Genomic DNA, 272,711 nt, shown 5'->3' on the forward strand with positions numbered 1-272,711 from the left:
GCTTGCTTGACACAGTAGGTGCTCAGGGTCCAGAGAACAAGTAAAGAACTGAAAGGAAAAGATCTTCCATTTCATAATCATTGAGAATCGGAGAGACAACAAAGAACCCCAACTTGAGAGTCCAGCAAACCTCAGGCTGGAGCCTGGCCTCATCGCTTGCTATCCATGTGACCTTGAGCAAGATATTTAATCTCCCTGAGCCTCAATTTCTTTGTCTAAAAGTAGAACAGTAATAGCTACCTCCTGGGGTCGTTGTGGGGATTAGTGATGACGTCAGAGGGAAGCGAAGCTGGATGCTGCCTGGCACGTAGTAGGAGCTCAGCGAATGGAAGCGGTGATTAGCTGCTATTATAGGACTGCTGACGTGTCCTCCTGAGGCAAACGCTTGTTCCAGGAGTTCTGGGGTTAGCAGTGAGTGACACCAGTGTCCCAAGGGCCTCTCTGGGTCCTTCTGCTCTCAGGAAGGAGATGGCTACTGTTGCTGCCAATGGGCGGTGTGGCCTGGCAGCCGGACACAGAGCGGCCCACCCTGTGGCACTCACTTGCCCGGGTTCCTTCTGCATGGGGGTGGGGGTGGCAGCCCCTTGAGCCTGAAGTCGGAGGAGCAGTCTAAGGGCTCGTGGTGCCCCCGGTTGCGATCGAGGCAGGTTACACAGGGTAGCTGGCTGCCCGCCCCTCTCCTCCGAGCGCCTTGTGAGACACCTGATTTGTGTTGCACTCTACTCTGAAAGATTGATCAGGGCGGAAGTTCTCACCCAGTTTATGTAGAGAGAATAGGGAGGAACAGAGGAAATCAGTCACTTGATACCCAGCTCTTACATTCAGGAAACAGAACTTGGAAGATCTAACTCTCAATGCACCGCCCTGGCCCGGCACCAGAATCTGCGTGTCCGACGACCGCCCCTCCAGCGCTGGCCCCACAGCGGCGCACGGCCTGAGCCCCACGGGTCGGCAAGCCTGCCCCCCCAGGCGGAGAGCTGCCCGGCAAGAGGGGCAATCTCAGAGGGAGCCTCGAGAGGAGTTGACTGATTGGCTACAGGAACTAAAATAAAGCTGGGAGGTGCGAGGCTGGGTGATGGGGGGTGCAATGTCAAAACAGACTCTAGAAACTCGGGAAGGGGGCTGGCATGAGGAATGGAGGAGGGCACGTTGGTCTTGGATACGAAGAGGGTGGGACACCCTGGGTCAGGTGGCTGCCATCTCCTGAGGGAGGGGCCTGGTTCTGGGTGGCCCTAGGGGACGGGCCAGGACCAGAGGCAGTGAGAAGGGGTCTGTGTCCCCCAGTCAGTCCAGGTCTCCGTCACCTCAAGCCCAGCGTACGAGACAGCCCCCCCAGCTGCTGCTTTCCAGTGTTGTCTTTCCCATTCCATTCTGTTCACTAGCATCTTACCCTGGCTCTGCCTTCTTGGGAATGGTAAACAGGCCGGGAAGTCATGACCACTGTACTTTGGCCTGGCCTTTTAGAATTTGAGGGTAGAAAGAGTCTTGAAGATTGTTTTGTCCAGCCTTCAGTCCCATGACAGAGTCCTGTTAGAAATCGCTAACGAATGGCTTCTGAGCCCCAGCACTCCAGTGACAGTGCCCGGGGGGGGGGGGGGGGGGGGCTGCCCTCCCCTCCCCTCCCACCTCCCCCATGCAGCCGCCCCCTGGGGAAGCCATGCAGGGGCTTGGAAGGCTTCTACTCCCTGCAGTGGGGGCTGTCCCCTCCCCCCCCCCCACCCCGTCTAATCCTCACCTCTCGGCCCAGGCTCTACAGCTGGAACCACCCGGGGTAAGCCTTTCCCTCTGCTTCAAGCCAGCCACCGTGGTAGTTGGTCTTTGCCACCACTGAGCAACTTCTCGGCCTCCTGCGTCTCCTCATCTCCACTCCAAGGTGTCAGTGAGTTTCTTCAAAGCTTTTATCAAGATGGGGGCCTAGAGACATAAAGTCTTTATATCAGAAAGGGACTTTTGAACTCAGGAACCCACCTCATTTATAGATGAGGAAACTGGGAGGTTGGGTCACTTGCGCAAGCCCGCACAGACAGCACGAGACAGGGCTGGGCCTCAGACCCACTGACCGGGGACGCGCCCAGGGTGCAGGGTTGTTGACGCCACGCTCCTGATGTTGTCCAAGATCACGCTGGCTTTTGGGGGGGGCTAGTGTGTTGAACTTTGTGTCAGCTAAACCCCCTAAATTGTTTTATAGTTTTATTTTCCTCTGGTTGTAAAAATAATATATGCTTATTGTAAAAAAAAAAAAAATTAGAAAATACATAAAATATAAGGTATAAACCTTCCTAGCGCTTCCTGTTGTAAAGTGCTCCCACCCCACCTTTGTTTGCTTTGTTTTTGGCTATAAAAATAGGACTCTGGGGCGCCTGGGTGGCTCAGTTGGTTAAGCGACTGCCTTCGGCTCAGGTCATGATCCTGGAGTCCCGGGATCGAGTCCCACATCGGGCTCCCTGCTCAGCGGGGAGTCTGCTTCTCCCTCTGACCCTCCTCCCTCTCATGCTCTCTGTCTCTCATTCTCTGTCTCTCAAATAAATAAATAAAATCTTAAAAAAAAAAAAAATAGGACTCTGCTTTCATCCTCCGTGAGGCCATCTTGCTAGGCCCTAGCCGGCTCTCCTGTCAGAATCTTGTCTTATCAGCTCTGACTGACACCTGGGCGGGGTTCCAAAAATGCCTCTGGCGTGCTGAATGAACGAAGCAAGCATCCAGATTGCTGATGGAAATAGTGAGACCCTCTGCCCACACCTCTTCCCTTCTGGGCTTGATCCTATTCCACCCCCCACTTCTTTGGTTCTATTCAGATCCCCTGTTTTCTCAGCCTAGCTGGGGCTCCACGTCTTCCAAGAAGTCTTTACTCTTTCAGATGCAAAAGACTCCTTTTCAGGTCCCACGGCATTTGCAGTCTGGCGACACACACGTGTCCTGGGTTATATGCTGACGCCCATTCCTCTCTTATCCCTGCCTGGCTGGGGCCCATTTCCCAGTCAGCAGAGGCCCCATACTTTTCCTTTTTCTCTCATGGCACTCATGCTACAGTGTCTGCAGGTCATACGGTCCCTCGAAATGGGGCTGTCTGACTGATGCTGCTAGGGAAGGGCTCCTAGGAGAGGTGTCCTACACTGGAGTTCTTCTAAGGAGTGGGAGAGAAAGTAGAAGCTCACAGGGAGCCCCGGGAACATCCCCACCCCCGCCCCTGGCTTCCTAGGAGTTTATCCCCGCTTCCTCCTAAAGTTGACACAGCAGTTAATCATCTGGGTTCCCAACAATGGGTTCTGCTCATCTTGGGACAGGTAAAAACGGGATTTGGTTGGTCTTTCACACTGAGAGGCTTCTCGAGATAAAAATCCTCTGGCTACTTAAAGAGACATAAGGAGGGTTAGGGCCCCTGCCAATCCTCTGGGCTTCTCACAGGAAGCCTTACCGTCAGAACTGTGTTTTCCTTTCTCTTCACAGCACCAGGGCATGAACCCTTTTCACACCTCCTGGAACATCACATCGAAGGCCCAAGCCTGGCAGCCACCCCCCCTCCTTGGTGTCCACCTAGCAGGGGGGACATGATGGAAGAACACGGAACTGGGTCCCCAGAGTGATCAGGTCTCCGCAAGGGATCCTAGGTAGGTGATGGGGAAGGCCAGTTAATCTGTAAATTCCCGTCTGGTTCGAATTTCCTGGAGGGGCAGTGCACGCACAGCCCCAGAGCCAGGCAGTCTGGTTCGCACCCCAGCTCCACCTTAGTCAGTCAGGAGACCCTGGCCCACTACCCAGCTTCTTTCTGCCCGCAGTGATGGCAGCGAGCTACTGTGGGTGAAACAAGTGTGCCCGGCACCGAATGTGTGCTATGCAAATGTGGCCAGCCCTATAGCTAGGTGCCTGACCCAGAAGTCATGTGACCTTTGCGCCCTGTCACTTGGGATCACCGTCTTCCTTCTGCGGTCCTGGCAGGTGCTAGGAAGAGAAGCGGAAACTGGACCCCGAGCGACCACACTGGCCCGGTGGAGGGCCCCGTCAGGATGCGGGAGTGCCAGGCAGGTGAAGCAAGCAACCCAGCGGTCGGTCGGCAGGCACTGAGTGCCGCGACCACGGGCAGGCCGCTCTGGCTGTGCAAGCCAGATTCTTGGCTTGACTGGAGCTCACTGGTAACCGTAAAAGGGGAAAGCTTTGACTAGAATGCAACCACTGTTTTGATTAATTTCCCTGCAGGTGGAAAGAGAGGTCTAGAAGACAAAAAAGCAGAAACACAGAAAACGATAATCCTTTGATTTTAATAGTTGGGGGGAAAGTTATAAAATAAAACAGACAACACAGAGCGTTAGGACTCCCTCCAATTGCAATAACACAGGGATACAGAAATGTAAACGAAACAGAGCTTCCAGATAAGGTTTATACTATATAACTTCCAGAATACAGCAGCTCCCAGACACTCTAAAGTAAAATAAAACAGGAGTCTTCCAGAACAATCTATACACAGTCAGAGGGCGGCCCCAGAAAGCGCCTTCCCTGCGGTCTGGGGCTGGTTCTGCTCAGGGGCTCGGCTTCGCTGCGCCACCCAGCCCGCTGCATTCTCCGGACCTCTTTCGAGTTTGCCTTCTCATTCTTTGGCAGGCTGGCTCCAACCCTGCCCCTCTCTCCCTTTTGACCCACACCCCTTCTCCTGTTTTTAGCGGGAAACACAGCCACACCAATAGAGCCTGGTGGCCGACTTCCTCCGATGGAGCCAACCAGCCCCGGGATGGCTCGCTCCTTATGTGCTCACAACCCAGCCTAGTCCTGTGAAAGAGTCAGAAAATAGGCTACAAATAGAACTTGTTAGCCCTCCAATACTGCCCTCCCGAGAGGCCTCTGATGGGTCTGGTTATTATTCTGTCCCAATTTTTTGCTGCTGCCCTAGGGTTTTTCTCTCAACCAGAGAAAGGGCAGGCCTTGCAGTCTGGTCCCATTCTCTTCTCAGTCTCGACGGTGGACTCTGGGTGCATCAAAGACTCATCACCCCACCGGCCTTTCTCCTACAGCCGCAGCTGGACAAACTCTTGGTCTCCACACTGGTGAGTTGTTCCACAAAGGTCTGTTATTGGGAGGCAAGCAGGCTCTCAGTAACCCCCAGGCATGCCCTGAAAGGATGTGGGAGGGAGGCAGAGCCCTGGGGAGGGGGAGGGGGGGAGGGAGGAGCCAGTGCAGCCCGAGCTACCGCAGACAGACCAGCAGCCCCCAGGCAGGGCTGGAGGAAGGTCTTAGGTGCGAGGGGTGGGGGTGGCTGAGGGCAGCCCCCCCAGAGCCAAGGCACAGAGGAGGTATGAAATGTCCAGGATAAATAGAACTGCATAGAGAGGGAACAAAGCCAGCTCCATCCTCTCTTAAAAATAGCCGCCATCGGCACCAAAAATATATTAATATATCTGTACATGTGTCATCTTTAAAAAAAGGAAATAAAACTTCCTTGGCACCTTGTCGTCGATTTCCTAAAAATGAGGTGATGTGTGGAAAGGCCTCCTGTGTGCGCACACGCGTCCACAGCTGGGCACGTGTATGCATCTCCCTGTGGGAAGGGCCTCACCCCCCGCGGCCCTGAGCGCTGGATGCACCGCGGGGCAGGCGGGCACCAGCTCCCCCAGCAGCACCTTGGGTTTGCCCGGCTGCTCTCTGCCCGTGCTCTTTCCTCTGCTGTCCACGGGGGACCAGCGGTCCCCGCCCCTGTGCTCCAGAGGAGGAAGGCCACCAAGCATCCTCATGTCCCTCCTCTGGGAAGTCCTCTCTCTGAAGGTGGGCCTCGCCCATGTCGGCCCGGGGCTCGGAGTGGCCTCTGCCCATCAGACAAAAATGCAAACGTGAACAGAGCTCAGTGCAGGGCCGAAGCCGGCACGTGTGCCCGGGCAGGGGGTGGGGGCCTCCAGGCCTGGTCACCGCGGCCCACGAGAGGCAGCGGGAGGGTGGACTGGCCGGGCAGCGGGCAGGCGACCCAGGCCGGGTGGTGCCACTCAGAGGTGGTGGTTGCTCTGTAGCAGGGAGGTGACAGTATTCTGCAGGGCCACGGCCACCTTCTTGGAGGTCTTGCGCAGCAGTGGGCTGTCGGGGTGGTGCTCCTTCAGGTGCAGGACGTGGCCCTCCTGGCTCTCAGACGTGCAGCCACACTCCTCACACACGTACAGCTTGGCCCGCCGCTCCTTGTACGCGTACTTCTGCTGCACGCCGTGGATCTTCTTGAGATGAGACTCCAGAGAGCAGCGCTGCGTGAAGGCCTTGTCACACAAGCTGCACTTATAGGGCCTCACGCCTGCAGGGAGGAGAGCGCGGGGTGTCAGGGAGCCGACAGGAGCCCCGTGAGCAGCTTCCCCACCACAGCGAGGCCAGGCCACCTGACTCTGGGGGAGGGGAACCGAGGAGGCCTGTCCCATCTCCAGCTCCCTGAGGGACCAAACCGATTAGCCGAGGGGGGCTTCTGCCCGAGCTCCAGGATGCCCCTCCTGGGCTGTGGATCCCCCACTGGGCAGGGGCTGGAGGAGCTCACTGCCCCACCCCAAGGGGCTCCTCTTACCGGTGTGGGTGCGGACGTGTCTCTTCAGGTCGAATGTGTCATTGAAGCCCTTCCCACAGTAGGTGCAGAGGTGCCTCTTGACGTCGTTGTGACACTTCATGTGGCGATTCAGCATGCGCTGGTAGGTGAAGGCCTTCTGGCAGATATGGCAAGTGAAGAGGTCTCCACTGGGACTGTCCCCCAGGGTCACCTGTGGGCGAGGATGGTGTTTGTGACAGCCGTCCGGGAGCAGGGGCTGCAGGTGGGCATGCTGGGAGGATGCAAACACCGGCCCCCAGCCGCCCATGGAAAGCCGAGCTCGCCCTCCGGAGGCCGCACCTCTGTGCCCCTAGCTCACAGATGAGCGCTGGTGGGGCTGGAAGGAACCTTTGGGTCAATGGTCAGGCCTGCTGTTGGGTTCCTGAATCCCCTGCCACCCGCCCCTTTACACCTCTAGAGATGTGCAATGAACTACCTGTAGAAACAGCTGGGGTCACCATCACCTGTTAGGAAGGCCTCCCTTCCTGGGGCTCAAAGCTGCTGCCCTGCACCTGGGCCTCTGTCGGCCTTCTCTGAGGGAGGACAGGGGCACGACCAGGATATGGCCTCTGTCATGGCCATCGCCCCCCGAGGCCGCCGCTCGGAGCCTGAAGCCCAGCCCCCTGCTTTTACTGGAGCCAGGCCTGACGCGGTATGAGGGGAGGCCCCTTGCCATCCTCACAGCCCTCTTGCTTATAAACCTGCTTCATTTCTTTTGTAACCACGGAAAGGCTCAAATCTTTTCAGCTGTGGAGATGAGTACCATGAGTAGGGTGACTGTCATTTAGGGCCAGTCTTGTTTTATCTTTACCTCCCAACCTCCCCCTGGCCCTGGATCATTTGGAAGCAAATCCTGGCCATGCTCTGCCCCTCGGGAAGGATGCTGCTCCGCGTGACGGCAGTTCCTTTCCGGCCCTGTGGCTGGCACAGACAGACATGGTCTCGGTCCTCCACAGCCATTAACGTCCAGAGGCTGCTTGTGCTGCAGGTGGCCCTGTTGCTGTCACCTCCTCCTGTCACCCATCACATCACACTCTTCTACTGCTTCTGGCCCCAGGGAAAGGCCCCTTATTGCCGGCTAGTCAAGACCTTTTGGGTCAGGACCCACCTCTCAGGCGCATCTGCCATCCCGTGCCCTCTGCCCTCTCTCCATGCCCTCCCTACCGACCAGAGTCCAAGGGATGAGAGGAAGGCCCCAGGGGCTTGGGGCCACTGTGCTGGTTCCCCTGCACGTGTCTGGGTGGTTCCCCTCTGGTTACAACACACGCTTGGCCTACACGAGGAAGAGGGGAAGGAAAGGCATTCTGCTGCCAGCTTTCTTCAGTCCTTTGGCACACAGAATAGAGCTACAAGATTCCTTCCACTAGATCGGTGCTGGCAGGTGCTTCCAGATCCTAGACCTTTCAGGAATGCAGGCCCAGCCAGCGACAGCCTCGCTGTCTGCAGGCTCCTCAAAAGCAGGGGCATCTCTGTTGCCCCACGCCCTCCTTACTGCTCCCACTGCAGAGGCTGAGCACAGCAGGCTGCTCCCCGCCCCCCCGGCCTTGCCCGAGGTACAAGGCCTCAGATGCCGACGGGGCCGGAAGCGGCACGCTCGGGTGAGCTGGAGACCACCGGGCACGTGCCTCAAGGGACAGCTAACCACCAAGTGGACTCCAGAGCTCACTCTGGACGCGGCACGGAGGGGAAGCCAGGAGAAGGCGTTGAGCCGGGCTCACGTCTCCTGCTTTTCCTAGGACTAGCAAAGAGGTACCTCTCCTTAAGGACAGAAACAAACCGAAATAACTCCTGGAATGGACTCCAAAGGGTGAAATGTCTCTAGAACCCTGCTGCTTCTTCCCAATGCATGACGTTGTCGCTTTAGACCTGCTTCTCTTCTCCCCGCACCCCCCATGCCCTGCTGGGTCCACTTCTCAGCAGAAACCTGGACCCAGATCCAAGGCCAGCCTCTGTCTGGGTCTCATTGTACCGGGTCTTGTGGGCTGGACACAGGTCTATAGACACGCTCCTGATCCTCGGAGACAGTGTGAGGGGCAGTACCTTCATCTTGGTGCGCAGGAAGCCGTGGTCTCTGCTCTGGGGGTCTGCCAAACGACTCACGTCTTCGGAGGGCAGCTGGGCTACCACGCAGGGTCCAGGGGCCACACTATAGCTGGAGTCCCGAAGGCTCATGTCCAAAACCAGGGGGCAAGATGGGGGTTCAGCCACCGACGGCTCTGGTTCCCGGTAGGGCTGTGGTGGGCAGAAGCCCAGACTGACTGCAGAGAGAAGAACAGCCAGCTGAGGGGTTTGGTGGGGAGAACAGGATTCACTGGGGTCTCAGGACAGTTGCCTGGCAGTGGGCTGGCTGGGCCCGGGAGCCTCCGCCTGCCCCTCGCAGGCACATGGCAGAGCAAGCTGCCCCCAGCCCATACACGCTGCCCCTCCCTCCTGCCCATTAAGGTAATTACAGGGGACACCCGCCAAGCACCACAGCCCACAGGCCTGCCCACTGAGTAATTTGTGTCTTAGCGGAACTGGGAGGACCGAACCTGCCCTGCCAATTATCCCTCCCGAGTTGTCTGCCTGCCCCACCTGGGCCAGTCCCTCCGGATTCCAGGTCTCATCCATGCTCCTGCGTGGACAAGGGGCACCACTGGAGGCCCTGGGCCCAGGGATTCATCCCTGGCCCTGACGGGTCCCCAGTGACCTGGGCCACTCTGGGCTGCTGCTTCAGGCCAATTTAGCTGCTGGACTTCGGGGGACCGGGTGGTCCTCCAGGCTGGCTGGTGTCTGCTCTCCAGCTCCTCAGGGTTCTAGGCTCCCCACTCCCACTGGCCAAGCTTGGCAGGCAAACAGGCCAGGTGAGGTGGAGCAGGGAGGAGGTCAGGGAGCAGCAGGTGGATGCAGCCTAACAGTCTCCCGGGCGTCGTGCCCAGCTATTACGCAACCCGCCCCCACGGCAGGGACCGCTCGCTGGGGCACAGTGAGGGCTGGGCTCCCAACCTCCACCCTCCGAGGCACCGATACCCGGCAGCCCTTTGCGGCGGCCGCTCCCCGCGACACACACCTCACACTAAACCCCGTTGCGAAGCAGAGAAGAGGAAGAGTTGTCTGAGTGACAGTGCCACGGAGGGGACGGGTCTCAAAGCTGAGCCAAGCAGAGCAAACTAGCTAATGTTTTAACTCATCAGTAGTTTTCTTCCCCAAAAGGCTAAACTCCATACAGTGGACCCTTTAACAAGGCAGGGGTTAGGGGTGCTGATCCTCCACCCCCACAGTCAGAAATCCAAATAGAACTTTTGGCTCCCCCAAAACTTAACTGCCCAGAGCCTCCTGTTACCGAGAACAGAAACAGTCGAGTAACACGTATTTTGTACATTCTGTGTATTATAACAATAAAGTAAGCGAGAGAAGAAAAAAATGTTATGAAGAAAATCCTAAGAAAGAGAAAATACATTTACAGCGCTGTGCTGTATTTATGGGAAGAACCCCATGTCTGAGTGGCCCGGTGCGCAGTTCAAACCCATCTTGTTGGGCAAGGGTTCGCTGTACTTAAACCTCGTAAGCTACGAGCATTTTCCAAGCTTCAAAAGGAAGAATCAAGAGTGGCAGAGGAAGGAAAGGATGAGTTGCTTCTGGGAGGCCGAGTAAAGGTCTCAGACCCACGGACAAGGCCCAGTGCACCCCCTGCCTCATGGCTGCTGAGACAGAGAGGCCGGGGACCCCGGGAGGGGCGGCCCCAGGGCAGGGGGGCTGGAGGCAGAAGACAGGGAAGGCCGAGGACTACTGATGGAGAAAGCGTGAATATGAAAGCACTGAAGAAGTTTCGGGAGAGGCCCTGGCTCTCGCCCCCTCAAAACACAACAAAGGTCTGACAAGGGAAGAATGCGCCTGCCTGCCGCCCAGAACCCGTTCTGCTGGCACTGGCGTCCGTCTGTCCGGGGGACTTTAATGAGCCACCTCATTCCCGGAGTTGATTCACCAGTGCCTGGCCCGGCCCGGCAACTGAGCTGGCGTGGCGCCTCTCTCCGAAGCTTGGGAGGCTGGCCGGCAGGCCCAAGCTCTCGGGGTCCCTGCGGCCTCCCCATAGGGACGGCTGTCTGTGCACGCCCTTGCTGGGGGCTGGGGACTGGGAAGGGGCGGGGGTGTGGCAGAGTGCTGGCAGCTTCTGATGCCACTTTACCAGCTACCGGAGGGAGCTCCTGGCCAAGAATTCAAAGCTGAATGACAATTTCCATTTCTCAATCCAGGTAGTGACAAACAGAACAGAAACCTCTTCCCTCTTCTGTCCTTCCATATCGGATAGCGTGAGCGAAGCTCCTGGAAGTTGGAGCCTGGCCAAACGGCCTGCACAGGCAGCAGCCGAGGGAGGAGTGATGACAGGTGAGGGCTCACTGGTTTGTGCTCCGAAGGAGTTGTCACTCTTGGCTCCCTCGCGCCGAGGGGGTGGCAGTGTTCAGGGTGGGGGCGCTGCGGATCCACCCCAGCCAGGGAGACCGGGGAGACCGACTTCCTGTGCCTGCCTCTCCCACTCCGCAGCAACCCCGCCGAGCTGGTGCTGAGGAGCAGGGGACAGGGAGGGAGCCAGGGGCAGGGGACCCTGTGGGTGGGGATGTTTGCCTCATGCCATCCACCCCGCCAAACCTGTCTTCCCGCCACCCCCGTGAGCCTGGCCCTGCTGCCACCGCACGCACACGGAATGCTCATCAGCGTGCCACTCCTGGCACTGGGTGGCACTGGGTGGCAGGAGGCAGGAGGCAGGAAGCAGAACTGGTTGGGCCCTGCCTGTGCTGCTCTCTGTCCCCTAATTAGATGTTTCCGGCAAGGCGGTGGCTGCAGCTATCATCGCCCGCCCACAGCTGCGGAGCACGGCAAGGCCAGACCAGCCGGCCCTCTCCCTACTCCCTCGGGCCTTCGCCGGTTCCCCTTCGGTTGGCCCAGCTCACCTCTGCTGGGTGATGCTGAGGGCATGGGCAGCTTTCCACCCAAGGGCCGGCTCCCCCCTTCTGGCCCCCAGCAAGTCCCCTCTGTCGCAGACGGCAAGCTGGCCAAATACCGGACAGAGGGCCAGGTCCTACCGCTTGCTGGGCCTGGAGTCACGGCTGCTCCCTGGGGCGAGCAGGTGAGGCACACGTGAGGACGCCTAACCTCTGACCACATGGGGGCGGGGGGGGGCTGACCTGGGAGTGGGGGGGTGTGACTCAGCGCCGAATGGGGAGCGACAATGTATCAGCAAGACCCACGCTGGGTGAGGTGGCCTTGCCCCCTTACCAGGAAAGGCAGGGGTCCCCTGTGTCCATCTCCCTCAGCCCCCGCAGGTCAGCTCGCAGTGCCTGAAAGGTGGGCAGCCTTGGAAACAATGGGCCTGTTCCTCAGCCTACTGCTTCCCTTCTGTGAATGCCAAGTTTCTCTCGCAGGCAGTATCTTTCTCCCCTTTCCCAACTGCCTTTTGTACTGTGTCCGTAACGAAGTCGACACCGGGCACCTGAGCCCGTGTGCCAGGGTGGGTGGCCCTGACCAGCCGTGGACTGTGCCTCCATTTGTCTCCTCCCCGCCTCTTTCTGGCCAGCACGGGGCTGGGCACCCCGTGGGACTGCGAACTTGTTGAAAGTGAACATCAACAGTGGCCACCCTTCGCTCTGGTCTTCCTTGTGCCCAGAGGACTTGCCCTCACCTGCTCTCTTTCTGGGACAAATGGTGTGGCAGGAGTCTGTCTCGGGTCACCGCAGCCTGGAGCAAATGGCTTGGCAGCTTATGGGACAGCGCCCCACGGGAGAGGCCCTGGCCCCATCCAGGCCACTGCGCAGGCCCAAGCTGCTCTCCCGTCCCCATCCACGGCAGATACGTCCTTCCCTGCCAGCACTTCCCAGGAGTTAGAGGAGGACCCTCACTGGGGGCCTGATCTCCCCCAGCCCCCTCTCCCTCCCACCCACACACACGTACTCTGGGGCCCAAAGCGGACTTGAGAAGCCTGTCCACATTGGCCTGGACATGGAGCGGCCCAGACCCCTGCACTGCCTAGCCAGAGCCGGGCCAAGCAACTCTGGTCCCCCACACCTCGGCCTGGCTGCCTCCAGGGGGTGGGTGTGTTGGTGAACTGGGAGGACAGATTGCAGAGGCCCCAACGCCGGAAAGGGGGTGCCTGGGGGCCTGGAAGAGGCCCTGGGATGCCCACATCTGGGAGCATGTCATTTCGGCTTCCAGGCCGCTACCAGGCTCATCTACCCTCAAGTACCTTCCTGGCTTTTCATTGTGACTCAGCAAGGGCTTGGAGTATGGGGCTTCATCCCTGTTTCTCCAGCTTCCCCTTTAGCCCAAGAGATGGAATTTAGCCCTTTGGTACAGGTGCTTAGGTTCCTCCTCAAGAAGCCAGCATTACTCCCTGCATATTAATATTGATACAACAAAGGAGAAATGCCTTGGGAGATGAGGGGCGGGGAGTGAAGGGCTTAGGCCAGGCTCTTGGGCCCAAATAGGTAGCCTGCAATCTCCTTTCCGCTGTGAGCTTTCAGCCCCCTGTGCCCACCTCTGGGCTTTTCCCTTGGCTTTGGAAGGGGAGTGAGGCCAGGAAAAGGTTCTGCCCTGGGGGTGGGAACTTCTAGAATCGTGCCTCCGGGAGAGAGGCTAGAGTGCTGGTCAGACTGGCGCCCTGAGCCTTCAGTCAGTAAAAGTGTCTCTTTCCAGGGGCTCTCTGATGCCTTAAGGGTTTCAGAGGGCCCCGGCAGGAAGGTCAGACCTCAAATGCTTCCCTGCTCCCCAGCTCCCCCCAGGGCCTCTTCCCCAGGGCCTCTCCCGGTGGGACTGGGGTCAATGCTTAGCTGGTCACAATGTGCTGAGTCTGTGAGGTGGGGTGAAGGAAACGTGCCCAGCCGGCTCCTGGGGTCATGGTCGGCTAGTGATGGAATGGCTCAGCCAGGGGACAAGCCATCACAAAACACACTCCCCACTCTCCAGCCATCTGAGGCACCCAAGCGTGGCCCGAGAACATTCCCTTTCTCATTTCCAAAACCTGTGGGAAAACTCGCCAGTGGGCCACATGGCTTTTAGAGGCTCAATTAAGTACCTTGCCTTCTACCTTTGCTTCACCCCACAGGACTCTCCCTCCCCAGAATGATGAGGGCAAATTCTCACCTGTGCCCTCCAGGTTTTGACCCGGACCCAACCATCTTGGCCGATCCTATAGAGTGAGAGGTCTGCACAGCTCCCCTCACCTGGACAGCACCAGCAGGTGGCAGAGAGCACCCAGAAGCCCTTGCCCATCACCTGATGGGACAGCCCCTGGGCTGGAGGCCTCCCCCACCACTCCTGCAACGGCCACCAGAACTGTGGTGGGGAAAATCACCAGGATGCAAGGAAGTCAATGATTTGAACAAACGGAATTTCTTTGTCCTTTGTAAAAGTCAACACATGATCTGTTACTGATTGGGATGTGAAATAAAACTAAAAATAACAGCACACCGAGTCTCGCAAGGCTCAGCTCACCTTTAACACAGTCCAAGTTCAGTTTATCAGATCCGAAGGAGCAGCTAAGCAGCAAGACAAACACAGGTGAGGGAGGAGGCAGGAGTGAAGAAGGGGCTCTGTTCCTCTCCTGACCCTTCTGGAGATGGAACACCAACCTGCCAACCCGCCAGGGAACTTGGTCACGCAGGAAACTATAAACAGAATCCTGGGCCCACACCCTAATCCACCTCAGGTGAGCTGGCAGCTCACCTGCCTTTGGGTCTCAGTTTCCCCTTGTTTTAAGGAGGCTGTAGAAGCAGCGCCTTGAGATAACCTGTGAAACATCCCAACAGCGTCACAGGCCATTGGATCCTGGCAGGTCAGGCCACAGAGATCTCACCAGTACACCCACTGTCTCCACCAATTTATTCAGGAGAGAAACTGAGGCAAGAGCCCTTACAGGGCCCCTCACTGCCCTCATTTCACCACTTTCCTACAAGGCCTGGGGCGCTGCCAGGGAGCCTGCAGATCAAGGGTCAAAGTCGGTTGGTTAATTACAACTTCTGCCCCCGCCCCCCACCTCCCTTGGAGGCGCTGGGCAGGGTGTGCAGCGCAGCCCCCGCCCCACCCCCAAGTCGTGGGGAGGGGGAGTTCCGAAGGAAGCTGGCTTTCTCCTGACTAAAGATTTTCTTGGGTGTGGAGGAGGACGGAAGGCACAAAAGTGTTCTCAGGGCTTCCAGAGGAAGATGCCACTGGAGAGAGAAACAACTCGGGTTACTCATTCAACGTTGACTCGGACGCTCTCACGGCGTCCTCCCGAAACAAGCTGGGTGCACCAGCTGCCCCGGGGGCCTGGTCCCCTGGCTGTGGGCTGGGCTCCTGAAAAACACTTTCCACTCAACTATGTCCTCTGCAAGAAGGCGCGTTTCTAACAGCGGTGAGACCTGATCCCACCTTGGTCCTCAGGACAAGCGGGGTGCAGCCGGGGCGCCTTCTCCACGGTCTCCGCGCACTCCGCGGGGCGGCTGGCCGGGAACCCCTGGCGGCCTGACCCCCACCACGACCTTCTGGCCACCAGAGTGTGGGAAAGACGGACAGATCCATGAAGGCGGCTTAAACGAGTTTTCTCTTAACATTTTGCACAAATTGCGGCCGAAGCTCCAGCTCACTCCCTGTGCCCCCCCCCCCCCAGGTGGCATCGCTCCAGTGCCTCCTCCCGCCTCATAAAAGTCCCGGCTTTCTGGATTTACGACGTGAGAGTGGAGGGTCGCCTGAGCGGTGACACACCCCGTTGCCTCCCCTGCGCCGCGGCTCCGGCCGGTGGAGGGGAGGGCGGCACCGCGCGGGTTCGCGCGCCACGGACCCGCCTGCCCCCTGCCCAGCCGCGGGGCTTGGCAACGACTCTCGCCCCCTCCCGGCGGCCCCCGCCCCCACCCGGCGCCGCCTCCTCGGCCGCCCTGCCCTCCCCTCCCCTCCCCTCCCCTCCCCCCGCGCCGCGGGCTAACGGGGCCGCGGCCGCTTAAACATAAAATCGGGCGTCCCGGCTGCGCCCGCCGCGGAACTCCGCGTCGCTGCGCTCCGCACGCCCGCCGCCTGGACGGGGCCCCCAGCCCCTCGGGCGCCGCAGGCTCGAGGGCGGCGGAGGGCTCGCGGCCGCGGACTTGGCCTCACCTGGCACGTAGATCTCGCCTCGCTCCTCGTCGGGGAGCTCGCTCCAGTTCCTCTTGCACGTGGAGACGCACGGCTTCTTCACCAGAAATGCGCGGGGCATTTTCGAACCCTCCTCGCCGGCACCGTCCGCTTCCGTCACTAGAGCCGGGAGCCGTCCCACCGTTCCCGGGCCGAGCCGGAGGCGGGGGAGGGGAGGGGGCAGTTCAGGGAACGAGTCGCCCAAGTGCCCCCACGTTCGGCGGGGAGACCGTGCCCGGGACGGTGCGCGCCCGTTTCCAACTCCGCGGGGCCGTCGCCGCCCTCCCTCCGAACGGAGGCCCTTGCAGCCAGGTGCCCCGGGCGGCGGGGGGAAGCGGCAGGTAAGCGTCTCCTGGCTCGACTGGCGTCCCCCGCGGCCGCTCGGGAAGTCTTAAAGTGCGAGCCGGACGGACGGGTTCACGCTTTATTGGCTCGCGGCGGTGTGTGTTGGTGGCTGGGGCGGGGTGGGGGGGGTGATCTGAGCTAATTAGCTTGGAGCGTCCCGGGGAGCGACGGCGCATGCGTTGGGAAATAACGGTGACAACCCACCTATTTGTTACCTGTCGAACCGGTTTCCATTCCGCTGCCGGTGAGGTGGCCTCGCGGCCTGGGCGGGGGGGCCGGGCGGGGGCGGGGGGCGGGCGGGGGGCACCCAGCACCCGGCCGCCCCGCCGGCCGGGCCGCCGCCCGCCTCGCCCGGGACCTCCCAGCTGGGAGCGCTAGCGTGCGCAAACGGAAGTTTGGGAGTTTCGGAGGGGGCCGAGGAGGGGAGGGGGCAACGTTATGTGCACCCGCGCTCGCACGCTCTGCGGGTGATGAAATGAAACTCGCCCAACGGGGCCCGGCCCGACTCGGCGCGCCCCGGGCGCCTGGGGAGGCGCGAAGCCGTCGGGCGGGAACGGGCGGCCCGCCCACACTTGTTGAACCGGGCCTGGGCCCAGGCGGCCCGGATCCCGAAGGCCTGGCTGAGCAATTCGTGGTTCAGCCCAGAGGTATTTGCTGGGCTCCGGCTCCGTGCGGGTAGGCACGCGAGGCCCCAGGAGCGCGTAGGCCAGTGGGCGTGCCCGCGGGGACGACGCGGCCACAGCACAAAGCGGAGAGTGCCGGCCGGAGAGCAGATCGCTCATCACGGCCGGGAGCCCGCTTTCTGGCCAGGGAAGTGTGGAAGGCTTCGTGGAGGATGGGGCGTTTAAACCTCTCCGAGTCCACTGAGATTCGAAAGACCTCAGCTCCTTAGTCGTTGGGGCTTACGCTCCCGCAAACACTCTCATCCTGGTCCCAAAGGGCCAGATTTCAGGTGCAGCAAGGCCGAGGCCAAGGCCCCCTGAAGAAGTCAGGCCCAACCTACTTTGCCTGGTGGCAGCCACTGCAGGGCAGAGGGCTCTTGTCTGCTTTCCCCCGTTGGCCATCCTCGGCTGAAGTTCAGCCTGGGACACACACCCTCCCCCCCCCCAATCATTCAACAAGCTCTGCCCAGCCCCCAGATTTAGGGGGAGGGAGGCCCACCCTCGGAGCGCTTGTTGCCTTCCAATTACTGTGACACTTTGGCGCCAGGCTGCGGCTGGGCTTCTCTTACCAGCTGGCCTACTGAGGTCAGAAATGGGACCCCTTCCTCTCTTTAGCTCTCCTTCTACCCCCATATAAAATAAACACTTCAGGATCTCTACCACACATACACCTTTCCCACGTGTTAAATGTTTGCTGGAACAGATTAAGAAGAAATGAGTCTGATAAATGAATTCACACAATTCAAAAGTCAGGAGTCAAAGGGGAGCAGAAGGCTGGTGGTCGGCTTCCGGGCAGGCCCTCTACATCCCCCCACAGGTGGTCCAGGAGCACCCCGAAGGTGGGTGGGGGGGAGTGTGCACTTCAGGGGCAGATGGGCCTCCTCCCTCACTCCCTCCTGGGGCCTGTGAGTTTGACCAAGGGGCTTTCCCTTCCAGCCTGTTTCCTAGTCTATCACCTGAGAATCCTGTCACCTACCTCCTGGGGTCACTGTGGGCTCCCGCAGCGCAGCTCAGAGCTGTTTGCCCCTTCCTCTCCCAGGGCTCTGCCTTCTTGCACCCCAAACTTACTTTGTCAGCCCTCCCTTCTTACCTGTACCCTTTGGTTCAACTGGCATGAAGTGAGCACCTACTATGCACTTACCTTTCGAATAAATCCTGGAGAAACAACATTGACCCCTAACACAGTCTGTCTAGGAGGTAAATTTAGTTAATTAATTCAACAGATATTTATTGAGCATTTCTGCTGTGCCAGACCTTGCCAGGGGCTTGTTACACAGTAGGTGCTTAGTGGAAACTAAGTCTTCACAGATGACCTTGGACACAAGAAGCGCAGTCTTTCTCATGGGTGGGGGGGTTAGTAAGGAACAATTCCCATGTCTCCACTTGTAGTAAGAATGTTACACAGTGTCCAGAGGGAGGGGATAGTCACCCATGCTGTCCCCTCCTATATCTCCAGTATCTACAGCTGTGGCTGGCACATAGTAGATTATCGATAAATATTTGTTGCATGAATGAATCTCTCTTTTTCTTTACTCATGTGACCCATTCAGCCTTTCATGTTCCAACTTTTGGTAGAGGCATGGATACAGAGCAAATTTATTATAAGGAAAGCAATAGGGCAGGTTCGGTGATAAAAGGCAACTGACCCGGGCTGTCAGGGAAAGACAGAGAGAGTGGCGGGGACGGTGCAGAATGTGCCTATCTAAAAGGGCAGTAACAATCATGTCATCTGAGCATAGAAACCCAATGTGGCCACATCTGTCCATTTTCGAAAAGAAGCCAAAAACCCAGATTTGTATGTGAAATCTACCAATTTTTAAAAGTTGGCTCAAAAAAAATTTTAAGATTTTATTTATTTGACAGAGACACAACGAGAGGGAACACAAGCAGGGGGAGTGGGAGAGGGAGAAGCAGGCTCCCCGCCGAGCTGGGAGCCCGATGCGAGGCTCGATCCCAGGACCCTGGGATCATGACCTGAGCCGAAGGCAGACGCTTAACGACTGAGCCACCCAGGCGCCCCCCACCAAAGTTTTTTTAAAAAAAAACATGTAACGAGTCAAACAAAATACCATTGAGGGTCAGATTTGACCCACAGGCTGCTGATGTGTGGTCTGTGGTTCATGAGCAGCCCTGGAACGAGACAATGTGCGTGAACTTGGATGAACACCAAGCTCCGTGAGGGCAGGCACCTTCTGCTCCATTCACACAGTATCAGATTTCATTCATTCATTCCTTAATTCAGTCAACAAATATCGAACACCTATCACTTGCTTGGTACTGATGATTCTGTGATGCAAGGCAGAGAAAAAAGGAAACTTTTAGTGTGATGCATGACTTCAGTGATGGGATAATGACAGGTGGGGGTGCTGAGATCTGAACAAGAGGTAGGGGCCAGCTGTGTGAGCAGGCAAGAGCCAGATCCACAGAAGGAACAGCTGGTGCCCCAGAGTGGGGGTGAGCCTAGTGTATGTGAGATGAACCAAAAGACAAGGTGGCATTAGGAGGGAATGGGAGGGTGTGGGAACTGAGGTTGAAGAGGCAGGTGTGCCATGTCATGTGAGGCTCAGTGTTGGGAAGCTATGGTAGAACGGTGTAGTAGAAAGACCAGTAAGGAGACTACTGCAATTGTCCGAGCAGGAGGTGATGGTGGCCTGGGCCATCTGCAAACGGAGCCATGAGCTCTGATTCTAGGTGTTCTGAGTAGACCTCTCTTGTTGGTATAGTGTTGGGACAAGGGTGTGAAGCAAGGCAGAACTCCAGCAAGCGAGCAAGGACCGTGCTCCCCAAAGAGTGGTGGCTGGCTCCCGCCTTTGGTGCTGGGCTCCCAGCCTGAGCAGCCTGGGGAGAGCTGGGGCAGGAGTATGGAGAAGGCATGGAACAACCCCTTCCTGTTCTCAGAGAAAGCTTAGCAGGGGAGCTTCGAGGGGGTGGAGGCAGGTCAGGGGCTGGGAAGCAGAGAGGCTTGAAGGCAGAAGGGCTTTCGGGAGATGAGATGTGCTGCGACAAGCAGGAAAGGGCCTGGAGTTGGCTTGCCCCAGACTTTTAGTCTCTGGGCACTCGAACCAAGCCACCTAACCTGTCAGGGCCTCAGTTTACACATCTGTAAAGTGGGGCTCCTAGTTCCAGCTCTCTTCCTCAGAGCGGTCAAGAGATGTGGATTTGCTTTTGCCTGGAAGTCTAGCAGCCTTTGAAAATGGACTCAGCCTTAAAGCAGGCTGATGGTGCCCCCACCACCAAGGCCTCTGCGTGGCTCGAACAGTGGCCTCTCCAGCGTTATTTAACAATAGCCTCGGGGAAGCTGCAAAGCCCCTGAGAAGTCATGAGTGCTGTCGGGACACCGACCCTCCACCTCTGCAGAGTTCCTGCCCGTGGGCCTCCCAATGTCCTACTGTCAGGGCGGGCAAAAGGCTCCCTCGGTGGAGCTGGGCAGAGCTGGGCGGGGCGCAGTAGCCAGAGGAGGAGGGGCCATCTGGGCCATCTGGAGCCTCTGGAACAGTGCAAAGAGAAGCCAAAGGTTCCAAGCCTCTCCACGGTGGCTGCAGGTCTGACCTGCCAGACTTTATTCCCTCCTCAGTTCCCACAGCCTTCCTCATCACGGAGACTGGAATCATCAGCCCTCAAGTACTCAGGGCCAAAGCCCAGAGTTGTCTGTCCCCTCTTCCCTCACCCTCCACATCCACCCACCACCAAGTCCCGGGAGCTCCCAAATCGTCGGGCACGTGCCCACACCTCCATCCACAGCTACGCCCTGGGCCAAGGCCCTGGCGCGTTTCACCTGGCCACAGGGCAGCCTCCGGAGCAACCTTGGCCCCCTTCCCCCACCGGCAGCCAGCTGTCTCCCCTTGGCCCAAGCCCTCCCGTGGCTCCCATGGCAGCTGGGGGCCTCGTGCACTCTGGTCCCTCCCAGCCTCCTGACCGCTCGCCTCTCCCTTCCTGCTGGTTCTGCGTGTGCCAGCCACGCTGCTTGCCTGCCATCCACCAAGCCTGCCAAAGCCTGGTCCTGCTCAGGCCTCTCCTCCGGTGTGCCTTCCTCCCAGAACGCTTTTCCCCACCTGAGGACTGGTTACCTCTTGTCATTCAGGTTTCAGCCAAGTGTCCCCCTTCCGAGAGGCCTCTCTGGCCACCTAGCTAAATCCTTGTCCCCTAGTCATCTCCGGCCCATTACCCTGTCCTATTTTCCTTGCAGCATCTTTTACTCTGAAATTTTGGTTTGTCCTGTTTGTTTATTGTCTGTTATCCTCCTCCTCCCCCACAACCGTAAGTTCTGTATACAAGGGACCTCTTTCTTTTAACATCGTTTTAGTAGCTTTATTTAGATATAATTCATATACCATAAAGTTCACCTTTTTTTTTAAAAGATTTTATTTATTTGAGAGAGAGAGAGAATGAGAGACAGAGAGCACGAGAGGGAAGAGGGCAGAGGGGGAAGCAGACCCCCCGCTGAGCAGGGAGCCCGATGTGAGATTCGATCCCGGGACTCCAGGATCATGACCTGAGCCGAAGGCAGTCGCTTAACCAACTGAGCCACCCAGGCGCCCCTAAAATTCACCTTTTTAAAGTATACAATTCAGGGGGTTTGGTATCTTCACAGAGTTGTGCAGCCATCACCACGGTCTTCCAGAACATTCTCATCACCCCAAAAGAAACCCCGTAAACATTAGCAGTCAATCCCCATTCTGCTCTTCTCCAAGCCACTGGCATCCATTACTCTGCTTTCTCTCTATGGATTTGCCTATTGAGGTGTTCTTTTTAAAGCATCCCTGTATCCCCAGGGAGCACCCAGTGCTGGGAAGATGGGTTGGCCATGTCCCCATTTTACAGATGAGAAAACAGGCTCAGGACCCCTCGGGAAACTGACTTTCCCTTTTCCAAGCCTTGTGTATAGGATCTCCCCAGAGCTGGCCTACACCGGGGAGGCTGGAAACCCATCAGGAGAAGAAGGAATGAGGTGTGAACATTGAGTTGGGGGAGTTCCCTGCTCGGCCACCTGGCTGCAGCCCACACCTGGGCCCTCTTGGCTGGGAGGTCCCTTTCCCAGGCAGGCCTGCTGACTGCGGATTCAGGGAATGTTCATGCCCTCAGTGCTGGTGGGCTGAGCTTAACTCTCTGCCTGGCCTGTGCCAGGGACAGACCAGTGCCACCCTCCCACAGGGGAACAGGGCAGGGACATCTGGGTGGGCAGGTAAGGGGAAGGCCCATCCCAGGACCTGGACACCCAAGAGGGCTGCGGGTAGCTGGTGTGGAAGGAGGGCCAAGTCAGGGGCAGCAGGGGGTCGTTTGCTGATGTCCAGCCTCCACCTCTTAGGAGCTCTGTGACTTTGGGCAAGTGACTGCACTTCTTTGGGCCTTCATTTCCTCATCTGTGAATGGTACCCATCCCCAGGTACCCCAGGGTTGCTGTAAGCCTGGGAGTCCATGTGGATGCCCCCACCACACCATCGGGAACCACACACAGGTTCCCTCCCTCCCTCCAGACCCCTGGCCCCAAGGAGCCAAGGCCCAGAAACGCTGCTGTCAGAAGCTGAATGAGGGCCAAAGCCAGTGGCAGATTTCCTGACCCTTTGAAGCCTGTCTCTTCAACTGTAAACGAGGTTTAATAATCATTGCTCCCTCCCTGTGAGTGGTGAGGGCTAGGGGTGTGTAGTTATCAGCACCCTCTGGGCCTCAGACAGGGAAACCAGACAGGCTCCTTGTTACCCCAAGCTGCCTTCCCTCCCAGGGATGCTCTCATCCTGGCCTCTTTCATCTTAGGTTTAATTAGCCAGGCTGCCCCACCCCACAGTCTCTTGGGTGGGAGTCATCACTCCCATTTTATAGATGGGGAAACTGAGGCACCTAGAGGGAAGTGGTTTGGGGCTGTCGCCTGTGAGTCAACTATGGAGCCAGGGCCCAGAGGAGTTAGGACTGGGCTTTCCAGCTGGACCTGTCCCTCAGGGTGGATCCCTGTCTCCATCCCCCTGGCATCCCTGGCACCGCGGGCACCCAGACAGCCTCTTTTCCAGCTCTCTCTACCCCACCACTCCCTACCACCTCCCATCTGAGGGCAGCAGGACAGGGTAAGGGAGGGGCCTGCAAAGCTTGGAGAAAGGAGAGAAACTAGTTGGCAGCGCTAACATGGGGGCTCAGGTCTGTTTCATCTTCAAAGCCGGCTAATTAGAGCCAAAGGCGTTACTGTAGTCTGTGGGGCCTGGACGCCCGCAGCTCTGGGCCCTGGAAGCCAGCCGTCAGTGGGGCATCTGCCGTGGGGGTCCCGGGCCCAGGAGACAATGCTTGGTGAGCTCCAGGCGAGCCCCCTGAGTGTCGCCAACCAGCTCCTATCCAGCCCTCTGGAATTCCAAGAGTGCTGGTTTCATGGGCTGCTTGGCCCTAGGTCTTTAGTGGCGAAGTCTCCGTTTCCAGGTCCGTGCTAGGCATGCCGTGAGCCCTGTGATCCACCGGGCCCTGCCACTCGGCACGTCTGCATCCCGTTGTTTCCCCGGCTTCATCCAGGATTATGGCCTTGCCCTGCCAGCTTTACCCTGGCTCGGCTGCCGCAACCCTTGCCGACCGTCGACTATTGGTATGGCCTAAGGCAAAGGTCAGCAGTTTCCGCCCGCGGTGACCCCGGCGCCGGCTCCGCGCCCCCAAGCCCAGCCGGTGGGGGGCCGGGGCGGCGTCGGAGAAGCGAAGCCAAGCCCTGAGGCGCCCGCCCGACCGGTTCGGCCGGGGCTGCGAGGAGCACTTCCTGCGGGCGCTCTGGGACCGCACCTCGCACCCCCCCCAGCGGACACCGTGGGAGCCCAGAGACCCTCACCCCACGCCCCCCGCATGGTGCGGAGCGCCCGGGCGCCGCGCGCTGATTGCCATCGCGGCGCGGCGGGCGCTGTCCCCCGGAAGGCCCTGGGATCGCAGTCCGCGCGCGGACGGGACCCCGGCATCCGGGAGCCCGGGCCCACCCAACTCCACCGCCTCTGCCCGGGCCTGAGGCGGTTTCGGGGAATGGGGGCCCGCGCGCAGCGGGACAGTTACTCAGCCCCAGCGAAACCAGCGAGTCGGCACCTGCTGGCGGGGCGGGAGGGAAGGCGGTGGCCCCGTTACGGCCCCGCCCCCGCCGCCCACGCGCCGCCGGCCCCGCCCCGCCCCGCCCCGCCCCGCCGCGCGCCGCCGCCCGGAAGGAGCCGGCGGGCCCGAGCGCCCGCCGCGGCTGAGTCAGGCGAGGTGAGAGCGGCCGGCCCGTTACCGCGGGCGCCGCGGGCCGGGGCGGCGCTGTGGTTTCGGTGTCGGCAGCGGGCGGGCGGCCTAATGAGCTCTCGGCACGCACCCCGCGCCGGCGGCCCTGCCCCGCGGGGACCCGTGGTTGCCCGCTGTGGCGTCGCCCCCGAAACCCCTCGGTTTCATCTCGGGGTCCGGGCGCGGGGTCCCCGCTGGCGTCTGCGCGTGGCAGGGGGCGGCTGGGATTTACGAGGCGGCCCTGGGGTGACGGAGGCCCCTTCGGAGTGCGCACAGGTGCTCGGGCGCCCTCTGGCGGCCGCGGGCCTGACCTTCCCTCGCTTCTTTGCAGGGACCTGGGTGCCGGACCATGGGACCCCCGAGCCGGGAAACCTGGGCCCAGCGCCTGGGTGCCTTCCGGGCCAGCCCGTCCGCCTTCATGGCCGGTCCCGAGGGTGAGGATCTGGGTCGTGACCTGCTGAGCGAACTGAGAAGTGAGAAGCTGAGCGAACAGACCAAGGTAGGCCCTTTGTGCACCCCCTGCCCTGGCCCATCTCGCCACCTCAGCCCGCCGCGCCCTGAACCTCATTTTCGTGATTCCCACCCAAATCCCCCATCCCCAGGTTTCCTTGCTGGCCCTGAGCCTGGAGTACCCAGCCCAGCTGTGGCCGGACGCCGCTGCGGCCGAGGCAGCCGCCACCTCCCTGTTGGACACCTTGGTCCTTCTGCCCCCACGGCCCTCAGCCCTGCGGCGACCCCTGCTGCTGGCGGCCACCACAGCCCTGGCGGCCGGAGATGCGCTGGGCCCCACCTCGGGAGCCTCCCGCCGGCTCCTGCCCCTACTTCTTGGCTTGGCCTCGGGCCGCGATCTGGGCCGAGGCTTTGGCCCCGCCTCGGAGCAGCGCCCCCTGCAGGCCACAGCGTGTGAGTGCCTGCGGGAGCTGGAGAGCTGCAAGCCTGGGCTGCTGGGGGGCTACCTGGGGCTGCTACGGAGCCTGCTGGGGCAGGAAGGCCCGGTCCAGCCGCTCAGCCTGCTGCTGGCACTTGCTCTGCGCAACACCTTGGTGATACAGGCCAGGGCGAGGGCCGGCCTGCAGGGCCTGCTTGTGGCCGGGGATACGCCCGCGGCAGGTGGTCCCTGGAACTGGACACTAGCTGAGGACGGGGATGCCCACCTTCAGCCCCAGGCACCCAGCTGGCCGGCTGCCGAGGAGGAGGCGTGTGGCCTTGCAGTGCTGGAGCCCAGTCCTGAGGAGGCCCGGGAGCTGCGGGCTGCTGTGGCCCAGCTTCTGGACACTTCCTACCTGCTCACTCCTGTGGCTCAGGCCCAGCTTCTGTGGCTGCTGGGCTGGGCTTTGCGGGGGCTTCGGGGACAGCCGCCAGTGCTCTTCAAGCCACAGTTGGTACGGCTGCTGGGCACGGCCCAGCTGACGCTGCTGCACGCCGTTCTGGCACTCAAGGCGGCCTTTGGTGAAGCCCTGTTCACGGCCCAGGATGAGGCCTTGCTGCTCCGCCGGCTCACCTTGGCCGCCCAGCACCCAGCCCTGCCCCTGCCCGCCCATCTCTTCTACCTGCACTGCCTGCTGAACTTCCCTGAGAACTGGCCTCTAGGCCCCACAGGAGAGGAGACGGCCCCCCTGCTGCTGGGGCCCCGGCTGTGCCGTGGCCTCCTACCCAGTCTTCTGCATGACCCGTCGGCCCTCCTGGCCCACCTGCATCTGCTGTGTTTGCTCTGTGCGGAAGATGAAGAAAAGGAGGAGAAAGGCCAGGATTGGTGTCCCCAGCATTACCTGGGGGAGCTGCTGGCTGGCCTGCGGCAGAGGGCAGCCCTGCATGGGGGCCCCCGGGCCTTGGCCACTCTCTGCTTCCAGGCCTCCTACCTGGTGGTTCACTGCCTAGCCACGCAACCTACGGTGCTGACACCGTTGACCCACGGACTGGCCCAGCTGTACCGCGCCCGGCCTGCCCTGGCTCCCCATTTCGTGGATCTCTTGGATAGGGTGGGCCCTGAACTGGGGGAGCCCCTGAGAGCGGCCTTGCGGCAGGAAGTGGTGTCCAGGCCGGGCAGGGACGAGGCCCTTCGTTGGCACCTGCAGATACTGTCCAAAGTGGCAGACGGGAAGGCTCCAAGTGCCACCCTAGGCTTCCTGCGCGCGGCGGCGGCCCACTGCTCGGACTGGGGCCTCCAGCAGGCGCTGCTGCAGGTCTGCCGTGCTCTGCTGCGCGCGGGGGTCGCGGAAGGCCTGGCCGACTTGCTGCAGGCACTGGCCAGACAGTTGGAGGACCCTGATGGGCGGGACCACGCACGCCTCTACTACATCCTCCTGGCCCACCTGGCGGGGCCCAAGCTGGGGGTGGCCCTGGGCCCCTCGCTGGCCGCCCCTGCATTGACCTCCTCACTGGTGGCCGAGAACCAGGGCTTTGCCGCGGTGCTGATGGTGCAGGAGGCCCCGGCCCCGATGCAGCTAAGTGTGGGGCCCCGCAGAGCGGCGGGCCCGGTCCCAGTGCTGCAGCTGCAGGTGGAGGTGCTGGAGCCTCTGTACTCCGTGGAGCTGCGCTTCCGCGTGGAAGGACAGCTGTACGCACCCCTGGGCGCGGTCCACGTGCCCTGCCTGCTCCCGGGCCGCCCCTGCCGGCCTCTGCACCTGCCGCTGCAGCCGCGTCGCCCGGCTCCCGCGCGGCTGGCCGTGCGCGCCCTGTTCGCCACCCCCGCCGGCCTCACGTGCCATGCCCACCTGCCGCCCCTGCTGGTGAACTTCGCCGACCTTTTCCTGCCTTTCCCCCGGGCCCCCGACGGGGACAACCAGGGCTTCTTTGAGGAGCTCTGGGACTCCTGCCTGCCAGAGGGCGCCGAGAGTCGCCTCTGGTGCCCTCTTGGGCCACAGGGGCTGGAGGCCTTGGTGGCCCGCCACCTGGAGCCCTTTGTGGTGGTGGCCCAGCCCCCCACCAGCTACCATGTGGCCATCCGCCTGCCCCCAGCCTCGAGGCTGTTGTTGCGACTGGAGGCGGCCCAGGGGGACGGAGTGCCCGTGGCCCTGCGGACTGATGACTGGACCGTGCTGCCCCTGGCCGGGGACTACCTCCGTGGGCTGTCAGCCGCTGTCTGAACCGGGAGGCCAGGCCAGACCCTGAGCCGGTCTTGCCCAAAGGAGGGCACCGAGGGCCAGGACACAGTCCTGTGGCTCTTTTCTTAAAAAAACAAAACAAAACAAAAACTTACATTCACCAATGACCTTCACTGGTTGGTTTTCTTTTGAGCCCTGGCTGGGGGCATGCACACGGGGGTGGGGGAGGAGAGGCTCCAGGAAGACTTCCAGACTAGGAACCCCCATACTGCAGGGCTCCAGAGTTTCTTCCTGCCGGGCAAGTGGGAGAAAAAACATCCTTGTCTCTGCTTCCCAGAGCCAGAGAGGGTCGGGCCTTGGCCCAAAGCCATGCAGCAACTTAGGAACATGGGAGCTGGCCTTGGGCTTCCTCACCTGGGGACCAGGGCTTTTCAGTGCCAGAGCTTTGTGGGGTCCCTGCCCCAGTGAGCTCAGGCTAGCTAGGACGACGGTCCAAAGGCCAGAAACGGAGGAGGCTGCAGGGGTCCGGTGGCCCCCTCCTGGGGAGGGGGCTCCCCATGGTGCGTTGATTGGAACCAGCTCTAGGAAGGGCCCATCAGTACAGTGTGGGAGCCGAGAGAGAGAGAGGCCCCACAATGTGGGCTACAACGAGGCTGACTTTCCCTCACCCCAACCCCACCTGTGAGCCTAAGAATCTTCTAGATAAGACAAACTCGTCCCCCGTGGCCTTTTTCCACATACGTGAGATGCTTTGGGTTCAAACGTATTGAGGCCATCTCTAACTGCCAGGCACCACGCTGGTATTTCCCACAGACGATGCCTCACGTCATGCTTGCAACAGCTCAGCAGGGCCCCACAGAGGAGGAAATCTGTAGGCCAGAGGGTTGAATGATTTTCCTGTGGTCACCCACCTGGTTAGTAATCGTGTTTTGTCATCCCGGAGCAGGTTTCCATTACCACACTGTCAGAAGGGAGAGCTGCGCAGGCCAGAGGGCCACAGAGTCCCCAGGCCTCTCTGCCCTGGGCCAGCCCTCGGGCGGTTGCAGGAGCTGCAGTTGGCAGTGCTGGGCCCAGAAGGACCAGGGGCTCGGGCCTAACTTCTGTGGCCCCTGCCTCTTGGGCTCCCAGCGCACAGGTTCCTGTGGGCCATTCCTGCCCCTCCTGATTGCGGCAGAACAGGAAAGGGGAGCAGGGCCTGGGACAAGCGGGGCTCTTCCGGGTCAGGTCAGGAGGTCTGTCCCGAGTTTGAGGTACGGCAGTCAGTCGTGTGATCTGGGCCAGCCATGGCAGATCAGGAAGGGGTTGGTTCCAGGAAACCAGCTTGTCCAGCTGTTGGTGGCCGAAAGGGATTGAAGATGACCGGCTACTTCCATGGCAGCTGGGAAGGCCAGAGGAGAGGGCCTCCGGGAGCCAGCCCCAGCACTGCTGAGTTCCCGAATGCACTGCCCTGCCTGCAGTCCAGGTGCTGGGCACAGACCCTGGAAGGTGGGTGCAGCTGCCAGCAGGGCCTCCTGACCCCCCGCAGCGCCGGCGTGCCGGCACCCTACAGAAAGGCTGAGCTCCCGAAGCTGCCAAACAGCCTCGGCCTTCAGAGGGCATCCAGTGAGTGGGCCGGATGTCTCCCAGAGACCTCCAGCACAGGGGAGTCTGGAAAACATGCTTCTTTTCTTTTTGCCCTCAGATGCAGGAGGTAGGGTTAATCCTTAGCCTAAGATTACCATCACTGGCCTGTGTAAGGACTCACCAGCCATCCTTTTGTCCATCTGTCTAGCCATCCATGCATCCACCCACCTCTCCAGTGCTGGGCCCCAGATGACCCCCAACTTCCCCATCCCCACCACACATCTGCCACAGTGGGCGTCATAAATGTCCCCTGATGTGTGTCTGTGACAATTTCCCTAGGATACACACAAGGAGCAGAATTGCTGAATCATAAGGCATGCATGTGCTTAATTGGACTAAGAGATGTCTGAGTAAAGTTTTTAGTTTTGCATCCTCTCAGTATGCCTAGGAAAGTAGGGACGGACATGAGCGAACCAGCCCACGACATCCACCACAGTCTACCCCTTTGCCTGGTCCACGTCCACATACCCCTGCTCACACTTCAACTTCTCGAAGGTCGTAGCAACAACAACCTGCTCCCACAACAACCCCTCCTACAACCAAGATTTCTTGCCAAAAGGGAAGACTCCAATTTCCATCGGCCACTGGCCACCTGTCTGGACATTCACAATGTTCTCCAGTTGCTGGTTCTCCACTTTCTGGTACATTCATACCCTTCCCCACCTCCCTGAGGTTAGGCCCTGCCATGAGACCAGCTCTGGCTACTGAAACGGAGAGTGTCAGTTCTGGGGCAAGACATTCACTGCTAGCACTCAGCCCCCTGGCTCTCTCCCGCCCTGGCATGGCCGTGGTGGAAATGTTCGTGGATGTGGATGTGCTCAATAGTTGGGTCACGATCCCCTCTTGGTATCCTGTAACAAAGGCACTGGACTAAGAAGGCAATCATTAATAACACACACTTTTTATGACACAAGAGGAAAGACATGGGCAGGGATAGTTGTTAAGCTATATTTTACTTGCAAGGAAGAAAGTATTGTGTAATGAGTTACAAGGCCACAATGGGGGCTTCCAACTTTTGCAAATAAGAACATTGTGCACGGTGTCCAGTTAACTTCAAAGAAACAACAGATGATTTTTTTCATATCAGTATGTCCCAAACATTAGGACATACTTTTACCCAAAAAAGAAAAATAGTTGTTTCTCTGAAACTCATATATAATCAGGCATCCTGCATTTTATCTCTCACCCCTAGGTTGGTATTTATAACTTATTTCTTCTATGATCCATTATATATATATATATATATATATATATATATATATATATTTTTTTTTTTTTTTTTCCCTTAAAGGCTCTTTACGTAGTAAGGTGACCTTCATCCCTGAGACGTCTGAGTCCTTGGTAAGTCTGCTTGTGTTGAGTGTCTTTAGTTCTTTGAGTCCTGGGAACTCCCCCTCTGCATTGTGTGACCACAGCAATTTCTTCCTTGCTCATCAGGACCAATCATCCTTTCAGAGCTGTTGGTTCTAAGGCATGAAAAGGGCAAAATAACAAGGTAGCGGTCTTCCCTTCCAGTTCAAAAGAACCAGTGCTGTGTCCATTAGCATTCACCAAGGACTCTAAACTAGCAAGGCCCCAAACTGGAGGGATGAGAGGCAATATTTTGAGAGAGACTTCCAGTAGCAGCGCAGGTTCTCATCCCCCCCCTCCACCCAAGTAATCTGGAATAAAGAAAAGAGAAAGATGTAATTACACAAAACCAAAATGCTCAAACTTAAAAGTACCTGTAAGTAAAAACAAACAAAAAACAAGGGACAGCGCACCGTCTCCACGTCCCCGTCCCAGCCCCACCCGGCGCGGGCTCTGGGCAGACTGGCGGAGAGAAACTAGGAGAAGAGGGGAGCTAGTAGTGTCTGACGCTTGATGGAAGACCTCCCAGAAAGACTGAGTCCACCTGAAGTCTGAAAATGTGAAGACATGTCTAGAGCAGGTCAGAGCTTTGACTATAAGGGAGGGATTTCAAAGTACATGGTGATTTGACTGGGCAGTCTTTGAAACACAGATTCGGGGAGAGCGAAGGGCAAAAAGGAAGGGAGAAGTGCCTTTTGGCATTTGGCTGTCAAAGGGGAAGCAGATGGAGAAATTTCATGGCTCTGCAAGACAAAAGAACAAAATCAAAGGACCCACAACTCCTTCCCCACTCTCCAAACAAATCCATGAAAGCATCTGGACTCTGCTGAGCTGGCAGAAGAGGGAGAATTAAACTTGGAATAAAACACCCAGCACCACAGAAATGAGCAAGAAAAGATTAACAGGTTCATATGGAGTTATTGCAAAATATCAAAAAGGGAATTTCATTGCATATCAACCAAGGAAAATTTACACACACCCCTGAATAAAGAGCCACAAAATGTAAGAAAGCTGAACACAGCACTCTAAACAGAACTACACATACTCAAAACAAGTGTTTGAAGATATGCAAAATCACCCAGAATGAGAAATTTTGAAAAGAATGGAAATAGATAAAACCCAGGAAAAGAATGAAGAAGGTTGGCTGAACTCAGGAGAGAATTGGAAGAAACAGACAAAATTATCCAGAAATACAGATTACATTATAAGATGCCCAAAGGAGAATGGACTCAAATAAATGTATAATAAGGGACATTGAAGAAAGACAGAAAAACAACCAAGAAAATGAGATAAAGAAGTAGAAGTCAGAACCAAATAATGGTAGAAGATTGTCAAAGAAGGAATCCCATTTGTATTAGTGGAGTCTTAGAAGAGAAACCAAACAATGAACCAGAATTGATAATTAACACTCTAAGAAAACTTTCCAAGAGCAAAAAATCTGCACATTGGAAGAGCCCACTGGGAACCTTGGAAAATTAGAACAATCAACATTGAGACATATCCTCATAAAACTATTAGATTTCAAAATATTTTTTAAAAAATTCTCAAGGGGCACGTGGGTGGCTCAGTTGGTTAAGCTTCCAACTCTTGATTTCAGCTCAGGTCATGATCTCAGTGAGGTCGGGCTCTGCGCTGGACATGGAGCCTGCTTAAGATTTTCTTTCTCCTTCTCCCCTTGCCCCCTCTTCCACTGGCTCCTGTGCTCACTCACTCTCTCTCTCTCTCAAAAAAAAAGCTCAAGATCTTCAGGAAGAAAGATCAAATAACTTACAAAGGCAAAAGAATCAGAATGGCATCAGATTTTTAAAAGCCAACATACAGAGCAATATAGCAATGAGACAGCTTTTTAAATTTTTTTTAATGTTTTATTTATTTATTCATGAGAGGCAGAGGCAGAGGGAGAAGCAGGCTCCCCGCCTAGCAGGGAGCCCGATGCGGGACTCGATCCCAGGACCCTAGGATCATGACCTGAGCCAAAGGCAGACGCTTAACCATCTGAGCCCCCCAGGCGCCCCGAGACAGCTCTTTTTAAACATTCTGTTTTTTAAAGTGTGAACCAAGGATTGTATATTCAAACAAGTTGTCCTTCAAGTATTAAGGCCATAGGAAAGTTTTCTGTTTTTCAACAAGTACTTCAGGAATTCGGCACCCATGAGCCAATCTGAAAGAGAATGCACTTCATCCAACCAAGAGACGATGAATGTCTGTATATATGACCTAAGGCTAAAACAAAGGTGGCATGAGGGTAAATAAGTAAAAATGTTTTATATTGCGATAGCGAATGTAATTAAAAGCGTGGGAGAAGAAGAGAGAGGGAGGAAAATAGGATAAAGCTCACCGGTGGTATGGGTGACTCAGCTCCAAATTCACTCTCATTGGCTGCTCTGTGAAAATAAATCTGGGCCCTTTAAATATCGGTCTCGGCCAGCTAGCTCATTATTAAGCTTGGCCAGCAGAGGGCGCAGAGGAGCCACTGCAGAAGGAAGTTTGCGGTCCACCGTCGGCGGGACTCACTAGGACAACCTCCTGCAGCTTCTCCAGTACCGGAGGCTCCAGGGATCAAACGATTCCAGCACCCATGGCTTTACCCGCACCAGCCTGCTCTCGTGCATGGCAGTCAGCAGGCAGCAGTTTCCCAGCACCTCACTTGGACGGTTTTGCAGCAAACTATCTCGAGTGAGAGGGGCGCCTGGGTGGCTCAGTTGGTTTAGCATCTGCCTTCAGCTCTGGTCCAGATCTGGGATCCTGGGATCCAGCCCCACGGCGGGCTCCCCGCTGAGCGGGGAATATGCTTCTCACTCCGCCCCTCCCCCTGACTTGTGCCCTCTCTCTCTCAAATAAATAAATCAATCTTAAAAAAAAAAAATCTCCAATGAGACACATCCCCATAAACAGGCTTCCCTGGCACCCTACAGAATGGTTTTCCAGCAAGTTCCACCAGCACAGCACCACAGTAACTTCTCTGTCACCCTGTGAGCCACAGGCATGCTGTGTCCAGCCGGATCTGGATCTCAGACTTGTGGGTAGGAAGGGAGATGCTCTTCCGGGCATAGCCTTGCTGTAAATGGGGAGTGGGGGGAGCTGCTTCCTATATCTGCTATTTCTATTTGCTCTGGAGTTCTCTTTTTCTATTACTGGCCAATGCCTTGGTACTTCAGTCCCCTGTTATAGTTAATAATTCTTTATATTAAACTTCCCCCATTCAAATTACTGTGTGATTTCTCTCCTGATTGGGCCCTGATAAAACAGGCAATAGGTGGGAGTTAAAGGTACCAGTAAAAATGGATAAGCCAGACAGAGTTTTGAAACTGAGGTGTTTTTTTTTTTAAAGGTATAAATACAGTGGTAAACACTAGAACAAAAAAATATAAGCCTTCCTATTTATCTTATAAATTAAAGATCAAAGAATAGGGGCACCTGGGTGGCTCAGTTGGTTGAGCATCCAACTCTTGATTTCGGCTCAGGTCATGATCTCAGGGTTGTGAGATCCCACATCTCCCACCCCTCTCAGCACGGAGTCTGCTTGAGATTCTTTCTCTCCCTCTGCCTCTGCTCCTTCCCCCGCACACACTTGCACTCTCTCTAAATAAATAAATAAATAAATAAAATCTTTAAAAATTATATCAAAGAATATACACCTCATAGAGAAAGAAATGTCAGAACCAGAAAAGATCCCGAATAGCCAAAGTAACGTTGAAAAAGAAAACCAAAGCTGGAGGCATCATAATTCTGGACTTCAAGGGGTATTAAAAGCTGTAATCATCAAGACAGTATGGTACTGGCACAAAAACAGACAGATCCAGAAATGGATCCAGAACTATATGGTCAACTAATCTTTGACAAAGTAGGAAAGAATATGCAATGGAAAAAAGGACAGTCTCTTCAACAAATCGTGTTGCCAAAATTGAATAGCAACATGCAGAAGAATGAAATTGGACCACTTTTTTACACCATACACTAAAATAAATCCAAAATGGATGAAAGACCTAAATGTGAGAGAGGAGTCCATCAAAATCCTAGAGGAAAACACAGGCAGCAACTTCTTTGACCTCGGTCATAGCAACTTCTTACTAGACACGTCTCCAGAGGCAAGGGAAACAAAGCAAAAATGAACTATTGGGATTTCATTAAGATAAAAAGCTTCTGCACAGTGATGGGAACAATCAACAAAACTAAAAGGCAACCAACAGAATGGGAGAATATATTTGCAAATGACATGTCAGATAAAGGGCTAGTATCTAAATCTATAAAGAATTTATCAAACTCAACATCCAAAACATAAATAAATTCCCAGTTAAGAAATGGGCAGAAGACATGAACAGACATTTCTCCAAAGAAGACGTACAATTGGCTATCAGACGTATGAAAAAATGGTCAATATCACTCATCATCAGAGAAATACAAATCAAAACCACAATGAGATACCACCTCACGCCTGTCAGAATGGCTGAAATTAACAAGTCAGGAAACGACAGATGTTGGCGAGGATGCAGAGAAAGGGGAACCCTCTTACACTGTTGGTGGGAATGCAAACTGGTGCAGCCACTCTGGAAAAACAGTATGGTGGTTCCTCAAAAAGTTAAAAATAGACCTATCCAGGGCGCCTGGGTGGCTCAGCCCGTTAAGCGTCCGACTCTTGATTTCGGCTCAGGTCATGATCTCAGGGTCGTGAAATCAAGCCCTGGATCAGACTCTGCGCTCAGCAAGGAGTCTGCTAGAGATTCTCTCTCTCCCTCTGCCCCTCCCCCTGCTCTCTCTCTCTCCCAAATAAATAAATAAATCCTAAAAAAAAAAAAAATGGAACTACCCTATGACCCAGCAATTGCTCTACTAGGTATTTATGCAAAGGATATAAAAAATACCGATTCGAAGAGGCACATGCACCACAATGTTTACAGCAGCAATGTCTACAATAGCCAAAGTATGGAAAGAGCTGAACTGTCCATTGGCTGATGAGTGGATAAAGAAGATGTGGTGTATATATATATATATACAATGGAATATTACTTGGCCATCAAAAAAGAATGAAATCTTGCCACTTTCAAGTTGGAGTCTGACTGTGGGGAGAGTGGCCACTTCACCCTGACTCCATCAGTGAAAGAGGTATGCACTAACCTTCCAAGTACCTACGTTTGTGCATAACTTATTGGGTGCTCAAGCCTAATAAAATGGTCAGGATGAACATGTGATTCTTTTAAATGTTAAAGATTTTTGTATAGAAAAAAAATCCATGATGTGGATGGAACTAGAGGGTATTATGCTAAGCGAAATAAGTCGGTCAGAGAAAGACAAATACCATATGATTTCACTCGTATGTGGAATTTAAGAAACAAAACAGACGAACATAGGGAAAGGGAAGGAAAAATAAAATAAGATAAAAACAGAGAGGGAGGCAAACCATAAGAGACCCTTAACTATAGAGAACAAACTGAGGGTTGCTGGAGGGGAGGTGGGGGGGGGGGATGGGCTAAATGGGTGATGGGCATTAAGGAGGGCACTTGTTGTGATGAGCACTGGGTGTTTTATGTAAGCGATGAATCACTAGATTCTACTCCTGAAACTAATACTACACTATATGTTAACTAATTTGAATTTAAATAAAATCTTGGAGGAAAGAAAGAAATATCAAATATAACAAACATAATTATAAAATATTATGATGGAGAGTTAAGACCAAACATACCAATTATATTGATAAATGTAAATGTAAGGCTTAACTCACCTATTTTTTTAAAGTTTTCAGTAGGACTCAAATAGCAAGACCCAACTATGTGTTACCTGCAAGAGAAACACCTAGAGCAACATGATTCAGAGAAACTAAAGGGGATGGACAAGTTATACCAGGTAAATGGAAACAATAAAAAATCAGAGGTAATGCTCTTGATATAAAGCAAAGTAGAATTCAAGTTGCAAAGCATTAAACATGACAAAAATATTCTGGAACTTGATCATTGTGGTGGTTTCACAATCTTGTGAATATACTAAAATGACTAGATTTTATACTTTAAAGGGGTGAATTTTATGGTATGTGAATTATATATCAATATGAAATTTTCTAATGATGGCGACTTTTTCAACGTATGAAGGCAGGGAATTTGAAGGAGCTCTCGATGGCCAAGCCTGGAATGAGTTAAGTAAGAAAATAATGATAATAATGGATTAAAACCTATAGAATGAGTAAATATGCATGAGCCCATGTTGCTATAAGTAAGTAATTGAATGAATAGATGAGGGAAAAGGGAAAGCTCTAGAATTCCAATTAATCAGGGGTGCCTGGGTGACTCAGATGGTTAAGCATCTGCCTTTGGCTCAGGTCATGATCCCAGGGTCGTAGAATTGAGTCCCGCATTGGGCTCCCTGCTCGGTGGAGAGCCTGCTTCTCCCTCTCCCTCTGCTGCTCTCTCTGCTTGTGCTCTCTATCTCTCTGTCAAATAAATAAATAAAATATTTAGAATTCTAATGAATCAATGTCAAAGGAATGTCAGAAATAGAATCACCACTAGGCACACATCATAGTAGTAATAGCTTCAGGCAATCATCAGTGAATTCTTAAATGGTGGGAAAAGTGTGATAAGGGACAGATTATTTGCAGAGTCTCAAAATACCTCCCTATAAGATACTTATGAATTATAAAATAAAATATAGTAACTCTGGAGGGGAGAACTCTGACAAACACCACCTTCACCAAGTGATTAGAGTTAACATACCAGTAATATGTGATGGGGCATCTGGCTGGCTCAGTCCAAGGAGCGTGCGACTCTTGATCTTGGGGTTGTGGGTTCGAGTCCCATGCTGGGTATAGAGATTACTTCAAAATAAAATCTTTTTTAAAAAAAGTGCAGTGATATGCTAATGGAGAAAGGCACAATAGCGCTTCTGTGGTATTCTTGCCAAAAATAAATATCTTCAGTGCAATTGGGAGAAAACATCAGGCAAATCCAAACTGAGAGAGATTCTCCAAAACAAATGGCCAGTGCTCTTCATAAGTGTCATGGTCATAAAAGAAAAAAAAACAAACAAACTAAGGAACTGTCACATATGGGAGAAGACTAGAAAGCATGATAATTAGATGTAATGTGGGATCTTCGGTCAGATCCTGGACCAGAAAATGGGCATTGATGGGAAATCTGGCAAAATGTGAATATTGTCTGCAAATTCGTTCATAGTATTGTATCAGTGCTACTTTCTTTCTTTTGATCATTGCACTCTGGATCTATAAAATGTCAACACTAGGAGAAGCCAAGTGAAGGGTATTTGGGAACTCTTTCAGGTTCTCTGTAAGTCTAAAACTAGTTCAAATAAAAGTTGAAAAAAAATGTGAGATCATCATTTTATATAAAAGAAGCCACTCCTACTTTATCCCTTGGTTCCCAGACCCTTATATTCTGATCAAAAGTGAAAAAACACAACATATAAGTCCTTGATTCAGAGGATTGTTCTGTGTTTTCTTAGATTCCGTATTTGTTTATTTGGCAGCTGTTAGTTACAGCACCAAACTAACAGCCAAAGTTGTTTACATCTCCCCTGCGATCCAGAGCCCAAACCCTGAACCACTTCCTCTACTTACTTCTCAAATACCAAGTCAATATTCCCCTGCCCTAAATCAGCCCTGGTACCAGACACCTAGGGACAGTCCCTATGTCCCAAAGTCCACCAGAATTATTCAAACTAGCCAATCCTAAGCTGTTTACCCTGCCCTGCCTTGACTTTCCCACAGAAGCTCCCCAAAAGGCAGTGGCCTATGCCTTCCCTTCACCCCTCTCTGACTCCTGGTCAACTCTGGTGCTACCCACGTGGCCCTGTGTGGTGTGCTGTGCCCCTTGTTTCCAGGGGAACTGTAAGTAACATTGAACTTTTCTCTCAAAGACATTGACCTCTCCATGTCATCACTCAGTCACCACTATTGATGAAAATCTATAGGTACCATTAGGATAAGGACATACCATATCCTATAGGAGAGCTGCCTAAAGCTAGCAAGATATTGTCCCCCAGTAGGCAGAGTAACTGTTTTGAGTAAGCACCCCACTGTTCTATAAAGCCTGCTGTTCCAAGATGGCTCGAGGTAAGACCTGTGATGCCCATGGTCCTGGGCCCAAATGCCTCATTACTTTTGCAGTCAAGAGAGGTTCCAGGCTCAGAAGCAGTGCTGTGGGGTTTACGGCCAATGAAAATCCTGGCTGAGTGAGGCACTGTGGTCAGGGAAAGCAAAGCCATCTCCAGAATAAGCAAACTCTGGAGAGGAATTTCTGCCACCTCCATCCCAGAGGCAATCCAATGTCATCAAACTTAAACTGAGTGTCTGGCTGATCTCTTGGAATAGATTCTGCTATATCAGGAGTTCAGCACAGGACTCTCCTTTTGGACCGTGAGGCATTTGTCTGTGGCAGTGGTCAGATCAGCTTCGCTGGAGAGAAATTCACATTGTTGAGGTCACCATGCAGTCTCCATCCCTGGCCCAGAACGACTTTTTTCATGAACCTATCAGGCAAGAATAGGTATGCCTGGGAAATTAACGTGTCACCTTCTACACCCTTATCCAGGAGATATAACATTACACTCTGAACCCATTCCAAGAAGTCTACCCACATACCTCTTTATTAGACCTCTTTGCCACTAAGTTTCTTTTTTCCTTTTTTTTAAGATTTATTTATTTCAGTGAGAGAGAGTGCGGACAGCAGTAGGGAGGGACAGAGGATGAGGGAGAGAGAAACCCAAGCAGACTCTGCCCTGAGTGTGGAGCCAGACCCAGGGCTTGATCTCAAGACCCCGAGATCAGACCGGAGCCGACACCAAGATTCAGACGCTGGACCAACTGCGCCACCCAGGTGTCCCACTAAGTTTCTTTTTTTTTAAATTTATTGAGACAGGGGCACCTGGGTAGCTCAATTGTTAAGCGTCTGCCTTTGGCTCAGGTCCTGGGATCGAACCCTACATTGGGCGCCCTGCTCCGCAGGAAGCCTGCTTCTGCCTCTCCCACTCCCCCTGCTTGTGGTCCCTCTCTTGCTGTGTCTCTCCCTGTCAAATAAATAAATAAAATCTTTAAAAAAAAATAAAATTTATTGAGGCATTACTGACATACACTATTATATTAGTTTCAGGTATACAAACAACATAGTGATCTGAGCCACCAATTTTTTATTTTATTTTATTTTTTAAAGATTTTATTTATTTATTTGAGAGAGAGAGAATGAGAGAGAGAACATGAGAGGGGGGAGGGTCAGAGGGAGAAGCAGACTCCCTGCTGAGGAGGGAGCCCGATGCCGGGACTCGATCCCGGGACTCCAGGATCATGACCTGAGCCAAAGGCAGTCACTTAACCAACTGAGCCACCCAGGCGCCCCCTGAGCCACCAATTTTTTAATTATGTTCTTTCCATGTCCCAGAACATCTGCCTAACCTTTAGCTTCCACCATGAATCACTATAGAACAGTGGTTCTCAACTGGGGGGGGGGGTGTCTCATTTTCTAAGAGATATCTAGCAATAGATGGAGACATTCTTGGTTGTCACAATTGTAGGGGACTTGGGGGGGCACTGCTATGGCATTGAGTGTATAGAGGCCAGGGATGCTGCTAAACATCCTACAAAGCATAGGACAGGCCCCACAACAAGAATTATCCAGCCCCAAATGTCAGGAGTGTCAAGGTGGAGAAATCTTGATATACAGCCACACTGCTGGTCATCCTCTTTCTAGGCCAAGTGGATAACCAGTTGTCTACTTCTCCGTCTGGACCCCTACCAATGGGCTATAATGAGACAGCATTCTATGTCCAGTTGGTACCAGCTTATGATCCACACCATCTGTAAGCCCGGCTTAAACTTTTTATTCTTCAGCTAGTTGGTCCTAGAGAACTACCCATGAGGTCAAATACATAGTAAGCTGGAGACTTGACTGCAAAGCAGAAGTGGGACCCTGCCGGGCAGGAACAGTTAACTTCAAGAAATTATAGGGACATGTGAAATGAATGGCAGCAATGTAATAAGGGAATGTTACAAGCAGAAACTGGGAATACTTTGTTACAAAGTATCTATAGTGTCATTTGAAAGCGGCTTAGATGAATTATAAACATATATTGCAAACTCTAGGGCAACAAATTAAAAAAATTATTTTTTTAGGGCGCCTGGGTGGCTCAGTCGTTAAGCGTCTTCCTTCAGCTCACATCATGATCCCAGGGTCCTGGGATCGAGCCCCGTGGGAGGCCTTCTTCTCCCTCTCCCACTCCCCCTGCTTGTGTTCCCTCTCTGTGTCTCTCTGTCAAATAAATAAAATCTTAAAAAAAAAAAAATTCTCTCTCGCCCTCTCCCTCTGCCCCTCCCCACTCCCTCTCTTAAAAAAAAAAAATGAGGCAAAAACTTGGTAAAACTGAAAGGAGAAATAGACAAATGCACTGCTTGTGGGAAACTTCAACACCTTTTTATCAGTAACTGCCAGATCAAGCAGGCAGAAAATCAGTATTGATGTAGTTGAACAAAACAGTACCATTAATCAACTGGATTTAATTATAGAATACTTCTATAGATTATAGAATATTACACCCAAGAGCAGCAGGATACATGTTCTTCTCAAGTGCAGGGGAACATTCACCAAGAAAGACCACATTTGGGGCCATAAAACACACCTTAACAAATTTAAAAGAATAGAAATCTGTTCTTCAACCACAGTGGAATTAAACTAGAAATCAATGACAGAAAGATTGCTGGAAAATTCTCAAATATTTGGAGATTAACTAACACCCTTTAAATAACACATGGATCAAAGAAGTTTCAAGAGAAAATTTAAAGTATCTTGAATTAAATGAAAATAAAATATAACTTGTCAAAATCTGTGGGATTCAATGAAAGTTCTACTTAGAGCAAGGTTTATGGTATTGAATGCATATTTTAGAAAAGAAGGTAGCTCTAAAACCAGTAATCTAAGCTCCTGCTTTACGAAACTAGAGAAGGAAGGGGAATATAAGCCTAACGCAAGCAAAGGGGAAAAAATAACAAAAATTAGAGTAGAACTCAATGAAATTGAAAGCAGGAAATCAACAGAGAACATCAATGAAACCAAAAGCTGATTTTATGAAAATATCAGTAAAAATTGATAAGCCTCTAGCCAGACTAAGAAAAAAAGAGAGAAGACACAAATTACTAATACCAGAAATAAAAGAGGGGTCATCACTACTGATGCCATAGTCATTAAAGGGATAATAAAGAAATATTACAAACAACTCTATGTCCACAATCTGGTAACTTAAATGACATGGACCAATTCCTTGAATGATATAAAGTAAGAAAACTTACACACACAAAAATAGATTATCTGAATAGACCTATATCTATTAAAGAATTTGAATCAATAATAAGTATATAAAATATAAGTTACTATTATATATTATTAATATATAACATAATTATAACAATAAACATGTGAGATGATGGATGTGTTAATTAACTGGATGGGAGGAACCCGATGTATCAAATCATCATGATGTACAATTTAGCAATAATACCGTGATAAATCTGAAAGAGATAAAAATCTATTTAAAAATGAACAACAATAAAAAAAAATTAATAACCCTCCAAAAAGGAAAACATTGGGCCAGTTGGTTCCCCTGGTGAATTCTAGTGGTGAAAACCCATTTAAGAAAGAACAATAAAAATTCTCTATAATCTCTTCCAGAAAATAGAAGCAGAGGTAATACTTTCAAACTCGTTCTATGAGGTCAGCATCACCCTAGAGCCAAAACCAGATAAAGACATTAGAAGAAAAGAAAGCTACAGATCAATACTGCTCATGAACACAGGTGTAAAAATCCTCAACAAAATATCAGGAAATTGAATTCAATGTACATCAGTTTAGGCTACTGATTTAAAAGAATAAACAATGTTACCAATGTTTCAGTGACTTTTAAAAACAGTAAGTGAATTATATATATCTGTAGTGGAATATATCTTAAGGAAAAAGGAAACTATAAAAATAAATGCTTAAAATGTGTTTGTTCATTATTGTTAGTTGTGGTGTTGTTATTTTTCTTCTGAGACTGTTGTGTATATAGTAGGGAACCAAGTGGATGAGAACTGGCATTTTTCAGTGCAAGAGAAAAAAAGGATACAAATGTACAAGCAATGAGGCTAGTAAAGCCCTGTCCTCCTAGAAGTAACAGTAGGATCTCATGATGGGTATTTTCCCTTTAAAAGAGAAATCTACATATTTCCTAGCTTTGTCCACTGAAAGCATCTAGAAACTGAGAACATCCACTAAAAACATCTAGAAACAATCTAGTGGCAATGAGCACATCTAGTTTCACATTGGTTTAGTAAATACAATTTCCTAGTAAGAAAACCAGGGATCCTTGGAGAAATGGATGATTCAAGTCTGGGGCAGAAAAAAAAAGATAAAAATGTAAAAGCAATGAGGTACTAGATGAGCCAGGAACGTCTTGTGATTCTGGAAAACAAACAAAAAAACTATAAAAGACTAAAAAAAAAGGTAACATAAAAGACTCACGAGCTAACTTGAAGAGGCTTTCATTGGCAGGATGGGACAATGTGGGGATTGATAATAATAACCACAGGGCGCCTGGGCAGCTCAGTCGGTTAAGCGCCCGACTCTTGGTTTTGGCTCAGGTCCTGATCTCAGGGTTGTGAGATCCGGCCCTGCATCTGGCTCCATGCTCAGAGTAGCCTGCTTAAGACTCTCTCCCTCGGGGTGCCTGGGTGGCTCAGTTGGTTGAGCATCTGCCTTCGGCTCTGGTCATGATCCCAGGGTTCTGGGATCAAGTCCTACACTGGGCTCTCTGCCCAGTGGGAAGTCAGCTTCTCCCCTGCCTGCTGCTCCCCCTGCTTGTGTTTGCTCCCTCCCTCCTTCTTCTCTCTCTCTCTCTGTGTCAAATAAACAAATAAAATCTTAAAAAAAAAAAAAAGACCCTCTCCCTCTGCCTCTCCCCTTCTCTCTAGAATAAATAAATAAATCTTTTTTAAAAAGAATAATAACCACAATTAGCTAAATAATATCAAAATGTTAAAAATCTACCATTTAATAATAATTTTTTAAAAGGGTCATAGCTGGAGCATGCCAAGGAAACAACTTATTATTTTAAAAACGGAAATAAAAGGAAAGCATCAAGCAATTATTTTGCTTTTCTTAAACTCACTGTACCAAGGGGCAACCAGACAGTTGATGAGGGGGAGTTGTCTTTATAGAAGTATTATAGAGAGTGAAAGAAGAATGGTGGACTTAGGGGGGCCTGGGGGGCTCAGATGGTTACCCGTCTGCCTTTGGCTCAGGTCCTGATCTCCGGGTCCTGGAATCGAGTCCCACGTCGGGCTCTCAGCTCAGTGGGGAGTCTGCTTCTCCCTCTCTCTCTCTCTGTCAAATAAATAAATAAAATCTATAAAAACCCAACAACAGCCAGTTAGTAGTATAGCTTTAACCAGACATGTGTAACAAATAAATAAATAAAATCTATAAAAACCCAACAACAGCCAGTTAGTAGTATAGCTTTAACCAGACATGTGTAACAAATCGAAAGGCAGCTTCATGATTATTGGTGAAATAGCAAAGCATTCCCATGAAAATTTCAGGAAAAAGAAAATGATGTCCACCGATATTAGTAACATGTGAGATTGTTCTGAAAGTGCTAGAAAATGCTACAAATTACACAATGCAACGAAGAGGCAAAGTTATCATTGTTTGGAAGTGGAAGGACTTAATTCTGGAAGACCCAAGAAAATAAACTGAAAACTCTTAGAAATAATAGAAGAATTCAGTATCTATCTGGTTTAAGAACTAATGTGTGAGAATCAACAGCTTCCCTGAAAACTGTGTCTGCAGACCAAATCCAGCTCACTTCTTGTTTTTGCAAATGAAGTTTTTCTGGAAGACAGCCATGCTTATTTATTTGCATATTGTTTATAGCTGTTTTTATGCTACAATGACAAAGCTGAGTAACTGTGACAGAGATCATATGTGAGATTTGCCAACCTCTGCTTTAGATAAAAAATAGTTAAAAATAAAATGGAAAATGGGGCACCTGGGTGGCCCTGTTGATTAAGCCACTGACTCTTGATGTTGGCTCAGGTCATGATCTAAGGGTTATGAGATCAAGCCAGGCATCAGTTTCTGTGCTCAGCTCGGGGTCTGCTTGTCCCTCTCCCTCTGCTCCTCCCGTTGCTCTCTCTCTCTCATAAATAAATAAAATCTTTTTTTAAAAAGTCTCTTTCTCCCTCTCCCTCTGCCCCTCCCCACTCCTTCGTCTCTAAAAAAAATAATAATAAAATGGAAAAAATCTAATTTATAACAGAAACAAATAAAAGCTATTTAGGAATAAACTTAAAAAATATGTAATAACTATTATATACCAAGAAAACTTCACAATTGCACAGACATAAAAGAAGATGTGAAGAAATGGTATTATGTATCTTTTTCTTGATAGAAACTAAATAAAGCAAGACTCTTTGATCTATTAATACCCTCCAGCCAAAGACTACCAGGAATACATCTATAGTTGGACAAATGGGTTTATTATTACTCTTACACTGTTGGGCATCTCAGTAAGAGGGTGTTTAGGAAGGGTTTATAGGATTTGGGCTTGTGCTAGGTGATTTGGGGGAGGGTTTAAGAAAGCCATAGTTCTGAGGCGCCTGGGTGGCTCAGTCGTTAAGCGTCTGCCTTCAGCTCAGCTCATGATCCCAGTCCTGGGATAGAGCCCCGCATTGGGCTCCTGCTTGGTGGGAAGCCTGCTTCTCCCTCTCCCATTCCCCCTGCTTATGTTCCCTCTCTCACTGTCTCTCTCTGCCAAATAAATAAATAAAAAGAAAAAGAAAAGAAAAGAAAGCCATAGTTTTTCTCTGGATTGGATACTGCCAGGAAGTGAGAGTATTTCTAGGATGGGATATGTTAACAAATTTTACCTAGACAAAAGCTAAAGCTGTAATTGGTAAATGTCACTTATATTACCCAAGAAGGAGAGATGTTTCATCATTTTTGTGGTTTGGACAATGTTCCTGTCTTTGTTGGTGTTCACATGATTATAGAGTGATCTTGTTTTTGTCTTGATCCTGCACGTCACAGAGTGACTTCCTCTGATGTTGATGTTCTGTGAAATTGTTCGTGTTTAACAGAACACCACGCACGGCATCTGGATGTCTGGAGGTGTGTTTCACTTTCTCAAATCTATAAATTAAGTGCAATTGTAATCTTAATTGCCAGTTTTGTATGTGTTTGTTTTATGAAAGAACTTGAGAAAACATATCTAACTTGGGTATCTGAACAAATAAACATTAGAGAGGACTTAAGAAACCAAAAAAGAAAACGTACTGCGAAAACAAAAAAGACATAAGAAGAAAAGATTGATAAATCTACCACAAAGAAATAAAAGTCACGGTTTGGAAAACAAGACACAAACTCAGATAAAATATCAACTCATTTGAGGAAGGGCTGATGACCCCGTAAAACAAACAAGCAACTCTCCCTACGAATAACATAAAAAGAGTACTTTTCGGGATAGTTTTAATTTTTTACAATAAGAACGTACCACCGAAAAACATTTTCAAGAAAAAAAAGACTGGGACTTGAACAGAGAGGCGGGGCTCACAGAGGCTCAGAGGAGCCTCAGGGAAGGACTACGCCTCCCAGGAGCCTCTGCGCTGATCGCCCCCGGCCTCCCGACAGGCTCCGCGCGTTTTCCGCGCCAGCTTTGGCCTTAGCCAGCAAGCGGCGAAGGATGGAAAGCAGCGACGAGGCGGCGGTCGAGAAGTGCCGCATCCACTTGCGCCCCGGCACGCTGCGCGACGCCGCCCACGCCACGCTGCACCTTCTGCCCTGCGAGGTCCTGGCTAACGGGCCCGCCCCGGTGGAGCGCTTCTTCACCCCTGCCATCCGCCGGGGCCCAGATGGTGAGTGCTCAGCGCCGGACTACGACTCCCGGCAGTCCCCGCGCCCACGCCGCGGTCTCCTCGGCGAGGAGCGGCGCGAGGGCTCCTGGGGATGGTGGTCCACCGGAGGTGGGGGGAGGGCTCCGAGGGGCTTGCCCCGCAAGGCCGGAATCAGGCCCTCACCGAGACACTGCGCCCGCCTCCTACAGGACTCGAAGTGTCGTTTCGGGGCCGCAGACTACGCGGCGAGGAGGTGGTGCTGCCGCCCGGCCTTGAGGGATACGTGATGGTGATGGAGGAGAAGGGAGAGGTGTTGCTGGGGCAGGACTTCTCGGAGGGTTCGTCGAAACTGCGAGAGCAGCAGGAGCTGGCGGTACCCCGCGAGGCGCTGGAGCGGGACTTCGTGAGCACAGGGGGTCGGGGCTGGAGGGGGGTGCGGGCGGCCGCGGTGTCCCGCTGTTGAGCCGGGCCCCTTCCTCAGGACCAATTTATCAGAGCCACCGCCAGTTTCGGCCGCTTCACGCTGTGGGGCCTGGAGGCCATCCCCGGTCCGGATGCCAAAGTGCGCGGGGCGCTCACCTGGCCCCGTCTGGCTGCAGCGGTGAGTAGGCGGATGGGCCTCACCTTTCCAGGCCCCATCCTTGACCCTGTGACTTCACGGTTGTTCCCTGGGTTGTCCAGAATCTTGCCCGAGTGGATTCGGGGCTTCGGGGCTGGGGAGTACACGGGGCAGATGGAGCTTGGGTCTGAATGGAGGACTAGACTGGTCAGGAGCAGTGTGGCTGCCCCACCTCTGACCTGTCTGGAAGGGGCTAACATTCTGAGTAGCTTGGTCCCTCCGAGAGAGTGTGGGCCACCGAGTCACTCTGTGTCAAAACTCCAGTAGTGACTCCTGTTGCAGATTCACGCACAGGTGCCTGAGGACTGAGAACTGGAACTTGACATTGAAAGCCACCGCTCCCTGCACCCCAGTAAACCAGCTCTTCATTTTGGAACCACTGACGGATTCCCTCACCCCCCAATAAACAAGCTCTTCACAGCACCTGCGAGTCTGTGGACACCTTGGGAGTCCCTAAGTTGGCACTGCCCCTTCTCCCACAAGAAACTTCCATGGCTCTGGCCCGTAGAAACAATTTATTGCCAAGGGGCAGTGAGGGCAAGAGAGGCCAGAACTTCGCAGCCAGTACCCACCCCGCCCCCCAACTCCTGTTTTACAGAAGAAATTTTTACAGCCACTAGCCCTCTGTCCAGAGCGCACCCCCCCCCCTCGCCTCCCTCGCACTGTACACAGCTGCCTGGCTCCGCAGGGTCCCTGGTTCATAGCAGGGCCAGACGGGCAGCCAGCTGACCTTGGAGCTGACCTGAGCCCGGAGCTCACCTCGGTGCTAGGCACCAGCCAGGCCCTACCAGGCCTGTCCTCTCCTTACAGAGCTGTCCTCAGCCCCACCTCCCTTGGTGTGCCTCTCGGGGGCCCCGGTAGGGCTGGGATGTGCCGTCAGCCCCAGTTCTGCTTTGTTGCCACCGCCGTGGACAGTGTCTGGTCACCACTTCCCCCTCTTGCTCCAGTCCTTGGGAGTGAAGTGCAGACACTTGGAGTCGATCCGAAGGAGCCGCTTGAGCATAGCTCTTTCATGTCCGTCCACGATGTCCTCCGACAGTGTGAGGATATACTGGCCCTGGATGGGAGAGGGGGCCGGGGGGAGTCAGCCCACGCAGGGCCCGCACTCTGCAGCCCTCCACACACCTGTCTCCCCCTGCCTGCCTCCCTACCTTGTAGTAGTTGATGAGGTTGAGGTACTGTAGAGTGGAAATGACATCCTCCTTCTTGATGCTGGTGATCTCACTGATCTCGCTGTGGGAGGGCAAAGATCAGGCCCTCTGGAAGCCTTCATCTCTGCCCCAAGCCCCCAGGAACCCCAGGAGTGAGGAGGGGCCATGCCATGCACCCCCAGGACAGGAGGTAGGGCCAGGCTCACTTGATGGTGATCTGTGGCCTCTCCCCGCTCTCTGACTTCAGCCCCATCAGGATCTCCAGGATGGTCTGGGACCAGTAGCTCCGGTAGGATAGGAGGCCAAGGTCTGAGAGGGGCTTCTCAGGGGTCCCCGTTTTCCCTTCCACTTTGGAGAGTTCATAGCCTACAGCAAGGGAGCAGGAAGGGGTGGGTAAGCGATCACACCTTTGTGCAACCGTTTCAGAACATGAGTTAGAGAAGTAAACTGCCTGGTTCTCATCTCGGCCCCGCCATGTGGGAGTCTGTGACCTGGCACATGGGGCTTGTCTGCTGCGTCTGTTTCCCCAAAAAGAACTACGGAGCATTCATTCTTCATCTCTGTGCTGTGGAGGGTTCTGAGGGAGCAGCTATAATCCACCTGGAGGAGTACTCGGGAGCCAGGGGAGTGCAGAGAAGATGACATGAAAGGCAAGCGCCTCTGATTTTCATCCTTCCAGACTCTGCCTGGGTCTGTGAGAGGGAAGGCAGACCCCCACGTGTGGTCTAGGCCTGAGAATGTTCGGATTTGCTTTGCGGTCGAATCAGTCCCCCCAGCTGTGACCCGAGGAGCATCAGCTGCTCCAGGACCAGGCCGCCCCAACTAGGTGTTGACAGGAAGCAAGAGAGAGGCACCAAGGCACTTCCCAGGGCAGAAGGCGGCCATTCCTCACAGGTAACTGACCTCTCCAGAGGTTCTCTCACTCTGCTCTCCTCTACCCTGCTGACTTCCGGCCACTGGCAGGCAGTTCCCAGTGAGCCCCTCAGGCCCTGTGAAACCTTATATAGCTTTGTGTCTCTTGGCAGAGTCTTCATTCTCTCCCTCAGGGTCCTGGGGTGTCTCCCATTACCTCTAGAAGCCCTTCTTCACCCTCAGTCGTAACTATCTTGGGTCACGGACCTTTCTCCCCGCCCCTCCCCATCTTTACCAGCCAGCCTGGCCCAATCTCCTGCGACTTCCACCAAGCAGCCTGGCTGGGAGCAGGACAGAGAGGCTGCTGCTTTAGAGAAAGGCAGCACGGAAGGGGAAGGGGGCACGGCTGCGTTCTCACTCAGCTTTGCTGGGCCTGCCAGTGCATGTGGAGTCCGGACAGATCAGCTAGAGGCCACACTCGCCTCAGCAGGGAGCTCCCGGCCCCTCCCTGGCGAGGATCTACCTGCCCTCAAGGACTGCCCGCAATGGGCACTTCTGGGGCACCTGTCCACTCCTGCGGGGCAGGACTGAGCACATCACACTGGTGACCTTGCCCACGTCCTGTCTCCACTGAGGTCTGAGCTTCCAGACTTAGATTCATTTTCTTTAAGTATCTGCCCGTTCTACCAAGCTGGGGGCTTCCTAAGGGTTCTATTAATAAAGTTCCTCAAATGGACCATGACCTGGATCAAGTCAAGCCTCTATGTCTCCACAGCTCAGGCTCCCTCCTGTCTCTCAGGTCAGAGCTTGATTATCCCAAGGGTTCCGTTAAGTGGGGAGTTGAATGGAGTGGGGTAAGCTGCTGGGAAGCAGAAGGGGGCCTTACAGTTGGGGGACACAGAAGAGTTCATGTACGCAGGGGCAGAGTCGCTCGTGGGCTTTATGAGACGGACCTGCCCGAATCCAAGGAGCAGAGGCTAAAGTCACATGAGTCAGTGCTTCTTGCTTTTGCTGAGTTAACAGCATTTTGAACATCCACTGTGTGCAAGGCTCAGGCCACAACTAGGAAAACAAAGCACTGGTCCTCACTCAGGAATTTGTATGATGGCCCAGAACCAGACAGATGAGCAACAGGGGCTCACCTGGCTTCTGCCCAGGGCTCTCGGGGGGAGCATAGGAGTCAGATTGGGGAAAGTTGGGTGGTACTTAGAACTTTAGCCAAGGAAGAGTGAGGCGCTGAAAACCTAGCCCAGACGAGCAGGGCGGTCACCCTGAGCAAGGAGAAAACCTTGGGGGAGTCTCAGCTTTCTTTCTGGCCAGCTCACCTGGTGGCAGGGCTGACAATCACAGCAACCCAGAGGCTATGGGGGAGGCGCGATGGCAGCACCAGCCCCGGGCCTGGGCCTGCAGGTGCCTGGCCCCAGCCCCCAGCCCCCGGCCTAGCGCGCAGATACTCACTGAACTCGATCAGCAGCTTGCCGTAGCCCCGGCGCTGGTAGGGAGGCAGCGTCAGGATGCAGGCCACGTTGTAGTCTTCTGTGGATTCCTTTTCCTGCAAAATGGGAGTGGGTGAGTGAGGAGGGGACACGGCTCGGGGCAGGGCTGAGAGAGGGTCCGGGTGAGTGCTCACCTTGGAGAAGTAGCCCACGATGTGGAAGCCCTTGCAGTCATACTCTGTCATGACATAGAAGAGGAAGGGGTCTGTATCATAGTACAACGTCTTGTGGTCGAGGAAGCACTTGGCCAAGAGACACAGGTTCTGGGAATAACTCTGCAAAGGAAAAGGCCTGTCACCACTCTGGGTACCCTGTTTTGAACGTGGCCGTTATTGTGGTTTCTTTACCCGAGGCTGATACGGGACGAGCCTTCCTCCCTAGGGCCTGCCTCATTCTCTCAGTCAGGCTGTCCCTGCCGCTCAGGCAGCTACTTCTCGGTGTCAAGGAGCCCGGGTACCAGCTCCGGGATAAGTGTCTGCCCAGCTGCCTTGCTGGGGAGCCAGGGCAGCTTTACCCCTGTTCCCCGCACCTGCAGCTAACTCCTGCTGGGGCGGGGGGGCTTCCACTGCCCTCTGCTATAGCACCAACCATCAACACATTGTGGCGTGTCTCCAGGAAGACAGACTCTGCCAAGGTTTAGGAGAGCAGCTCTACCCTGGTGACAGTCTAACAATGTGCCTGTCAAAAACCACAACACTCTCCCGCCTACAGTCACACCTACTGGAGACTGATTTCCTGTCCTACAAAGGAGATAAGGTATTCTGAAATTGAAAGTAACAGCCTTAGGGGCGCCTGGGTGGCTCAGTTGGTTAAGCATCTGCCTTCGACTCAGGTCATGATCCTGGGGTCCTGGGATTGGGCCCTGCGTCAGGCTCCTGGCTCAGCAAGGGGCCTGCTTCTCCCTCTCCCTCTGCGTGCTGCTCCCCGTTTGTGCATGCGCGCTCTCTGTCAAATAAATAAAATCTTAAAAAAAAAAAAAAAGAAGAAGAAAGAGAAAGTAACAGCCACAGGGGTCGCCCCAGCAAATGATTAATCTTGCTGCTCTGCTTTACCTCTATACATATGTTCTCCTGCACATCAGACATGGCTTTCTAATCAGCCTGCAGGGCACTGCATCTGGATGCCTAAGTCCACACTTAATAACAGGACAGCGGTGGGCGCCTGGGTGGCTCAGTTGGTTAAGCGACTGCCTTCGGCTCAGGTCATGATCCTGGAGTCCCAGGATCGAGTCCCACATCGGGCTCCCTGCTTGGCAGGGAGTCTGCTTCTCCCTCTGACCCTCCTCCCTCTCATGCTCTCTGTCTCTCATTGTCTCTCTCGCAAATAAATAAATAAAATCTTTAAAATAAATAAATAAATAACAGGACAGCAGTGAAAGCAGTAGTATCTCCCTCAAGCTTCCTCGGCACCCAGCCAGAGCTCTCCCCTCGGTTCAGGATGCCTCCCTCTCCCTCACTGCCCTCCATGCCCCAGGGGTGGTCTCACAGTCTTAGCTGAATGCATCCACATTACTCCCTCCTTCCTCCCTGCAGCCACAGACTAAGGCAGGTTTGAAGCCCAAAACCTGCAGTGACCCCTGCTCTTCCCCTAACTGACCTTCTTCTCACCACCTGAGCTCTTGTCTCTTGGAACCGCCTCACCTCATCCTCTCTGCCTTTAAGCCAGAATGATCTTTACCTTTCACACCATCTGTACATCCATGCCTGCCCTTCAGAACCCCACTGCTTGGGATCCCCTTACCCACCTTATCCTTCATGTCAAGGATCAAAGATCACCTCCTCTGGGAAGCTTTGTGGGCCATCTCCGAGTCCTCATAACCCACCCTTTGTTTCATGACACTTACCCCTGGGATCTGAGTGGATGCTGGCAAATCTGTTTTTTCTGTGGACTGTGAACTCAGGGAGATTTTGTCTAATTATTGATCACCTTTATACCTCCCACTACCTGCCTTACGGCAGGAACTCAACAAAAATGAGATGAACTAATCTGCTGGCCAGACTGCTCAGTGTTTTCCTGAACAGGGAAGAGCTGTTCATTTAATTTCCCCCAGACCACCAGTGCCAATGACTCCCCACTGCCCCTCAGCCACAGACCTTGTTCTTACGGCCGTCAATCTCAAAGAAAGAGATGGTGCCCTTGCGGTAAATCTCGTTGCCCGGAGGATGTCGCAGGTCACACTTGGTCTGAGGAAGAGAGGAGGATCAGAGGCAGGAGCAGGGTAGGGGGGTGGTAGGAAAGCAGCCCCCTGGGGCCCCTCATACCAAGTGACGCTGCAGACACTTGAGGCTCCGGCCGTATTTGAGGCAGAACTCACAGAGGTAGAGGACGGGCAATGTGGTGAGCTCCTGTGGGTACGGAGAGAAGTACCACGGCTTCAGGCGGTGCCGGCCCAGCTCGATGCACTCAATGTTCTTCATCCGGGTGACAATGTCGTCGTGGCTCCGGTCAGACACCAAGCTGCCAGTCATGCGTGGCGCTGACGGTATTCCATCTGAACTGTCCTGGGAGTCCTGTCCGGGGCCAGTGGAAAACACCAGGTTACAGGGGACAGCTCAAGCAGGACACCTGACAGCTCGCATAACCCTTCCGTAGCTTTCCTTGTTCGACCCTAACAACCACCCTATGTTGGGGGTGGGCAGGGGGGGCGGCGCTGGTACTGTATTATATCCCGTTTTCCAAATAAAGAAAAGGAAACTAGGAAAGTTCTCAATTACAGTTTGAAAAAGATTACCCAATGACTGACCTGAACCAGCTCTACCTGACTCCTAATCCTTCCAACAACCATCACTGCCTACCACCACTTATTTTTTTTTTAATTTATTTATTAAAGATTTAATTTACAAATAAATAAATAAAAATTTAAAAAATTTAAAAAAACAACTGTAACAAAGACTTAATTTACTTATTCATCAGAGAGAAAGAGCAAAGCAGGGAGAGCTGCAGGCAAAGCAGGCAGAGGGAGAAGCAAGCTCCCTGCTGAGCAAGGAGCCCGACACAAGACTTGATCCCAGGACCCTGGGATCATGCCCTGAGACGAAGGCAGATGCTTAACCGACTGAGCCACCCAGGCTTCCCTAGTTTAATTTTTAATCTCTACACCCAACGTGGGGCTTGAACTCATAACCCCAAGATCGAGAGTGGCACGCTCTTCCAATTGAGCCAGCCAGGTGCCCCTTCTTGTTTATTTTTAAACCAATCACTGAACTCTCCATCCTGCCTATGTTCCCCCCCTTTTCACCCAGCTTCCTTCTTCCCCAGACCTACCTCGTCAGTGCCCAAGCAATTTGATTTTCGCTTCCGTCCTGGCTGAGCTGCCACTGCCCTACGGGCTGATCCATTCTGCAAGTAAAGTGGTGAGAACGGAAGGGAGGGTGGTGAGAGGAGCCTGAAAGCGGCTGCCAGAGGGAAAACAAGAGGAAGAAGAAAAGGGTTTGGGGGACTCACCTGGGGAAAAACTGAGGCTGGGGCTGTCTCGCTGGGCACTGGAGTTGCTGGTGAAACCACCTCCACCTTCCGTTTCTGCAGAGAGAAACCAAGAAAGGTGGGTCAGAAGGTAGGGAAGGTGGGACCTCAGAGGAAAGCAAGGTCCCTGGAATTGCTGAGGGTACCGTTGAGCGGTGGTTGGGCTGCAGGCAGGAGCTGGAGGAGAGCGGCTGGTCAGGCTCGCCACCGGGAATGGCCTCCCGCTCCTTGGGCAGGTTGAAGCGGAGTGTGATCTGGACCGGGATTGGCAAGGTCTTCCCGCTGGCCTGGGCGGAGGCCGGCTGTAGAGATAGGTCCAGGGTCTTCCTCTGGGGTGGGGATGGTGGTGGTATGGGAAAGGGGAGTAGGGGCCCCTCAACATGGAGTAATCAAGCCCCACCCTCTGCCCTCTCAAGGACATAGGAATAGCTACTGGACTCTGGAAGCTACAATTTGGCCCCCATCCTTTGCAAGCTGAAGCCAGAGTGGAAGGGTGCAGCCTTCTACCCATCCAAAAACCCCTGAGGCCAAGAGATGAGAAAAGTAGGAGGCAGGAGAGAAAAGGTGAAACAGGGGACCTACTCACCACCTCTCTCTCTGGAGAGCCGGGGCGAGACCCAGGAAGTCCGTTCTTGGTGGGGGTCTTGGCCTCTTTCTTGGGGAACTGAATCTTCTTTAGGTCCAGCCGCTCGTGGGTCACCCATTCATCCAGGCGTTTGTTGACTGCAGCAGTGGGGATGGCTCAGGAAGGAATGCCAGAGGCTGTCTCCCAACCCCACCCTGCAGCCCCACCTCACCCCAGCCCAGGACTCACAGTCAATGTAATGGACGTAGAAAAGCTTGCGGCCACTGATGTCCTTCACGCTCAGGATCTCGGCCAGGGCTGTGGGAACAACACAGGCAGGAGCTTTAGTCGAGCCAGGCGATGAGAATCCACCCTCCTGAGACCTGATCTCCACCCCAGGCCGGATCCCTAAGCCCCAGCACTTGGAAGCTTTCTCCCAAACCCCCTTTAGTCACCAAGTGCCGCCCCCTCTCCAAGCCCCGCCCTGTTCTTCGGTGCGGCAGAAAGCCACGCCCCTCGGGGGGTATCTGCGCCCCGCCCGCCCCAGGATTATGGAGGTCCCACCCCCTCCCGAGGGTTCGGTTGGCTCCCTCCCGCCCCTCGCCTTCAGGTTCCTTAGCCCCGCCCTCCGACGTCACTCACGCCACTCATCTTCGTTGTCCTGGTTCCGCCGAAGCACGGGCAGGCGGCAGCCCTCGATTATCTCCCCCTGGGGAGACAGCGCGGCGCCAGGGTCGGCTACTGGGGGGCCTCGGGTTCTACCCACCTCCCCTGGCTCCCTCCGCCCCGCCCCGGGCACCGGACTCACCACCTCCGCCATCTTCCCTCCCTCCACTGCCACTTCCGGCCCCTCTGGGAGACGTCACTTCCGGGACAGAACGCGCTGTAGGCCCGCGCCTCCTGAAGCCTCTCTAGAAGAAGACTTTTGAGAGACACCGCTGCCCAGCTGGAAGCAGGCAGCCGTGCCTTTTGGCTGGCGGGAGAGTGGGGTGTTTTAAGTTTCGGTCCGAGTCCTGGGCGGAATCCCCGAAAGGCGCACAACGATTGGAGGAAAGCGGAGTCCGTCACGTGACGCCCACCGGGTGCGACGCCGGTCACGTGGCTACGGCGCGGGTCACGTGGGACCAGGTTTGTGCTTCGAGGACGGCCGGGCTCGGGCGTCTCCTAGTGGGAGCAGGAGGTGTCGCCAGGAGGAACTGCGCGTGCTTGGCGCCGGGGGCGCGGTGGTGGGGGGTACTGGCGGGGACTGGGAGGCTGGAGAAGTGGGCGGGACTGCGAACCGAAGTTGTGCCTGTCGGGTTTGTGGACTTCCTTCCTTGGGGTTGGGGATGCAGATGTTTCGGCTTGTTTTGTATATTAGATTTCTCAAAAAATAATATTCATGCATGCGTTCAGCAGACATTTAGTGATCTTCTAGCAGGTGCCAGGCATTATTCTAGGAGCCTGTAATGCACTAGTGAATATGGTAAAGGAGCCTGACCTCATGGAGCTTACAGCCTTGTGGGTTGGGAGGAAAGAGAGATATAGATAACAAGTGTATTTAAAATTAAATTATGGGCGCCTGGGTGGCTCAGTTGGTTAAGCGACTGCCTTCGGCTCAGGTCATGATCCTGGAGTCCCTGGATCGAGTCCCGCATCGGGCTCCCTGCTCGGCAGGGAGCCTGCTGCTGCCTCTGACCCTCCCCGCTCTCATGTGCTGTCTCTCTGTCATTCTCTCTGTCTCAAATAAATAAAAAAATCTTTAAAAAAATAAAATAAAAAATTAAATTAAATTATTTAGTATATAAAAAAGTGATATGTATTATGAGAACACCCCCCCCCCCAAAAAAAAGTGCAAGCCAAAGGAGATGGGTAGGGAGGTTGCAGTTTTAAATAGAGTACTCAGGGCAAGCCTGGCTGTAAGTCTATTACTTGAGCACAGCTTTAGAGGGGTGAAGGAATGAGCCAAGCACATATCTGGGAGGAAACTGTCCCCCCAAGACAGACCACGATAAAGGGGAGAAAAGTATGATCTCAGATCACCAGAAGAAAATGTCTAGAGTGAACATTTTGGTTGATTGTCTTGTAGAACGGGGGTGGGCAAACTGGCCTGTGGGCCAAATCCAACCCTCTGCTCATTTTCCTACAGCAAATGGGATGGTTTTTATATTTGTTAATGGCTGGGAAAACATCAAAAGAAGAATATTTTGTGATACATGAAAATTATGAGGTTCGACTACTCCTCATTTATGTTTTATCTATGAGGCCTTTACATTAAGACTGAATAATTGTGCTGGGGTATGGTCCACAAAACCTAAAATATTTACTGTCTGACCCCTTACAGAAAATGTTTGCCAACCTCTGCTTTATAGACTATTGTGTTGTCTGTTCAATTCAAAAGTAGGTTCTTGATTGTGTATATTGTGCTGTTCCCAGTTCATTTTCTTAGCAACATAAATTGAACCCTTGTCACTAAATACTCTATAGCACTACTTCAATGGCTACATTGTGATTTGTTGTTTAGATGCATCTTAGCTACCATAACCAATTGTTCTTGAATATTCCAAGTTATTTCTGATTTTCCCCTATTACAAACAGTGCTACAAGCATCCTTCTTTATATGTACAACTTTCTAGATATTCATCCCAGCATGATTTGCACAGAAGATATAAATGGGGTAATGATTTTATCTGCCTTTTGGAAAGATCACCCTGCTGGCACTGTCCTTGGATTGAAGGAGGTAAAACCAGAACAGGACAAATCGGAAGACTGTCAAAATTGGCCGTTCGCTGATAACCGTCAATAAATCAATAAATGTTTATCCAGGGCCTGCTGTGTATCACAGTTAGCACTAGTTCAGTCCCTGCTGCCTTGTCAGAGTCACAAGCAACCCATGTTAATCCCATGGCTGCTGCTTAATGCTATTGGCAGTGGCATTTGGCATGGTTGGTCATTGTCTCATCCTTGAAACACTCTTGTCCTTGTTTCCAGGATACCAGACCCTCCTGGTTCTCATCCAACTTCCGTGGCTGCTCCTTATCTCCTTTGCTGGTTCCTCTTCCTGTCCATGACCGCTAAATGTTCACGGGCGCCAGGTTCAGCCCTGGATTTCATGTCTGTTTCCACACTCTCCCTTCATGATCCCCTGCAGGCTCATGGCTTTAAATACCATTCATGTGCTGAGGTTTCTCAAATTCATATCTTCAGCTTAGATCTCTCCCCGCAACTCAGCCCTCACTGCCCGTTCAGCATCTCTACCTGGTTGTCTAGAGATCATGTCCAAAACCAAACTCCTGGTCTTCCTTCCCAACTGTCTCCTCCCACTATCTTTCTTGTCCCTGTCAGTGATGCTTTATCCATCCAGTTTCTCAGACCAAAAACCTTGAAGTCATCCAATTTTCCTCTCACACTCAGCCAGTCAGCAGACACTCTAGGCTCTATCATTTCTGTCTGCCTTCACCACTACCACTCTGATGCAAACTACCACCATCTTCTCCCAGAACTATTGCAATAGCCTCATCCACAGGAACAAGAGGGATCATTCAAAAATATTAATTCACACCCAGGTGCCTGGCTGGCTCAGTCAGTTAAGCATCTGACTCAGGTCATGATCTCAGGGTCCTGGGATCTAGCCCCTAGTCCGGGAATCTGCTTTTCCCTCTGCCCCTCTTCCCACTTGTGCACATGCACACATGCTCTCTCTCTCTAATAGATAAATAATTTATTTATTTATATAAGTAATATATATATACATATAAATTCACACCATGTCACCCTGATGATCAAAATCCACCAGTGGTTTGTCACTCAGAATAAAACTCAAAATCCCTGTATAAATGCAATCCCATTACCACTCTGCTTCTTCTTCTGCTGTCCCCTCACTATGTTCTAGCCACAATGGCCTCCCCATGTTTCCAGGACATAGCAGGAAGTTCCTTTCTCTGGTCCTTTGCTGTTTCCTACCTGCAACATTTTCTCCCCATTTATCCACCTGGCTCAGTCTCTCACCTCATGCAAGCCTTTGCTCAAAGGTCACCTTCTCAGTGAGGCCACCTCTGACCTCCCCAGTTAAGCCTGCCATCCCCTACCCACCTCATCACCCTCCTCCTTTGCTCATTGTCCTACATAGCCTTGATCACCAGCTGTCGATCGTTTTTCTTACTCACTTGTTAACTATCTTTCCTTCACTAGAATGTAAGATCCATGAACACAGTATTTATATTGTTTTGTCCGGTGCTGTTTTCCCACCTTCTAGAATAGTGCCTGACTCATAGTAGGCATTCAGTTAAAAACTGTCAAATGGATTAAGCACATGGTCTCCCCAGGAGCCAGAGATGTGAACTGATATTTACTGCAGAGAGTGATTAGTCTTTTGAGATGGGAAGGAAAGCTGGGGCCCAAAGGAGGCAGATCCATGGAGGGATCCCAGAGCATCTGATATATGGCCTACAGCTTAGAGGATGAGTAAGTGTTGGCCAGAGAAAGGACTTGGGGATATTCCAGGAACAAAGAGAGTAAAAAAGGAGAAAAGAAACAGCTCGTGAACGGGGCATCAGGCATTCAAAAACATTAATTGAGCACCAACTGTGTGCCTCACTGTCAGAGCAACTTGAGTGAAAACAGAGGCAATCCCTATTCGAGGGGGATGGACAAGAGCAGTTCACAAAACAAAACAAAAATAATCCCTGTGGAGATTGGTAAGTGTCGACGATAAAACAGTGTGATCTGGCCAAGAGTGAGGCCCAGTCAGTGTGGGCCTCTCTAAGGGCTTTCAGTCAGGATTTCTACCACCCACAGTGTCACCGTGCTCTGCTTCCAATTGGTTCAGTGAGGGAATGTCTTGGTCCATGTGGTCCAAAGGCATGCAGGGCTTGAGGATGGCTTCACTGTCAGCGTCCTCAACAACGAAGCTTCTGTCTTTCCACTCCAGCCTCCTCACGGTTGCCTTCCTCCAACATTAAGGTGGGCTTCTCTCATGATCGAAGGACAGCTGCCCCAGCTCTAGGGCCTACCTGTGTCCAAGGCCATGTCCAAGGAGAAAAATGTCTTACCCAGCTATGGAAGGAAAGTCCTAGGCTTCCCTTAACGTGAACCATCTTAGGGCATGTGTCTTTGCCTCAGCCAATGCCTCTGGCCAGGGGGATGGAATTCCACTTGTTGGGCACCTGGGTGGCTCAGGCGTTAATCGTCTACCTTCGGCTCAGGTCATGATCCCAGGGTCCTGGGATCGAGCCCCACATTGGGCTCCCTGCTCAGCGGGAAGCCTGCTTCTCCCTCTCCCACTCCCCCTGCTTGTGTTCCTGCTCTCGCTGTGTCTCTCTTTGTCAAATAAATAAATAAAGTCTTTAAAAAAAAAAAGACAAATATCATATGATCTCACTTATACGTGGAATCTTAAAGAAAAAAATGAGAGGCGTCTGGGTGGTTGTAGGTTAAGGGTCTGCCTTTGGCTCAGGTCATGATCCCAGGGTCCTGGGATGGAGCCCTATGTTGGGTTCCCTGCTCAGCGGGAAGCCTGTTTCTCCCTCTCCCACCCCCCCCCCGTTTGTGTTCCTGCTCTCTCTGTCAAATAAATAAATAAAACCTTTAAAATATATATATATATATATATATATTTTAAAAAAAGATGACTGAGGGAACAAAGGTTGTTGGGGACACGACGCATAAGAGTACAACTGCTCGTACTGCCATGGGGCAGGGACTGAAGGTGCCTGCAGACTGAGATGTGGCCAAAAGCGTGGTAGAGAAGGCCGTGGCTGGCAGGGACCCAAAGACAGGGGCCTCAATCCTGTTGGGGGCTTGTGGTTCTCCACCCCGGCCCCAAATCTCTGGGGGTCTCAGATCCTGCAGGAGGAGGATCCTTATGCCAAGAACTCCTCTCTTCAGAGGCAACGAACATGGACTTGTGTTTTCCAAAAGCACGCACTGCAGTTACGCCTCATAAGATCCCAGTCCACTGAAATGCTCGCTGAACTCAAAGTGGCGATAAAGGCTGCTTGGCATGGGATCCTGGGCTGAAGGCTCAGGTCTGGGAATCACCAGTGTAGACAGGAGCAAGGCCAAGAAAATGCCCACTGGACTGAGTAGTTCAGGAGGGGCTCTTTGCTGAGGTGGTGGTAGGTGAAAGCTAGATTGTAAAGGGGTTGAGGAAGAGGAAGCAGCAGACACCCCTTTAGGGTAGGTTGAGTTTGAAATGTTAGAGAGGCTTAAATGAAAAATGGAAGAAAATTATATAAAACAAACAAACAACTATGAGCTGTGGGGCTGAGCCTGGGTGGCTCAATTGGTTAAGCGACTGAGTCTTGATTTCAGCTCAGGTCATGATCTCAGGGTCATGAGATCAAGCCCTGCATAGGGCTCCACGCTGGGCATGGAGCCTGCTTAAGATTCTCTCCCCCACCCCGCCACTGTGTCGTGTGCATGCGCACACTTGCTCTCTCCAAAAAAACAAAAAACAAATACACTATGAGCTTTCATTTATTTTTTTGTAAGGAAGATAGTGGTTGGGGGGGAACCAGAGGGGGCTGTAAGGACGAGGAAGGAAGTTTCTTTAAGACATGCATCAGTTGGACACTCTCGGTTGTAAATAACAGAAAGCCAAGAATAAACTGGTTTAATAAACTGAGCTTCTTACCTCCTTGGAGGTAGAGCAGCCCCAAGACTGCTTAACCCAGTAGCTCAAAGATGGCATCATCACCCCTAGGGTCTCTCCAGACCACCAACTCAGTGGGTTGGCTTTGTTCTCTAGGGGATTCCCTTTAAGGTGGTAGGATGCCTACAGTGGCCAGCGGGCCACATACTTCTGCTTTCACACCAAGCATTTCCATCCAGGAATTCCTTCTCAGCATTTCTCAGGAAATGTGTTTTTCTGAATCTTGAGCAGGGCCAAGAGGGGGTTATATAGGGCCCAGAGTTTAGAAGGGTCCTGCACTTAGTTTAACATTCTGTTGTCATCTTTAAAATTCTTAATAACTTTTAAACAAGGGCACCACAAATTGTGTGCCTGGTCCTGATCCATCAAAAAATCAGGAAAAACAGGACGCCTGGGTGTTTTAGTCGGTTAAGCGTCTAACTCTTGATTTCAGCTCAGGTCATGATCTCAGGGTTGTGAGATCAAGCCCCACATCATGCTGGACATGGAGCCTGCTTGAAGATTCTCTCTTTCTCCCTCTCCCTCTGCCCCTCCCACCCCCCAAAATCAGGAAGAAGTCTTATAATTCTCCTACAGTGGTTAAAGTTTAGCAGTCAACATGGGCACATTAATGCTTAATGGGCAATCGTTAACACACTGATGTCAAGTTGACAGCAAATGCAGAAATAGGAGTACATGAGGGAGAAGTCACCATGATGAAATTAGTTTCGCTTATAGTTGCTTCCATGTTGCAAGTATGGGTTCGTGGCCCGGTCTCTGCTAACAGTGAGGCATTCGTTTTTGTTTGTTTTAATTCTGGTAAAATATACATAACATAAAATTTAACATTTTAACCATTTTTAAGTGTACAGTTCAATGGTATTAAGTATATTTACATTTTTGTGCAACCATCACCACCATCCGTCTCCAGAATGTTTTCCTCATCCCCAACAATCCCCTATTACCCAATAACTCCCCATTCCCCCCTCTCCCCAGCCTCTCATAACCACTATTTTACTTTCTCTCTCTAAGAATTTAACTGCTCTCGGTAACTCATGTAAGTGGAATCGTATGATATCTGTCTTTTTGCATCTGGTTTACTTCACTTAGAATAATGTTTTTAAGATTTATCCATGTTGTAGCAGGTGTCAGATTTCATTCCTTTTTAAGGCTGAATAACTTTCCATTACATGGATAGACCACGTCGGTGAATCATTCCTACAACTTACATACTAATAAGTCTATATGCAAAGTATCCTTCATACAAATCCTATGAATGGTGTTCCAAGAGCTAACACCTTTTGGAAGTAAAATAAGTCCTTAAATTGGTCATTTTGACATGGGGTTCCGTATAGTACTGCACATCCTGCTAGGAGATCCAAATGTTACATTATTCAAATACCACACAATAATGTTCACTGGAATATTCCAGCATTTAAGTATCAGCTGTAGGTGGGGCACCCAGCTGGCTCAGTTGGTAGAGCATACAGCTCTTGATCCCTGGGTTGTATTTGAGCCCCATGTTGGGTACGGAACCTGCTCAAAATAAAATTAAAGATTAAAAGATATATATATATTAGCTGTAGGCTACAGTTCCTTGCAAAAACTTCAAGGGGAGAAATGCAAAGAGACGAAAAAGACATGAATGTTGTGAAATACTTCCAACAGGAAACCAGAAACTGATCTGAAATATAAATTAACAATATTGATTTCAACAGCAAAGCCAAAATCAGAACAAGCAGATAAAAGATTCTCCTCATTAAAAAAAGGAAATGGGCTTATATGAAGGATATATGCCCAAGTTGGAGTTGCTTGCGGACACCCTTTCAACAATTTGATCAAGGTCAATGTAAAATGAAAGAGAGGTTTTTACATCTAGAGTATTTGTCACAAAATAATTGTCAAGACTATCAAGTAGGCCAATTAATGCTTTGTATGGTTTTTAAAAAAGATTTTATTTATTTATTAGAGAGAGAGAGAGCACAGAGGGAGAGGGAGAAGCAGGCTCCCTGCTGAGCAGAGAGCCCCACACGGGGCTCGATCCCAGGACCCTGAGATCAGGACCCAAGCCGAAGGCAGATGCTCAACTGACTGAGCCACCCAGGTGCCCCAATGCTTTGTATGTTTTACATTTTCACTTTAAGAAGGGGTAACTTCTAAATATTAAATACTTGTCATATTTAATTCTCAGTAATTGGCTTTTAATTGGCATTGAACTTGTTTATTTCCTTTTTCTAAGATTTTATTTATTAGAGAGAGAGCACGTGCGCGCATGCACACAAAGAGGGGAGGGGCAAGGGGAGAGAGAGAGACTCCCCACTGAGCAGGGAGTCTGACATGGGGCTTGATTTTAGGACCCTGAGATCACGATCTGAGGCAAAGGACGCCTAACCGACTGAGCCACCCAGGAGTCCCTAAATAAATATTTTTTTTTAAAAGGAAGTGAAGAGTGCCTGGGTGGCTCAGTCAGTTAAGTGTCTGCTTTCAGCTCAGGTCATAATCCTGGGGTCCTGGGATCAAGTCCTGCATTGGACTCCTTGCTCATCAGGGAGCCTGTTTCTCCCTCTGCTGCTCCCCCTGCTTGTGTGCACTCTCTCGGACAAATAAATAAAATCTTTTAAAATTATTTATTTTAAAGAAAAAGATTGCATGAGAAAGAGGGGCAGAGGGAGAGGGAGAGAGAATCTCAAGCAGACTCTGTGCTGAGCGTGGAGCCCAACTTGGGGCTCCATCCTATGACCTTGAAATCACAACCTGTGCCAAAACCAAGAGTTGGATGCTTAACTGATGCGCCACCCAGGGGCCCTTCATTTCCCTTCTTTTAATCTTTTCTCTCTTCACATGTCTGAATCAGATGGAGATTATTTTTAGTTGTCATTGACATATACAGTCTTGTGATATATTGGTTCATAATGATAAATCTTTCAATTATTATATCTTTTTTACAGAAAGCCCTGAATCCTTTAATACAAGTCTATTACAGGAAAATGATTCAGCGTTTATGTTCAATCATTTTTATTTAAAAATATAGAAAATATTGGGGCGTCTGGGTGGCTCAGTTGGTTAAGTGTCTGCCTTTGGCTTGGGTCATGATCCTGGGGTCCTGGGATCAAGCCCCACATCGGGCTTCCTGCTCATCAGGGAGCCTGCTTCTCCCTCTCCCACTCCCCCAGCTTGTGGTCCCTCTCTCGCTGTCTCTCTCTCTCTGTCAAATAAATAAAATCTTAAAAAAAATAAAATTATATAAAATATTGTGAAAGATACAGAATGACTTGTGGGTTTGGCAGGATCATACATGGGGAGGGAGGAGTACATAGGTGAGAGAAAGAAAAGAGAGGGGGGTGGGGAGATAGAGAGGCCCCCTAGAGGCTAGAGAGAGACAAGGGCTGATGCCTCTCACAGGAGGTCCAGGACACTTCCCTTCCCACCTGGAGTCCTTCCTCTGACCTTTCTCTGCTTTTCCTCTTTGCCATCTCGATAGTGTGATAATGCTTTCTCAGCTCAGATGACTCTTCCTCTGGACCTCACAGCCCAGGTTGCTTGTCATCTGGTGACATGTCTGTTTCCCTCCCCACCTTCCCAAATTCAGGCTCTTTGGGTCCAGGGACATTTCTGCATTGTCTGTCCCTATTTCCCCAGTGCCTGCAAAAAGGAGGCTCTCGGGGCGCCTGGGTGGCTCAGTCGTTAAGCGTCTGCCTTCGGCTCAGGTCATGATCCCAGGGTCCTGGGATCGAGCCCCCCATCAGGCTCCCTGCTCCGCGGGAAGCCTGTTTCTCCCTTTCCCATTCCCCCTGCTTGTATTCCCTCTCTCGCTGTATCTCTCTCTGTCAAATAAATAAATAAAAAATCTTAAAAAAAAAAAAAAGGAGGCTTTCAATGAACATTTGCTGGAGAAATGAATCTGACCCCACAATAACCCTCGAATGGGGTCAGGTGCTATACCCCTTTGACAGGTAAACCATGAAGGCTCAGAGTTTGGGGACTTAACCAAGCCATAGAACCAAGGATTAGCTGAGACATCATTTGAACACAGACCCTACCTTCCAATCCTCTGTCCAACCCACTGCCAGCCCTGCTAGGAAACCCAGAGCAAATGGGGCAGGGACCCCAGGAGCACAGACCCCACCTCAGCAGAGAGCCTTGGGCAGTTGTCTGTGTGGCTACAACAGTGACTGCTGGGCAGGAGATCCTTTAAGTACTGTCTGTCATCTTAAAGTTCATGTGAGATTTTCTTACCTGAACTAAACAAGTTGGACTTTCCTTGTTGTTATTAGGTAGCATTTATCTGGTGCTTACTCCATTTGTCCTAATAAACACACTTTTGCGTGTCAGGTGATCTTCTGAGCCAGAAGGTTGACTTGGGCTCTGCCTAGAACCATCCTGAAGATGGAGGGTTCAGGAAGGCTTTTCAAAGTTTTATTTCACCTCATGGGGTGCTTGGGTGGCTTAGTCAGGTAAGTGTCCAACTCTTGGTTTTGGCTCAGGTCATGATTCAGGATCCTGGGATCAAGCCTCGCATCGGGCTCCACACCCAGCATGGAGTCGGCTTGGGGTTCTTTCTCCCCTCTCCCTCTGCCCCTCCCCCCTGCACTCACTCACACGTGTGTCCTCTCTCTCTCTCTTCCAAATACATAAACTAATTTTTTATGAAGATTTTATTTATTTATTTGACACAGAGAGAGAAAGAGATCACAAGTGGGGGGGGCAGAGGGAGAGGGAGAAGCAGGCTCCTGGCTGAGCAGGGAGCCTGATGTGGGGCCGATCCCAGGACCCTGGGATCATGACCTGAGCTGAAGGCAGACGCTTAACGACTGAGCCACCCAGGCGCCCCCATAAACTAATTTTTTAAAAAGTTTTATTTCACCGTAAATATACTTTTTGCTTAAAAATATTTCTATTCTTGGGGCGCCTGGGTGGCTCAGTCGTTAAGTGTCTGCCTTCGGCTCAGGTCGTGATCCCAGGGTTCTGGGATCGAGCCCCGCATCGGGCTCCCTGTTCCACAGGAGTCAGTGCTTCTCCCTCTCCCACTCCCCCTGCTTGTGTTTCCTCTCTCGCTGTGTCTTTCTCTGTCAAATAAATAAATAAAATCTTTTTAAAAAAACAAATCTATCAATTGTCTCTTTACTTTGTGGTTGACATCTTTGGCATGGGTACCTTTAAGGGTTTTTTATTAGATCAAAGACGGCAATCCTTCCCACGATAAGTTCTGGGTTTGCAGCCTTGGTTAAGACGGTCTTCTCATCTTTTCAAGTTTCTTATGAGGTTTTTATTATGTTATTTTTAACATTTAAGTGTTTGATCCTTCTGGAATTTATTTTGGTCCAGATTAGCAGTGAGCTGTGTGCTGGCACCTCTCATTACATAATTCAGCTCTTTCCTGCTGAATCAGAATACCCTATGTGTCATATATTAATCCTAAAAATGGATTGGGACCCAGGTCTATGTCCCTGATTTGGCTCCATAAATTTCTCTACTTCTTTGCAAATACTATATTGATTTGATCATAGTGTCCTTTTCTTCTTCTTCTTTTTTTTTTTTTTTAAGATTCTATTTATTTATTTGACAGAGAGAGAAAGAGCACAAGCAGGGGGAGCAGCAGGCTCCCAGTGAGCAGGGAGCCTGATGCGGGGCTCGATCCCAGGACCCTGGGATCATGCCCTGAGCTGAAGGCAGACACTTAACTGACTGAGCCACCCAGGTGCTCCTGATCATAGTGTCCTTATAATGGCTTCTTTCCGGGAAGGCAAGGCCCCCTCACTATTCCTTTTTATATATTTTGACTATTCCCAGGCGTAGTATTCTTCAAAATAAGCATTAGGATCATTTAAACCATTTAAAAGAGAAAACTAGTTAGAATTCTAATTTAAATTATATGAAATGTATCTATTAATTTGGGGATACATGACCATTTTATGTTATTTTGTCTAGCCATCCCAAAACCTGAGATAACTATTTGTTCCTTATTTATTTATTTATTTATTTATTTATTTATTTATTTATTCTGAGAGAGAGGGAGGGAGAGAGAGCATTTGAGTGCATGGGGGGCAGGGGCAGAGGGAGGAGGAGAGAGAGAATCTTAATCTTAAGCTGCTCCACGACCAGCACAGGGCCCGATGTGGGACTCTTGTCTCACACCCCTGAGATCATGACTTGAGCTGAAATCATGAGTCAGATGCTCAACCAACTGAGCCACCCAGATTCCCCTGTTCCATTTTTTTTTAAGATTTTATTTATTTATTTGAGACAGAGAGAATGAGAGACAGAGAGCACATGAGAGGGGGGAGGGTCAGAGGGAGAAGCAGGCTCCCTGCCAAGCAGGGAGCCCGATGCGGGACTCGATCCCGGGACTCCAGGATCATGACCTGAGCCGAAGGCAGTCGCTTAACCAACTGAGCCACCCAGGCGCCCACCCCTGTTCCATTTTTAAAGCATCTTTCAATGTGATATTATAATTCTGTTCATATTGGTATAGGCTTTCCTTAAAAATTTAGATTTATCTTTGATCCATTTTGAGTTAATTTTTGTATATAATGTAAGTTGAGGGTCTGACTTCATTCTTTTGCATGTGGATATTCAGTTTCCCCAACACCATCTGTTGAAAAGACTGTCCTTTCCCCATTGAATGGTCTTGACACTTGTTGAAAATCCATTGTCCATATGTGTGAGAGTTTTTTCTGGGTTCTCAATTCTTTTTTTTTTTTTTTGAGATTTATTTCTTTATTTGAGAGAGAGAGCACAGGGAGGGGCAGAGGGAGAGGAGACAGAGAATCCCCAGTAGACTCTACACTGAGCTGAGCATGGAGCCCTGCTTGGGGCTCCATCTCATGACCCATAAGATCACAACCTGAGCCGAAACCAAGAGTTGGACACTTAACCTACTAAGCCACTCAGGAGCCCCTCTGGGGTCTCAATTCTATTCCAATCAGTCCATATTTCTGTTTTTATGCCAGTATTACACTATTTTTGGCTGGTTTTTTTTTAACCTAATCTCATAATTTACCTTTTATTGCAAGCACTTCAGTCCCCCACGTTTAGTGTAATGAATGATATACTTGGATTATATCCTGTCAATATTACTTTATGGTTGAAATTTATTTTACACTGTTATTTATTCTTTTACTTTTATTTTTTTATTTAAAGTAAATTTATCTTTTTTTTTTAAAGATTTTATTTATTTGAGAAAGAGAAAGAGAGCACGAGCAGGGTTAGGGGCAGAGGGAGAAGCAGACCCCCAGCTGGGCAGGGAGCCCAATGCGAGACTCGATCCCAGGACCCTGAGATCATGACCTGAGCCGAAGGCAGATGCTCAACCGACTGAGCCACCCAGGCCCCCCAAATCTTATCTATCTTAAAAATGTTTTAACGTACTATTGAGTAAAAGTGATGTTTCAGAGAGAATCCCTGCTCTGTCCCTTACTAGCTGTCTGATTGGATAAATGATTTAACTTCCCTGAGCCTCAATTTCCTAATCTATAAAGTGTGAATAATCACACCTCTTTCAGTCGGTAGTTGTGACAGATAAATAACTATCGAATGTAAAGGTTTCAGTAGAGTAAGTACACAATGATAGTAGCTAAAATAAATTTGGTTGAATCAAGGACTGCATGGTTAGCTTGTGATGTCATGGGGCCTTAGCACTGCTGAGGTCTTGTGAGGTTTGAGAACCTCTTCCTTGGTCTCTTTTTTGGGGGGGAGTGGGAGACCAGGTGCTTTGTTGAAGGTGTGCATGGGTGTAGAGGCCAAAGGAGGTTTGGGTTTGGAGCAGTTGACAATGAGAACTGGAGAGGGAGCTGTCCAAGGGGTGGGCTGAGATCAGGATGCAAAATGACTTCATTGCGGCATTCAGGGAGCTTCTGGGGTCCTCAGAAGATTGATCAGAGGGAGTAGGGACTTTGCTGGGCAGAGCATGGAGGACCTGGCCGGAAGAGGATGTGTGAGAGAATCTGGGAGAGTTGCTGGTTGAGAATGGTTTAGAAGTCAAGAGAGAAGCTGCTGCTGGGGAGGAAGCTGACAAACGGGGAACACAGGAGGAATTGTCTATGACATTAAAGAGCATCCATCCATCTATCCATCAGTCCTTCCATCCATGCAGTAATCCCAACAGTGTTGAGAAAGCAGAACCTTTATTTTCTCCACAATTCAGCTGAATCTTTGTTTTGAGGTCCATCATGCCTGGAAGGTGGGGAAGCTAATCTCAGTAATTTTTGTGATGTGGACTTGAATCTAAGGTAGAGATGGAGGGAAGGGGGGCTTACCTGGAGCTGTGATGTTAGTCATTTGACCTGGCAGTTGAGTGCTATACCTCTCTTTGGAACAAGAAATACTACCAGGGATAAAGAGAGACATTTTATAGTTGTAAAGGGGTTATATCATCAAGAAAACATAGAAGTCCTAATTGTATGCATTCAGTAAGAGTTTCTAAACACATGAAGCAAAGACTGACAGAACCAAAAGGAGAAACAGAAAAATCCACAATTAGGGACTTCAGCACTCATCTCTCAGGAATTGATAAAAACAGGTACAGAAAATAACAGTAGGTATATAGAAGACCTGAATAATACTATTGACCACCTTGACCTAACTGATATTTATGGGCCAAAGATAGTGTTTTTTCCCACGTCAGAATGAAAGACTTCATAATACATGGGGACATTGGGTCCTAGATGGGTCTTGCCTCAGTAGTGAGGAATAATTAGCCCCAAACTAAATGCTGCTCTGGTCACATCTAATAGATCTGTGGTATAATCAAAAATATATATTTAGCCTTTGTCCTGGTTCCTGGCACAGAGCTCATAAAACCTTTGCGATTTACTGAATGATAGGAATGTTTTTTGTTATTCATAATGAGCCCTTAAAGTGATACTCAAATTTGGGCTAATGAGGTGACTGTTGGTGGGCCCCTTAATAGCTTCAGGATGGGAGCTGGTAGCCAGAAGAGCCAACCATGTGATTAGAGGATTAGAACTGTTAGCCCCACCCCCAACCCTGAAAAAAAGGAGAAGGACTAGAGGTTGAGTTAATTACCAATGGCCAGTGATTTAATCAGTCGTGCCTACATAATGAGATTTCCGTAAAAACTCCTAAACAACAGGATGCAGAGTTCTTCCAGAGTGGTGAACACCCAGTGCTAGGAAGGTGGTGTGTCCAGAGAGTGCATGGAAGCTCTTTAACCCCCATACCTTCCCCTATGTATCTCCTCTATCTGGCTGTTCCTAAGTTATGTCCTTTATAATACACCAGTAATTCTAAGTAAAGTACTTTCCTGAGCTCTTCTGAGTTCTACTAAATTATTGAACCTGAGGGAGGGGGGCCATGGGAACCCCCCAAATTTGTAGAAGGCCAGGCAGAAATGTGGGTAGCTTGGGCATCCCATCTGCAACTGGCATCTGAAGGGGGAACAGTCTTGTCAGACTAAGCCCTTAACCTGTGAGGTCTGTGCTAACTGCAAATAGTGTCAGAACTGAAATGAATAGTTGGACATTCAGTTGGTGTCAGAGAATTGGTTGGTGTGAGAAAAAAACCTCTCAAAATCTTAAAAGCAAAACTCAAAAGGATCAAACCATTTCAGAGTAATTTAACTGTGTCCCAAAACACAAGTCAAGAATATTTATAGGGATACAAAAATATTCTAGTGCCCCAAAAAGTAAAATTCATATGCCTGGTATCCAACGAAAGATGACAAACATGCAAAAATGTGGGAAAATATGACCCATAGGGAAAAGAAAAATCAGTCAGTTAAAACTGAGCCAGAATGAACAGATGTTAGAATTGGCAGATAAGAACATTTAAAAATATAACTATTCCATATGTTTAAAAAGCTAAGAAGAGACATATAAGATACAAAAATTCCCATATCAAATTTCCTGGGATGAGAACTACAATGTCTGAGATGATAAATATGCTGAATGGGATTAATAGATTAAACACTGCAGAAGAAAAGATTAATGAATTTGAAGATATCAAGTTTTATATCTTTATATCTTTGATAAAAGAAACTATCCAAAATGAAACAGAGAAAAAGAATACAAAAACTGAAAAGTGCATCAATGAGCTGAGACAACCTCAAGTGGCCTGAGACATGTGTGATTGGAGTTCCTGAATGAGGAGAGTGGGACAGATGATATTTGGAGAAATAATAGCTAAAGATTTTCTAAATTAATGACAACTGTAAGCTCATAGATCCAAGAAGTTCAACTTCCCTCAAGCACAAGAAACATGGGGGGAAAAAACTCAAAATGAAGCCACATCATAATCAAATTGTTCAAAACCAGCGATTAAAGGAAAAGCTTGGAAGCAGTCAGGAAAAAAAAGTAGATTCATTATGTATAGAGAAATAAAGATAAGGATGGCAACAGATTTCTCGCTGGTAACAAAGCAAGCAAGAAAACGGTGAAGCAACATCTTTAAAGTGTTGAAACAGAAAAGCTGTCAGCATAGTAGAATTCTGTACCCAGCAAAAGATGTTCAAAGATGTTGACAAAGACTTTTTAAGACATAAAATTCACACCATAAGAAATGTTAGGCAAAAAAATGTTAAGAAGTCCTTCAGGTGGAAGGAAAATGACATCAGATGGAAGTGTGGGTCTACAAAAAGGAATGAAATACACCAGAAATGATAACTATGTGGATAAATATATGATTTTTTATTATTATTTAAATCTTTTTTAAAGATAAAAGAAAGGGGGACGCCTGGGTGGCTCAGTTGGTTGAGCGTCTGCCTTCAGCTCAAGTCATGATCCCAGGGTCCTGGGATCGAGTCCGGCATCAACTCCCTGCTCAGAGGAGAGCCTGCTTCTCCCTCTGCCTGCTGCTCTCCCTGCTTGTGCTCTCTCTCTCTTTCTGACAAATAAGTAAATAGAATCTTTAAAAAAAAAAAAGATTAAAAAGGATAGCAAGTAAATATTTTGAACACTTTATGTAATATATTCAGTGATCTATGTGAAATGGACAAATTAAAAGACACAAATTACCGGAACCGATTCAAGAAGAAATAAAAAATACAGAATAGTCCTATGTCTATTAAAGAAATTGAATCCATAAATTAAAACCTTCCCACAAAGGGAATGCCAGGTCCAGTTGGTGAATTCTATCAAAGCTGAGGAAGAGATAATACCAATTCTACACAAATTCTTTCAGAAGCAGAAGAGGAGACACTTTCCAGCTCATTTTATAAGGCCAGCATTTCCCTGACACCAAAACCATAGCTATCACAAGGAGAGAACACGTGGACCAGTATCCGACATGAACATAGATACAAAATTTCTTAACAAAATATTGTCAAATAATCCCTTTTCTTCATTACACTTATCTCTACTTGATACATTGCCTCTGAACTTGATCTATTACCTGTATCTTCCAAGTAGAATGTAAGCTCCCTGAGTGCAAGGACTTTGTTTTGTTCGTGGCTATTCTTCCCACACCACCATCCCAGCATTTATTTTTATTTTTATTTTTTAAAGATTTTATTTATTTATTTGAGACAGAGAGAATGAGATACAGAGAGCATGAGAAGGAGGAAGGTCAGAGGGAGAAGCAGACTCCCTGCCGAGCAGGGAGCCCGATGCGGGACTCGATCCAGGGACTCCAGGATCCAGGGACTCCAGGATCATGACCTGAGCCGAAGGCAGTCGCTTAACCAACTGAGCCACCCAGGCGCCCCATCCCAGCATTTAGAACAGTGCTTGACCAATACTAGATGCTAAATAAATATCTGTTGACTGATTGAGAGATGGACTCACAGGTGATTTCAAGAGACACATTGTTGCCCTGGTGAGCCCCAGTACAAACTAAGATAATGGGGCACATTTTTTAAACTTTTTTTTTAAAGATTTTTATTTATTTATTAATTTATTTGACACACACACACAGCACAAGCAGGGAGAGCAGCAGGCAGAGGAAGAGGGAGAAGCAGGCTCTCCATGGAGTAGGGAGCCCGATGTGGGGCTCAGTCCCAGGACCCTGGGATCATGACCTGAGCCCAAGGCAGACGCTTAACGACTGAGCCACCCAAGTGCCCCGATGGGGCACATTTTAAAAAGATTAAAATCAGGAACCCAGTTCTGGCCCATGCTTACACTATTCCATTTTTAAACGTAACTGAATATATGCCATTAATTTATTAATAAGGGTTTACTTTTTTATTTTGGTAAAATATACATAGCATGATATTTAGCATTGTAACCATTTATAAATGTACAATTGAGTGGCCTTAAATGCATTCACAATGTTGTGTAACCATCACTACTATCCATCTTTTTCATCATCCCCAACATAATCTCTGTACCACAAACAATAATTCTCCATTTCCCTTTCCCACCCCTGGTAACCTCTGTTCTATTCTACTTTCTGTCTCTAAGAATTTCCCTATTCTAGGTACTTCATATAAGTGGAATAATACAATATTCATCCTTTTGTGTCCGGCTTACATCAGGTAGCATCATGTCTTCAAGGTTCATCCATGCCGTAGCATGTGTCAAAACTTCCTTCCTTTTTATGGCTGACTAAAATTCCATTATATGTATAGACCACATTTTGTTTACCCATGCATCTGTTGATGAATATTTGGGTTGTTTCTGCCTTTTGGCTACTGTGAATAATGCTGTTATAAACACTGGTGTACACCTATCTGTTTGGGTCCCTTCTTTCCATTTTTTTGGATATATACCTAGGAGTGGAATTGCTGGATCATATGCTAGTTCTGTATTTAACTTTCTGAGGAATTACCGAACTGTTTTCCATAGTTCCCGTACCATTTTTTTTTTAAAGATTTTATTTATTTATTTGAGAGAGAGAGAATGAGAGACAGAGAGCATGAGAGGGAGGAGGGTCAGAGGGAGAAGCAGACTCCCTGCCGAGCAGGGAGCCCGATGCGGGACTCGATCCCGGGACTCCAGGACCATGACCTGAGCCGAAGGTAGTCGCTTAACCAACTGAGCCACCCAGGCGCCCTCCCATACCATTTTACATCCCCACCAGCGAAGCAAAAAAGTTCCCATTTCTCCACATCCTCACCAACACTAATTTTTTAATAAGGATTTAAGTTTAATAATTGTTCAGATTACACTGGTTGCCCCATGGCTACAGTTCATAATTATATATTCCAGAAATTTGATTAAAACGTATATTGTTGGGATGCCTGGGTGGCTCAGTCGGTTAAGCGTCTGCCTTTGGCTCAGGTCATCATCACAGGGTCCTGTGATCGAGCCCTGCTTTGGGCTCAGCAGGGAGCCTGCTTCTCCCTCTCTGCTTCTCCCTCTCTCTCTGCCTGCCACTCCCCCTGCTTGGGCACTCTCTCTCTGTCAAACAAACAAACAAATACATATTTTTAAAAAACGTATGCTGTTTCTAAGCCTTTTCATTTGGAGAATGAGATTCAATTTTATAGATTCACAAAAGAATCTCAATCAATCAAAATCTCAGCAGGCTTTATGGGTAGAAATTGAGAGGCTGATTCTAAAATGAATACAGAAATTCAAAGGACCTAGACTAGCCAATGTAAATTTTGAAAAAGAAGAATGGGATCAGGGGCGCCTGAGCGGCTCAATCGTTAGGCGTCCGCCTTCGGCTCAGGACAAGATCCCAGGGTCCTGGGATCGAGCCCCGCATCGGGCTCCCTGCTCCATGGGAAGCCTGTTTCTCCCTCTCCCGCTCCCCCTGCTTGTGTTCCTGCTCTCGCTATCTCTCTCTGTCAAATAAATAAATAGATCTTAAAAAAAAAAAAGAATGGTATCAGAGGACTTATAACACAGTGTAATATTAGCATAAGAATAGAAACATTCCATATATCAAAACATTTATGGAACAGAAGAGAGTCCAGAAATAGATCCACACATATACAGTCAATTGATTTGAGACAAAGGAGTCCGGATAATTCAATGAGGAAAAGACAGGCTTTTTAACAAATGAAGCTGGACCAGCTGGACATCCGTTTGGCAGGGGGAAGGAGCTTTGATCCTTAATTCTTAACCTATACAAAAACTAATTCAAAATAGATCATATAGGGACGCCTGGGTGGCTCGGTCGGTTGGGCGTCTGCCTTCAGCTTGGGTCCTGATCCTGGGGTCCGGGCATCGAGTCCCGCATGGGACTCCCTGCTCAGTGGGGAGTCTGCTTCTCCCTGTCCCTCTGCCTGCCACTCCCCCTGCTTGTGCTCTCTCTCTGACAAATAAATAAAATCTAAAAAAAAAAAAAAGATCATATACCTAAATGCAAAACTAAAAATATTAAAGTATAAACTATAACTATAAAACTTCTAGAAGATAATGCAGGAGAAAATTTTTGTGACCTTAGGGGTCTTTGATAGGACATAACAAGCACGAACCATAAAAGAAAAAAATGATAAATAAATAAAAATCCACTCTTAGACATCATTAGCAAATGAAAAGGCAAACCGCAGCCTGGGAGAAAGTATTTGCAGTACTTGCATTGCAAATTCAAGGCTTGTATCCAAACATATAAAGAACTCTAAAAACTCAAAACAAATAAGGAACAAAAAATTGGATGAAAACTTTACAATAGAGGACACATGAAGCCAAATACAAAAGAGTACTCATCATGTTGTGTGACTCCGTTTTATGAAATTTTAAGAAAGACTAATTGAATTAATAGTATCAGAAAGCAGATCACTTAGGCCTGGGGCATGGGATGGGTGTAGAAATTGGGAAGAGGCATAAGGGAGCATTTTGGAAAAGTGGAAGTGTTCTGTATCTTAATTGTGGTGATGGATACATAGATGTGTATGTTTGTCAAAACTCATGGAACTGCACACTCAAAATACATGTATTTAGTGTATGCAAATATATCTTAATAAAATTGATTTTTCTAAGTGAAAATACCTGCCCTGCCACTTTTGTATTGTGTCGAGTGGGTGTCTTCACCTCTCTGTGCCTCAATTTGCTCATCTGTAAAATGGGAATAATAGTATCTCACAAGGTTGTTTTGAGATGTAAACGAGCTCCATTCACATGACGTGTCATGTTGTGAACACTCCACAGAGGCTAGGTAATATTATTATTGGGGGAGGGCATCCAGCCCCTGCTGGCACCTATGGGAAGCCCACTTGGTCCCTTCCGCATCTTTGCCCTCCCTGCCCTGAGGTCAGGGCCACTCCAAGTCTACCAACTCTTGACGCCAAAACCATACAACTCTTGGTGGCAGGAGTTCTATGCCCCATTCCTCTCAATGCCCAGGGACTCTGTGAGGTCCCTTGGATCATCTTCCAGGCTCCCACTGACCATCATCCTTGAGGACATCCTTGACCCTGGCTCCAGCCCAGAATCATGACACAGGCATGGGGCTGTCAGCAACCCAATCTCTCTGGGTCCTGTTTTTATTTCTGTACCTCAGCCAGGGTGGGGGCTGGTGGGGGGGGTGGGATACAGAGGGACACCCCAACTTCTTGGATCCTTTCTGAAACCTCTGCTGTTCCTGTCTTCTCTGCTCCTCATCCTCTCATGATTCTCCTCGGTGGGCATTCATTCTCCCACATCTATTGTTAGGACACTGAAACCAGAATCATGACTTCTTTTGTTCCACTGTGTCCTGAGTCAGTGACGAGGGAGAGTCACGGGATAAAAGGAAATGTGTGTGTGTATTTGACCTGGATTCTATCTCAGATGTCCTCCTATTCCAAATATCCGTTGGAGTAGCACGAGGGAGGTGAACAGGAAGGGTATAAGTCTGAAGGAACAGTGCCAACACTTGATGTTGGGCCACGGCTGAACTGGAGAGAGATTTGGGACATGGAAGAGGCCAGAAGACTGGGGGAGGGGAAAGGGGGCTGAGACAGGGAGTGGGAAGCAGTGAAGAACAGGCAAGGAAGCTTTGGGCTGCAGAAGCGCAGAATGTGAGATTAGTTGGGAGTTCCCATGCGCTCTGGCTAGGGGAGGAGCTGGGGACAGGTGCAAGAGCTAATTGGCAGGGGCAGGAGTGGGGACTCTGGAGTTTGGGAGAGGGTAGGGAGGCCAGTGAATTGGGCCTGTCCTGCTGCCTGCTTGTTTGGTGTATGGAGATGGGGAGACAGAATTTTCTTTCCTTTATTGCCAGGATTGGGACAGAATAAAACTTTGGGATTACCCTGGATCTAGGGCCCCTCCAAACCCCGGAAACAAGCCAGAACATCTTGCATGGGGTCATCACAGCCAGCCCCATGACCTTGTTCTTTGTACAGCTACCTCATCTGGGCCACATTTTCAAAGGACCTTGGATCTGGAAAGCTGGAATAATCCAGAGAGACTAGAAGGGTGTGTGTGTGTGTGTGTGTGTGTGCGCACGTGCACGCCACACAACTTTGTCTTGTTCACTGCTCTGTCCCAGGCACACTGTGGGTACACAGTAAATATCTGGTAAATGAATGAGTCAAGATCTGAGGGGATTCCCTAGGGTCAGGACTAGCCTGATGTCTTCTCTAAGGCCTCATAGGGCAAAAGGCTGACCATCTAATGGAAGCCAAAGGGAGGCAAATTCTGACCTTACATCAGAAAGGACCTTGAAAATCCAGAGTTGCTTCGAGCATCCTGTTGCTTGAGGTGACCGCGTTGGAGCCAAAGGTAGACATGGAAGGACACTAGGGAAGAGAACTTGCTTCAAAGCAGACCTGAAGGGCCCCAAGGGTCCTTCCAGCCACCGCATCTGGGACTTGGCTCTCTGGTCACATTGTCGTAGGTAATTGCGACAAAATGTCAGCTCTCAGGTCAGACAGAACTGGGTTTAAATCTTGGCTTCTCCAGAAGCTGTCTGACCTTAAGCATGTTACCCAGTGTCTTTGAACCTGCTACTTCACCTGTAATGTGGAGGTGATGGTACAACACCTAGCTCAAAGACTGGCTGTGAGCCTTAGATTCAAATGATCACCCATGTACAGCATTTAGCTCAAAATCTGGCACACAATCAATGTTCAATGTTAGCTATTGTTACAATGCTGGAAATGGGCCAGGGGAGCTGGTTCCCAGGGCCCAGTGAACTAAGACAAGTCACATGTAAAGTAAATCAACTGGCTGGCGGCCAGAAAGATGCAAGGCAGTGATTTCTTTACATATCCAGGTGTACTTTTCTAGTTTGATACAATTTGGATTCATACATTCCCAAATTACCACTGGGAGGACAATACCAAGAGATAGGGAAGATGTCATTTTTAGGAGAGTTACAGAAACAGATATTAAATCCATAACCGGTGCAGATATTTCCATATGTGTCAGAAAAACTGACAGATAACTTGTTTCTAAGTTCCTTATTTAAACTGAGAGGTTTGGGGCCCCTGGCTGGCTCAGTCGGTAGAGCATGTGACTCGATCTTGGGGTTGTGAGTTCAAGTCCCACGTTGGGTGTAGAGATTACTTAAAAATAAAATATTTTTTAAGATGTTATTTATTTATTTGACACACAGAGAGAGAGAGAGCACAAGCAGGGGGAGCGGCAGGCAGAGAGAGAGGGAGAAGCAGGCTCCCCACCGAGGAGGGAGCCTGATGCGGGGCTCGATCCCGGGACCCTGGGATCATGACCTGAGCCGAAGGCAGACGCTTAACGACTGAGCCACTCAGGTGCCCCCAAAATAAAATCTTTTAAAAAGCAAATAAATAGGGGCACCTGGGTGGCTCAGTCGTTAAGCGTCTGCCTTCGGCTCAGGTCATGATCCCAGGGTCCCGGGATCGAGCCCCACATCGGGCTCCTTGCTCAGCGGGAAGTCTGCTTCTCCCTCTCCCACTCCCCCTGCTTGTGTTCCCTCTCTCGCTGTCTCTCTCTCTCTCTGTCAAAAAACAAATAAAATCTTTAAAAAAATAAAATAAAATAAAATAAAAAGCAAATAAATAGGGGCACCTGGGTGGTACAGTCGGTTGAGCATCTAACTCTTGGTTTCAGCTCAGATCATGATCTCAGGGTTGTGAGATGGAACTCCCACCCTCATCGAGCCCCACGTGGGGCTCCTTACTCAGCAAGGAGTCTGCTTAAGATTCTCTCTTCTTCTGCCCCTCCCCCTGCTCTCTCTCAAATAAATAAATAAAACTTAAAAAATAAATAAATAAACTGGGAGGTTTAAGGACTAGTTCTGCTCTTCTTTATTAGAACAACCAGCTCCATGGGTGCCTAGCTGGCTCAGCTGGTAGAGCATACGACTCCTGATCTCAGGGTCATGAGTTCAAGCTCCATGTTGGGTGTAGAGCCTACTTAAAAAACAATGGGGCACCTGGGGAGGCTCCTCGTTTAAGTGTCTGACCCTTAATTTCAGCTCAGGTCTTGACCTCAGGGTTCTGAGTTCAAGCCCTGTGTTGGGCTCCATGCTGGGCATGAAGCCTACTTAAAACACACACACACACACCAACAACAACAACACCAACCAGCTCCAACAAAAAAACTATTTATATGGTTTTATAGACAATATTTACATTGTTTTATTAAACTCTGTGTTCATATTTGTGTTCATCTTTGTATTAAACTTTGTATGTTAGTCATTTGTAGAAACAGTAATTTTATAAGACAATAAAATTGCAGTTTTTAAATACTTCAAATATTTAGCAAACACAATTACCATTAGGCCATAGGATAAAATGCTGCTTTTGACACTCCCCATTAGAGCTAAACCCACAAGAGAGGCTGAATTAGGCCTAAAATGGACTCAACGGTCCTATTGCTCCCCACCTCCACTGAAGCTAATAGCAGAAACAAAAGCAAAAGCAAACCCTCCATGGAGGGAAGCTTTCTCAATCTAAGCCTACAGGACTGTTGTTTGATTTCTCAAACAACCACCACCAAACACATGAAAGTATACTACCAGCAGTAAATATCAACAGAGACAAGAAACCACTTATTGTATATGATGTGAGGTAAGGATTAAGTCTCCTTCCCACCCCACCCCTGCCACATTATGCCAGCACCACTTCTTGAAAAATATAACCTTTCTCCATTGAATTACTTTGGTCTCCCTGTTGAAAATCAATTGATCTTCTATGTGTATGAGTAAGTCCCTTTCTGTTCTCTCTAATTTGTTCCATTTATCGGTAGGTCTGTCTTTACACTAATATCCCACTTTCTTGTTTACTACAGCTTTTTTTTACTTCAATAAACTCTCTTTAATCAAAGCCCAATATACAGTTTTTTTTTTAAAGATTTTATTTATTTATTTGAGACAGAGAGAATGAGATACAGAGAGCATGAGAGGGAGGAGGGTCAGAGGGAGAAGCAGACTCCCCGCCAAGCAGGGAGCCCGATGCGGGACTCGATCCCGGGACTCCAAGATCATGACCTGAGCCGAAGGCAGTCGCTTAACCAACTGAGCCACCCAGGCGCCTCTCCAATATACAGTTTTAAAATAAATTTGAAATCAAGTAATGTAATTCTTCCAACTTTGTTCTTTTTCAAAGATGTCTTAGCTATTATAAGTCCTTTGCATTTCCATATAAATTTTAAAATCAATTTGTCAATTTCTATACTGGATTTTGCCAGTGTTTTGATTGAGATTGCACTGATTCTATAAATAAATTTGGGGAGAATTGATATTGTAGCAATACTGAACCTTCCAACCCATGAAATGGTTGCTAGCTCAGTGGGTTAACCCAAACCTCATCCTTGTCACTCTGTGGTTGCTTCAATTACCCATACATACTTATCAGTAGGCATGGAAACACCAAGAGGCATGTCAGTGAATCTCTTGAGTTTCAGATATGTTTTCACTGCCCCCCCCCCTTATAAAGAAGAACGCTACCTCCTCATAATAATCAGATTTAGTTACTTCTGCCAGTATAGGAAATCCTTTCTTTAGCTGCTGGCTTACTGGCACCAGGAGCCCAACATGACTAAGTGGTAGCCATAGCTTTGGGTTTGGTGGAACTTTGTGTCCTTGTTAAAAGCATATCCCCTTTGAAGCTAAGGCCATATGCTAGCCATATACTACATCTTGAAGGCAGTATCATTCCCAAGCTGGTATATTACCTACCTTTTAGAGGTCATTCTAGCAATCTCTCAGGTCAATATCTCCTGGGTGACGCAGTATATGGTAGCATGAGCAGATTCTGTAATATGGTAATGTGACCATTGTTACATCTCATTCTCTATAAAGTGGGTCATGGGTTGGTAGAGCAAATGCTCTTTAAGCCCTCAGTTGGTGGTACTGGCCAAGGCACTGTAGGTACAGAAGACAAATCTATACCCAGAATGCATGCCAATCCCAGTATGAACAAAATCACAGCCACTCCATAGCAGAAGGTCCCAATGTAATTCACTTGCCACCAGCTGTGGTGAAAGGGAGCCTACATCATTGGGCCATAGGTAACCTGCATCCCTGCCACTGTAGTACTTTACTCATGAACCCATTGTACAAACACTAGAGTAGCCTAAAATGAAAACTGGCTTACATCTATGAGACAAATCATCTTGACCACCATATTGTTTAGTTTCTCTCTGTGATGGATGCGTCTGGTGGGCAGACCAGACATGAAGATCCATACACTGTTTCCACCCTAATAGGTCCACTCACATGCCTCTTTCCCTACATCTCCTTTTCTCTGATCTCTCAACCTTGCTATTTCCCTGCCCCATACCAACCAATTAATCACTCTCTTGGAATCCATACATATCCCTATTCCGGGCCATTAATTTCTCACTCTACACCAAGTTGATGACCAAGTCTAATGCTTGAAGCTTTGCCCACTGGGAAGCTTACCCCTAACCACTATTTTTCGCCCTGGGTAGGTCTGTAGAACAGCAGCAGAGCATTTCTGGTTCACTCCAACTTGTCATACTGACCCATCAATGAACCAAGCCTGAGTTTTTACTCTCTGTTAGTTGGTAGTAGAGAATCTACTGAGAGAGAGACAGATTGATATAACAGATACAGATGGAGATCAGGTCTTATGGTCATGAAACTTACATCTGCCCTTTGGATCTGCACAGACTCAATCTTGAATATATCACTTTGAAATTTGGTGGGGCTGACAGTTCATAGATCATGATAGGCAGAGACCCTTGTACCTTAACCTACACAACCATAGAGTTCTCTTGTGCTCTGGGCTCTACTTAAACCTGGCAGCCTTCAAGCCACTCAATGAATGGATCAGAACAGAATTCCCAAGTGTAGTACATGCTGTTGTCTAAATCTAAAAACTGCCTAGCAGATACTGTGCTGCTTTTCCATGGCAGAAGGTGCAAGGTGCGATTGCTGTAGTCCATTGTGCAACTATTCCACAATTTGTTTATCCATTCACAAATGGATTATACTGATGGACATTTGACTAGTTTACAGTTTTTTCATATTATGAAAAAGCTATAAACACCCTTGTGCATTTTGTGAAAGCGCTTTTTAAAATTCTTTTTTGGAAAATACGTAAAAGTGAAATTACTGGTCACCGGGTGAATGTATATTTAACTTTACAAGTGCCAAACAGTTCCCCAAAGTGGTTGTACCACTTTATAGTCTCATCAGCAAGAGTTCAAGTTGCTTCACATCCTCTTCCTCATTTGATGTTTTAGTCTTTTTTATTCTAGTATATGTGAAGTATCTTATTCTAGTTTTAGCTTGCAATTCTTTGATGACTCTTGATGAATATTCTTTTGTGTGTTTGTTGACCATTTTTTGGTGTATCTTCTTTTGTGAAGTTTCTGTTCAACTCTTTTGGCAATTTCTATTGCTTCTCATTTTATCATTGATTTTCCAGAGTTCTTTATGTATTCTGGATATAAGGACCTTCTTGGATATATGTGTTGCAAATATTTTTTCCCTGAGGCCTTTATAGTTATTTTACTAATAAGTCCCAGAAAGAACTTATGGAGAGCATAGAGGAAGGGCAATATATTTAGAGACAATGGATACAAAGTTTTCACAACTGATGAAAAACATCAACCCACAGATCTGTAAAACATAATTTATCCCAAGGAAGTTAAGTAGAAAGAAATCTATGCCTAGACAGATTGTACTGGAACTATAAAATATCAAAGACAAAGAGGAGATCTTAAAATCAGCCAAAAAAGAAAGGACAGGTTTCTAATAAAGAAATAAGAGTTAGAATAACAGCAACCTTCTCAACACAACAAAGGAAGTCACAAGACAATCTGTAAAGCATTGAGAGAAAATAACCAAGTTAGAATTGTGTGCTTATCAAAATTATCATTCAAGAATGAGGGTAGAGGGCGCCTGGGTGGCTCAGTTGGTTAAGCGACTGCCTTCGGCTCAGGTCATGATCCTGGAGTCCCTGGATCGAGTCCCACATCGGGCTCCCTGCTCGGCAGGGAGTCTGCTTCTCCCTCTGACCCTCCCCCCTCTCATGTGTTCTCTCTCATTCTCTCTCTCTCAAATAAATAAATAAAATCTTTAAAAAAAAAAAGAATGAGGGTAGAATGAACCCATTGCAGATAATAAAAAATTAAGAGTTTAATAGCAGAAAATATGTTCAAGGACCTTTTAAAGGATGCGTTTCAAGAGGAAAGAAAATTATCCTGGAAGGATGGTTTGAATTGTGAGAAGGAATGATCAACTAGAAAAGTGCCAACATGCAGCTAAATCCATATAAACACAGCTGCTTAGAGCAATAATAATAGTGTCTAACTGATGTAATTAAAACAAAAAGTGAAACTAAGATATTCAGCTACAATTCTATATAGATCATGAGGGGTAAGATAAAAACCAAAGAGGGGCGCCTGGGTGGCTCAGTCAGTTGGGTGTCTGCCTTCGGCTCAGGTCATGATCCCAGGTTCCTGGGATCTAGTCAAGCATCAGGCTCCCTGCTCAGCGGGGAGTCACTTCTCTCTCTGCCTCTGCCCCTCCCCCTGCTTGTGCTCTCTCTGTCTCCCTCTCAAATAAATAAATAAAATCTTAAAAAAAAAAAAAAGATAAAAACCAGAGAGTTTTTTAAGGTCTTTTTACTGTAGGGAAGTGAATGAGGCCGCTAAGATACTGTTTTACATTAACACTTTATGAAGTTAAATATGTATGTTCAATATGATCATCTCAATAGACGTAGAGAAAGTATTTTACAAAATCCAATAATCATGATAAAATCTCTCAGCAAAGTAGTAATAGAAAGGAATTTCCTCAACCTGATTAAAGGCATCTATAAAAAACCTGCAGCAAATATTTTACTTAATGATGAAAGAGAATGCTTTCCCCTTAAGATCTGGGAAAAGGCAAAGATGTCCACTGTCACCACTTTTATTCAGACTTGCACTGGAGGTTCTAGCTAGAACAAGAAAGCAAGCAAGGGAGGAAGGAAGGGAGGGAGGAAGGAAGGAAGGAAAGAAGGAAGGAAGGAAGGGATTTAAAGGCATCTGGATTAGAAAGGAAAAAGCAAAACTGACTTTATTTGCAGACAACATGATCATCTATGTAGAAAATCCTAAGGAATTTACAACAACAACAACAATAAAGCTACAAGAACAAAATGTGAGTTAAGGTTGTGGGACGCAATATTCAAAAATAAATTATATTTTGGGGCACCTGGGTGGTACAGTCAATTGAGCATCTGACTCTTGGTTTCAGGTCAGGTTGGTCTCAGGGTCATGAGATTGAGCCCCATGTCAGGTTCCCTGCTCAGCGTGGAGTCTGCTTAAGACTCTCTCTCTGTCTGCACCGCCCCCCACATACATGCATGTGTGCTCTCGCTCTCTCTCTCAAATAAATAAATAAATTTTAAAATAAATAAATAAATAATATTTCTATATACTGGCAACAATCAAAATTTAAATTTTAAAAACATTAAAATACCATAAAATATTGAATACTTAGAGATAAATTTGACAAAAGATGTGCAAGACTTGTACACTGAGAACTACAAGATATTACATAAAAATTTAAAGAAAACCTAGGGGTGCCTGGGTGGCTCAGTCGGTTAGGCATCTGCCTTCAGCTTAGGTCATGGTCCCAGGGTCTTGGGATCGAGCCCAGCGTTGAGCTCCCTGCTCAGTGAGGAGCCTGCTTCTCCCTCTCCCTCTGTCTGCCACAACCCCTGCTTGTGCTCTTTCTCTCTCTCTCTCTCTGTGTCAAATAAATAAAATCTTAAAAAGAAAAGAAAACCCAAACAAGTGTAGATCAAACCATGCTCATGGACTGAGAGACTTGATATTAAGATGTCAATGCTCCCCAGGGCGCCTGGGTGGCTCAGTTGGTTAAGCGACTGCCTTCGGCTCAGGTCATGATCCTGGAGTCCCGGGATCGAGTCCTGCATCGGGCTCCCTGCTCGGCAGGGAGTCTGCTTCTCCCTCTCACCCTCCCCCCTCTCTTGTGCTTGCTCTCTCTCATTCTCTCTCTCTCAAATAAATAAATAAATAAATCTAAAAAAAAAAAAAAGATGTCAATGCTCCCCAAATTGATCCATAGATTCAGCGCTGCTTTATGGAAATTAACAAGTTGATTCTAACATTTATAAGGAGATGGAAGTATAGTTGCAAAATCCCTCCCTCCGATATCGGTGAATCAAAGTCAATATTATAACACACCGTAACCAAGTTAGTTTTATCTCAAGAATACAGGATGGTTTACTATTAGGAAATCTACATCATACTCTACATTAACAGATAAAGGACAAAAGTCATATGATCTTCTCTGTAGATGTGGGAAAAGCAGTCAATGCCCATTTACCATACACTTTCTTAGTAAACTAGAACTAGAAATGAGCTACCTTAACCTGATAATGGATATGTACCCCCAGGTATATACACCTAAGCACAAGTACTGCAAAAACATTCTATTTTCAACAACCACATTATTGGTAGCAGTTGGTGTTGTTATTCTGAGAGTGTTTTGTGTATAGTGTGAAACACATCAAATGAGTATTTGGGTGGCGTCTTGAGAACAGAGATTTTTTGTTGTTGTTGTTGTGGTAAAATATGCAGCATATAGGGCGCCTGGGTGGCTCAGTCGTTAAGCATCTGCCTTCAGCTCAGGTCATGATCCGAGGGTCCTGGGATCGAGCCCCGCATCGGGCTCCCTGCTCCGCGGAGAGCCTGCTTCTCCCTTTCCCTCTGCCTGCCTCTCTGCCTGCTTGTACTCTCTCTCTCTGTCAAATAAATAAATAAAATCTTAAAAAAAAATATGCAGCATATAAAATTTACCATTTTAACCATTTTAAGTGTACTGTTCCGTGTACTTAAGTCCACTTACATTGTTGTGCAGCCGTCACTGCCATCCTGAATCTTCTCATCATCCCCAACATAAACTCTCTACCCACTAAACACTAACTCCTCATTCCCCCCGTCCTCCCCAGCCCCGGGTAACCACCATTCTACTTTCAGTCTCTATGAATTTGACAATTCTAGGTACCTCATATAAGTAGAACCATACAGTATTTTTCCTTTCGTGTCTGCCGTGTATCATGTAGTGTAATGTCTTCAAGGTTCATTCATATCGTAGCATGTATCAGAATGTCATTCCTTTGTAAGGCTGAAGAATAGGCCATTGTATGTCTATACGGCATTTTATTTATCCATTCACCTGTCCATGGACATTTAGGTTGTTTCTATGTTTTGGCTATTGTGAGTAATGCTGTTATGAACACTGGTATATAAATACCTGTTTGAGTTCCTGCTTTTAATTGTTTTGTATACATACCCAGCAATGGAATTGTTGGATCATATGGTATTCTGTTTAATTTTTTAATTTTTTTAGGAACCGCCATACTGGTTTCCACAGCAACTACACCATTTTACATTCTCATCAGAAATGTACAAGAGTTCCAATTTCTCCACATCCTCGACAACGCTTGTTATTTTGTTTTTCTGACAACAGCCATTCTAATGGGTGTGAAATGGTATCTCATTGTGGTTTTTATTTGCATTTCTCTGATGGCTGTTATGCTGAGCATCTTTTCATGTGCTTATTGGCTATTTTATATCTTCTTTAGAGAAATATCTGTTCATTGCCTATTTGTGAATTGAGTTTTTTGGTGGTTGCTGTTGAGTTTTAGGAGTTATTTATATATCCTGGATATGAATGTTTATCTGATCATGCCTTGTAAACATTTCTTCCCCTGCTGTGGGCTGCTTTTTCACTTTGTTGATAGTGTCTTTTGATGCAAAAAAGTTTTCAGTTTTGACGAAGTCGAATTTATCTATTTTTAAAAATCTCTTTTCTTTTGTTGCTTGTGTTGTTGTGTCATATCCAAGAAATCACTGCCAAATCCAATGTCATGAAGATTTTCCCCTCTGCTTTCTTCTAAGAGTTTTATAGTTTGGGGCACCTGGGTGGCTCAATCGATTAAGTGTCCGACTCTTGATTTTGACTCAGGTCATGATCTCAGAGTTGTGAGACTGAGCCTGGCTTTGGGCTCCACGCTGGGCATGGACCCTGCTTAGGATTCTCTCTCTCCCTCTCCCTTTGCCCCTCCCCCCACACCGTGCACTCACTCGCTCACTCTCTCTCTCTCCCCCTCTAAAAAGAAAAAGAAAAAGAGTTTATGGTTTTAGCTCTTTAAGTCTTCAATTTATTTTGAGTTAATTTTTGTATATGATGTAAGGTAAGGGTCCAACTTTATTCTATTGAAGGTGGATATCCAGTTTTCCCAGCACCATTTGTGAAAAGACTGTTCTTTCCTTATTAAATGGTCTTAGCACTCTTATCAAAAATCATTCAAGGGGCACCTGGGTGGCTCAGTTGGTTAAGTGGCTGCCTTTGGCTCAGGTCGTGATCCCAGGGTCTGGGATCGAGCCCCGCATCGGGCTCCCTGCTCGGCGGAGAGCCTGCTTCTCCCTCTCCGTCTGTCTGCCGCTCTGCCTGCTTGTGCGCTCTCTCTCTCTCTGTTAAATAAATAAATAAAAATCTAAAAAAAAAAAAATCATTCAACCATATAGGGACGCCTGGTTGGCTCAGTCAGTTAAGCATCTGCCTTCGGCTCAGGTCATGATCCCAGGGTCCTGGGATGGAGTCCTGCATCGGGTTCCTTGCTCAGTGGGGAGCCTGCTTCTCCCTCTGCCTGCCACTCCCCCTGCTTGTGCACCCACGTGGCATTCTCAGGATGAATAAATAAACAAACCATGGTATATTCACACAACAAAATAGTATATAGTAGTAAAAAGTGGAACAGATCTTAATATGTTGAGTAATAAAAGCAAATAACCAAGGAAAAGTAATATGATACTCTCTTCATAGAAGTTCAGAACTCATCAAAACCAAACAACATATTGTGTAGGCCTGTATATGTGAGGTTCTTTTCTTTTCTTTCTTTCTTTCTTTCTTTCTTTCTTTCTTTCTTTCTTTCTTTTTAATATTGTATCTTTTTTTTAAGATTTTTTTTTTTTTATTTATTTGAGAGAGAATGAGATAGAGAAAGAGAGCATGAGAGGGGGGAGGGTGAGAGGGAGAAGCAGACTCCCGGCTGAGCAGGGAGCGCGATGCGGGACTTGATCCCGGGACTCCAGGATCATGACCTGAGCCGAAGGCAGTCGCTTAACCAACTGAGCCACCCAGGCGCCCTTTTTTTTTCTTTTAAAACATGCCAAGGCAATAACACAGACTACTGGGTGATAGTGCATGGGACACCAGTGTAAGGAGGGGATGAACAGGTGAGGAGCAGGTGGGGGGACACAGTCCTGGTGGTATTCTACCTAGCCCCTTAGGTTTTGCAATGGGCACAATGCAATTCCACGTGTTAAGTTATAAATATAGGTGAATTTTTAAAAGAGGATCATGCAAGGATCAATAATTGTGTCATTAACCAAAGATTGTAATTAATCCATTCTGTCGACCTAAAGTCGGCCTCCTCAAAAAAAAAAAAAGTGAGCTGACTCTTCAAATCCGGGCCAGCCAAAGGAGAAACTGAAATGAGTGGGAGGGGTGGTTAACTGTTTTCACTTTTCTCTTCCTGTTTTTTCAGGGCCTGGGAAAGCAAGTCAGAATTTCCAATCTTTTCCAATTCCCACATGATTCCCTAATTTAGAACGAAGTCGGTCTTTCTCCATTTGGGGAAGAATCTGCTGCCTGCCGCGGGCCATCTTCCTTCGGGGATGAGCAAAAAGCCTGGAGTGGGGGGTACTCCAGCCTCCTCACTCACCCCGCATACGCATATGGGCTTGGCCTTGGGGACGACACCCCCGCCCCCCGCCGAGAGGTCACTTGATGGGTAATTAGTGGAAATGCTCTGGCCAACGGTTGGACCCTAACAGTAGGCCCTGGGGAGATGGGCGGGGGAGAGGGGGAAATGACCCTGCCGGTCCAAGCGGCCCCAAGGGTCCGGGACCTTCTAAGACACAGACATCTGGCGGCAGAGAGGAGGCTCTGGAGATTTACCCCTGTCCATCCATCGTCCCCCCAGGACCGCAGTACGGATGAACCGTAAACGCATATGCATCTTAAACCTACGAGCCCTCCGGCCCCCTAGCTAGCGGGAGCCGACTCGGCGGGGCCTCGGTCGCCCCTTGCGTGCAGCCCGCTCTGAGAAGCCCATGGTCCAAGCACTGCCAGGTGGAAAAGTCCGGTCGTTCCCTTTTGCCCCGGCTGCGTTAGATTGCGGTGGATGGCAAATTAAAAAGTGCTTCTGCCGCGACAACTACCATGAAGCACCTTCGGCGATTAGGAAACCGTGTTCGGCCACCTGGCCTTTGCGGGCGAAGCAGGCCCGGGCCTTTCCCTGCGCAGGGCAGGCGGCCGCAGCCAGCAGCCCTGGCTGGGCTCCAGACCGGGCCCGGTGACATCACCACACTCCTCCGATCAGCGGGAGGGGGCCCCCGAAATCCCCTAAAAACATTGTGAGTAATCTCCGGGCCCGCCCTCCAGGCGGGGCCCAGACCAAGGGAGGGAGCCCAGCAGCCCCGCCAGCCCCCAGAGCGGCGTCGGGACGAGCAGCTTCTTAGTCCCCCGAGCGGCGCGCACTTGTCCCCAGCCTCCGGCAGCGGCGGCGCGCGCAGCCTCCTGTCCTCGGCGGAGCGCGCACCTGGCCCCGCGCTGCTGACGGCGGCCGCGGCGGCGGCGGCGGTAGCAGCGGCGGCGGCGCAGCGCGCAGGCGCGGCTGGATTCCCGGCAGTGACGCGGCGGCGGGCGCGCGCGGCGCATTTCCGCCTCTGGCGAATGGCTTGGCTGTAGCGCGCGCTGCGGGCCCAGCTGCGACCCCGGCCCCGCCCCCGGGACCCCGGCCATGGACGGTGAGGGCGCCCTCTGACCCCGCGGGGTGGCCGCGTCGGGGCCGCGGGGACGGCGACGGGAGCCCCCGCGCCGTCTTCCGCCCCTTCCTGCGCCGATGGGCGCTGCGCAGGGAGCGGCCGGCCGGATGGTGGCGCGGGGCGGGGCGGGCTTGGAAGGGTCTGACTCAGTTTCCCCTTTGGGTGGCGGGGTCTTGACTCAGTATCCTCCGGGGAGGGGGGCGGTGAGCTTTGACTCCGTTTCAGCCCGGGGCCATGGGGGCAGTTCTGACTTAGTTTCCTTGTTAGGGGAGAATGTATCTGACTGCGTTTTCTCTCAGGGTGAGGTGTGGGGAGTGCCCTCCCTTAGTTTTCCTTATGCAAGTAGAACGGGCCCTGACTGCGTTTCCCTCAGTAGGGAGAGGACGCTGTACCCAGTTTTCCTGCAGGAAACAGGTGTTTCTGCCTGCTTTGCCCCTTCTCCTTAGTTTCACCGCAGGCTTTCCAGGGAGCAGGCCCTGATTCAGTGCCCTTGGGAGGGAGGGAGCCTGGCTCCATCTCCTCTCCGCGGGGCAGCAGGTAAGGATGGGAAGTGGGCTTGTGCTGACCCTTGTCTCCCTCTCCTTTCAGACCTGTTTCCCCTCATCTTCCCGTCTGGTAAGTGGACCACCCTTTCTCAGTGAGCGAGGAGGAGCTCCCCGGGGGCTCGGGGCAAGGAGGGCAGCCGCCTGATTGGGGCTGGTCCGTGTCTCGCCTGCAGAGCCCGCCCAGGCCTCCGGTCCCTATGTGGAGATCATCGAGCAGCCCAAGCAGCGGGGCATGCGCTTCCGCTACAAGTGCGAGGGGCGCTCCGCAGGCAGTATCCCGGGCGAGAGGAGCACCGATACCACCAAGACCCACCCTACCATCAAGGTCAGCATGGCTGTTAGTGGTGGTGGTGGGGGGGGGGCACAGAGTGGGTTTGCGGGAAGGAACTGTGGAACCCCAGCAGGCTCACCTCCAGGCCCTGGGTGCAGTCAGCGTCTGGGAATTGGGACTGGAATTCCCGAGTCTCTAGATGTTCTCTGTACTTTGAACAGATCAATGGCTACACTGGGCCAGGGACAGTTCGCATCTCCCTGGTCACCAAGGACCCCCCTCACCGGCCTCACCCCCATGAGCTTGTGGGAAAAGACTGCCGGGATGGCTTCTATGAGGCTGAGCTCTGCCCGGACCGCTGCATCCACAGGTGAGCTCCTGACCAGCAGGGTATGGGGCGTGAGGCCGGGGGACAGGAGGCAGGGCAGTTATGTAGCTGGACACCGGGCAGAATTCCTCACTCCTAGCTCTGCAAGCAGATTCTCTTTGCCTTGAACTTATCTGTTTGTGCATCTCCACTGTCAAGCAGATCATGAGCTCCATGGGATAGGGATGGACCCCTGATCACCTCTGAACCCCCAAAGTAACTTCACTGATGAAAATAAAAACAGGGCGCCTGGGTGGCTCAGATGGTTGAGCGTCTGCCTTCGGCTCAGGTCATGATCCCAGGGTCCTGGGATCAAGTCCCGCATCGGGCTCTCTGCTCCTTGGGAGCCTGCTTCTCCCTCTGCCTCTCTCTCTCTCTGTCTCTCATAAATAAATAAATAAAAATCTTTAAAAAAAAAAAAAAAAGAAAAGAAAAACAGTTTTAGGTTGGAAGAATAGCTGACTGGTGGAGGGGAGGCCGGGGAGCCGGGAATGTCAGGAAAGGCCTCCCAGTTAAGGCTTGAAGAGTGAGAAAGAGCGGAGAAGCATGGAAAAAGCATTCTAAGGAGAGTGAACAAATGCAAAGGCCTGGAAGTGGGGGGTGAGTTGAGTGTGTTTGGAGAACAGAAAAGGAGCTCCTGCGGCTGGGGGTAGGGGGCCAGCAGGGACCGTGGCTCGGGCCAGGCCATAGGGCACAGGTGCTTGTCAGCTAAGGTAAGGAGTGGGTTTCTTTGCAGCATCGTAGGAAGCCATTCGAGGGGGTGAAGCACAGTGGTGATCTGGTGAATGCGTAGGGGAAGGAGGGGCAGACTGGGCAGAGACAAGGGGACTCATTCCTGGCGGGGGGTACTCAGCTTCCAGAACCTGGGGATCCAGTGTGTAAAGAAGCGGGACCTGGAGCAGGCCATCAGTCAACGCATCCAGACCAACAACAATCCCTTCCAAGGTGAGGGGTGAGGGAACAAAGGCTGGGACCTGCCTGAAGGACCCCCACCCTCTGTCACCCTTTCGAAGCCACCTTCCTTGCATCTCTCCCTCATTGGCCAAGACTCATAGTACAGATGGAATTTTGCTGCCCATTCAGTACACTCTCCCATTTTACCATTGGGGAAACTGGGAGTCAGTGAGGGGATGTGACATCCAGGGTCACAGGTGGGTCACCCAGGTCAGTGATGGGTTGAGAACCTTCTCTCCCTCCTCCTTTAGGACACACTCAAGCAATCCCCCTGGCCCAGAACGCCCCACCTCCCCCCACTCCCCCGCCACGCCTCCTGATCCCCTGATCATCTGTTTTTGTGACAGTTCCCGTAGAAGAACAGCGTGGGGACTATGACCTGAATGCGGTGCGGCTCTGCTTCCAGGTGACAGTGCGGGACCCAGCAGGCAGGCCCCTCCGCTTGTCACCTGTCCTCTCTCATCCCATCTTTGACAACCGTAAGTGGCCAAGGAGCCATGGGAAGGGGAGAGGGACGAGCCTGGGAGGAGGAAGGGGGTTGGCTGGGAATGGCCTGTGAGAGGAGCTCTGGCTTCATTCAGGTATCTAGTGTATTTGTCATCTCTTCTATGTCCAGCTCTGTGCTGGCTGGGGGGACAAGGCAGAGAAGACCCTGAGCTGCCCTTAAGGCATAGTTTCCAGGCTGGCAGGGAGTCCGATGGAAGACAGGCACTCTGAATATGTGATGAGAGGATGGTGTGCCCAGAACTGTACTAACAACTCCAGGAAATGAACTCCCAGGAACAAGATGATGGTACAGAGTAGTAATTCAATGATGAAAGCTCATGGGAAGTTCACAGATGAATTGGGCCAATGTTGATCAATTGCATTCTTTAATTATGTAACCAGCCAGGATGAATGAAAACAAAAGGGCTCTGGAGCCCTAAGGATAGGAAACCAGGATGAAGTTGAGGTCAGGAGGGAAGGGTTTATTGCCAAGCATACTGGGCCTTGAAGGTTGCTTGGGTGCAGTGGAAAGAGAGGAGGTGTGACCAGATTGGTTCCCCTGGACTGTAACCTCCGTGAGGTCAGAGATGTTTGGGTTTTGTCGTGTTCTCCGTGCCTAGAATGGTGCTGGGTACATAGTCAGTGCTAGTACGTACAGTTGCTAAATAAGTTGCGGGTGAGGAGCCACGGGGTTGGTCGAACCTTGGCTGCAGAGGTGTGGTCAGCAAGCTCTGGACAGTCTTGACTCTGGGATGGACAGGGATGTTGCATCTCCTGCAGGCCAGCACTGGAGACCTCTGATGGTTCTGGGCTTCCTTCCTTATTCCCACACCCTCAGGTGCCCCCAACACCGCCGAGCTCAAGATCTGCCGAGTGAACCGCAACTCTGGGAGCTGCCTCGGGGGAGATGAGATCTTCCTGCTGTGTGACAAGGTGCAGAAAGGTATACACCAGGAAGAGGGCTGGACTCTGGAACAGGAGGTGAGGGGCAAGGCTGAGCAGAGACGGTGAGTGTCAGGAGACTGGCTTTAAACATTCCCCCCAACACCTCGGGGGCAGCAGAGTGATGTATCTCAGGAAACAAGTCTCAGCAATTGTGGGGGGCGGTGAGCTGTGTGAGTTGAACACAGTGACCCACACATCTGCCCCATCTCCTGCAGAGGACATTGAAGTATATTTCACGGGACCAGGCTGGGAGGCCCGAGGCTCCTTTTCTCAAGCTGATGTCCACCGACAAGTGGCCATTGTGTTCCGGACACCTCCCTACGCAGACCCCAGCCTGCAGGCCCCCGTGCGTGTCTCCATGCAGCTGCGGCGGCCTTCAGATCGGGAGCTCAGCGAGCCCATGGAATTCCAGTACTTGCCAGACACAGGTACACAGCTGGGGAGGGAAGCGGCAGGGCTGGCGGACTCCCGCCAGTGAAAGTGAGGCCGGGGCTAGACGCAGCTGTGGGTGAGGGTCACACACTGGAGTCAGGGCAGGGATTTATGCCGTAGTCAGATTCTCTTGCTTGCCTCAGTTCATAGTAAGGGCACCCAAGGCACTGAGCCCTTACTACGTGTTTGGTCCTATTCTGAGCATATCCGTGAATTACCTGATTTTAGAAGATGGTGTCTAACTTGCCCGAGGTCACACTGATAGTCGCAGAGTTAGTATTTAAACCCAGGCCGTGTGGCTCTAGGGTCCTGTTGGCATGCTGTGTGTCTCTTGTCACAACCACATCGTCATGATTTGGTCCAGGCTTTTGGGCACCTGACCACATTAGGAACAGTCAGAATGATCTTCAATCCAAAGCCCATCATCTGGCCTGAGGGTATTTTCGGCCCTCGGAACAGTCTAATAGAGTTTGGAAAGCAACCCCTGAAACAGCCATCGGTTCTTTCCACAAATAATTACCGAGAGCCCACTTGGTGTCTGGGCCTGTGCCGGGGAGTGTGAATACAGAGATGACGGAGCTGTGTTCCCTGCGCTCCAGAAGCTCAGTCACGTGAGAAAGACAAACACGCAGAACAGATTCTTAAGTGACAGAATGACGTGTGAGATGGAGGCAGGCGTGTGCAAAGAGCTGGAGATGGCCACGTGGAGCGGGAGCATTTAAGGTGGAGAAAGACCCAGAAGTGCATTCTGTAGGCAGGCAGACAGGCACCTGAAGGTGCAGGGGTGTTGGAGGGCGCCCACTGTGTTTGGGGGCAACCTCGCGGGAGCTGCCAGCGAGCAGCGAGCCTTGAGTGTCAGACTCAGGCATTCATTCAGGATTTTGTCCTAAAGGCAGTGGGAGCCACCGAAGGTTCAAGCAAGGAAGGGGCACCAGTGGTTCTGGAACCTCACTCTGGCAGGAGTGTGTAGAGGATTGGAGAGGAGAGACTGAAGGCAGGGAGGCCATTGCAGGGAAGATGCTGCAGTGGTCCAGGAGATGTGCTGTGAACCTTGTGGAGCAAATGGCCAAGGTCCCCTCCACCGCTGGCCTCCCTGGGTCCTCCCCAGGACCTGCTCTCCAGCTGTTGCCTCGGCTTGGAATGCTTGGCCCCAGATCCTCACACGATGGGCTCACACCACTGCTTCCGTGGCCACCTCAACTCTCCAACCTCACTTCCAGTTCTGTTACATCACCCTGTGTCTCTTCCTCAGAGCTCCTATCACTTGTATGTGGTTGTGTCTCTGCCCCCGGTCACTAGGGTGTCAGCTTTTGGGGGAGCAGGAGTCTTGTCTGCTTACTCACAGCCATATCCCTAGTGGCCAGAATGGAGCCTGCATGTGGTGGGTGCTTGGTAAATGTGTGTCAAGTTAGTGGATGGTGGGGAGTGAGACAAAGGAAGATGCTGAGGATGATTTCAAGCTTTCCTAGTTTTAGTGGCAGGGCAGATGGGTGGTGAGGGGACACTGGAGGAGGAGGAAGCAGATTTTGGAGGTGAGATGAGGTTGGCTTTGGACTGAGGACTTCGGAGTTGTCCACATGCCACAGTACTTAGGCAGTCCTGGAGGCTCCGGGCTGAACTAGCCAACCATCCGAGATAAGAGTCCGGGTCTCTGTTGGTCTTCAGCAAGCCTGTCGTGCCTCAGCTGCCCCAGAGCGCAAAGATCTTGGCCAGGCCTGATTCCAGGCTGGGGGTGAGCTAGGATGTGGGCGATGCAAATAAGCTGGAGACAGGGTCCCACAAGGGCTCCTGTCGCCCCAGAGCTTGGCCTCTTTACTTGGAGGCGTCCATGTGGACTTTGGAGGTTGCATTCAGCTAACAGAGGCCTTCTCAGAAAGCTGTGGGATTCTCAGAATTGTGTCTCACAGTGTTGTGCGGCTCTTCTCATTGGCAGGGAGGGTTTGGAGAAAGGATCTACGGAGAGCTTTTCTCATCATCTTCCTCCTGAGCGTCCTTTGAAAGCTCTGGGGATCCAGCTGAAAAGAGCAAGGCCCACTTCCCCCCATTTCTTTTCTAGATGATCGTCACCGGATTGAGGAGAAACGCAAAAGGACATATGAGACCTTCAAGAGCATCATGAAAAAGAGTCCTTTCAATGGTGAGAGGGGTAGTGGAGAGCATTAGAGAGAAGGTGGTGGATGGGGGAGGGAGCTAGGAACTGGGAGCTAGGGACTGACCCAGCCTTGCCCCACAGGACCCGCCGACCCCCGGCCTCCACCCCGGCGCATTGCCGTGCCTTGCCGAAGCGCAACTTCTGTCCCCAAGCCAGGTAAGGATTTCCTGTTGCCCCACTGGAACTACAGGCTCAAATCTGTTTGGCCTGTGGTTTAGACACCTGGGTTGGGGGGACAAGCAGTCAGCTGAAGCCTGCTCTCTGTTGGGCTCATGTTTCTCAGGGCTGCAGGCCTAGTTACCTACATCCGAGCCATTAGGGAGTGGTGAAGATGTGCACTCCTGGGTCCCGTTACTGACCTGTGCAATCGGAGGCTTCGGAAGTGTGGCCCAGCCAGCTAATGCACTAGCCAATGAGCACTGCGGGCTGAGAACCACTGTGTCAGCTAAATCCCATGTTGGATGCCTTGGGAAACAGTTTAAAAATGCAGTCTTTGCCTTCAGCTTTCAGTTGAATTAGGGAATCAAAATTTCCTCTAATGTAGCAGAACGTATGTGCTGGTCTGTAGCTCAAAAAAGAGTAATGAAGTGCCCTGGTTCAGGCCACGACACTGGATGCTCCTTGATCTCGTGGTCTCTCGGGACTTAGTTTTCAGCTGTAAAGTGAACAGCATCCCTTCCTCTAAGAAGCTGGGAGAGCTTTGGGGGCTGGAGGAGGTGAGGATAGAACTGCGTAGGTCAGGTGGAGTAAAAGGAGGGAGTGAGGGTGCTGGCAGGGACCTCCTAGGGAGGGGCTGATCCTAAGCCCTACCGACAGGGGCTGGGGCACAGACAGGGTGGGTCTCTGAAGCTCTCTCTGACCCCTGACTCTCTGTCTCTCTCTCCCCAGCTCCCCAGTCCTATCCCTTTACGCCATCCCTCAGCACCATCAACTTTGATGAGTTCTCCCCCATGGTCTTTTCTTCGGGGCAGATCCCAAACCAGACCTCTGCCTTGGCCCCAGCCCCTGCCCCAGCCCCTGCCCCAATCTTAGCCCCAGGCCTTGCTCAGGCTGTGGTCCCCCCAGCCCCCAAGACCACCCAGGCCGGGGAAGGGACACTCTCAGAGGCCCTGCTGCAGCTGCAGTTTGATGCCGACGAAGACCTGGGGGCCCTGCTGGGCAACAGCACTGACCCCGCCGTGTTCACAGACCTGGCATCCGTCGACAACTCTGAGTTTCAGCAGCTCCTGAACCAGGGTGTATCTGTGGCCCCCCACACAGCCGAGCCCATGCTCATGGAGTACCCTGAGGCAATAACGCGCCTGGTGACAGGGTCCCAGAGGCCCCCTGACCCAGCTCCTGCTCCCCTAGGGGCCTCTGGGCTCCCCAACGGCCTCCTCTCAGGGGATGAAGACTTCTCCTCCATTGCAGATATGGACTTCTCAGCGCTTCTGAGTCAGATCAGCTCCTAAGTGGGTGACGCTTACCCCGCCCGGAGCACTGGGTTGCAGGGGACTGAAGCCCTCCCGAAGCGGGCACTTCCGGATTCGGGGGGGGCGGGGTGTGCTCCACCTGCCCCCACCTTCTTTGGGTAATGTCTTCCGGGGGGGGCATTTTATTCTTTTATTGGTAGTGTCTATCTCTCTCTCTTTTTGGAGGTGCTTAAGCAGAAGCATTAACTTCTCTGGAAAGTGGGGAGCAGGGAGGACTCAAACTCTTCCCCTATCCTGATGTTCAGCTCCCTTCTCTTTATAGGGAATTCTGGGGGCTCCCATCCGTACCCTCCAGCTCCTAATACTCTCCCAGAGAGAGGGACAGGCTGGAGCTATGGCCTTTGAGGCCACAAAGCCTTATCACCAAGTGTCTTCCTCAAATCCTGGATTATCCCCACCTTGTGCCAAAATAATACTCCTTACCAGCCCCTCTGTGGCGCTGGCATTGTCCTTGAACCAACACCAGCATTTGAGGGCCTGGCCTGGCCTTGCAGAGGTCTCTGCCGGCTCTTCCCTCGCTCAGCCCTGGCCCTTCCCAGGATCTAGGGCGGTTCGGTCTGAGACACCTCTGTTCCCCCTTTTCTCAAGTGCCTTAATAGTAGGGCTAGTTGTTTGGAGAGTAGGGGGGAGGGCAGGCTGGCAGCTCTCCAATCAAGAGGCGCAGTTTTTACTGAAGAATCGAAGCAGTTGGACTCTTGCTCTTTCTACTCTGAACTAATAAATTCATTGCCAAGCTGGCCGGAGATTTCCCTTCTTTCAGCAAACAGCACACTCTTTGCTGGTCACGTCAGGCTGGACATAAGTGATACAGAGCTGGATGAATATTTGCGTTGCCGTCTAGAAGCTTGCAGTTTGAGGATGCCCTGGGAATGAAATGCGGGGGCATGAAAGCAGGCAGCTAACGTGGGTGGTGTCCCAGCGTCGTGAGAGGCCAGCAGGGCCCATTGGCGGCGGGAATGGAGTAGTTTCAGGAAGGGCGTCACAGAGGCCCCATCAGCTTTAGGTCTTAGGCCAACAGAGCAGGGTGAGTCTTTACAGAGCGGCTACCAGCGTTTGAAAGTGAGGAGGGTAAAAGAGAATGTTGGAAAAGTTTGATGGGGCCAAGCTATAAAAGACCAAGGACACTGGACTAAGAGGTTTGAATTTCATCTCTTGGATTGGCAAGGGAAAGTCTGCATCTGTTGGGGAAGGGGAGATTCCAGGTAAAGGCCAACCTGGGCCATCCTGTTCTGCGGGGGCCGACGAAATAAACCTGCAGCCCAGGGAGGCCTAAACAAAAGCTAGGCCACAGCCCGAAGAGGGGGAGCTGGACGTACTTCCGGCTTGGCCTGACGCAGGCGCAGTAAAGCAGTGTTCGTGAAAGGCCTTGGCCCGCAGGACCCTGCCTTCCCAAGTGCGCATGCGCAGAGATAGCAATCTGTGAGGGGCGGGGCAGGTAATGCGCTGCGGGGAAACCCCCGTCCTGAGACCGACGGCGTCTAAGTTCTGGGCTTCGCACTGCTGCGGGGGGGTAAAGGCAGAGGTTGTCAGTGGGGCTTGTTTGGAGCGCGTCCCCTGGGACCAGCAGGCCCTGGCTGCAGACTCCGATGGACTGTGCCTGCAAGGAGGACGCCAGCGGGCCGCGGAAGGTCGGGGTACCAGAAGGCGTCTGCGGAGCCGAGCTCGCGCTCCAGCCTCTTGCCCAGGGGGCGGAGTCAGGGGTGGGGCCCGAAGCAGGTGGGCCATTCAGGGACCAGGCCAAGCTGCGCTTCCGGCAAGAGGCTGCCCCGGCCCACCCCCGCAAGCGTAGTCGCCAGGTCAGGACCCCTCCGAACCTGCGGGATAGCACCCGGAGAAGCGGGGCTTGATGGAACCCCAGCACCGGGGGCGTGGCTAGGGGGCGCCCCAGGAGGGACCCGGAAGGGTGAGAAGGGGTGAGAGGGCTCCTAACCGGAGGAAGCGGTCGGCTTAGCTGAGCGCAGTGTGCCCAGCTTGAGGACCCAAGGGGAACGAGTGAGCCCTAGTTCTCCCGCCCAGGCCACGCCTCTCCCTTGGCTTTCCCAGTGTCGTACAGTCACCTCTTGGGGTCAAGGGAGCGCCGGCCTACAGAGAGGAGATGCGGCCTGCACTGGCGGGCAGCGCCTGGAAAGTGAGGGCCTTTATATCCGGGCATAGTCAGGCTCTCGTTGATGCCTAAACTCCATCCCTCCCCTGCCCTTCAGGGCCACCTCTGTCCCTCTGCCCCTCATCTCCGTTCCTCAGGTTTGGTTCCGGGGCAAAGCTGGCTCCCATAACAAAGCAGAGTAGGTGCGGGGCGTGACCATCTGCTTCCCAACAGACCAAAAAAATGTGAGAGAGAAACCAAGGGGTGACCCAGCTTCAGAGAACCCCTCAGTGAGCGCCAACCTAACCCTGAGCCAATGTTCCAAAGGCCTGTCCTAAGCGGTCCTGGGAACTTGGCTGGAGCCTCTGGGGGCAAGACCCCTCCCCTGTCGTATCACGAACACCCGCACAGACACAAACAGTAGTGGCTTCTTTACTCCCTGAAGTCCCCTTTTCTCCAGAATATTTACAAACAGGGACGGGGTGAGGGCGACTTCACCACCAAATAATGGGCGGGGGGGGGGGGGGCAGTGCTAAGACGCGCCTCGGAGCGCAGGGAGGGTTCCTGAGGTGGGCCCCGGGCCCTGCTGTGACCCAGGCGCCCCGAAGGGCCTGAGCAGGCGCGAGCAGGTCCGCAGCTGAGGCTGGACCAGACGGCTCAGGCCAGCTCGCTGGTGGGGGAGCCCAGCCGCTTGGAGGCCAGGAGCAGGCGGGTGGCTGCGCTCTCCGATTCGGCCTGCAGCCTCCGGTTGTTGTGCCGCAGGCTCCGCACCTCCTCCTCCAGGGCTGCCCTGTCGGCCTTCTCCTGGGGCGGGGGGCGGCAGGTGTCACGGGGCTGGCTCCTTTCCCGGGGCAGCCCTGTAACTCCCTGCCGACCCCCAGCCCACCCCGTCACCTTCTGCAGGTCCTCCTGCAGCTTCCTGAGCATGGACTCCAGGTGAGAGACCTTCTCGGACAGGCTCCTCGGTTCTGGCCTGAGGACAGAGGGGTCAGGTCACGGGACCAGGTAGGCCGCAGCACGGCCGGCTGGCTCCCAGACCCACTTAAATGAGACAGGCCAGCCCCTGTGTTCACAGACTTCCGTGGCGGGGAAAGCAGAGCCCTGCCCGGGACAACGCTCAGCTCTCGGGTACGGACACGGGCGGCGACCACACGCGCGCAGGGAGGAGCTAGATCGGCACAGGGAGGCTTACTCAGCGTCAGCCTTTGGAGTTCCCTTGGCGTCTCCATTCTCCGGGATGGGCTGTCCTGTGGGGACACAAAGATCATTTGGGCAGGGAGGTGAAAGGAGAAAGAGCCCCACCCTATCCTGGGTCCGACGCCCAGCGCCCCAGTGGCCTCACCCTCCCGGGACAGTGACTCCAGGATGGTGTTGCAAGTGGAGGCGATCTCCGAGATAGACTGCCACTCGTCTTCCAGGGTCTCACTGCCTGCCTCAGACATGACTAGGGGCACAAGGACGTGGGCTCAGCCAGGGAAGCCCAAGCCAACCCCTCCGAGCCCCCCACCCCCCCACCCCACACCTCGCTCTAGACTCACTTTTGCTGATGGAGTTCCGCAGAGACAAGGTTCGTGGCAGGAAGGAGGCCCTCAGCTCTGGGGCCGGGTCGTCCCTGTCCTCACAACCACGGGGGCTGCCTGGCCCGTCCTGGGGGGTATTAATGGGTATGGATACAGTGACGTCCACCATCACCACTGTGCCCACCCCTGTTCTTTGGGCTCCAGAGTCTTGTTTCTGCTCACCTGGGTGGGGGGTGTCTCTCTGCCAGTGCTGGGTGCTGCCGGCTTGGCCGTGGCAGCCAGGAGGAGGTCCGGGGTGGTGTTGGGCAGGACTGGAGCCTCGTCTGACAGGGAGCTGGGGAGATCAGGGACAGCTCAGCGAGAGAAGCTGCACCCCATGGCCCCTGCTTTCACGGACCTTGCCCGTCCGGCCTCCCTGTGCTACAGAGGAGGGAAGGCCGAGCGGGGGGCACCTGCGGGGCGACGGTGAGTTCTGGCTGTGCAGGAACTCAGTCCTCTCCTCAGCCAGATCCCCAGGCCCTGTGGGACTGCCACCGTCGTGCAGGCACACTTGCAGCAGCTGCCTCGTGATGGGCAGCAGGGTCAGGACCCCCGGGGCCTCATCCGGCACCGGCTCCGGGGCCCCCCGCCGGCTGGGCTCCTGCAGAGATAGCGTGTACAGCTCCGAAAAGCTCCTGCGGGGAGGAGGGGGCGGTGTCAGGCAGGAACCCCCCGGCCCCCGTGTCCGGCATCTCCGGCCCTCCTCCCAGCCGTGCGCCAGGCTGCCTTCCGGGAGGAGAGCTCTCCAAACTCCCTAACAGTGAGAAATGTTTGCCTGACTACTGGCCATTTTCCCAGCCCCAGCGCTGCCCCTGTGTATCCCGGGCAACTCCCTCGGACACCGATTTCTCCAGCTGTGAAATGGGGATAACGATACCGGTTCCTAGCTTGCTGCGAGGCTTCAAATACTAAGGCAAGTAGATCACTTAGCACCGAGATCTAAAACCTACTGCCCAGGGGGCGCCTGGGTGGCTCAGTCGTTAAGCGTCTGCCTTCGGCTCAGGTCATGGTCCCGGGGTCCCGGGATCGAGCCCCGCATCGGACTCCCTGCTCCACGGGAAGCCTGCTTCTCCCTCTCCCACTCCCCCTGCTTGTGTTCCCTCTCTCACTCTCTCTCTCTGTCAAATAAATAAATTAAAAAAAAAAATCTTTTAAAACCTACTGCCCAAGAACCAAATCCAGCCCGTGCCTTTCTGTTTTAGCAGCTGTGACCACTTATGTACTCCTCTGAGCCAAGAGTGGTTTTTACGTTGTTCAATAGTTGAAGGAAATCAAAAGAATATTTCATGACACGTGAAAATCAAGAAAATTCGAATTTCAGTGTTCACAAATAAAGTTTTAGTGGAATAAAGAAAACTCATGCATTTACCCATCGTCTACGGATGCTTTTGTGCTACAGCCGAGCTGTGTACCTGTGGCAGAGACCAGAGGGCCCAGAAAACCTAAATATTTACTATCTGACCCTTTACAGAAAAAGTTCTGCATATCCTGGCTTAACGCAGCAAGTAACCTGTGGATGATCCTTAAAGAAAAAAAAAAAAAAAAAGATGGGGCTATAGGGGCACCTGGACGGCTGAGTCTGTGGAGCATCTGAATCTTGGTTTCGGCTCAGGCCTCGATCTGGGGGCTGTGAGACCCAGCTGGCGTGGGCTCTGCGCTCAGCGGGGAGTCAGCTTGAGATTCTCTCTCTCCTCTGCCCACCCCCCCACCCCCCCAGCTCGTGCTCTCGCACTCTCTCTAAATAAATAATTTTTTTTTAAGATTTTATTTATTTATTTGAGAGAGAGAATGAGATAGAAAGCATGAGAGGGGGGAGGGTCAGAGAGAGAGGCAGACTCTCTGCTGAGCAGGAAGCCCGATGCGGGACTCGATCCCGGGACTCCAGGATCATGACCTGAGCCGAAGGCAGTCGCTTAACCAACTGAGCCACCCAGGCGCCCCTAAATAAATAATTTTTAAAACTAAAAACGATGGGGCTGGCTGTTAGATCCTGAGCAGTGAAGCCAGCCTGCTTAATTGGCCTCACTCTGCATACGTGACTCAGAGATTACGAGACATGGCATTCTCTTGAGCAGGAGAGCCTTCCTCACGGTAGGTATTCCCGGGAGAACGCTAATGGTGACCCGGGAGGCACAGGCTCCGCGGTGGCCAGCGGCCAGGTCCTCCCACCTCCCCGCGTCCCGGCCCTGACCTGCGGGGCCGGCCGCTCTCGTCGGGGGGCAGGACGGTGACGCAGACCTTGGGCGCCGAGCGCAGCAGCTGGGCGGCGGCCTCGGAGCCCAGCGTGGGCAGCGTCTGGCCGCACACGCGCAGCAGGCGCGCCCCGGGCCGCAGCCCCGCCGTCTCGGCGAACGTGAAGCGCTCCACGTGCGTGACGAAGCCCTCGGCGTCCACCTCGAAGCCCAGGCGGCCTTGGCCGTCGCGGGGCAGCGCCAGCTCACGCGTCTCGCAGCCGCGGCTCACCAGCTGGGGCGGGGCGGGGAGTGAGCGGGGGCCGCGCCGCGCCACCCCCACCCCCGGCCCGGGTCCCAGGCCGCACGGACCGCCCCACACCCACGCGGCAGACGAGGGCCTGGGGCTCAGAGACCAGAGTCACCTGCCCGAGGACCTCCTCCCCGCCCCCCCCCAGTTCCAGCTTTGCCAAGCGCCCCGCTGTCCCCTTTCGCGGGAGAGGCGGCGGGAGCGAGGCGTTGCAGCGCCCGCTCGGCCCCCGAGGCGCCGAGGGACCCGGCGGCGAGTGGCCGCCCTGACTCCCGGGCCTCACCTGCAGGCGCGCCACGACCTCGCCTACGGCTTGGCCGGGGGGCCCGTCGAACCGCAGCGTGATCGCCTCCCCGCGGCCGTGGTACATGTCGAGCCGCTGCTCGGAGAAGGTCCAGGCCAGCACGTCGCGACAGGCGCAGTTGAAGACCACGCGGCCGTCGCGCGGCGCCACCAGCACCAGCGCCTCAGCAGAGACGCCCAGCAGGCAGGGCACCTCGGCGTCGTCGGGACCGCCGGCCTCGGCCCCGGCCCCTGCCGCGCCCCGCGCCCCCGGCGCCGCGCGCACGCCCCACACCAGCGCCCCCGCCGCCTGCAGCTCGGCGCCCGGGCCCCGAGGGGGCGCTCGCCGCCTCCCGCTCAGGGAGGGCAGGCCGAAGCGCGAAGCCGAGTCCAGCGACGTGGTGGTCACCTCGTTGGTGGCCAGGTCCTGCAGGTACTGCTGGCGCGTGCGCGTGGCCATGGCGTGGAACTGGCGTGCGTGGCCCGCTGCCTGCTCGCCGTTGAGCGCCTTGGCCAGCAGGAAGGCGCGGAAGTCGGCGTTGGCCGCGAACGGGCCCCCGCCCTGGGGCAGAGCTGGCCCAAAGGCCGGGGTGTCCTGGGTGCGGCTCACGGCCACCCTGAGGGGAGGGAGGCGGGAGTTAGGGGCAGCCGGGAGGGCCCCTGACAACGGCGGGACTGGAACCGCCCAGGCACCCACCGGTACGAGGTGTGCGGCGTGCAGGGCGCGTGAGCCCGCACCACTAGGAATATGTGCTGGAAGTGCGAGCGGATGGTGGTGGGGCAGAAGGGCTTGCTGCCGGGTTCCTGGAACACGATGCTCACGATGTCGTTGCCGATGTGGCGTTTCCGCAGGAGCTGGGAGTTAGATGGCGGGATGTAAGCTGGATCTGTCTGTCCCCCAAGCCCCTCCTCATTCAGTCAGGGCAGAGCCTGGGCGTCAGTGGCTCCCCCACCTGCCCCTGGTGAAGGTCGGGTGTTTGTCTTTGGGGAGGGTTGTTAAGGCTCAAGAGAACTCAGGCCAAGGCTCAAATGCCCACCGCCCACACAACAGCCCCGCAGGGTTCCCCAGAAGCCCTTGGCCATCCCCCAGCCCCATTCGAGCCCCCGCCCACCTGCTGCTGGTTATTGGGGGTGTAAGGCAGCATCGTGGACACGTGGAACATGATCTCGTGGTCCTGGTACGTGGTGTAGAGGGAGTGCGTGCCTGTGGAATCCGCTGTGGCCAGGGAGTTGGGGACACAGAAGGAGAAGGGGAATCTGCTGGAATTTGCCATCCCTACCTGCAGTCTGGAGCTCCCGTGCTCCCAACCAACAGGTGGACAACCCCTTCCCGCCACTGGGCCATGAAGTCTAAGGGCCTCAGCCTTGGCTGCTCCCTTCCCCTCCCCACCACAGGCTCCAGCCTCCAGCCTCAGGTCGGTGTGCGGGTGCTGAGATGGAATGAAGACCAAAATGAGGAATGGCCTGCTATGAGGGAGGCGGGGGTGGAGGTCCCGGGAGAGGACAGATGTTGGCCCCGGCACCAGCATGTGGGGAGCAGCTGAGTGTGGGAGGCAAGATTGGTGCTCCATAAGGGGCCCTGGGGCGCTTCCAACCAGGGAGGCAGGGGTGCTCCCCACAAAGCTGGGCTGGTGGACTACGGGTGTGGTGTGGGGAGTGGTGCCCGCAAACCCCCTGGGCTCCAGCTCAGGCAGTAGGGCATCGGGGCCTTGGGGGACAATCCTAGTCCCTCCTTCCAGCCTACAGCTTGCTTGGCTTCTGCAGCCCCTGACCCGCGTCCTCAGCCTACCCAAAGGACTCTGCAACCCCGAGCCCAGGCCCAGGACAACACAGGGCGGAGAAGTGACACGGCAGCTGGTTCTCACCAAGGCTGTCTGCCCCCACACCCCAGCCCCCGGGCCTCACTTTTGGTGTCCAGCTGGGCCCGGTAGCTCTCAAAGCCTTTGAGCCGCACCACGTCGCCCAGCAGGTTGAGGAACTGCATGAAGGCCGGTCCCGCCTCCTGGTTATTGTACATCTCCTCCTCCGAGCCCTGGCCCGCGCGGCAGTACAGGATGCCCACCTTCCGCTGGAAGCTCAGCTGCAGGGGCAGGCACAGGCAGAGAAGGCCCAGGCCTCAGTCTCTCGGGCCTTGCGCCCACCGGGTCTTGGGGAATGACCTGGGGGCCAGGCTGTCTCTACATGTGGCCCTTAGCACCACCCTCCCTAAGCCTCCTCCGCGTCTCCACATATAAAAGGGTTCGGTAGGTCCTGCTACCAGTGCTCGGGAGGGTAGAGAAGTCACAGGTGGGAAGGGACCAGGAGGCGAGTTGGTTCTCATGTGACCAGAGAGGAGGTAATTCGTGGAAAGGACCCCAAGCAGGGTGTGCTTGATCCCAGTAAGTGTTCACACTGTCATCCTCCTTATCTCAAGGCTAGCCTGTCCTCCCCTCCCTCGAATCCTAGCACCCCCAGCCCAGCCCAGCCCAGCCTCTGGAAGCCTTGAGCCCTGCACCACCTTCGCTCACCCTGCTCCTGGCTCCTTTGGCTCCTTTCCGTCGGGGGTTAATCGTGAAGAGCTCAAGGTGCTCTGGCCCTTCCAGCTCGGGCCTCCTTCCTTCTTAGGAAACTTGTCTATACCCACAGGCCCCACTTTAAGTTCGTCCCTCCAAACCCCTGCAGCTCCCCCTCCACCCCAGCTCCCCCCTTGACAGCCCACGGACATGGCTTCCTCCTGGCACACTCCCACCGTAGTGGGCACTTGGAACAACTGGAACTGACCTTTGCCTGAGACCCTAGCGACCCCACTGTCTCCAGCCTGGGCCTCTTCTCCACCATGGTCTTCGCCCTCAGTGACTGCAACAGCCGTCTCCATGGGAACACGCTCCAGTCTCTACCTCCAGCCCAGACCTTTCTTCTGAGTTCCAGACACACTTCTCCAGCTGCCCAGATGTCCATCCCTCACCTCATCTCCTCCCTGCATGCTTCCATCCCACCCTCTACCCCTGGACTGTCCCCTCCCCTTCACCTCTGCCATCACCGCCAGTCTGGCCTGGATGACTGCAACAGCCGTTGGCCTGGCCTCCCTGCTCCCATACTGCAACCAGAGGGCTGCTCTACCTCTCATATCTTCCATGGCTCCCCAGTGCCTCCACCACCAAATGCAAGCCTTCCCCACCCCTTCCCCCCCAAGCACGACTCCAGTCACACAGAACTGCCTACAGGACCCCAATGTGACCTGCTCTCAGTCTCTAAGCTTTCACACAAGTCATTCCTTCTGCCCAGAAAGTGCCTGCTCTTTCTGACTCAAATTCTTACATTTCTACCATGATGCTAAGCCCCTAGCCAAGGCAGGACGAACCTTGGTGCCCCATGGAGCCTTTAACATTCCCCTTTCACTGCTCCACGATCACCCACGATTCTCTGTGGGGCTCCCCCCACCCACCCCACCCCCGTGGGCTGTGAGCTCCTCAAGGACAGCACCTGGTCTGGACATGTCCCCAGCATCCAGTCTGGGGCCTGGCACCAAGGTGTGAGGAAAAGTTTGTTGAATGGCTGACAGACTGAATGACACAGAGGAGGAGAATCAGAGCCAGTAGGCAGCTTTCAGCACAGGCTAGGGAAGGACTTCCACTGTCCCACGGTGGAATAGGCAGCCCCAAGGCGTAAGCACCCCACACTGAGAGGAGACTAAGCAGCACCTTGCAGGGCAAGTGGACAGGGGATGAGAGGGGCGTGCAGGAAGGGGAGCGGGTGGTCAGACCAGTGCTTCTCAGCTGAGATGTACATAGGAATTAACTAGAGATCTTCTTAAAGTACAGCCTCTGATTCAATAGATGGGGGTCAGGGCCCCAAAATCTGCATTTCTAACAAGCTCCCAGATAATGTGGCTGCTGCTGGTCTACAAATTTTACTTGGAGAGGCAAGGTTCTGGATGACCTCTGCTGCCCTCTCTGAAAAGCCAGCTCTCCTGGGTCACCGTCTAGCTCCGGCTCAGGGTCAGGGCTACGCGGCTGCGAGCTGGACAGACTGGGTTCCGATCAGGTGTAGCTATTGGGCTGGGGGCAGGGGGGTGCGGGGGTGGGGCGGGGGCCGCCGGCCACTCACCACTTGTTCGTCCAGCGTGAGCAGCGTGCGTGGCACCTTCGGTGAAGCCGAGCCCAGGCGCAGGCAGGTCGGGCTCAGCCGCGGAGCCACGTATTCCAGAAGCTTCCTAGGGGACAGGCCCCGCGGGGGCCCCGGCGGCAGCGCATCCTCCGAGATGGTGCCGCGGAGGGTCCGGAGCTGAGGAGGGGATGTAGGGACGCTCAGAATCCATACAGGTTTTCGAGGAGGCAATCCGCGGTCTGATCGCATGACCCCGGCCCACCTGTGTGGTCCGCACGATGATGCGGTAGGTGTGCAGAGTGCCCCCTCCGCTGCCTTCCTTCTCTTCCCGCCGCAGGCTCACTGCCACCGGACCCAGCACCTCGTCCAGTCCGAAGAAGTTCTGATGTTCTGGAGGGGAGGGCCCCCCCGCCCCGCCCCCCGGGCCGTGAATGACCGGGTTCCCGCCCCCCTGGGAGTCCCACCCGGGCTCGACCATGCCCATCGCTAAGCCCCGCCCACGCTCCCATCTCATCACCTAGTGCATACCCTAGACTAAGGCCCACTCCCTCCGCTGCCCCGCCCACATCCTACCTGGCCAAATCCCTTTCGGTGCGGGCTCCCTGATGCTTGGCCCTGTGCCTCGCCCCCTCGGCGGCCCCGCACACAGCACATCTTGCCCCCGGCGCCGGGGGCCGAGGCCTGCCTGCTTCCAGGCCTAGATCCTTCAAGGCCCCCCCGCACTCCACGCCCATGTTCTGCGGCAGGACGTATGCGGCCCTCCCTCCCGGCCACTGTCGAGAACAAGGTTCCCACAAGGGTGCAGAGGTTTTCAGACCTCAGTTTTCACCTCGCAGAAATGCTGGTAGGAAATCTCTCCCCAGCCCGGAGGGGTAGGAGGATGAATCAGACGGAGGCCGAAGGCCTTTGGGAAGGTGGTTAAAGCTAGGCTCCGCAGGGCAGTCTTGGCCCCAGAGGCAGAGCATGATCCTTCATATGGCCAGGAACTTAACAGGGAAAGGACAACTCATGAGCCCTCCTGTGTGCCCCTCAGGTGACAGGGGCTGCCGCCCAGCCAGGCAGCGCCCCCCCCTCCCTTACCTTTGCCATAGAAGTACTTGCGGTAGTAACCAGCGCCCAGGTCTGCATGCTCCAGGCTGTAGGCTGAAGTCCGGTTCTGCGGCTCCTCCAGGACGGACACGGCGGCGTTGGGCAGTGCAGGGGGCACGGGTGGGGACACGGGTCCACCCAGGCCCAGCTCGCCCTCACCCCCGAGCTCACTCACAAAGCCAGGCGCCCCGAGCAGCAGGTCCGAGCTGGCAGATGGGTCCTCAGCAGAGGCCGGAGGCCCAGAGCCGGCCTCTGCGTGGCCCCCTGTCCCCCGAGGCTTGGCAGCCCAGTCAAAGAGCAGACTCTGCACGTCATAGTGGGCAAACCAGTGGGGCTCAGGCACTGGCGGGAAGGCGGGCTCTGGCTCCTCGGCCGGCAGCCCCAGCAGGGCCAGCGGGTCCGTGAAGAGCCGGGTGGGGCCCGCGGCAGGGCGGCTGGCCTCCTCGTGGCTGTGGGCACGGGCACGAGGGCTGGCTGGCGTGGGGGGCCGGGCCTCGCCCGCGTCGCTGCCGCTGCGCAGGAGCGGGCCCCGGGCCGGCCTCGGCTCGAAGGTGTGCGGCGTCAGCGGCGGCCGGGCAGGCTGGCGCAGCTTGCGGGCGAAGAGGTCATCGGTGGGCGCAGGGCCCGCGCCCCGCCGAGGGCTCCCCACGCCGCCGGCCCACATGGGCGCGCTGTGGGCCTGGCTCTCCGGGGGCCGGGTCGCATTGGCGGGCACGGGTGGTTGGTGCCCAGGCGGCAGGCCAGTTCCTGCCCTGAGGGAGGAGGGGGCTGCTCAGAGGGGCCTGGGGAGAAAACAGGAACCCAGGCCCCCAGCCTGGTCCTCCACCACGCCGTTGGCTTCCGGCCCCCTCCGCGACCATCAAAGCCGCTTCCGCTTTCCTGGCCACTTCCTTGTCTGCCTCAGGCTGAGGTTTCCAGCCCCCTCCTCCAGCTAAGCGCTGGGCAGGGCCAGGGCCTGGGCTGTCCCGGCCTTGGCCCCGGGGGTCTTGGAACCTGGGCAGCACCCGGGCTGCCAGGGTCCCTCAGTTCCCACTCACACACCTTGGCTTTGGCCTGGGCCCAGAATGAGGGTCCCCGCCAAGTCCTGGCCCAGTCAGATAGATGATTTGTCCCCGCACGGACGGGAAACCCATGGGGCCACTGGTGTCTGGGTCCGGCCCACTTGACAAAGGGAGGACGTCCTGTCCCCAGAGACCTTCCTCCCTGCCCCTCCCACTTCCTCCAGGGTCCCTGAGGAGCTGAGCACCCAGAAGCCGAGTCTCAATGCCCTGGCCCTCATGGCCTCAATACCTCAAGGACACAGGGGTTCCCAGGGGGCACTGGCAGGGCAATAGAAACGACAAGAGGACTTCCTTTGGTACAGGAAGTGGCCCCAACTCTGAGCCCAGCCCCCTGCTCAGCCCCATATCCTGAGGAAGGTTCTGGGATCACACCAGTGCAGTCATGGGACCCATCACCCTGGCCTGAAGGACAGGCCCAGCCAGGCCCACTCTCTGCAGGTGACTGCGGCCATGCCTGGGGGCAGGGGAAGGAGTCACATGGATGAAGCTCCTTTACAGGAACTGGGACCATGGGACCTCTGCCTACCTGGGCTCACTGATACTGACGGGGAAGTCTGAGGCCCATGTGACAAATGGTTAAATTGAGGTCCAGATAAGAGGAGGCTCTTGCCTGAAGTAATTCCACATTACAGCTAGGATTTGAACCTGGGTCTGTCAATCTCCCAGGCCTAAACAGTGCAGTACCTGCCCACTCCTATCCCTGTGTGGGTAGGTGTGAGGTGAGTGGGGGTTGGGCTGAGGCTCAAAGTCTCACAGGATGTCAGACTGAGACACCCAAGGCGCCCGTGACCTGCTAAATGAGGAAATGCGTCAAGACCAAGGGCAGATGCAAAGGGTGATGTGAGAAAGTGGGGAGGGGAAGCCACCGCAGGTGAACCCAGGTTGGTGTGGGCAGGCAGGGCAGGGATGTGGGACCCTCCACTGGGAACACAGACAATTGCTGGCAGGTCTTCGCGCATCCTCCAGTGACACTGTGTGTGGCTGGGCTAGGACAGGGTGGGGGCAGGGGCTCCGTGCAGCCCTCATCTAAAGCTCCAGGACCACGCAAGGGTAGGCCTCCAAGCTTGGGGTGCCTCCTCCCATAGTTTCTCCTAGGACAATGTCTAGCCTCTGTTCTCTCATCTCTAAAATGGGGTTAAACCTTCTGCCCTTTGCCAACACCACTGGGAGACTGAAAGGAGGTTCAAGAGTGTGAAGCTGGCCATGTGTTAAGTATGTGGTGGTGAGGCAGGCAGGCCCTTGCTCTATGTGCCAAGCTCTTGGGTCTGGGCTGTGATGTGTGTGTTGGGGTGGGAGGGGACATGAGAGAGGGGAGCTGTGGAGGCCCCTGTTCCGTGTGAGCTGAGCTCTGTGTACGTGTGTGTGCACAGCCCGTGGGCTGCCTCTTGTTCTGGCCCAGTGCTGGGCTCTGGCCCTGCCTTGGGGGGTGTGCTTGGGCTCTGCCCCCCACCCGGCGGCTTCACACAGGGTCCATTGAGGCCGGGACATTCCTCGCAGCCTGTGTCACTGGGGGGAGAGGGCCGGCCCCGCCCCCACAGATCCGGAAGGCCTGGCTGCCCCAGGAGGAGCCGCTGGACGCTTCCCAGCACATCTGGAGGTCATGACCCCATTTCTGCTGCCAGGGGGCGCGACAGATGTTTCCTCCCAGGCCAGACCCAAGACTGGGGGGCGGTGAGGGGTGGCGGTGTGCAAAGGCTGGGGAGGAGGCCGCCCTGAGATCAGGGGAGCCCCAGGACAGGGGGAGCCCCGCACACAGCCGGCAGCAGGGGCAGTCGCCAGCGCCGCCCAGAGGAGTCGGGGGCTGCCGCATCCAGTCGCCCTCACACTGGCCGGGCAGGGCCGGGCCGTCACGCAGAGGAGAGTGGGGGCCGCCGGCCGGATGCAGGGGACTGGACGTGCTGACTCGGGACTGGAGCCCGGACGGAGGTTCGGGGGGGGTGCAGGCGGCGAACGCGGCAAGGACCCTCCTTCCACATACACACCACCCGGGCCCACGCCAAGCCACCTTTACCCCTGTCGGGCCCGACCGCGGTGCTTCCACTCCCCCGCTCCCGCCGGTACCTCTGGGGCTCCCGCCTGGTGGCCGCCTCCCGCGCTGGGGTCCCGCAGCCTCTCCCGCTACCGCTCGGGCGCTGGCTCCGCCTAGGGGCGGGGCCGGGCCGGGGGGCGGGGCCGCCGCGGAGGGGGCGGGGCCGGCCTGGGAGCAGTCCGCGGCGGGAAGCCCCGAGGGCGGGGACTGGAGGCCAGGCGTTGGTAAGGCTGGCGCGCAGTCCGAGCACCTAAACAGAGCCAGGCCCAGTCCCGCGCGCTGTTGCGCCTCCAGCCTCAGCTGAGAAACGCAGAAAAGTGTACCTGCCTTCCAGACCAACTGGGAGGGTTACAGCAGGACTCCTAGTGTTTAGCAGCCCCTTCCCCTCGGCTCGCACCAGAACACAGCAGGTGCCCAGAAACAGTGACTATGAGCACTTACTAAGCACTAGACCCTGCTCTCCACACGCTCTCATTCTTAAAACACCTTAGGTGTCCTCTCTTCTTTATAAGCTGGAGAACTTGAGGCTCAGAGAAAGGCTTTCGCCAAGGTCAAGGCTGATAATTTTAGGCACTAGCCTCATGAGCTGGAAGTCTTTGAAAATATAGAGGTGAGAAACTGGACAAAATGAACTTCAGATCAAGGTTTAAAAAGGACTTTAAAAAGACCTGTGGGCGCCTGGGTGGCTCAGTTGGTTAAGCGACTGCCTTCGGCTCAGGTCATGATCCTGGAGTCCCGGGATGGAGTCCCGCATGGGGCTCCCTGCTGGGCAGGGAGTCTGCTTCTCCCTCTGACCCTCCCCCCTCTCATGCTCTCTGTCTCTCATTCTCTCTCTCTCTCAAATAAATAAAATCTTTAAAAAAAAAAAAAAAAGGAATAGACTTGTGAGGGAGGGGACCTAGGCCTACCTGAACCCCACTTGGGTCTTACCGCTATCTCCATCATAACCCAGCCCCACATTCTTTATCCCCCTCTCTGTGCTCATCTACCCTAACCTGGCCACTCTCCTCTACCCTCCACCCAAACATTCCCAGTCAGAAAAAGAAAACACCAACCAAAATCAAAAATAGTGTTATTAATTCTGGTGTCTCCGAAGCACAAAAAAAAAAAAAAAAGAAAGAAAGAAAAAAAGAAACCACCCTTCCCACATTTCAGCCCCAGGTCCAGGCCAGGGGGCTGCCCCTGCAGGCAGTGCAGGCCCAGGGGCCAAGTCAAGTCAGTCCTGGCCTCGGGCTCGAAGCGGGACCAGCCCATGGGTTTGGCTTTTAGGGCCTGGCTGGGAAGCTGCCTGCCTCAGTTTGGGGAGCCCAGGCCCTGGACTAGGGATGAGAGATCAGGGATCAAGGTCAGAGATCTGGCCCACTTAGTTCTGATACTCTAGCTAAGGCAGCCAGAGGTGAGGATTCAGATGTGGAAGCCAAAGCCACTCAGTTCTGTGGTCCAGCAAAGGGGCCAGAGACCAGGGATCCAAGTTGCTGAATCCTGGGGCTGGGGCTGGGATCCAGAGGGTACCAGGCCGCTCAGTACTGATGCTCCAGCAGGGGCTGGGCGGCCGGGCTCTCGCGCTCCTCAGCAGGGGCAGGCCAGTCACCCAGGGTCCCAGTGGGTGTGCCACTCTCAGGAGCACTGCTGTCCAAGCAAGGAATGTCCTGGGCCGCCGCTCTGAGGGGCGAGGAGGCGTTGGTGCTGATATCCGGGCTGAGGCTGAGGTCTAGGGGCGCCTAGGAGAGGGGAGAGAGGTTGGTGGAAAAGCAGACCTGAGTAGCTCAGGACGCAAGCCTTCCACAGGACCCTTACCTGAGATTTGGGAGTGCCTCCTTTGGGGCTCCCTGAGGCTGGCTCTGCCTCAGAGCCCCCTAGCCCCTTCCGACCCCCCAGGCTCCACTTCCCACTGGGACCCTCAGAACTGAGGAGACCAGGGCCAGGGGGCCTTGAGGGCCGGGGACCCTCAGTGGGGGCGGGGGAAGCAGGGGCTGCTCCAGGGAGCCGAGGGGGCGGCCACTGCAGCAGAGGAGGGGGGCGCCCATCACCAGAGCCGCTCAGGGAAGGCCGAGGGCCCCAGCCTGGGCCGGGAGGGAGGGGTTGGTCGCCACTGCCTGTGGGAGACAGATAAGAGAGTCAAGATCTCCACGAGGCTGCTCTCGCCCACTGGCTCAGGCCGGCCTTGCCAGCTCACCTGCTGTGTTCTCAGGTGTGGGGTGTGCCAGGGGGGGGTTATTGCTGAGGGAGGTCAAGCCGCCGCCTCCGCCACAGTCCGAGTCGTCCACGTTCCCACCGCTGTTGCAGCCGGCACCACAGCCCTTATGGAGCCTGGGATGGGGGTGGCGGGGGGGGGACAGGTTGGCAGGGGGAGGGCCCGAGACTGCAGAGGCGCAAGTCCCCAGCTCTAGGACAAGCCAGCTAACATCGCTGAGCCCCAGGATCCCATCTCTAAGAGATTTTGCCATCTACTTTGCAGGGTCTTCTAAGAGAGGCATTATCGACGGCTCTGAAGGCGAAAGGCCACCTTCAACTGTGGGAGCGCAGCGTGAAGGCGGGTCAGCTCTGGGATGGTGTCGGCTCTGAGGGCCCAGGCCTGGCTCCAGCACTTCCTCACTCTGAGCCCTAGGAGGAAGTTGCTTCACCTCGCTGAGCCTCTGCTTCCCACTCCAGGACCTCAGCCCCGCGGGCTCAGGGCGGCGTGCAGGGCTCACCTCTCCCAGCTGTGCAGAAGCCAGCGGGCAATGGCACTCAGGCTGACGGGGCCGCCCCACAGTGCCCGCAGCTGGGGGTGGCTGCCGGCCAGCGAGGTGGTAAGGGGCGACACATAGATGGGGTAGCCCAGTGGCTGGTCACAGGAAGAATTGATCATGTTGCGGAGCGCCTGCTTGGCATTCTGGATACTGCCGCGTTCAGGGTTGCGGTTGCGCAGAAACACCAGCTCCTGCTGCTGCCCGGCCCACAGGCCGCGGACGCACTCGCGGTTCACCTGCGGGCGGCCACGCACAAGGGTCAGGGGGCCGGGCCGGGGGGCCGGCGGGGCGGGGAGGCCGGGGGCAGGCGTGGGGGGGGGGCCGGGGGGCCGGCGGGGCGGGGGAAGGGCCCTCCCTCCGCACCTTGATGACTCGGAAGCTGAGATGGCGCCGGTTGAGCATGATGATCTTGTACTCGTCGGAGGCGTCATCCAGGACGTGGCGCAGAGCCAGCAGTGAGGGTGTGTTGCTGAGGATGGCGCTGCGCCAGGCCGGGTCACCCTCATGCGAGATGACCAGGCGCTCCTCGTTGGCGGCGATGGCATCGTACAGGGCGGCCGGCTCCTCGTACTCATCTGGGGATGTGAAGTGGTCCTGCGGGGCCAACGGGATGGAGGCTGGGTCAGTGGCCCCTGCCCTGTGGAGGGGCTTCATCCCCCACAGGCCCACCCTACCTGGGCACACCTCTCCCCACCTGGTGAAGCTTGAGGGCCATGCGAACCCCGGGCGCCACCACACGATGAAGCAGGTCCATGTCAGCGAAGACCCACTCATCACGCGGGGAGGTGATGCGGAAGTCCCCCTTGAACAGGGCGTGCAGGCCGTAGAGGAAGGGCTCCAGGCTGGGGGAGAGAAGGAACAGGGGAGCGTGAAGGTTTCGGAGCTCTGGCGTTCCACACAGGGGTCTGAGCTGAGACCATTCTTCATGCTGGGCCTCTGCTTCCCCATCCTGACAAGGTTGGTCTCTGTCTAGGTCCCTCACGGGGTGGTGAGGAACGCACAAGGTCTAGAACTGGGAGGCGCCTTGCCCACAGGGAGGAGCCGCCCTTAAGGAAGGGCTGATGCGGTTCCTGGGGGCTGCTGGCCCAGAGCTCTTTGCGGAGAGGATAGAGGAAAACACAGGAGACCCGGCTGGACCTGTGGCGCTCACCTGGCAGACATGCTATGCGAGGCTGTCCCCAGGGCCCGTCGGCCCAGCACACACAGGCCAAAACACAGCGTGACCAGCGGCGAGTTCCAATCTTGGTCCACAGGCTGCAGCACAAGGACCCCGTCCCCAGAGCCCCACTCAGATCCAGGACAGGGAACTTGCGGTGGGGGCAAGGGCCCAGACCAAGGGAGGCTGAGAGCAAGAGGACCCGTACAGGGAAGGGAGAACTTGGGAGTGGGGCAGGGGGGGCAGCCCCAGGGTAGTGGGGACCGGACCTGGCTGCGCCGGGAGGCACAGTACTGGATCCACTCAAGGTGCACCGCACAGAAGGAAGGCAGTGAGAGGCCGGAGAGGCGAAGGTCATAGTCCTCATCCACACTCAGTGAGAAGGTGGGGTCCGAGTCAGCGTAGCCCGGCGCCCTCACGGGCCGCAGGGCTGCTGCGATGCCCTCATGATTGAGCCACGCCTCCAGCTTCGGTGAGCGGCTCACGTAGTAGATGATGCTCTGGGAGGAGAGGGCAGGCATCAGAGCTGGGGCCAGTGACTGGGGTCATGCCCTAGCCACGGAAGAGAAAGCACCAGGATGCGACCTAGGACACCCACCTCGTGTCTCCTCTGAGTTCCCTGAAGCTACACAGGCTAGTCTGCTCCCCTCTCCGAGGCCAGGGAGGAGAAGAGAGAAAGCTGCCAGGAAGCAGCCCCCCCTTAGTAAGCATCCCCTGGAAGGTTCTGCACTGTGGCAAGTGCTCGCCTGCTTGCTTCAGAAGATCCCCCATTTGTAAGACACTGAGGTTCAGAAAGACAGCAGACTTGCCTGAGGTTACACAGCAGGGCAGACTGAGCTAGGATTGGAGCCCCCAGGACCTTCCACACCATTCCGCTGTGGGATCCAGATCTCAGAGGCCTTGGAAGGTCAGGCTGAAGTAGTGGGGCTGCCTACAGGCCAGTGGGGCCTAAGTGCCTGTGGGTCCTGGGTCCCTTCAGGCAGCTGAGGTCTGACAGCCACGGGGCATTCCTCTCAGAAAAAAGGCAATGGCACGTAACCTGTGTCCAAAGTCAGAGGCTCCTGTACCCTTTCAGGGGATGCTTGTTGCTGAACAGGGGTTTGAGCCAACGGAGAAGAGCTTCTGGAAGGCAGACGGGCAGGACGAATGGGCAGTGTGAGGCTGGCAGTTGGCAACCAGGAAGGTTACTGGGATTCCATGTGCCACCCTGGGATGGAGCCGATGGGGCTGGCCCCGTACCCGGGGACAGGGTGGGAAGTCCAGGGCTGGGGTGGGTACTGCAGCTGGCCACGAACAGAGGGCCCCCAGGCAGCAGGAGTAGGAACGTCCAGCAGGGTAGCTCTGGTGGGATACGCAGGCCCGAGAGGCTGTCCTCAACAGCTGCCACCCCCCACCAGGCACTGCCCCGGCAGCCCCAACTCACATGGCAGAGCATTCCCCAGGTCCTCCGGACACCCCTACCCTGCTCTGACCGTGCCCAGCCTGTGAGGCAGCTGTGGCCGTGGCCGGTGAGCTCCCCCACGGGGTGGCAAACTGGGCAGGGGCGGGGCTCATCTCGGCCTGCCAGCCCGGGCCTGGCTGGGTGCCTGGTGCACAGCCACGAGGCCGCGTTGGCCTTGAGCTGGGCTTGCGGGAAGCAGCAGGGTGACCTGCGTAAGGGCACTTCTCTGACAGTGGGGGAAGAAGGTGGACAGAACTGTGACCCCGGATGACCTGAGACTAGGAATGTCCCTGTCTGGACCACAGCATCTTTCTTGGTGAAGGTGAGGGGCGTGAGGCTCGCACACCCTTCGCTAGGGGTGGCTGCGTGGACGGGAAAAACAACAGAGGAATTACAGCTTCTCTGGTGTGTGCCACAGATGGGATGTCCACGGAGACAAGAGGACAGCTAGGAGGTGCAGAGGCCTGCCCTAGAGAGAACCTCAGGTGAGCAGGCTTCCCTGGGCCCCAGCACGCCTCCCCCAACCCCGGCCCCGCACAGGGAGCCCCGGGGCAGCTGCTGAGGGCAGAGGGGACGTGGGCAGGAGCCGCCCTCACCTCACTGCCATGGTGCCCTTCCTCTGGGGGCCATCACTCCTGTCCGCTCGCAGAACTACAGTGACCCCTCCTCCTCAAGGGGATAAACTGAGGCACAGCAAAGGAGGTGACATCCCAAAGGAGGCTCCCCAGAACCCAGGCCAGGGCTCCCACTGGACCCCACACTGGGCCTCACAGCCCTCAGCACCGCCCGCGGGGGCTTGCAGCACCAGGCCCGGGCCTGGGTCTGAGCTCGGCTCCGCCACTTTCTCCTGATCCTGGGGCCTCAGGCTAATCACTTCGTTTCGTCAGCCAACTTCCACAGCTGAGACGTCGGGATCTCTCTCGAAGGGTGTGATGGGCTTCACCCAGCTCAGGAGTGGTGCCTGGCACAGAGCCTGCCCCCGGTAGTCACCACTGCTGGGCAGCCACGCCTATGGTTATCACTTACCACTGTTGGCAGCATCGTCCCTCTGTGCTGATGCGAGGGGGCGGGCTCCCGGGGGTCTAGAAGGCTGGCCTCAGCAGCTGCCCTTCCCAGGACCAGCAGCCCAGCGAGGGGATCCCTGCCCGCGCTGTCCACCTGCCCCCCGTACTCACTGTCCAAGGTGCATCTTCCAGAGGAGGGTGACAGCGAGCCCCGCCCCCCCCACGCCCCAATGTTGTAGCCACACACAAGCTGCCAGGGCCCCTGAGGCCTGCTGTCCCGTGGTGGGTGGCATCTTGGAGGATGCGTAAACTCTCGAAGGCCTCTGCTTCCCTTGGGCAAACCGGTTCCCAACCAACCAGAAGATGACACTCAGGATGCTCCCGGTCAGTGAGCGATCGTTAGCAGGGACCCCTGCTGCCCAGCCACCCGCCGGCTGTACCTTGACGTAGTAAGTGATGAGGATCTTGCGGAGATCAAAGACCTGCAGCATGGAGGCCGCGTTATTGTCGCTGATGCTGTAACCCTCCAGCACATACTTGCTGGCCGTCACCTCCCAGGCCAGCCAGCGCTGCCCGAAGGCGGCATTGAAGGACAGGACCCGCGGCAGGTGGCCGGGCTCACAGCAGCAGCAGCCCTCATCCTCCTCCACGCCCTCCGTGATGGCCTCGACCTCGCGCTGCTGGCAGTATGTACCTGCAGGTGCGCGGCGCCCAGTCAGGGGGCCACCGGGACCTCCCTGCCCGCCTTCCCCCTAGCAAGCGCCCAGGTCTTCACCGTTCCCTGCCTGGGGATGCCGGGAGCAACTGTTCCTAATGCACGACCCTTCCTCCTCCAGACTCCCAAAGGCCACGGCAAAGACTGAAACTCATAGAAGTGACCTGCTCAGGTTCACAGTACTCGTGAGCTGTGCCTCGAGCCCCTCTGTACCCTCAGAGGCCTCTTCCGAGGCTGACATCCAGCATGTGCGTCTTCCTGAGGGCAAAGAGCTACTAGCTCACCCACCAGGGACTTTACGTGGCACCCAACCTGAGCCAAGCCCAAGACCGAGAGCAGGTCAGGGGCAGCTGATGGGAGAACCCAGAGCTCCAGGCCCACGCTTCTGCCAGAACAGCCTGTTCGGTCCCTGTGGACCCAGAGTCAGGACAGGGACACGGCTTGGCCGAAGGAGACCCTGCCACCTCACCACTCATACTGGGAAACCCAGGCCTAGGGAGGAAGAGTGCCTTGTTCAAGGTCACCGCGCAAACCAGGGCAGGGCTGGACTAGAACCCAGCCCTCACACGCTAGGAAACGTCAGGCCCAGGCCCCGAGGCTCACCCCGGAACTCAAGGCCACGCAGCTGGAAGGTGACGAGGCCATTGCCGACTTCGATGAGGTGCACCAGGGCGTTGAGGTAGTCGGAGGCCAGGACAAAGCAGTCGCCGGGGCCATAGTTGCCCCAGCGGCCCAGCACCAGGTCCCCACACAGCGTGTGCTGCAGCGAGCGTGTCAAGTGCTCGTAGAAGATGGAGTTGAGGTTGTTGTCGTCAGCGCCTGAGACCCAGGACAGACAGACAAAGGGACAAAATGACGAGCGAGGCCCCCTCCCCAGGGAGGCGCTGCCCTAGAGGCCCCCGGGGGGCCGAGTACACACCGGGGTTCCGATCCAGCTGTGTGACCAGGCGGGTGTTGGAATGATCCACACGTTTAGTGCTGTTCAGACAGAATGACAAACACAGTCGGCCGACAGGTTCCAAAGAGGATCCCCGCCAGCCCACCACTGCGGCCTCGGAGCCCACACCCCTGTTCTCTGGGCAGATGCCATGAGAGTCCCATTTCACAGGGGGCCGAGGCTCCGGGACGTGAGGGGACTCCCCCAGGACCACACAGCCAGGAAGAACAGGGATGAGCCCGAGGCTTGGAGGATGGACTCAGGTTTTGCGCTCATCAGATCAGCCACCTGAAGCCCGCCATGCCCAAGCACTTGCATCCCTGCTGCGGCCTCTCTCTGCGCCCCGCCGGGGCTCCAAGCTCCCCTACCTTCCGAGGACCCTCTGGGTGACCCGCCTGCTCCCTCGAGACTCACTTGTAGTCGCGCTCCCAGAACTTGAGGGGCCGCGCGTAGGACATGATGAAGACGGCGCTGCCCAGCAGGGGGTTGAGTGGCGTGGAGAAAAGTGCCGAGAGCAGAGCTTGAACGAACAGCATGGCCGAGTCTGGGCACGAGTCAAGGAGGTGGCGGGCACACAGGACCCTCCCTAGCCTCCCTCACCACCCTTTAACTCTCATCAACCTGCCCCGCGTGCCCCCATCCAGGCCACTGTCCTCCCCGCACGCGCCCCCCCCCCCCCCCCCCGCGCCCAGGCCGCGGGCAGCAGGCTGGATATGAGGCACAGCAAAGGGCTGGGCAAAAGCGTGGAAAGCAGAGCCCCAGGTGATCTGCCAGGGCGCGATGTAGGTCAGCACAAAACGCAGCTTGTACAGCAGGTCCCACAGCTGGCAGGGTCGGAGAGGGAAAAGGAAAAGATACGCAGGTCACTCACAGAGGTGGGGTCAGCCAAGGACCCATGCAGAGCCTCAGGGCTACCCCAGTGGCTGCCCGTGTGGGAGTCAAGCTCAACATCACTCCCAGCCCTTTCTCTCTGGACCTGGCTCAAAGCACCTGTTATTGTTAGCAGACCCTCTAAGGGAGCGTTAGCCGACTATTGGCGGGACCACCCTGGGAGCTTCCTATTCTTGCCCCATTTTGCAGATGGGAAAGTTCGGAAAAAGCAGGGTAGGATGACAACTTGCTCAAGCCATAAGTCAGTGATGAGGCTGGGCCTCGACCATGATATTGAAAGTTGAGACGGGCCCCGCCCTCCGAGGGGGGCACAACTTGGATCCCTACCATCCTGGACCAGACCAGAAGCCAGACTAGAATGCCCATGTAAAAGAGAAAATGGCTCAGGGCCATGCTGGGGTCTCATGGCAGGCACCACCATAGGCCTCCGGTACAGTGTCAGGGAATGGCTCTTTGTTCAGTGATTCCCCCACTGAACCCCACACCAGGGGGTCCCACAGTGTGGCAGAGCAGTCTAGATCTATCCAGGCCCCAGAGGCTTTTGAAACTCAGCTCTTAACTGCTCCCCAGGGCTGTGGCCGGCCAAGGGGCAGAGCTCAGAGGCTGGTTTCCAGAGGACAAGGCCAAGTCTTGACCACCTAGTAACTGCTCACGAGGAAGGTGGTGAAGGGCCATGACTCCGAGAACAGGCAGCGAAGTCAGACAGACCTGGATTCAAGTCCTGGCTGGTCACCAATTCTCTGGGGGACCCGAGGCATGTCACTTTGGTGCTTTGAACCACAGCTTCCTCTGTGCCCCTGGGGCATGCACTGCAAAGGCCCACGGCGGGGCCGATGTGGGGCAGCAACTACAGGGCTGCAGGCCCCTGGGGAAGTTCTCCCCGCTGCCAACGCAGACATGTTCTGCTCCCGCCGCACAGCCTAGAGTCGGCAACGTGGCCGCCAACTCACCTTGCTGCAGAACAGGGACATGAGGAAGTAGTCGAGCAAAAAGCCCTGGGAGAGGCGTGGGTAGTCGAAGTGGAAGAGCAGGACAGTGAAGGCCAAGGTCAGGTACTGCTGGGGTGGGCAGCAGAAGGCTGAGCGCAACAGCTTCAGCCCAGCCACCGTCATCAGCAGCGCCCGGCAGCTGTGGATGAGGAACAGGCATTAGGTGGCAGGTGGGACTTGCGGGGGTGCGGAGGGGGTTGGGGCCCATCCCTCCCCGGCCCTGGCCTGGGCTCCGCCGAGCTGGGCCCTGCTCTTGTGGGCGAGGGATGCTCAGTCTCTGCTCTCTAAAGGGGTCCCCCTTTAGAGACACATCTGGGAGACACATCTGTTTTCAAAGAGGCAACTGTCTCAACAGAGAGCGTCAGGAGCTCGAGAACTGCTTTTGCTTGCTTGCTGGGGCAACTGAGGCAGGCGTCATTCCCTCTGTGGGCTTCGGTGTCCCACGTGTCCCATGGGAATGCAGACGGGGATGGTGGGGGGCGGGGGGGCGGTCCTCACTAGAGGCAGAACTTGTCCGGGTGGCTGACGACAGCATGGGCGTCCACCGTGAGGGCATTGAGCACCACGGCAGGGTAGATGAGGTACTTCTCGATGCACTGAAGGCTGGCATACAGCTTCTCAAACCACATCACCTGCGCAGCGCCTGCAACGGGAGGCAGGACTGCTGACCCTCCGTGCTCCCCTCCCACTGCTGGGCCAGGTCAGGTGCACGCCTGGAGGGGGCCTGGAGGGAAGGCAAACCACGGCTCTGCGGGTCCCCAGAGACTTTGTGGCAGCTCAAATGAGTGCGAGGAGGCCCGAGCAGGACATTCAGGGTCTCAGGGCACACGCCTTGCCCATTCTACTGTGTGGAAAAACAAACCTAATGAGGACATCCCCAATGCCCGCTGGAGCCAAGGCAGGCTGGGTGAGGCCCACACACACGGTGACCTCGAGCTACAGCCCCTTTATCACGGGTCACTGGCCCCCCGGCTTGAGCTGACTGTAGCCACGTGGGAACGCCGGCCCAGTGGGCAAAATCTTTCATCGCTTACGCAGAACAGGGCATGTGGAACTTCGTGTAACAGATCCAGGTGACAAACCCGAGGCTTAGAGGCGCTTTATCACACAGCCCAAATGAAAATCGGCCTGGCAGACCTAGTCTATGGGCAACCAGTCAATCCTTCCAGACGACAGAACCCTTTAGGGCCTTGGAATTCTATATCCTCCATCTCCCCAGAGAAAGCAAGAGGAGCAGAGAAAGAGCAGGGCGGGTAGCATGAGAGGCAAGCAGGGTCCTGGCCGGGGTGCAGCAGGCAGGACGGGAGGGCAGGCGGGGCTGCTGCGGGGCGTGCGCCTGGGGACCAGGGGCATGGGCAGAGGCTGCCCCCTGCTGGCACTCTGAGCTCTCACCAGGCTGCATGTACCCCGCCCCCCAACAGGGGCAGGAGGGGCGGAGGGACCCCAGCGCCCCGGGGCAGGCACTCACCGCGCACTTCATACTGGCTGTACTCAGACGGCTTCAGCACAGGCTGCGACAGGCAGAACCAGGGCAGCTGTTTGCGGAGCTGCGGCAGCAGGTAGTGCGTGAAGAAGCCCACGGCCCCGGCCAGCGCGTACAGCACGAAGCCCAGCACCGACTGCAAGAGGGGGAGGCCGGAGGCTCAGCCCAGGCGAGTGGGCCACGGAGCCCACGGGGCTGGGGCACGGGCCTGGGCGGAGAAGGACATGAGGCCATGGCGGCCAGGGGCCCTCAAGCTAAGCAGGCTCCTGCAAAGAGCGAGGGGGCAGGGGTGGCCCAGGCCACACGAACCTTCAGGGCGATGAAGACGGTGCTGGCGCTGACGGCGAAGGTGAGCACGGCAATCACCACACACATCACCAGGTCAGAGTGCAGGACCTCACGCTGCAAGGCCGGGACACACGAGTGTGGGTGTCCGCCAGCCCGGGGCCGACCGCACCCTGGCAGCCCTCCGCCCCGAGACTAGAACCCCACGCTCCAGCCTCTCACCACCGACTGGCGCATCTTGTCTGGCAGTGGGTCTGGGGGCTCAGCCCGAGCTGTCTCCAAGCTCCGCTCCTCCAGCTCGGGGAAGAGCTTGCTCCTGATCAGGGACCTGGGGTGGGTGAGAAAAGGCAGGGGCCCGGGTCTGCGGAAGCCGCCCCTCCTCCCGCGGGCTCCAGGGTCAGCTGGTGACAGGCACGTGCACAGATCCCCACCGCCAACTCTTGCCATGCACACTCACACAAACACACACATGCGCACGGACAGGCACATGCGGGCACCCACCAGAGCACAGTGGGGTCACTGCTCTGACGGCTCAGGTGGTAGGACAGTGCCACCAGGAGGCCACAGAAGACCGAGAAGAGGACAGGGACGTGCTGCTCCGGCCAAGGAGTCTGGGGAGAGAACCCATGCTGGTCAAGGGAGGCAAGGGTAAGCGTGGGGGGCGCTGGGGGGGTCCCCCCATGGGAGAAGCCACTGCTGGTCCCAATTCACAGTCCTGTCCCAATGACCCCCCTGGGCCTCAGCATGCCCCCCACCCCACAGGTCATCCCTACCTTGATGGCCCCAAGGCAGAAACCATAGAGCAGGGCAGCAGCGAGCAGGCTGCGGGACAGGCTGAAGACTGCCGTGAGCGGGCTGGTGGCAGCTGTGAGGGGGGAGAAAGAGCAGGTAAAGACCAACGCCTACCTGCTGGCATCCCACCTCACCCCCACCCCGCTGCCCCTCAATTCCCACAGGCTAACCGCCCTGGGACCCATCCCCAGCCCACTGCTGTCTGCTCCCTGAGCCCTGAGAGGTCCTCAGAGCTTCTGGCATTCTTGGGTTTAAACCCCTTGCTTGGGGGGAAGAGGGGGGAAGAGCTGGGCTCTTGAGATCCACAGTATAAACAGAAGAGAAAGATCAGCAAAAGGCTGGAGCCACATAACTAAGCCACAGCCCCTTCTGGGCCCCACGCTGCCTCCCGACCCCCAAGCCACCTATGGGCCCCATACCTGTGCCCCCGAAGCCATGCATATCTATCTGCTCCAGCAGGTACATGAGGCAAGTGTTGACCTGGGGCAGGAGGCCCAGGAGGAAGACGAACGGGAAGCACAAGGTAAACACTGTCAGGGAGGGAAAGCAAAGGTCCGGTCGGTCAGCCTGCAGGCCACCCCTTGGCCCGTCACCCTTGGGCCCTCACTCCCCCGGGCCACCTCAACGCTGCCCGATCTCACCGGTGGCCACGTCACGGGCACAGAAGAAGAAGGAGGCGGAGAAGAGCGTGAGGCCGTACAGGGAGACGGGGGGGAAGGGCTGAGCTGAGCCCAGGGCGTCCAGCAGCCAGATGAGCAGACAGCAGATACAGAAGTAGACAGGCCGGCTATATGCGATCACCCAGTTGTGGCCCTGGGGAGCAGGACGGTGAGGGGCCAGGTCTCCCCAGCTGACCACCCCGCACGCACGTCCACGCACACACACACAGGCTCATGCATGCTCCCGTGCCCTGCCCATGGCCCTGGATCCAAGATAGAAAGCCTGGCAGGGTGAGGGCAGCAGGACTGAGGATCTGAGGCCACAGGGGTGGTCAGGGAGCCCTGCCTCTCCCAGACCCCTCCACACCTGTCTCAGCCCCTACCCACGGCCCACGCCCGAGACTCGTGAGGAAAGGCACTGGTACTCACGTGCATGGGAGATGCCGCATCAGGCTGGACGCTCTGGAAGAGATAGCAGCTACGTTGGCAATGAGAGCCAGAGCCCAAGGGAGGGTCAGAGACCCCAGGACCTGCTCAGTTCCACCACCGGACTGTCAGGGGTGGCCAGGGCAGGACCCTACACCGTTCTGAGCCTCGGTTCTCTCATGGGTAAGATGGGAGGCTGACTACAGGGGATCTTAAGCACCTTCTCTGCTTTCGAGCTCACACCCCTCAAAACAGGTTGCGGGCATGGAGATATCTGGAAAGAGGTGGGCGAGGGAAGGAAACGCAAGGAGCAAGGCCTGACCTTCAGCAGGGAATACTGGCAGGAGGCGATGACCAAGCAGAACTGGAAGACCCAAATATCCGTGAAGAAGCCCTTGAGCAGCAACAGGTAGCCCAGGAAGGCGACGAGGCTGCTCAGGCCGATGCCGAGTATGTTCTCCACCAGCCCCCGAGTCCTGGAGAGACAGCAGGGTCAGGGCACACCCATCTCCTTCCCGGCTAGTGGGGCGAAGGCAGGTGGAGTGCGGAGGAGAGCAAGACCCAGCCACAAAGGCCCACTTCTGAGCCTGTGCCCAGAGCACCCCTCCTCCTCTAGATATGCGAACCTATCCCTTTCAAGGACGGGGCCGGGTGGCCCCTGCTCCCGGAAGCTGCCCCACTGCTGCCCTGCATCCCGATCTTCGCCCCTTCCAGACCCTGAGGCTCCAAGGGCCACCACTGAGGGGCTTGCCTGTCTGCGGCTCGTGCATGCCCAATCAAACAGGCCGTGCTATGCACACAGGCGGGGCCCGACACACGCCCACTGCAGTGCCAGGAGGAAATCCAGAGTGTGGGAAGCCGGGCCACAGGTTCTAGGCCCAAGCCATCCACGTAGATAACAAAAGTCATCTGACTTCCCTCTCTGGCTTCCTGGTCCTCAATTACCCCTAAGAAATGGGAAGACTCAGATAAAGCGTTTATGAGCTTTTTTAGGCGACAGCACTCAATTTCATCAACTCTTAACACTGAAGCAAACAAAAGCAACAGACTGGATGGGAACAGCTGGGAGCAGGGCTTTTGGACAGGGAGTAACTAGAGCACCATCCACTCGGCCACCTCTTTATACCCCAGAAGGACCTAGTCAAACCCCACCACAGACCTCAGCCCCTGAGGCACCTTCAGTGGCCCCCGCCATTAGGTTCTCTGATGCCGTGATGGGCTCCACACGTTTAGAGGGTCCGGAAGGCCCGGGGCCAGGCACTCACCGGTCCAGCAGGGCCAGGAGGGCCAGCCGCTCATAGCGCACGGATGTCCAGCGGCCAGGAAGCAGCCAGTACTTGTAGCTGTGCTGGGCCCGCGGCGGCGCCTCCTCCATCAGCGTCTGCTCCTGGGATTCGTGCAGGGAGTCCTGGTCCAGCAGGTCAAACTGCGGTCCCCACAGCCGCAGCCATCAGCCCCTCGCCCCCCAACACGGGCCACTGCCACCACTCCCCTTCCCGGTGCACACTGGCTTGTCAGCCATCTCCTCAGCACAGCACAGAAAGAAAGTCCCCGCCACCTAGTGGCCCTGTGGCCGGTCCTGCTGCTCCATCACAAAGGCGCGCTCCTCTCTCCAGGTCCCCGGGACATGGCTCAATGGCTGCTGGGGACTGCTGGGGCTGCCGAGGGCCAGAGTCGCCAGCGCCCACATCTGTCCTCCCCACTCAGGCAGCCTCTCCTGCCTCTTCCTGGGCTCAGTGAAGTCCACCTGTCCTTTGGGACCCAGTACAAATGGTACCGTCCTCCTGGACAGAGCCATCATGGGTCACTCTGACCACCCCACGCTGAACACATAGAGCACCAGCCCTGACGACAGGCCTGGGTGCCAACGGCCGTGTTGTGAGGCCCTAGGCAAGCTACTCAATCTCTTAGACTTTCATGTGCCCTTCATTCAGCAAATACTTAGGGGGCAAGCTATGGGCCTGGCCCTGTGCCAGGCCTTGGGGATACCATGCAGAGCCAAAGATGCACGGCCCCTGCCTCTGGATGTGGCCATCAGCTGTGTCAGGACCATGGTGCCCCTCCTGTGTGACAACTAAGGAGAATAAGTGCATCAGAAAGGGGCACGTGGGGCTTCTGGGCCCTGCATGTGTTCTGTGACCCTGAGCGTTAGGTGTGTGGGTGCCCCTTTTACCATAATTCTTTAAATTCTAGAGTCTGCGTCTTGCACGTCTTTAACGCTTCTGTTGTTCCTAGACTGACCGCGTAAATTATTATCCAAAGCGGGACGCTTTCAGAGTGAAACAGGAGGTTATGGTAACGAGCAGGGACAGACTGCCCGGAGCCATGCCACGCGCCCAGGCCCAGCACACGGAGCGCCAGGCCACGGCCGGGTAAGTTGACCTCTTCTGCGGGTTTCACCGCAGAGACCCGCCCTCCCCGCTCCCTGTGGGCCTCTCCAGAATAAAAAAGATACTCCATACACACTTGTTGAATAAATGAACGAACGACTCCCTGAGCCACAGAGACCCAGAGCCTGCACACCCAGGGCCAGCCATCAAAGGTCAGGACACAAACGCGGGCCCCCAGAGCCCTCACTTGAGCGGCCTGTCCCTCTCGGCACCTGGGCTCCGCAACCTGCCCTGCGCCCCCTGCCGCTGCGGCCCCTCCTACAGGTCCTTCCCTGACCACTGGCTCCTCACCTCCGGGATCTCCAGGGGCACACGGCGCACCTGCATGCCCTGCAGAACCACGGGCCTCGGCTGCAGCAGGTTCAGGCCACCCGCTGCCTCAGGGACATCGGCCGAGTGGAAGCTGGAGGAATGCGAGTGGCGGTCCCTGTAGGAACAGCAGCCATGAAGATCGGAGCCACTGGAGAGCCCCAGGACAGTGGTGGGACTAAGGCCAAAGTTAGGCCATAACTGGGGTTCTCAGGGGGCTGCTCAGATATCCAAGAGGATCACAGAGGATCCAGAGGAAGCCAGTGGCAGAAGCGCCTGCCTCCCAGGCCCTGGGCTTCCTGGAAGCCTCCTGCCCAGAAATGTCACGTTCCTACAGTGTCAAAGGATCCCCATACGCCTGCCCTTTGCTGCTTCCCCCTCTCTTCTCCTGAAGGTTCTGAGCCGTCCCTGCCCCAGCACAGCAAAGAAAATGAGAAAATCCCCAGAAACGGCAACCTGCCAGGCTGCTGGCCAGGAGAGCCCCAGCTTGGAGACTCACCAAGCTCCATTGGCTGCCTGCTCCCCCTGCTGCCCCACAGGGTTCTCGTAGCCGCCTCCAGCTAGGCCGAAGGTGTAGGAACGCCGCACACCTGGGCCAGGGGTATGGGACACAAGGCAGCACGTCAGGGACAGGGGCACCGAGGCCTCACCCACATGGACCACCCAGTGAGGAGTTCCCCTGGATGGCAGCCCAGCCCCTAGGAACCCCGAGCTGGGGAGGAGAGGGCCTGCAGGTCAGCCCGCCCTGGGTTCGGGTCCCTGTTCTGCCACTTGCTCAGCTGTGACTTCAGGCCGTGCCTCAGCTTCCTCACAGGCAGAGCAGAGATAATGAGGCCACCCACGTCCCAGAGAGACTGCAGGTTTGATGGCGGGCAGCACAGGGAAAGCAGTCACCACGGGCTGAGCGGGTGGTCCGTGGCCAACAGCGCGAGCACTGCCACTGGGACGACGAAGACCCTCAGCAGGAGGGAGAGGGGGTGTCGGGCCCCCGGAACTCGGGGAGGGGCTCACCGCTCTCGTCATAGAAGTAGTGCACGGCACCCTCGGACGTGTCATCAAAGGTGCAGGCCTCGTGCACGGTGGCGCCGGCCCGCGTGAGCAGCAGGGAGGAAGCGAAGTGCAGGGCGGAGGGCAGCGTCAGCGCCCGGGAGTGAGAGGCGGCCCGGCTGCGCTGAGCCTCCTGCAGGCTGCTGAGGAGGGGCCAGCCCGCGGGTCAGCGCCACTCAGAGCCGCCGGCCCCCGCCACCCCTCCGACCGACCGGCAGGGGCTCACCTGGGGGGCGAGCCCATGACAGAGGCTGGAGGGGTGGGGTTGCTGCCCGCATTGTGGCGCCTGCGGATGGCCTGAGTCCGCCGCACACTGCTCGTGCGGTCCCGCTTGCCAGTCTCGTCAGCTGCTGCCCAGGGAGAGGCCCCGTGCATAAGCCACAGAGGCTCGGACACAGCCTCAGACACGGGGGTGGGGGGGTGGGGGGGGCGCTGGCAGCTGCTCCTGATCAGGTCGGGCCTAATCCAACCGTGTCCTGCCTCCGGGGCCTAGCCAGGTCACCTAACCGCTTGTGCCTCAGTTTCCACATCTGGAAATAAGGACACGCTCTTGCCCTGCCCCGCTGGTGGCCCAGGAGAATGAATGTGGACGCTCGGAGTCCCCGATGCACGGGGCTCTGTGCTAACTGCAGGAGCTGGAGCCAGGTGTCTGAGATCTCCCAGCCCTGCTCATCTGAGGGGTTCAGCAGACATCACTCAACCACTCAGTCCACATCCACCTGCTGCCTAAGACAGAGGCCGAGCCAACTCTGACCAGCTCCACTCCAGCCTGGCCTTTGTCCAAACCCAAGCCTCTACCTAGCTCACCGCCCCCACGCCCCCAGCAGAGCGGGCACTCACCTCCCCCCACAGCACCTTCCTCTTGCAGCTCCCCCCGCCAGCCGGGCTGGTTGGCAGCGGGTCCCCTGTGGGCCTCAGCGGGCAGCAGAGCAGGCTCACCAGAAGCCAGCTCCACCCCCGCCTGGGCCTCCAGCTCAGCCTTGGAGCCGGCCAGGGGGGCCCTCAGGACATCGCCCCCGGCCCCATCCATGCTCAGCACGCGGGCATGCGTTTTGGCGCTGGCAGTACTAGGCGTCCGCTGGGTCCCGTAGGGCCGCTTGGGGGGCACGGCAGCCCCCTCCTCAGCCCCATGGGGGGCCCGTCGCTTCCGGGGTCCCCCTGCTGCACCGCGGGGGCTCTCGGGGGAATAGCAGGAAGTGGAAGAAGAGCTGTCAGTACTGTAGCGGCGCTGAGAGCGGAGGCTGGAGGCTGGGCTCAGCTCGCTGCCCTCGCTGGTGTCTTCGTCCTCAAAGAAGCCCCCACCTTCAAGCAGGGGCCGCCGAGGGGCACGGCCAGGCGGGGAGTGTCTTCGCATGGGGGGCCGCCGCTTGGTGGGCCGTAGCAAGGCCAAGTCCTTGGGCCGCACAACCAGGAGTGGCTCAGCTGGGCCCGGTGGCGTCCCTGCTCCTATGACTGTGTCAAAGGAACGCAGCGTGTCATCAGAGGGGACTCCGGCATCTGGTGATGCGGGCAGCTCAGCCTCAGACGGGGGGTCTGTGTCGCTGCCCTCGGGGGCTTGCCCACCGGGGGGGCTGTCCAGATGGGTTGAGTTGGTCTTCTCGCTCTTGAAGCTGCTCAACGTCTCCCTGTCAGTGCCACTGAAGCAGGAATCCGAGGAGCCCGCTTTCTGGGGCGTGGGCTCACCGGAGCCCCGCCGGTCCAGGGGCTGGTAGCCGCCTGCTCCCCGGCGTTGTTCCCGTCGACTGCTGGTCCTCACAAGGGCCCGCTCAGGCCGGGTCAGGGTCAGGAAGCTCTTGCTCAGCTCCTGGCTGAGGCTCCCCTTCAGAAGGGGGCTCATGGGAGTGTCGGCCACACTGCTCCCACTCCAGGGGGCTCCATCCCCAGCCAAGGGAGAACGTTCTGAAGAGTCTGTGCTGGGGAGAGAGGGGTCTGGGGCAGCCCCCGGGGGTGTCTGGGGAAGGTCTCCAACTATCAGAAAAAAGGAAGACAAGATGAGGAAAAGGCATGCTGCAAAAGGAACCAGCCACTAAGGGGATCCTGTGGCCACCACTTCCCCAGAGCCCAGCTGGGGCAGGACAACGAGAAGGCCCCATCCTGAAGGACAAAGAGAGCTCTGGGGAAGCAAAAGTTGGGGTGACTCGAAGACAAGATAGCCAGTCCTCCCCACAAGCCCCTGCCAGATCATGCCCACTCACTCAGTTTCTCCTGTGAGCTTAGCTTCAGCATCTCTCGATCCGCTGAGGTCACAATCACATTGTTGCTGCCCTGCTCACGCACCAGTTCCTTGATGTCTGCAACCATGGCCCCACAGGTGTCAGCAGGATTTCAAGACATCGGGGTGCCCTCTCATTCCACACAGCCAGCAGCCACCTACCTCTGAGGGGCCCAGAGTCCTCCATCCGGGGCAGCAGCTCCTGAGCAGACAAAGAGAGAAATGAAGGAACAGAGTAAGAAGTAGGCTCGGGACATACCCCAGTGGGGACAGGCTCCCAGGAGAGGAGTGGGACAGGCCGAGGGTAGGGACCACTCACCGAGACCTGGTTGAAGCCAAACACAGAATGCTGGGAGCTACAGCGTACCGGAGGTGTGGAACTCACTTTCCGAAACACTGTCATCTCCACACCAGGGTCCCTAGCAGTGAAGAAAAGCATCAACTTTCAGCTAACCTCCCCCTCCCTTGAGATTATATTTCCTTCGCTATCCCCAGCACTCCTCTCTTCTCAAGGGTCCTCTCACAAGTCTGGGGCTGACCACAGAACAGGTGCTCACCTGCTCCTGAAGTCAGTGTCCCTAAGGCTCCGAGGCTTAAGCCCAGGCACTAAGACCCCTTAATTCCCAACACAGCCCCTCCCCCACTCACCTGGGCAGACTGCTGTCCCCCTGCGCAGGCTCCTCCTCTGGCTCCCCCATGGTCGAGTTGCGCTTCTCCACAATCTCGCCCTGATCGAACATAGCATGTAGCCGATAGTTCACAGTCTTGATGGTAGTGAAGATGACAGCCACCACGAAGCAGTACACACCGGCCACCATCACGCTGGGGGGCAGGACCTGGAGGCAGCAGCAAGTCAGGTTCCTCCTCACGCAGCCCTGTCCCCTCTCCCCACGGGGTAGACCTACCACCACAGTCACAGCCAGCTTTCACAAATTCACAAGACCTCCTCACCCATCCCTTACAACTGGTACAAGGACCCTGTCAAGGGGTTCTATCCTCTCACTGGAGAGAAATCAATTGAGAGCCTCAAGGTCACCCAACCCAATTAAGGAATAATTTGGCCACTCCTCCATATACCCCACACTCTGCAGTGAGTCCTCTCTCCACCCCCACAGCGCCGAATCCCTGCCAGGTTGGCACCCCTCCGTGACATCTGCCCTCCCTTTCCCCGGCGGGAGTTACAGGTGGCGGCAGCATCTCACCATGTACAGCAAAAAAGGAAAGGTGAGCAGGAAGATCCAGACGTAAAGGTGGAAGCAGTTGGAGAAGGTGCTCTGGTGCGGGTCGAAGAACCAACCGCCAGTGAGCGAAGCCCACACCCCTTGGCGCAGGATCTGCAACACCTGCGACCCCATGGCCCCGCCGCTGCTGCGCGCGCCCCCCTCCCGGGACCCTCATGGGGGCGGCCGCTGGTCCATGCCCCGCCTGGTGCCCGAGGGCCCCGGGGCCCGGCCTCGCGCTCACGCCATGGCCTCCCCCAGCCGGGGAAAGGGGTCTGCCGGGCGAGGGGGCGGGCAGGGGGCGGGGCCGACCCGGGCAGTCAGCGGTGCGAGGCCTGGACGCGGGGGTGGAGCCTCATCAGGGGCGGGGTCCAGGCCCCCACCCCCGGCCCAGAACTGCTCCGAGGGGCCGAGCCGGTAGGCAAGCGCGGGGCACGGGCCGGACACCCGTCGGCGGCATCCAGAGATGGGCGTGGGGTGGGTGTTCCGAGGGTGCAGGCGACAGCTCCCTCGTCTCCGGCCCGGGGAGAGCCCCGGGACCCTGAGGTCCACTTCCGGGGTTACAGGTCACTCGCTTCGGTCTCAGCGCTCGCCCGACTACTGCGGGACCCGGCCCAAGGGGGAGGCCGGAAGGAGCAGCGAGCCGCCAGCCAGCAGTGGCGCATGCGCCCGACAGGCCTAGTTGGGACCCGGAAAAGGAAAAGTTGAAGGCAGAAAACCCGACGCACGCGCAGGAAGGTGGTAGAGCGCTAAGACGCGGGGGAGCCCTTAGGGCGTGCGCAGAGTCCCGGTCTAAAAGAAGAGAGGTCCAAAAGCGGTAGCGCTGGAACGCATGCGCACACTTAGGCGTTGTCAACCCAGTTGACACCACTGGGCGGAACCGAAAGGATAGTTGAGTGGCCACTGGGTAATGGCGGAATTAATTGGCACAAAACTCTCCCAGTGAGTTACTGGAGGCGGGGAAAAGGGTGGAGGCGTGGACTTCCCAGGGCTACAGCGACAGTTTGCCACCAAAGCACGCCCCTTTCGGTCCGCCCCTTTTTAGTGCCGGACCTCAAACCCGCACTCTCGCCCCAAGCTGCCTCTACTTCCGGGTCACAGCTCAGACTTAGCGTGTAGAGAGCAACCCTCCAGAACAGGCATGAGTAACAGAAATAGGATAACGTCGTTTTTCTTAAAGTGACAGATTCAAGGCAATTGGGGGGGTCAATCCAGCGGTTGTGAGGGCGATTTGGCTATTCTGAATCCAACCGCTGGACGAAGTTCAGGACGACAGACCCACTTGGTAAGGGGCATGAAGTGGGTTGTTTCCCAAGTGAGGGGAAGAGGACAGGCTTAGACAACCCATTCCAATAGCTTGAGATGCAGCCAGTTCCGTCTTCCAATCTTGCCCACTCCCAACCCAAACTCAGCAAAGTCGAGCTTCTGGGCCCTTTGTCAGGTATGAAGGGAAGGAAGCGAAGAGGAGTCACACTGTCCTGCAACTTCGGAGCCAAGACTAGACTCAGGTTTGCCCCACTCCCAAGCCGGGTTCTTTACCCTGTTTGGCTGATGCAGATGCGGAGGGGATGGCCTGTCCTTAGCAAAGACCAACCTCGACCCTGAACCTTCTGTGATGGGCGTTCGGGGCTACCCATCCCCTCCTGCCCTTCATTGCCCGCCTACCCGGGAACTCCCGGGACCAGGGCCGGCAGCCTCTGGGAGGGGAGCAGCACTACCCGACCGCGTCATCTGATGCTGTTTCCTGCAGGAGGGAGAAGAGCGGAAAAAAGTGAAACTCCACCCTCCACCTCTGCCTCCCGCCCCCGGGGCCAAAGTACAAAGGGAGGAGGAAGAAGGGAACGGGGCTGGAGCCGTCGGGCAGAGGGAGCCGGGCTGGGAAGCGGCAGCTCGGCCCAACTAGGGACACTCCAGCCACCCCCTGCGCAAAAAGACCCAACGGAGTCCAGGCGCTGCCCATTTTGGCCCCACCTTGCACTTGGCGAGTGCCGGAGCCAACCTCCCAGGACTGCTCCGGGACTGAGGGACGTTCGGGCCCCTCCAAGCTGGCCATGGTGAGACGCCGGAGGCCCCGGGGTCCCACCCCCAGAGCCTGACCACACTGCCCTGGGTGGCCCTCTAGAAGCCCGAGATGCGGGGGGCCGGGAGTCAATACTCCTGGCTCCCCAGAGAGGTTTGGGTCTGGGGCTGAGGGCCAGGGCCCGGATGCCCAGGTTCCGGGACTAGGGCCTCGGCAGCCAGCAGGGGTGGGGACCAGGGGCACCCAGGGAAGGTACCCCGCTTGCCCCAATATCGGCTCCCAGCCATGGAGCCCTTGAAGAACCTCTTTCTCAAGAGCCCGCTGGGGTCATGGAATGGCAGTGGCGGTGGGGGCGGTGGGGCCGGCGGCGGAGGCTGGCCAGAGGGGTCCCCGAAGACAGCGGCTTATGCCAACCCGGTGTGGACAGCCCTGTTTGACTACGAGCCCAATGGGCAGGACGAACTGGCCCTGAGGAAGGGCGACCGTGTGGAGGTGCTGTCCCGGGATGCAGCTATCTCAGGCGATGAGGGCTGGTGGGCGGGCCAGGTGGGCGGCCAGGTGGGCATCTTTCCATCCAACTATGTGTCTCGGGGCGGTGGCCCGCCCCCCTGCGAGGTGGCTAGCTTCCAAGAGCTGCGGCTGGAGGAGGTGATCGGCATCGGTGGCTTCGGCAAGGTCTATCGCGGCAGCTGGCGAGGTGAGCTGGTGGCTGTGAAGGCAGCTCGCCAGGACCCTGATGAGGACATCAGTGTGACAGCTGAGAGCGTGCGCCAGGAGGCCCGGCTTTTCGCCATGCTGGCACACCCCAACATCATTGCCCTCAAAGCCGTGTGCCTGGAGGAGCCCAACCTGTGCTTGGTGATGGAGTACGCGGCCGGTGGGCCCCTCAGCCGTGCCCTGGCTGGGCGGCGTGTGCCCCCCCACGTGCTGGTCAACTGGGCTGTGCAAATTGCCCGCGGGATGCATTACCTGCACTGTGAGGCCCTGGTGCCCGTCATCCACCGAGACCTCAAGTCCAACAACAGTGAGTTTTGGGGAGCATGGTTGGAGGGCGGCATGGCCCAAGCACACACCTGCCAACTCTCAGCTGAGCCACCTGGGGATCTACTAGAGGCAGGAGCTCCTGCCCTAGGGGAGTCCCAGTTGACTTGGGGTGCTATGGGCCCATACTGGCCCCAGAGCAGGAGACCCAGGCACCAAACAGTCCTTCACGCCCCAGCCTCGGAGGGAGTCCTTGACCCCAGCTCCCAGCCACCAGGTTAGAAAATTGGGATCTCCCAGTTGAGCCATAAGCATCCTGCCTAACCGTGGGCACTACTTCAAGGAAGTAGAGCTCTGGATGCTGGCACTCATCTTCCTCTCCCCTAAAGTTCACCCTCGTGCTGTTGATGCTCTGCTCTTGGGGTAGGAAGCTCCTCCAGAACAGAGATCTGAGAGAGAAAAGCCCCCCCACCCTCTCCCCTACCCCTGGTGGTCCAGGCTGGGGACAGGGCTGGAATTCTGGCCCCGCCCATACCCCTGACTGCAGGACCTTTAGCTGGTTATTTCAACTCAGAGCCTCAATTCTGGACTCTGTAAAAAGGGAGTGACCAGGAAGGTGAAATGGCGTAAGGGGCTGGGCGAGCCTGGCGTCTGCTGCCTGGCACACAGTGGGTCTGCAGCTGTGCGGGTGAACATTTGAGGGCTGGATCACCGATAGGGCCTTGCCTGGAATTAGCGCGTGGGGTGGGCGTGGTGGGGCTAAGGGAGACTTAAGCAGTAAGGTAATCCATCTCCAGCCATTTTAGGCCCAACACACTGCCCAGCAGGGACCCAAGACAAGCAAGTGATAGGTTCAGAGGGCTTCCTGGAGCAGACAAGCTTCACACCAGGCCAAAAGCAGACGGGTTCAGAGAGGCACCCAGTTGGATGTTCGGTCAGGGCCTGGCCAGAGCAAAGGCAAAGATGCAGGACCCAGCACCACATACCCTGCCCCCCAGTAGTGGGGACACAGGGTCGGGGCTGATGGGTTATTGGAGAGACATGGGCAGCTCTTGTGGGGGAGTGAGCATGGATATTTTGGGTCTCCTGGCCTGGGCTGACCATATACAAGTGGCTTGTGGGGAGCAGAACGCCAGGACCCAGTAATATCCGAGTCCTTGCCAGGCCTGGAGGGGTCAGGGGAAGCCTGCCACCACCCCACCTACTCCTCTCATCTAGTGGGGCACTTCCCACTGCTCAGCCTCCCTCCTTGGCCCTAGCCCTCCAGGGACCCCCACTCCCTCCTCCAACCCAAGGGAGATTCCCCGAAGGCCTTGGGGGAGGGGACTCCCTTCTTCTGTTTTTCCTCCAGTTTTCTTTCCAGAGTAAATGGAACAATAGCGCAGGCCCCTGCTCCCCACCCTCCCCACTGCTTCCTGCGTTTCCTGCTGCCCCTGAGCCGGCTTCCTGCCCCTGCTCCAGCCTCGGCTCCCTCCCCAGCCCAGCTGCCTGCAGGGGAGGAAAGGGGGGGGGGGGTCTGTGGGAGAGGAAGGAGCCAGGGATTGCACACACACACCCCCCCCCCCCCCGCTTCCCCTGTTTCTCTCCCAGAGTCTGGGTGGTGGTGAAGGGCAGGCAAGGTGCCCTCAGCCTCTCTGAGCCTGGCCTCCCACCTCGAAGACCCCAGTCCTAGGCCTGGGGTGCTGTCTGCGGGATGGTGGGGGGAGTCCCTGGGTTGGGGGGGCACAGGCAGGAAACAATGGCGTGATTTTCCTGGACAATGGGGGCCTTGTGAGGAAGCCTGGCGGGGAGCGGAGGGGGAATTCTCTGGGCCCACGAGTCACAGGACTGACCAGCCAGCCCAGCCTGGGTCTGACCTCCCCCAATTCTCCCCCAAAGGACTGCCTTTTGGAGACCTGGCCCAGGCCTCCCAGAAAGGAGAAGTAGGGACCATGGGAGGGAAGCGGAAGAGGTGTGAGCTGCCTAGGCCACTCCCTAGCCCCACAGAGGCCAGCCTGGGGAGGGGGCTGGGGGCCAGGGCCCTTTCAGAGGCCAGGAAGCCCGCAGTGGGGACTGAGAGCATGGGATCTCCAGTCCCCTCTCCTCCAGGTGGCTCCTGACCACCTCTTCCCCAAGGTCTATATCAGATGCCAGAGGAGCAACTTGGGTTGGGACAAATGTAAGGCACTTGGAAAAAAGCAGGGGATGTGGAGGTGAGGGTGAGGCTTCAAAGGTGTCAAGCCAAGTTGGGGGTGGGAGGTGACAGGCCACCAGGACAAAGAAGTCCTAAGACTTTGGATGAGAGGCTGCCTGTCTCTGAGCCTCAGATTACCTGCCGGAAAAGGGAAGGCTGGCCTCCCAGCCAGAGACGCTGGTGCAGAAAGTGCTTCACTGGTCTGTGAGGTACAAGTGGCCAGTTGGTCTTTAAGAGAATGGGTGGCTCCTGTCACCAGAGGAGACTGGAGTCCCTCTCCAGCCTCAACACACAGACCCCTTTGCCTGGTCCCACCCCAGCCACCTGCCCCCACCCTGTTGTGGTTCTGCTTTGAAATGAGCCTGTGTAGCGTTTACTGAATGGTCCAGTTCTGAGCCTCCAGCAGCCAGGCCAGAGGCTATTGCAAAGCAGGGAATATCTTGTGACAGGACAGCTTGGAGTGTCAACACGAGATGGTAGAGGACTAATCTTTAGGACAGCTGACACAGTGTCCTAAAGATGTCCCACCCTGTGTGAAGGATTTAAAAAGTGTGATCTTGTTGGGGGCGTCTGGGTGGCTCAGTCAGTTGAGCATCTGACTCTTGATCTCAGCGCAGGTCTTGATCTCAGGGTTGTGAGTTCAAGGCCCAGGTTGGGCTCCACACTGGGCATGGAGCCTACTTAAAAAAAAAAAAAAAAGGTTTAAAAAAAAGTGTGATCTTGTTAAATACTTATGACAATCATCTGAGGTGGGTTTTGTTGTCATCCTTAGTTTTATTAACTGTTCAGGATTCAGCCCCAATCTGGCTCCAGAAGACAAGAAGGTGGATGGCAGGACCATTCTCTGAATTAGGAGAAGTGGCAGGCAGATTTGCCGGGCACGGTGGGATGATGAAGGTGGTTGTTGAGGGCATTTGGACGTCAGATAGGGCACTGATGGGCAGCTGAACTGGCTTCTGGCCTAGAGCTCCAAATGTGGGAGAGGCCAATGGGGAGGGGGCAGCGGGCACTTAGGAGAGGCCAAGACAGCCTGGGGGCAGTGGGCAGAGGTTGAGGAGAGGCCAGGCTCTGAGGACCACTGACACTGAAAAGGCTGAGGATGGGGAGGCCCTAAGGAAACAGCACACACAGGCAGAGGCCCCAGAATCAAAATAAGAAGGGAGAGGGTGGACAGCAGTGCCAGATGCCCCCACAAGGCCCAGAGAGCTTGGCCAGCAGTGGGATCAGGGGGGTTATGGCTTTATGCCTGGAAAAGTGAATACCCTGGTTCTGCCACCTCCTCTGAGAACTCCTCCCTTTCGCCAGGCGGGGTTAGGCGCCCATCCCCTCTGCCCCACCCGCAGGACCCTAAGCTGCCCCAGAATGGTGCCGTCACCCTGGACAGGAGAGCTGACAGGTGTGTGTGCCCTGAAATGACATATGTTCAGAAAGGTAGTTGGCTTGGATGTCGCTTCTCTACAATTACTAGGAAAGGGAGAGGCCCTTTCAAACCCTTGATGTTTCTATGACATTATCATCTTTCTGTTGCTCAAAACCTTCTTTCATTTGAGCCATGTTTGTCCTGATGAGATTTGTTAAGTTGCTGCTTCTCCTCTCTGTACAGAGTATGGTGGCCCCACCGGGGTCAACACCACAAGCCCCTGCCAGATCTGACCATCCACTCCCACATTTGTCCCAAGCTCCTCCTTTCTGGCCAAGAACCTTCACTTCTTGGACCCCTTTGTTCTTCACATCCAGCTGCAGCAGTAGACATCTTTGGTCGGAGTCTCTCCCCTGGGAGTGGCCGTATAGCCAAGAGGGGGTATGGGCACCAGGGCCTGCTGGGTTTCCTTTCTCACCAAGGGGTTCCCTCCTGCTCCGCATCCCAAGGGAGGTCCTAATTCTCACACTCCTGCCTCAGCAACAGGACAAGACATGGGGTTTCTATTCAATGTGGCATTAGGGGAAAGTTAGAACACTGGCTTTAGAACCACACAGACCAGGTTGAAACTGTTCTTTATTTGCATATGATCTCGGCAAGTCATTTCTCTGCCCAGTTTCCTTTTCTGTAAAATTGGGATGATGATGTGTACCTCAGAGATTGTTTTGGGAGTGCTAGACCTGAGCATAGATGCCCGGCCTCAAGGAGCCCCTCCATAAACATTTCCCAGCATTGCTATTTTTGTCTGAATCTACCCCAACTCTCCAGAGCAAGGCCACCTCTGTGCTCCCAGGACCTAGCCAGCATGTCTGTCAGATGACGGTTTGCTCCTAGAGCCTCCTTTGTCCCCACGACCTGAGCGTGGAGCACCCACAATCCTGCCCCCCCTCCTTCCCAGTTCTGCTGCTGCAGCCCATTGAAGGCGATGACATGGACCACAAGACCTTGAAGATCACTGACTTCGGCCTGGCCCGCGAGTGGCACAAAACCACACAAATGAGTGCTGCAGGCACCTACGCCTGGATGGCTCCTGAGGTTATCAAGGCCTCCACCTTCTCTAAGGGCAGCGATGTCTGGAGGTGAGGCCTGGGTGGAGACTGGACAAGGCCATCTGTGGGCTGAAGAGGGCAGCGGTGGCTACCCAAATCTAGGGCTGGGCAGAGAGGCAGAGCCCAGAGGGAAGGACCAAAATCATTTGGTTCCTAGTTGCTCTGGGGTAAAATGATGACAACGAGTAAGTAGAGGAGGGGACACAGACCCTTTGTCTTGCCTACAGTTTTGGGGTGCTGCTGTGGGAGTTGCTGACTGGGGAGGTGCCCTACCGTGGTATCGACTGCCTTGCTGTAGCCTATGGAGTAGCTGTCAACAAGCTCACGCTGCCCATCCCATCCACCTGCCCTGAGCCCTTCGCACAGCTCATGGCAGGTAAGGGAAAGGGGCTGGAGGGTGAGGGACAGGGCTCCTTGGCACAAGACACATCCACCCACAGACCCCTTCTCATTCTGTTCCCCCTCCACTCCGTGTCCCCAGACTGCTGGGCGCAGGACCCCCACCGCAGGCCCGACTTTGCCTCCATCCTGCAGCAGCTGGAGGCGCTAGAGGCGCAAGTCCTGCGGGAAATGCCGCGGGACTCCTTCCATTCCATGCAGGAAGGCTGGAAGCGCGAGATCCAAGGCCTCTTCGACGAGCTGCGGGCCAAGGAAAAGGTGGGGGTCACGGGATTGGAAAGAGCCACCGGGAAGTGCCTCCCCATCTCCTTGGGGCAGAGAGCGGGGGCCGACGCTAGGGTCCGTACCGGCCTGATCCCACTGCCTTCACTGTCCCGGGCACAGGAACTTCTGAGCCGCGAGGAGGAGCTGACCCGCGCGGCGCGTGAGCAGCGGTCACAGGCGGAGCAGCTGCGGCGGCGCGAGCACCTGCTGGCTCAGTGGGAGCTGGAGGTGTTCGAGCGCGAGCTAACGCTGCTACTGCAGCAGGTGGACCGCGAGCGGCCGCACGTCCGCCGCCGCCGCGGCACGTTCAAGCGCAGCAAGCTCCGCGCGCGGGACGGCGGCGAGCGCATCAGCATGCCCCTCGGTAAGGGGCGGGGCCCGGCGCGCCGCCCAGCCGTTGGCTGCGTGAGCGGAGGGGTGGGGTCAGGCCTGTGCCAGCCACACTGGGATTGGTCGGGGATGTTGGTGGGTGGGCCTGTGAGCTGAAGGCTGGAAGGGGTGGGGCCCGGAGCGCTGTTTTCGTGTGTGGGCGGGTTCTGGCGGAAATATTTGCATGGCGCCCGGGGAGGGGCGGGGCTCATGAAAGTTCTGGTAAGACCTTGGGGACCCGGCGGGTCTCCTCCCGGGAATCCCCGTCTCCGCACAGCTTCTTCAGAAGGTGGCGTCCAGGCCCTCCTCTTTCCTTACCGAGAGCCTGATGGGGCCCAGGAAGGCAGTGATGCCAGGCCCGGTCCCTGCACTGCCTTCGTGGCCTGGGAGCCGGCTCACGGCCCTGAGGGTTAGACGTGGCTCTTCTTCACCACAAACCTACACCCTGCTTTCCCCCCACCCCAGACTTCAAACACCGCATCACTGTGCAGGCCTCACCTGGCCTGGACCGGAGGAGAAACGTCTTCGAGGTCGGAGCTGGGGATTCGCCCACCTTCCCCCGGTTCCGGGCGATCCAGTGTAAGAAACCTCCTCATGCAACCCCCCCCCCACACACACCCGTTATCCAACTTCTGTCAAACTTTACCTTAGGGGGTGGATGCCACCCACTGTCTCCTGCTCTAACTCCCAGCACCCGGGCTCCCTCCCATGTCTGTGGTACCTCTGAGTTCTCTTGGCAGCATTCATTTTATCTAAGTTTTATAGATGAGAAAAGTGAAAAAAGTAACTTGCCAAATGTCACACAGCTGACGAGGGGCGGGGCCAGAATTCAGACACAGGCAAGCTTGCCACTGGGTGCTACTGAGCACAATGGCAGCTGAAAGACTGGGTGAGATGCCCCACCCCACTGCTAGCCCCAGGACCCAAACCCACCTTCCCCATCTCCGTTCTGTTAAGATTCTCTGTGCCCCAAAGCCCACCCTCGGAACAGTATGGGTTCCAGCCTGATCCCCCATCCCCTAAGAAGTTGTCCCTGGTGCCTGACTCTCATGATGGGGCTCTTGACCTCAGCTCAGAGTCCCCGGTTTTCCTCCTACAGTGGAGCCTGCAGAACCAGGCCAGACATGGGGCCGCCAGTCACCCCGACGTCTGGAGGACTCAAGCAATGGAGAGCGGCGAGCATGCTGGGCCTGGGGTCCCAGTTCCCCCAAGCCTGGGGAAGCCCAGAATGGGAGGTGAGTGCCTGAGTGCCCCCACCCCGCCATCATCTGCCTCCCAGTGGTCCCGAGATTCATGAAGCCCAACTCCCCTCCCCTCCCCAGGAGAAGGTCCCGCTTGGACGAAGCCACGTGGTACCTGGATTCAGATGACTCATCCTCCTTGGGATCTCCTTCCACACCCCCAATGCTCAATGGTGAGTGGCCTTGTCTACCCCCTGCAGACTCTTGCTGCACTCCTGTGGGTACTATGGGGAGAGCTACAAGAAGTTAACTGTGGGGTAGGCCGTTCCTAGGACCCACATCTGACCTGTAGGTCCACAGCTGAGCCCAGGCTTCGGGAGGCCCAGAGTGCGGTCCTCTTGTCCAGGCGTGGCCTGCAAGAGGGCTCTGTCCTGGCCCTGTGGCAGCTGTTTTGCCTCGGCAGGCTGTAGGGAGGGAAGGAAGACAGGGAATGGTACTCCCCATCTGGGACCCAAGGGAAGCTGAGTCCAGAGAGGGGAGGGAAACTGCCCACACGTAGTGGAGCCAGGCAGGTGGCTGCCACACTGTGCTTCTCAGAGTCCCTTCTGGGGATCCTCTAGGTGGAGAAGAGGATAAGAAAGCTGAGCAGAAGGGGATCCAGGGCCTGCTTTCACTGCATCCGGAGCAGTTCTGAGCTTTTCTGTCCTCCAGGAGGATAGCTGTAGTTACTAGGCTCCAGGCATGCCATCTGAACGACAACCCAGTGAGGGACATGCTATTATTATTGCCATTTCAGAGATGAGAAAATTGAGGCTCTGAGAGGGAAAGTAACCTACCTAGAGCCTTCACCTGAGGATTTGAACTCCGAGAGGCTTAGAAGCTTTCACTTGAAGCAAGGGTTGGGCACATAGACACTGCTTGGGAAGCTAAGGGGTTGAGCAGAGAGCAGGGTTCCTGTGTCAGAGGGATAAGAGCTCAGCTCAGGATTGGCAAGGGGTAGAAAGCTGCATCCTTCCTTGCCTCTGGGTCCCATCAGCGCCCCTGTCACCCCACCCAGCATATCACCTCCATCATTATCGAATTACATTTTCATAGCAGTAACAATGGGTAACATTTACTAGGTCTCTCCTATGTGCCAAGCAATGCTGTGAAGTGGGTATTAGCACCATCTTGTAGAGGCGCAGAGGGGTTATGTGGTTTGATGTAGGGCACACAGCAGAACAAGAGATTTGAACCCAGGTCTGACTCCAGAGGCGGGACCGCTGACCCTCATCTGCCACACCATTCGCCACTCCAGAAATCACACTGCCCCAAGCTGGCTGGGCCGCAGGGACTGAATTGAGAATTGGAAGGCCAAGGGGGAATCTTGGATTCACCTGCTCTAGAATGTACCAAGCTAGAAGGGCCAATAGAGAACTTAAAGTCCTGTCAACCCAGGTGTGTAGTTGAGGCAGCCCCTACCATGTTCCGCAGAGCCCTCTGGCCCTGACCTTCCCCAGCAAGCAGGAGTGGGACACAGGGGCCTGTACGCAATCCTTCTCAAGCTTGCCCCTTATCTGGAAGGATCTCACCTACCCCAGCCCAGTTGCTGGCCGAGCACCTGGTTCGCGGAGCAGAAGCCCACACTCCAGTGGCCATTTTGGGCCCAGGAGAGTACATGACCTTGACCTCTCAGCCACCCACAGAGTCAAAAGGCTGGCTGAGAATCAAAGAAGACCCTATGAGATTGCCCTAGGCATACGCCATACTACTGGGGAATGGGTTGCAGTGAGTTGCCTGCTGGTGGACGCAGTCAGCCTACTCTGAAGGAATAGCCCTTCTGATCCTCATGCCCCAGAGGTTCTGGTTCAGGTTCAACATGAAGCATGTTGCCCTGTAGCTACTAACGACCACATGGCACGTCCTTGCTGTGAGGCCCCACGGAAGCAATTTCACCTTCGTCTGTGGGTCCAGGATGGCTGTACTGCTTTATCCTAAAGCACAGGGATGCCAGCTCCTCGTGCTAGGAAGCTTAGAGGCAAGTTCAGGGAACTCCTTACTGAATTACCTTGAGCAAGGCACTTATCTCTTGGAAACCTCTGTTTCTCAGGCCATTGACTGCAGGAACGTCTTTACACTTTCATTTGGTGTACTGACTTCCATCTCCCCTTAACTCTATCTCATTTCTCCTGCCGGTTTGAAACACGTTTGTGCCCTGTTCTCATTATAAACGGTCCGTTTCTTCACCTGCAAAGTGGTATAGTAACGCTCACCTTGTGTGGCTCTTGCAAGGATTTTAAGAATGGACTCTTCCATCCAGCGTGTATCGATGCATTTTATGAGCCAGGCACGGACCTGTTAGAAATCAGCCCTGCCCTGCCCTGGGGGTGGGCCTAGTTTGGTGGATGGGGCAGCTCATGAACAAACTAGTGCAGCGGATGGCAGGGAGTGGCCAAATCAGGCCTTACGTGAGCCATGACTGATCCAGTGAGGAGGCTTCTGGAACCTTCTAAAAGAGGAAAGCGCTACCGACTCCACTCCGGACACCAAATGTACGGTTCACGTTCAGTTCTGACACAGGCTGGCTGGGGTTAGCATCAGACCCCTCAGGTTAAGGGCTTAGTCCCCACAAGACTGCCCCCCCCCACCTCAGACTCCAGTCACAAGACCCGGTTGTCCCCTGTGCTTCTGACCACCCAGCTCTAAATCGGAGGATCCCGTGACCTCCTCAGGTTTGATCATTTGCTAGAGTGGCTCAGAACTCAGGAAAACAGCTTACTTACTAGATTACCAGTTACTTATAAAGGATGCAGATCGAGAACAGCCAGAGGAAAGAGATGCAGAGGGCAAGGATGTGGGAGGGGGCGTGGGGCTTCAGTGTCCTCTGGGGCACCACTCTCCTAGCACCTCCACATGCTGACCCTCCTGGATGCTCTCTGAACCCTTTGGCTAAGGTTTTGATAGAACCTTCATTATGTGGATGGGATCAGTTGATTAAACCATTGGCTGTTGGTGATAGACCTCAATCTCCAGCTTTCTAGTCACATGGTTCATGCCCCCAGCAACCGGACCCCGATCCTTATGGGCTTTCCAAAAGTGACCTCGTTAATCTGAACTTAAAAGTGATTAAAAGGGGCTGGTTAGGAAGAGCAGAAGAGGCCCCTTTTACTTATGTCAATCAATCACTTAGGAAGATCTTAGAGTTTGAAGAGTTCTGTGTCAAGAATGAGATGAAGACTTGATGGATATTTTTTATTGTAATTAACAGTATCACAGCTTCACAGAAGAGGTGCCCCTTCACATAGGTTTTTTTTTTTTTAAGATTTTAATTTATTTATTTGACAGAGAGAGACACAGCGAGAGAGGGAACACAAGCAGGGGGAGTGGGAGAGGGAGAAGGAGGCTTCCCGCTGAGCAGGGAGCCCGATACAGGGCTCGATCCCAGGACCCTGAAATCATGACCTGAGCTGAAGGCAGACGCTTAATGTCTGAGCCACCCAGACGCCCCCTTCACATAGGTCTTAAATGGTGAATAAGGGATCACAGAAAGCCAAGGTGGGAAAGGTGTGCTGGGCGGAGGGAATAGTGTGTGTGCAGGCACTGGGCTTCCCACACCCAAGGGAGAGGAAGCCTGGCTGGAACTCGGAGGGGAGTTGAGAGCCAGGGAGTTGTAGGCCCCAGGCAGCAGGTGGGGGCCAGGCCTTCGTCCCCTGGGTCTGTGAGGCCCAGCCCAGTTCCAGCAGATGTCGGTTGAGTGAATGAGTGGGTGAAGCTGGAAAAGCAGGCAGGAGCCAGTTCAGGAAGGGCCTGGAAATGAGGGGGAATTTAGCCTATTTGCATTTTAGAAGGCAGGGGCCTGGGTAGGGGGGGATAGGTCAGAGAGACTGGGTAAGGGTTGTAGCTGAGAAAAGGGACCCTGAACTGAGTCCTGGTAGTAAAAGCTCAATTTCCCCAGCATCGAATTTCTTCCTCTGGACACCCAGCCCCATGTCCCACTCCAGGCCTGGCCTAAGGTGGGTGGAGTGAGGGAAGGCTTTGAAAGCCCAGCCAGGAGCTTGGACTTTATGTTAGTGGTAATGGAGAGCCATGGCAAGTTCTAGAGCCAAAGAGGACTTGACAAAATTGGGCTTTGAGGAGGCCATCACGGGACCATAGGACCCTACCACCACCACCTTCTCAATGTCCGGTTCCCCAGACTCACCACTGGTGGTCTAGAATGGAGTCAGGCCAAGCTTAGGCCCATAGGCAGGACACTGATGTCCTGAAGTCCAGAGCAGGATCTGGTTGGGAAGTGGCAGAGAGCAAAGGCTTCACTGCCTCCACCTGGAGTGAGGCCATCTCCAGCCCTCACTGGCTGTGCAGCCTTAGACACACGTTAACCTCTCTGAGCCTGGAACCCCTGGGGCATGAGGATCGGATAACATAATGCCCCTAAATCACCGAGCTCAGGCCTGGCACAAACAGCTGACCGCTCTGAGTTTCTGTTCCCTCATTTCTAGAATAGGGACAGTGACCCGTGCCTCTCGGGGCTGTCGTATACCTTGGAATTGACCTGTGTGCCCTGTACAAGCTACTGATGGAGTTGGGGCAGAAGGCCCCGGGCTGGCCCACCAGGAAGGAGGTGGGCACAGGGCACAAGTCCCAGCCCTGTCCTTGGAGCTCTGCAGATGCCCCTGGCTGGCCATTAAGGCCGCTGAAGTCAGCTGGGATCTGGCCTCAGCTTGCCTCCTGGCGGGCTCACCCCCGCCCCCATCTCCCGGCTCCCAGGCTTTGCTCCTGCTGACTCCTCAGCCTCTGCTGACCCCCCGCATACCCGCGCCTTCTGAAAGGCCAGAGAGAGAGAGAGAGAGAGTGTGTGTGTGTGTGAGAGAGAGATGGGGGGAGGCCCGGTGCCTAGGGAGGGACTGGGTGGGGGAGTAATGGAGTCAGGGAAGACGTTGGTGGGGAGCAGACCTCCGTCCTTGTTCCAGGGCCACTGAGGGGTCCCCGTGGCCCCCGCCCGAAGACGGCCTAACGTGTGCCCGCCCCCCGCTGCCAGGTAACCCCCCGCGGCCGAGCCCGGAGCCCGAGGAGCCTCGGCGCCCAGGCCCGGCGGAGCGCGGCAGCGGCTCCGGGACGCCCAAGCTGATCCAGCGCGCGCTGCTGCGCGGCACCGCCCTGCTCGCCTCCCTGGGCCTGGGCCGCGACCTGCAGCCGCCGCCGGGGGGCCCGGGCCGCGAGCGCGGGGAGACCCCGCCGCCAACGCCCCGCGCGCTGCCCGCCACGTCCCCCGCCGAGCCGCCCCCCTCCCAGCTCATCCGCTTCTCCCCCAAGACGCCCGACGGCCGCGCCTCCCCGCTGAGCCCGGACGCCCCCGGCCCGCCCACCCCTGCGCCCCTGCTGCTGGAGCTGGGGGTCCCCGTGGGCCAGCTGTCCGCCAAGAGCCCCCGGCGCAAGGAGGAGAGGCGTGGTGAGTGGCCCGAAGCCGGCCTGCTGCGGGGGGGGGGGGGGGGGGCAGGGGGACAGAGGGGAGGAGGGGCTGCTGGGGGCCTGCAGGGCAGTAGGCGGGGGAACGCCTGTAAGGACCTGAGTTCTAAGTTCAGCCACCCAGTGGTGGGGGATGGGGTGGGGCTCGGCCAGGCGGGTTGTGAAATAATAAGAATAATCATCGGGAGGTGAGGTGACGATAGCTAGCTAACGCCTACTGGTTGCTAACTTGCGCCAGATACTGTTTCTCTGCCATAGAGAGAGATTTGTCTCATTTAACCACCCTGGCGACCCTGTGAGCAAGGTACTCCTGTTACACCCAGGTTCTAGATGAGGAAGCTTAAGGCACAGAGAGATCAAGGGGCTCAAGGCTCCCACCAGTAAATGGCAGAGCTGGGATCCAGGCCCAGGCTTGCTCTTAGCACTGCGTAAACAGATGCTCCACAGAGCAGAAAGGGCCATGGACGTTCTGAGTCGAGCAGCTCCCTGTGCAGGTGGGAAAACCAAGGCACAGAGCCGGGCAATGCCTCCTGCGGACACCCAGGACTTGGTGGCTGCCTGACCCCCGTGCCCCCTCCCCCCACTTCCTAGGAAGCACTGTCTCACCCCCACCCGGGATATCACGCTCCGCTCCTGGCACCCCAGGCACCCCACGCTCACCGCCCCTAGGCCTCATCAGCCGACCCCGGCCCTCACCCCTTCGCAGCCGCATCGACCCGTGGAGCTTCGTATCAGCTGGGCCACGGCCTTCGCCTTTGTCCTCGCCACAGCCTGCGCCCCGCCGGGCACCCTGGACCTTGTTCCCAGACTCGGACCCCTTCTGGGACTCTCCACCCACCAACCCCTTCCGGGGGGGCCCTCAGGACTGCAGGGCACAGACCAAAGACATAGGTGCCCAGGCCCCGTGGGCGCCAGAGGCAGGGCCCTGAGTGCGCCGGGCCGCTCCCCCGCGCTCCAGCTGCCCCAGAGGACCCACAGTATACACTGGAACAGGAGCCGGGCAAGCCTGGAGCTGCCTGGTTTCCCCCAGGGACCCCACCCCCTTTGGGGGTCAGGAACACTACACTGCACAGGAAGCCTTCACACTGGATGGGGGGCCTACAGCCCCCACACACCTGCAACCTGTGGGTCCCCCGACTTACCTGCCCCATTGGGGCCCAACACTGTACCCAGCTGGTTGGGAGGACCAGAGCCTGTCTCAGGGAATTGCCCCCAGGGGTGGTGCAGGAAGGAGGGGAAGTGCAGGGGAGAGGGGCCAGCCTCAGCTGTCACCAGCACTTTGGACCAAGCCCTGCTACTGTGGCCCCTGCCCCAGGGCTTAGTGCCTGGACCCCCCCACCCCCACCCTGGGGGTCATCTGGGGCCAGGACTCTCTGGTGCCTTCCTGCTGCCCCGGCCAGGGTTGGGGCCTCGGCCTCGGGATCCAATGAAGCCAAATAAACTCCCCAAGCTGTCTCCCCAAGCATAGCTTGTCACCTTTTTGGAGGTAACCGGGGGATCCAACCCGTCTCGCAAACCTGGTGACTTCAAGCCCCCAGTACAATGGGCAGGCGGCCTGGGCCTCGGCTGGGGTCCAGTCCATTGGCATCAGTCAGGCGGTCCAGGCCCTCGACGTCCTCGGCACCCACCCTTGCCAGGCCTTTCCTGCCATTTCAAGGGACTTTTTGCCCTGATTCTTCCTGCTGCTGGGCAGTCCCCACTTATCCTCAGGGCCCAGCTGCAACATCACCTCCTCTGGGACACCTTCCCTGGCCATGCGGCCCCCACCACAGGCAGCTCGCTGAGCTCGGGAGGCTAGAGTCCTCTGGGCAGCATCTTGGGGGTTTGTCCTGGGTTTGTCTCTAGTCCGTGGTCTGGCGCCAGGAGGAGTGACCCGCCCTGACACAGGGCCCTGCCCACCTCTTAACTGCCACGGGGTTCTGTGGGCAGCCACCCCCACACCATGCCCCAGGGCAGGGCCCCTCCGCAGGTGCGGGGAGCAGTAGCCTAGGCTCCCCCACCCCTGTGCACTCCCCAGCAGCCAGGCCCACCTGGTCCCCAGTGTTAGGAGGGCCCAGCACAGAGAGTTCTCGGGGAGGACTCGGAACGGAGGTGTGAGAAGACCATCTGCCCAGGGTCCGCTGGGCATCCTTGGCTCCTCTCCACTCCACCCTCCCTGCCCCTAACTGACCCATCCCAAATCCTGTCACTCCTCTCCCCTCCTCCTTCTAGGAGGCCTGCAGTAGCCCCCCACAAGTCCTTGGACTACTCTTGTCCTCAGGGCCCTGTGTCTTTACCCCCATTGTCCCCCCACGGCCAGCCCCCCATTCCTCTCACACCCCGAGCTCTCTCACCCCTCGCCTGGCCTCTCCTGTTCCCCAGCTGTAATGTCACCCTTCACTCCTCCAGGAGCCTCCCGGAGAAACTCCCCCCCCCCCCAAAACTTCAGGACACATGTTACCATGTGAACTTGGCATGTTTCCTTGCTAACGGGTATCTTTTTTTTTTTTTAAGATTTTATTTATTTATTTGAGAGAGAGAGAATGAGAGAGAACACATGAGGGGGGGAGGGTCAGAGGGAGAAGCAGACTCCCTGCCGAGCAGGGAGCCCGATGCGGGACTCGATCCCGGGACTCCAGGATCATGACCTGAGCCGAAGGCAGTCGCCTAACCAACTGAGCCACCCAGGTGCCCGCTAACGGGTATCTTATGGTGACACCAGGAGGGAAGGGACCTGTGTCCTCTTCTCTAGTGTTCTCAGGATCAAAGCACTTGCTGAGCGGGTGAATGGAGTGTGCGTGACCGAGCGCCTCCTTGAATAAGCCACCGCAGCGTGATTTTGAGCCAGTCGCTACCTCCTCGGGCCTCACCCTGCGGCACCCCACCCGCATCCCCCCAGCTGCAGGGAATTGGCCCCAGAAGCTGGGAGGAGGGACCCCAGGCCCCTCCAAGCTCATTCACACTCTGCCTCGATGCGTCCCAGCTGCCCACGCAGCACCTCCTCCCAGCCGCACCCTGCCCAGCCCCTCCCCAGAGCAGTCGGCACTCGGCTCCCACAGCACCTCCAACCCCAGGCGGCTCGCCATGGGGGCTCTGAGGCCCTGCGCCCCGCTCCCACTACTGGTTGTGGCCCACCTGCTGGCCCTGGGCATGGGGGCTATTGTGCTTCAGGCCCTGGAGGGGCCTCCAGCACTCGAGCTCCAGGCCAAGCTCAGGGCCAAGCTGGCCACTTTCCAGGCGGAGTAGGGGCTTGCCTGCCCCCCGGGGCCCTGGAGGAGCAGCTGGGCAGCGCCCTGGCAGCCCAGGTACACGGGGTCTCCAGCCTGGGCAATGGCTCAGAGGCCAGGAACTGGGATCTGCCCTCGGCCCTGCTCTTCACTGCCAGCATCCTCACCACCACGGGTAAGGCCGCCAGGTGGCCAGGCAGGAGGGGACTCCTAGGGGCCCTGGGGGTGTAGCCCTTCTCCCAGCCCCCACATGCCAGACAGAGCCCAGGCCTGATGAGGCCTGATGTCACAGCTGGGGCTTCCCACACCAACACCCCAACTGGTGCCTCAACTTCAGCTGCCAGGTGGGGTGTGTCCTCAGCCACACCCCCTGACACCCCCTAAGACCCAGGAGAGATGCCCAGACCCCAGGGCCTGAGGCAAGGTCAGGGGACAGGTGTTGTGGGGTGAATTCTTGGATGGAGGAAAATGGAGTGAATGGGGTGAATTCTTGGATGGAGGAAAATGGAGTGAACCCAGGAGTACAGATTAAGACCACCAACTCAGGAGACAGTGTCCAGGGGGAGGAAGTCCTGATGAGATGCTAACCATGGCGAGAGGGCACGGAGATGAGGGATGAAGGAATTCCTGGCAGGGGGAAGAACATGTGTAAAGGCCCAGAGAGATAAAGGAATGGGACCCACAGCTCTGGAGGCTTTGCATCCTGCAAAGTGTCTAAATGTTTTTTGAATTAAAGTCTATATTGCCCACTTCTGTTGAACAATCAGGAAACCTATTTGCTTTGGGCTAGAAGCTGGCAAGGGATTCTGTATTGTCTGGAATAGGCCTGTTCTTCGGGGCAGAGCACGTCCTCTCCAGGCCAGCCCAGTCCCCACCACTCCCTCTTGTCTCCCATCTGGCTTCTCTAGGCATTTGAGTATACAACCTCCAGACTAGCCAGTCCTGTTCTCCCAGCACACCCTGCTCTCCCACCTCTCCCTAAATTTTCCTGCCTGTCTCCGCCACCCCATGGCAGGGGCTGGGCAGACCCAGATGCCAGTGAGGGCTTAGCACACGGGATGTCTCAGTACACCTTCGGGAAGTGAAAGAGCGGGTATCTGTCTTCCTAGAGGATTCGGAAGTATTGTATTGGTCAAGGGCAGAGCTGAAGAATCTGAGAAAACCAACCTTCCCCTGGGGCAGGACAGTAGTTCTCAGAACTATCCCAGCTACAAGAGGCCTAAGGTGACTACCTCTTCTAATCCTTACATTTTCCAGAAAAGAGTGGCCAGAGAGGTTTGTTTGTTTGTTTATTTGCGACTGGGGGAAGTGGGGGGGGAGGCGGTGCCCAGAGGGAGAGGGAGAGAGAATTTTAAGCAGGCTCCAGGCTCCGCACAGAGCCCCACGTGGGGCTCGATCTCATGACCCTGAGATCATGACCTGAGCTGAAATCAAGAGTCGGGACACTGTAACCAACTGAGAAGAGTGACCAGAGAGGTTCGCCCGCCCAGCGAATGAGGAGCAAAGCCAGCCAGCCGGAGCCTGGGCCTGAACAGTTCCCACCATCTCGGCCACCAGAGGGCAGCCTTCTGCCAGAGGCCTTGTTCGGGGAAGGGGGCCCCACCTGGCATCCCACTCAAGTGTTCACTGCCCAGCGCCTCTCTCCTTTCCAGGTTACGGCTACATGGCCCCACTATCGGCATCCGGAAAGGCTTTCTGCGTGCTCTACGCAGCCCCGCGGCTGCCGGCCCCCCTTGCGCTCCTGGCCGCACGGCGCCGCCGCCTGCTGCCCCTGCTCAGCCGCCCAGGTGCCTGGGTCCCCAGCCAGTGGCGGCTGGATGGGGCCTGCTAGCGGCTGCGACCCTCGTGCAGCTGCCCGCACTGGTGCTGCGGGGTCTGCGGGGTGACTGCAGCCTGCTGGAGACCGTCTACTTCTGCTTCAACTCGCTCAGCACCCTGGGCCTGGGGCACCTGCTGCCGGGCGGCGGCCGTGGCCTGCACCCCGTGCTCTACCAGCTTGGCTAGCTGGCGCTTCTCGGTGAGTCCAGCTGCCACGGAGTGGGAGGGAGAGGAGACCAGGGAAGGGGGGCGGGGACCAGGACTCCCATCGAGGGCTGGGGAGGCTGAGCACACAGGTGCAGGGCCACGGCCCTAGGGTGTGGTGTGCGGGTTGTGGTTGGAAGAACCCTGATGGCAGTGTTAAGAGGATTGAGTGGCACCCGGTGCCGGGGATGGCGGGTCACCTGCCTGGGAGGGGGGCAGGGAGCATCCCTGGCCCCCCAAGAGCTGCCCTAGCAATCTCTCCTCACCAGGTTACTTGCTCCTCGGGCTCCTGGCCACGCTGCTGGCTGTGGAGACCTTCTCAGAGCTGCCACAGGTCCGTGCCCTGGTGACATTCTTTGGGTCCAGTGGCCTGTTGACCGCTGAAGGCCAAGGTGGCATCCTGGGCCAGGATGAACTGGCTCTGAGCACCCTGCCACCCTCGGCTGCAGCCCCAGAACAGGCCCCGACTTGCTGACAGGGGCCAGGTGAGGGAGTTGAGCTCCTTTCAGGTGGACAAGACTGACGACGACGAGGAAGCCTCCAGAGAGGGGAGGGGAGGGGGTGACTGTAAGGACCTCAGGCTATAGTGTATTTTAAAAGAGGGGGAGCAATAACCCCGACTGTTTTCGTCTCTTCTTTCAACATGGGACCTCTAAAGCGATCAACGACCTAAACCCCATCATCCTTAAACCCCACCATCCTTTGAAGGTGAAGGCCGAGCAGGGCCCCCGCTGCCTCTGGGAACCTCAAAGCCCGCCCGGGCCCCACTTGGGCTCGCAGACAACCTTATCGGCCTCAGCCCCACCCCCTTCCGTCTATTGAAAACCCCAGTCCTGAGAACGGCCGGCGCTGCTGTAGCCTTGTCCAACTTTATTGCTCGCGAAGATCAGGAAAGGGGGGAGGGCGGGGGCGCAGCGGTTCAGCGGCCATCCCTGCTCTCCCAGGCGGCCGGCCCGGGCCCTGCCGTCGGGGAGGGGTTGTTCTGCGGGGCGCTCCTGGGACCCCCCCCTCCCCCGGCCCCGCGAACACACGCCCACGCACTCACAAGGACAAATAAATACGGTCCGGACGGCACGGCCGTCCAGCCGCTCCCGCCGGTCGGGCCCCAGGGGCCGCCCTCCTCCGCCCGCTGCGGGGACGGCGGCGGCCCCCACAAGCGGCACGCTGCGGCCGTGCGGCCCGGGTCCTCCGGAGCGCCAGCCCCGGGCGGCGACCCCGCGCGGCGGCGACAAAGCCTGCGCGGCGAGCGGGCGGGGCCTCAGCTCAGCGAACAGCGCTCGCGCCGGCTCAGCTGCCGGCTCAGCTTGCGGCGCCGCTGTTCCAGGCCGCGTTCCAGGCGCTCGTCCTCCTCCAGGGCGCTGCGAGGACACGGCTTCAAGTCAGAGTCGGGGCCCCTGGCCTGGCCTGCCTCCCCCCCGCGCCCCGCCCCAGCATGGACCCTACTCCACTCACATCCGCTCCTTGTGGTCCAGATCCCGGACCAGCTCGTCGCGCTGGTTCACCAGCGACACCAGCTCCTCGAGCAGAAGCTGCTCTCGGTGCTGCTGCGCGGCCGTTTTCAGCCAGTCTGAGGGCGGAGGAGCCTGAGGGTCAGGAGGCGCCGGCCGCTGCTCTGTCCTGGCTCTCAGCCCCTCCCGCCCCATCTCCCAGGTCCCATCTCCCACCTTCGATAGCTAGCATGGCCCGTAGCTCCCGGCTCAGCAGCTCGAACCGCCGCTCCAGGTCCTGCTCCTCGATGCTGGGGTGGGGGAGGGGGTGGAGGTGGGTCAGGGACAGGGGAACGGGAGGGGGAGGGGTCCCAGGGCTCTGACCGCTCTCTGCACCCCCCCATCCCACCTCATTACCCGTTGGCAGGGAGGGCTGGGCTGAGGGCAGCGCTATACCCCTGTCCCTGCGCCAAATCATCTTCCTTCCAACTGTTCTCCAAATGCTGGATGTTTATATTGTCTCCTCCCATCCCCACTGCTTTTTTTTTTTTTTCCAGTTAAGAAACAACCTTGCAGGATTATTTGGATGAACATTATTCATAAACAGCAAATATTAGACTAGAATTATTCTGAAAAATGATCCAAAATGCAAAAGGGAAGCAAAACTGCCTTCATCGTGCAGGACTAGAAAAACAATCACGGCCCAGAGTCGCGTTTGACCCCACTTGGGAAACCAGCTCAGATCTCCCTGGGCCTCGGTTTTCCTTATTGTAAATAAACAGGGTCAAACTGGGGTACTCAGCCCTGACCTGCCTGTACCACGTTTTTCTCTGGGACTTGGTTTTCTGATTCATAAAAATAGTACCAATTTAAAAGGTGTACAACTTATACAGGACTTTTGAGGGGGAAAAATAAGATGACTGAACAATTTTTCAAAAAGATCTTTGCAGAAAGAAGAAAGCGGTGTAACGGTAATCGGTAATCGAAGCAGCCAAGAATCCCTTCCTGCGGGCCCTGGATTGGCAGGGGTTGGCGCCTGCACTGGGCGGGGCCTGCCGGCACTGGGCGGGGCCTGCCGACACTGGGCGGGGGCGGCCGGCACTGGGCGTGGGCGGCCTGCACTCACAGGAGCTGCAGCTGGTCCTGCCTTCGGATGAGAGCATTCTTCTTGTTGACCAATGTGAACCATTCCTGGATCAGCACCTCCTCCTGCAGCTTGTCGGCACCTTGAACCAGGCCAGGACAGTCACCAGGCCTGCCCCCAAACCAGGTGGCAGGAGTAGGGTGGCTGGGGAGTGGGGAAGGGGCTTGCTTCCTTGTGGCATCCCAGAAGCCAGAGCCGTGTGCCTGCAGCAAGCTGCTTCCCTTGCCCAGCTGCAAATGGGGACAGTGACCCCAGCCTTGCCTCCTCCCACCTCCTCCCCAGATCAGGAAGGGCTGCAGGGCTAGGCAGATCTGGTAGCATGTGTTGGGGAGTGGACTCCCGATGCCTGCCCCACCTGACTCCATAAGGCTCCTCAGCTGTGTCTCCACCTCGGCTGCCCGCCCATCTATCTGTCTCTGCTCCTGTTCCAGGGCCTGCAGCTCTGCACACACATACTGACTTGTGTCCTGGAATCTTTGCTGCAAAAAAGGGGGGCAAAGGACAGGGTGGGCTCAGCCCAGGCTCTGCCTAGGAAGTGCCACCCACCAGCTCCACCCACCGCAGACCTCCTTACCAGCCCAGCCTCTTCCCCTGGACTTGGGGGGGGCTCCTCTGATGGGGGACTCCCACCTGCAGACAGAGACCAAGCTAAACCACCTCCAACTGACACCAGCCCCCCAGGGGTTCCCCAGCTCAGGATCTGTGAACAGCCTGAGCTGAGCTGGGTCGCTAGTCCTGCAAAACTACTCACCAGGGGGCTGCTGTGGGGCTGTGGTTGTGGGTGGACCAGGGGCAGGGCTGGGGTCAGGGCTCAGGCCTTCCTGTGGAGAAAGAGGCCAGTGAGGTCTTGTAGGGGTTTCCCAACAGCCCCGCCCTGGGGCCAGCCAGAGCCTCTTGCACACATAGGGCAGGACGGGCCCTCAACCTCAGGCCCTGCCACCCAGCTGCTTCTCCAGTCTGGCTACACAGAATTCCACCCCCACCCCCTCTAGGGAAAGTGCCTCCTCAAGCAAAGGTCACGGCCTTCACCCTCCCTGGCCCTGTGGTCCTGGGCCAGTCCACTGCCACGCTTGGAGCTTCACAGTCCTCGTGCCCTGGGCTGGGCTGATGACCCTGGCTTCAGGGGCTTGTGTGAGAGTCAGGGCTGAAAGGCTGAGAAGGGCCTGGCTGGGGCCTCTCCTTCCCCCCCCCTCCTCCATGGAGCTCCCTCAGGCCACCTCTGACTCCCATCACCTAGTGCTTGCGTCTCCATCATGGCCAGGGGCCACACAGTGACACCGAGCTGACCTGATGCACCTCATCTCCAGACCTAGGCCATCATGAGCTGGCACCTCCATATCGTGGCCAAAAGGGGGCACCCTCCCACCTTATCAGTGCCCATGCCTGGAGCCTGCTGTGCTCTCCACAGAACACTCAGAAAAGGTCAGCTTGGCTGGACCTACCCATTTTAGCCTGGAAAGGCAGGGCTGCTCCTTCTCTCTCTCGCTGTCAAATAAATAAATAAAATCTGCTAATAAAAACCACCTGCTGGGAGAGGCAGCTCTGGGGGCTCAGGTCCGCAGACAGCCCAGCCCCTTTGATGGGGCTCCTGCTCTGGCCAACCCTTCTGGGTCACAGGGTGGGGAGAAGGGGTTGAACCACCCCACTGTCCACTCCACCCTGCATGTCTCTGAGAGGCATCGCTGGACATACCCCACTCAGGCGCCATCCTCTGTGGCCCGGGTCGATGGCAGCCTCCTCACCGGCCACTACCCACGCCCTGCCTGCTGACTCTACCCTCAAGTCACAACTGAGGGGTCTTCCTAAAACCTTCACCTGCTGGTGTCACTCTCCCCCGGCCCCTGTCAGCCCCCAGCCTTGTTGTCAAGGCCTGGTGGCACCTCCAACCTCAACTCCTGCTACCCCAAACCGCCCCGGACACCACCCCCCAGCCATAGGCACGGACTTTTCACTTCCCCAAATAGCTTCCTCAGCCTGGGCTGGCCTCTATCTGGGGCTGCCTACCATCAGCAACCTTCAGGACCAAGCTCAGCTCCACCTCCTCGAGGCCCCTTCGGGCTCCCACACGGCTTTCTGTCCCCCTTCCTGACCGTCACACCTCCTGAAGCCTCACTGATCCCCAGGCTGGACAGCGCTCCCGCCATGGCTTCCCAGGCCTTCCCCATCACAGCGCCCACCCCCTCATGGCTGCTGGTTACCCATGTCTCCCCTGCCCAGAAGTAGCCCCTGCAGACAGAGTGGGGCCCAGAGGAGGCACTCAGGGCCCACCTACGAAAGGTCACTGACTAAATATTTATGCGTTGGGTGCTGCGCATGTATTGACTCCTTTAGTTCCCCCAACAACCTTGTGAGTCAAGGGTGATTACCACCCCATTTCACAGATGAGGAAACTGGAAGTCAGAGATGAGGCTCATACAGAGCCGGGCTTAGGACCCAGGGCTATCCAATCCGAAGATTTGTTCCCAAGCTTGGCCACCAATTTGCTCTTTGCCTCTGGGCCAGTCATACCCTCTGGGCCTCTGGTTGTGTCTTTGTATGTGGGAGAAAGTCCAGCCCTGTGTAACCTGGGGGTTGCAGAGCTCCAGAAAGGCATCTGGGGGAGAAAACAGTTCCCCTTCTTTGACAGCACCCTGAAGTGGTGTCTCAAGGCCACTCTGTGAGGAACTTTCATGCATTTGTTTCTCATCCTCAGGGAAAGAGCACAGAGAGGTTAAATGGCTTCCCTGGGGTCACACAGCCAGTCAATACTGCAGGGCCTAGTAGAAAGTGCCATTTAAGAATTCTGGATTCACGGGGCGCCTGGGTGGCTCAGTCGTTAAGCGTCTGCCTTCAGCTCAGGTCATGATCCTGGGGTCCTGGGATCGAGCCCCGCATCGGGCTCCCTGCTCCGCAGGAAGCCTGCTTCTCCCTCTCCCATTCCCCCTGCTTGTATTCCCTCTCTCGCTTTCAAATAAATAAATAAAATCTTTAAAAAAAAAAAAAAAAGAATTCTGGATTCACAGGTGAACCTCAACTTCCTCTGCCTCTTTCTTCATCTCCCTAAGCCTCAATGTTCCCACCTGCAAAATGGGGTAATCATTCCTCCCTGGAAGGGGCATTGTGCAGAGTCAGGAGCTGATGAGGGGTCATGGGGGCAGGCCAGGCACAGAGAAGTGGGCACACCACCCACAGAGCAGGCAGAGGTAGGAGAGTGAAGGAGAAACCCCAACCTCAGCAACAACTGAGCTTACTCATACCAGCCCTGATGGGAATTCCAATACTTCCTCAAGTCTGACCCCAATTCCCCTTTCTATACCCTCATGTATGGCCCCTCCGCCAGGAAGTCTTACTGGGCAGAGGCACCCTGCTCTCCTCATTCTGCTGCTTCAGCCCCACCCCAGCTTCAAGGTGCCTCACTTCATCCCATCCAGGACTTTGGGAGCTCCCAAGGGCAGGGACCGGCCTGACCTCCTCCCACCTCATGCATGGGGCATGGAGGATGGGAATGGCCAATAAGGAGGAGTCCTGGGGCGCCTGGGTGGCTCAGTCGGTCGAGTGTCTGACTCTTGGTTTCCACTCAGGTCATGATCTCAGGGTTGTGGGATCGAGCCCTGCATCGGGCTTGGCGCTCAGCACAGAGTCTGTGTGAGATTCTCTCTCTCTCTCCCTTTGCCCCCCCCCACCCCACTTCTCTCACTCTCTCTCTAATAAATAAATAAATCTTTAGGGGGGAAAAAAAGGAGGACTCCCTTCCAGGCCTATGGGTCAAATATCTCCTGTGGGACAAGGGCTGGAGAGGGGCCTGGCTTGGAAGGACCAGATGCTGGGACTCAGGCAGAGAAAGGTATAGGATGGAGCCTCCCCTTTAAGATTTAAAGAGCCACTGACACACATCAAGGAGGCTGTGGCCAGAGGCCAACAGACCGGCCATGGTGGCTGTGTCTGACCCCTGCCAAACGTCTCCTATGGGTGCCTCCGGTGCTCTCCCTGTCTCTCATACACAATGCCGTGCCTCTGACTCTGTATTCAAGGCTCCTGCTCTGCAAGCCAGCCTCATCACCACCTGTGGGCCTTCTGGGAGATGAGTGGCAGGCAGATCCCTAAATGAAACCTGAGCTTTCCTGCTAACACACTTTTTCTGCAGCAGGTCCCCCCACTTGAGAACCACCCCCTCTCAGTTTTCATCTGGGAGAGCCTGCCCACCTTAGCAGCCCCGCTCACATGGCTGCTTCTTCCAGAAAGACTGTCCCAGTTTGTGCCCTCCTTTCTTTAGAACTCAGGGGTCATCCCCGGGCAGCTGAAGGCTTGGGTGGCCTGACAGAGCTGTCCCTGCTGTCGCAGGCAGGACCGGTGCAGTGGGCAGAAGGAACCCCAGCTAGGAAAGCCACTTCAGCGGCTCTGAGTCCTTGAGCAGATCCCTGCCTTCTTCGGGACCATCTCCCCTTCAGTGCAGTGACCATGTGACACCCTGAGAGCCCCTAACCTGAGACCTGCAGGGGCTGGGGTGGGGGACATCGGCACCCGGCAGGGTCTACGGTCTCCATCCTCCCGTTATCAGAGAAAAATGGGTCTCCAGGACCTGGAGTTAAAGATTCAAGTCAGAGATACTTGGGGTTGGGAGGCCCTGGATGGTCCCATCGAGCACAGAAGCTCTGTCCCCGCTTACAGGGCAATGGTGGCTCCTGGGTCCACCCCTGAAGGGAAAGAAACGCCCCAACCCACTTTACAGTCCATAAAGAGCGGTGCGCTGAGTGCTGAAAACATGGAGCCTTCTAGGAACTTCCTACTCCAGCCCATGATTCTACTACTTGGGTGTCAAGCATTAAAAACCATTAGCATATATCCCAAGGCTGGCAACAGAGGTGGAGGAGACCCTGCCCCGGCCGCCGCTCCGAGCCTGGGGGGCCTCGGCTTCCACGAGTCCCCAGAGCAGGAGCTCACTACCTCGCCAGCGGGCTCTTCCGCGGCACCGCGGTCCCTCCGCTGAGAAAGCGCCTCGCCGGGTCCAGCTGAGTCCCGCTGCCCTGAAGCGGCCGCCCTGGGCCAGCTCTGCCCTTGCCCCCCCCGCCCCGCCACTCCCGGGCCCGTGCTTCTCTGCCCCGCTCCCCCGGATCCCCGCGCCAGAGGAGGGCACTCACTGCAGCCGCGGCTCCGGAAGCTCTGGCCGCTCCGGCCGCTCCGGCCGCTCCCGAGTCCGCGTCGTCCACCGAGAAGGAGTTGCTGTTCCGCAGCCGCGAGCGCCTCTTCTTTAGCAGGTCGGCGTCGCGCACGTGGGAGAAGGAGCCGTGCGCGCGGGGCGGGGGCACCGGCCCGGCCTCCCCGTTGACCGACGGCCGCCGCAGCCTCACGCCGCCCCCCGCGCCCGGCGCCCCAGCCCCGTTCACCAGCCCTTCGGCCGGGGGCACGGACGCCCGGGCCCCGGGGCCGTCGGCAGGGGCCTCCGCCGCGCGCGCCTCCGGGGCGGCCTCGGCACCGTGGTCCTTGGAGGCCGCCTCGGGAGCCGCCCCGTCCGCGCGGCTCTCGGGCTCCTTGGGCCCCTTGGGCTCCTCCGGCGCCTCGGCCCGGTGCTCGCGCAGCCGCTGCGCCAGGCCCCCCGCGTCCAGGCCGTCGGGCGCGCTCGGCCGGGCGCTGGCCACACAGTACGTGCCAGCGCCGCCGCCGCCCTCCAGCTGCACCAGCTGCAACTCCTGCCCCGTGCAGAAGGCGCGGATCTGGCACAGGTACGTCATGACGATGAGCTTGTCGGGCACCGACAGCAGCACCATGTCCGCCGGCTCCAGCAGCCGCGACACGCCCAGGGCCGCGAAGCCATCGAAGGCCTAGGAACGGTGGCCTGGGGATCAGCGGCGGCGGCGGGCGTTACCCAGCGACGCGGCGGCCCCTCCCTGGGCCGCCGAGGAGTCCCGGCGAGCCGCACGCCGGGGTTGGCCTAGCAACGCCTTCCCCCTTCTATTGGGGGAGATCTAGCAGCAGGGCCCGCCCCCGCGTCACCCAGCAACTGCACACCCAAGAGTGGTTTCGTTAAAACCATCTGGTGGAAATATGCTTTAAAACAAAACTAAGCTAAACTACGGGAAACGAACAATTTAAAGCCCAAGAGAGTAAAAAATGGCAGAACTTCCAAAGTCCAGGGCTGGGGCCCTGCAGCCCATAGATTCCTCTCCTAAAGACGGACCGGCCCTAAATCTTGGTCCTACCGCCTGGCTCTAGAACCTTTCCCTCCAGGCATTGCTCCCTCCCCATCTCACCTGCTTGTTGTTCTGTTTGATGTTGAGTGGATCCAGGGAGGCATAGTCACTGCCGAGCGAGAGAGGGGATTGGTCAAGGCTGGCCTCACACTGCCCCCCGGGGAGGCTCCCTCATTCATCTCCCCCACCCCTGACAGCTCACATCTTGTCTGGGTAGAATCGGTGCAGGATGGCACAGAAGGCCAAGCCGTTGCGCCACGATGTAGTGAAGTTGGTGACTCGGACGCCACGGTAGCCAGCGGTGACTTCCTGGCACCACTCCAGCAGGGATTGACTGGAGCTGACGGGGGCAGGCGGTGCCTAGGGACACGAGGATGGGCTCAGGGAATGTGAACATAGGACAGTACCCTCTGCCCCTCGGGCAGAAAATAGCCCCAGCTCTGGGTTTGCAGGGGTCACCAGACACCATTGGCCAGAGCCTTGGGACCAGGCAAAAGGGTTTCCTGCCCTGTGGTTATCTACCAAGGTCACCTAAAAGGTCAGTGGCCCCCAGGCAAGATCAGAGGTCACCAGCAGCCACACCTCAAGGTCAGCCCAGAAAATCAGCTTAGGGGTGTCCGGCTCCATGCAGCCCAGGGAAGACAAGATGGGGGAGCCAGGGCATCCTGAGAGAGGAGAGGGTGAGGGGGGCTCCTTGAAGCTGAGCCCGTCCCACCACACCCCAGTCGACCAGGTGGGTCCATGCAGAGCCGCCGTTAGCTCAGCCCCAGGTTAGTGGGAAGCAGCAGACTGGGCCCTCGGCGGCCCCCATCCCTACCTGGCTGCCTGGCAGCCTCCCGTCCTCTTCAGGCTCCTCTGGGGAAGAGGCCCCCGAGGGCTTGAGCACCCCGGCCCCTGCCCCGCTGGCTACCTGCGCCTCAGTCAGGCTGGCCTCTGGGAGGTTTCCCTCAGCTTCTTTTCCCTTCTCAGTCCCTGAGACCCCAGCTTCTGCTTCCTGGGCCTCCAAAACACTGGATTTGTTCTCTGGAGGCCCTAAACCCTCCATCTCTGCTTCTGGGGCCCCCCAAGCCCCAGTCTTGGCCTCTGAAACCCCCAAAACCCCAGCTTCCTCCTCCTGGACCCTCAAAACTGTAGTCTCTGCCTCTGCCTCTACTCCCTGGGGCCCTAAAACTCCATGCTTAGTGACGGAGTCCTGTAAAACCTCGTATTTGAGGGTCCCCCCGAGCCCAGTCTCTGCCTCCTGGATGCCCAAAGTCTTAGCCTTCACCTTCTCAGCCTCTAACACTGTAGTTTCTGTCTGTTCAGTCCCCAGGCCTTCAGCCTCTGCCATTCCAACCTCTGGCCCTAAAACCGCCACCTCTGTCTCCTGGGCTCCTGCTATGTCATTCTCTATCCTTGGGACCCCTGAATCCCCAGCTGCTAGCTCCTGGGTCCCCAGTATCTCAGCTGCTGCTGTCTCAGTCTTGAATCCTGGGACCCCTGAACTGCCTACCTCTGTTTCCTGGGTCCCTGCTATCTCAGATTTTATCCCTGAACCCCCCACTTTTATCTCTTGGATCCCCAATATCTCAGCCTCTGCCCTCCCAGCCTCTATCTCTGGCATCCTGGAACCTCCCATCTCTGTCTCCTGGGCCCCCCATATTTCAGATTCTGCTGTCTCAGGCTCTATCCTCAGTATCCCTGAACCACCAGCTATCTCCTGGGTCCCCAATATCTCAGTCTCTGTCATCCTAGTCTTTGTCCCCAGAAATCCTGAATCCCCAGCCTCTGTTTTCTGGGTCCCCAGTTCCTCAGACTCTGCCATTCCAGCAGCCTCTGAGTCCAGGACCCCTGATCCCATGGTCTCTGTCTCCTGGGCCCCCAATACCTCAGCTTCTGTTGTCCCTGTCTTTATCTCTGGGAACCCTGATCCCCCCATTTCTGTCTCCTGAATCCCCAGTACCTCTGACTCTGTTCCCAGGACCCTCAGATCCCCAGCCTCTGCCTCCCAGAACCCCAGACCCCTAGACATTACCCCCTGGTCAGCTGCTGGTGGGGCCCCCTGGTGCCTGCTCACCTGGGGCCTGACGCTTGCTGTTCCAACAGAGGGACCCAGCTCCGGGCCTGTCCCCCCAACACCAGGGGCTCTGTCTCTCAGCGCTGCACCCTCTCTCTCCTGGCCTGCGGCAGCCCTGGCCCCCTTAAGGTCACCAAGATGCCTGGTGTGCCCTGCAGGCTCTGCTGGGGGTGTGCTCAGGATCGCGGGAGGCTCATCCCTGGTCCTGACCCCTGTCCTCCCCTGAGAGCCCCTTGGAGGAGCCTCGGGAGTCTCCTTGAATCTTGCCTCAGCCATCACCCCTATAGGCTCTGGTCCCTTAGTGTCCACATGTCCCACCTTTGACCTCTGCTCAGCATCCACTTGACTCACTTCTGAACTCTCTTCAGCCTTCCCCACTCTGATGTCTGACCTCCTAGTGTTCACCTCTCTGACTCCTGACTCATGCTCAGTGTCCACCCCTCTAGCCCCTGGCCTGTCCCCAGGGCTCCCCTCCTCCACCTTGGGTTTCTGCCCTACCAAAGAGTCTCTGGAGTCTCCATCCTCAGTGCCTCGGCCCAGCCTGGCTCCCTGAGCCTCTGTCCCTTCCTGAGGGCTTTCCTGGGCCTTGGTCTCCCCAGAAGAACCCACTCCTGCTAGGGGAGCCCCTGAGGCTTTGGGAGCCTCATCTTCCCCTTGGGTGCCTGGGGGCCAAGGGGCATCAGAGCCTTTCCGGAGCCGAGGCGCTGGGGTGGGGGCCACATCCTGGCCTGGCTGCCTTGAGGACCTGAGGAGAGAGCAAGAGAAAGCATTGGGGAACCCTGTGGCTCCCCACTGTCAGGCCCATCCCCACCCTTCAGATTGCTAGGGCACTGGAAAGGCAGGTTGGCAGGGGAATGCAGCTTTCTAACAGTGGGGCAGGGGATGGAGGTGGGGCTCATTCCAAAGCTCACCTCTTCTCTGGTGGGGTTCCCGGGGGCCTGGGGGACTTGAGCCCCACCTGGCCCCCTGCTACAGTAGCTGGTTCTGACCCCTGGCCCCGGGAGGCCCTGGCTGGGGGCGCAGGGGCACTCACAGGGGCTGGGCTGGTATCCTCCGCACTAGAAGGGCTGGCAGCTGGGGAGGAAGGAAGGGTGGGGCGCTGAGGCCTGGGCCCTGAAACTGGAGGTCCGTTCCCTCCCCAGCCCCAAACCCAGCCTGGGCCTCTCACCTGCCTGCCGGGGTTGTACCCGGCCCTCCTCCTCCTCCTCACGAAGTGTCTTCAGCTCCCGAGATGGGTCTGGGGTGGGCATGGGGGGCAGGTCAGCCCAGGGGAGGGCCCTGCAGGTCTGACCCCTTCCCCCCAACCAGAGTCTTAGGCCTACCTGGGAAACGCCCCAGCCTCAGGGCACCGCCCCGGCCTGCGAGAAGAGACAGGCCCTCCGATACAGAGAAAGAGAGAGAGAGAACCACAAGGACAGACAGAAACAAAGCCTTAACAAGCCAAAGGGAGGGATGAGGAAGCTAGTGGCTGAGCACCAGGGCGGGTGGTGAGGACTGGTGAGACTGGACTGCATCTCCCCGCTGTGCTTTTGGCCCAGCCAGCTCAGGGCAGGTACCGACCTGGGCAGGCACCCACTTGAGGCTGAGGAGAGGGCCTGAGGGACTCAGCTAAGGACCCAGGCCACCATGGGACCAGGAGCCAAGTTTGGACAGTCAGAGCTGCTGGGCAGGTTGGAACTGCCTGGGCCGGAGCGAGCCCCCAAATTGGGCATGCGCACGCAGGCCTACCCACTCCCCCCTCCTCCCTGCAGGGCAAGCGGCTCCCGCCCAGCTTATCCCCCACCCTCCCTAGGTCTTGGTGATCTCATCCCTGGCAGGCTGTGAGCCCACCTGGCTGGGGGACATGAGCCCGTGCCTCCGGGGTCCCCGGGCCATTAGCCTCCTCCTCGTCACTCTCAGCAAAGTCGTCCAGGTTGCCCACATCACTCGGCTTCACGCTCATGAGGCTCGCGAGACTCTGCATGTCATCGTCCCTGGGGAGGTCAGAAGTCAGGGGTGAGGGCCTCCTCCCTGGGGAGGTCAGAGGTTGCAGACCAAGGCCAAGGAAGGAGGGTGGGCACTCACGTGGCGCGGCCCTCTCGCAGCAGAACCCCGGAGAGCGTTAGGCTCAGCTCGGCTTGCACCACCTTCACCGACTTGGGCTTCAGCCGCAGCCGCAGGGCAACTGGGGCTGGCACGGGCCCCGCGTGGTGGGCCAGGTCCACCTCGGCGGTGGCCAGCACCTTCCGCTGCCCCTTGGACTCCTGTGGGCCAGGGAGAGGGGCCGGGGGCAGGGGCATCAGTGCTGCCCCAGAGTCCCCAGGAGCCCAGCCCCAGCCTGCCAGGCCACTCACATTCTCAATAACAAATGTCCATTCTTTGGCCTCGTACTGGTCCACGTGAGGGTCCTGGGAAAAGGACACTGGTGAGTACTGGGGCTCTGGGGTGAGGGCCGTACTGTCTCTCCTACTGCACGTGGAAGGTATGTATGCATGCTGCCCCCTCCAAGGAGACCTCCTGGCCTACCCCCACCCCCGTCTTGGTTCTTGGTCTCACCCCTCTGTTCTCTCCTATTTGGATGGGCAACCCACTGGGGATCCCCCATGGCTGCCTGGGCTGTCATTGCCCCCCCGCCATTCCCACCTATGCAGAAGGGCTAGGGACTCACCCTGTAGAGGGTCACAGAGATGTCCACGTTCTCCGGCACCATCCACACCACGGTGCCCCGGTAAGGGTTCTGGATGCCTGGCTGCCAGCTGTGGGCCTGCAGTGAGCAGTCTGAGGCCTCCCCTGACTCACAACTCTCCCCCCGCCCCACCCTTGGCTCTACACTCAACCTCATCTTTCTCTCCTTCTGTGGATTCCGATCCAAACCTGAACCTGACTCCACTCCCCCATCAGTCCTCACTCACCCACTTTCCCTGCACCCTCTGCTGGCCTCACCCCCAACCTGGACCCCCCCAGTTGACAACCTCCCCCACCTTGGAGCAGATGCGTCGGTTCCGCCGGGTCCATACCACCACCAGCTTGTCCGGTTGCCTGGGGGTGGGGAGAGGGGGGTCTACTCAGTCAGGCCCACCCACCCAGCCTCTCCATCTCCTCCAGGGTCTTCCTTCTGCCCACATCCCCCTCCCCCAGGAGAGGGCCTGGACAGCTCCTTATCTGGAGTCACCCAGAGCAGGGTGAGGCTGCTCAGGCAGGGTGGGGCCCCGGGCAGAAGGGCAAAGGCCCCATGTGGAGCAGGGATTATGAAGACAGACAGTGAGAGAGACAGAGGCGTACAGACAGACAGGCACACACAGAGACGGAAAGATACACATAAACCCAGCAAGGACCCTGCAAGAGACACACAGACTCAGAGACACCGAGAGAGACAGACTCGAAGTAAAACAAAGTCGTTCACTCACAAATATTTGGGGAGTGCGTACTGTAAACCCAGACCAGTTTAGAAGGCAGAGCAGAGCAAAGGAGAAGCGAGACCCTTCAGGGGCTGAGGACAACAGAGGTTGGGGAAGAGTGCCAGTCAAGAAGGAAAATAAATTAACAAGCTGACTTCAGGGAGATGGGAGAGAGCCACTGGGGTCTCCTTGAGGTTGGGGTGTCTGAGTAGAGGCTGTGCGAGGGTCTGGAGAAGGAGGGCTCAAGGAAGAAGGAATGGCAAGTGCAAAGAGGTTGGGGGGAGGCTCGGGGTCAGAGTAAGGGGCAGAGGGCGGGAGGTGGTCAGAGAGGCAGAGGGTCAGCTTGTCATTAGACACCCACCCAGGGCCCAGGGGCCCTGAGAATCAGCCATGCTCCCCACCTCTCAAACCCCGAGCCCTGGACTCTAGCTTTGCAGGGCCCCTGACTCCCACAAGGGGCATCAAGGAAGACTTCCAGAGGGTGACCTCCAGGCTGAACTGCATATGCCAGGGCAGACTCAGAGGAGAGGCAGACTTGTGAAGAGACAGATAACACAAGAGCGAAGAGTTGCCTGGGCAGGGCCTAGCCCCACAGAACTGACACGTGGCTGGGCCTGGGAGGGAGAAGGCCCTCTTGGATTAGAGGGTCCAACTGCTGTCCAGGAGGGTAGGGATGGTTGAGGGGACCATGAGGCCGAGGACAGTACAAGAGGCTTTCTTGCCTGTACCTAGCCCCATGCCAGGACACTTAGGTCCACCCACCTCACTGCCCCCCTGCAGGCTGAGCCAGGATAAATGGCTCTCCAGGAAACCCCTGAGGAGGCTGAGGCCCAGTGAGGTTGGGAGCCAGGCAAGGTCACAAAGGTCAGCCCAGAGCCGTCCGGCCTGCAGCCAAGCTCCCCTTCCCAACCCCAGACTGCCTGCGATGGCTGAGCCAGGGTAGCCATGGGGCCTTCCCAGAAAGGGGAAGCAGACAAGGGGTGCCTAGAGAGGGCGGGGCCTGGCTAGGCAGCCTGACTCAGGCTGGGCACTCCCTCCTGGGGAGCCAAGACCTGGGCAGGGGCAGCTTCCTAGCCTGGGCTCCCGGCTAAGAAGCCCAGGAGGCCCTGCCCACCCCCGTGACTCAGAAGCACTGACACTGCCCGCACCCCAGGCCTGCTCTCTGGGACCGTGCCCAGCGTCCCCCTGGCCTCACCCAGGATGCTGGGGCAGAAGGCCGAAGCCAGAGGCCAGAGTTCAAGTCCTAGCCCTGTGCTGTGTTACCTTAGCCAGCCCCTGGTCTTCCCTGGGCCTCACCAGATGCAGTGAACGGCCCTCTGGCTGGCGCAGTCAAAACCGGGGATATGGCTGCTGCCCAGGGGACCCTAGCCTCCTGCTCACTCCCCTCCCTTTGGACCCCATGATCCCTTCCTGCCCCCACAGCTCTTCCTCTTGGGAGCCTAAATTTAGCCCCGCCTGGAGGGTGAGGCCCCCACAGCTGTGCCCTAATCCAGCCAAGGGAAGCTGACACCAGCGAACACGTATATTTAGGGTGTGACGCAGGGGTCCCGGCAGCTGCGGGTGGGAGCATGTGAACAAGATGCCCCCGGGGCCCTGAGGCAGTCGGGGCCAGGTCCTGCACTCTCTCTCACGTATCTCCCCCCAACCGGGCCACCTCGCCCTCCCCAAGCCCTCTCCTCCCAGATTCACAGCCTTCTAGGCCCTCAGGCCCCTTTAAGCCCAATCCCTGCCTCCCTCCTCATCCCTCCCGGTGCTCAGTTTCCCCTTTTAAGGACATTGTGGAGACATCCAGCCTCCCAGCACCCACTGTGGCTGAAGTGTGTGTGTGGGTTCCTCTGGCCCAACAAGTGGGCAGGGGAGGAGGGGGCAACATCCTTGTTCTGAGCAGTCCATGGGGGTTTCTGCCACAACCACGCCACCCGCAGACCTCAGAATTTGCTCCCTTTTCTGATGTTACCCTGAACCATCCCTCTGGTCACAAAAACAGGAGGCCTCCCTTCCCCCAGGGCTGAGCCCCATGAGGAAGGTGTGGGCACGGACAGATGCTCAGGCCTGCAAGTTCTGACCTCCACTCCCCAAAAGCGACCCACACCCCCAACTCCAGGGGTCCCACAAGCTGCAAAGGCATTTTTCAGTCTCTGTGTCTGGGACACCAGGGCCCAAAGTGGGGGCAAGGGGCCATCGGGCTGGGGGCAGGGCTCTCTCGGGCTCCAGCGGCCTCATGGGGTCCCGGCGAGTCTGCGGAGCCCCCCGGGCCTCCCTGCCACTCACCATTTCTTGGTGCACTCCACCACCAGCTCGTGGTAACAGGCCACAAACTGGAACTTGGCGGCCCGCTTGCCCACGCGCTGCAGGCGCTTCCACACCGAGGTCATGGCCCCCGCCGCCCCCGCCGCCGGCTTTTCAGACTTGGGATTCCCGCTGGCCCGCGACCGCTGGCCGGGCCTGGGTCCCCATGGCCTCCCGGGCTGCTCTCCGCGCTGCCCGCCCCGTCCGTCGGAGATGTCCGAGGCTCGGACCCGGGGCCGATCACCCCGCTGCCCCCGCTGGGGCCCGCCGGGTGGTCCCGCTGAGTCCGCGGGCTCGACCGGGGCGCGTCGGGTCGCGGGAGCGCTGAGCCGCGAGCGCGCCGTTTCCTGGAGCCGCACCCCCGTCGGAAGGCGGGCGGGGCTCCGGCGGGGGGCGGAGGCCGGGGCCGGGGCGGGAGCGGGGGGCGGGGCGGCCCGGCTTCCGGGGCCTCGCACCGCCACCGCGGTCGGGGGGGTCGGGGGGGGGAGCGTACCAAGGGGAAGGCCTGGACCGCAGCGCCTGCTCGTAGCGCGCGGAGGCGGTGTGGACGCGCGGGCCGGGGAGAGAACTACCAGCAACTTGGTGCGGCCCCGGCGAGCACTGCCCGGGCCGCCACCCTTCCTGCCCGCAGCCGTGGGAAGTACGCACTGATGGCCCCATTTCACAGATGAGGGAAACAGAGCCCCAGAAAGAACAGACTTGCTCAGGGCCACACTGCGAATCTGGGCCAGAGCCAACTGCCAACACTGGGGTGGCAGACTCCTGCTGTCACCCAGGTCTCAACCTAAGTAGGAAGGAGCAGTTAGGGGTCAACCTGGGTGGCCCTACCTGTGGGCAGCACGGCACCTGACTCCTTAGCTGTCAAGTGGGAAGATAGTCCCAACATCCCACAAGCAGCTGATTTCCAACAAGTGTGTGACCTTGGGCAAAGTAGCCTCAGTTTCTACCTCTGTTAAATAGGGATAATTATAGTTCTGACTCTTACACAGTCACTAAAAGTATGAAATCTTGGGAAGCATTCAGTACGGAGACTGGCTGATTTCCTGAGGTCTCATTGAACGGAATCCGTTATCGCAGGCTGGAAAGTGTGCGTGTGTGCGCGCGTGCGCGCCCACGTTCATCACACACGTGTTTACTCTCCCTCCCCTAAGAAGCCTGCCCCAGGCGTTAGCCGCCTTGTTCACACCTAGATTAGAGCCCTTATCGCCTACCCGCGGGCCCGGCATGGTAATGAGCACCTGCAGGTATCAGGCCCAGAGTTAGAGAACTGCCCCGGGGCAGCATATCAGCTTCTTTCCCTCCCTGCCAGCACTCAGCAAGATTTGTGAATGGACTGCAACCTGGTGCTTAATAGATTCTCGGTTTGAACAGGGTATCTGATCTGCCAAGAGTGCCCACTGTTGTTTCCAGAGGCAAGTGACTGTGCACAGGGCGTGGGGGTGAGCAGCCTGTACACCTAAGTGTGTAACTTCGAGGTCCCTCCTCTTTGTCTCAGGGAGTTGTGGGGGTTTTATGTGTGTGCCTGGAGGTCTGAACACCCAGCATCCCCAAATGTGCAGGCTTCTTCCGGCGAGCCTGACACGCGGGTTTGGCTCCCAGGCCCAGGGGTGTGGTCCTCGGTTTCCCTGTAAGAGAAAGTCCCTTACATACAGGCCTAAAGGCTCCAAGTGCTGTGGGGGAGCCAGGCGGCCTGTATGAGAGTAAGTGCAAAATGGGAGTGCCTGGCACCCAATCATTCCTCACTGAAGCTGGATCTCATGCCCTGGAGCGCAGGGCCCTGCCCCTTCCCCCCCCCCCTCTCGCCCAGGGCTTATGTGGCCTCTAGGGAGGTGTGGGCCAACGGAACTTCACCCCCTTCTGCCTCTGCAGCTGTTTCCTCCCACCCAAAGAGCACTCACTAGCTCCCGGGCCCTTCCTGGAGGCGCCTTCCCCTCTCCCGCCGAGGGGCCCCTAGGCCCGCTGGCTCAGGCCCACCCATTTCCTGTGCCGCCCCAACTCCGCCCCCACTTGGGGTGGAAAGTTTTTCTCAAGATAGGCGGCTCCTTCTCCTTCCTTCCCGGAGGACCAAAGCGAGTTGGGGATGGGGGGGCGGGGAGGGTTGGGCTCCCAGATCTCCGGCCAGAGGGGAAGTTACTCGCCCGCCGTCGCAGACCGCGGGACTAGCTCGGCCAGCTCCGCATGTTCCCCAGCCCGGTCGGTGGAGGGAGGATTCGCACTCCGTCGCCGGCAAGCCTTTCTTCCACTCCGGGGTCTTGGGCGCCACCTGCCGGCGGAGCGCGGGACCGCACTTTCCAGAATCACCACTATCTCCCCGCCCCAGAGCCAGGCATTCAAAACACAAGAACGCAGAGAGAGTATTTATTTACCTTTGTGCCCAAGAGTCTGGCCCCTAAACTTAAATATCCAGCACGGAGCCTTGGCCCTCCCGGCCGTGGGCGGGTGCAAGAATGGGGATGCCCTGGTCTAGAGCAGTGGAACCCAGATAGCAGAGGTGGGATGCCCCTGAGCCAGCAGCTGCCAATAGCAGCACAAGGTGAAAAGGAGATGGGAACCAGGCACTCATCCCAATCCCAGAGACGTCGAGGGGAGTGCCAGATGCTTTGGGCCCCACCACCAGACTGAAGGTTGGCCAAGCTGGGGTGCACACATATGGGAGTAGAGGAGGTCCAGTGCCAGGGGCAAAGGCTGTAGCCCAGATGTCTGCCCCAGTGCTAGCTAACCAGTCAGGAGAGAGGGGGTTGGCAACTTTGCCTCTGAGGGGCCCAAGGCTTGCCTTCTTGTGAAGTGAGGTGGGACAGGGGGAAGCAGGCACTATAAGTCTGAGTACCTAGTAAGGGGTGAGTTTCTGAGCCTTTTGCATGGGTGCATGTTCCCCCCACCCCCAGCTCTTCAGAGGCTGATGTGAAAGGCGTCCTGCAGCCACTGGTCCCGGGCATTGTGTGTCTGGGGCACAGTGAGGGGTGGCGGGTCCGGGGGCAGGCTGGCATCAGGAGGCTCATCGTCATCAGACAGGCCAGCATCAGGTGGATAAGAGCTGTCTGAGTGCAGGGAGGATGACAGGTCCTGGCACAGGCTCAAGTCTTGGCACAGGTGCTTATAGTCTTGGATTGACTCGTACAGGCCCCACAGCTGGCACAGCAGGGACATGTCCAGCTGCCGCAGCCCCACCTGCAAAAGACTGAGGGTGGGCTGGGGTTGGGGTCCAGGCCACCCTCAGCCCTAGCCAATCTTCCTGCACCTTTCTAAGCACAAAGTTTTGTGGACAGCAGATGCCACCTGCAAGCTGTGACTCTTTAGGCAAGTCACTGACCCTCACCTGTAAAATGGGGATAACATTTACCTAGGAGGATGGAATGAAATAACACGAAAAGAGCATTGAAAATACATGGTAACTATTGCCATAAACGGTAATTATAATCATTGTTACTCTATCCCCTCTGACCCAACCGGCTTCTGGAGTTCTTCTGAGACTCAAGCCATGAGTTCCCGATTCTGTGCCTCTGGCTGTGCTCCGCCCCGGGACCCTCACGCTCGGCGGCAGCCCCCCGCCCAGCTGGCCCCGGGCCCAGCCACTCACCATCTCCTTGCGCAGGGCTGCTAGTGCTGAGTCGAGATTGACAGGGCGACGCGGGCCGAGGGGACCGGCGGCGGGTCCCGCGTTGGTGGCGCCCGCAGCGTAGCGGGGCCCATCTGGGATGCGGGCCGCGCGGCTCAGCTCGTCGTGGATGCGGCTGCGCTGGCTGTAAACGCGCTCCAGCTCCCGCCACGAACCCCCGCTTGCGTTGAGGAGACCGCTGAGGCCGCGCGGTAACGGAGGGAGCCCGGCTAGGGCGCAGCCAGCGCCGCCCGGCGCCTCGGCCGAGGGCAGCCCATTCATGGCCCGGCCGGCGCGGACGGCGATGCTGCCTCCTTCCCTTCAACGCTCCGCCCGGGCCGCAGCCCGCAGGCCCCGCACCGCGCGGCCCCGCCGGCCGAGCCCAGCTGCCGCCCGCAGGCCGCGCTTTGTTCCTTCCCCGACTCCTCCGACTCCGCCCCTGCCCCACCCCCTTCGCATGGGCGGGGCCTCTCTTAAAAGGGCTACGGTGGTGGGGCCACATCGTGAAAAGCAGAGAAAAGGAATGGGGCATCCACAGGAAGGGAGCCAGGAAAGGGGGCGGGCGAAGAGACCAAAAGCGGCGAACGCGGTTCCTTTAAGGTTCTTTTTTGCTCCCCCCCACAACAATGTGTTTAATTAATCTGCTCAATTTTAACTCCCGAAGGAAAGGATCTAAACCTGGGGGTGGGGGATCGGGAGACTTGGATAAGTCCATACTTGGTCCCTAACGGGCAACCTGACGCCCTGTCAGTGTCTCAGTGTCTGAGTACCTGGGCTGGGCATGAGGTGGGTCAGGATGATGGTTAACAGAATGCTCAGGGGAAGGAGAAAGTAACCAAAGGGGACTAGAACCCAAAATCACACTCAAGGGTGGGAACTGAGCACTGGATGGCTGAGGAGGCTGCAGGGATGCCGCAGAGGTCCACCCCTCTTGTTCCTGCTTTTGAGGGAGGCTATGACCTCCTCCTCAGAAAAAAAGTGTCTCATAGTCCTCTCCCTCCTTCCTCATTCGGAGTGGGGGAAACCAAGCACAAACAAGCCCAACTAATCTCTCAGGGCATCAAGGAGAGCAGACTGGTAGGGTAAGAGGCAAAGGCAGGAAAAAGGCGAGTGGAGCTGGAGCTGGCATGCACACTCAAAACCAAGAAAAGAACAAACCACACAAGAGGATAGCTGTTTTTCTGGACAGGGTTTTTCTCAGGAGGGGCCTCTCAGTGTTGCAGCTGCCGAAGGCTGCGCAGAGCCTCGGCACAAGCCCGGATTAGGCTACACAGCTGGATGCTAGTCTCCAAGGAGGCGCTAGAGCCCAGCTCAGCTGAGGCCCAGGTCAGCTTCTGCAGGAGGGCCTCCTGTGTGCAGGCCAGGACATCTGCATTTGGAGGCACAGCAGGAGGGGGTGGCCCCTGGGCTGCCTTGAGCCCTGCTGCAGCTCCCTCACAGTGCTCTGGACGGGGTACTGGGGGCTGAGGGGCTGGCCGAGAGCCCAAGGGGAGCTCCGAGGCAGAGGCAAGCTGGTGTTCCCGAGCTTGGGAGAGGGCAGCCTGGGCATTCAGAGCTAAAAGAGGAGAAAGTGGGTGGAATGGTCAGGAAGCCTGTCCCCCATCAGCCCTGGGCCACCTCCTTAATCTTTACTGTTCTGCTCTTTCTATGCTTGAGATGTTTTTCCTGCCCCTCTATAAGGTAACTCATCCATTTTCTTCTTTGTGCCAGAGTTATTTATGCCCTTGCTTCATCTCTCCCATCAGGACTATGCCCGATTGAGCTCAGACTCTTTATAGTGCCTGGCACACAAGTATTTAGTGCTCCTACTGAGTGAATGGTCCTCTCTAGAGCCGAAAAGGGAAAGTATCTTACCTCCACCTCACCCAGAGACTCCACTGTCACCTCCCAAACCTACTGTTCCCGGGCCTCTCTCACCACGCAGCTTCTCCACCAAGCACACTCGGCCTCTCACCCGGATTATCTTTATCCACGTCTGAGTCGAGCTCCTGACAAGCCACGCAGTAGATTTTCCGCTGTTTGTCTTGGAGGAGGATCGTCTAGAAGCAGAGTGCACGGGGGGCACGGATGAGACGCAGGGCGATGGGGTCCAGAGGGGAGAGTTGCGAAAGGGCCGTGCGGCCTGGTCCGCGGCCCCATTCCGGATCCCACGTCCCGAGTCTCTCCTCACCCCGCAGTCCGCGCACGTCTCGCCCAGCATGCGGTAACCACGCAGCAGGTAGTCACCCATGAGCCGGGAGATGCGATCCTGTCTCTCCCTTCGCGCTTGCAGAACCTTCGTTTCCGCTTCCGTTGGGGGCTCCCAGGAGAAATCGTCGGCTTCTGGGGAAAGAGAGGCACAAGAGACAGAGGGGTCTTGCCCGAGCGGGATACCTCTTGCACCCCGCAACCACAGGCCCCCAACAGCCCAAAGCCTCACCAGCACCGTTCAGAGCCATGTTGCCGTTGTCGCCACTAGGCTCACCGGACGTGACGTACAAGCAGAGCGCTTTCCGCTCGGCTCCGCCCCCTCTATTTAGGCCTAGGATGAGGGCGGAAATGGCGCCTCTCAGACGTCAAGTTGCCCATAGTGGGGCGTGTCTGCTGCAGGAGACCCTGGCCTGTGGGCGAGCCCCTCAGCCCGAACCCGGTAGACGATCTTTGGGCTGGCCGGCCGCAGGAGGGGAGTCTCCGGGGTAACGCCGCTCGGGTCGCAAGACCTGAAAGTGGCTACGCGGGGTCGCCCTTCCCGCCAGCCGCAGATGGAGAAGACCGCTTGGCATGAGAAATCCCAGCTGGCCTCCGTCTCCCCTTGGATTTCCCTTTCCGCACAGGTCGGACCCGGGGCAGGCGGGGCAGTGGCGTAATCAACAACACCCTTGATAACAAGTGGTCCCTTGAGCGCTCGTACAGCCTATTCAGTCCTCAGTGCTTCTCACTTCCGCCGGCAAGGCAGGCCAGGCGGGGGTCGTTCTCCCTTTCTATACCTTTCAGCCTATTTCAAGACACCCTCACCCCCTTCTGCATGTTCGGAGGCCCAGTCTGCCGATCCCCTTAACCCCAAGGACTGGGACTGATGCGAAGTACGCCCCTCACTTTTTCTTTTCTTTTTTTTTTTTTTTTTGAAGGTCCAGCAGTTGCGGAGGGGTTCCTGCTGGATGGTGAGGCTGAAGGACCTCATAGATACGCTTATGACCGTTATGCTTTTTTTAGGTGGGTCTCTGTTAAAATTACTAGTGCTCCCTGAACACTGGCCTTGATTCTTCCCCCTCTTCTGTGTTCTTTTTCTTTCCCTTACTAGATTTGGAGAAGCCAGATGGGGCAGACAGTGGTACCCAGATGTGCAGCCTGAAGTGCCTTAAGGCGGTACACCAGGGCAGGGGAGAAGGAGCTAGGAGTTAGACCCTCGTAATCTCATTGGCAACCTCCTTCTTTAACTAGACAGCACGTGCTTCTGTATTCTTACCTGAAGATTGAATGCCCTCCTCCTGGCCCCATCTTCCTTCTTCATAGACTCCCTGGAACAGCCGTTTTCTGACCCTTACTGATGCCTGCTTACTTGGAGAGTCCTGTGCCCCTCTTCACTCTCTCCATCTACCGGCAGGCTCTTGGGCAGCAGTGTTCCTGACTCAGGGCCTGACCCCACGTTAGTTCGGCCAAGCTAAGTAGAGGAACTCTTGGACTCTAGCCAGCATGTACACCTCTAGGTCCATACTGTCTTCAGCTCCCAGCCCCATCCTAAATTCCTCAGTGCACCCTTCTGTGTCATCATCATGGCCAGTATCCACTCAGCCAACAGCTTATTCTTCCTGGCACCAACTAAGACCCTGGCACTCGCCCTCCTGTTTAATCCCTGTCATTTACTCCTCATGACAGCCTTATCGGGAAGGTACTATTGTTATCCCCATTTCACAGAACAGGAAACAATAATTCTTTTAAAACATAAATCAGGAGACACCTGGGTGGCTGTTGGTTAAGTGTCTGCCTTCGGCTCATGTCATGATCCTAGGGTCCTGGGATCGAGTCCCACATCAGGCTCCTTGCTTGGTGGGTAGCCTGCTTCTCCCTCTGCCTGCTGCTCCCCCTGCTTGTGCTCTCTCTCTCTGACAAAATAAATAAAATATTTTTTTTAGATTTTATTTATTTATTTGAGAGAGAGAATGAGACAGAGAGCATGAGAGAGGGGAGGGTCAGAGGGAGAAGCAGACTCCCTGCCGAGCAGGGAGCCCGATGCAGGACTCGATCCCGGGACTCCAGGATCATGACCTGAGCCAAAGGCAGCCGCTTAACCGACTGAGCCACCCAGGCGCCCCAAATAAAATATTTTTTAAATCAATCAATCAATCAGAGGGTGCCTGGGTGGCGCAGTTGTTTGAGCATTGGACTCTTGGTTTTGGCTCAGGTCATGATCTTGGAGTGGTGGGATTGAGCCTCACGTGGGGCTCTGCGCTCAGCTCCCTCTCCCTCTGCCCCTCCCTGCTGTGCTCTCTCTCTCTCTCTCAAATAAATAATAAATAAATCTTTAAAACATAAATCAGGTCATATCTCTCTTTTGCTCGAAAGTCTCTGGCATCTCCCCATCACACTTAGACAAAAATCCAAAGTCCTTACTATGGTCTCCAAGGTCCTACAAATCTGGCTCCTGGCCCCCCTCCACCCTTCCCACCCTCCCTACAATCCCCTCCCACTACTCAAGGGAATTCCCATCACCTTTCTCCCCTCCGAGCCCCTCCCTTGGACAAGGCACAGGCCTGGAATCAGGTTGGCCTGGGTTTGATCCCGGATCTGCTGCTTACTGGCTATGTCACCAGGAGTAATTCACTTCACTTCTCTGGACTTCGATTCCTTATCTGCGAAACCAGGTCAGTTATACCTACTTGGCGGGGTTGCCGTGGGGATTTAGTGAGATGTGAGGAAAGGGGTGGTAGGAGGCCGTTGACTCCTAGTCTCTCACATGAATGCAGTTGCAGCAAGCAGGGAGACTGCCTTGGTTCTGGACTGTCTTGTTCCAGGATGTTTGTATAGTGAACAGCCTTGGACAGTCCAAGCTCAGAGTTCCTCTCACTATGACACAACTCAGCCTGTGTGTAGGCATCCATATGAGTCCACCTGCCTTGCTTTGGCGAGACTTGAGGGTAAGGGGAAGTGACAAATATGCTCATGTTCATAACACTTGGGTGCTGTGAATAATAAAGTCCTTAATCTCTGCCTCAGAAGTCTCACGTCTTCTGCCGGTATCCATGAAATTGTGTCACCATAACTTGTTTATTTGAAAATAGGCTGAAATGAGTGATTTGAAATAGGGTGTTTATTTGAAAATAGGGAGAAACTCTTTCACAGTTCTTGATTGTTTGGGCACTGAGGATGAGATACTGACAGAAACACGGTTTTTTGTTTTTTTTTTTTAAGATTTTATTTTATTTATTTGAGAGAGAGAGAATGAGAGAGAGAGAGAGCATGAGCGGGGGGGGAGGGTCAGAGGGAGAAGCAGACTCCTCGCTGAGCAAGGAGCCCGATGCGGGACTCGATCCCGGGACTCCAGGATCATGACCTGAGCCGAAGGCAGTCGCTTAACCAACTGAGCCACCCAGGCGCCCTGGAAACACGGTTTTTGGTATGAGGAAGTATAAGGCCCTCATGCGTTTACTAACAGGTTTGGAGGGAAGACCAAGGGAATCAGCAGTACACACGTGGACCAGATTGTATAATCAACCAAGCAATAAATGGGCTTCAACTTTATTTCCTGTTCATGAGAACGAATTGGGGAGGGAGTTGCCGGCGGAGAACCCGGACGTAGATTCAAAGTCAGCTGCCAAACATCGTCCAGGTTGTTGCTAACTCTCCTCTGAGTGGGACAGGGGAGGGGAGGGGCCAGCCTCAGGTCTGCCCCATTGTAACAATCAGTACTAAGACTCATCCGGGGCGTACAGAAGTTTCTATCCCCTTTCAGATAGCGCACACACACACACACACACACACTAAACATGAATGGAGGGAAATTTACTACCACTACGGACAAAAACCAGATGAATCATTAGAATTTTGCTGGCTCACTTGGGAGGTGAGGGGAAAGACATGTGCTGCTTGTTAAGGGAGAATAACAACAGCTGAGCCATCTTACAGCTCAGTCCTTCCTACTGTCTGTCACACCAATCTTACACCCACTCCAAGATGACAGTAAAAGGTCTCAGTTTTGTTTTTTTGTTTTTTTCCTTCCAGTGAGTCCTGGCTGCTCTAAGGGAGCTTTATCCCACTCAGGGAGACTCTCTTGAGACAGACCAACTCCCATAGAAAACCACGATGAGTCATCGATTACTCTTAGGGTCCTTATTGTCTTAGTTTGGGTTTACAACGCTGCTAAAGGTGACACAAAGAGATCTAGTTAAATTCTTGTGATCAGCTCCACTGTCATAGAAAACGCTCCTAGCCCTTACATTAAAACTAGGCAAAAACAAGATGTTATTATCACAGTGAGATAGAAATAGCCTCTACCAAGGTAGACTCCTTTATTGTGCTTTTTTTTTTTTTAAGTAGGCTTCAGGCCCAGTTCAAGCCCCAATGCAGGGCTTGAACTCATGACCCTGAGATCCAGACCTGAGCTGAGATCTAGAGTTGTACGCTTAACTGACTGAGCCACCCAGGCGCCCGTCAAGGTAGTCTCCTTTAAAAGAAAAGTCACAGCTGCACAACTCCAGCCCAAGTCCTGACAGACATCTATAGAACACTCCACCCAACAATAGCAGAATGCATATTCTTCTCAAGTATACATGGAACATTCTCCAGAATAGACCATATGTTAAACCATAAAACAAGTCTCAGTAAACTTAAAAGGGTTGAAATCGTACAGAGTATGTTCTCAGGCGCCCCATAAATAAAATCTTTTAAAAAAAAAAATTCCTGGGGCACCTGGGTGGCTCAGTCATTAAGCATCTGCCTTCAGCTCAGGTCATGGTCCCAGAGTCCTGGGATCGAGCCCCGCATCGGGCTCCCTGCTCCGCGGGAAGCCTGCTTCTCCCTCTACCACTCCCCCCACTTGTGTTCCTGCTCTCACTGTGTCTCTCTCTGTCCAATAAATAAATAAAATCTTTTAATAAAAAAAAAAAATTCCCGGGGCACCTGGGTGGCTCAGTCGTTAAGCGTCTGCCTTCGGCTCAGGTCATGATCCCAGGGTCCTGGGATCGAGCCCCGCATCGGGCTCCCTGCTGGGCGGGAAGCCTGCTTCTCCCTCTGACCCTCCCCCCTCTCATGCCCTCTCTCTCTCTTTCAAATAAATAAATTTTAAAAAGGGGGGGCCTACAATTGTGGCTCAACCACCTAGGTGTTCTTGTTGGACTGAGATGGTCCAGGATCGTGAGAATAACCAGAGGGCTCAGTGTGTACACCTCTCTGAGTCCCTATCGGTGACCCACACGTAGACTGGGGGGCATAATGAGTCCCTGTAAGTTTTATAAAAATGTCCTTGTCCTTCTTGCACCAGACCCTTCCAGATGAAAGGTATAAGAAGGGAATGACTGGGAAAAGGTGATGTTCTAGTTACTGGAAGAGAACAGATTGATTTTGTAATAATGGAAGAAAAACAACCACCTGGCAGCTGGGAAAGGAGGACCTCAGATACAGGAGACATGGAGGAAGGAGAGACATTAATGATCTTTGCCTTTCCAAGCCACCTGGAACCTCCCTTACTAACGTAAACATCGTGGTCCAGCTCACCCAAACTGTCACAAGTGCCTTAAATTTAGCTGACTGCTGGGCCTGCTGTCCTCGACGAGACAGCTCTGACCTTGATTTGATTGCCGCTCTGCTTAACTTTACTGAAAGCCTGGAAGCAGCAGAGGGCGGCTTCAGCTCCAGTATTTCCCACACAAAACACCCGCCAACACCAGCACCCCCAGGCGTCTTCCTCATCCCCAGTCCTGTAGCCATCATCACTCACAATTCCCTGGGACAGATGAATGCCATCTGGCTGGTGGCATGGACAAACAGGACAGGGTGGGCCCTTGGTCAGTCCCTCCAAACACAAGAACTAGACTCAATTATTTGGCTTAGACTGGGAACTCGAAGGCTACTAGCGTGTGGAGAGGCCACACTGGAGGCATTATCAACCTGTGCTCCCCAACTGATAGAGGTCTGTTCCACTGGGTGGGTGGGGGGGCGCCGGGCTTCTTCCCAGAAGCACCATGTGCACCCTTGAGACTATCCAACTTGTGCAGAAGTCAAACAGTAACTTGCCTCTTTCTTGAAAACAGGATGACTTGAAATGTATCCCCGACTTTAGTTGAAGTAATCAATAGCACCACTTTGGCCTGGAAGGTTTTTAGGAGAGCTTTCGTTCACTAATAATGTTGCTATGGATGATAGAATTTCCCTGGACTTCTTCCTTGAAGGCCAGGGCAGAGTCTGCGCAATTGTTAATATATGCTGCTCTACCAGGATTAACACTTCCGGCCAAGTGAGGGAATGGGTCCAACTGCCCATATCAACTGGGTTGATACAAAGAGCTAAGGAGCAAGCAACCTTGCTTTTTTCAGGGAGATCTGATGCTTTATGAATTTGGTCAGCTAGGACCTCCTGAGGGGCCTACTTGAGGTAAGTACTATAAATTGGCATCATTCTGGGCTTGAAGTCCTATTAAGAGCAGCCTTAAGTAATGCTGTGTGTGACAAATTGAACAGATTTGGTCCCAGACTCTGTTGATCAGGTTTGCCAATAGAGTGGGGCAGTCATGGGAAAATCTGCCAAAATCAAAGACAGTTCCGAAATGAGGGCTAGTTATTCTTGCAAAACAATTCTCCAGGAGGCTCTTAAGTTTTTGCACATTTTGCAAGAGAGGCACCGCCTCCCTTGGCCTGGACTCTTCTCAGGGATGTTGGTATAGTGAGCAGCCATGGGAGATGGAGACAATGTCTCCTCCAGAGCAAAGGGCAGACGTGCTCGCTGGCTACTAGAAAAGATTTGGGTTCTCTAAGTTTAGAGTCCTCTCCATACTGTGATGTGTTGTGTGCAGACATCTGTCTGGCCCATTGGTGCCACCTCCATGGGACTTAGGGACAAGGGGACTGATGTCAATAGGCTGATGAGCACACTGTTTACTATGCCATGAGTAATGAAGTCCTTTGTCTCTGACCCAAGAATCTCGTGTCTTCTGCCAGCATGCACAAAACAATGGTGGGCTCACTTGTTAGTTTGCAAGTAGGGGACAATCTCAGCCCCTTCCCAGTCCTTGACAGGGGTACATAGAAAATCCTAGAAAAACTGGTGGTAAAGCCAATTCACAGCAGTCATGGTGGGCAGACCAGTTGTCTGGGAAACAGTGGGCTTGGGCTCTTTCAGATTATTCCCTCACCAAAGAATCTATCATACCTTTATGTGAGCCAGCCCACCATCTGTCCCTACCTGTCGCCCTGGTGGTGGGGTGGCAGTTGGGCCCATTCCTCAGGGGTAGCAAACACCCTGGTGGCATATACACTCACACAACTCAATTATAGCCACCTCTTGACCGCCTGCTTTGGAGGTCAGGTTCACATGGTACCAAGTGGCCTATGCTGAACAGCTGTGACCCTGAAAACCGTAACTTATGTTATTGTATTTTCACACTAACAGGCACCCGAAAGGGGTCAGCTTTTCTTCTTGTTTTTCACTGCAATGTGAATTGGCTTGACATTTCTATGAAACAAGAACGATCTAGATGATACAGTGACAAAAATGATACTATTCAACTTTTCGCATCTGTTTTCTTTGGGGCGGGCCCTGTGCTAAGGGCTTTGCATGAATTACCTCACTTAATGCTCAGGACAACGCTGGGAATTAGGTCTTCTCATCATCCCCAATTTACAGATGAGGAAGCCGAGGCTTGGGCAGGATCAGAGATTTCTCCACGATCACTCAGCTGGGATGTGGCAGGGCTGGGACTCCATCCAAGCAGCCACCTCTAGAGCCTGATTCTCAAGAGTCTGAAAGGTGGAGAAGGGTAGCAGGGCTGAAGATGCTGTCTGATTGATCAAGCATGAAGAAAGGCTCATTTCATTTTCCAATCCCATCTCTCAGTGCCCTTCATCTCTCAGTGGCACAGTGGAGGGACTCAGGGAGAGCCACTCGCAGTAGAGTGTCTTCGGAGCGAGGTGCTTCAGGGCAGAACTGTCCCCTCCAGGCCTCTGAAACTTCCCACCCTCATCTTCAGAACTGATTAGTTGCCCCACCCCCCTACCCCACAGAGCCAGGTCTTTCTTCAGAGCTCAGAAGCTTCGCAAAAACATTCAGAACTGTGAAGGTGGCACAGAGCCCCTCTTTCAGTGGTTGTGGCCCACCTCCCCCCAGGCAGCCTAGCTCCCACCAGCCAGCGCATCATGGTTCCCAGACCCAGATCACAGGATAGGAGCTAACACGTACTGCGTCCTTATTCTGTGGCCAGCATCCACTAAGGAGTGCCTAAAATGCAGCTCATTTGATTCCCTGTTTAACAAGGAGGAAATCGAGACACAGAGAAGTTGAAGAATTTTCCCAGTTCCCATAGTAAGTACAGGATGCAGCCAGGAAAATCTAAGACCGCTGTGCTATGCCACCTCCTGAACTAGAACTTCCTTATGCAGTCTGCTGCTGCCCTGTCCAGCCAGTTCCCCTAAGGAGGCATCAGGAGCCCTGGGTTTGAGTCCTGGCTCTGCCGTTGACCGTAGTGTAACCTCGGCCAAGTCCCTTGCCTTCTCTGGGCCTCAAGAACCCCCTCCGCACAAATTAGCCTTCCCTAACATTTAAGCAATCGGAACATTTTTTGGGTCTGGCTCCCCTGCTTCCTCTTTGTCCTACTCCAGTGGAGCTCCTCGTTGCCCGCAGGGCCCCACCCATTTATCTTTAGGACATTTGTGGGACCCTTCCCTTTCCTCCCTTCCAGGAGCACTGTGTCGGTTCTGGATCAGGTCACCTGATGACCTGAGTCTAATTGTTTCATCTTTCAAAGCCTCAGTCCCCCTGCTTTGCAGGGTCCCTGGAAGGATGATATACCGTAACAGTGCAAAGTGCACGGTGCACAGTAAATGGTGTGCACTCCCGTGGTCTCACTCCATTAGGCAATCAACAAACTTCAGCACCCTCTGTGTGCCAGGCCCTGTGTTGGGATCTGGAAACAAAGGTGTGCCTTCCTGGGAGGGTGGGGAGACAGACAATAAGTAAGTAAACATACCTATTAAGAGGCATGTTTCAGGCTGTGATGAATACCAGTAGGAAACAAACAGGTGATGGGACCCAGAGGGCCAGGGGTGGCTGTTTTAGAGAAAGACATAGAGGCAGGAACCCTAGACAAGAAGGATCACACACCCCCCACACCCCACCTCCCAACCCCTCAGAGGCAAGAGGGGAGCAAAGAGAAGCCACTGGAGGGTTTGTGGGTTTTTTAAGATTTTTATTTATTTATTTGAGAGAGAGTTGGAGCACAAGCAGGGTGAGAGGCAGAGGGAGAAGCAGACTCCCCGCTGGGGGGGGGCGGGGGGAGCAGGGGGAGCGGGGAACGACTCCATCCCAGGACTTTGAGATCATGTCCTGAGCCGAAGACAGACATTTAACCGACTAAGCCACCCAGGCGCCCCCCACTGGAGGTTTTTTAAGCAGGGGAGTAGCATGGTTGGAATTAGGAGTTTTTGGTGTGGTTTTTTTTTAAGATTTTATTTATTTATTTATTCATGAAAGGCAGAGGGAGAAGCAGATTCCCCGTTAAGTAGGGAGCCCGATACGGGACTCAATCCCAGGACCCCGGGATCATGACCTGAGCCGAAGGCAGCCACTTCACCATCTGAGCCACCTAGGCGCCCTGGAATCAGGTTTTTTGGGGTTTTTTTAAGATTTTATTTTTTTATTTGACAGAGAGAGAGAGTTAGTGAGAGCAGGAACACAAGCAGGGGGAGCGGGAGAGGGAGAAGTAGGCTTCCTGCCGAGCAGGGAGCCCGATGCGGGGCTCGATCCCAGGACCCTGGGATCATGACCCGAGCCAAAGGCAGACGCCCATCGACTAAGCCACCCAGGCACCCCTGGAATCAGGTTTTAAAAGGTGACTCTAGCACCAAGTAGAGGAGGGACCAGGGCAGGCACAGTGGCTGTGAGGAGATCTCTTAGGCGGTGGAAATGATCTAGAATGATGGAAAAGGGCATGGTCTCCTTGGACTTGCAGAAGAACTCCATCTAGGAGGCATGGAAGCATGCTGGTAGATTCTAGGGGGTGGGATGGCTGGGTGTGGTGACACAGGAGATGAGGATAGACAGTGGGCAGGCCAAGGATACCCTGGGAGTTGGACTGTCACAGTCTGCCCCGCTAGTCCACTCTGCCTCCTTGTCCTCCCTGCTCCATTGCTAACCTCGTGGGCTAAAGCCCCCCAGGGGCCCCTGTCCGCAGGCTTCCTTTGGGGTTCAGCCCCTGGGAGGCCTGCCTGGACAAGAGGAGACTAGGGTAAGATTTATTTCCCCAGCCCCTACCCTGCAGGCCGCAGGTGGACTGGTGCCGAGGGTCTCTGCTGCAGGCCACGGCTCCAGCTACTGTGGTCTGGGCTGAGCTTAGTGGGTCAATGGATCCCCCCTCCCAGTCCCTTCAGTGGCCAGGTCTGTTGGCCCTGGTGGTCTCCTGGCCCGCTGTAAATAGCCCCTCCCGTCTAGCCCCCTCAATCACCCACGTGAGGGTGCCCTCTGTTCCCTGCTGGCTCCCTGCTGGGCTTAAGGAGTTTGGTAATGACAACAGATAACATTTACTGAGCACTTAGCATGTGCAGGGCCCCGGGCTGGGTGCTTGCATTCACTGCCCCAAATCACCACCCCATCCTGCTTTCAGCCGCGGGAATCACTGTCGTCCCGCTCTCCTCCCAAAACACTCCTCTCACTCTTCCCCATCATGTCCCTGGTTTTCCTCTGTGCTCTCTCCAGCTGCTCCTTCTGAGCCGCTTCTGACTCTGCCTTCTCTCCCTGATCTGGGAGTGGGGACCTCCCTGGTTCACCCAGGGCCCCCTTCTCTCCCAGGCTAAGCCCATCCTTTCCCAGGGCCACGGATGCCTCTGTACGCTGGGGACCCCAAGTCTTTGTCTGCAGGCCAGACATGCTGTCTGAGCTCTAGCGCTCCGGGTTGAGATGTCTCTATTTGGAGGATACAAGCATCTCAAACTCAGCAAGCCCCAAACAGAACTCCAGACTCTTCCCCGTGTCTCCCTCTCCTCTGCCACCTTCCTCACCCACCCACAGGCTTGAGCCAGACCCCTGGAGCCATTCATGCCACCCGCCTCTCCGGTCACTGCCACTCACCCAACGTCTAGATTCCACCTCCCAAATACATCATCTCTTCCGGGACGCTGGCCACAGCACCCCCTCTTGCCCTGATACAGTCCCATTGCAATGAAAAGAAAACCCAGGGCGCCTGGGTGGCTCAGTCGTTAAGCGTCTGCCTTCGGCTCAGGTCATGATCCCAGGGTCCTGGGATCGAGTCCCACATCGGGCTCTCTGCTCGGCAGGAAACCTGCTTCTCCCTCTCCCACTCCCCCTGCTTGTGTTCCTGCTCTCGTTATCTCTCTCTCTGTCAAATAAATAAATAAAATCTAAAAAAAAAAAAAAAAAAAAAACCACCCAAATTCCTCACGGTGGCCTCCCACCTCCATACTCTCTCTCCCCCTTCGCGCCCTGTTGCTTTGCTTGCCTTCTTTTAGTTCCTAGAAGAACTGAATCTCTCTCCCCTCCCCTCCCTCAGCCTGCATCCCCTCTGTAAACTGTCTCTTGACCCCTGGGCCCCAGTCCCTCAGGCCCCCTGCAGGCTTCCCCCCTGCAGGAACTCCTGTTCCTCTCCCAGCCTCCCGCTTACAAGTCCCTTTGCCAGAGGGCTTTCCTGGACCCGAAGGTGCCTGCAGGCTCTTGCTCCCAGTTCTTGTTCTTCTCTGTCACAGCACCCGCCTCTATTGTAGCCACCGTCATGTGTGAATTGATTTGTGTCTGTACGGCTCTGCCCGTACAGAGGTTCCAGCAAGGCAGGGACTGGTCCCGTCTCTTAGCAAGAGCTTGGTAGGTGGTAGGTGCTCAGGCTGTTGAATGACTAGATCCCCATTTCACAGGTGAGAAAACAGGCTTGGAGAGATTAAGACTCGATCCCTGGTCCGTTTGTGCTGTGTTCCCAGGCGAACCACAGCCTGCTCTGGGGTCAGAGGAGGGTCAGGGTCAAATGAGTGTGAGGAAAAAATGACTCTAAAACGCTCAGTCCTGCACCTGGTGGGTGGTAAGCACTCAGTATTATTTCCTACCTCAGTGTACGACCTGCGACCTGCACCCGGAGGGAGGGCGGGGCTGCCCCTCACACCCACTTGGGGATTCCAGCAGTAGGGATCCCCTGAGGACGTGGCCTCACCCCATCCCTGCAACACCAGGCTGTATGAACAATTCAGGCAGGGCCTCCACTTACGGGTCTCCCTCAGCCCCTCCAAAGCTACCCGAATAAATCCATCCTCAAAGTAAAAACCATGAGTTCCCTGGACAGGTGTTCCTAAAGGCAACGCCCCGAACCCCCTCCCCTCGGTCAGACTGCCACCCCTAGTGCCCAGCGGGAGAGGGTCTGGTGCCACCCTGACTTGGCAGTGTTCTGCTCTGGATACCCTGGTCACACCCACCCCCTGCTGAGTTCTCTGAGTCAGACACTGAGTCCTGGGGTCTCCTGGCCATGCCCTGTTGCTAGGGCTGGGGCCCCAGGACACTGCAGCCCTCCAGGGCCTCCCTTCCAGACCAGTGGACAGGCCTGGCCCCTCTCCAGCCTTACCAAGCTCAAGGCCCCTCCCCAGCCCCTGCCAACCCCTGCCCTGGGGCCCTGCTGTGCCCCTCCCCAGCCCCCTGGGCCCTCAAGCAGCACCCCCCTCCTCCCGGCTGTTAGCCTGGGAAGGGGGCCAGGCCCTGAGCTCAGACCTTGGCGATTCCAGAGTGTCTGAGGCCCAGAGCCAGCCCCGCCAGCCCGGCCAGACAAGGCGAAGGGGGTGGGGGCAGGGTGGGCACCAGGAAGCCATTTAGAGTCGGGGGTGGGGGTGGGGGTGGGTGGAGGGGGTGGCGGTTGGCAGGGAAGCTGGGTCTCCAGCTTTGTTCTTTCTGCTCTCTTCTGGACCCCTCACGGAGCCCCTGGCCAAAGCGTGCCCTCTCCCCGAGCCTCTCCTCAGAGGGGAGTGGACCGGCACTAATGCGAAGTGACTCTGGGGTGGTGAGCCCCCCGCCTGCGCAAGGGAGGCTGGGAAAGGGCTGGGAGGCCGGGGTTCCAGCCCCACCTGGCCGCCCGGCGGCCGCGTGACCCGGCCAGGGCCCGGTTCCTCCCCCAGCCTCGGTTTCCCGCTCCCACGCGGCCTCGCCGCCCCGCCCGGAGGAATCCGGCGGGCCGGCCCGCGTCCCAGGTGAGGGCCCTCTGGAAAGCGCCCAGCGCGGCGGCGGCGGCGGGTTCCGGCGGGGCGGGCATCTGGGGCGGGGACCGCCCCCCGGCCTCCGCCCGCCCGCACGCCCTCGCTACTCCGGGCGGCCGCGGCGACGCTTGAAACAGAAAAAAAACTGTCTCCCTGGCCCGGGGCCAGCGTCCCAGCCCCCTCGCCGCCGCCGCCGCGCCGCAGCCAGGGAAAACAACTGCTCACTTCTCCCTGCGTCCGCCCCGCGCGCTCCCTGCTTCCCGGCGGCCGCGGGAGCCCAGCCCGGCCGGGGGAGGCGCGGAGCGGGCCGGCCGCCCGGCCTTCCTCTCCCCTCGCTCCTCCTCTCCGCCTCAACTCGCTCGGCCTCCGCGCGGCCGCCTCAGTTTGGGGCCTTCGCAGCCCCCCCCCCCACCTCCCCGGCCCAGGCTCGTGGCGGGGCTCCTCCCGGGGCTGTGGAAGTTTCTGGGCTCCTCGCGGTCCAGCCTCCATCTCTTTGCCTCGCACCGGGGCCCCCGCCCGCGCCTGCCGTCCCCTCCCTGCGCGCTTCCTCTGTTCCTCTCCCTCGCTGCCCTCTCTGCCCTCTCCCGGGGCTCCCGGCTTGCTACCCCACCCCCCGGGCGCCGCGACCATAGCCCCGGCCCGGGCGCGCCCCCCCGGGTCCTGCGGCCCCGGATGCCCGGGCCCCGCGGGGCTGCTGGCGGCCTGGCCCCTGAGATGCGCGGGGCGGGGGCGGCGGGGCTGCTGGCGCTGCTGCTGCTGCTGGGCCCGGGCGGCGGGGCCGAGGGGGGGCCGGCGGGCGAGCGGGGCGCCGGCGGGGGCGGGGCGCTGGCCCGCGAGCGCTTCAAGGTGGTCTTTGCGCCGGTGATCTGCAAGCGGACCTGTCTCAAGGGCCAGTGTCGGGACAGTTGTCAGCAGGGCTCCAACATGACGCTCATCGGAGAGAATGGCCACAGCACCGACACGCTCACGGGCTCCGGCTTCCGCGTGGGTGAGGGCCAGGGGGCACGGGCCGGGGGAGCGGGAAGGCCGGCGCCCCCACAAATGCGGGAGCCGGGGCGGAGCAGGGTATATGACACTGGGGGGCCGGGGGTGCAGAAAGCGGAGCTCTGGCGGCCTGGGGCCCCGGGGACAACGAGGGGCTTGGGAGGCTGGAGTCCTGGGGCCAGAGTCCGAGGGGCTGCGTGGACCAGGACTTCACCGCTCGGGGTTAGCGTTGAGGCCTGAGGTGTGGGGTCATGCTGGGCTCCCGGATGACACAGGCCTCTGGGAAGGCGCTGGGTTCTGAGAGGGAGTCAGGGTCAGCGCACAGGGGCTTTTGAGGGATGTGAGCTGGGGCCAGGAGGTCGCAGAGAAGGGGTAAATATTCCCCTAAGAAACGGATTTGCTGGAAGAAACAGGAAAAGTCCTTTCAAAATGTCTACAGCAGGGCCTGCCAGGGGTAGACACCTGCATGCTCTGGGAGGAACCAAGGCCAGGGCTGGGGGTCAAGAGGTTAGATATTGGCAAGGTCTCGGAGGGAAGAGGTGCTGAGGCCTAAAGAGTGGAGTGCAGGCCTGGAGGTGGGGGCTGGTTTGGGTCCTCAGTCCCTCTTTTTCCTACTGTCCCATCTGTGCCTTCCCCATAAGCTCTCAAGAGCTCTGCCTCAGAGTCTCCCCTCCCCAACAAGCCCTCATGACTCCCCAGCTCCACTTGGAGTCTACGCCTTCCCCAGCATCTCTCTTCAAAGGGCCAGGCCTGGGGCTCGGCTCACCTCCCACCAGGGCCCTGTGGGCCAGGCTGGGGGAGGTGTCCCAGCAGTAATTACCCTCCTGGAGAGGGTAATTAGGCTGGGCCCAGGATGGCACCAGCAAAATGGCCCCTCTTACACATTCCTATACTCACATACCGACTCACAGACCCAAGGAACCCCACTAATATGGTTCACAGTTCTCCTGAGGGTGTGTGTGTGTGTGTGTGTGTGTGTGCGCGTGCGCGCTTGTGTGCATGCATAGGCTTTAGAGTGACACTCTATGATTAATTACATGTTTCTTTGTGTTGTCTTGGGTGCATGTCTCCAGTCACTATGGGAGTGTTTCTGTGAGCTTGTGTTGGTGCCAGAATGAATGTGTGTTTGTGTGTGTGCGTGTGTGTGTGAGAGAGCGAGCGAGAGAGAAAGAGAGAGAGACAAGATGACCGTGCATGTGAGTGTATGTGGGCCCAGCCTCCCAGACCCCCGGCCATCCTGCCCAGGCTGCTGTCTCCATCCGTGCTGCCCACATCCCCCAGGCTTGGTGCCCAGGCCACAGTGGGCGGGTGTCATTGAGAGGTCACCCTCACCACTATGGGTGACTCACTGGGAGGCAGGAAGGAGAGGATCCTGCCTCCCCCAGCCCAGGACACACCCCTCCTGCCCTGAGAGTCCTGGCAGGATGAACTGGGCTGGGATGCTATTAGCCAGGCCCTGATGGCCATGGATGTGGGTTGTCCCTCTGAGGCCCTGCAGGTGTCCAGAAGAGCATCACCCCCACCTTTCCATTCTGGGAAGTGAGGGCAGCCATGGGGCAGGCAGGAGAGGGGCTGGGTCTGGTGTGGGAGCTCAGGGCCCCAAGGCTGGATGTGGGATGTGACTGCATGTCACAGAAAGACATAGGTCCCAGCCTCTCAGTCACTCCTTCATTTATCCCCCCTGAACCTCCTCTGGGACCCAGAGCTGAGGCAGACCCAGCCCCTCCACAGCACCCTGTTACAGTGTGGGAGACAGACATAAATATAACCAAGTCAAGTGCCAGGCAGAGCTGGGCAGAGGGTGATAACTCGGGAGAGGGAACAGAGGTGGGGTGGTGGTGGTGAGGAAAGGCTCCCTTCCTGGAGGAGAAGCTGAGGCTGGAAGGATAATATTTGAATATGTAGAGGTGGGGGCAGAGGGCCCTGAAGGGAAGGAAATGGCATGAATAAAACCATGGAGGCAGGAGATGTGATACATTTGTAGGAGGAGGGAGAGGAGTCCTAGGGTGTGGCATGCGTGTGGAAAGAGCAGAGGGGGATCGGCTTATAGAAGGTTCATTCTGGGCCATGGAGAGCCTTAAATATTTGGGCAAGGAAGCAAGCAGTGAGCAGGGGTGTGACAGGCCAGGGATTTGCCTGAGGCGGATTTCTCTGGGGGTACTGGGCTGTGGACAGGCAGGAGAGAGGCAGGAAGCCAGCAAGGAGCATGGGTGGCAAGGCTCAAGGCACAGGAGGAGCAGAGGGCATGGGGAGGAGGGGACATGGATTCATGAGACTGTACAGAGGCCGGAACTGGGTAGAGTGGGAGCAGGAGAGATGGAGTCTCTGAGGCTCAGTAGAATGACCTAGGCAGTCAGGGATTTCCCAGTGGTAGTCCACGGTGGGAGGGGGAGTGGGGGAAGCAGGATGCGGATCTCCCCAGGGTCGATGTGCCCAAGAGAGGTCCCAGAGAGGTAGAAGCTAGAGATGTGGGCATCGCTGATAGTGTGAGGTGTGGGCCCTGGGATGTCAAGACAAAGGGGGGCGCGGGAGCTCAGAGAGGGCTGAGGTTTGAATGGGGGAGAATTTAGAAGAGAGGAAGTGCCAGATAGAGATCACATTCCCGGGAAAGTTTGGAGGGGAAAGCCAGAGGAGAAAACGGTTGTTCGGCCACCACCACCACCACCATCATCATCATCATCATCATCATCATCTGATACTACTTATTAAACACCCTCCTGGGCCAGGCACTGTGCTAACTATCTGAACAGGCATTACCTCATTTAATAGACACAACAAACATCCCTACAGATGAGAACACTGAGGCACAGGGAGGGCGAGAAGGTGCTCAGGGCCACACAGCTGGCACATGGCCTCCTAGCTAGGATTTAACCAGGACTTAAGACCCCAGAAGCCAACATGGGTAGAAGGATGTTGGGGGACCTAGAGAGCAGTTTCTAGGGGTTCCAAAACCCAGCTTCCCAAGGAGGACAGAGTCCGTGGGTAGCAAGGAAGTAAGGAGGAGGGGAAAGAGACAGGATGTGGGTGAGGGACTGGGCCTGGTCCCTGATCCACCTCCCCTCCTCAGTGGTGTGCCCTCTGCCCTGCATGAACGGTGGCCAGTGCTCCTCCCGAAACCAGTGCCTGTGTCCCCCGGACTTCACCGGTCGCTTCTGCCAGGTGCCCGCTGGAGGAGCTGGTGGGGGCACCGGCGGCTCAGGCCCTGGGCTGGGCCGGGCCGGGGCCCTGTCCACAGGTGCGCTGCCGCCCCTGGCTCCAGAGAGCGAGTCTGTGGCCAGCAAGCACGCCATCTACGCGGTCCAGGTGATCGCGGATCCGCCCGGGCCTGGGGAGGGGCCCCCTGCCCAGCATGCAGCCTTCCTGGTGCCCCTCGGGCCGGGACAGATCTCAGCGGAAGGTACCGGACCACCGGGCGGGACTCGGGGAGGCCGAAGTGGGCGGACACCAGGGTCGCGGGACCTCGAGGAGCCCCGCCCACCCCGCACGACAACCTCTGGTCCGGGGCAGCCCTGAAGCCACCGTGCCCCGCCCCCCAGTGCAGGCCCCGCCCCCCGTGGTGAACGTGCGCGTCCACCATCCGCCCGAGGCCTCGGTCCAAGTGCACCGCATCGAGGGGCCGAATGCCGAGGGCCCCGCCCCCTCGCAGCACCTGCTGCCGCACCCCAAGCCCCAGCACCCCCGGCCACCCACCCAGAAGCCCCTGGGCCGCTGCTTCCAGGACACACTGCCCAAGCAGCCCGTGAGTGAATCCACAGTCCAGCTGGACCGGCCCTTGGGTCTCAGGGCTGCCCTGTTCCCACTCAACGCGGATTGCCCAAAACGGGGGTCCCTGGGCTGACAGGGGGAGGTGAAGGCCCCGAGGAGGGAGGCCGGGCGGGGCTGGGCGCCCTGTGACCCCTGTCCCAACTTTGCCTAGTGCGGCAGCAATCCCCTCCCGGGCCTCACCAAGCAGGAGGACTGCTGCGGGAGCATCGGCACCGCCTGGGGCCAGAGCAAGTGCCATAAGTGCCCCCAGCTGCAGTGTGAGTGCCGGGGCTCAGGGAGGCCCGCCACCGCACGGTGGACCCACGCCCACCTCTTCCTCCCCTGCAGGGGGAGGGCGCAATCGGTGCAGCCTGAGCCTCTCCCTGCCCACCAAATTCCCCTCAGCCTCCCGCTCTGCTCCTCCGCAGCGCCCTCCTTTCCCTCTCTGCAGGACCCCCCAGTGTCCTCCCCTGCCACGCTCTCCTCTCTCTGCAGACACAGGGGTGCAGAAACCAGGACCTGTCCGTGGGGAGGTGGGCGCTGACTGCCCCCAGGGCTACAAGAGACTCAACAGCACCCACTGCCAGGGTATGGCCAGCCAGGAGATTCTGTGGGCTGGAGGGACAAGCCCGTTGCCGCTGGGGGAGGCCCCAAGGTGGGTGAGGGAGGAGGCGGGGCTGGGGCAGGACCCTGAGGTTCTTGGAGTAGCTGGCTGTCACCCTGTGGCCGCACACTACAGGGATCACACTCCCGCTTACCGCAGACATCAACGAGTGCGCGATGCCGGGCGTGTGTCGCCATGGGGACTGCCTCAACAACCCGGGCTCCTATCGCTGCGTCTGCCCACCTGGCCATAGCTTGGGCCCCTCCCGAACGCAGTGCATTGGTGAGAATGGGGGGCTCAGGTCCCTGGGAGGTCACAAGGCATGGACAGGAGAGGTAAGGCTCCAAGGAGCAAGGATCAGAGGTCACAGAAGTCAGAGTGGGGTCAAGGATTGACTGCAGGAGGAGTAAGGCCCAGAGCGGATAGGATCAGGGATCAGGGGGGTCAGGAGTCACACGGGATCTGGTTGGAGGTCACACGGGGTCAGGGCCTATATAGAGTGAGGGTCGTATGAGATCATGGGCTTGATGGGTAGGAGGAATGAAGTCTAGAACATCCAGAATCAGGGGTCAGCGGGGCCAGTGGTCACAGAGATTTCAGGGGTCACATGAGGCCAGAGAAACACAGGTTCAGGAATCACATGAACTGAGGGTTGGGTGAGGTCAGAGGCCACATGAGGATCAAGAGTTGTCTGAGCCAGAGAGGCGAGGCCTGGAGCAGCTGGGAAGACGGACATGGGCAGTGTTCAAGCCCAGATGTCCATGCCCGGCCCCGGCCCCCCGCAGCGGACAAGCCAGAGGAGAAGAGCCTGTGTTTCCGCCTGGTGAGCCCCGAACACCAGTGCCAGCACCCACTGACCACGCGCCTCAGCCGCCAGCTCTGCTGCTGCAGTGTGGGCAAGGCCTGGGGCGCCAGGTGCCAGCGCTGTCCCGCCGATGGCACTGGTGAGCCTGGGGCGCATGGGGCTGAGCCGCCGTCTATGTGCCCGTCCCGGAAACACTCACTTCTCTGCCCCTTGCTCTGGCCGCAGCTGCCTTCAAGGAGATCTGTCCAGCTGGGAAGGGGTACCACATCCTCACTTCCCACCAGACGCTCACCATTCAGGGCGAAAGTGACTTTTCCCTTTTCCTGCACCCGGACGGGCCACCCAAGCCCCAGCAGCCCCCGGAGAGCCCCAGCCGGGCACCGCCCCCTGAGGACACCGAGGAAGAGCGAGGTCTGGCCTGACCCTTTCCATTCCCTGACAAATGCGGAACGCCTAGACCTGGCCCCTTGACTCCTGATCCACAGATATGACCTCAGAGTCTAATCCCTCACTCCCAATCCTTGACCTAACCATGGACCCCCAGAGCTGGCCCTCTCATCCCTAACCAAGGTTGTAACCCCAGGATTTGTCCCCTGATCAACAGGATCTGACCATCCGTTGCCCTCCAGATCTTTTCCTCTGACCCTGGAACCCCTTTGATTTCCAGACTAGGGCATTGATCCAGCCCAAATGCTGTCCTTAGATCTGACCTTCTGACTCCTGATCCAAGGATTTTGACCCTAGCTATAACCTCCTAAGCCTTGCTCTATAACCCAAGGACCTTGACCAACCATTGTGCCCTATACCTGTTCCCCTGACCCCAGGATCTAACTCTTAACCCTTGACCCAAGACATGATTGTTGAACTCTCAGAGACCCTGACCACAAATACCCACTGCCCATCCCAGTCTTAACTCCCTTCTCCCAGCCCTGCACTAATGCCCCATCTTCTTCCCTTTTAGGGGTGAGCACGGACTCAGTGAGTATGAGAGCCCAGGTGGGAGGAGCAGGGAAGCGAAGGTGACAGTGGGCTCATGCTGCTGTCACTCACAGCCAGTGATCGAGGAGCAGTCAGCTCAGCAGAGCCACCCGATCGCCACCACGTCTCCCGCCAGGCCCTACCCGGGTGAGCTGGGCACTGCAGGGACCAGTCCTCAAGGGCTGTCACTGGGGGTGGTGGACAGCCACACCATCAGGGGATAGTGAAGCTGGGCCTGCCTGGAGAGGGGTGGCTCTCCCATCCCCCACACCCCCTGACGGGTATCTGCCTACAGAGTTGATCTCCCGGCCCTCGCCACCCACTGTGCGCTGGTTCCTGCCGGACCTGCCCCCATCCCGCAGTGCGGTGGAGATCGCTCCTACTCAGGTCACAGGTAAGACCTGCCCGCCTAGGCCACGACCCAGAGAAGCCACGTCCCTGGCTTAATTTTACTCCTCCCTTACCCACCCCCCTGCAATCATTCCTGAGCCCTAGCACTCATCCGGGGCTTACTGGGTGCCAGGTCCTGGGCTGGGCTCTGGGGAAGCCATCATGTGCGGCAGAGACCCCATTCTGCCCTCAAGTGATCTGGGTATTGTGGTGCCCCACCCAGTCTGAAGGCACTTATTCATTCATTCATTCATTCAACAAATATTTATTAAGCACCTACTATGTGCCAGGCACCGTTTAGGTGCTGGGGATAAGTGGTAAACAAAAGCCAGAACTCTGTTCTTGCAGAGTAAACAGACAACAGATAGATCAGTGACTAAAAACCTAGTATGTCTCATAAATGCCATGCAAAAATAAATCCGAGAAGGAAAGAAGTCTGGGGGGTTGTGATAATATGTAGGGGGGCAACGAGAGAAGGCTTTCTGGGCCGGGCTTTAGAGAGTCTTAGAAATGAACAAGAAGTGCGGGAGGAAGGGGAGTGCAGGTTGGGAAAAGGGACATTCCAAGTGAAGCTCAGGCAAAGGGCACATGAAACACTGGTGGAGGAGGGAAAACCACACACAGACCAGTGTTTTTGAACCCAGGGAGGGCCGATGCACAGAGCCTTGTTAAGAGGCTTGGGTTTGATCCCAAAGGCTGTGGGAAGTGTCTGCAGGGTTTGGGCCATCATGATAATTGCTAGCTACGGCTGAGCAACTGCCTTGTGCCAGGCACTGACTGAAGGGTTTTATGTACTAAGTATCATTTAACCTTTTCATACTGTGAAAGTGGGTACACTTAGCTTCATCGTTCAGTAGCTTGCCCCCCCCCCCCCACCGCCGTCACACATCGGAGCCAGATTCTAGTCCGTGTCTGTGTGGACTCCAAAGCTACAAGGGAGCCACCAGCCTGATTGAAATCTAGGAGGCTAGATGTGCTCTGGGGGTGAGGGCCCAGGGGGAAGGTGGCTATCCTGGAGGCCTGTCCAGGCTAGAACAACGGTGACAGCCCTGGGGGCTGTGGGAATGTGGGGGAAGAGGCACCTGGGGAGGCTTCTCAGAGGAGGGGTTGTTAGTTAAGGAGGTCTAGGGAGAGATACTCTAGGTGAAAAGAGCAGCCTGTCCTGTGTGTTTAGGGTGGGGCAGAGCTCGGGATCAATCCTGGGCTGCAGGTGGGGGAAGGGGGGGGGCCTGAAGGAGGGAGCGGTGGGAGGTGGGAGTTCAGGACTGGTGACAAAGAGAGTAAAGGGGGTTTCTGGATCTGACCACTTATACACAACCGGGGGCAGGCAGATGCCCAGGAAATAAATGAGCTCCTGCCTGCCTTGGGAGGGGGAGGAAATCAGCCTTCTGGAATGGGGGACCTGGGTCCCTGAGGCGAGGATGTTGGGGTCACTGGGCTAGAGGATAGGGGAGGGGAGTGACTAAGGCTGCAGGGTTTTAAATACTGAGGTGATTGGAGGGGGGTGTCTCAGAGCCCATTGTGTAGGGGGTATTGGGATGACTGAGGGGCCCTGAGGGGAGGTGATGGAGTTTGGGGTGACTGGAGACAGAGCATAGTGAGTAGGAATAGAATTATCAGGGATTGAGTTGAGCATAAGGATGGGACCTAGGGTGGAGCATAGGGATGGGACCTGGGGTCGCTATCTGGGGTCGCGACGTTGGGGTTATCTGGGATTGAGGTGTAGGACATCCTAGGATCGGAGTATGAGTGTACAGGGACCCCATGGTGTGACCAGGCTCAGGTATCTGGGTCATTAAAAATGGGGCATCGAGGCCCGCCCGGGGAACGTGGCAGAAAGTGAGTGCTCCCTGCTGAGGCCCCTGCTCGACCACCTCCCCACCCCCCAGAGACAGACGAGTGTCGTCTGAACCAGAACATCTGTGGCCACGGAGAGTGCGTCCCGGGCCCCTCGGACTACTCCTGCCATTGCAATCCGGGCTACCGGTCGCACCCGCAGCACCGCTACTGCGTGGGTGAGCGCGGGCGGCCGGGTGGGTGGCCCGGGGCGGCCTTGGGTCCCAACGCCCCTTGACGTCTCCCCCCCTCCCGCCCCCGCGCGCCCTTCTCAGACGTGAACGAGTGCGAGGCGGAGCCCTGCGGCGCCGGGAGGGGCGTCTGCATGAACACGGGCGGCTCGTACAACTGCCACTGCCACCGCGGCTACCGCCTGCACGTCGGCGCCGGGGGGCGCTCGTGCGTGGGTGAGCGCGGCCCGCGCGGCGCGGGGGGCTGGGCTGGGGGTCTCCCCTCGGGATCGCCGCGTAACCGCCTCCGCTGCCCCCGGCGCCCCCCTCGCGCTCCCTTCCTCCCGCTCAGACCTGAACGAGTGCGCCAAGCCCCACCTGTGCGGCGACGGCGGCTTCTGCCTCAACTTCCCGGGCCACTACAAGTGCAACTGCTACCCCGGCTACCGGCTCAAAGCCTCACGACCGCCCGTGTGCGAAGGTGGGGGAGACCCCATCCAGGCCGACAGGGGGTCCTCAGCCGTTCTCGACCTGGGCTGGGGGCAGGGGCCCCGGACTCTGGGCCTCTCAGAGGTTGGGCTGCGGGAGCCCAGGGGGCCGGGTTCGCCTTGTCGATCTGCAAGGGAAGGAGGCCCTGCGGAGGACACTGAGCGCCTGGCCCGCCACCTTGTCCCCAAATGGATCTCCCTCCCTCTCCCCCCACGCGCGCAGACATCGACGAGTGCCGAGACCCTAGCTCCTGCCCGGATGGCAAATGCGAGAACAAACCCGGGAGCTTCAAGTGCATTGCCTGTCAGCCCGGCTACCGCAGCCAGGGGGGCGGGGCCTGCCGCGGTGAGAGCGGGGCCCTGAGTCCCGGATTGGTGGTGGTGGGGGGGGGGTGTTCGACGGCAAATGGGCGGGGCCCGTGCGGGAGTTCTCCCCGCGACCCGGCAGTTTCGGGGTCCGCTTAGGGCAGGGGCGGGGCTGATGGCGGTGAGAGGCGCCTGGCAGGTGGGGCCTCCCCCATCCTGGGCGGAGAAGACCCCCACCTCGGCACAGTGCCGCGTCCAGTGGGGCGGCTACCGAGGCGAGTCTTCGCCGCCGCAGACGTGAACGAGTGTGCCGAGGGCAGCCCCTGCTCGCCGGGCTGGTGCGAGAACCTCCCAGGCTCCTTCCGCTGCACGTGCGCCCAGGGCTACGCGCCTGCGCCGGATGGCCGCAGCTGCCAGGGTGAGCCCCAGCCCTCCCCCCAACGCTCCCGCACCCACTCACGCGTGGGAGCTGGGGACCGAGTCACGCCGTCTGTCCCACGGTGGGCAGGAGATAGCTACTTCACCCTCTAGGTCACTGGCCCACTCACTCATTTTCTCAGCGAACCTGGCCGATGAAAGGGCCACCAGGACTTCTATGTAGGAAGGGTCTTAGGGAGGCAAGGCTTGAAACTGCTTTTGCAAAGCACGTTACTTAAATTTAAAGGGGAAACAAAGACATAGAAGAACGGGCAGGGGCGCTGGTAGTCCTACTGTTCTGCTTATGCACCAAGAGGCGGGCTGGGGCTGGGATTCAGAGAAACTGAGGAACTTTACACACAGACTGGAGAGCGCAGGGCTGTGGGCCTGGCTGGAATGTGGGTGCAGGGCTGGGAGGAGGGGAGGCCTGAATTGTCTTAAAGGACCAGCAGGAATTAGCCAAGCAAAGAAAGCATCAGCGGACTCAGAGGTGAAAACAGCTCAGACTGTGCTGAAAACTGTAAGATGTAAGCAGAGGGTGGGGGCTGAGGCTGGCTGGTGAGGGGCAGGGCCCACCTCCTGAGAGGCCCCCTGAGCCCTGCCCAGGAGGTCGAGCTTCATCCTGACGGTGTTATGAGGCACCTGAAGCATTTTAAGGGGAAAGGTGACAAGATTCACCATTTGCTTTGGAAAGTTTCCCGCTGCTGAGTGTGGAGAGTAGCCGGAGGTGTGCTGGAGACTCAGGGCACAGATGGTGGCCATGATGGGAGTAGTAGCCTCAGGATGGCCATGGGATGATGTGATATTAGAGAAATGTTAAAGCACATTACCTGGGCTTATTAACTGGATGTCCAGGTGAGAGAGTGGGGAGCGAGGGACCCTCCAGGTTTCTGGCTTGGGTGACTCTGTGGGTGGTGCTGTTCCCTGAGATAGGGTCTCCGGGGGGAGGGGTGCAGATTGGAGAAGGAAGACACCAAGTTTCATGCTGGACAAGTTGAGTGGGTGTCCCTATGGGCCTGGGCCTCTGGGCTGAAGATGCCAGCAGAGGGTGGGCCATACAGATTGGAAGTCTTGGGCCAGACACCCCCCCCCGGAACTGTAGACTGCGGGGGGCTGTGGAGCCTTGGGGTGCGCCTGCTCAGCCAAGGAGGGGGGGTCCAGTGAGGGGAGCCTCAGCAGAGCCTTGTGGGCAATGCCACATCAGCGGAACATAGGGGAATAGGAGAGGGAGATGGGGGAGGAGGGATGGAAGGAGGCCCAGGGAGTCCCAGCTGAGAAACCAGGGAGAGGCTTCCAGGGCAGAAGAGGATGAGCCAAATGTAACCGAGAGGTTCTTGAAAAGAAAGAACTGAGTGGTGAGATGAGAAAGCCCCTGGTGACCTTGGTAGGGTGGCTTCTGTGGCATGAGGGGCCAGGAGATGCGGGCAGCAGGTGAGAAAGAGTGAGACACGGGGCTACCAGAATGGGGTTTAGGGTTGTAGGCTGAAGAGGTGCCAGGAAAGTGGGCGAGGGGATGACAAGGGCAGCTGGGGAAGGAGCCATGGACAGAAGGGACATCTCTCACCCTAACAGATGTAATGATTTTCAGGAGGTTAAAGATTACCCTTAATTTTCTCAATGAGCAGTGAAGGGCCTGAGTCCAGTAGGAGACTTGCAATGACCAGTAGAGGGTTGGGACTGCCCAAGGGCATGGGAGCTGCCCAGGGGCTTTCCAGAAGTCCAGCCTGGGGAGGAGGGGCAGGGTGGCGCCAGCCACGCTGAGGATTGCATGGGGCCTGAGGCCAGAGGGAGTGGCTGTGGCCCAGGGTGCTCAGGCTGGCGGGTGCCAGCATCCCATTCAGCATCCAGGATCTGGAGGCCCAGAGGCAGGCATGGCCTCCCAGACCAGTGTGGAGGAGGGAGAGGTGTTCGGGAGCCCCTGGAGAGAAGATGGGATAGAGGACTTGAGAGCAGAGGCAGTGGGAAGGAAGCAGCATCTGAGATGCCCAAAGTGGGGCAGATCCCAGCCCCTCGTCCTGACAGTGAGTGGCTGCCACTGAAGTGAAGGTCACAGAAACTGATCAAGGGTGTAAGGTCAGAGGCTGCGCCTGGCTGACCAAATGGATGCTGAAAAGTCCTAGTGCAGGGAGCAAGGCAGAGGAAGGGAGACTAGGGAGGTGAGTGCTGACAGCAGAGGAGAAGGTGGAGGCTGGCATGTGGGCTGGCGCACCTCAGAGGCACAGCGTGGCCTGGAAGGGTCTGACGCGTGGCCAAGAACCAGCTTCTGCCAGAAGGGACTACGGAGAAGCACGCTCTCAGGGGAAGGCCGAGTTCCTTTACTGCACAAGCAGAAGACATTATTCTGCGAGCGGGACAAAGACAGAGAGGAGCTTATTTACGTGGGAAGAAAGGGAGCCATGGCAGGTGGGGGAGGGATGAGGGCAGCTGGGACAAGGGAGACCAGGGCGGGATGCGAAGAGGGGATGGGGAGGGTGCCCTTGTTTGGTAAGGAGGGATGAGGCTGGGGGGGCTTGAGCTCTTTGGAATCGGATGTGGCCCAGGGTCCCTGGCAGCGCCTGGCCTGCTCCCCAGGGCACGGTGTGCCCCGCGGGGGAGGGTGAGGGGCCCGTGCTTCCCTTAAGCTCCACTGGTCTCGGCTCTGGTGCTCCAAGCCGTAGGCGCGAGTGGGGAAAGGGTGGCCGAGGCCTGAGGCCATCCCACGCCGGCCCTCTGACGCCCCTCGTGCCCCTCAGATGTGGATGAGTGTGAGGCTGGCGATGTGTGTGACAATGGCATTTGCACCAACACGCCGGGCTCCTTCCAGTGTCAGTGCCTCTCTGGCCACCATCTGTCAAGAGACCGGAGCCGATGCGAGGGTAAGCGGGGCGGAGAGCTGGGAGGTCGCCTGTTCCTCCCTACCCCAGGACTTCCACCGCCCCGGCTCCACGCCAGGCCAGAGGGAGTGGCTGTGGCCCAGGGTGCTCAGGCTGGCGGGTGCCAGCATCCCATTGAGCATCCAGGATCTGGAGGGCTTTCAGATCTACAGGGGGCTACCCCCTGTCCAGCCCCCTTCCAGATCCCAGATTGGGCCTGCGGTACTGGGCCCGAGCCAGGGCTCTGGGGGAAGCCAGTTCAGCCCCTGAGAGTCCCCACCTCTTTGCTCCCCTGCAGACATTGATGAGTGTGACTTCCCCGCAGCCTGCATTGGGGGTGACTGCATCAACACCAATGGCTCCTACCGATGTCTCTGTCCCCAGGGGCATCGGCTGGTAGGCGGCAGGAAGTGCCAAGGTATGGGGGCATTGGCTGAGAGGTCCTGAGGAGGGCTGGCAGGGAATGGCAGTAATGTAGACACACTGTAGATCTGTCTTTGCATCCATCTGTCCATCCACACATTCACTCCCCCTTCAACTCCTTCACCTAGAATAGCAACAGTAATAATGCAAGTATGTGCCAGCTCACGCTTACGCGCGGTAGCCAGCAGGAGTTTACTGAGAACCTCCTATTTACCAGCTTCTATACTATGTGCCAGGTACGGAGCAACGACCCAGGGCCCCCACTAGGGGAGGCTGATGTGAATTGATTCTTACCGTTCACGGTGCCAAAAGAGGTCTGGATGAGTGACTAATTGGCAATGGAGAGGCGACAACTGAATTGGAACTTGGAGCATAAAGATGGTCCCCTAACACATAAATAAGGTCCCCGTGCAGAGAGAAGCACGCGTGGTATTCCAGGCCCAAAGAACAGGGTGTACAAAGCACAGAGATCTGGGAGGAGTTAGTTGTGTTTTTAGGGGAGAGGGCCCTGAACATAGAGTTGGGGGTGCCGGTGTTTAGAGTAAAGGATGAAACTGAAAGATGTCAGGAGGCCAAACCGAAAGTCCTCAGATGCGGGGCCGAGAGTCGGGACTCCCTGTGTCGCCAGTGATAGCTGTGGCGGGGCTTAGGAAGAGAGTGAATGTGCACACCTCTACCCACGTACACGGACAGACCCGAGTGGACTTCCTGTTGCGTGTACTTTAAGATCAAAATGGATGTTTGGGTTCTGAACTTGTGTGAGTCCCTGGAGACACACCTGCAGGGAAGGAGGGGCTGGTTTCCTTGGAGCAACTCTTCTGCTTCCCTCGCTGGCCACAGACATAGACGAATGCAGCCAGGACCCCGGCCTGTGCCTTCCCCACGGGGCCTGTGAGAACCTGCAGGGCTCCTACGCTTGCGTCTGCGATGAGGGCTTCACGCCCACCCAGGACCAGCACGGCTGTGAGGGTGAGTGCCCTCTAGCTCCTCCTCGGACGAGAGGACTTCCCTGAGCTGCAGCGGGGGTTTAGAGACAGACGCGGGTCCCACCCTCTGGAATCTGGGGAACGGGGAGAGAGATCCCTTTTGCCTGAGAGTCCGGCGGGGCTGGACCTTGCAGGAGGGCCCTGAAGGCCACGTTGAGGGTGGAGCTTGGCTCTGCCTGGCAGGCTGAGGGGAGCCAGGCTGGTGGGGAGCGTGCAGGACCCTGAGCTGCCCTCCACTCCCCTCAGAGGTGGAGCAGCCCCACCACAAGAAGGAGTGCTACCTTAACTTCGACGACACGGTGTTCTGCGACAGTGTACTGGCCACCAACGTCACCCAGCAGGAGTGTTGCTGCTCGCTGGGGGCTGGCTGGGGAGACCACTGCGAGATCTATCCCTGCCCAGTCTACAGCTCAGGTCAGGACGCTGTTTCTTCATTTTGCCTTTTAATTTTTTTTTTAAAGATTTTATTTATTTATTTGACAGAGAGAGACACAGCGAGAGAGGGATCACAAGCAGGGGGAGTGGGAGAGGGAGAAGCAGGCTTCCCCGTGGAGCAGGGAGCCCGATGCGGGGCTCGATCCCAGGATCTTGGGATCATGACCTGAGCTGAAGGCAGATGCTTAAGGACTGAGCCACCCAGGCGCCCCTCAGTTTCTTCATTTTGGAAACGTACTGGGGGAAAGGGCCCCTCCCGGGTCGGTGGGAAATGAGGCGGAGAGCTCCCGACCTGAGCCCAACGGCTAGTGCGCACGCGCTCAGTCCTGCCTCCTTTCTTCCCCACGGCCGCTCTCTCCCCGCAGCTGAGTTCCACAGTCTGTGCCCAGACGGAAAGGGCTACACCCAAGACAACAACATTGTCAACTACGGCATCCCAGCCCACCGTGGTAAGCCCCAACACGGCTCCGCCCACCGGGCACGCCCCGCTCCGCCCACCGAGGTTTGGACCGCCCCGATCCCGCCCGTGCTCGCTAGGTCGGTAGCGAGCCCTGGGGTAAGCCCCGCCCACACCTTCAGCGTCTGCCCCGCCCCTATCACGCTTACGTCAGCGCCCGGAAAAGCCTTCTCCCACTGAGTTTGCTCTGCTCCCGCGGTAAGCCCCGCCCACACTTCCCTGGCTGCGCGCCTGAGCGCCCTGCAGGTAAAGGCCACCGGGCGCCCACGGCTTGTTACTCCGCAGACATCGACGAGTGCATCTTGTTCGGGGCGGAGATCTGCAAGGAGGGCAAGTGCGTGAATACGCAGCCGGGCTACGAGTGCTACTGCAAGCAAGGCTTCTACTACGACGGGAACCTACTGGAGTGCGTGGGTGAGCGCAGAAGGTCCCAGTGGCCGTGGGACAGCGGCCGGGAGACACGCACAACCACCCGCCTTCGGGCCGGTTCCCTCCACAAGTGCTTTTCCTCCCCGCAGACGTGGACGAGTGCCTGGACGAGTCCAACTGCCGGAACGGAGTGTGCGAGAACACGCGCGGCGGCTACCGCTGCGCCTGCACGCCCCCGGCCGAGTACAGCCCGGCGCAGCGCCAGTGTCTGAGCCCGGAGGAGATGGGTAAGGCCCGGGCCTGCTGGCTGGGGAAACGGGGGGGGGGGGGGGGAGGGCGGAGCGGGGACCGGGCCGAGCTGTGACCGCCACCCCTACACATGCCCTCGCTACCCGTAGACGTAGACGAGTGCCAGGACCCGGCAGCCTGCCGCCCTGGTCGCTGCGTCAACCTGCCGGGCTCCTACCGCTGCGAGTGCCGCCCGCCCTGGGTGCCCGGGCCCTCCGGCCGCGATTGCCAGCTCCCGGAGAGCCCAGCCGGTGAGGGCGAGAGTTGTCCTGGGCCGATTCCAGGGCGCGGTCCGCTGTGTGGAGTCCCGGGGTCGCGGCCCCTCCCCCCCGCGAGGGTGGGTGGGAACCGGGGGCCGACTGTTTCCCCCCCGCCCCCCGCTTCGGGCCGCTCGCTGATGCCTGGTCTCGCTCCGCAGAGCGTGCCCCGGAGCGGCGGGACGTGTGCTGGGCCCAGCGTGGAGAAGATGGCATGTGCGCGGGCCCCCTGACCGGGCCAACCCTCACCTTCGACGACTGCTGCTGTCGCCAGGGCCGCGGTTGGGGAGCCCAGTGCCGCCCCTGCCCGCCGCGCAGCGCCGGTGAGCCAAGCCGCCGGGGGCCCACGGGCGGTTGGGGCGGGAGCCTGGGTGCATCCACGTCGCTCACCGCCCCGTCCCTCCCAGGGTCCCAGTGCCCGACGTCGCAGAGTGAAAGCAATTCCTTCTGGGACGCGAGCCCCCTGCTGCTGGGGAAGCCCCCTCGAGGTGAGTGTAGCGGGAGGACACGGCGGCGGGCGTCCCTGGCCATCCGCCGGCCGGCCGCAGGGGGTGGAGGTGGCGGCTGAGGTCCGCATTCTCCCCGCCCGCGCAGAGGAGGACAGCTCAGAGGAGGATTCGGACGAGTGCCGCTGCGTGAGCGGCCGCTGCGTGCCCCGGCCCGGCGGCGCCGTGTGCGAGTGTCCGGGCGGCTTCCAGCTCGACGCGTCTCGGGCGCGCTGCGTGGGTGAGCCGGGGGCGGGGTGGGGGGGCCGCACGGGCCGCGGGGGCGGGGGGTGCACACGCTACGGGGGCTGCGTGCTGTGGCGCCCTGGCGAAGCCCGCACCTGTGGCCCCCACCTCCAGACATCGACGAGTGCCGAGAGCTGAACCAGCGCGGGCTGCTGTGCAAGAGCGAGCGCTGCGTGAACACGAGCGGCTCCTTCCGCTGCGTCTGCAAAGCTGGCTTCGCGCGCAGCCGCCCGCACGGGGCCTGCGTGCCCCAGCGCCGCCGCTGACGCGGGGGCCGGACCTCGGCCATCCACCAGGGCTTTCCGCCTGACCCTCCGGGTGAGCTCAGCCCCCATCACCTGCCCCGACTCGGGGCTGGGACCCGGGGACTCGCCAGGGCCCTCAGACAGTTTCGAGTTTCGAGGGCGGCCGTAGCAGCGCTGCCCAGCTCACAGGCGGAGATAGGGTCTCGGCCACTGGTGGCCTTCCTCCCAGAGGGCATTTCCTGGAAACTGATAAATCAGATCGTGCCTCTTTACTCTCGGCTTTCGAAGCAAGTTGATGTTCATGTCTGTGGCGGGCGTGGACTCCACAGGGCAGCGCCAGACCCAAGCCTCCTGGGAGGGGCTGCACTGAGCCCAGCACAGGGGTGTGAAATAAAATTTATTGTGGCTCTGATTATGTACACGTGAGATGTGCCTGGCCGGACTGGCCGGGCTGGCATGGTTTGTACAATAAATACATCCGCGGGGCCCGCTCTCCGCGGCTACGAGCGCCCAGTCCGGCAGTTCAGTCCAGCTTGCGGGTTCCCAGCTTCATGGGGCCCTTGGCCGCCTTCTTCTCAGCGCGTTTGGCCTCCATCTCCCGCCGACGCTCCTCGCGCTTCTTCCGGGCCAGCTCAGCCTTCCCTTGCCCTGGGAGCAGGAGGAGGAGGAGGTGGGCTGAGGGCTTCAGAAGCACAGGGGGCTCGGCTGCCCGGCCCGCACCTGCCCCAGGGTCAACAGCCCTAGCCGGTGGGCCCTCCGAGGGGAAGCACTTACGGCTCTCCGTCTCCAGACCCTCCCAGTTGTCATCGCCCCATGAATCCCGTCTCAGCTGAAAGGGAAGTGTGGCTGGAGTGGGGACGGACTCCCAGCTGAGGTCCAGCCCAGTCTGTACCCTTGCCCGGACGGGTGCCACGTACCTGGGCGCCAGCCTCCCGTCGTGCAGACAGGGCAGCAAAGGGATCACCTTTGTCACCAGGCTCCGGGCCACCCCAGTTATACTCGCTGGCCAGCCGTGTGCCCTCAGGGGGCGGCTCTGGGGGACTTGGCTCCTGCCAGCCCTGCTCCCATGAGCCCTCAGCTTCCCAGCTGCTCCAGTCTGACTCCGGGGATTTGGCGGCCAGGTTGCTGGTCTGCAGAAGATGGGGAGGCAGTGCCAGATGGAGTAAGGGTGGGGAACTGGCCCCACCCCCCATAGAAACACCCGTGTCCCACCCTGCTTACCTGCCCAGCACGGCTAGCCTGGCCCCCAGGACTCCAGTCTTCCTGCTGCGCCAACACAGATTCGGCCTCCTGCTGCAGGGTGCGAAGGAGAGGGCGGCCACAGACACTCCAGCCCCCACCCAAAGGGCAAGCAAGCCTGCCCGCCCCTTCCCAGCCACAGGCTCCACCCTTTCTCCTTTTGCATTCCATCTCTTTGCTCCTCAAGCCTTGTTTCCCATCTCTGGAGTGGACCTGCCATCACTCCTCTGAGGCGGGGAATAAGATCTAGCTCGTCCACACCCCTCCCCACAGCCCCATGCCAGAGACTGCTGTCAGCAGGTGGGGATACTGGGCCCGAGGTCTGCCCCCATTCCCTTCAGGGTGGCCCCACTCCATCCTCAGCTCCCCCCCACCCCCGGTAGGCCTGGAAATGGCCTCTCCTTGCTGACCACTGGAGCTGGTGGGGGAAGGATGGGGAGCAGAGGAGACTGAGGAAGACCAACGGGCTGTCCCCAAAAGGGCCCACCTGGACTTCCACTTCCAGCCCTGCTCCCCAGGAGCCCCAGGAGTTTAGTGGGTGTCAGCGGGCAGCTCTTCCCCACAAGGGCCCCTCCATGACACCTGCTCACCAGGGGTGCTGTGCAGATGAGGACAGATGTGACTCCAGCCAGGGCTACCTGAGCTCCTTGAAGGCAGCCTATGACCTTTGAGCTGGAGTTGCCTATGGAGACCCCCTGAGCCCCACTCACCTCCAGGCTGCCCCAGTCTTCATCGTCCCATCTGTCGGCGGCACTGCTGTCCTCCGCTGTGTCTGTGCCCTCCTCCTGCGTCTCCCAGTGGCCTGGGCTTGCGGGTGTGGCAGGGACAGGGGTGGGGGCCGGGGCAGGGAGTCCTGAGGAGCAGAGGCTTACTGAGCCCCCATACACTGGGACCCAGGAAGGTCTCCAAACAGGGAGAGGTCGCTGGGGGAGGGGGGAAGGTGTAGGGAGAAGCCCGTGAGGGGACTAGACCCTGCCCTGCCCCCCCCCCCCACATCCCCTACAGCCACCCCAGGGGAAGCCAGACAGGAACAGCTCCTGGGTGCCACCACCCCCAAGCCCTCTCGGTCACCGATGCGGCCACTCTGGGACACTCACCCTCGGGCGTGGGTCTCTGGGGGACGTTGGTCTCAGCCGGCGCGGCTGCTGGGTGTGCACGGATCAGCTTGGAGGTGAGCGAGGAGACTCCTGTCACAGCCCAGCCTGCCCAGCTGGCTGCACCTCCTCCCATCCCAGGGCTGGAGGCTGCGTGGACATCCTTCTCTGGGCAGTGACAGAAGACAGCAACAGGGACAGAGTCACCCCAGGCTCTCATGGGGAAGGCGACAGGAAGGCAGGAACTACCACAGAGCAACTTGTAGTGGCCCCCCTTCTCCAGGCCCTTGCTCCCCCGCCGGCGAGCTGGGGGCGATGGGGAGCAATGGTGTCAGGTCTGCTCCCTGCGGTTCTTCTAGCTTTCAGATCCTCCAGGGAGGGGGGAGGGGTGCCGTGACAGGTGACAGTCAAAGATGTGGTGGGAGGGAGAGGGACCATGAGTGTGAGCCACTCACCCACTTCAGCCAGCTGGGTGGGGTCCTCTGACACAGACTCCAGTTTGGACAGGAAGCTTCGAATGGCCTTGAAGGCCTGTGGGGTAGTAAAGAGGCAGAGCTGGGCCAGGGTCCCCGTGAGCCTGCCGGGCCAGCCAGGGCCCAGCCACCACCCCGAGCCCCAGCTCCAGAGCCCGGGCCCGGCTGTGCCTCACCTGGTCTCGCACAGACTTCTCGGGGTCCACGGTGAGGCCACAGAGCACAGGCAGGATCTTGTGGGCACAGTCATTCATCGAGTAGAGGTTGTGGGTGGCAGCGAAGCCCAGGACACCCGCCACCCGGGACGGTGCAAATGGGTCCTTAGTGGCCCGGCTGAAGGCGGAGGTGAGGACCCTGTGCCTGGTCTGGGGAGGGGTGGGGGAGAGGGCTCCTGAGTGCAAGGTCAGTCCTGGGACCCAGAACGCCAGACCTGCTTCCCAGAGCGGAGCCGTCCATGGGCCCCCCCCACCCCACGTCGGAAAAATGTGAGCTAGTCACTAACAAATGGGGAGACTTTTTGCTTAAAACTCGAGCTTGGCTTCTCCTCCCAGAGCAGTGGGTTCCTGCTGCCTCAGGACAGCGGGGGCTGGGGTCTGTGCCTCTCTCCCCACCCGTGCCGCTGACACCTTTCATTCATTCATTCATTCATTCATTCATTCCTGCTAACCATCTGGGCACTGCAGGCATCTGCATTTACAAACCCTGGCCGAGGGAACGCACACGGGCCCCAGGGCCAAGCAGGCCTGGGTTCGGTTCCCAGATCCACCACCATCGGCCCGTCAGACGTTGGGGCTGGGAGGCTGACTGCACAGGGAGGCTGGCCCTGGAGGACGCTGCAGTCCGGAGGCAGGACAGAGGGCCCAGCAGTGGGCCAGGCACTCACGCTGGCACTGAGGTAGGAGCCGATCTTGCCCAGGCAGACTGTAGTGTTGCAGCGAATGGGGCCCTGCTCATCCTTGGCCTGCAGCCGCGCGAAGTGCTTCATCAGCTCCACGTTGAGGTTGGCCTCGTTCAGCTTTGGGGCCAGGAGCAGCATGGACTACGGGGTGGGGGAGGGTAGAAACTGGGGGCCACGGCCAGCAAAGGGCCACATGGAGGAGTGGCCTCCTGGGAGGGTGTGGAGGCCAAGTGACACTGGGCTCTGACGGGACCCGCCAAGGCTCTCCCAGACCGACCTCCCAACCTGATCCTGACCCATACCCAGAATGCTGAGGAAGGGGACACTTCTCTGTCCCCTTGACCCCAAAACCTCCGAAGTTTCTTCACACTCCTGTCTCCCGTCTTTCTCCTTCTGCTCTCTCTTGCGTGCACCCGACTCAGACTTCCACAGAAACACCCCCCACCACACTCTACCAACTGGCTCGAGTGGAGGTCACCAGGGACCTCCGTGTTGCTAAATCCATTGGCCAATTCTCCATCCAAACCAAATTTGATCCCTCAGCAGCTGTGACACCCCCAAGTTCTCCTTCCTCTTCGAGACTTCCATCTCTGGTCCTCCAGGACCCCGCCCTCTCCTGGTTCTCCTCTGACCTCGAAGGCTGCTCCTCCTCAGTCTCCTGTGGCCGAGATCTTACCGTTCGGACCCCCAGAGCTGCTCCCCGGGCCCCTTCTCTTGTACACCTCACCCCCTTTGTGGCTTTGAATGCCCTTATTAGCGGACAATGCCCAGGTGAGCACCTCCGGCCCAGGCTTCCTCCTTAAACTACACACACATATAACCAGTGGCCGAACTGACACCTGCACCTGCCTAACAGACGTGGTCAAGAGCAGACCAACCTCTTCCTGCAAAACGGCTTCTCCCAGTCTTCTTGGTAAATGGCAACTTAATTTTCCAGTTGCCCAGGCCAGAAACCTCAGACCCATACTTGGCTTCACAACCACCCATCGGCACATACCCTCTGCCCCACCTTTGGAACCTGGCCCCATCTATCTACCTGCCCCTACCATTCAGATCTGGGCCCCCATGACCTCTCAGACTCCACCTCTCTGCACCATGTCCCTTCAGCCACGCTAAACTTCTTGCAGCTACTTCTCCACTCCAGGTACGTGCTGGCCTCAAGATCACTGCAAATATTCCTTCTGCAGGGAACAATTTCCTCCCCATCTCCCCATAGCCCAATCCCTTGCCTCCTTTCCTTAAGTGACACCTCCTTTAGCAAAGTCTTCCCTGATTGCTGTTTTTAAAACGGCAAACCCTTCTCTTCACACTCTGTGACTTTTTTTTTTTAAGGGAAGAGCTTTCTTTTTTTAAAAAAGATTTTATTTATTTGACAGAAAGAGAGAGACAGCCAGAGAGGGAACACAAGCAGGGGGGAGTGGGAGAGGAAGAAGCAGGCTTCCCGCTGAGCAGGGAGCCCGACGCGGGGCTCAATCCCAGGACCCTGAGATCATGACCTGAGGGGAAGGCAGACGCTTAATGACCGAGCCACCCAGGCGCCCCCCACTCTGTGACTTTGTGACTTTCTAACATATCTTTTTTTTTTTTAAGATTTCATTTATTTTAGAAAGAGAGCGGTCACACGTGCATGTGAGCAGGGGGAGGAGCAGAGGGAGGAGCAGAGGGAGAGGGAGAAGCAGACTCCACGCTGAGTGCAGAGCCCCACGCGGGGCTCAATCTCAGGACTCTGAGATCATGACCTGAGCCGAGATAAGGAGTCAGACAGTAACCTACTGAGCCACACAGGCGCCCCCTAACATATCTTTTCTAATTCTGTTTCCTGTCTGGCAAGCCCACTCTCCGTCACCTCAGAAAGCAGCTCCATGAGACACCCTGCATCCCAGCACGGGCCACAGGGCTGGGCACTGAAAGATCCTCAGCCAGTGTCTGCTGCGTGGAGGATACAGGCCATGCCCATCCTGCTCCCCCACCAGCTGCTGAGCTGCACCCGGAGCCTGGACCTACATGCAGGATGGTGCCTGCCCCTCCCTTAACCTGCTCAGACACACAGACCCAAACCAAGGCCTCTGTGTCCTCGTGTGAGCCCCCCACCAAGCCTTGGAAAACCAGAGCACACCTACCTTGACTGTCTGCTCTCGGATGGCAGGGTTGGTGTCCAGGAAGCCATGTACAACGTGGGGAAAGATCTGCGTGTTGACTGTTGGCTCATCCAGGTACTGGATAAACTGTTCCATCTGTGGCCCAGTAGGTGTGAGAACATAGTCAGCCCCTCCTTGCCTGACCACGGCCACCGGCCCATTTCGTGGCTTGGTTATTCCCCCTACACAGGCACTGGACAGCCAAGTGAGTCTCCTGAGCCCTCCACCTTGCATCTGGCCTTTCTCTAGTCTTAGGACGTTGCGGAGTGATGAGGAGAGGCCAGGAGGGTGCTGGAAAGAACCAAGGACTGGGAGCTGGAGGGTCTGGCCTCTGGTCCTGCACCACACCCCTTCTTAGAGCCTCCACTGCCTCTTCTGTAAAAGGGGTTATCACCCCCACCCAGAAAGTGGCGTGGAGAGGGCTCACATGTTTGGCAGTGGAGAGGGAATGATACCTGGGAGTCTCTAGGACTTCCTGGCTCATAAGAGGCCCCCACCCTCAACCCTATAGATCATGTCTGATGCTCCCAACTGCCCTGCATTGGCAGGAGAGACACTATCCCCACTCTAAATGACTCAAGTGACCAAGCCAAGAGATTGGGTTGCAGGGGGAAGGCCTGCTGCAGTCTGGGCAGGCGGTGCCTTCCCAAAGCTACCAATGAGCCCTGTGATGGTCTCGATTTCCTAAGAGCCTAGCCTTACCAGTCCCTCACCTGTGCGTGTTTGGGGAAAAATTCCGGGGTGCCAGGGCAGGGGCTCCGGCCACCTGCCTGGGGCTGGAGGTGAGGCAGGGGTCTCCCCAGCAGCCAAGGCGGGGTCTGGGTGGGGTAGAGGGCACAGGGTCTAACCACAGCCCCTACCTGCTGCAGGAGGCGGATGCGCATGGCCCGGTCAGTGGATGAGAACATCTTGACCACAACAGGGATGATCTTCTGCTGATATTCCTCAGCATTGAGAAACTTACCCACCTTCAGGAAAAAGCAGGAAGAGGGGGTTCAGCTACCTCCACAGAAGTGGGGTGACTTTACTGGGCTCATTTACTTTCCTTGGGCTCCCTGCTGATTTCCCAGGGTGGGGATAGGGTGATGGTGGAGGGAGTCAGGCACTTCTCCAGGAGCCCCTCTGCCTGTACTCCATCTCAGGCAGCCCTGCCCTTAACCTTTCTGGGTCAAGGCAGCCTCTTAGGATGCTGATGAAAGGTCTACACCCCTCCGTCTAATCAGGCACCAATACATTACACGGACAGACACGCACACAGAATTCTAACTATAATTCTGTAATTTCTGGAGCTTCCCAGCCATACAGGATTTGCTTGCTGTCTTCCCCCTTCAGGGAAAAGTGTTCTCCCAGGGTGGACAGAGTGGGGAATGGCAGGTGCCCAAGTAAGGGTGGGCTGGGGTCTGAGGAAGATGGAGAGGATCCAGCCCCTAGAAGTCAAAAGAATAGAGTGCCAAGTGGTCAGGATGGGGGATGAAAAGTGGGGTGGTGAGCAGGTGATCTCCTGGGCCTTGGAAACCGGGGTGCACAAGTCAGACCAAGGTTGCTATTTTGGGGAAATGGAAGAAGGTCTATAGGCTCTGAAGTAAGGGGTCGTTGGAAAAAGAATTTTAGAGGCACAGGGTTTCCTCTCCCCAAAGACAAGAAGTCCCCACACTCCCTGACAGCTGATCAGGTGGCCTGGAGAGCTGAACCAGCGGGATATCAGCAGCAAGCTCAAGCGTGCGTGCGCGTGCGCGCGTGGGTCTGCCTAACCAGGCTGTCCCTCCCCCAGAGCCTTCTCCTTTGCCAGTCAGACCCACCCAGCTGGTGTCCGGGTCCCACATCCCTCACCCACCTTGAAGAGGGGGGTGAGGACGACAGCTCCTGCACTGCCAAACTCAAAGGCGGTCAGCAGCTGGGGCAGCACCTTGTGCCGGCAGAAATCCTCCGGGAAAGAGTCTAGGCTCTTGCTCAGCTCTTGGAAGAACTTTTGCTTCTCAGCCGGCTCTTTGATCTGAGGGAACAAGAACAGGACACAGGTAGGAGATCAGCCTAGTCATGCCATTCCTCAGCTACAGGCAAGGATAGGGGCTCACCCCCTGCCCCACCGCCTGAAAGAGAACTGAAGCTTATGGGCTCTGGAGCCCGACGGGGCTGGGTTCAAATCCCAACTCCCCCTTTTAGTAGCCATGTGGCCTTGGGCAAGTTCCTCTGTTTGTGAAACAGGACAATAACTATACCACCTCACAGAGCTGCTGTGCCCAGGAAGGCTGCCAGCTCGGGGCCTGACCCTCGGTGGGCGCCGCGTCAGTCAGTGATCGTCATTCCCGGGACGGCACCGACCTGAGGCTGGGAAAGCGGCCGCTTGGGGCACCAGGCCCTTTGTCAGCCTTGCCTCTACTCCCCACAATCACCCAAGGTGTGTGGACCATTAACCCCGGCACACAGATGAGCAACTAAGGCTCAGAGAGCGGAGGGGGCTCAGTCCACCCCCCGGGGCCCTGGCTGGGTTGGCGTTCGTGGCAAGCTGTGGGCAAGGCAGGGATCAGGTCGGCTGATCCCAGACAGGCCAGGCTGTCAGCTCAATGATCCCCCCAACCTCCCTCGGAGGCCGTCACCCTCACAGCTCACATTTCCTGAGGACAGACTACAGGCCAGCCAGAGTTCTATACTAAAACCTTTATGCAGGTTAAATAATCCCCCCACAACTTTATGAGATAGGTGCTAACATAATCCACATTTAGTCCACTAAGGAAGCTGAGGCACAGAGAGGGCAAGGAATCGGTCCAAAGTCACACAGCTAAAAAGCAGTCAGGGGAAAGTGTAACTCAGTGGTCTGGTACCTCCACGGTACCGCGGAGAGGTGCTCAGCCCCTCATGTACAGGCAAGGAGGCTGAGGCTCAAGGTCACCAGCCAGGAGTCACTGGGCAGGGATTATGACCTAGTCCTGTATGCTTCCAAAGTTCCTGTGCTCACTACGGTACCCTCGTTCCCCAAGCTGCTGCCTGGCCCAGAAGAGCTGACCTCTGGCTGGGGATGAGGAGGACCTGGCTGGCACCTGAGCAGCTCAGTCGAGCGTGGGAGGCGGGCTTCGTGCTCTGACGGCAGGGCTCATGGGGCACCGAGGCCCCAAGGAAGACCCAACCACACCGCAGGTTGCCTAGCTGGGCTCTCTCCACTGGTCTGCCCAATGATGGGAAGAAGGGTCCCGAGGCGCTGCCCTCCCACATTCTCCTTGGGAGACAGCCATCTCTTATGGAACACATTTTAAGCAAGGCAGCCTGGCAGAGTCAGCCACGTGAGACCTCCATGTCACAAAGCTCCTGCTGACCCCCACACTGCCCAGGAGGCACGGGGCGCAGAGTTTCCAGCACTTCTGCCTCGAGATGCAGAGTCCACAGACCCTGCTCCATCAGTGTCTGTCACTCCTCCCCAACTCCAGACTCTCAGTCACCTTTCTTTGTGCCCCACACACGGCCAGGTCAGAGCAGGTATCCAGGGCTGAGCCTTCCTCCTTCATTCCCTACAACAACCTACGGGCCAGCAGAGACTATTATTATCCCCATCATACAAATACGGAAACTGAAGTTGAGGGAGACTGAGCCAAGGATCCCTTCCTCACATCTTTCCATTTGCTCTTCCCCCTTCCTGGAACATTCTTCCCCAATTACCATCCCCATGGCTCCCACCTTCCCACTCTTCAGCTCAAATGTCAGCTCTGAGAGAGCCCTTCTCTGAGCACCCTTGACCCACTATTTTCCTTCCTGGTGCTTATCGCTGCCCCGGGGACTACAAATTTTCCTTTATGTATTTTCTGTCCCTCTCTGCCAGCGAGAGTCCCCGAGGGTGGGTACCTGGTCCATTTACTCCCTGCTCGATCCTCGAGGGCAGGGACCTGGGTCTGACTCTCCGTCCCCACCCTGCGGCCCACAGCACATCGCGACACTGCGCATGGCGGACATCAGGGTCAGGGCCAGTATGTACGGTGCAATCAGTGAAGTGCCAGGAGCAGTCACTAAGTACCTACTACGTGCTAGATGCTATGCTGTGCACTTCAAACTCACTCACTCCTCACCGGGCTCCTCTGAAGTAGGTACTAGTATTAGTAACGAGTGTCAGACAAGTCACACGGTAAGAGCTGGAGCCAGGGTTCAGGCCCAGAGAGCCTGGCTCCATAGTCCGTGCTTGTCTCCCAGGGTCTAATTATGAGCGAGGCCACAAAGTGGGGAGGGAGGGCCAGGGTGAAGAACACAGAATCAGAGCCCAGGGTGGGCCGGCAGACTCACCTGAATCTCTTCCAAAAAGAGGTTGGTCTCCACAAAGCGGTTGTTCATGAAGCCACCGGGCGCCCGGCAGTTCTGTAGGAAGCGGGCTGGATTGGGACGCACCTTGGGGTTGGCTCCGACTAGCTCGCAGTAATGGGGCACCAGCGATTTGGGGATCTATGGGAAAAGGGTGAGGGTCAGGGCAGGGCTGGCTGGCTGGCAGAGAGGAGCTGGGGTTGGGTCAGACACTCACCTTCCCAGGGTTGCGCAGGGCAGCCGCCCGAGGTAGGGGCCCATTGAAGACTTCCCAGATGAGGCAGCCCAAGCGCCACATGTCAGCTGACCTGAGGTAGGGCAGTGACCAGAGCTGCTCCAGGTCTTGCCACCTGCTAACATAGGCCTCCAACCTGCCTTGGTCACCAGACACTAACTACACGGCAGACGCTGAGCTGTGTCCCTCAGCTGATTCTCCCATCAGCCCTGAGACGCAGGGTTCATTAGTCCCATTGGACAGATAAAGAAAGTGAGGCTCAGGGAAGCAAGAACATCCACCCCAGGTCACACATCTTTCAAACTCAGAACCACCAAAACACACTCGAAGCCTGTGTTTATCCTGCCCTACCTCCCGGAGGACCCTGGTTCCCTCCCCAGCTGGGCAGCAGGGGACAGGGGGAGTGCCAGCTAGCTGAGGGGTCCCGAGGCCGCAGGAGCTTCCAGAATAGGGCAGGGTGGGGCATGCCACCCCCAGTCACCCACCATTTCTCCCTGACGGCTCTGCCACTGCCATCAGCCAACTCCGGGGGGTCGTACTGCTCAAGTTCGGGGACCCCCTTCCGGGGGGGGCCCCCGCCATTGCCCTGAGACGAATACATGTAGTCCAGGCCGCCCAGCTTCCACTCGCCAGCGCGGTCCACGAACACGGCGGCCATGCAGACGTTGTTGTGGATGAGGCTGCAGTCATTGACCAGGAAGCTGAGGGCTTTCTGGGGGCAGAAGGAGCCGTCACACTCCAGCAACTCAAGTCCCCCACCCTGCGCTCATCACCAGTGCCCCCCACCTCACCACAATCTGGTGTAGCCCCCAGGAGAGCTCCAGCTCCTTCAGGCCACCGGCCTCGGCTCGCTCCTTGAGGTACATTTTCAGTGGGGTCACTGCCTCTGTCACTACATGGAGGCATTTGTCTGTCTGAAGAAGGGGACATGGCGGGAGAGGAAGGGGCGATGAGAGGCACAGGGAGACAGGTGGAGGAGGGAGAATCCAATCTGGGGGTGCTGAGGCAGAAGGGGTGGGAGCTGAGGGGCAGGAAGACAGAAGACACGACTGGGAGACTGGGAGAAAGCGAGGGGCAGAGATGGGGCAGCCGGGGCAGCAGGTACCTCCAGCCCGTCGATGTAGGCCAGAATGTTGGGGTGCCGGAGGGTTTTGAGGCGCTTGAAGGCAGCTTTGGCCACCTGGGTCTGCTCGTCGGCACCGGGCTTCACATCATACACGAAGATGGACACCGGGCTGCCTGTGGCCTGCGGGGAGGGCAGAGGGACCTGAGGGATCTGTGCCGGGCCCCAGGCGACCACTCCAGCTCCGAGACGGTCCGCAGAGCTGGTAAGTGCGGGGAGGAAAGGGCCGCCGCCGGTCTCTCCCCAGGTCGGCCCTCGGACGCTGAGCCGGGCCCACGTGATCCCTGTTCCGTCCGCCTGTCGTCCCTCGGTCCTTCCGCCCGCCACGTGGACCCTGCCCGGCCCCCTCCCCCGGCCCGTTGCCCCGGAGGCTCCGCAGCCACGTCAGGCGGGGCGCGACGCGGCGGGGCCGGCGGCGCTGACTAGGCGAGGCCGAGGTCGGCCGCGGCCTGCGGAGCCGGGCCGCGCTCACCTTCTTGCGGCCGCGGTGCAGGACCCAGGGCCCGGGCGGGCCGCCCTCGGGGGGGTCCGGGCTGAGCTCGAACGGGAAGTCCCGGACCGGGTCCCGGGCAAAGAACCACATCGTTTCCGCCGCCGCCGCAGGCTAGGGCGCCTCGGCTCCGGGTCCTCGGGCCTCCGAGCCGGGCGGGGCGGGGCGAGGGCGGGGCCTGGTTCGGTGGGCGGGGCAGGCGAGGGGCGGGGCATGGGCGGGATCGGTGGGCGGGGCCGGCGGCGCGGAGACCGCCTCCAGGCAGCGGGGCCCAGCACTTGCTGGCCGGGCGCCACGAGTTACCGGGGGTGTGGCCCTGGTCGGTCACGCAAACTCTCTGAGCCTCTGTGTCCTTATATCTAAAATGTGGGTGATAGTAAAGTCCACCTTCCAGCTTTATTACGGGGATGAGAACTTGAGAAGGGACAGGGGATGGAGAAACCGAGGCTTGGAGGAAGAGAGCCAGGGAGACGGAAGAGGAAGTCATAGACAGACGTGAAGGGGTGAAGTAAGAAGTGGGGTACACAGAGGCTTAGGGAGGACGATTGTCCCCAAGCCATATGTTCTCTCCCAGCAGCCAGTGGGCGGCTCCAGGATCCAGTGAGGCGTCAGTGTTGGTGCAATGACTGAGTGACCAGGGAAGAAGCTCAAGGAGACAGAGGGCCTGAGAAGCAAGGTGGGGGAGCAAAGGTCCAGGGGGCGTCCAGGAACCCTGTGGCAGGGAGGGAAGAAGCAGTAACTCCAGGAAAAGAGAAGAGTGGAGGAGGAAGGAGGAAGAGCACAGAACGTCCAGAAGAGGCCAGAGGGCCAGGACGGGCCCCTGCTCACCTGGGCCCGCAGACCTGGCTGTGTGGTCTACAAGGCCAGCATCTTTTCCAGGCTCCCCATTTCCCGTGCAGGTAGGGGTTTTCTGTGGCAAAGTGGTGTCAGCAGCTCAATTGCCAGTCACACTAGAGGGAACCCAGTCCCTTAGCTGCTGGGCTGGCAATGACCCCCCTTCAGGTAGGGTCTCAGGGGACCCAGGGTTGGGGACAGTCGTGCAGCCACACCTATGGAGTGTGGGTGAGATCTTAGAACTGATTATGAAATGTTAGTTGGGAGGCCTTTGGGAGCAGATTCGAGAGCGGGGATGCTAACGTCAGCAGAGCTGGGTTCAGATTCCTGCTCACACCCTCTCCCTGGCTGTGGGAACTCACCTTATCCTCTGGAAGCCTTGCTTCCCTCATCTGTAAATTGGAACGAACAGTACCCTGCACCTCACCTGACGGAGAACAGCCCCTCAGCACAGACTCATTGTCTCCATCTCCTTGTCCAAGTACCTGTGAGGGACGGTCACACGGAGGGTTGCACAGGGTGTTGACTGCTCAGAGCAGAATAGAAGTAACCGCTAGAGATTTTCCTGTGTAGCTTCTATACGAAGACAGTGACAACACCGCGAATATGGAATTTGCAATATTGTGGGGCGGGAAGCTTACAGTCACGGTGGGGGTGCGGGGAGCAAGTATTGGTCTTGAATGCCAGAATACAGAGCCTAGAATTTTATCATACCAGGGAGGTAAGCCAGAGCCTGAGCTGTGTGTTTGTGAGTTTGAAAGGATGGCGATGACACTTGGAAGGGGACGGTTTAAGAACATAGGGTTCATGTGGTGGCATTTAGTTGGTGGCATGTTCTCTTAGCACCTACTAAGTGTTTGGTCTGTGCAGTGCATGGGGGCCTTGCCTGGAGAGGAAACAGGTGCAGAAAGGAAAGGCCCCTGGGCTGAGGGGGAGGGAGATCTGGGAGTCCCCAGCGCACAGAGGGACAGCAGGGAGGTAGGGGCCAAGTCCAGCACAGGCCACACTGGAAAGCAGAGCTACAAATGAAGAACCAGGAAAGGGAGCTTTCCCTACAGATTCTCTGTTAACTAACCCTGCTTCTACAGTGGGACTCAACACAGAGAGGCTACCGTCTTAGGAAGGGGACAGCGTCCCTTTCCCCAGTTCTCTCCTTGTGCCCACCTTGCCCTCACATCGTGAGCCTCCGTGTCATCAACTGCAAAATGGGGGTAATACCATTTCCCCATCGCTGCTCTAAGAGGGAGGACTGGTGTTCTTCCCATCTTACAGATGAGGAACCCAAAGCTCTGAATGCTCACACATAGGAAGAGGCAGCCTGGGCCCTGTGCTGCTGGCTGCCTGCCTCCCCAGCCGGGACAAATCCAAGCAGCCCCCCCAAGCCCCGCCATGACGTGGAGACGTGGTGTGGCCAGCACACATGCGTTCTGTGGGGCACCAGGGGCCCAGCTGCTCCCGAGGAGGTACAGTGAGATGTCAAGCGGGCAGAACCTGGAGGCAGATGCCTCGGGTTGAATCCCACGTCTATGGGATCTTGGGAAGTCACTTCACACGTGTTCCTCGCCTGTAAACGGACGACTCTCAGAGTAATGAAGCATTAGCCCCTGTGGTTAACAGAAGTACTTGGCCCCAAGTAAGTAGCACCCTGCCAAGGGAAATGGAAGGCGTCGAAAAGGAAGTTGTAGACAAGCCTTGTGGTGTGGATACAAAATAAAGAGGGGGAAATTGGAAAGTGATGGAAGTGATTTATGAACCAGGGATCTTCAGAAGATGTCACTGGAGACGAAGCAACCCACCAAGGCGGGAAAACCAAACCCTCAAACATGGTGCCTCTGACAAGGCAGAGTAGAAGGAGATAAAGCTGGGGTCACAGTCAAGGTTAGGACAGTGTTTTCAGTCCTGCAATACATTAAGGTAACCAAATATTTTTATTTTTTTCACAGGAAACTGAGGGTTCTTTATTCTCACTGTACTTTTTTTTTTTTTTTTTTTAATGAATGGGAGAGTATTGTTCCTCTCCTTTCATGAAAGAGAAACACTTCTCAGTTAACAAGTTGATAAGGAGCTGTAGAAATCCTTTGGTTTGGGGCGCCTGGGTGGCTCAGTCGTTAAGCGTCTGCCTTCGGCTCAGGTCATGATCCCCTGGTCCTGGGATCAAGCCCCGCATCGGGCTCCCTGCTCCGCGGGAAGCCTGCTTCTCCCTCTCCCACTCCCCCTGCTTGTGTTCCTGCTCTCACTCTCTCTCTCTGTCAAATAAGTAAATAAAATCTTAAAAAAAAAAAAAAAGAAATCCTTTGGTTTTATGTATTCAAGTAATATTCTGCCCTCAAAGCATCTGGAGTTGGGGTGAAGAGAACTTCTGGATTTTAGGTGCTGCTGGTGGGAATTAACCAACACAGCTGTAGTGAAGGACAACTTGGCAACACCTGGTAAACTTCACCCCAGTAATTCTGCTTTTAGAAATGTATGCTACACAAACCCTCATTCTAGTATGCAATGATTTATACAAAGTTGTGTAGTTGAGAGAATGTGGCTTTTGGAGCTAGACTGCCTGTAGCCCAGCTCTGCTCCTTACGAGTTGTGTGACCGTGGGCAAGTTACTTACTCTCCTCGTGCCTCGTTTTCTTCATCTGCACAACGGGTAGAATAATAGTATTTATTCCACGAGTGAGGTAGGCTGAATAAAGTCTGTTCACATGTCCACCTCTTAATCCTGGGACCCTGTGAAATATGTTACCTTACATGGTAAAAGGGACTTCACTGTTGTGATCAAGTCAAGGATCTTGGGCGCCTGGGTGGCCCAGATGGTTGAGCGTCTGCCTTCGGCTCAGGCCGTGGTCCTGGGGTCCTGGGATCGAGCCCCACATCAGGCTCCTGCTTGGCGGGGAATCTGCGTCTCTCTCTCTCTCTGTCTCTCTCTCTCTCTCTGTCTCTCATGAATAAATAAATAAAATCTTAAAAAAAAAAGTCAAGGATCTTGAGATGGGGAGGTTATCCTGGATTATCCACATGGGCCTGATGCTATAGGTGGATCTCAGTGAGTAGTACATGTGCCAGTGGGAGCAAGAGGACGGAGCGATGTGAGGGAGGGGTCGTGAGCAAAGGAATGCGGGCAGCCTTCTAGAAGCTGGAAAAGTCAGCCTCTCCCCTGCACTCCTTAGAAGGGAAATGGCCCTTGGGGTGCCTGGGTGGCTCAGTTGGTTAAGCATCTGCCTTCGGCTCAGGTCATGATGCCAGGGTCCTGGGATCGAGCCCCGCATCGGGCTCCCTGCTCAGCCTGCTTCTCCCTCTCCCACTCCCCCTGCTTGTGTTCCCTCTCTTGCTGTGTCTCTGTCAAATAAATAAACAAAATCAAAAAAAAAAAAAAGGGACACGGCTTTGCCAACACCTTCATCTTAGATTTCTGACATCCGGAAGTGTACAATAATAAAGGAGTGTAATTTTAAGCCACTGAATTTGTGGAAACTAATACAATAGGCACGTTATGAGGATTTGTGAGTTACTATAGGTAAATGCTTCAGTGCAGAGCGTGTAGCTGGTGTTCAGTAGATGTGGCTCAAGGGCTGCTTGTGATCTCCAAAATGAGTTGTAATCCACATGGCCCGCAGGAGTGGAGGGATTCAAAACTCCATGCAAAGCACAAAACCACGGCAACGGGGCGCCTGGGTGGCTCAATTGGTTGAGCAACTGCCTTCAGCTCAGGTCATGATCCTGGAGTCCCTGGATCGAGTCCCGCATCGGGCTCCCTGCTCGGCGGGGAGTCTGCTTCTCCTTCTGACCCTCCTCCCTCTCATTCTCTGTCTCAAATAAATAAATAAAATCTTAAAAAAAAAAAAAAAAACACAGCAACGGCTAATAAGGAAGAGGCTGTTCTATAGGTATTGGCGTGGAGACAGGATGGTGACAAGGACAGGGATGATGACAATGATGTCACTGCTGTTTTCTGAGTCCTCCCTGCCTGTCAGGCACTGAGCTAAGCGCTCCCCCTCCTTCCCAGCCTCATAAGGATATGTGGGATCTGTTTCAGTCTGAGAGAAACCACAGAGTAATTTGAATGGGAAAAGTCTAACATAAAGAATTATTAACCGTAACAGGGGACTGGAGTAACAAGGCATTAGCTAGTAAGAAGTAAAGAGGACTTCTTTTTTAAGATTTTTATTTATTTGACAGAGAGAGAGCACAAGCAGGGGAGCGGCAGGCAGAGGGAGAAGCAGGCTCCCCGCTGAGCAGGGAGCCCGATGCGGGGCTCGATCCCAGGACCCTGAGATCATGACCTAAGCCAAAGGCAGACACTTAACCGACTTAGCCACTGGAGCACCCCAGAAGTAAAGATGACTCTAAAGAATATCGGGAAAGTAGATATAAGGAGCAGCCCTCATCCCCAGGGCTGAGATAGATCACTTCCTCCCCCAGCGAGAAGGGCCCCCATTGAGCCCCGGGTGTGAGCTCCAGACCTGGTTGGAGACGGAACAGCTGTAGCTCCTTGGATGGTAGAGGCGATGCTGAAGTCCCGCGCAGGCCCCATGGAACTTGCTGGAAAGCCATGCTTTAGGGGGCTGGGGAAGAGGCACTCCACTGCTCCCAGGGTGGGCGTGGGGTGCTAAGGGGAAGCAGCTGATGGTGGGTGCTGCTGGCTACCTGTGAAGGAGCCTGTACCTGGGGCGCGAGCTGAGCCGAAGAAGCTGGGCCTGCGGCAGAAGCCAGATGAGAGAAGCGCATCACAGCCGGGAAGCAAAACTTCGGCCTCAAGAAATGGCTGTCAGCGCCCTCTACTGGCAAAGTTTCGCATTGTTCCACTTGGCAAAGGAAAATATTTAAAGGGCCCAGATGCATCGTTCACAGAGCAGACAAATATAATGAATTCGGAGCTGAGAGGCAATAAATAACTGGCACAGACCATTAGTTCCATGCCCACAAATAAGGAAATGGAGGCCCCAGAGAGGGGAAGCAGCACAAGCAGTCCGAGGATTTGCTTTGCTCTACAAAGTGTTTAGAAAGCGGGTTGCAAAATCCGTGCTACATCATTGTGGTAATAACTCCACTGACCACGAACATGCACAGACATACTCTCCAGCCTGGAGAAATACACACACCAAATGCCACTGGTTCCCTTCAGGGCATGCAGATTACAGGGAATTCTCCTTGCTATATTATTAGGTTGAACAGTATGAAATTGCTGTGTTTGTAGGTCAAAAAACAGTGAAGTACTGGAAATTTCATGCAACTCAACATAGTATTTTTAAAAGATTTTTATTTATTTATTTGACAGAGAGAGAGAGAGCACAAGCAGGGGGAACAGCAGAGGGAGAGGGAGAAGCAGGCTCCCCGCTGAGCAAGGAGTCCGATGAGGGGCTCGATCCCAGGACCCTGGGATCATGACCTGAGCTGAAGTTAGACGCTTAACCGACTGAGCCACCCAGACGCCCCTCAACATAGTATTTCTGTGATGTAATGTTTGAAGTTTTTATCAGTGTGAATTACTTTTTTTTTTTAAGATTTTATTTATTCATTTGAGACACAGAGATACAGAGAGAGAGAGCATGAGCAGGGAGAGAGGCAGAGGGAGAAGGAGAAGCAGGCTCCCCGCTGAGCCAGGAGCCCGATGTGGGGCTCGATCCCAGGACCCCGGAACCATGACCCGAGCCGAAGGCAGATGCCCAACCATCTGAGCCACCCAGGTGCCCCGAGTGTGAATTACTTTTATAAATAGGAAATTATATATGTATGTATGCATACACATATACTTTACACACACGTATATACATAATAAATGTATGAATTATGTACGTGCTTTGGAAAGTCCTTCCTCTGTCTTTTGCCTGCAGGTGGTATCTTTCCCTTCAATAAAATAGAAAATTTAAGCTTAGCTAAGAGGGACCCAAAGACTTCAGGAGAAAATATTTGTTGTTCAACCCACTGGGAGGTTTCAAGAGCTACTTGCTAATGGTCCAAGCTTTCTTTCTTTCTTTTTTTTTTTTAATTTGAGAGAGAGAGAGAGAGAAACAGCATGAGAGGGGAGAGGGTCAGAGGGAGAAGCAGGCTCCCTGCCGATCAGGGAGCCTGATGCGGGACTTGATCCTGGGACTCTGGGACCATGACCTGAGCCGAAGGCAATCGCTTAACCAACTGAGCCACCCAGGCACCCCAAGCTTTATTTCTTTTGTTTTTGTTTTTTTTTTTAAAGTAGGTCCCATGCCCAGCATGGAGCCCAATGCGGGGTTCAAACTCACAACCCTGAGATCAAGACCTGAGCTGAGACCAAGAGTCAGACGCTCAACTGACTGAGCCATCCAGGCGCCCTCATGCTTTATTTCTTGACAGCTTACCATATGGAGAACCTGTCATTTGTGATCTTTCTACTTATTTTATGATATTTAAGTCATGAAACAGAAAAGCTGCTGTTAAACAATGTTGGGTCTTATGTGACAGTTAACCACATTTCATTTTAGAAAGTATTTGAATTGAGCTTTGTCCTAAGTCTAAAATATTGAGAATTGGGGCACCTGGGTGCAAATTCTAAGGGTGCATTTAGGACTTCTCTTCTTGGGTCATTGAAGCTACCGAAGGCAGGTCTCTGCTTTGATCACGGTCGGATTGCTTTATTCCAATGTCTCAACACCCTCTAAAATGGTCTCCAAGCCATTCCCTCTTTTCACACATTTGAAACCTAAAAACACACGGTGCTCCATGCTTGTGCTCACTCTCTCTCTCTCAAATAAATAAGTAAAATCTACAATTAAAATAATTCAAATATTGAGAATTAAAGAAGACACTTCAATGTCTGCAAAACCATGAGAATAATTTTAAGGCAAAAGTTACTTTGCCTCGGGGCGCCTGGGTGGTTTAGTCAGTTGAGCGTCTGCCTTCAGCTCAGGTCATGATCCTGGGGTCCTGGGATCGAGCCCTGTATCTGTTCCCTTGCTCAGCGGGGAGCCTGCTTCTCCCTCTCCCTCTGCCGCTCCGCCTGCTTGTGCTCTCTCTGTCAAATAAATAAATAAAATATTTTTTTAAAAAAGTTACTTTGAGGGGCGCCTGGGTGGCTCAGTTGGTTAAGCGACTGCCTTCGGCTCAGGTCATGATCCTGGAGTCCCGGGATCGAGTCCCGCATCGGGCTCCCTGCTCGGCGGGGAGTCTGCTTCTCCCTCTGACCCTCCTCCCTCTCATGCTCTCTGTCTCTCATTCTCTCTGTCTCAAATAAATAAATAAAATCTTTAAAAAAAAAAAAGTTACTTTGCCTCCACATTACTTTGCCTGTAAAAAAAAGTTACATAGCCTTCCCCCAAAATGGTTATGTGGGGAGGGAGGTGTTTTTCTTTTGGCAAACATGATACCCAAAAAAGAAGCTTCTCATGGTTCTTCCCTGTTGTCGTAAGCAGAATAATGACCTCACCCCACCCCCAAATGTCCATATCCTAATCCACAAAACCTGTGAATATTACATGAAAAAGGGGGAACTAAGGTTAGAGATAGAATTAAGTTTACTAATCAGCTAAGCTTAAAATAGATTATCCTAGATTATCCATGTGGGCCCAGTATAATTACAAGAGTCCTCGAAAGGGAAAGAGACCAAAGAGCAGAATATAATTCTTCTCAAATACACATGGAATGGTGTTCAGGATGAACCACATGCCAAGCCAAAAAATAAGCCTCAATAAATTTAAAAGTATAGAAATAATAGAAAGTGTGTTCTCTGAACACAGTTGAATGAAATTAGAAATCAATTATAGTGAGAAACTTGGGAAATGAATTTGTGGAAATTAAAAACAACACACTCTTAAATAACCATATTTCAAAGTCAAGGAAAAAATAAAAAAGGAAATCAGAAAATATTTTGAGATGAATGAAAATGAAGACATAGCATACCAAAGCTTATGGGATGCAACCAAAGCAGTGCCTAGAAGGAAATTTGTTGCTGTAAATGCCTATATTAAAAAGAAGAAGGAGCTCAAATCAATAACCTAAACTTTCACTTTAAAATACTGGAAAAAAGAAGAGAAAACTAAACCTGAAGTATGTGGAATGAAGGAAATGATAAAGATGAGAGTAGAAATAAATGAAACAGAGACTAAGAGGGGCGCCTGGGTGGCTCAGTCGTTAAGTATCTGCCTTCGGCTCAGGTCGTGATCCCGGGGTCCTGGGATTGAGCCCCACGTCGGGCTCCCTGTTCCGCGAGAAGCCTGCTTCTCCCTCTCCCACTCCCCTGCTTGTGTTCCCTCTATCGCTGTGTCTCTCCGTCAAATAAATAAATAAAATCTTGGGGCACCTGGGTGGCTCAGTTGGTTAAGTGACTGCCTTCGGCTCAGGTCATGATCCTGGAGTCCCGGGATCGAGTCCCGCATCGGGCTCCCTGCTCAGCAGGGAGTCTGCTTCTCCCTCTGACCCTCTTCCCTCTCGTGTTCTCTATCCCTCATTCTCTCTCTCTCAAATAAATAAATAAAATCTTAAATAAATAAAATCTTAAAAAAACTATAAACTTTCACAAGAAAACTATAAACTAAAACCTCTTATGAATATGGATGCAAAAATCCCCAAATCAGTAAGCCAAATCTAGCAACATATAAAAAGAATTATATATATAGAACATATAAAAAGGATTTATCTTAAGAATGCAAAGTTGGTTTAACATCTGATAATTAATGTAATATATAATATCAATACATTGTATTAATGTAATACATTATATTAATAAAATAAACACATGATTATCTCAATAAATGCAAAAAAAGCATTTGACAAAATCCAATACACTTTTATAATAAAAACTCTCAAAATACAGGAATAGAATGCAACTTCCCCTGATGAGGGCATCTATGAAAAACCCACAGCTAATATTACACTTAATGGTGAAAGATTGAATACTTTCTTTGTAAGGTCAGGAACAAGACAAGGATGTCCACTTCACTACCTTCATTCAACATTGTACTGGAGGTTCAGATCAGGGAAATTAGCAAGAAGAAATAAAAAGCATCTATATTGGAAAGGAAGAAGAAAACTCTATTTGCAGAAGACGTGATCTTGTATATAGAAAACCTAAGGAATTCACACAAAAGCTATTAGAATTAATAAAGGCATCTACCAAGCTTGCAAGATACAAGATAAATATTTTAAAAATCGTATTTCTATAAACTAACAATAAACAATCTGAAAAGGAAATCAAGAAAACAATTCCATTTACAATAGCATCAAAAGAATAAAATATAAAGGGGCACCTGGGTGGCTCAGTCGGTTAAACGTCTGCCTTTGGCTCAGGTCATGATCCCAGGGTCCGGGGATCGAGCCCCACGTCTAGCTCCCTGCTCAGCGGAGGGCCTGCTTCTCCCTCTCCCTCTGCTGCGCCCCCTGCTTATGCTCTCCTGTTCTCTCTCTGTCAAATAAATAAATAATATTTGAGGATAGATTTGAGAAAAGAAGCACAAAATTTATACTCTGAAAACTACCAAAACATTGTTGAGTGACACTGAAGAATATCTGAGTCAATGGGAACGTCCCACACTGATGGATCGAAAACCTAATATTATTAAGACGGCAATATTCCCCCAAATGTATTTACAGATCAACACAATCCTTATCAGAATTCCAGCCAGGAAAAAAAAAAAATTCCAGCCAGCTTCTTTGTATAAATTGACAAGCTGGTTTTTAAATTCACATGGAAGAGGACACCTGGGTGGCTCAGTCAGTTAAGCATTTGCCTTTGGCTCAGGTCATGATCCCGGGGTCCTGGGATAGAGTCCTGCATGGGCTCCCTGCTCAGGGGAGAGTCTGCTTCTCCCTCTGTCCCTTCCCCTCTTCATGCTTTCTCAAATAAATAAATAAAATCTTTTTAAAAAATAAATTCAGGGGCACGTGGGTGGCTCAGTCGTTAAGCCTCTGCCTTCGGCGCAAGTCATGGTCCCAGGGTCCTGGGATCGAGCCCCACATCGGGCTTCCTGCTCAGTGGGGAGCCTGCTTCTCCCTCTCCCTCTCCCTCTGCTTGTGTTCCTTCTCTCACTGTCTCTCTGTCAAATAAATAAAAATTTAAAAAAAGAAAAAAGAAACATCCATCAGGCTGCAGCCCGGGAAAAGACTAGAAGGAATAACAGAATCTTCTAGAGCACAGTCAGGAAGGATTGTGGAGGTCCAGTGCGGGGAGCGTGGGCAGTGCAGAAGCTGTGTGGGGGGTGGAGAGACGGCAATGAAAACAGAGGGCAAAATAGGTGTTTCTCACATAGGCTCCGAGTATCGACCCCTCAGAAACTCTCGCTGGAAGGATTTTCAGATGTGCCTTACCAGGAAGGGCCTTGAGCCCAGAAGGAAGGAACAGGATTCAAGAAAGCCATGGTGAGCAGAGAAAGGGACCAGAGTGGGTCAGGCAGAAAGGACAGTGATTAGCACTCACATCGGGACATGGGAAAACAAGGTGGCCCTGGGTCTTCAGCAGTAGCAGACAGGGATGTGCTGAGGTTCTTGTGCTCGGGCCGAGGGTACAGAGCCCTCAGGTAGCTGTGTTTTTCAGTGCCCTGCTTCCACATGCAAGGGGATATCAAAGATTAGAAACAGTGCGAGTTTCAAAGCAGTGGAAAGAGAGACAAAGGAATCAAGAGAAGGTGAAGGTAGGGGAGGCTGGGGAAAGGAGGCAGGGCGGGGAGCTGGAGGGATCTACACCTCAGTGGGGGCGTGGAGCAGCTCGGGACAGAGGACCATCTGGAGTTGAGGGTGTGACCCCACAGACAATCGCCTTCTGGGCTCATGCTGTGCCCCTCCCTTGGGGTGATCTGTCCCTGCGTGTGTGAGCCCCAACATTTCACGAAGACCTAACTCAGATGCTTTCTCCTCCAGCAAGCCTACCCTCCTTCCAGCCCACGAGGCCCTTGTCCTGACTCCTGGGCACCCAGCATTCCTAAGTGCAAGTCAGGGCAGATGGCATGGGCCCATGTCTGCTCTGTCACCGGCCTGGGCCCCAGAGAGTGTGTATGTGTGTATGCCGGGGTACCTGGCTGCAGATCTCAGCTACTGACTAGTAGTAATCTGTGTGTTACTGTTACGAGCGAAGGAGCCGGCTAGTGTGGGATGTGACCGTCTGGTGGGGTAACCGGTGCTAAGGCAGGGCTTGGATGGGAAACCGGAACACAGGCCTCCGGGAGGCTCAGGGAACACGCAGGAGGATGAGAGACGAGGGCAGCTTTAGCGAGGGCAGAGGGCAGTCCGGTAAGGCTTCATCACTGCGGGAGCTCTGAGCTAGACCTGGAAGGAGTGGGATTTATACACGGAGATGAGCAGGGCAGAGAATATTCCAGAAAGGGGGGAAGGCATGAGGGAAGGCCAGAGATGGGACAGTGAGGGGCTGTGTGTGGGGAGAAAGCGGTTCTTTTAGGGGGAAGGAAGGAGCTGCGGGTCAAGCAGGGATGTGGGTGTCAGAGGCTGGATGGAGGCAGGTGAGGAGGGCACAGAAGAATCTGGATGGGAACCCTGCCGGGGTCAGTGACAGTGGACGAGCAGGGAGCAGAGGAGGGTCTCGGTAGTCCGGTGGGTCTGGAAGACACCCTGGCAGCCATAGCCTAGGGAAGATGACAGGGAGGGCAGCCTGGTGGCAGCACCCACAGTGAGCAGGGCAGGAGACCGACCGGGGAGGCGAGTGAGAGAGAGGAGGCGGGATGGGCCCGCGGGAGCCGTGATGAGATGCCAGGGGGAGAAATGGAGCAGGCGGAGGGCACCTGGCGCGGGGAGGAGGGCACCCACGAGGAGGTGTCCAGCCCCGAGCTGAAATGCGGGTTTGAGACTCTCCAAGGGGGACACATCACCTGTCAAAGCTTCCGGCGGTGGGAGAGAGTGAGGTCCGACGGTCCTGCCTGTGCCCACCTCCCAAGGCTCCATTCCGAGCCCGGGGGCCGGTGACCATGGAACAGTCTCTGTCATCTGGTCGTCCCTCAGGGTGCCAGCTCCTCGAGGGCACAGACCTTGACGGCTGGTTCATCTCAGGATCTCCAGGCCCAGGACGGTGCCTCGCTCGCGCTCGGTCAGTATTGGCTGAATGAGTGAATAAATAAATAAATGCACGAAGCTACCTTCAAGAGGCAGGAGGAAGAGGACGCAGCGCCTACTGAACTGCACGGAGAAGCCAAAAAGCTCTGCCGGGCCCTCGGCCCGCGGTCCTCAAGTGTCCCACCCCCTCTGACGTCACCGTCGGGAGGGTCCCTGGTAGCTGGCCCATCCCCCCAAGGCCTATTTCTGAGCTCCCGCCCCTCCCCTCTCATCCCTCGGACACCCCCTGGGCCTCTCAGACGCAACCGTCCAGCAACACTCGCCTCCTTGTCTTCACCTGCCCCAGAACCTCCCCGCCTGCCTGGCTCTGTCCCTCTCACGGCCGGCACCTCTGTGCCCTACACGCCTGAAGCCAGAAACCAGGGGCCTTCCTCAAAGCCACGGTCTCCCTCAGTCCCAGACTAAGTGTCTCACTCCCTCAACGCCCTGGTCCCCAGACCTCCAGTCTTTCCTCACTGACATCGCGGCCAGAGTCGTGTTCCACCATCTGCTCTCCAGGGCAAAACCCGAACTTCTCTGGGGTTCCAGGGCCTTAACCGCCAGCCACTCCAGCTTCTCCTTCTCCCCTGCTTCCAGCCTCCCCCCCGCCCCCGGCCCCAGCCACCCTGGGTTCCAGTGCCCTGCATTTTCCTACCTTTGAGCTGCCCACGTTCTTCTCTCCAGATGAAGGTCACTCTTCTCTTGTCCATCCTACAAACTCCTATTCATTCTCTGCGGCTCCAGCCACATGCCCCTGCCTCTCTCCAGCCCTCCCTGAACCCTTGGGGATGAGGGCACTGCGTCTGTGTCCCCCCCACCCCCGCCCGGTGTGCACTGGATATGGGATATACCTAGCCTGATCGTTGTGACCGCATCCTGGCTAAGATATTATTATAGCCATTTGACAGGAGAATAAAACAAGGCTTAAAGGGGGTAAATAACTTTCCCAGGTGCACGCAGCCAGTGGGTGCAGGAATTGGGACTGGAGCTGGAGTTCCACACTGCTGTATGGAGGCGTACGATCATCGTTTCGTTAAATCGCTCTGCGTCAAGACTTGGAGCTGCTGGAGAGGGTCCATTATTTTCCTGTGCATCTTCACCATCTTCCTAGTGTTTGGGCAGAACACAGCAAGGTGTTCAAAAGGTGTTTTTCCTTGTATGTGCATATCCTTTCTTTGACAGCTTTACTGGTGTACAACAAAGTATCTGAAGTGTCTAATTCGATGAGTTTTGACATCAGTGCACATCTATGAAACCAACACCGAAATCAAGCCAACGTCACCCAAAAGCTTTCCTTGTGGGGCACCTGGGTGGCTCAGTCGTTAAGCGTCTGCCTTCGGCTCAGATCATGATCCCAGGGTCCTGGAATCGAGTCCCAGTGGGGAGTCTGCTTCTCCCTCTCCCACTCCCCCTACTTGTGTTCCTGCTCTCACTCTGTCTCTCTCTGTCAAATAAATAAATAAAATCTTTTTAAAAAGTTTTCCTTGTGCCCCTTGGCGACTTCTAATCTGCTGTTATTTCAGGTTAGTTTTCATTTTTTTGAGAATTTTAAATAAATGGAGCCAGACTGCATGTACTTTTTATTTTTTAGATTTTATTTATTTGTTTGTTTGTTTAGAGAGCACAAGTGTGGGGAGGAGCAGAGGGAGAGGGAGAGAATCCCAAGCAGACTTCATCCTGAGTGTGCGGACCCTGACGCCGGGCTCGATCCCACCACCTCAAGACCCGAGACAAAATCAAGAGTCGGACACCCAACCGACTGAGCCATCCAGGTGCCCCCGGACTGTATGTACTTTTTAAAAACTGGCTTTTCGGGGTGCCTGGGTGGGTCAGTCAGTTGAGCATCTGCCTTCAGCTCAGGTCGTGATCCCACAATTCCGGGCTCCAGCCCCACATCAGGCTCCCTGCTCTGTGGAGAGCCTGCTTTTCCCTCTGCCTCTCACCCAGCTCATGCTTGCTCACTCTCTCAAATAAATAAATAAAATCTTAAAAAAAAAAAAAAAAAACCTGGCTTTTCTCTCTCAACAGAGTTATTTTGAAATTCTTTCATGTTACTGTGTATATAAATGGTTTAAGTAAGATTTAAGACTTCTACTCTTTGAAGACTGTTAGAAAAAATGAAAAGGCAAAGCACATAGTGGGAAAAATATATTCAAAACATACATAGACAAAGGACTTGTATCTAGTATATGTAAAAGCTCTTACAACTCAACAATAAAAAAGATAAACATCCCAATAACTACATTGGCAAAAAAAAAAAAAAAAAAACGGAATAAACACAACCAAAAAAGATATATAAATGGCAAGTAAGCACATGAAAAGATGTCATTAGAAAAATGCAATTTAGGCCGCCTAGGTGGCTCAGTCATTAAGCGTCTGCCTTCGGCTCAGGTCATGATCCCAGGGTCCTGGGATCGAGCCCCGCATTGGGCTCCCTGCTCAGCGGGGAGCCTGCTTCTCCCTCTCCCACTCCCCCTGCTTGTGTTCCTGCTCTCGCTATCTCTCTCTCTGTCAAATAAATAAATAAAATCTTTAAAAAAAATGCAATTTAGGGGCACTCAGTCGGTTGGGCATCTGCCTTCGGCTCAGGTCATGATCCCAGGGTTCTGGGATCGAGCCCCAAGTTGGGCTCTCTTTGCAGCAGGGGTCTGCTTTTCCCTCTCCCTCTGCCTCTCTCCCTGGCTTGTACTCAATCTCTCTCAAATGAATAAAATCTTTAAAAAAAGAAAAAAAGAAAAATGCAATTTTGAGAGAGAGAGAGAGCTAGTGCCCGTGAGCACAAGGCAGGGGGACAGGCAGAGGGAGAGGGAGAGAGAGAATCTTAAGCAGACTCCACATCCAGCATGGAGCACAACCTGGGGCTCCATCGCACAACCCTGAGATCATGAGCTGAGCCGAAATCAAGAGTCGGTCACTTAACCGACTGCGCCACCCAGGCACCCCATAGAAAAATGCAATTTAAAAGTACAATTGAGGGGCGCCTGGGTGGCTCAGTCAGTTAAGCGTCTGCCTTCAGCTCAGGTCATGATCTCAGGGTCCTGGGATCGAGCCCTGTGTGGGGCTCCCTGCTGAGCAGGGAGTCTGCTTCTCCCTCTCCCTCTGCCCCTCCCCGCACTCCTTCTCTCTCTCCCTCTCTCTCTCAAATAAATAAATAAAATCTTAAAAAAAAAAAAAAATGTATACACCTATCATACAACATACCAAGAAAAAGGAAAGCATATGTCCACACAGACTTGTACACAAATGCTTATAGCTTTATTCCTACTTTCAAGAAAGTGGTAATAACTCAAATACCCATACAATGGAATACTACTCAGCAATAAAAATGTTTGTTGAACAAATACTCAAGGGCGTCACAAACTATTCCAAGGACAGTGCCTGCAATGCTGCATTCATTCACTAGATGGCAGCAAAAGCCCACTCATTTCCAGTTCCATTACTGTGTCTTCCTTATCACAGCAGGCAAGCAGATGGCATTAACCCCATTTAACTGGTGGGAAAACAAAGGCCTGGGGAGGGCAGGTGACACCCCAAGTTTGCCAACCTGCCAGAGCCAGGAGTCAGGATTTGACCTACATCTCCTAGACTTTCTGGGCTTCTGAATCGACAACCCAGAGAGACACTCCCACACCTTGGTCGGCACACCCTGTCCCCGCCCCCCACCTCGGGCCTACCCCCTCAAGTGCTCTGGCTGTCCTGTCACCGCTATACTGAAGTCAGAAATCTGCTGCCTGGGTCCTACCAACTAGCACAGGGCCTGGGAGGGAGGCCTGAGGGGAAGCTTGTGAGGCTGAGAAATGGGGGCTACCACTTGAATTCAGGTGTGTTTTAGCCACTACTAGGATTATCAGGATGAAATCCAAAACCACTGGTATGAGAGCCCTTTGTACAACTGGAGGGGTATATAAATATTGCCTGTGGTTTGTCTGTTATCATGACCCAGCCCCTCAACTTGGACATAATCTTTGTGGGAACTTCATGTTGGCCTCCTCTGTATTCCCTTTTTGTGCTCAGAGGGTAAGAAGTGGCTTCCAGGCTGCTTTTCTACCTTCCTGTCGCTGACTGTGTCTGGTCTTTGCATTTCCAATCCTGCTAATTTAAAACCTGCTCGGGGCACCTGGGTGGCTCAGTCCTTGGGGAGCAGGGGCACCTGGGTGGCTCAGTCCTTGGGCGTCTGCCTTGGGCTTAGGTCATGATCCCAGGGCCTGGAGTCCTGTCCCACTTCGGGCTCCCTGCTCGGCGGGAAGCCTGCTTCTCCCTCTCCCGCTCCCCCTGCTTGTGTCCCCTCTCTTGCTCTCTCTCAAATATATAAATAAAATATTTTAAATAATAAAAATAAAACCTGCTCAGCACCAGGAACGCTGTAACCCCTAGCAGATACATGCGAGGCCTTCCTCTCTTTACTACTTTGCTCTCCAATGAAGTCTTGTGCTTCCAGGGAGACTTTCAACTCTGGAAAAACACCAGACCTTTGTCCAAAAGACATTAAGACAGCAATTCAGAATAGGCACTTAATCAGGCTCAGGGGACCATGGCTCAGCCTCTCCCTATGCCCTGCCTATATTAGATCACAAGGAAGAAAGTCACTCTGCCTGCACAATGCTGCGTAGGTTGGGGGCTGCCTGCCGCTGACCTATCTGGACTATGGTTTCATGTCAGATGTTCATGTGCTGAAGAAACAGCAACAGAGTTGAAGTGTTGGGAGACTGACCAGGGATCAAATCCCAGCCCTGCTGCCTTGGCAAAGTGACCGAAAGCCTGCTTCTTGCTTCTCCAGTAACACATTCCTCGGAGTTTTGAGTACAGTAATGGAGTTCTGTTCACTGAGGCCCCTGCACTGGGCGAAGTGTGGCCATCGGGTGACCCAGGGTGAGAGGCCTCTGCTGGGTGCATCTTCTTTAGAACCTGGGCCCCCACCCCTCCTAGATCTAACTGGATGGAATGAGCCTCTCCCACCCCTTCAGGCAATAGGGTCAGTTGGGAGTAGAAGCAGGGACGCCTCAGGGACTTAGCAGCCAGGGTAGGACCGGAGAGTATTTCATCGGGGGCCAGTGTGTGCGCTATGCGCGTACAAATGCAGATTTCAACATTTTAGTTGCAAATGAGGATCACGTGCTATCCAGACCATTCCACAGAACAGGGGACCACAGGACCAGCTTGTTTTGGGAACTGGGAATGGATTAGAGGTGATCATCAGGAGTAACCTAAGACTTCACAGAGACCACCACACAGCTTGCTTTATTAGCACAAAGTGCCCCTAGGCCTGCAAGAGCTTTTTCACAGAAGCAATGTTCTCCTCCTCTGTCCCCCAGCTGTTTATACCCAGGTTAGGGCAAGTTACTGGGTCCTTTAGGTTGCTGATGCTGCACCACCTTCCAAGTCCCTCCCACTAACTGAAGATCTTGCTGTTATCATGGTAACCAGCATCAAGGTAACCAGCATCAAGGTGGAGAAACCCCCCAACAAAACACCCCATCATCTTCCATTAACTGCTCATGGACAGAAGTTTGGTTTATACACAAAAGAATCACACCAATGAAGAGCTTTTCAATTTTATTTTTATTAATATGAAATTTTAAGTTTTCTACAGAAAGGCTTCTCTAAACATTATAGATGCATGGGGACTACCTGAAAATGAGAGATTAGGTTCCCACATAAATATGGATTTAGGTTGCTGACAAATTCAACAAAGTTCTTTTCCACCTCCCCCAAACCCCAAAGCCCAGCTCCTGAAGAGAAGAAAATGGAAAGAGGCTGAAGACAATTTACAGTCAAGCAAAGACGCCGCAGGGATTTGAACCCTGTCCTGGAAACCAGGAGTGCCAACCACCAGCATCTTTTGCTTTTTTTTTTAAGCTAGCAAAAGGCCAAAAAGCAAAACCTGAGAAAACAAAACTTTTGTTTTCTCAGGAAAAGAAAAACCTTTACAACCCTACTGAAGAACACTGGAGAATCTGCTTCAGCTAAGATGCTAGCTTGGCCAAGTCTGTTATGTTCACCTGAAAAAGTCTTAGCAGAGAATTTTTGCAATCCCACCCCAACAGTCCTCGAGACTAAAATTTCCTATCTTCTTCAGTTTGTAAGGTGTATTTTCCCACCCAACATTACAGCCTCAAACGTTATTTCTCCATTCACTGGCTTAAGTGTGTTTTAATCATGGGATAAGGGTGTTACATATTTAAACATCATAGAGCTTTTAGTTGTGGTTTTAACATTATTAACCATTTGCAGGCAAATTAATGGCCTTTTCTAGTACTGCAACCCACCAGAAAGAAGACCTCAGCACCAGTTACCTTGAAACCGATTACGGATCATGCCCTCAAGGATCCAAGCTACTGGCAGCATCGAGGTGAGGGGTGAAGGGTCTGCGCTAGGCCAAAAGCAGGCAGTGGCGATGTGGCAGAGAAGTCACTTGTGGGGAGACCTTGCTTTTTAACAGGTTTCTGGAAAAGCTAGGGAAAAGTGGTTGCCCGCTTTCCCCATTTCCCTCCCCTTCAACCATCACTGGAGGTTTGGGCTTTTTGAAGAGCTGCTATAAAAGCAGCGTAATTAAAAATGCCAGGACAGGACAAGCCCAGGGATATAGAAGGTACTCAAAAACACTCCTTTAGATGCTCCATTCCCCGAAGAGAGCCTCAGTGCCAAGGGTGTTGAGGCAAGTCCTCATTTCTAGCAGAAGATGGGGTTATGAGGCCGACACCATTTTTATTGACCTTAGTATAATAGCGCTTTGTTGTCTCTCTTGCCACAGGAAGGCTCCGTGGTTGTCCTACTTTAAGCCTTCGGTGCCTTTAGGGAGGGGTACCTGAAAAATCTTAAAAAAAGGCTTAGCGCCCACCTCACCCCTCCACCCCCAGGCCAACAAACAGCTTGCTCACATGCTATTTATTCCAGCATAAAGCTGAAAAGTCTATTTAACACTAGATTATTCATAATGGATCTGACTTGGTATGTAAATATATAAAAAAGCTTGTTCACCTGTTGTCCTCATTTTGTCCACTGGTGAATTCAACTGGAAGCTCCTTCTATAGTCTGAAGAATACCATCTGAAAGAACTAGTGGTTCCCAATCCCCACATTTAAAATGGACTGTTTATTTAAAGTAAACAAGCTATTTTTTTCCTTACTGGTCTGGCTTCTCTGGCCCTTCGCATACGTCTGCTGTTTTGAATGTTCCTGCATATAAGAATTAAGACCAAGGGAGGGGAGAGAGAAACCCACACAAAGACAATGCACTAAGACCACTGAACTGGTAAACATTTCCACTTGCCAATTTCTTGAAGACTGTTGCTTGTTTGGAATTTATTTCTTGTCACTGATTTTAAGGTTGCATCTGGAAAAGACTAAAGGCTTCAGTGCCCCCCCCCACCCCCCTACGAGAAGTGAACAAAAAGCATTTTACCTAAAGAAGCACAGCAAAAGGTACTTGGCTTCAATCACAAACACGAATGCTTAAAGCTGCAGAAATTTCCTCAACACTCAGCCTTTATCACTCAGCTGGATTTTCCTTCAACAATCACTACTCCAAGCATTGGGGGAACACAACTTTTAATCATACTCCAGTCGTTTCACAATGCATTCTAATAGCAGCAGATCAGAACAGTACTGCATTACTTGCCAACAGAACAGACAGACCTGAGGTCAAGACAACTGCATTCTCTGTGTGGTCTGTAAAAAAAAAGCTAAAACAAGTAAGCCCCACCCCCTCCTCCCTTCCCTCCAAAATCAGGGGGAAAACTTTACTTGAGTATTTATGCTGATACACTGCAAGGTCTCACACACTCACTAGAACAGAAGGCAGAGCCACGCGCTTATATGCAAGTCAAAATCCTGAACAGCTTCATGAAGGATGTGAAATGAAGCCTCTGCAAAGGAAAATTCTTTAAAAACCCACATGCCCCCCACCAAGTACCTATAGGAAAGGCCAGTTGTGTAAACACTGGCTAACACCAGAGGAGAGGACTGTTAGCATTTAAAGTTTAACATGCAAACTCTGGAAATGTGGACAGTAAGTATTTTATTACTCTACCACTGTCAATTTATAGACCCCTAACTTTCTGGGAATAGTGTAGGTGCAGTTACCTGTTATTCTGATCATAATCTCCCACCTGTCTAAGAGGTATTTATTCCTTATTTAGAGGGCCTCTATTGCCATGTGCCTGGAATTATTAAATGCTCATCACTTTACGAAGGATAAAGTATTTTTCCTGCCTTAAAGTTAAATTCGTTCTTCCGCTCAATTCCTGATCTTGTCCGTTAAAGTGTTCGCAGACAAAGTTTCTGAAAGATTAGAGAAGAATCCCCCCAAGATTGCCCAACACTAACTACAAACAAACAATACTTTATTTAAATGAGGAGACCGCTTTCTAAATGCATACATTCTCTCTATTAAAATGTTTTATTTTGCATGATTTAATGTTTTCTGCACAACGTATACATCACAACACATTTAAGTTTTATCAAGATTAACATCAGATTTTTGTTAACAGCACAATAGGCTATCCTTTTGGAGGATTTAAGAGAGTCAATGCTCAACCAATTCTTAGTTTTATAAATACTGTCTTACGATTAAGGTACTACCTTTCAAGGCTTTTAAAGATTACTTGGCCTGAGTGAGGTATGCTATCCCATCATGCAAGCCACAGGTACGAGTCCTGTGTACTTTTAAAGGCTAGATAGGAAAATCCCTCACAATCCTAGAATCCCTTAGGAAAGGGATCAGGACAAACAGCCATGTTCAATACTTAAGACCTCCACAGCTTTTATTAAAAATAAGCACTTAGCCCTAACATGCAATACTGCATATTCAAGTTCAACTTATCTGTTAACAGCTGCCTGCTGTTTTCTGCTCCCAGATGAAATGAAGCAACTCTTCTGATAATGAAGAGAAACCTGTCTGAGGCAAACGAAAGATTGGCAAACAGCACAGCCTCCTCTTAATCCACTTGATCCCACTCTGAATTATTTCAGCTTCTTTTATTCCAGGATTAATGTTGGTATTATCATTTTCATTTCATTTTTTATTCTGCTTTTGTAAAAGCAGTATTTTGAGATGGACATTTGATCTTCGTCGTATTGCTCATCAATTCATTATATTATTTCTCATCAATTCTTTTTTTGGTGGGTATAGCTTGATAGGCCATAACTTTTAAAATGGTAGATTCCATTATCTTTATTTTTCTTTTTTTTCCATTAACTTTAAATTGGTAGTTTCATTTGCTTAATTTTTTTTTTTTGCATATGCAGACAACGCGTTCATCAGTAGTAAGGATCTCAGGGTTATGCTTTTTCCCCCATGGAGATATGAAATATAATCTTTTCTGCCTTTACTTATCATTCACCAAGGAGCTGTTCCCTCTCCATCTAGGCCATCATATTGCCAGGCTGGTTATGACTCAGAAGTTGTTATCTGAAAAAAGGCTACAGAAAAAAAAAGGTTTCCCCTCCCTCATCCACAAAACCCCACCCTCTTTTTATCAGAAATGATTAAAATACACAATTTACAGTAATTTTGAAGCATACCTTAACATCTTGTTTGCAGTCATACAAAGGCAAAATACTTTTCCTACACTAAAAAAAACTTGCTTATACACAACTGAAAATAGAATCTTACTTGATAATATAAAAGCTACCATCAGAAGAAATCCCTTCAGGATCATTAAGCCACTTCCTTTGCTCTGAAGCTCCTATAGTAGTATTAAGTTATATTAAATCACCTGAAAAAAATTCCAAAAGAGAACCACACACTACCATATCCAAACAACTTTAGCCATTTAAAAAAAAAATTCCCAAGGTATTATTATCTAAGTCAGCCAACGGGCTAGACCAACCCCCAGTCCTATACTTTCCTTCCCCAGGCCCTACACGCTGAATCCAGTGGATCTTCATGAACTTCCCCAGCTGCCCAATTCAAAAACTGGGGGAAAACAAAAACTAGAGGATTGGGAGTTACTTGCCAACTTGGAAGTTGAGATTTCTTTAGTTTTTCCATCCTAAGTACTTAAGTTCTCTGGCATGAGTTATCTGAAATCATAAACTAAACAATTACCTAACCCCAGCCCTCCCAAATCCCAACCATTAACACGCTAAGGCCAACTGCCAAACTTTGCCCCTCCCCTTTAATAAAAGTTAAAGGTCACATTACTTGAAAACGTAAACGTAACTTCAACATTTGGCCTAGTCAAGCTCTTCTGAGTGCTCCTGAGAAGATTGAACATGAACCAAAGCTGCACTGTGCTGTACCATTTCAGCTTCAACTGGGAATACGCTTCCAAGGAAAAAAGCAGCTCCAATCCCTGAAGGTGTTCGTGCCAACAGCGTAGCAGTACAATCCTTCTCTAACCCAGTTTGTCAATAGTACTATAGCATCTGTGGAAAATCTTAGAAAGAAAATTTTCTCCCCCACCCTCTTCCCTGGTAAGGCCACCCCAAAACAGTAAGTAAATATAATGAATTTAAAGGATTATGTATTAAGAATTTGATAAAGGGGTGGAAAAAAGAGAACTACCAGCCATTCTCCAATGGACAGCTCCGCCACAGAACTGTAAAGTGAGGGCTGCTCGTGCTCTATTTCTAGAAACTGTAAACCTGTGGTGCTCTGATTATCCTGATACTGGATTTTCTTTTTTTCTGTTACCTTGAGTCATTTGCCTTTGGGACTCTAGACAGACCTAAGGGGAAAAAAACTTAAAACATATTTTGCCCCCCATCCCAAACCCCCCCCCCCCCCGCTACACACCCAACTCCACATTCAGTATAAACTTTAATAGGGGTAAGGGAAGAAAAATAGGTCATCTATTCACAAAACTGAAAGGCTTCATTATCCCCAACTAAAAATAAGAACTTATAAAACTGGTCTCAAGGCTGTTCTAACAAATTCATTTGGTTTCCCTCCAATTGGTTAAAAACAAAAAAACTTGCCATCTACCATTCCTCCGGGCCTTGGAAGTCTGCCCTCAAAAGCTTCAGACAAGAGGAGAAAACAAGCCTGAAAGAGAGAAACCTGCAACACCCGGAAATCGGCCTACACCCCGTAAATCCCTCAGCGCTTAAGTACTCAACGCCCCCGATACCAGGAGAAAGGCAAGTAAAACGTTACCATACTGCAGTTACAAAAGCACGTTAGCCGACCTCGCGGGGTTTTCCCGCACACTCGCTCTCCCTGCGGCCTCGCACCGGGACGCTGCTCTAGGATCCTCTATCTATCCTCCTCACCGCCTGCTCGCCGCCTCGCGTGGTCGCCAAGCCCAGCCGCTCGCTGGCTTCATCACCACATCGCACGGGCTCCTGCTTCCTGGAATCCTCTCCTAGCTTCACCTCCAAATCGTTAGGGCTCCTTCCTTCTTCCTAGCTTCCTTCCTTCACCAAACCGCACTGGCTCCCGGACTTCGCTCTCCTTCCTATCTTCACCACGAACTGCTGCAGCTCGCTCCTCAGTCCTAGCTTCACGACACTGGCTCCTGGAATCCTGTCTGCGGCTCCTGTCTTCCTAGATTCACTGAATCCACTTCTGCGTAGTACCTGGGTCAGCTGCCAATTAACGCTAGTCCTCAGGATTTAAAAAAGCTTAGCTCAGAGTCCAAAGTGAAAACGTTAAGGTGGTAGTTAATTCTTGATCTTGAATTACTTGTTATGAGAAGTTCTTTAAATTCTCCAAGACACTAAAAGCTACTGTATTTAAACTCACATTTTTAACTCTCCAGAAATATTCTACCTGGGTTCTTAAGTAACTTCAGTCCTTTTAGCAGCAAAAGTTGTACAACGGATTTTCAACTTTCCCTTCTAGCTCCGGGTTAATTCTTCTAAGTTGGTCCCGGGCTACAGTAGTTTTAACACCCTCATCTTCTCAACTCTAGCTTCTGTACCACCAGAATTTAAATTCATGGGCTTTCAGGAGAAATTCCACTAAGAATTTAAAAATTAGTTTCCTCCTTAGCTTTTCTTTTCTTGTACTTTATCCAATTTTTTGGCTTAGACTTTCCTATCTTCTTTTTTGAGGTCTATCTTGTGCGCTTGTATTCAATAGTTGTCCTAGCTTGTTTTCCATTTTCTACCTGAAATACTTGCCCTGCCCGCATTTTCCACCTCGTTTCCAACTTCTGGCTTTCTCAACTTGTATATGAGACCTTAGTTGCCTTGTTTTTCTAGTTTCTCTATCTTTTCTTCTGCTTCCTGCCTTCAAGGGTTTATAGTATTTTTCTGTCTTCTAAAAGGCGTGTAATTTTTCTTCCAATTTTCCTATCTTCTCTAAATCTTTTCTTCACCTTCCTGTACTTGTCTTTAAGTCTTCACCTTCCTGTACTTCTGTCTTCTGAGTTCTCCACTTCTTTTCTAATCTCTCCAAATTTTCATCCTACCACTCCTAGTTATTTGTCAGCTTTTAGGAAGTCCTACTTTAAGATCTAGGTTGCAAATGATGCAATCATCACTGCGCCATTAATTTGAAGGGCTCTTAAATCACCTTAAAGTTGATCTTTTTAAAAGACAAAAGTCACCTACAACTTGCTTTTTTAAAAAAAGACACTTAAGCTCTATTTAGGTCATTTACATTTTAACGTCAACCTAAATGGCTGCCCTTCGATTTACGGATTTTTTGAATCCCGGACTTTGCCGTCCTTTTAAGCAATTTCTTTAAAAACTAGGTTTTCTCTACTCCATTAAGAAGTTTCACCTCCTAGCCTCCGTCTGGTTCTAGAAAAAGCTTTTTCTTTCTTAAGCTACTCTTTAAGGTCTTCATTATTTTCCCTTTAAGTTCTTTTTAAGATTACTATAATAATTTAATGCTATGCAATTCATTAAGTTTTAGCACTATTTACACTTCCTAAAGAACTGTATTCATTCCTAGGTTTCTTTTTAAAGAGAAAAACTTATCTGCGTCTCCTCAAGCAGGGCCTCCTGCCTCCCCAGCCGTCTCTGCGCTCGCTGCCTGAAAGCCTGCCGCAGAGCCCCCGGAGAGGCGTATTTATAGCCGAAAGCCGAAGCACACCGCGGCCTCAATAACCCTCCGCCGCCTTTGTGAGGGAAGCAAAAATAGTCCCTCGGACGGGTTAAAAATAGAACCAAGCTTGCCAAGACTTTCTAGATTTTTCGTGACAGTGCAGGCAACTTAATTATCGACTGTGTACCCAGAAATATCCAAAACTTACTAGCAAGTAGACTTGAGCTGAAGATTTAGGCAAAAACAAAATCACATTTAAGTAGAGCAAACTACTCCCCTGAACTCAGGGCCATTACTTGGGAATTTTTTAGTAGCTTTTTAAATACCTTTCATGTCTTCTCGGGAGTACAGTAGGTACTATTTAGTGCTTTTTGAAGGAAGGTTAAAATGGGTTTGCTGACGGCCTTCATTTCTGTTACATAACCGAGCATCAGCCTGGTAAATAGGCCGCAGCCATCTTAGGCAAAGTTGTCAGTTTGTCCCCCCAAACCGCCTCAGGTCGTGCGAGTTGGTTCTCCGGTTATACTGGACATGTTCCGGTTATCCTGAGATTGGAGAAGCACGAACGTTCGGGTTATCTGCTTAAGAATCTACTAAATGTGGAAATCCACTTCTAGAAAATGTCTCAAGGAGCCACACTGTACAGCGGTCTCCTGCATCAGAGCTGGCGAGCCAACGGGGGGGGGGGGGGCTTGCTAAGATCTGACGACGCAGCCGGGGGGACTTGTGTTAGTTACTTGACATGCTTAACGTTCCCGTCTTTGCAATTACGAAATACTAGCTAGACCCCCACGTTTTGGGTTGCTTTTTTAATATCATGCCTACTTCTTGTTCCTTCCAAACGTGAGCCGTTTCTAACCTTCCAAGCTTCCCGTTAAAGCTCTCAAAATCCAAATCTGCTGTGAAAACCAAGTTTAAGTGTCCTCTTCGATCCCCAAACGCCAAAGGTTTTGCCCCTAAAGACACAACGACCTTGGGCAGCCAGTCTGGGGACGTTTTTTTCAAATATTCGTGAAAACTCTGCTTATGGGCTTGCTTTTCTAAGTTCGTGCTTACAGGCTGGCTTGGCTCCACTCCCCAAGTTTTTTAAACTAGAGTTGCAAGGGAAACAAAAGCTCTTCTCCAAATCCAAAGCCGTTCCTTTCTGTAGTTTGAGCAGTTTTGCTTCCAAAGCACCCCCTGGAGTTTCCCAACTAAAGGGAAAGCTGACTAAGCACCGCGTGACAAGAATTCTGAGAAAAACCTCCTTTCCCGGGGCGGCAAAGGGGGAATCTGACTCCCGGGCGAAGCAGGAGAATTTGGGAACAATGGCGCCGGGGGCTTCCCGAACAGGGGTTTCCACGCGCCTAAGGCGACTGCACGGAGAACCGGGCGAGGTGGGATGGGGGAGGGGACGCGTCCATGCCGGCTCCACCCGGCCAAGCTCCGCTCCGCGTCCAGAACCCTCGGGCTGCCGGGGCCGAGAAGACTGCGGGGAGCGGCTTGTCCGGAGGCCCGAAAAGCCCGTAGGTGCAGGACGGGGACAAAGGCTGGGGGAAGGGTGCGGCACCAGAGCGTATCCCACACCCGCCCGGCGTAGGGATACGCGGGCCGTGAGCCGCCGCCTCCCTTTGTGAGGCGCCGGCTCGCGGCCGGGCACCGCTGGCTCTAACCGGATCCAGCCGGTCCTAGCCGCCTCCGGGAGGGGAGGCGGTTGGCGCAACGCGCCAGTGCGCATGCGCGCCCCGCCCCCAGACCCTGGGCCTGCGCCAGAGAGTGGCGTCGCGGGGGATGGGGCAGCTGGGTTTGGGCCCCGGGGCTACGCGGCCGCCCCTCCGCCCTTTCACCACACTCGGGCTGCTGCCCTCACCCCCGCCCTCTCTCCCATTCACAGCCCAGGTCTGCCTTCTCTTCCCCTTTCCTGTGCTTTGTCATTCCTCCATGTTGTATCAAAGTCGTCCGTGAATTGAAAGTTCGCACAGGATACCCTTGTAATTGTCAAATGCTGTTTCTTTATTGCAACGCATTTCGGGTGTTGGCATGCCACCAGGTCTTACTAGTCTAGGATGCGCGAGGTGGAAGAGGGTCTCCGAGACTGGCCTAGCAGCTGCGTCACTTTTTGGAAAAGAAACTAAAGCAGAGACAGGAGCTGCGGGACACCGTGGTTTAAAGCCTGGAACCCACGACTGGGTGCTGACACCCGTCCTCTCTCACTCCAGGGGCTTCATTGTGGAAGCTACAAAGTGGCAGGTCTCTAGGCAGTGAATTCGGAGAGGGAAAGACGGTGTTCAATGACACGACAGTGTGGCATCTGACCAGTGACATGGGAATTGTAGAAACTTGACATTCTCTGTTTTCAAAACCCCTTTGGCGTCCGGGAGCAGGTACTGACCTCCCCACCTTCGCTCGCCCGCACGACTCTGCCAAAGCTGGTGGAGTTTCATGTTCTTCCCCCACTTTGCCTTTAAGGGCGAAATATTACCGAGATGCAGATGGTTCCCTTCAGACACAGGCTTGATGTTTGCTCTGGATTGGAAATTTTTTAGTGGGATTTTAGCGCTGCAAGGAGGAAAACTGAGTTGGGTCACCTCATTTTACAAACGGGGAGCTGGGAGCCTGGGGAGTTTATGATCTGCCTAAAATCAGACACAGCTAATTAGTACCAAAATCTATTCTTGAATCCCAGAAGTTGACCTCGAGCTGCTTCCCTTCCCCCTCCCCTCCTCCTCCCCTCCGCCGCGCCCCGCCATGCCCTCGCCGGGGCGTCTGTCAGCCTCAGCCTCTACTGCGGTTTTCTCCGGGGCTGGGGAAGGACTCGGGACGTCCTGTGCCATCCGTGCTCTCTCTCCCACTCTGGAGCTCCTGAGATGAAGAGCTTCGAAGTGCTTTATGCAACTCAGTGTTGCAAATCTAGTCGTTTCCGTTCTCTTTACAGATTATAGCAGTTTCCTCATACTATTAAAATGGCTGTGTGTTATTTGGTTAATTCTCCATGGGTTTGGGGAAAGAAAGAGAGATTTGAGTGAAGGTCAGCACTCAGGAATCTGTTGTGCAGAAAGAGAGGACTTGCCAAGCAAGGCCAGAGAGAAAGTTTCTTTTACCGGTTAGTAAGTGAATGAGATTATGGATGCTAACCCCTGTTACAGGCCCAAACATTTACTGACTTCGCCTCTCCTAGCTTTTGTTTGACAAAGAGAGCTTTGCTGTCTCCAAAACATCCTCATTCCTTCCTCCTTTTTATATAGTGAGTCCCTTCTTCTCTGGAAACGTTTACTTAAACAAGTTGGCCCCAAATCACCATGTTCCTTGGTGAAGATATTAATAATACATTTGATTATGTGCCCTTTTCTCAACTCCCTGAGGATCCCTTTAACATAAAACTGTGTTTTTTCAAGGCACCTCTTCTCTGGCTGCATCCCTGTTCCTTGTAATCAGAATGTCTGATGGCCACGGCTCTCCCCACTGATGCTGCCACATCCTGCACCACCTCCATCTGAAGCCTAGCCTTCATCTGGACCCAATGACTCAAATATAAGAGAGCAACTCCATTTTAGCGAGTGGTTTCATGCCCCTTCCCCCATAAAAGTCTTGGCTAAAAATAGGTGGACTTTGGTCTGTTTGCGGCAGTCGCTCCACGGACAAACACCCGTGTGACCTCGGGCACTAACCCAAATCACTTCTCACTGGCAGTGTCCTTCTGTGTAAAACGAGGAGATTAGATGAAAGGAGTGATGATGCTAATTCCATAAAAGGCAGTAAACAAAGGTGGGAAGGGAGCCGGAAAAACTGGAGGCCTCCTGGCGGGGCAATAAAAGGACAAAAGCAGCAACAATTTAGGGTCAGGCCTCTGGGCCTGTTGCTCCAGGCAAACGTCAGGCCGCAAACCTCCAGAGAATGCCAGAAGCCACTCCGCTTCCTCCCCTTTTAAGCAAGGCCAGTCAGGTTTACTCAAGAGGAGCCATCGGTGGGGGCGCCTGGGTGGCTCAGTTGGTTAAGCGACTGCCTTCGGCTCAGGTCATGATCCTGGAGTCCCTGGATTGAGTCCCGCATCGGGCTCCCTGCTCGGCAGGGAGTCTGCTTCTCCCTCTGACCCTCCCCCCTCTCATGTACTTGCTCTCTCTCATTCTCTCTCTCTCAAATAAATAAATAAAATCTTTAAAAAAAAAAAAAAAAAAGAGGAGCCATCGGTGGCCTTCATTTCTGGGTCTGGAGTCCAGAGTTCAGTCTGGGTGAGACTCCAGCTACACCTCTTTTGTTTGATTTTATCTAATTCTGTGATTTTTATCCAATACTGCATTACCCAAGACTGTTCTGGAAATGCAGATCAAAAAGAAAAGGCAAGGGAGTCCAAAAAAAACAGCTTTTTCTTTTCTAAGGACTCTAGGAATTTGCAGTTCCCAGCCCCCTCCGGTTGCCTGCCCACCTCCCCAGAGCTGATCCCTGGAACAGTAATGGTGCAAACGTTTGGCTCCCTGTCTCGGAGGGGCCAGCTCCAGCAGCCGGGAAATCCCACAGAGGTGACACAGCTCAGAGCTCCATCACAGGGAAGAGAGATCATTGTTTTCTAGGGGATTTTGAACAGCTAAAAACGTATGGTGGAGAAGGTCTGACATCAACCCCTGACACCCACCAGACACACTATTATAACCTTGCAGAGAGCTGAGGGCAATTCCAGCAAAAACAAGTAAGCAAAACTACAGGCAGCCGTATCATTGGCCTTCCCCAGAAGGCTGTCAGAAGAGGAAGCCTAGGGCTTCTCCCTCTCAGGCCCTGAACATGCCAAGGCAGAAAAGTAAGGGAAACGTTCTCCTGCTGTCTTCCTGAGAGAAGCATCCATCTTCCCACTGTACCCTCCTCGAAGATGTAGAAGATTCTGTGTGAGATAGAATGCTCTTTCTGGGGGGAACAAAGGAGAAGGTATCCTGGAAGAACCGTTCCCCGACCCCCAGCCCGTGAGCTCCCTGCTGCTAGTTCCCTTCTTTAGTTTAGTCACCACATAATGTCCTTGGCACTGGGCCCTGCAGTCTGTTTGTGGATCTTTCTGGAAGGCCTGGCAATGGAGGCCCAGCTGTAGCACCACGGGCTGTTGGAGGACAGTATGAAAAGAAAGGGCAGAACATGGCTTTCTAGGGGAGCTGCTTCGGCTTCATCTCCCCAGCTTAAGAGCTCTGCGAGGCCCCTCACAGGCTTCACCCCAGCTTTTCTAGACCTTCTTTCCCCACACTGTCCTCCTCCCTCTGGCCACTCCTTTTGGCCCAGTTAGTCTTTTTTTTTTTTTTTTTTTTTGTCCCAGTTAGTCTTGAGTGGAGACTTTCTACGGACCTCCTCTCCCCAGCCAAGAACAGTCTGCTGTGCTTTCCTGGGCCCCTCTGTTGTCCCCGATGTGTCTGCAGGATGGTAAATACAGCACACAGCTTGATGTTCTGTGACTTTTCTTGAGCACAGTGCTGCGCACTTTCCGTGCATGATCTCCTTTCAGTTCTCACCCCGGTTCCCTGTGAGGGAGATGTTGCTGTTATCCCTGAGACCGATGAGCAAACTGAGGCCTAGGATGTCTCTCTCGCCATCACTAGGGCCTGGCACACAATAGAAGTTCTGTGTGTGTCTGTTGAGTAACAACTAAATGATTACATTGCAAAAGCACCTCTTTGGGAGTTAAAACCCCAAGCAGAATAGGGAAGGAGCATGTGTGGCCCAGGCTCAGCAAGGGCAGTGTGACTGACTGACTCATCACTGAGCACGGGAGGGGCTGTGAAAGACAAAGGCGTCCCCGACCTGGAACGTCCTGACCAGAGTCACTTGTGAAGAATAAGCTCCGTCATCCTGTGAGGTTTTCAGTAGTTTGTTGTGCTGCTTGAGTCCCGAAGGGAAGGGTGTTAGGAAGGAAGCAGGAAGTGATTAGACAACTTGACGTGCTGTGATAGGGACAAAAGGCATCTGCTTTTGACAGAGATGAGACTGCCCATTGGGATGCAGTGCAATTGTGGGGAGCAGTAAGAAACCGGGTCCCACTTCCCTCTCCGGAGAACTTCCAGACAGACTGAGCCATGAAGAAACCCGAAGGCCACCTTCAGTGTCTCTCTCCCCGGAGCTCCAGCTGAACACTCAGCCTCCAGAGCGAGGGGAGCAGCGGCTGAAGGCTCGGGCCTCATTGTCATTCCCCTGTGTGACCCGCCACGGGAGGCCCCAGTCAAGCCTCACCTGTGCGGGGGCCTCTGCTTACTCCGCCTCCAGGGCCTGCCCAGTGGACCTTCAGAAATAGCCTTCTCGGGCGCCTGGGTGGCTCAGTTGGTTAAGCGACTGCCTTTGGCTCAGGTCATGATCCTGGAGTCACAGGATCGAGTCCCGCATCGGGCTCCCTGCTCGGCAGGGAGTCTGCTTCTCCCTCTGACCCTCCCCCCTCTCATGCTCTCTCTCTCTCATTCTCTCTCTCAAATAAATAAATAAAATCTTAAAAAAAAAAAAAAGAAAGAAATAGCCTTCTCCCGAGGTGTATTTTTCAACACAGGCAGGTAAAAACAGAAGCCCCGGGCCTTACAGGTCCTTCTCCAGGGCTAATGCAACAGGAGAGCCATCCAGTGATGGAGGTGGAGTAGACCCTAAAGCTCATTAGGTGGCGGGAACTCACTAGAAAGCAGGGGAGGCACGAAGAGGAGACTGGGGTAAGCACTGGCACGGCTTCAGTTACCTGGAGGAGGAGTTTGGACTCTGCTCTTTGGGCCTCTCTGAACTGGGAGAGGCGAGGCCCCGGCCATGGGAAGTATTGTGGGGCTGCTGTTTACAAGGTGGCTGAGCTGGGAGAGATGGCAGACTCGGGAGGGCCCAGGAGTCCATTGTCAGAGCCCAAGTCAGAGGCCATGGAGGCCTGGATGGGGGTGGGTGGTGGCCATGGGACAAGACAAAGAAGACAGGGAAGTCTGCCGCAGGCTCTCTGGGCTCCCCACACTGGTATCCTCCTCTCTGCGCCCTCAGCTCCCCTGGCCCTTTCCAGACTCATGTTCTTTAACTCTTGATGACACATCCGTTTGGAAGGTACCTCCCCGACTCTTCAGATAACACTCATTCTCATCACCCTGCCTAGACATCACTCCTCAGGAAGGGCCTCTCTGACCCACATATCCAAATCATCTCATATCACCACCCCATAGTGACTCTGTCACAACACGGCCTGTATTTTCCTGGATACTGATGGGTGTTAACATGTTCCCCTTGTTCCTCTGAAGGTCAGGGGTACTCCGGGGTTCACAGCCGGGCTGGCAGGGAGGATGAGGGGCCACTTCTAGAGCCTGAGAGTGGGGCCCGAGGAGCCTCAGGCTCACTCACACACAAACATGGGAGAGGCAGGTCTGGGCCAACCTCCCTGAGAGAGAGTCCCTCCCCAGCTGTGGAGAAGGGTGCGGACACCACGGATACATCATTTGGCTCCATTCTGTCTGGCCCCTGCACCCAGCTGTTGCTATTCAGGAAGAACCTCACTGTAGTGGGGAGCTGGGGTGGAGCTGGGAGCCCAGTGTGGGGAAAGTGGGGGGAGGTGAGGGGGAAGAGAGAACTTCCAGTGTCTTCCCAGCCCCACCCTCTCCACAGAAGTCACTCTTCCACTTAGGAGCTTCTAGAAATAAATATACAAAATGCTACCCCCCCCCAAGAAAATAGAGCATCCAGATAATTTCTCGGGAGCAGAAGTGGGGTACCCCCAATACTCAGGGCTTATGCCAGCCCTGCTACCATGTGTTCTGGGGGAGAGACACCCACGTGGAGCTGCCCTGGCTCAAGAATACTGCAGTAATGGTGGACGCTGTCACTCCCCTCCTTTGCCTTCCCAGGAACAGGAATCCTGGGGCCATCCGCAGTGACTCCGGGCCCATCAGTGTGGGGACAGCCTGGTGATCCGTAGCAGCGTGATGCCCTGTGCCTGAAGCTCAGACAAGTTCACGGCACATGGGTCTTCTCTGACTGTCACCAAGTCTCTAGGGCTGCCCCAGGCCTCTGTAGCCACAGCCTACGCAAGCAGAAGAACTGTGGACACAGCAGGGCCTGGGAAGAAGGTGGAGCTAACAGCTTTGGGAATAGAACCTAGGTGGAAATTTCCATGACTGTTCTGCTCAAGCAAAGACCAGCTGAGGCCCAAGGTGTAGACAGAGGGTACAGAGAGGTTACCAAGGGTCACCCTTCCTCATTCTCCCAGATCTTTATCACCTACTGCCCTACCCTGAACCTGGGCCATAAAGCTCAATCAGTCGTGTCCCTTCTGTGTCCCCTCTCCCAGCCCTATTTACTGCCAGCTCCCTAGTTCATGGACATCTGCTACCTCTCCCCCAAGGACATGCCCATTCTCCCTGCCAGTCGGAGCCCCCCACCCCACCCCTGCTTTAGGAGCCAGGCGGAGCCCCTTTCCTCCCACAGGACGCCTTCCCTGCTGAATGGTCAGTCTGTCCTGCAGCCATCGTGGTCCAGTGACCTCAGCACTCCTGTGATCACACCCTTCCCCCAGTGACTCATCTGTTGTTATGGTAAGCAACGGTGTACTGTTTATCATTGTCACTTTATGTCCTTGAAAACAGAGTCCCAGGCTACTTATAGCTCTGTCTCAGCCGAAAGCAACTCCGCATGCAGGTTTTGCAGCATCCACGCAGCTGATCCTGTGTGGCCTCTGGCCTGGGCTGGTCCAGGGGACTCCATTTTCCAGCGGCTGGGTCCCCAGATCCGCCCCCGGCCCAAGCCAGCACTGCCCCAGCAGGAGTCAGGCCTGAATGTGTGTAGGCTGGACTCCCTCCCCGCCCCCAGCCAGAATGCCAGCATAGCCACTTTCTAGAGGCTGAGGGGCCTGGGCCCAGGGCCCAAAGCCTTCCCTGGGGCCTGTCTGGTGTCAACCACCAGCCCTCAGCTCCAGCCTGGCAACTGGAGTGTCCTAGAACCAGCTGGTGTTTCCTCCCTGTTCTTTCACACAACCTAAATGTCACCCTCCTTGTTGAAGCTCCCCTGAAGACCATGGATATCTCCCTCCCGTCCTGCACCCCATCGGGTCCTGCCCCACTGCAAGCACTATACAGAGGAGTCACGAAGAGAGTGGCCCCAAGAGTCCCACACACTTGGTCCGAGTCTCGTTCCTCCATGCGCTACCTGCGCTCTGTGACATTGGCAAGTTACTTAACCTCTCGGAATCAAGTTTTCCCTCAGTGAAACAGGAATAATCTGTGTAGTACCCCGTTGTCACAGTTGTGAGGCTGTCAGCAGCTTAGTACAGTGCCTGGCTCAAATGATGTGCCCTACGAATGGTGGCTGTCACTAGCGACCAGCAACTTCCCTTCCCTGCAGCACTAAGCACAGTGCAGGGCACGCAGTCCACCTCCCAGGCCCTCAGGTCTGGCTGGAGCCAGGCACATCTCAGGAAAGAGTTAAACATCCGCAGTGACTTCATCCCTGCCTTGGAACAGGAAGGAGGCAGAGAAGGTAACAAAATCAGGCCTTAGCCCGATGGAATTTTCCAGTGCTCATAAACAGGACCAGTCAGTTTGCCAAGGGAGGTCACCATGGAAACGGTCCTGTGCGCCTGCTTCTGGTTATTCCAACCTGGCTCCAGGAGGATGACACAAGCTCCAGGCCTCTTCATTGGCTGCCACCCTCCTCTTGCCACCGAATCTGGCAGGAGATTGGCCAAGGGCAGTTGCTGGGCTGGAGTTAGACCCCACCCCCACCCCTCCTACACCCGGAACCTGCTGGAAGCTGTTATTTTGAACCTGAGGAAGAGGAAAATAGGCTGCCAACGATGTTGCCATAGCAACCGATTTCCTTTCTACCCTCCTTGGAGTTAGTAGTTGACTTCTTTGTAGCTGAAGTACTTTTCCAAGGGCAGAGGGGATGTCAGCCATTTTACACTGACTTAACCTTCTTTATTTATTTGGCAGAGAGAGACACGGTGAGAGAGGGAACACAAGCAGGGGGAGTGGGAGAGGGAGAAGCAGGCTGAGCAGGGAGCACGATGCAGAGGGAACAGAAGAATATGTTCCCTCTGCATATGTCGCCTGACCTTCCTTTGAACAGGAACTCCCTCATCTTCCAGAGTAAGGGAATTTCTGAACCTCTACTTGTGGCCTTGGTTACTAATCCCCCTCTGGGGGCCTTGGTTTCTCCTCACAAAAAGGGGTATTCATTCCAGGACTCACTACTTCTAGGGCTGGAGTAAGGCTCCCACTGGACCAAGTTTGCAAATGCTCACTGTAAACTGTAAAGTTCGATACAGTTGCCTTGTGTCTTTAATCGACCGGTATTGACATCAGCTGAGTACGGAATGACCCTATGAGGTAGAGTCAGGGGCCCCACAGACAGGGGCCCCTCAGGAGTCTACTTCTGTCGCCAACTGCCTTCTGGAACCATCAGCAGTTCACATAGCCCCCCCAGGGACTCATTTTCTCTTTGTGTAAAAGGATTCTTCTGTAGATGATCTCGAGAGGCCTTTCCCAGCTCTGACATTCCATGATCCTAAGTTAAAGGCCTGTCTGCTTCCCACAATAAATCTGTGGAACTCATCATCCTCGTAGGAGGTAAAAACACAGGCAACTGCCCCACACCCAGCACTTTCTATGTGGCAGGCACCGCACATGCATTAGGTCAACCTTCACAACAACCTTAGAAGGTGGGTATCATTATTATAGCACCTACCCATTTTACAGATAAGGAAACTGAGGCCCCAAGGTCACACAGCCAGCAAGCGGCAAGGTCGAGATTTAAAGCCTGGTGGTCTGGCAGCAAGTCCATGCAGCTATCTTTCCAGGTACCAACTGAAACGAAGGTATAAAAGGTATAAAACGGGCCGATTAAGAGTAGGTAGAACACTGGGTGGAGCGAGCAAACCCTGGACTAGGAATCACAAGTCTGTGTTCTACTCTAGGTCCTGCTGTTGAGTCCCACTGTGTTACCTCCAGAAAGTCACTTCCTATCTATAAAAATAAAAGGTTACACCAGATCTTTGAGGGCCTTTCGAGGTTAAACACTGAGTTTCTGAGAGAAAAATTGGCCTAGAGGAGACAAGTGACAGCCTTCCTGAGTCACAGAGCAAAGTAGGTACAGCCTCAAATGGCCTGTCCACTAGCTTTGATCCCAACTTCCAAAAAACATGAGGTTTGGGAAGGACTGTTTGAAGCTGGGGCCCACAGACCAGTACCAGTCTTTGGTAGTGTCTACTATGATTTTTGCAGAAAGTAAAATACAATCTGTCTTAAGACTGGCCTTTTTTTCAGAGATTAAGCCCTCCCTCCTTTTTCGGTGTTATAAAATCCTTTTTCTAATGAAATGATGGTGACAGTGGACGGTAGCTATTTTATTGTAATGTTCTTACTTGGGAAATGTTGGCTAATTGGAGAAAGTTGACTAACCTTATGTCAACATATTATGGAAAATTTCAAGATTTTATTTTTTAATTTTTTAAGTAAACTCTCTGCTCAACATGGGGCTTGAACTTGCGACCCCAAGATTAAGAGTCATATGCTCTACCAACTGAGCTAGCCAGGCTCTCCAATTGTGGAAAATTTCAAACATAAAACAAGTAATAAGAATCGTTTAATGAATCCTCACATTACCCTTGTTACTCTTCAACAATTACTAGCCACTGACCAGTTTTGTTTCCCAATCCCCCAATACCTCCATGCCGAGTTATTCTAAAGCAAATCACAGACATCATATAAATCCATCTGTAAAAAAAAAAAAATTAAATTAATTTAACATAACCACATCAGCATTTTCACACTAAAAAAATTAACAATACTTCTTTAATCTTCAAATATACAGTTTGTGTCAAATTTTTTGCAGTTGGATTGTTTAGTCGAGATTTATACAGTCCACGTTTGCTTTGATTATATGTCTTTTTTTTTTAAGATTTTATTTATTTATTTGACAGAGAGAGACACAGCGAGAGAGGGAACACAAGCAGGGGGAGTGGGAGAGGGAGAAGCAGGCTGAGCAGGGAGCCCGATGCGGGGCTCGATGCGGGGCTCGATGCGGGGCTTGATCCCAGGACCCTGAGATCATGACCTGAGCCAAAGGCAGACGCTCAACGACTGAGCCACCCAGGCACCCCTGATTATCTGTCTCTTAAGACTCTCTTGAACTCTGTAGGTTTCACTCTCCACCTTTTTCCCCCTATAAGTTATCTGCTGAAGAATCTGGGTATGCCCTTGGAATTTTCCACACTGTGGATTTTGCTGATCATATCCCTGTGGTATAACATATTCTTCTGTTCCCTCTGCATTGCTTGTAAACAGGTGATTAGATCTAAAGGCTGGAATACAATTTGGGTTCCTTTTTCTTTTTTTTTTACAAAAATATTTTATAGATGGTATTGAAAATATCCAATTAAAAATAAAATTGTTGGGGGCGCCTGGGTGGCTCAGTCGTTAAGCGTCTGCCTTCGGCTCAGGTCATGATCCCAGGGTCCTGGGATCGAGTCCCACATCGGGCTCCCTGCTCGGCAGGAAGCCTGCTTCTCGCTCTCCCACTCCCCCTGCTTGTGTTCCTGCTCTAGCTATCTCTCTCTGTGTCAAATAAATAAATAAAATCTTTAAAAATAAATAAATAAATAAATAAAATAAAATTGTTGGGGCGCCTGGGTGGCTCAGTTGGTTAAGCGACTGCCTTCAGCTCAGGTCATGATCCCGGAGTCCCGGGATCAAGTTCCGCATTGGGCTCCCTGCTCAGCGGGGAGTCCGTTTCTCCCTCTGACCCTCCCCCCTCTTGTGCTCTCTCACTCTCTCTCAAATAAATAAATAAAATCTTTAAAATAAATAAAAATAAAATTGTTAGTAAAAAAATGAAATAGGTAAATAATAAAACTGTGAGTCATGTAAACCAAAAAGCTGGAAGCCACACTGCTCTGAAGGCAAGTCTTTACTTCCAGGCCGCAGCCCTGGGTCTAGTCAGAGCCCTGAACTCCTTCCTGAGCCCTACAGAGCAGCTCGTGCTGAGCTCCTACTACCCTGCTCCCTGTGGATGCTGCAAGGCTCTGTGAACACCACCTTCGGTTGGGAAAGTGGCTATCCACAACTACACGTCCCTATATGAAGACCTATGTGAGAAAGTTCTTATATATTAAGTGCCAACAAAAAGTTTACTTTCCCTGAGGAACTGGGACACTTTTTCCTTTTTTTAAAAAATTTATTATTTTATTTTTATTTATTTGAGAGAGAGAGAGAGAGGGCACAAGTCAGGGGGAGGGGCAGAGGGAGAAGCAGGCTCCCCGCTGAGCAGGGAACCCGATGCGCAGGGCTGGATCCCAGGACCCCGGGATTATGACCTGAGCCAAAGGCAGACACTTAACCAAATGAGCCACCCAGGCGCCCCAGGAGATTTTTTTTTTTTTTTAATTAGTAGCAGAGCAGGACCTAGTTGTCTTGATTTCTAGCTTTTTTTTTTTTTTAAGATTTTATTTATTTATTTGAGAGAGAATGAGAGAGAGCACCTGAGAGAGAGAAGGGTCAGAGGGAGAAGCAGACTCCCTGCCGAGCAGGGAGCCCGATGCGGGACTCGATCCAGGGACTCCAGGATCATGACCTGAGCCGAAGGCAGTCGCTTAACCAACTGAGCCACCCAGGCGGCCGACTTCTAGCTTTCAATTCTTTAATCCTGGGAGAGAACTTCATTTATTCAACAAAAGCCCTCTATGCAAGTCATAGCTAATGAAAATAAGGCAAGAGAAAAGGCAAGGCCAAGCTTTCTTGGAACTTATGTTCCTTCTAGTGGGGGGAGTCAGGAGATGACCCCAGTGAATAGCAGCAATATAAGTGTTCTGAAGAGAGTAAGGTGGAGGGGTAAAGGGAACCAGAGGAGGGGCCACTTTTAGACAGGGTGGACAAGGAAGGTGACATCTGAGCAAAGATTTGGAGGATGAGAATGAACCAGCTTTGAGAAGAGAGGGGAGAATTCTAGCTGGAAGGAAGGACAAGGGTGAACATAGGAGGTTAGGGCCACAGATATTTCCCTCTGTGGGTGGGCTGCTCCCCAGGCCAGGAGAGGAAGTTTCCTTCCCCCACCCCTGCAGGAAGTCTGGCAGTAACAGGCCATCTGCCCTTGGCTTAAGGCTGGAATATGCAGCTGTTCCTCCCCACAGATTCCAATCACCACCTGTGTGGAAGCATATGCCCATGTCCTTCTTTGTGGGTGGGGACCCCAGACCTTTTGACCCTGGGGCTTAATTAGAGAGAGGCAGCTTCTGAAGCCCTGGCTTCTTGTACCACAGGTGTTCTGTCCCTGACGCCTGCTCTAGGGGCTGTGCCAGGGGCAGGAGCCAGATTTCACCTGGACCACCCAGCCTCGGGGGAGCCAGCCCCCCTTCCCTACTTGCCTCCAGAGAATAGAGGTGGTAGCTGGGGAGGTTTTCAAAGTCCTGAAGTCAGCTTTCACTAGGCGTTGGTGTATTAGTCACCTCCAAATACTTCGGTCAAGTTCAAACCAGAAGAGGCTCCACCCTCTCTGATCTAGGGCTTAACTCAGCAGGCAGAGGTAGGCAGGCTTCCAGAGAAAAGTGATGCATACGCTCAAAAAACAACAACAACAACAACAAAATCCTAGAACATTAACCAAGAGGCTTGGGACTTGGTTTCGTCATGGCAAACCCGTCATTATCTAAAGCAGTGCCCAGTCTCTGCCACATAGTAGATGCTCGGTAAACATTTGTTTAGTGAATAAATAAGGGACTGTTAAGAACTTCCAGGGTAGTAATGAGTAGTGAGCTCCCTATTAGTGGGGAAGAACCAAGGAGCTGCTGAATGGCCATTTGCATGGGGTCCCCTCTCAGGGAGTGGTGAGGGCCTAGGGGAGCCTTCCATCGCAGGCCGCTGTCTCCGCACTCCGGCCCTCGCGGCTGCCCACCGCCCCCGGGCCCGCAAGACCCGGCCCGCGTCTCCGCCTGGCGCGGCTCGGGCTGGGGGCGGCCGGAGCTGACGCGGCCCCGAGAGTCCCTGCGTAACTGGAGCTCGCGCTTCACCGCCCAGGGAGCTCCGCCCGCGGCAGCCCGCGCCCCTGCAGCTGGGGGAGGGGGGAAGAAGGAAGCGGAGGGGGGAGAGCAGGAGCGGGCACCGGCCAGGTTCGCAGTTCCGGACCTCACCCTAGCCCCAGCGTGGGCCGGAGCGGAGTCCTCGGGCACCACACCCCTCCTTCCCTCCGACGCTGTCCCCTACCCGCCCCCCCCCCCCCCCCACCGAGCGTCCCTTGACACCCGATTCCCACAGTGGCCGAGTGATCTGCCCCACTCAGCTCCCGGCCTCGTGCGGTTCCCAGCCCTAAAGCCCTTTCAACGCAAGTGCCAGGCCCTGTGCCAGGGGTGTTCGCACACGCTTTGGTTTCGGGTCTCGGGGAGGCCGGAAAGGAAGTGGGGCCGAGAGCGGAGCTGGTAGACGTTCCCAGAGAAGGCTTTCCCAAAGGCACTGCTCGGGGTACGGAGTTGGGGTGGGGCTCCGGAAGTCGGAGTCTGGGTGCAGGGAACAGCAGGTGCAAAGGCAGGCAGGAGTGAGAGCGCCCGGGTCGGAACCGGCAGGGAACGTGCGCAGAAATGAGAAAGGGGCCGGAGAGGGCACTGGCTGGGCTGAGAAAGGGCTTGATGGTAGGCGGTATGGAGCTGGGCGCAGGGAAGGCCGCTGGCCCCGTGTGAGTATGGGAAGGGGGCAGAGTGGGGCGCGCGACCGTGCGAGAGATGCCAGCTCCAGCTAAGGCAGAGGAAGGGCCTGAAAGCTGTTTTGCAGTGGGTGGGAGGACAAGAAAGTATAGACTACCTTCCGAAGACCCACGTTCCCCCATCTCCCCTCTTGGGCACAGAATCGTGGGTCTTTCCTCCAGTGCTCCTCCCAGGACGCTGGCTGCCCCCATCCTCTCTCCCAACCTGGGATACTCTTCTCCCTCTATCACTCCTGACGACCCAGCCCCCATCCGTCCAGAAGCCCAGCTATGAGAGGCTTGGTCTGATGACCCCCGGTAGCTCCTTCCAGAGCTGCTTTCTGCCCTATACTCCCCGTTCCCTGCCTGGAACTCCCTGCGTGTCCCAATCCGTAAGGCCAGGGCAGAGACCCTGGGAAGGGGAGAAGCCGGCCTGGGAGCCCTGCCCCGCACCCCGACTTAGGGCGGCTGGGCCCCGGAGAGACCGTCCCCAGGTTGACCCCGCTCTGATCCCGGCGCCCCGCCAGGCGCCCCACCAGATCTTCCTGCGTGACTCAGTGGGCGTGGCGCCTCACGTGCCTGTTCTAGTAAACAAACGCTCAGGGCTTCTGGGAGTCACTGGCCCGGGCCCGGACAGGCTGAGGGCAGGGGAGCTGCCCCTCGTCAGTGAGGTCCCTCATCTACGTGTGTCACTTGGGGATGGGTGGTCCGGAGGCCCAGGTGGCGTTGGGAGGGCTGGGAGAGGGGAGCCGCGCGAGAGGGAACTCGCGGTCTGTGTGGGCCTCTGCCTTGGAGAACAGCTTTTCCTGCTGATTGGCTTAGCTTGGTCCTTTAATAGTGCCTGGCCTGGTATCGTGGCCCTGGATCCAAAAAAGGCGCAGAAACAGGATCCGGACTGGGGTGCAGGGCGGACAGGTGCTGGAAAGGACCCCCAGGGAAGAGTCCCCAGGGAAGGAGACAGTGAGGCAGTGTCTCTGTGTCTGCTTCCTCAGCCGGATGTTCCCTTCCCACCCTGCCTCCCCTCCTCTCTCACCAGGGCCTCAGCCTTCTGAGGCTATCTTCTCTCCTTCCCCTGCTGCTCATCCGCAGCACCCACAAGGCCGCCTGCCCGGCACTGGGGCTCTCCCGGTTCTTTCCTTGGGGTATCCCCTACCTCTTCCGCTGAGTCCCATATCATCTGCCTTTAGGAAGCTTTTGAAAACCAGTCTTTGGTCCTGTCCCACCCTTGGCCTTCCTGAATAAACTCAGCCTTCTCTGCGGTTACAGCAGGCCCTTTAGGACTTGGCTGCCTGCCTCCTGCTCCAGCTGCTCCCGGCTCACCTCAGTCACCCCCCTCCCGGATCACCGCGAACTCCTTTGTCCTTAGATCTCAGCTCAGCCCTGCAGCCTCCCTGCAGACAAATAGTGTAAGGCTCCTGCCCCAGGACTCCCTGACCTGAGGAAGAGAGCCGACTCGTTCCTGCTTCCTGGGGCCCAGCTCAGGCCTCAAGACAAGGGTGCTGATGGCACCAGGCCCCGGAACTGTGTCCTCAGAGCTCAGAGTGCTGCCACCAAGTATGGTCAGTCCACTTTCCACCCAGCTCAGAGTGGTAACTGGAAAAGGTCTGATCAGCAGAGAAAATTCAGAGAAGGAGTTAAGTAACACACTCCTCTGTTAAGAAATATCTATTCGGGGCACCTGGGGGGCTCAGTCGTTAAGCATCTGCTTTCAGCTCAGTTCATGATCCCAGGGTCCTGGGATCGAGCCCCGCATCGGGCTCCCTGCTCAGCGGGAAGCCTGCTTCTCCCTCTGCCACTCCCCCTGCTTGTGTTCCCTCTCTTGCTGTGTCTCTCTCTGCCAAATAAATAAATAAAATCTTTAAAAAAAAGAAATATCTATTCAAAAATTGGAAATAAGGCAAAAGGATGACTGCCAGTCCCAATTCAATGACGAGTAGATTGATAAGATGTAAATAATTTCTGCCAGGTAGAAAAGCTGGCTCTGGAGGTGGTGGTTTTATTACCCTGTAGGTCATTAACCAGTTGGGTATGTAGCTCAGCAGTCTCACTGCGACACTTTTTTTAATGCCTCTAAATACTTAGGTGTCTCCAATTCTCTTTGAACTCGCTCTTCCTCTTTGCTCTACCCTCCTTAAGGCATTAAGTCATCTCTGACACTTGGAGACTGTCCCATCAAGATGTCCAACTGGACTCAGTGGTCAGAGCCAATTAAACTTTGTTGCAGGAAAAATGTGTCACCTGAAACACCGCCTTTCCTACCTCAGGCTTCCTGGCTCCACCCTATGATTTATTATTGTTGTTATCTATTTAGAAATATTAGGTACACGGATATTTTCTTGTAAAATTTGAACAGTACTGTCAAAGTCCCTTCAAGCATCACCTCCCATCCTAGGCCTGCCCTAAAGTTGACTACTGTTATTCTGCCATATATATATATTGATATATATATACATATATATCAATATATGTATCAGTTGCAGAACATATATACTCTAATTTATGTCTATATACATACATACATGTTAAACAATGTGCATGTATACATACCACACACATATATACATAGACAATATATGTGTATATATGCACATGTTCTATTTAATATACGTGTATATGTAGTATATACATATATAGAAATGTACTATCATTTTAGTAGCTATGGGATTTTTTTTCCCCGTAAAAGGTATTATACTGGAGCTATTGTTTTGCAGCTTGCTTTTTCTAATTCAAAAATAGGATTGGAGATCTATTTTGGTACATGAGACCTACCTTATTCTTTTTCATTGCTCCCATGGCAACACAAACTATAAAATACCTAGGAATAAATTTAAGAAACGTGTGAGAATTTACATAGAAAGTTATTAAAGATTTCATTATAAAAAATTAAAACAAAAGGTTGTAATATTTACAGCCCTATATTTTATTTTATTTTTTTTTTAAAGATTTTATTTATTTGACAGAGAGAGACACAGCGAGAGAGGGAACACAAGCAGGGCGAGTGGGAGAGGGAGAAGCAGGCTTCCCGCGGAGCAGGGAGCCCAATGTGGGGCTTGATCCCAGGACTCTGGGATCATGACCTGAGCCGAAGGCAGACGCTTAACGTCTGAGCCACCCAGGCGCCCCAGCCCTATAATATTTTATACATTCTATAAACAATGAAATGTATGAAGCAAGAAGTGAAAATACACACACATGCACACCCCCAAGGCAGCAGCATTGTTTTTCCAGGTGGCTTCTCTACCTTTCTAAGCATATTTCTATAACTTGCTTTTGGGGGTTGGGTTAAGATGCCTCCTTTGGGAGAGTCGAACACATCCATAAATAGCTGTGATGCAGCTTGGGCCGCGCAAAATGCAGCAGCTGAGCCGCCCAGCGCTCTGGGAACTTGCGTCAGGGACACAGTCATGAGCACAGGGGTGGGGCTTTATTTAGGGCCGGAAGGATGAGGTGGCGGCTGAGTTGGACAGGGCATTCCAGGCAGAGGATTCGGTCTGGAGGTGGGGTGACATTTCTGCATGCAGAACCCTGACCAGGGTGGGACTGTAGGCCCAGGAGAGGAGTGTGGGGCTAAGCCAGGCAGAGGCTGCATGGCTGGTGTCCTGGCTTGAGCCTGTAGAGAGCCAGCTGGTGGGGGGGGGCGGGGGGGGCGGTCCACGGCCAGACCTGGGGCCCAAGTTCCAGCCCCAACAAACAGGAAGGGTCCAGGCTGTGAACCGTGAGCCCCCTGTGCCCCACAGGGTGGGGGCCATGGAGGAGCATCTCTTCGCTGCAAAGAGGGGAAGTCTGTACCCAGAGGGTCTTTCCAGAATGCTGGAGCTGAGGATATGCTTGAGGACTTGGGAAGTCCCCGTACCACAAACCCTGACCACAGCAGGGTACTGCCCAGAGATGGTGCCAGGAACCCTGGAGGCAGCCACTAGAACTCAGTGGAAGCTTGGGGAGGTAGATCTGCCTCCTCAGTCTGTCTCATCTCATCAGCTGGCAAATGGATGTGTTCGTCTGGCGTCATGGGTCCCAGTTCTGGGACTCCCTGGGAGTCCCTTTGAGAAGCACACATTCCCGAGGGAGCTGGTGCCTCTGGTGCAGGCCAGCATTGTGGGGAGGGTGACACCTGCTCCCTGGAGTGAGGCAGGCCCTTCACCCCCTCAGCCCCTCCCCTGCCAGGCGGGCAGCAGAGTGCTTGGCAAGGGAGATGGCACTCCAAGCCCCTCAGAGAAAGTCAAAGTAGCAGGTCTAGAATTCAGATTTCCTGCCCCTCAGCGTCAGGTCAGGTCTATGGCTGGTCTTTCAGTCCCCCTCGAGAATCTTACCCCGATCCCTTTATTGCTTTGCCCAAAGTCGCCCAGCTAAGGAGCGTCAGCCCTAGTGCGCTAGGCCCACGTCTAGCTCTAGCCGACCTCCTTCAGTTTCACCTGAAACTCCCACCCCACCTCAAAAAAACCGAAGTAAAAATAGGTATTTACTGTATCAAGTAACAAAAGAACCCAGAGGTGGTCTCTGCTCTGGCATGGCTGGAGCCGGTGCTCTCCAGGGCTCTCTGCCTTGAGGCTCTGCTACCCTCTGGCGCGCCTTCCCTCCCAGACAGGCCTTCTCACACCACTTTGATAAAGTGGTTTATATTGTGCATGATAAACAGGAAATTCTTGGGTTTTTCTTCTATGATTTTATTTATTTATTTGACAGAGAGAGACACAGCGAGAGAGGGAACACAAGCAGGGGGAGTGAGAGAGGGAGAAGCAGACTCCCCGCTGAGCCGGGAGCCCGATGTGGGACTCGATCCCAGGACCCTGGGATCATGACCTGAGCCGTAGGCAGACGCTTAACGACTGAGCCACCCAGGTGCCACTGAATTGACCCCTTTATCCCTGGCAATATTCTTTGCTTTGAAATCTAACTTGTCTGGTCTTGATAGAGCCACTGCTGCATCTTTCTTTTCTTTATTATTATTGTTAGCACAGTCTATCTTTTCCCACTCCTTTACCGTTAACCTATTTGCTTCTTGAAAGTATGTTTCTTGGGCGCCTGGGTGGCTCAGTCGTTAAGCATCTGCCTTCAGCTCAGGTCATGATCCCAGGGTCCTGCGATTGAGTCCCGCATTGGGCCCCTGCTCAGCATGGAGTCTGCTTCTCCCTCTACCTGCCGCTCCCCCGCTTGTGCTCGCTCTCTGATAAATAAAATCTTTAAAAAAATAGGGGCACCTCGGTGGCTCAGTCGTTAAGCGTCTGGCTTCGGCTCGGGTCATGATCCCCTGGTCCTGGGATCAAGCCCCGCATCGGACTCCTGGCTCCGCGGGAAGCCTGCTTCTCCCTCTCCCACTCCCCCTGCTTGCCTTCCCTCTCTGTCTCTGTCGAGGAAAAAAAAAAAAAAAAGTATGTTTCTTATAGGCAGCATATGGTTGGGTACTGATTTTTTTATCCGCCTGACAAGCTCTGACTCAATTGGAGTGTTTAGACCATTTCATTTCATGTGATTATCAACCTGGTTGATAGTATGTTCCTGCTTGTTTTCTATTTGTCCCCTCTGTTCTTTGTTTCCTTTTTCCTCTTTATCATATTCTTTTAGATGGTTTTTATGATTCCGTTTTGTCTCCTTTCTTGGCTTGTTAGCTAAAGCCTTTGTCGTGTCATTTTGGTGGTTGCTTTAAGGTTTATAGTGTACATCTTTATTTATTTATTTATTTATTTATTTATTTTTAAAAGATTTTATTTATTTATTTGACAGAGAGAGAGACAGCGAGAGCAGGAACACAAGTAGGGGGAGTGGGAGAGGGAGAAGCAGGCTTCCCCGTGGAGCAGGGAGCCCGATGTGGGGCTCGATCCCAGGACCCTGGGATCACGACCTGAGCTGAAGGCAGATGCTAACGACTGAGCCACCCAGGCACCCCTATAATGTACATCTTTAACTCCTCACAGACATTCTATCACACATGTGTAATATAAGAACCTTTCAATAGTATGCTTCCATTTTGCCCTGCTCTACCTTCTCTTGTTTTCATATACTTTACTTATAAATTTGTCATAAACCCCACAATACACAATGTTTTGCCTTAAACAGCCAATTACCTTGTAAAGAGATTTAAATAATAAGAAAAAAAAGTTTTTTGTATTTATCCATGTGGTTGTCATTTCTGGTATTCTTTATTCCTGTTGTCTATCCACATTTCCAGTTTGTATCATTCCCTTTCTATCTGAAGGACTTCCTTTCACATTCACTGTAGCGTAGGCCTGCTGGTGACAAATTCTTTCAGGATTTGTATGTCTGAAAAGGTATTCGGCCTTTGTTTTTGAAATACATTTTTGCTGTATATAACGTTCTAGGTTGACTGCTTTTTTTCCTACCAGTACTATACAGATGTTTCTTCACTGTCTTTTGCATTGCTTCAGCGAGAAATCTGCTGTCATCCTGATCTTTATTCCTCTTTATGAAATATGTCTTTTTTCTCTTTGGCTGCTAAGATTTTCTCATCATCACCATTTTTAAGCATGTCGATTTATGTCCCCTTTCTTAATGTTTCTTGTGCTTAGGGTTCACTGAGCTTCTTCAATCTGAGGATTTATAGTTTTCATCAAATTTGGAAAAATTTTGGCCACTATTTCTTCAAATATTTTTTCCTGTCTCCTCCCCCATTTAGGTTGTATATTTGGCTTCTTGAAGTTGTCCCACAGCTTACAGCTCACTGATAGTCTGTTCATGGTCTTTTCTATCTTTTTGTCTCTTAAGTTTTATTCGGAATAGTTTTTATAGCTATGCCTTCAAGTATATTAATCTTTCTTTTGCAATGCCTCATATGCAATTAATCTAATATAGGTTTCGTTTCAGGCACTGAAGTTTTCAACTTTCGAGGTTTGGTTTGGGTCTTATTTTTCCTCACATGTCTCTACTTAACATGTTCAGTCTTTCTTGTGACTTGTAAACATATGGAACACAGCTATGATGACTGTTGAATGCCCTTGTCTACTAATTCGGTCATCTATATCATTTCTGGGTCAGTTCTGGTTGGTTTTTCTCTTTGTAATGGGTCCTATTTTCCTGCTTCTTTGGATTCACATTCTTTTTTCTTTTGAAGTTAAACTGGTTTCAAGGTAAAGTAATAACATTTATTCCTTATTCCTCTATTTTCCAAAATACATTTTTTCTTTCATTTTTTTAAAGATTTTATTTATTTATTTGACAGAGCGAGCACAAACAGGGGGAGCGGCAGGCAGAGGGAGAAGCAGGCTTCACCTCCTAAAAGAAGGTGATTAGAGTGGAATATATTCTTCTTGAATCTTTTTTTTTTTTGAGAGAGAGAGAGCTTGAGGAGGGGGAGGGGCAGGGGGAGAAGGAGATGCAGAAGCAGACTCCCCACTGAGCAGGAAACCTGATGTGGGGCTTGATCCCAGGACCCTGGGATCACGACCTGAGCTGAGGGCAGACGCTTAATGGACTGAGTCACCCAGGCGCCCCATACAACAATTTGTTTATCCATTCCTCTGTGATGGAGATTTAGGGTGTTTCCAGTTTGGGCCTATTCTTCTACAAGTCTTTGTATGGATATGTTCTCATTTCTCTTGGGTGAATACCTAGAAGTACAAATGCAAAGTCATGTGGTAAGTATATGTTTACAAGAAACTGCGAACTTGTTCTCCATTGTGTCATTTTACAGTCACACAACCAGTGCATGAGAGTTCCTGTTTCTCCACATCCTTGCCTATACTTGGTATCATTCGGACTTTTTTTTTTTAAGTAAACTCTACACCCAACGTGGGGACTTGAACTCACGACCAAGATCAAGAGTTCCATGCTCTACAGACTGAGCCAGCCAGGCGCCCGGTATTGTTCAGGCTTTTTAACTTAACACGTCAACTGTTCAGGTTTTTTTAATTTTTAATTTTTTTTATTTTTTAAGTAAACTCTATGCCATGCATGAGGCTCAAAGTTACAACTCCAAGATCAAGAGTCACATGCCCTAATGACTGAGCCAGCAGGGCACCCCAACTGTACAGGTTTTATTTATTATTATTATTTTTTAAGATTTTATTTTTGGGGCGCCTGGGTGGCTCAGTTGTTAAGCATCTGCCTTCGGCTCAGGTCATGATCCCAGGGTCCTGGGATCGAGCCGCGCATTGGGCTCCCTGCTCCGCGGGAGGCCTGCTTCTCCCTCTCCCACTCCCTCTGCTTGTGTCCCCTCTCTTGCTGTGTCTCTCTCTGTCAAATAAATAAAATCTTTAAAAAATAAATAAATAAAATAAAGTAAATGGGTACCCTCAAGATCCCTCCCCACCATTCCAGAAATCACTTGGGCATCCACAGGGGAGAGACACATTTGGTTTCAAAACTAAACAAACTTGAAAAGGCTGAAAATACACAATTAGAAAGGTAATTCAAAAGTGTGTTTTGAAAACAAAGAATCAGAATAAATAAGGTAAAATGAAATTGAAGGGAGAATTAGACATACATTTGAAAAGGAAAGGAAGGTACTGTCTGTTCAAAAGAACAAGAACTATGACATAAATCTGTAAGGAATTCATGGTTTAAGGGGCACCTGGGTGGCTCAGTCGGTTAAGTGTCTGCCTTTGGCTCAGGTCATGATCCCAGCATGCTGGGATCAAGCCCCACTTCAGGCTCCTTGCTCAGCAGGGAGCCTGCTTCTCCCTCTCCCCCTGCTTGTGCTCTCTCTGTCAAATAAATAAATAAAATCTTAAAAAAAAAAAAATTCATGGTTTAAGGGAATAAAATATCTAGGATGCTTTCTGTTAGTTGGGCACTGTTTACAGGGTGAATTGCCCCCCCATATGTTGAAGTCTCAATCCTCAATACCTAAGAATGTCACTGTATTTGAAGATAAGGTCTTTAAAGGGGTGATTAAGTTAAAATGAAGTCATTAGGATGAGGCCCTAATCTAACATGAGTAGTGTCCTTACAGAAAGGGGAAGAGATGCCAGGAATGGTCATATATAGAGGCAGCCAGAGGGCAGCCACCTGCAAGCCAAGGAGAGAGGCCTCAGACGAGTATATACCAGCCAAAACTTTGATCTTGGACTTCCAGTCTCTAGAACTGTGAGAAAATAAATTTCTATTATTTAAGTCACTGAGTCTCTGGTGTTTTGTTATGATAGCCCTGGCAAACTAATATAAGAATATAAAGTTCTGGGCGCCTGGGTGGCTCAGTTGGTTAGGCGACTGCCTTCGGCTCAGGTCATGATCCTGGAGTCCCTGGATCGAGTCCTGCATTGGGCTCCCTGCTCGGCAATGAGTCTGTTTCTCCCTCTGACCCTCCTCCCTCTCATGTGCCCTTTCTCATTCTCTCTCTCTCAAATAAATAAATAAGTAAAATCTTAAAAAAAAAAAAAAAAGAATATAAAGTTCTATTGATTTTATCATTTTTTGCTGGATCCACCTGAGTCTGAAGATGGAGGCTACTTTGGGTCTTTTGAGAAAACCTAGTATTGCCATTTCCTAACAGTGGAAAGCTAGTTAATTTCTCTGTACTTTGTGTTTTATCATCACTAAAACTGCCATCTAATAATAACTATACTAAGGGGTTTCTTTTGGGGGGTGGGGGGATGAAAGCACTTAAGTACAGCATCCAGCACCTGGCACACAGAAAGTGATCAATAGGGGTGCCTGGGTGGCTCAGTCGGTTAAGCAGCAGACTCTAGGTTTCAGCTCCAGTTATGATCTCAGGGTCCTGGGATCGAGCCCCACATCCGGCTCCCTGCTCAGCGGGTTGTCTGCTTGAGATTTTTCTCTCTCTCCCTCTCCCTCTGCTTGTATGCTAAAATAAATAAATCTTTTTTAAAAAGGTGATCAATAAACATTAGGCTATTTCCATTTTCTCAGACTATATCTTGTTCAGTATCTTATAATAACCTCTGTATTTATGCTGCAATAAATCTATATGAAAATCTATTTTTCATATTTTTTCCCAATTAAAAGGCAGGGCAGAGGTTAGTATTTCCAATTTGCAGACTAAAAGAATAAGGACAAGTCCAGTGAGTCGCTGGAGGTCACACAGTGAAGCTGTGACAAAGGCAAGAGACAGGCCAGATCTTCCCTAGGGTGTTTGTGGCCTCTTTGCATTGGACCTCATTACCAACTGGTGAAATGTACCAGGTGGCCTGTCCTATACTAAGGCTGACTGCAGCTGTGCCTTTTGAACTCTGGTTTTGTTTTTGTTTTGAGAGTGAGCGTGCATGCATGTGAGCAGGGGTGTGTAGCAGAGGGAGGGGGAAAGAGAGAATCTTAAGCAGGCTCCATACCCAGCGGGGTGCCAGACACGGGGCTTGATCTCATGACCCTGAGATCATGACCTGAGCCGGAATCAAGAGTTGGATGCTTAATTGACTGAGTCACCTAGGTGCCCCTTAAACTCTGTTTTTAAATAATTTTCCTTTTTCCCTCTTTTGGGTCAGGCAGCCAACTGCCCACCTGCAGCAGTCCTGCTACACCATGGTAACTTCTTGTTTTAGTGGCTTTGATCCTAGAAATCAGACTCCCCGTGATACCAATGTATATAAAACAGAAATCAGTGAGCTCTGAGGTGGGGATTCCAGGAGCTATGTTCTTCCATCTCAGGCTATTGATTTTAACTGCGCAGAGGCCTTCAGGGCTCTTTGTGGGGTGTGGGAGGCTAGCTGCTGGTTAGGGAGTACCCTGCCCACCTGTCCAATCCCAGCAACACACTCTCACCAACAGCTGTGGCACACTCAGTGCCTCTTGGATAAATGGTCTAATGGTTTTGGGGATTGTCATATTTGATGTGCCCCCAATCATGTCATCAAAGGTCTCTCCCCAGTGTCACCAGGGATTCCAGTCTCTAAACCCAGTGGTCAATTTTCAACGGCTATTTGCTATGGGGAAGAAAAAGCCAAGGAAAGCTCCAAGGTTTCCAGCCCGAGCAGCAGAATGACAGAGTTGCCCCCAACTGCGGTAGGAGTAGATTTTGAGGAAAGACCAGCACCTCCATTTTGGAGTTAGGAAAGAGGGGTCTGGCTGGAGGTAGAAATTTGGGAGTTAGCAGCATATTAATACTAATTTAAAGCGAGAAGACCAAGGGATTGTGCACCAATGGAAGAAATATAAATGGAGAAGTGCAGAACCCTGAGGAGCTTCAACGTTTAGAATTTGGGAGGTGAACAAGAACCATAAAGGAGGCTAAGAGAGACGCCAGTGTGATGAGAGAAAAGCAAAGGAAATGTCAGGGGAGGGAAACATGGACAGTGTCAGATTCTGTTATTAACTGGCTGCCCTGTGAAAGGGCCATCATGAACATGCAGCCCAGGTGAGGCTTCAGGTTGACTTCAGCCTCAGCAGACACGGGCTGCAACCACATGGGCCTCTCCATGGGCCTTCTGACAACATGGTAGCTGGCGTTCCTGGAGAAGTCATGAGAGATGGGGATCCGCTAGACCCACAAAAGCCTTCAGATGCCTGCAGGTACACCTGGCAATTTGACTGCAACCTCGTAAGAGACACCGAGCTGAAACCACCCAATAAGCCTCTCTCAGATTCCTGACCTAGAGAAACCAGTGAAATAATAAATATTTGTTATTTTAAGCCACTACACTTTGAGGTGACTTTAATGCCATAACAGATAACTAATACATGTGGTAATAGCCTCATTTCATGGGTGAAGAAGGTGAAGCTCAGAGGGACAAGGTGACCAGCTCAAGGTCATGGAATGAACAAATGACAGAACCGGCCTGCTCTCAGAGCAGGACCTCGCACCCGATGTGTTGTTGACAAATATTTGTTGAATTGGCCCAGTCATTTTTTCTGTTATCAAGTTAGGTTATAGTTGAAGTACAACAGCGATGAGTTACAACCCATTATTATACACATAATATCAGTCTATATGACTAATTAAGCGCTATGGGTCCCAGATACCTCTCTTTTCCATTAAGTGACTTGCTAACCCAGGGAAAGGGAAAGGCCTGTGTATCTGGATATTTGTCCTCTTTGTTGCCCAGAATCCAAATATGCTTATTTTGGGGGAAGAAAGAAATAGGGCCTGGGGAAATAAGAAATAGGGCCTGTATCAGTCAGGGTCCAATCAGAAGAAACCACGCAAGAATTTAAACAGTGATTTAATATAAAAGTTATTAACTGTCTAGCAAGAATTCTAAAGAAGTACCATGTATAAGAAGCAGCCACTAGCTCAGGAGCTGAGGTAGATGCCCAAGGAAGAGGCTCCCAACAGAAGGGCTGAAAACCAGCCCATGTTGGATAGGGCATGGTTCAGATTTACAGAGTAAATACAGAGAAACTGTTGCAGTGATACGCTGGCAGAATTTGCTGGAAATCTCCCCTTTCAGGTACTGGGGAAAACTGTTCATGGGGAAGTGTCTCAGCAGAAAGATTTCATTATAAGATGGCCTGTCGGGGTAAGCCAGGGAGAGCTGCTGGCTCGGGGTGCTGCTGCCTGCTGGGCACTGCAGGGGCAGGCCACATGACCAACCCAGGAAGGAAAACTCCTTCCTTCTGCGATGTGTCTCCAGTGCCCTCCACTGACAAAGCTTCACATGGAGCCTACTGTCAAAGGCAAGATATTTAAAGGGCCCAGATCCATTTTTAGAGAGCAGACAAGGAAGAATGAATTTGGAGCTGAGAAGCAATAAATTGATAACTAGCACAACCTCGCTCAGATATTATCCACAGAAATTCTACAGCTCAGGCATTTTGCTCAAGACAGCAAGGGACAGTTCTTTGAGGCACGTAGGAAAACAAAAACTAATTATGGTAACCAGCTCCATTAGGCAGAAGTCTCAAACTATAAAGTTGGGTAGCCAAGTTTACTCACAGAAGCAAGTACAATAGGCTAGTATATGAAAAATCAAATGCCAAGGGAGAAAAAAAAACCCTGAAACTTTTTTTTTTAATTGAACCACAGTGCATGCACGTAACATATAAAATTTTTTTTTTTTAAGATTTTATTTATTTGAGAGAGAGAGAGAGACAGTGAGAGAGGGAACACAAGCAGGGGGGAGTGAGAGAGGGAGAAGCAGGCTTCCCGCTGAGCAGGGAGCCCGATACGGGGCTCGATCCCAGGACCCTGGGATCATGACCTGAGCCGAAGGCAGCCGCTTAACCAACTGAGCCACCCAGGCGCC

At 54.5% G+C, this 272,711-nt stretch overlaps 15 protein-coding genes and 3 long non-coding RNA genes across 69 annotated transcripts in view; 7 read left to right on the forward strand and 11 right to left on the reverse strand.

Moving 5' to 3' along the window:
- Nucleotides 1-3,559: 3,559 nt before the first annotated feature.
- On the forward strand, nt 3,560-14,492 carry LOC123856946 (uncharacterized). The gene is made up of 6 exons (XM_064576181.1): nt 3,560-3,608; nt 4,943-5,036; nt 6,552-6,644; nt 10,774-10,906; nt 11,336-11,645; nt 13,617-14,492. The coding sequence occupies exons 4-6, from the start codon at nt 10,900-10,902 to the stop codon at nt 13,672-13,674; spliced, it is 375 nt and encodes a 124-aa protein (XP_064432251.1). The 5' UTR covers nt 3,560-3,608; nt 4,943-5,036; nt 6,552-6,644; nt 10,774-10,899; the 3' UTR covers nt 13,675-14,492.
- OVOL1 (ovo like transcriptional repressor 1) lies at nt 5,396-15,770 on the reverse strand. The gene is made up of 4 exons (XM_045893272.2): nt 15,638-15,770; nt 8,582-8,799; nt 6,524-6,713; nt 5,396-6,262 (listed from the first exon to the last, which is right to left on the reverse strand). Exons 1-4 carry the CDS (start codon nt 15,735-15,737, stop codon nt 5,967-5,969), a joined length of 804 nt encoding a protein of 267 aa, XP_045749228.1. The 5' UTR covers nt 15,738-15,770; the 3' UTR covers nt 5,396-5,966.
- Nucleotides 15,771-23,797: 8,027 nt separating this feature from the next.
- AP5B1 (adaptor related protein complex 5 subunit beta 1) lies at nt 23,798-27,083 on the forward strand. The gene is made up of 3 exons (XM_045893273.2): nt 23,798-23,859; nt 24,203-24,370; nt 24,474-27,083. The coding sequence occupies exons 2-3, from the start codon at nt 24,221-24,223 to the stop codon at nt 26,955-26,957; spliced, it is 2,634 nt and encodes an 877-aa protein (XP_045749229.1). The 5' UTR covers nt 23,798-23,859; nt 24,203-24,220; the 3' UTR covers nt 26,958-27,083.
- A 2,710-nt stretch (nt 27,084-29,793) lies between these two features.
- On the reverse strand, nt 29,794-54,835 carry KAT5 (lysine acetyltransferase 5). 10 transcript variants are annotated; one of them, XR_010406779.1, is made up of 17 exons: nt 54,535-54,712; nt 54,142-54,210; nt 53,914-54,050; nt 53,474-53,656; nt 53,310-53,384; nt 53,130-53,204; nt 52,127-52,375; nt 51,959-52,048; nt 50,000-50,140; nt 49,828-49,921; nt 47,724-47,883; nt 47,518-47,599; nt 47,126-47,423; nt 43,140-43,240; nt 36,596-36,866; nt 35,611-36,312; nt 29,794-30,199 (listed from the first exon to the last, which is right to left on the reverse strand). XR_010406779.1 is itself a non-coding variant. In XM_045893277.3 (14 exons), exons 1-14 carry the CDS (start codon nt 54,710-54,712, stop codon nt 47,289-47,291), a joined length of 1,542 nt encoding a protein of 513 aa, XP_045749233.1. In that variant the 5' UTR covers nt 54,713-54,835; the 3' UTR covers nt 46,863-47,288. The 10 variants fall into 10 exon arrangements, 6 of the variants coding, with proteins under 6 accessions (XP_045749233.1, XP_045749232.1, XP_045749236.1 ...); XR_010406778.1 differs by lacking the exon at nt 35,611-36,312; XR_010406780.1 differs by lacking the exons at nt 35,611-36,312; nt 36,596-36,866.
- RNASEH2C (ribonuclease H2 subunit C) lies at nt 45,531-46,789 on the forward strand. Of its 2 annotated transcripts, none has more exons than XM_064576180.1 (4): nt 45,531-45,768; nt 45,957-46,150; nt 46,243-46,348; nt 46,649-46,698. In XM_064576180.1, exons 1-4 carry the CDS (start codon nt 45,597-45,599, stop codon nt 46,666-46,668), a joined length of 492 nt encoding a protein of 163 aa, XP_064432250.1. In that variant the 5' UTR covers nt 45,531-45,596; the 3' UTR covers nt 46,669-46,698. The 2 variants fall into 2 exon arrangements, with proteins under 2 accessions (XP_064432250.1, XP_045749237.1); XM_045893281.3 differs by having other exon boundaries at nt 45,538-45,768; nt 46,229-46,348; nt 46,649-46,789.
- A 44-nt stretch (nt 54,836-54,879) lies between the features above and the next one.
- RELA (RELA proto-oncogene, NF-kB subunit) lies at nt 54,880-97,932 on the forward strand. Of its 6 annotated transcripts, none has more exons than XM_064576169.1 (11): nt 54,880-55,020; nt 90,160-90,186; nt 90,290-90,441; nt 90,609-90,757; nt 91,608-91,699; nt 92,056-92,187; nt 93,033-93,137; nt 93,355-93,567; nt 95,628-95,708; nt 95,805-95,879; nt 96,612-97,932. In XM_064576169.1, the coding sequence occupies exons 3-11, from the start codon at nt 90,349-90,351 to the stop codon at nt 97,172-97,174; spliced, it is 1,503 nt and encodes a 500-aa protein (XP_064432239.1). In that variant the 5' UTR covers nt 54,880-55,020; nt 90,160-90,186; nt 90,290-90,348; the 3' UTR covers nt 97,175-97,932. The 6 variants fall into 6 exon arrangements, with proteins under 6 accessions (XP_064432239.1, XP_064432240.1, XP_054367811.1 ...); XM_045893283.3 differs by lacking the exon at nt 54,880-55,020 and adding an exon at nt 89,215-89,553; XM_054511838.2 differs by lacking the exon at nt 54,880-55,020 and adding an exon at nt 89,598-89,710.
- A 1,764-nt stretch (nt 97,933-99,696) lies between these two features.
- Nucleotides 99,697-112,005, reverse strand: SIPA1 (signal-induced proliferation-associated 1). Of its 3 annotated transcripts, none has more exons than XM_045893282.3 (16): nt 111,898-112,005; nt 108,767-109,527; nt 107,949-108,076; nt 107,687-107,863; nt 105,506-105,680; nt 104,713-104,816; nt 104,298-104,455; nt 103,602-104,217; nt 103,029-103,303; nt 101,251-101,472; nt 101,021-101,132; nt 100,817-100,925; nt 100,621-100,722; nt 100,471-100,525; nt 100,173-100,251; nt 99,697-100,082 (listed from the first exon to the last, which is right to left on the reverse strand). In XM_045893282.3, exons 2-16 carry the CDS (start codon nt 109,437-109,439, stop codon nt 99,936-99,938), a joined length of 3,132 nt encoding a protein of 1,043 aa, XP_045749238.1. In that variant the 5' UTR covers nt 109,440-109,527; nt 111,898-112,005; the 3' UTR covers nt 99,697-99,935. The 3 variants fall into 3 exon arrangements, with proteins under 3 accessions (XP_045749238.1, XP_064432229.1, XP_064432230.1); XM_064576159.1 differs by lacking the exon at nt 111,898-112,005 and adding an exon at nt 109,817-111,863; XM_064576160.1 differs by lacking the exons at nt 100,621-100,722; nt 111,898-112,005 and adding an exon at nt 109,817-111,865.
- Nucleotides 112,006-112,920: 915 nt separating this feature from the next.
- PCNX3 (pecanex 3) lies at nt 112,921-133,170 on the reverse strand. 8 transcript variants are annotated; one of them, XM_064576152.1, is made up of 35 exons: nt 132,536-133,167; nt 131,982-132,169; nt 131,653-131,752; nt 131,496-131,535; nt 131,317-131,412; nt 129,962-131,089; nt 129,348-129,468; nt 129,086-129,261; nt 128,574-128,664; nt 128,057-128,192; nt 126,641-126,801; nt 125,698-125,851; nt 125,379-125,411; nt 124,932-125,103; nt 124,710-124,820; nt 124,272-124,363; nt 124,000-124,109; nt 123,721-123,826; nt 123,523-123,615; nt 123,199-123,349; nt 122,229-122,373; nt 121,692-121,869; nt 120,565-120,674; nt 120,265-120,393; nt 119,833-119,891; nt 119,517-119,732; nt 118,639-118,892; nt 116,023-116,253; nt 115,748-115,851; nt 115,292-115,439; nt 114,961-115,191; nt 114,559-114,833; nt 114,042-114,175; nt 113,663-113,961; nt 112,921-113,586 (listed from the first exon to the last, which is right to left on the reverse strand). In XM_064576152.1, exons 1-35 carry the CDS (start codon nt 132,686-132,688, stop codon nt 113,386-113,388), a joined length of 6,126 nt encoding a protein of 2,041 aa, XP_064432222.1. In that variant the 5' UTR covers nt 132,689-133,167; the 3' UTR covers nt 112,921-113,385. The 8 variants fall into 8 exon arrangements, with proteins under 8 accessions (XP_064432222.1, XP_054367817.1, XP_054367816.1 ...); XM_054511842.2 differs by having other exon boundaries at nt 129,086-129,264; XM_054511841.2 differs by having other exon boundaries at nt 129,348-129,471.
- Nucleotides 133,171-133,687: 517 nt separating this feature from the next.
- Nucleotides 133,688-149,472, forward strand: MAP3K11 (mitogen-activated protein kinase kinase kinase 11). 3 transcript variants are annotated; one of them, XM_064576161.1, is made up of 11 exons: nt 133,688-133,838; nt 134,304-135,597; nt 140,046-140,226; nt 140,424-140,572; nt 140,678-140,853; nt 140,980-141,223; nt 141,694-141,807; nt 142,328-142,463; nt 142,551-142,642; nt 147,702-147,837; nt 148,446-149,472. In XM_064576161.1, exons 2-11 carry the CDS (start codon nt 134,859-134,861, stop codon nt 149,320-149,322), a joined length of 2,844 nt encoding a protein of 947 aa, XP_064432231.1. In that variant the 5' UTR covers nt 133,688-133,838; nt 134,304-134,858; the 3' UTR covers nt 149,323-149,472. The 3 variants fall into 3 exon arrangements, with proteins under 3 accessions (XP_064432231.1, XP_045749246.1, XP_045749247.1); XM_045893290.3 differs by lacking the exon at nt 133,688-133,838 and having other exon boundaries at nt 134,251-135,597; XM_045893291.3 differs by lacking the exon at nt 133,688-133,838 and having other exon boundaries at nt 134,251-135,597; nt 147,427-147,837; nt 148,446-149,316.
- Nucleotides 149,473-150,903: 1,431 nt separating this feature from the next.
- On the forward strand, nt 150,904-154,421 carry KCNK7 (potassium two pore domain channel subfamily K member 7). Its single transcript, XM_045893302.3, is given in 5 exon segments — nt 150,904-151,074; nt 151,077-151,235; nt 152,713-152,877; nt 152,880-153,077; nt 153,352-154,421. Coding segments are annotated over 5 exon segments (885 nt in total). The 5' UTR covers nt 150,904-150,917; the 3' UTR covers nt 153,558-154,421.
- On the reverse strand, nt 153,938-169,927 carry EHBP1L1 (EH domain binding protein 1 like 1). Of its 12 annotated transcripts, none has more exons than XM_064576157.1 (20): nt 169,525-169,927; nt 166,837-166,894; nt 166,524-166,633; nt 166,210-166,263; nt 165,941-166,119; nt 165,707-165,849; nt 165,199-165,234; nt 165,045-165,113; nt 164,788-164,950; nt 162,638-164,621; nt 162,023-162,180; nt 161,881-161,929; nt 160,771-161,451; nt 156,405-156,474; nt 156,228-156,301; nt 156,009-156,132; nt 155,636-155,735; nt 154,747-154,820; nt 154,535-154,649; nt 153,938-154,440 (listed from the first exon to the last, which is right to left on the reverse strand). In XM_064576157.1, the coding sequence occupies exons 1-20, from the start codon at nt 169,525-169,527 to the stop codon at nt 154,341-154,343; spliced, it is 4,344 nt and encodes a 1,447-aa protein (XP_064432227.1). In that variant the 5' UTR covers nt 169,528-169,927; the 3' UTR covers nt 153,938-154,340. The 12 variants fall into 12 exon arrangements, with proteins under 12 accessions (XP_064432227.1, XP_045749248.1, XP_045749249.1 ...); XM_045893292.3 differs by having other exon boundaries at nt 166,524-166,619; nt 169,525-169,926; XM_045893293.3 differs by having other exon boundaries at nt 156,228-156,283; nt 166,524-166,619; nt 169,525-169,925.
- Nucleotides 169,928-171,884: 1,957 nt separating this feature from the next.
- Nucleotides 171,885-174,172, reverse strand: FAM89B (family with sequence similarity 89 member B). The gene is made up of 2 exons (XM_045893304.3): nt 173,120-174,172; nt 171,885-172,710 (listed from the first exon to the last, which is right to left on the reverse strand). The coding sequence occupies exons 1-2, from the start codon at nt 173,417-173,419 to the stop codon at nt 172,432-172,434; spliced, it is 579 nt and encodes a 192-aa protein (XP_045749260.1). The 5' UTR covers nt 173,420-174,172; the 3' UTR covers nt 171,885-172,431.
- Nucleotides 174,173-174,311: 139 nt separating this feature from the next.
- ZNRD2 (zinc ribbon domain containing 2) lies at nt 174,312-175,775 on the reverse strand. The gene is made up of 4 exons (XM_045893303.3): nt 175,557-175,775; nt 175,308-175,459; nt 175,092-175,176; nt 174,312-174,692 (listed from the first exon to the last, which is right to left on the reverse strand). The coding sequence occupies exons 1-4, from the start codon at nt 175,573-175,575 to the stop codon at nt 174,349-174,351; spliced, it is 600 nt and encodes a 199-aa protein (XP_045749259.1). The 5' UTR covers nt 175,576-175,775; the 3' UTR covers nt 174,312-174,348.
- Nucleotides 175,776-188,604: 12,829 nt separating this feature from the next.
- LTBP3 (latent transforming growth factor beta binding protein 3) lies at nt 188,605-206,676 on the forward strand. Of its 6 annotated transcripts, none has more exons than XM_054511845.2 (28): nt 188,606-189,487; nt 192,551-192,880; nt 193,020-193,222; nt 193,400-193,505; nt 193,723-193,815; nt 193,967-194,113; nt 194,617-194,775; nt 194,862-195,047; nt 195,598-195,614; nt 195,689-195,761; nt 195,910-196,008; nt 197,894-198,019; nt 198,116-198,247; nt 198,363-198,491; nt 198,722-198,844; nt 199,100-199,222; nt 201,954-202,076; nt 202,372-202,491; nt 203,337-203,465; nt 203,729-203,896; nt 204,283-204,366; nt 204,660-204,788; nt 204,893-205,030; nt 205,142-205,282; nt 205,450-205,611; nt 205,696-205,776; nt 205,883-206,014; nt 206,134-206,676. In XM_054511845.2, exons 1-28 carry the CDS (start codon nt 189,172-189,174, stop codon nt 206,283-206,285), a joined length of 3,921 nt encoding a protein of 1,306 aa, XP_054367820.1. In that variant the 5' UTR covers nt 188,606-189,171; the 3' UTR covers nt 206,286-206,676. The 6 variants fall into 6 exon arrangements, with proteins under 6 accessions (XP_064432252.1, XP_064432253.1, XP_054367820.1 ...); XM_045893305.3 differs by having other exon boundaries at nt 188,608-189,487; nt 193,991-194,113; XM_064576182.1 differs by lacking the exon at nt 195,598-195,614 and having other exon boundaries at nt 188,605-189,487; nt 194,862-195,048; nt 195,688-195,761.
- On the reverse strand, nt 206,649-218,406 carry SCYL1 (SCY1 like pseudokinase 1). 7 transcript variants are annotated; one of them, XM_045893309.2, is made up of 18 exons: nt 218,218-218,406; nt 217,728-217,868; nt 217,414-217,536; nt 217,108-217,334; nt 216,605-216,695; nt 216,373-216,528; nt 213,941-214,099; nt 212,967-213,074; nt 212,089-212,202; nt 209,954-210,109; nt 209,247-209,435; nt 209,053-209,128; nt 208,601-208,765; nt 208,214-208,356; nt 207,486-207,554; nt 207,182-207,394; nt 207,039-207,093; nt 206,649-206,912 (listed from the first exon to the last, which is right to left on the reverse strand). In XM_045893309.2, exons 1-18 carry the CDS (start codon nt 218,326-218,328, stop codon nt 206,788-206,790), a joined length of 2,421 nt encoding a protein of 806 aa, XP_045749265.1. In that variant the 5' UTR covers nt 218,329-218,406; the 3' UTR covers nt 206,649-206,787. The 7 variants fall into 7 exon arrangements, 5 of the variants coding, with proteins under 5 accessions (XP_045749265.1, XP_045749264.1, XP_054367823.1 ...); XM_045893308.2 differs by having other exon boundaries at nt 207,486-207,557; nt 218,218-218,405; XM_054511848.2 differs by lacking the exon at nt 217,414-217,536 and having other exon boundaries at nt 207,486-207,557.
- Nucleotides 218,407-225,224: 6,818 nt separating this feature from the next.
- On the reverse strand, nt 225,225-233,904 carry LOC135362283 (uncharacterized). Its single transcript, XR_010406796.1, has 3 exons — nt 231,722-233,904; nt 230,847-231,072; nt 225,225-230,289 (listed from the first exon to the last, which is right to left on the reverse strand). It is a non-coding gene; the product is annotated as an uncharacterized LOC135362283 (long non-coding RNA).
- A 5,675-nt stretch (nt 233,905-239,579) lies between these two features.
- Nucleotides 239,580-245,177, reverse strand: LOC123856966 (uncharacterized). Its single transcript, XR_008507430.2, has 2 exons — nt 245,059-245,177; nt 239,580-244,547 (listed from the first exon to the last, which is right to left on the reverse strand). It is a non-coding gene; the product is annotated as an uncharacterized LOC123856966 (long non-coding RNA).
- Nucleotides 245,178-265,689: 20,512 nt separating this feature from the next.
- Nucleotides 265,690-272,711, reverse strand: part of LOC123856967 (uncharacterized) — a 10,358-nt gene continuing 3,336 nt past the window's right edge. For 3 of the 4 annotated variants that reach the window (XR_006793775.3, XR_010406800.1, XR_010406797.1), the window contains one exon: nt 265,690-267,182. This is a non-coding gene — a long non-coding RNA (uncharacterized LOC123856967). Of the gene's footprint in view, nt 267,183-272,563 lie in introns of those variants that run through there. The other variant, XR_010406801.1, reaches the window with a different exon arrangement.

The sequence above is a fragment of the Mirounga angustirostris genome, unplaced genomic scaffold (genome assembly GCF_029215605.1).
Source record: "Mirounga angustirostris isolate CCGP_5_RB_7025 unplaced genomic scaffold, mMirAng1.0.hap1 SCAF_13, whole genome shotgun sequence".
NCBI classification, from domain to species: Eukaryota; Metazoa; Chordata; class Mammalia; order Carnivora; family Phocidae; genus Mirounga; species Mirounga angustirostris.

Coding starts and splice junctions, on each gene's coding strand:
- LOC123856946 (XM_064576181.1), top strand. Junction 11,646..13,616: donor CTGCTCCCTGGGGCGAGCAG/GTGAGGCACACG, acceptor TTCACCCCACAG/GACTCTCCCTCCCCAGAATG.
- OVOL1 (XM_045893272.2), bottom strand. CDS start 15,737: ATGCCCCGCGCATTTCTGGTGAAGAAGCCGTGCGTCTCCACGTGCAAG. Junction 6,714..8,581: donor TCCTGCGCACCAAGATGAAG/GTACTGCCCCTC, acceptor CCTCGCCCACAG/GTGACCCTGGGGGACAGTCC. Junction 6,263..6,523: donor ACACGTCCGCACCCACACCG/GTAAGAGGAGCC, acceptor TCCTCCCTGCAG/GCGTGAGGCCCTATAAGTGC.
- AP5B1 (XM_045893273.2), top strand. CDS start 24,221: ATGGGACCCCCGAGCCGGGAAACCTGGGCCCAGCGCCTGGGTGCCTTC. Junction 24,371..24,473: donor AGCTGAGCGAACAGACCAAG/GTAGGCCCTTTG, acceptor CCCCATCCCCAG/GTTTCCTTGCTGGCCCTGAG.
- RNASEH2C (XM_045893281.3), top strand. CDS start 45,597: ATGGAAAGCAGCGACGAGGCGGCGGTCGAGAAGTGCCGCATCCACTTG. Junction 45,769..45,956: donor CATCCGCCGGGGCCCAGATG/GTGAGTGCTCAG, acceptor CGCCTCCTACAG/GACTCGAAGTGTCGTTTCGG. Junction 46,349..46,648: donor GGCCCCGTCTGGCTGCAGCG/GTGAGTAGGCGG, acceptor CTCCTGTTGCAG/ATTCACGCACAGGTGCCTGA.
- KAT5 (XM_064576162.1), bottom strand. CDS start 54,712: ATGGCGGAGGTGGTGAGTCCGGTGCCCGGGGCGGGGCGGAGGGAGCCA. Junction 53,385..53,473: donor AGCCCAACCACCGCTCAACG/GTACCCTCAGCA, acceptor TTCTCTCTGCAG/AAACGGAAGGTGGAGGTGGT. Junction 53,205..53,309: donor CAGCCTCAGTTTTTCCCCAG/GTGAGTCCCCCA, acceptor CTTTACTTGCAG/AATGGATCAGCCCGTAGGGC.
- RELA (XM_045893283.3), top strand. Junction 91,700..92,055: donor CAACAACAATCCCTTCCAAG/GTGAGGGGTGAG, acceptor TTTTTGTGACAG/TTCCCGTAGAAGAACAGCGT. Junction 95,709..95,804: donor GAAAAAGAGTCCTTTCAATG/GTGAGAGGGGTA, acceptor CTTGCCCCACAG/GACCCGCCGACCCCCGGCCT.
- SIPA1 (XM_064576159.1), bottom strand. CDS start 109,908: ATGGGTTTCCCGTCCGTGCGGGGACAAATCATCTATCTGACTGGGCCA. Junction 109,528..109,816: donor GGGCCCAGGCCAAAGCCAAG/GTGTGTGAGTGG, acceptor CTCCTCCCTCAG/GGCAGGAACTGGCCTGCCGC. Junction 103,304..103,601: donor AGGTCGTGGCGCGCCTGCAG/GTGAGGCCCGGG, acceptor GCCCCGCCCCAG/CTGGTGAGCCGCGGCTGCGA.
- PCNX3 (XM_054511840.2), bottom strand. CDS start 132,688: ATGGGGTCGCAGGTGTTGCAGATCCTGCGCCAAGGGGTGTGGGCTTCG. Junction 119,733..119,832: donor ACAGCTGGATCGGAACCCCG/GTGTGTACTCGG, acceptor CCTGGGTCTCAG/GCGCTGACGACAACAACCTC. Junction 115,852..116,022: donor GTGCCTCCCGGCGCAGCCAG/GTCCGGTCCCCA, acceptor CTTGTGCTGCAG/CCTGTGGACCAAGATTGGAA.
- MAP3K11 (XM_064576161.1), top strand. CDS start 134,859: ATGGAGCCCTTGAAGAACCTCTTTCTCAAGAGCCCGCTGGGGTCATGG. Junction 135,598..140,045: donor AGACCTCAAGTCCAACAACA/GTGAGTTTTGGG, acceptor CCTCCTTCCCAG/TTCTGCTGCTGCAGCCCATT. Junction 140,227..140,423: donor AAGGGCAGCGATGTCTGGAG/GTGAGGCCTGGG, acceptor TCTTGCCTACAG/TTTTGGGGTGCTGCTGTGGG.
- EHBP1L1 (XM_045893292.3), bottom strand. CDS start 169,628: ATGACCTCGGTGTGGAAGCGCCTGCAGCGCGTGGGCAAGCGGGCCGCC. Junction 166,895..169,524: donor GTGGAGTGCACCAAGAAATG/GTGAGTGGCAGG, acceptor CCCCACCCCCAG/GCAACCGGACAAGCTGGTGG. Junction 161,452..161,880: donor TCAAACAGAACAACAAGCAG/GTGAGATGGGGA, acceptor CACCGTTCCTAG/GCCTTCGATGGCTTCGCGGC.
- FAM89B (XM_045893304.3), bottom strand. CDS start 173,419: ATGAATGGGCTGCCCTCGGCCGAGGCGCCGGGCGGCGCTGGCTGCGCC. Junction 172,711..173,119: donor CAGCCCTGCGCAAGGAGATG/GTGAGTGGCTGG, acceptor AGTCTTTTGCAG/GTGGGGCTGCGGCAGCTGGA.
- ZNRD2 (XM_045893303.3), bottom strand. Junction 175,177..175,307: donor AGACGTGCGCGGACTGCGGG/GTGAGGAGAGAC, acceptor CTCTGCTTCTAG/ACGATCCTCCTCCAAGACAA. Junction 174,693..175,091: donor CGTGGATAAAGATAATCCGG/GTGAGAGGCCGA, acceptor CTCCTCTTTTAG/CTCTGAATGCCCAGGCTGCC.
- LTBP3 (XM_054511845.2), top strand. CDS start 189,172: ATGCCCGGGCCCCGCGGGGCTGCTGGCGGCCTGGCCCCTGAGATGCGC. Junction 202,077..202,371: donor AGACCGGAGCCGATGCGAGG/GTAAGCGGGGCG, acceptor GCTCCCCTGCAG/ACATTGATGAGTGTGACTTC. Junction 205,777..205,882: donor GCTGGGGAAGCCCCCTCGAG/GTGAGTGTAGCG, acceptor CCGCCCGCGCAG/AGGAGGACAGCTCAGAGGAG.
- SCYL1 (XM_045893308.2), bottom strand. CDS start 218,328: ATGTGGTTCTTTGCCCGGGACCCGGTCCGGGACTTCCCGTTCGAGCTC. Junction 207,558..208,213: donor AAGACTGGGGCAGCCTGGAG/GTGAGTGGGGCT, acceptor CGCACCCTGCAG/CAGGAGGCCGAATCTGTGTT. Junction 206,913..207,038: donor GGGTCTGGAGACGGAGAGCC/GTAAGTGCTTCC, acceptor TCCTGCTCCCAG/GGCAAGGGAAGGCTGAGCTG.